The 241,068-nt window shown below is 42.5% G+C and overlaps 7 protein-coding genes and 2 long non-coding RNA genes across 14 annotated transcripts; 6 read left to right on the top strand and 3 right to left on the bottom strand.

Moving 5' to 3' along the window:
* The first annotated feature begins 38,795 nt into the window (after positions 1 to 38,795).
* LOC134174823 (homeobox protein CDX-4-like) lies at positions 38,796 to 52,797 on the top strand. The gene is made up of 3 exons (XM_062640100.1): positions 38,796 to 39,228; positions 48,534 to 48,679; positions 51,839 to 52,797. The coding sequence occupies exons 1-3, from the start codon at positions 38,796 to 38,798 to the stop codon at positions 52,088 to 52,090; spliced, it is 831 nt and encodes a 276-aa protein (XP_062496084.1). The 3' UTR covers positions 52,091 to 52,797.
* A 7,734-nt stretch (positions 52,798 to 60,531) lies between these two features.
* On the top strand, positions 60,532 to 69,170 carry CDX4 (caudal type homeobox 4). The gene is made up of 3 exons (XM_062640097.1): positions 60,532 to 61,141; positions 65,951 to 66,096; positions 68,524 to 69,170. The coding sequence occupies exons 1-3, from the start codon at positions 60,712 to 60,714 to the stop codon at positions 68,728 to 68,730; spliced, it is 783 nt and encodes a 260-aa protein (XP_062496081.1). The 5' UTR covers positions 60,532 to 60,711; the 3' UTR covers positions 68,731 to 69,170.
* A 6,062-nt stretch (positions 69,171 to 75,232) lies between these two features.
* CHIC1 (cysteine rich hydrophobic domain 1) lies at positions 75,233 to 98,332 on the top strand. 3 transcript variants are annotated; one of them, XM_062640143.1, is made up of 6 exons: positions 75,233 to 75,465; positions 82,192 to 82,246; positions 88,890 to 89,045; positions 91,693 to 91,749; positions 91,980 to 92,039; positions 97,996 to 98,332. In XM_062640143.1, exons 1-6 carry the CDS (start codon positions 75,296 to 75,298, stop codon positions 98,002 to 98,004), a joined length of 507 nt encoding a protein of 168 aa, XP_062496127.1. In that variant the 5' UTR covers positions 75,233 to 75,295; the 3' UTR covers positions 98,005 to 98,332. The 3 variants fall into 3 exon arrangements, with proteins under 3 accessions (XP_062496127.1, XP_062496126.1, XP_062496125.1); XM_062640142.1 differs by lacking the exon at positions 97,996 to 98,332 and adding an exon at positions 95,809 to 96,977; XM_062640141.1 differs by lacking the exon at positions 97,996 to 98,332 and adding an exon at positions 92,789 to 96,977 and having other exon boundaries at positions 75,236 to 75,465.
* A 5,378-nt stretch (positions 98,333 to 103,710) lies between these two features.
* On the top strand, positions 103,711 to 128,462 carry LOC134174844 (pre-mRNA 3'-end-processing factor FIP1-like). The gene is made up of 16 exons (XM_062640137.1): positions 103,711 to 104,138; positions 104,890 to 104,929; positions 107,877 to 107,961; positions 108,606 to 108,712; positions 109,760 to 109,818; positions 110,871 to 110,981; positions 113,566 to 113,696; positions 114,470 to 114,594; positions 116,154 to 116,259; positions 117,682 to 117,880; positions 118,225 to 118,251; positions 120,942 to 120,999; positions 121,523 to 121,578; positions 122,707 to 122,911; positions 124,759 to 124,917; positions 127,825 to 128,462. The coding sequence occupies exons 1-16, from the start codon at positions 104,045 to 104,047 to the stop codon at positions 127,955 to 127,957; spliced, it is 1,695 nt and encodes a 564-aa protein (XP_062496121.1). The 5' UTR covers positions 103,711 to 104,044; the 3' UTR covers positions 127,958 to 128,462.
* Positions 128,343 to 129,629, bottom strand: LOC134174849 (uncharacterized). The gene is made up of 2 exons (XR_009968810.1): positions 128,959 to 129,629; positions 128,343 to 128,597 (listed from the first exon to the last, which is right to left on the bottom strand). It is a non-coding gene; the product is annotated as an uncharacterized LOC134174849 (long non-coding RNA).
* Positions 129,630 to 129,633: 4 nt separating this feature from the next.
* Positions 129,634 to 158,113, bottom strand: LOC134174842 (ligand of Numb protein X 2-like). Of its 4 annotated transcripts, none has more exons than XM_062640135.1 (10): positions 157,840 to 158,113; positions 145,100 to 145,546; positions 142,376 to 142,602; positions 140,796 to 140,992; positions 139,116 to 139,484; positions 136,631 to 136,813; positions 135,392 to 135,566; positions 135,007 to 135,217; positions 132,020 to 132,178; positions 129,634 to 131,161 (listed from the first exon to the last, which is right to left on the bottom strand). In XM_062640135.1, the coding sequence occupies exons 2-10, from the start codon at positions 145,498 to 145,500 to the stop codon at positions 131,026 to 131,028; spliced, it is 2,058 nt and encodes a 685-aa protein (XP_062496119.1). In that variant the 5' UTR covers positions 145,501 to 145,546; positions 157,840 to 158,113; the 3' UTR covers positions 129,634 to 131,025. The 4 variants fall into 4 exon arrangements, with proteins under 4 accessions (XP_062496119.1, XP_062496117.1, XP_062496118.1 ...); XM_062640133.1 differs by having other exon boundaries at positions 145,100 to 145,560; positions 157,840 to 158,112; XM_062640134.1 differs by lacking the exon at positions 157,840 to 158,113 and adding an exon at positions 157,397 to 157,724 and having other exon boundaries at positions 145,100 to 145,560.
* A 4,531-nt stretch (positions 158,114 to 162,644) lies between these two features.
* LOC134174848 (uncharacterized) lies at positions 162,645 to 194,895 on the top strand. The gene is made up of 3 exons (XR_009968809.1): positions 162,645 to 162,751; positions 167,683 to 167,758; positions 194,758 to 194,895. It is a non-coding gene; the product is annotated as an uncharacterized LOC134174848 (long non-coding RNA).
* On the bottom strand, positions 192,705 to 204,038 carry LOC134174846 (ras-like protein family member 11A-like). The gene is made up of 4 exons (XM_062640139.1): positions 203,262 to 204,038; positions 201,815 to 201,871; positions 199,439 to 199,521; positions 192,705 to 195,255 (listed from the first exon to the last, which is right to left on the bottom strand). Exons 1-4 carry the CDS (start codon positions 203,404 to 203,406, stop codon positions 194,788 to 194,790), a joined length of 753 nt encoding a protein of 250 aa, XP_062496123.1. The 5' UTR covers positions 203,407 to 204,038; the 3' UTR covers positions 192,705 to 194,787.
* A 5,332-nt stretch (positions 204,039 to 209,370) lies between these two features.
* Positions 209,371 to 239,363, top strand: LOC134174814 (ubiquitin carboxyl-terminal hydrolase 12-like). The gene is made up of 9 exons (XM_062640079.1): positions 209,371 to 209,600; positions 221,564 to 221,644; positions 225,743 to 225,956; positions 226,905 to 227,131; positions 228,365 to 228,441; positions 229,299 to 229,382; positions 230,031 to 230,228; positions 231,993 to 232,071; positions 237,046 to 239,363. Exons 1-9 carry the CDS (start codon positions 209,400 to 209,402, stop codon positions 237,145 to 237,147), a joined length of 1,263 nt encoding a protein of 420 aa, XP_062496063.1. The 5' UTR covers positions 209,371 to 209,399; the 3' UTR covers positions 237,148 to 239,363.
* The last annotated feature ends 1,705 nt before the right edge of the window (positions 239,364 to 241,068 follow it).

Genomic DNA, 241,068 nt, shown 5'->3' with positions numbered 1-241,068 from the left:
TTTTCAAATCCTGCCTTCCACTGTTTATGCCCCCAGCTAGAATGTCACAAGCCATCTTAGCATAGAGCACAACTGGAGACAAGCAGGGGTAAGGCAAGGATAGCAGGTGGAAGGGGGAGAGAACCCTGAATGTGGTGGATCAAGGTAATGGGCTTCCTTAATCAGGTCTACTAAGACATCTGAGATGTACAGAATGACTGTCCTCTCTTTCCCCAAAGCTTCTGAAACAAGCCACAAACCACCTTCATGATACAATGTCAAGACAGAAGCGAGAGGTGACTTTATAACCCCATGACCAAAGCCAAAATGCTATCTCTCCAAGCACTGAAACAGCCAGATCAAAATCTGAACATCATGACTGATTTCTTCTATCTGATGGACTGCTCCTGAACTTCAAACTGCGCTGCAGGTTCCATCAGTAATTCCTCCTATTGTCCTGATGACTCATGAATGGATCAGGCCATTGCAGTGACACCTATTGACTCAGCATCCCTCTCCTGCTGAGTGAGATCAGTCTGTGCTGATGCAACACTCTCTTGCCTTGATGCTAATCTTTGTGAGATCCCAGATGCCTTCAGGATTTTGTAATAAATGGGACATGCCAACAGATTACAAAGAAAAACTAGAGTTGTCCTTCATCTTCATCTTCATTCCTTGCCTTTGTACCATTATTTCCTTCCAGAAAGAAAAAGCTGGGAATTAAGAAGAAAATATGTGCTCTTCTTCTAATAATGCCAAGGCCAATTTTGGGGCAGGCCACGATGCATGGCTGCTTTCTGGTTTGGGAGTAAAGGACCTGGTTCTTACTGGCGCCAGGTTCTGCACTGCTGCATCAAACTTCCTTAAGGGAACTCCCACTCAGACACAGAGCATCAGTTCTCTACTCTGTGTTTCTGATAGCCAACATACAATTCAGTCAAGGGAAGAAAGAACATCCCCAGTTGATAAAGACAAAAGCAGATTCCAGATGTACCCAAGATTCTACTTGTTCAGAGTACAGCCAGAATCTCCTCCAGACTTGAGCAAACCACAGCTCTTAAGAAAAGATGCGATGTAACACTACCCTAAATCTGCTAACTAATGCCTCCTCCAAACGTTATCCCAGAGGTGGTACAATGAATGATGATCTTCAAGTTAGTATTCAGGTGGCAGGGAGTTTTTTATTTAAGCAAGACTAAAGCCCATCTTTTTTTTGCTGTTTTAGCTTCATTCAGTAAAGAGGAGTACTTTTAATAGGCTTAAATACTGAGTAGTCTGTAAGTAAAAAGAGAAATGGAACAGAGTATGCAAACCCTATTCATGCTTCCTATTCCAATGTGATAGAATGGGAAAAGACCTGAAAAGAGAATGTAAGTACTTGAGGTAGCTGGAAAATCTATGCAGAGGCAGAAGAATCTTGGTACTGAGACACTAACAACTTTTGCTTGCATCAAGGACTTAGTGAATCTCCCAACACCTACCAGGCTGAGCTGCACTAATACCTGCATTAGTGCACAGTCACACCTCTTAAGTCTCTCAGGGACAATGTGCCCTTCAGATCACTCCATTTCTGTTTCTGTGCACAGTGCTCAGCAGCAGTGCTACAGGAGGGATGTCATCAGGAGTGAATACCAGAAACATCTCCCATGATTTCATCAGATGAGTATTCCCTTCTGGTTTGGTCCTGCTTTTCCATTAGCAGGGCCTTCAACTTAAACTGATGGCCAAGGATAGTGAGAAGTGCTTGAAGAACGGTTCACAAGAGCACATGCATGAACAGAAGCAGAGCAATGTTCCTGTTGGACTGTGGGATTTTGTTGCTAATTTCTTTAAATGACATATAAACAATGTTCTCAGGCAAGTGCCCATTCACACTGAGTGCAACAAGAGACACAGATGGGAAGATTAGACAGTCTTTTACAAGGTAAGTACTATTTCTTCTCTTTTCCAATATATAACATGCAAATATTCTTGTCTAGATAATGAATAACTAAGTTTTGGGCTGTTCTGTAGAATATTCTTCTCCCAAAACATGAATCATCCCACCACAGCATGCCCCTACCAAGACAAAATAATAAAGAAAGGCTTAAGGGAGATTTATAAAGCTCTGTCAGGGATGGACCCTACCATCCCCCAAGTAAATAGTATCCCTGTAATGCAGCATAACTTCATAACAAAGAAGTTTAAACTCTGTCTCTGCCTGGACGTATTTTGTACATTCAGATTATGGAAGAGCAAGTATCTGATGGCAGTATCTGAGCAATATCCTTTGAGTAGAGCTCTGCCTCCAAAAGGTGAATTCAAAACTAGTTTTGCAGTTATTTCTGTCTTTGAAACTGCCAGCATATGGAAAAGGCAAGCTGAGGCTGGTGTGCATATCGGTTCCTAGATCTCCTTGCTAGTGTTGTTACTGGTTCTGGGAGGTTACCACATGGCCAAGATCACAACTGGAGGAAGACTAAAGACATCAAAACAAAGCACACCATTAGTCCATTTCATTACTCAGTATTCAGGGTTTAGGAAATTCAAACCCAATGACCATGGAGAAAGGATACTTGATTTGTTTTAAAGACAAAAGCTGCAGATCTTTCTGTAAGCACAGTACAAGTTATGTCAAAATATGTGAAAAATGCCCAGCAAAGGACAGTGTAAATCCCAAGAGGGATTCAAGACCCTCCCTTTGTTTGTGAACTCTTCAATGGGAGCCTGAAATCAGGGAGAAGTAGTGCACAGACTGTATTTCATGGGAGCTTATTTGCTGGTGTTTATGTTCCCACGCTGCTGATATCATCTCACCATTCCCAGTCACCCCGTTTGGGTTGGGTTAAGTCTTAGATGTTGCTCTAGAGGGATCAGACGTATTTTTGGTTATTACTAATAGCTAAAAGATTCTCTCCTCATTTGTGCTGGTATTTCAAGCAAGTAAACTATGTGTAATACACAAACAACATAAAACAAATCCAGATCCAGGCACAGAAAAGTTTAGGAGATTAGAAAAGACCTAGACCAAGGGCAATCCATCCCTGGCATGGGTGGCCTTTGGAACAGGTGTAAACCAACCTTCCAAAACACTGTCACTTCTAATGTGTGAGGAAATTAAAACACCTGAGAGCCTCCACAAAAGCAATGAACCACCAAAACCCTTTCAGTCTAAAAGAGCCTCAAGTTGAAGAGCCAGAAGGTGAAATCACACCGGAGAGGTGCTGCTGTTCCAAAGCAGGACAGCAGGACAAAGAGCCCATCCATGTCCCCATCTGCCCCCTTTTTTTATCTGAGGCTGTAATAGACTATGAGGAGGCTTCTAGCAACATGTCCAACACTTGTGCAGCTGGGTAATTCTTTCCACCACCATCCAGATGTTATTATGAAGTCACACCAGAATGAAATGATGAAAATGATATTACAAGAAGACAACTGGAATCACGTTGGCAAACCCAATGCTTACATACAGACAGTAAAATTAGGTAACACTAGAATGTTTTGGCATGGGATGACAAAGCCATAAAGGAAAGTGTTCTTTTTCCAGCATGGTTATATACTTATGGGGGAATGAGCATAAGATATATTCCAGATAAAGAAAATCTCCCATAAAGGGAAGAACTCCTTACATCTGAGTCCCAAGAAGTGATGTGAAGCATCCATCGTATGAAACATTTCTAGTATGAAACTGAAACAAAAACATTTCCCAGACAACTAAAAGCAGTTTGTCACACATGCCTGCAAAGATGCTCATCAGGGCTCTGGTTTAATGAGGGACGAAAGGGATTGCAAAGGTAGACACACATCTGCAATACTGACATTTACTGGTGCACAGAATTTGCCCACAGAGAGATGGAGAACACAATAATGACACTTCATATCTCAATATTTTTGTTTGCTATGGGTTTATTCAATTGCTAAGACATTTTAGATTGGGGTTAGCTGTGTTAGTTGACGTCTGTAAGAGAAAAAGTCCTTTAAAGTAGACTTGCAGGAGGCACATAAATATGTGCTGAATCTTTTGAGAACAAGACATTAAAACCTTGAAGCATTAAGGATCAAAAATCCATAAAGAGAACTGAACCACTGACTTCTTTTTCCCTTTTTTTCTTTGGAGTACGTGTAAGGTTTCATCTCCACCACTTCAACGCACAGCTAAAGATAATCCCTTTGTATACACTTCGGTTGGACTATCTGCTTTCTGACAAGCCAGACTCAAATCTCTGCCATACAACAGCTTGGACCACTTCATTTACAGCAGCTGAGAAATGATACTACCAGAGATCTAAAGTATGAGAAATGCTGAAATACAATTCCCCTTCTGTTAGACTCATTTGAGCGCTAATGTCATGATTTAGGCATTGAAGAGCCCTGTGATCTTGTGTTAGTTTTCTTCCCCAGAGCTTCTGCCACAGATGCTGACAGTCCCTGGATTCAGAGCTGCAACTAAAGAAGTCAATTCAGACTGGGGTGAATCCGCTCAATGCTCTATATTATGTTATGGATGCAGGACATGCCTCCATTCCTCCCTTAAAACAGATTTTCTTCAGATCTAGTATCTGAACAGGTTTTGGTCACTTATAAACACTTACTGCTGACTGATCTTCTCTGCAACAAGGCCATGGCAAAGGTGAAACCAAGAGCCAGCTAACTACAGTGTAAAAGTGTACCTCAAAACCCCACTAAACCATCACCATAATACCCTGATTACAGTGATTTTGTATTGATTATAGTGAAGAACTACGTGTCACTGTAGTTTTAGTCATGTTCCAGGCCAGGCTGGACAGGGCTTGGAGCAACCTAGTCTAGTGGAAGGTGTCCCTGCCCATGACTGGTTGAGCTTTAAGGTCCCTTCCAACCCAAACCAGTCTGTGATTGTATGATTCTGTGAAACCCAACATCACTGTCTTGAGTCCATAATGATAGATGCCAAAATTCATCCCCTATCCACAACATGCAACAGGCAAAGAACCTTTCAACAAATTATTCCTGGGTTTGACACTACTAAAACAAGATGCTGGAAGTTTGACCAGGGTTGCACCATATCCCTTTTGAACAAGCACAGGCGATAATGGCTCAGAAAAGTTTAGGGCTTTAATTTAAGGAGCTTCCAGTAATCTCTGACTTATCAAGAGTAAGAACTTCCACTGTGAACACGAGTGACACGGACCACAAAGAAGGAGCTGACCCAAAGCTTTCAGGGAGACTTATTTAAAGGGTGATAATACTGTTTAAGACTGGAATACAGAGCAGCAGACGCTGCTGCCTAGAAAGCACAACTTCAGCCTCAAATAGGACTGCAGAGAACAAGGATCCTGGCAGATACCACAGGCTCATGGTTCACTGACAGCTCTTAATTCCCTGATCCCATATGTGAAAGTATTGGCAGAAATGGCTGAGAAGCAGCGTATCATTGACTCTGTATTAAGATGCTGCAACACCCTCCAGGACACAGCCCACTCAGCGCTGAGGCTCATTTCAGTCTCCCTCCAAGAAGCCCCACAAATCGATGTCTGTGCATCCAGCACCACTGCCAAGGAAACTAGAAGGTGATACAGCCAACTGTGGAATACACTGACACTGTGCCAGGAGTCAATACAGAAGTGACTGCTGACAATCTCCATGATTTATGAGGTGGAAAAGGGTGATCAGGATGCAAAAAGAGAAACAAGAGATTTCCATTTACTACTTGATGTGCACAGGGCACTGCATAGAACAGCCTAAGACACCAGTTGGTAGGTACATCTGAGGAACTACACCCCTGAAAGCAGCAACATGCATGACCCCAGACACAGAAACAGCAACTGTGAGCACAAACAACACAGCTCAAACACAGCTTAAGACAAGAGTGAACACAAGAACCAGACAGGACTCTGGGGATAGTCTCTACTCAGGGTACAAAGAACTCTTTTTTTACCCAACACTAGAAAAAGCACCATTTGTCTGGGCTTTATTCCTAAAGCAGAGGTTAATCTAAAAAAAATAACCTTTTCCATATGCTTTCCATACAGAACCTGCACATCCCAACTCCCCAGTGTCGAGGAAGAAAGCACACTCTGAATGTCTCACACTGGTGCTGCAGGAATCCTGGGTGACAGCAGAACTTGGTCTATATTGATTTTTCCATCAACCACTGGACAAGGCAAATTCTGTTACTGATCAATGGCAATAACAAGAAGTTCTATGCAAAATTCAAACTCTGCCCCTTCCGTCGCAGTGTTCGAGGCCAGGTTGGACAGGGCAACCTGCTCTAGTGGAAGGTGTCCCTGCCCATGGCAGGGGGTTGGAACTGGATGAGCTTTGAGGTCCCTTCCAAACCAACCCAGTCTGGGATTCCGTTATTTGCTCTCAAAGCTCTAAGCACTCAACCTGGCAAGTAGGTTGAGAGTAGTAGAGAGCCAACAGGGATGTGTAGAAGAAACTGGAGGCAAGACTGTACTGGGGTACAAGAGTGAACAAACCCCTGATTAGACTGCAGATGGGACAAGATACATTCTAGAAGTATGAAGTATCTTAAAACTATTAATTTCTTTTAAGCATTTGGAAGTAGGAGGAACTTGAATGAAAATCTGCAGCATTTTAAGTTAATGTTGTGAAGTTAATCATGTCATCATTGCTGCTCTTCTGTTGAAAGGTGCATCCTCCTCCAGGTGTCTGAGAATACCACCCACAGCCCAGAAATACCAACCCAAAAATAGTTTCTAGAATGTTCAGCTAAGTATTCTCTGGAAAACTCTGACAAGAAGCCCCATCAGTGCAAGATCACAGTTACAAGGGGGAGAGAGAAGGCAAAAGAGCTGTAACCCACCCTCGCACTGTTCATCAATTCAAACAATGGCTCTGATTCACTTGGGAGTTGGCAGCCTTAGGGCTGGTGGAACTTCACCCTGAACACAGAGGCCAACAGCCAATTTTCACCTCAGTGGCCAGCATGCAGCATGCAACCCATCCTGGCCTTTCTCCCTACACCCAAAGTGATGTTAGATGTTGAGACTGCTGGCTTTCAAAAGGATCTTTGTGCAATAGAAGGCTGGTGTGGACTGAGTAAGAATAGGTGTAAGGGTTCAATTCAATTCCATTATTTTCCTTCCATCCCACAGTACTGAGACCCAAAAGCACAATGTCCTTGCTTGCAATCTTTTTGCTGGCAATGCTTTTGTTCAGGTGCCTGGAGGCTTTTAGGCAGGCAACAGCAGTCTCATTTTAGTAGCAACTCCTGCCCTTGGAAATTATTAAAATCCAGCACATCTTTCGACTGAGCAATGAAATGTGTTCTCCAGCAAAGCCTCTTGTTGCTGGCAGGTATGGTAAAACAAGGGTGTTCAAATAAAATTCCTATTAAAAGAACCCTGAATTGAACTTTTCAACAGAATTAGATTTTCCTGAAATTTTATTAGCTAGCAGGTCCATAAACTACAACAAAAACAAAGGAAGAAAACCAAATCATTCTTTATGAGCTATAAAATGGTGGCAAAAGGGACCAAAAAGAGCACCTTTTTGAAATATTAAGTCTAGGAATGGTAATTTTACCTCCTCTGACAGTAAATGGCTCCTACAGATTTGCTAAGGTTATATGCTCATAAAACGTGGAGTAAAACGAGCCCTCCGCTGCACTTCGAAACAGCACTCCCAACTCCATTCCCAGCCCCAAGCCGTCAATACCCAGGTGGCATTTGATTAACCATGATCTACAGTGCCTGCAGAGACTGGCACTGTGCTCCCAGCACACTTCACTGGTGCTGACAGGGACTAGGTGTGCGGTCAGCTTCACACTGCAAAACCTTTGCTGAGGAACAGCAGTGGTAGGATGTGCCTTGGGCTGTTGTTTTGCACACTCCTTACGTGAACACCATAACTCATCTTGGGCCATTGCTTGGCTGAAGCCCCCTTGTCCAGTTAATTCCATCACTACACCGGTGTATTCTAGGGGCTGTGATACACCAGGTCAGTGTACATGATCTAATGACCCCTCCTGGCCTTGTAGATCTATGCATAAGCAAGTAGGCCTTGGGTGACTTCAAAGAACTTCCTTTCCCCCCTTGAAGGATGAAGTCATCAGGGATTTTCCAACCCTAACAATTCTATGATTCTAGAATTCTATGATGATTTCCCTCCCCTCCTTCTGCATTTCTAGTTAAAACCATTTCCTTCACCTGCTCTCCTCCAACAAGTGCCATGTAGTGATTCAAGGCAAGGTGCACTCTAGAAGAGGCTGCATTTCAGAGTAGGCCAAACTACCCATTTTTCTATAAGGAATTTTGTAGAGAAGAGTACTTCAGTCTGAAAAGCACTGGAAAATACCTTGTTTTCAAAGACTTAATTGAAACTGCTCTTGAAGGACAATACCTGCTTCACTGTCACCTTCATTTCACGTACTTTTAATACCTGCAAGATCACAGGTCAGAAACACTTTGAATTGCTGCTCAGCAAGTGAATCCCTTTGTCTGAAACCTTATAGCAATATGCTAAATATATGCAGCTACTTCTGGTAGATCAGCTTGATTACGTGTCTGCAAGAACTACTCAGCAAATAATACCAGCAATGGCTTTGCCTTTGGGAACTGGTTGTCATAAACAAAAGAAAGAGAAATTAAACAGGCTGAGGTCAGACAGTCCTTTACCAGGGCACAGGATCCAAACCTGTCCAAAAAACTCTGTGTCCCCAAATAAACAAGAGCATTTCTTCATCAGTTTTACATGTTTTAAACGAGAAGCTTTGAGTGGAAGCTCTGAATGACGAATGAGTGTAACTGTCATTCAACAAAGTTTACATCCCCTATCTATAGCCCTATAGGATAGAAATAACATGAGCTTGTTACTGTCCCATCACTAATAATATCCTTAATACTAATACAGATAATACTTTTACTATGCACCTGAGAGGAACATTCTTCCAGAACAGTCTGTTCATGCCTCCTGAACCCCTGAAAAGGAGGCAACCCCTCCTTTTCACAGCTCCTGTGACAGGTAACAACTCTGCATCAGCTACAACTCAGCTTCACAGGAGACACTCTGGGGAATGGAAAACTGCATCTCCATTGCTGCAGGAGTAACCCCACTGCCTCCCCAAGCCATTTCTGAAAGATAAATACATCCCTAATTTCAAATAATGACAAAACCACACAGGATATGCAACAGAAAAGGTTTCTTAGAAGTTATCTGTTAATGGAACATTGTTGTGCCGGAAGGTAAGGGTCAGACTGTCCTAACTACCATTTGTGTATATTCAGCAGTGACTCATGAAATTATGAGGCAGAGCTGGTGACCTGCAGGAATTCAGCAAGAGCTAAAAGAGAACTGAACATTTCTGTGGATAATTAGAACATTCACATTTAGAAGGGGTCAAAGAAATACAGTATTAGAGTAGAAACAGAAACCCCTTGGGATTCAAAGTCAAAATACATGAGAGAAACTGTCCCCAAAGTTGCTTATTACAATTCAATTCTCTTTGAGGATGGAAATGTACCTTTCTCTGAAAGCTCTGGTACTACAAAATGCCAGACACTACATGTAGCAGCAGCTGGGTATGAGATGGCACCCTGTGTTCTCATGTAACAATCGATTCGTTGTGAAATAAGAACTAAGAGTTCCTCATCTGCGCATACTGATTGTGAAGAAATAACTTTCTCAGAAGCAACTGTGAATGTTCCACTCTGTACAGTATCTGGAAGTACCCATAAAGGTTGTAATAATGCAGACACCTTCCCAGTCCCACTGATCTGTAAACACTGAAGTGTGTTTCGGAAGCCCAGCACTGCGCCCTCCATTTTCCCTGTTACCACCCAGAGACAGACACAATTTCTTAAGCCAAGTTATTTCAGTAACAGGTCTTAAAACTGGAGGCCACCTTTTTGATGATGGAAAAAGTAGAGCACAGGGTATGATGATATACATCCTTGATGATATGTTCCCACCTCTCAGGAGAGTGTATTTTGATGATTCACTTCTTTCTTCCCTTCTGCTGAAAAGAAGCATACAAATGCAAGAGCTGCACTGTGATGAGAAAGTCTCATCTACATAGGGAAAGGCTCAGCTTCACCAAACCATTTCAGCATCATCTACTCTGTGGCTTTTCTAGGGCCTGGCTCCAAATCAGGAGTATTTATTTAGTGTAGAGCTCAGAATTGCTCTCAAAATACAGGCAGGCAATCCAGCCAGCCCTGCTCTTGCAACACCTCCTTGCCTCTCCTACAAGCTGAGGTTTCCCCAGGAGGGATTTGCCTAGGAAAAGCTGTTTCCACATCCAAAGGCCAGCAAAGGCGCCCGTCTCCTGAGACATTTGACCATTGCAGCCATTTTCTTAGCTCTTCTGAGAAGCTGAGTATTCATTCTGGCAGCTTTCCAGAACACCTGATGCAGAAACTACAATTGATAGAACTGCAATGCACTGATGCTCAGGAGCTGCACTAAATCATCTTCCTGATGGGGTTTTAGGGTTAAGTTTTCCCAGGGGACAGGAAGCCATTAGGGAAATTGCTGTGTCTATGATGTCTAGTACACAGCACTCTGAGGAAGGGGCCAATGGACGTCATTTAATAAATCCCAGTGCCACAAGTGGGAATGTGGGTGCTTTTCAGAGAGTGGTCTGTTAACAGAGCACACAGGGTATGGTACGTCAGTCCCCCAAAACTTCTCCTATTGCCTTCATTAAAGTATTGTATGTTTGGGGGCGTAACTCAAGTTGGTGTGATGCTCACACAAGCAAAAAGGAATCAGAGCTTCATTTTAGGTTCTCCTGACCATTTGTGGCAGATCAACAGCACATTACCTGGGTTCAGGCATTCCAGGTTGTATTTTCTCTGCTAATTCATTCAGCAGCCATACAGTCTTCCTGTGGTTAATTAAAGAACTCACTCGAGCTTGTCTAAAGGTTTTAGAAGTATGAACACGTTATCTCTCACTGTATCTCCTTTTCCTGCCTATTCATCTCACAACAATTAAATTAAATGCTTCTTTTGGAGAAAAAAAGGCTACTGGGGAACTGCATGCTGAAAGGCAATCATTATTCCCAAGTTCATCCTTAAAGGAAACAATAACCCCAAATGGTACAAACCCAGTGAACATATGGTAGGGAGAACATGCCTTTGAAAACAAGGGTCAAGTTTCAGGTTTGAAGAGTTCAAGTTCAAAGAGCTTTCATACCTCAAACCAGAATAAAATAACCAAGGAATTCTTGGTTAGGCAAAAGTCGCTGTTTGTCCTGCACTGGAGTGAGACCTTCAGAGACATCTGGCCAAGGAGATGCTCTGCAAAACAAATTAATACCTGATGGGCCAAATCAGTTCTGGTTAAAGCTCAGCCTGGGTGTAGGGATGATTCCAAACATCTGCTATGACCCAGCACACATAACTGTGCTGATAGGAACTAAAATACTTCTGGAACAGCATGATCCAGAAATCAGCACAGGAAATGCTGCAGGATGGTTACTTACCAGCACATTTTATTAAAGTACACTGCATGGTTTAAGGAGGTGCCTGAGACAGGAACAGGGAAGGAAGTGTGCAAGAGAACTAGTATCAGTATTTACTTGCTCTTCCTTAATCCAGTGGAGCAGCATAAGGCGAATGTAGCTCTGAAAAAAGGTGATAGCTTCATCCAGGGGCCCACAGAACTCCATGTGTCCCAGCAATACTGAGGACCAAACTTCTTTAGGAATCAGGAACTACTTTACTAGTGGGGGTACAGATAAGAGAGAACTAAATATTCAATACCTAGAACATAATCACAATCATAAATAAGTAATCATCATTGATAAAATCACCCCTCTGGTCAGTTCTGTGGATCCCACGATTTCTTGTGTGGTTTTTGGAGGTATCTAGCTCTTGTCCCTCAGAGACACTTTGATGGCAGCGAGAGCCAGAGGTCTCCCACAGCATGGCAATTCCTATGCTCCACCCCACCTGCAATGTCCCAGTGTCATATAACACAGCACTGAGTGCACAGAACGTTCCAGATTCACCCTCAATAGTGTTCTGATCAACCGCATTTTAAAATATTCCATAGCCAAGCCAAATGTATTAAAGAGAATGCCACTGGGAGTTGCTACTGGCACAATTATACATTGCTTTCACAAAATCTCCCTTGTGATTTTACATGGAGGCAGACTCTTTCATCAGTTCCTCATCTAAACTGAACAGTGTCATTGTGCCACTCTGTCAAACACTACTGTGCTCCGCTTTATCATCACCATCATCCCCATGCACAACTCTTGCACAACCCTGCTCACCCATACAAGACTTCACCTCATTGCTGAAGTTAGTCTTTTGGGTAAAATCAGCACTTTTAGAACAAGGGTCTATGAAAATGCATCAAAAAAGAGAAACCCAACTTTTTGGGTTGTATTTGATTAGCCTGGTTAGCATAAAGCCTGCAGTTGGCAACTTGGTCAAGATCATTTCTCCCCAGTGCACAACACAAATGCTGCTGTCACTTTCTGGGAGCTCTGCTGTATTAGATTTTAAGTCTTGGGAAAGCAAAAGAGCTTCAGATACAATCTTGACAGCAAAATAACAGTGTCTAAGTTTATGTCAGCTATTCAGAGCCCACAAAACAAACACTGGTCTAATAATCCCATTAGGAACTAATTCCAGGAGGTGGTTCTGGAGATGACTTCACTGATGAACAATTCCAAGTATTTAGAGCTAACTTGGGACTGTCAAGTAGAAATATTAGATGAAAAAGGAAAAGAATAGGTTCAAGTTACAGTGGCCTAAGATTAAATTCTGCCCTGGTAATCCCACCTCTCTGCTATTTTTATACTCACAAGAGCATTCTATTTGCTTCAAACCAAGGTGAACCGCACAAAGGCATACGGAATAAAATGGATTTGCCTTCTTTAGGACTATTTTCTCATCCTATTTTAAAAGACGAATAATACCAAATCTCTTACCTTCTGCACAGCAAATCTTTCTACCCTCTGTTCTGCATGACTGTGTATGTAGCCACAGACATGGTCTCATACATACAAATTTAAACAGTGAGACCAATATTTGAAAAACAAAGAGAAAAAAAAAAAGCCCCTGAAGTGGGTTATATAAAAATAGTTACTGATTACAAAGGCAAACAGCAACGTTACCATAAGGGCAGCATTCAGGATGTGTTAACTCTTTATAAGAGATATTACCTCCCATTTTCTTTCATTGAAGAAGTTAAATTTGTTCTCTGTGTTTGCTCATGGAATTGTCACTCACTGTTGGCCCTTGCAAAATGACTGACCTGGAACCAAGGGCTTGCTGTTAACATGCATGGCACTGAGCAGCTCGGAGCCTTATGCAGAGAGATTCCTACATACACAGAACCAGTTAAACCAGGTTTGCTTCAGTGAGAAGACCATGGATGCCATTCAGGGATGTGAGATGTATTCCAAAATCTGCCACCATGGTAACAGGATTTACCTGACAGGATGCTATAAGGGTTTAAGTCATTTTGACAAGCTACAGTCTCAACAGTGAGAGGTAAATGTGTGTGACTGCATATGTAAAGAGAGTATCCCCTTTGCTCAAAAGTCCTTTGCACGTATAGTCATCCAGGATGGCATCCAGCAGCCTTCAGGTAGCAAACAGCAGGGATAATCAGAGGCCTCGTCTGCCCCAAAGGCACGAGCCCCGCATTAGCTCCCATCTCTGGATAACAAAGAAATCTCTGCAAAATACAATCTATAATCCTGCCCAGAGCCCTTCAGTTTTCCTCCCTGATAAGCAAGTTCTGTTCTTCCTGCACTCAGGACAATCACTATATGCAGTAAAATTAATCCAGGCACACTTAAACTCATGGTCAAAAGGCAGTTTTAAGTACTATTATAAAAATAACCACACTTCCTATGTTCAGGGCATTAAGGAGACAGGTGCGAGCATCAAGCACAGAAGCATTTTTAAACAGAGGACCAAATGCTACACACCCAGGTAATATCTGGGGCTGGCAAACGGGTCTGGTGCTTTCCTGAATTGCTCCTGCAGAGCAGAGAAGGGCACCAGCAACCCCTTTGTCACGGGCAGCACCTTCCCAAGGCGGCAGCGTTGTGCGGGTCTGACGAAGCGCTGCCTGCGGTAATGATGATCGCTCAGAGACATCTAACGGTGAAAGCACTGAAGTGAAAGTACTGATGCCTCCCTGCAGAGCTCGCACTGAAGACAAACGAGAGCTTCAGAGCACAGGATTGAGGCAGGATTCGCTTTGCTCTTCTGAGATAGCAAGAGAGTACCGGGAAGTGGTGCAGTCTATGGGCGCATCGTGTGGGCCGGAAAAGCAACATGAAAAGCACAGAAGCAGTTTTGAGAACAGACTTCCATAAGGTACTTTGCTCAGCCTTGATGTCTGGTACCCACCGGAATGATGAAGTAACTACTGTCCAAATAGTGGCATGAGATTTGCATCCTTTGATGAGCTTCTGCTCTTTGCATCCCCCCACATCTTAACAACTGGCACTCCAGCCCCCTTTTACATTCGTATTCCACTGGGTCACAGCTCAATCAAGTGACTCAAAGGTGATAACTACATCTCTCTTCATGAGTCAGAGTGATCCAGACTCAAGACTGGTGTCTGGCAGTTCAAAAGAGGGAACTGACAGATGATAGCCCTTCCTGATAGACAGAGATGTTGAAAATAAGCAAAAGAAAAAGGTGAGAAATCAGAGAAAGAAGCCCAAAAGGTTATCCAGTCTGCTTCCTCTGCCTGTCTGCCATACAACAGGCATGTGGGTGTAATGTTCTGAGCACAACACCACCTTGTATTACCCAGGCCAGTAACTTAAATAATTCCTCTCCATCCTTTCTATGACTAAATGCCCTTTTTCAAGGTTGCAGGTGCTTACGTTACTGTGGAGAAGGCATCATCCCTGAACTTCTGTTAACCTCTAGAACTTCCCTAAGGAGGGGCAGAGAGGAAGAAAAGGTTTGACCTTGTAGGAAATAATATTTCAGTTCAGAAGATCTTTCTGTTTGGGGTCTGTTTGCTGTCAGAAGCTATTATAAAACGCTTATAAAATGCCTTGTAATAAGTTACAAGATTTTAAAATCCACTCATGCAACAGGTAGAGTTGTTCTAGCGGTGGCTCATTGGGTCTGATCTCTGTGAAACTCCATAGGAAATTTCTTCTCAAAGATGGAATAACTTAAAATAGACTGAGTAAAGCAGAGAAACTGAAATTGACTCAGATAAATACAGCCCATCTGGAATTTTGAGCTGTAATGGGCCTCAGAGGCTGGAAATGAACTTCCTCCCTCTAGAGAGGACAATGTGTATTGTATCCTCATCCATTCCTGGCCTTGAGTGGTAAAGCTATCTGCTGGGGTGACTTACTGAAGTCACAGAAGCTTCTTTTCATCTCTGGAACAAGCCAATGCAGTCTAAGATGTGTTAAATTACTTCTGCGAACAACCAGGTTTTCCCATCTTTTCTGGAATGGTCAGTTATATGAAGGCCCAATGAATACCTGGAAACTGCTGCTAAGTGGTTTCCTCTGGTTTGGATTTGAAGGCCACAGTTCCTAGCCCATGTTCCTCCAGACATGCTGCCTGCTGACTGAGCCACACGCTGTAATTCCATCCGAACCTTACACCCTGCGCACCCGCAGCATCCACATGGCAGGTGCTATTTTAGCACCGAGTCTACTACTTCTTCCATAGCAGATCTCAGATTCGATGTACTTCAAAGATAAGGTCTATATGAACTACCACAAGCCATCAGAAAAAGTCTTTAAAACTTTTGGAGTATGTGGACTTAGCATGAAGGGAACCTACTTTAAGTGATGGGAAATGGAGAGGTGCCACCTCAGCCTCTTCCCTTTGCGCCCCTCCCCATTAGAGTTCAATCTAAGATGTCTCTTACAGGTGAATATTCCAGATGTGGCTGTACAATTAGGTAGTCCCTGGTGTTTCCAGTGATTAATGCTGTGTCTGTTCATTGGGAGCACTCCTGCACTTCCTCCTTCAAATGCAAATGCTGCCATTGGAAAGAAGTTCCCCGGTATGCAGTGAGTTCAGCAGCACTTCCAGCTGCTCCCATTGCCAGGCTGTTCATCAGGACTCCAGTACTAGGGGACTGATGAGGCAGCTGAAATCAAACCAGGTCACTCACATAAATCCGGAATGTTTCCAGGCATTGAGCTCAGGGTCTTTGTGAATGATATTCATTCACCCAATTCTACAGCTTCCCTAGTTCAAGATAAATGTGTTCCTGAGAAAAGTTGCTTTTTCTGGAGGTTTTTTACTGTCACTCTCCTTAATGATCTGAATTACTGCCCCAGTTAGAGATGTATGTTTTAAGTGACCTGGCAGATTTAACATCCCACCAGTTCTTCCTCTGGATCATTTTTACTTCAGATTTAGCAAGGTGCAAAAGCAGTTATTATGCACTGGCTACAGGTACTGTTCTCTTCTTGGTTATGTCCACAAAGAAAGAATGATCTTATAACAGGGGTACCAATTTCTAGAATACTTAAACTAATTGACCTGACCAGCACCACTTACCCGTACTGTTAATTTTGTGTCCGCTCCTTTCCACATATTCTTTTATTTATCAGCACTTCAGAGTAGTGACTGTCCTTTGTAAGTGCAAAGGGGTCCTGACCCCACCATATAGTTCAAAATTAACTAAATGCTGCACAGAAAGTATAATTTAATAAGAATCAAAAAGGTCCTAAGGTCCCTTTCTCCACTGAATAAGATTAAAGTCCCCACTGGAAGATGCAGTGCCAGATAACAGATCAAATTCCTTCTTGGAGTCAGCAAACAGCAGTGGTTATTTCACCTGCTTATTTAATGATGAGGCTTAAGTCGTAAATGCCTCCTCAGAAGGCCCCAGCCTTCATCTACTAAGAGATTAGCAGTGTATTTATTAGTGCATTTACTGGCCTTAGCAGGTTGGCATTTAGAATCCTGGAGAGAAGAGGCCTGATTCATGAGGGGGATCCTTTATCTGAGGCTAATTAATGTGAATAGAGAAGAAGAAATCAGAAGTCTGACGTTAAGGGTGCAAATTCAAATGGTAACTTGACTTGGATTTGCCAGTACCAGGTCCTGGCACAAGAGGTTTATACAGGGGTATTTGTGCTTGGCCAGTACAACCACATGTAGTATCTTCTGTGCAAAGAGGCACATTGTTGCTTGCAGTACTAACTACAGAATGGCTTTGTTGCCTTTTTGCTTACAATTTCAGACTCAGCAAGAGTGAATTGTTTCTGGATAACACATTTAAATTCCTTTTACATTAGCTATCGATATGTTCATGAAACATTTATTCAAAGTGATCAGGAGAAGCTATTTCCTTATCCCTGCAAGCACCACAGAGTTAAATCTTTGAGAAACAAGCTGTTGCTGTCACTGAATTGTTCCCTAGCTACTGGCATTCAAGCCTTCCCAGAGGCAAACTAAAACCAATTCTGGAATGCTCCCAGACTCCATCAGCTTCTGAAATGAACCTCCTTTTAAGATGTAGCTTGTTTTGCATGGGTTAGGTGAGGCTCTGACGTAGTAGAGACTTCAGCAGCGCACTGAGTCATGCTGGGCTAAGAAAACATCTTTGGGGTGCTTTGTGCTTCATGTTGCTAAGCTGATAGGCAAGGATGATTGTTCAAGTCTCTGGACTGTACTCTGTGAGTCTGGATTCAGGTCTCATAAAGAGAAATGGAAGGACAAAAGCAATCTCCTCGAGTGCACCCAGAGAGGATCAAGGGAATACTTCTCCCTTCAGCTCTAACAATTCTTTCTTTGCTCACCCACCCATTTTCCCTGCCTCCATTAACTAGGAGAGAGGATAATGAGAGGACAGAGATGAACTTCTCAGGGCTAAGCAGACTCAATGTTTCACATTCCCCTCGCAGGGCCTGACTTGGGATAGCTGAAGCTTCCCTCCTCTCCTGCACTCAGCAAGCGCACAGCACTGTGCAAATTACAGGCCATCTAGTGCCAAGATTGCTGAGAGAGCTCCAAATGGCACCTGGAGACTCCTCAGGATTAGTAGGATTTGTCCTTGCTTCATCTGAACACCCAAGGGCACAACAGGAAAAGGGGAAGTTATTTAAAGGTTGTCTCCAGCAAGGGCTGCAGGAATTTCCTCCTGCCTGGCATCCAGCTGGCTCACCTGCAGCCCTGGAGGTCCAGAGGAGCATGTACCCTGCAGCAGGCTTCTGGGGCTGACCTGCAGAGCAGGGAACTGCTCCACCCGCCACTGCTGGCTGCCTTGTGCTAACAGCAACCTCCAGAAACCCAGGGAGGCAAAATTAGACACAGCAGTTTAGATAACCCTGGGAGAGAGTACAGCCTTTTCCTTTGTTCACCCAGCACCACCCCAGGCCAGCTCCTGAAGCACTATATTTAGTTCAAGTTAACATCAGTTGGTCACACATGTGGATGTGTTTTACCTACATGCTACTGTTGGAGAGTCAGATAAGCTTTGCCTCCACACCCTTCATTTTCTGTTTGTCAACAGTCCTCTTGGTTCAGCTTCATTCCTCATTCAGCCTGAAAGGAATGACACAGGACTTCAAGCTGAAGTATGGAACTCTTTTCCCTAGAAACAACTCCACCTACAACATATCTGGCAGTTACTATTGTCAGCCTTAACAAATGTTTCTCCAAGAGACATTATGTATACATCATCATGCTTAGAGATGCATAAATTAGTGACCAAAATTAGCTTCAAAATGCAGGCAGGGTCAGCATTTGACTAGACCTAGTTCAGAATGAGCTTAAACAACTCGTTTTACTAGGAATAAGCTAACACTGGAAAATCAACTAGCTTGGAGCTCTTGTTCTTTTGCACAGACACATGTAGCAGTGGTTTTGCCCTGTACTTCCCCGAGCAGATGTGCTGTTTCTCACACAGTGATTATCATCTGGCAGACACAATCAGCTCAGGGAAACAGGCAGGTGAGACTGGACTATAAAACTGGACTGCTGGTCAGCCTAAGAGAAACTTCTCCAGATCCAAGTTGTCTGTTTTAGTCTTATAATGAAGATGTACCTGGTGTTACATGCAGCATGAGATGAAATCTGGGGTTTGCTTTAAAAAGGATATCACACATGCTGAAATAAAACATGTTTCTTTGTCTCAGATGTTCACTGTAACTTTCAGAGTTGTGGTTGCCTTTAGTGGGACCTCCTCAGAATTCTATGCTTAAGCATGGTTCAGACTGTGAATGAGTTCTGAACTCTGTAATGCCCAAACTATTTAGTACCTGGAATTACCACACTAAGAACTGAAAAGCAGAAAGGAAATAGATGGTTTTATTGAAGGACTTGAATGCAAGGACTTCTGCATTGCAGACGGGGAGAAGCACAAAGGCTTGTTGGCCAAGACGGCTTAGAGTTAGCCAGTAGAAGTCTTTAGAAAGAACACAACTCAGGAGTTCTGCAGAGAAAAGCATGAAAAGAAGATTACGTGGAACAAAATTATGTTGGGAAGATGGATTGGACAATCATGGGAGAGGGGAAGACAACTGGAGTCTACACTGGAACCTGCCAGCTGACATGCACTTATACAGGACAACAAACCAAAACACTAGTGAAAGTATCATTAATCTTCCCTGTAATTGAATTACTTCACTGCTTACTGATAAGGGTTCAAACCAAAACACCAGCACATCAGTGATGCTTCCTGTGTGCTTATCTTGGGCTGTGCATGTGCTTCAGAGACAGAATCTGCCTAATGCTCCTGTTCTAGGATTGTAATTTTCTCTCTCCCTCCACAAATACCACAAAATGAACCAAGCCACGAGGTGAATAATGAAAATCATGTCATTTGGAAAACCTGTAACTCATTTTCTCCCTGTTCCTTAATACCTAGCTAAAATTTACCCAGAATGTACTCTGCTGTGCTTTCATGTTCCCAGGTTAGCTGGGTTTGTGCATGGTTTTGTGATGGGTTTTTTTACCATGGAAGTAGTAAAGAAGTTTCTCCCACAGAGCTATTGGAATTCCTCACAAAGTCTTTCTCCTGTCACAGAACTCAGTCAACATTCATAACTCATAGTAAAATCACACAGATCCACTGTGAATATAAGTAAAGGCTTACTGAAGGTACCTCTCTGTGCCTCTGTCAAAACCAGATGCTGACGGTCAGCCTTGTCCCCTACTCCGCTGACAGCTCCTCAGCCATCTGTAAGTGGCACCAGTAGAGTGTCACCTGATTTTAAATAGAGGTATGTTGATTTGCTTCTCCTAATCTTGATCTTCAATGTAAATGTCAAGTGGAGGAGGAGCTGTGAGTCAAGTGGGCTTTTAACAGCTTTAGCATTTGCATACTGCTTTGAGAGGATGAGGCAATACAGTACGCCAGTCCTGGAAAGCCCCTGGCACTTCTGTAGCACTGAGAGTACATGCACTCAGAAGGCCTGGTCCTTGTTGTAGGACTTTACCTTTGTTTCCTTTCACAGGTATCAAAATTCACTAAATATCACCCTCTGAACCAAGCTTTTCCATCGAGCAGTCTATTAGGACTGATGAGCACTGAGTTTATGGTTTATACATCTCTATCCTGAAGCTATACCTGTATGTCGAAAATGACATCTGCAGTAAGTCACGGATGCACCAAGAGAGGCTTTCATATGTTCTCAATGTCAGTGATCCTCTGCACCATTGCAGTGCTGGGGAACAAATCAGGCAGGAAAATCTCTAATGTGTTCTTCTGGGTATAATGTGCCATTGGCATGTCCCCCGCGGTCTGAAGATCTCAATCTGACATACACCCACTGTGATGCTCCTCCAGCCACAGCATTCCTCCTGGGAGCCTTTCAGCAGCTTTGCTGCCTCATCTGGTCCGCTCCACTGCCAGAATTCCCTCATTCACTCCTCTCAAAACATCTTCCTAGACTTGAAATGCCTTGTGAATGTGGTGAGTAGCTGTGGGAGGTCAGGTCCTCACTCAATACTACACAAGGGAGAAGAAAGGCAGCTCACTGGGGAAACCCCCAAAAGGGGAGTCTTGGCCTTGTCAAACTGTGTGAAGATACACACTGAATTCCTCAGGCACAATGCTCTTGGCAGTTCTCTCCCAGAGCCTCTCCAAGTGCTGTGACATCTGACTTTGAAGCAGCAGAGTCATGAGTGACACAGGTCTTTACAGCCCCTGACATGGACATTGTCATTACGTAATCCGGGTGCCATCACAAGTTTATTTTTACAAGCAGTTCTGCGCCCTCTTTAAGCACTTGGCAATTACTGGTGACACACGCTCCATCATTTGGGGACACAGGATTGAAAAGGACATCACTGGTTCACTGAGTGCAGTCCCCTGTGTATAATCCTGTTAGCAAGTCAATCAAGCTTTAATTTAAGGCTAGCTCCCATGTTTGCCTCTGCTGCTCCTATGGAACGCCTGATTTGGAGCCTCATTCCCAAGTTCAGCACAAGATGGGGCCTTGAGCAACCTGGTCTAGTGGAAGGTGTCCCTGCCTGTGGCAGAGGGTTGGAACTGGATGAGCTTCAAGGTCCCTTCCAACCCAAACCAGTCTGGGATTCTGTGAGGTCAGCTGAACAGATCTGTATACTGGATAGTCTCTACACTGAATAGATATCACAGAGCTCTACTACACTCTTTCTCACTGGTGTCTGCAGAGCTTTGCAGGCTTTCTAAGAGGAGATGTACAAGAGAAGGCGATTCGGGGAAATGACATCAGATGCTCACTGGGAAATGGTGCCAAGAGGTAACAAACATGAAGCATCTACTTCACAACTTCAGTTTCTGTCCTGAAGACTCAAAATTGATCAGAACAATTTTGTACGAAAAATGGTTTTTCATGGATTTTTTAATAGCAATTTGCTCAAATACTTAAAGATTTATAACATGAATTTTTAATTCAAGTCTGAAAGTTGAGGGTTTTTTTTACTCTTCTGATTATTTTTACTTTTTTATATATAAACAGCACTGGTGTTAAGAATAACAGATGCAAAGTGGGAGGGTGTTTCAGTGTGTGAGAAGAAAGCATCTTGCTCTACAGAAAGTTACTCACTAAAATAAGTAGTGGACTTTGCTTAATCATTGATCCTTTGTTACAGATCACCTCAACTGTAGTGGCACCCAAATTAAGTAACATTCAAAAACACCTAGTCAGACCTTCAGGCTCAATTATGGTTTACAAGGTTTATAGCACAGGGAGGCAACAGAGGAAGGAAGCCACATAATGCAGCTCACAGCACTCAATAACCGCTCCGGAATAACCTTCTCTCTTGAGATTGAATATAGGTATATAAAAGCCTATCTTACCTACTTTTGAATTTAGGCCAGGACTTCACATTGAAGACAGGTAACAAGCTCCACTCATAGAATAAAATGCCACAGTGTCACAGCTGACCACAAGAGGTCAGAAATTCATCTTGTTCCAGAGGGAGGCTCCTTGGATTGCATTTGCTGTTCAGAATGTTGAGTATCCTGAACCTTAAACAAATGACTGGTTTGCCTTTGATTTTCTTTGGAGATGTAAGAGGATTTAATTGGGAACCTCTGAGTCCTGAGTTCTGCCCTGGGCTGGCACATTCCACGTGCACCCTCAAGCTGGTGATGTCCTTCCCACCCAGCTCTGAGGTGATGCTTCTGCTCCAGCTCTGCTGCTATCCTGGTAAATAATGTTCTCTCCTCTCTTTTATCCTCCCACCTTTTGGCTGCATTTTCTATTAGACTGTAAGCTATTTGGCAAAAGGAATCAAAGTCACCATCTGCCTGTGCAGTGAACAGCACTCTGAGATACAAAGAAGAAATGCTTGTGATAGTTATATCAAAGGTAAAAATCAATTCATTATAAAGCAGGAAAAAAATGAACTCAGGGATTCCCAAACTTGCCCCAGCTTTGAATTCCACTTTAATCAGACAAATACTATTAAATCCCCTCTGAATTACCAGTGAACACACTTGAAACTGCAAATTTGTTTACCCCACACTGTAAGGGCTGAGCACTGTGAGAAGAGCTGGTTCCTCTGTGTAAAGGCTAAGGAAGACACAAAGGTACAAGGGAGAAACATCACTTGAGTCACTGGAGCCAGTTACCTCCATAACTACATGATGAATGTTCAGAACTTCTGCTCCACACAACAAAAAGGACAAACACTTCTCATCACTCTACAGCAGCTTAAGCTTTTGTAACTCCAGAGCCACAAACTATTACATGTGCTCTACAAACAAGCGCCTAGAAACTGCTGCAAGTCAAATGACATGGCATTATCCAAGCATAAAAGTTCCCAGTGTTAGGCAAGTACTGCTGCCCCTTCTGCCTCTAGGATAACCAGCAGGATTCCTGCTGGGTACTCTTGACAATGACGGGATAGGAGACCCTGCTCCCACACAGGGGAGCAATAAGCCCCGTAACACTGCCCATGAGTGTTAGTTCCACCTGGGTAGGAACAGAGGTGACACTGCCAGGGGACCTGTGTCACAGCAATGCCTGGTACTCTGGAACACTTTTGGTTTCCACTAAATTGATGCTGTGTGGAATTCTGTTCCTCCTGTTCCAGTCCAGGGTAAAAGGCCCCCTGCTCTCACACTGCTGCTTGCTTTCTGGTGCATTCTCCAGTAGTGCAGCAAGTGCCTGCTGAGCCCAGGACAGGGAACCCCATTCCTGAGAGATACTACGTAGTGCCATACAGCATGAAGGAAGTCTTGGCCCTTCCTCCTCCTCATTTGTGAAAGATGAGGAATAGAGAAGCTGGCAGCAGGTGGTACAGTGCCTGCCTAATTCCAGCAACAGCCATCTGCCCTCTGCTTGCAGCGAAAGGAGGGGGTGGACGTGGAGGTGACTCAGTTGAGAGCAGCAGTAGCTCAGCTGAAGCTGTATCCTGCTGAGCTTAGAACAGTCTGATTATGGGTTTATGTGAAAATACAAGCTAAGGAGCTTGCTTTGGCAAGTATTTGTTGCAGATAACTCCAGCCCTCAACCCTACTTACTGGCCTTTGCTGGCTATGCCTTTAAATGGTGTTTTCTCAAGCCCTGCTCTAACTCTAGCCCTCACTATGGGCTTGGAAGATGTCATGACTCCAACCAGGTAACAAGCCTTCCTCTGACCACATCTCCTTGCACACATTTCTTACTGCCCACCCTGATACTGCAAAGCAATAATGTGACATTACCATGCTCCCTCCCCCGTGATACGGGGCTCCAATCCAGCACCTGATCCCAACAGCAGTCCAATGGGAGCTGCACCAAGAACCTCTGAGGAAGCTGGGACTTACACTTAGACTCACACTTCATTCTTTTCTGAACTAATTGTCAGGAGAGTGACTCTTCCACAAGCTGCATTTCCATTAGGCTACCGGTAGCTTGGAGTAGACTACAGCTACCCTGACAAACCTAAGGATTCCTAAGCTCTGAGCTAGAAGCTCTGCTTGCTATATACTGTGTTGCAATATGGGACCTGCAAGAGCCTCTCTGCTTCTGTTGGTTTCTTTACAGTATCACCAGAAGGGAGCAAAAATAGCTCCCATCTCCTCTAACATATAGCAAATGTGCAAGGAAAGCAGTTCTGTTCTCTGACTGTTGAGCTCCTCTGATCACACAGAAGGGAAAGGGTTTTTTCCCAAAGGGTGTTAGAGTTTGCTTAAGATGTTCATTATTGACACATGAAGATCAGTTCAAAGGAACGCGTCAGGTTTTTCTTTGCTAATATTTACAGCATGCCTCAAAGGGAAGAAAAAAAGGACAGAATAGAAAGAAAAAACACCCTGAGCACACTTTGTATTAGCTGAAATAAGAAAGGAACATCTTGTATTGGTTCTCTCCCCCCTCTCCAAGCCTGTTTGTGAGCAGTTGCGCTGTGCAGATGACTTTGGGCTACAGATACTAGCGAGAAAACAACAGTTACATCTTTTTTTTTAAAACCTGTCCTTGTCACATACTTGCTTATTCATGACAGAATTTGTGTTGGTATTGGAAAACCTATAGCTGTATAGGCTGAAAATAATCAAGGTATTCTATTAAATCTGTCGAGCTTTGCTCTATCTGGATTTCAATGTGACCACAAACAGGGATGCACGAGGGAGCCATTTCGTGAGCTGTGCACTCAGGTTGTGTTTCAAAGCTATGAAATCTTTTCATTTGACAGGAATACCACCCAGTTACTGTTTGCGCAGAACCCTTCTCTCATCACATCCATACACAACACTGTTTCGTGATTTCAGCATACAAAGCCATGGCCAAAGAAGCATGTGAAGCAGCTCACACTGATTATTCTAGAATAACAGAAGCAACAGTAATTCCACATTCCAAGCTCAAAGCCCCTATCACAAACCAGTGTTTGCTTAGACCTTCAACTGATGGAACTGGAAACAGCAAGAAGAAATACTCTATTTCTACTGACATTACAAAACTACAACACATTCCCAACTTCCTCATTTTAAGACATCATGGCTTGAGATATATATGCTGGATTTATAATTAGCTTCAAAGAACTCAGTGTTAAGCAGAGATTCAAAGAGTCACTGGGCTCAAAGACTCCCAGACCTCTTACAGTATTCTCTGGCCTGATGCCTACGAAGGCAAACAGAGTGTCTCCCTTATCTCTTCCTATTGTGTATTGACATTTTACAGAACAATTTATAAATAAAAGCCTCTCCCTTTGATGTGACACTAGATCTTTGTGCTGACCTGCAGGTCTTTGTGCCTGAGTTTCTCCTCCCTGATCCATGAGGCAATGAAGGATGTGCAAAACCTACAGATGGGGTCCTCTCCTATCTGTAATCTTCTTGGTTTAAAGGGAATCCTTAATTTGCCATCATTCCTCATAAATCTACATCCCAAATAAGTCTGGTTCTTTCTCTTTCTGGTGACATCCCAACATCATTTTAATAAGTCTTCAGCAGGTCCTGTAAAATACTCAGGCTGCATCATCTGGCAGGAACAGACCTTCTGTACCGGGTATGGGTCAGACCAGGAACTGCAGCGAGCTGAGATTCCCTGTTGTCTCATAGCAACAGGGCCATTTGCTGCAAAAGCAGCTCTGAGCACCAGCTGGAGCACTTTCTGCTGCCGCTTATTTATTAGGCAAAATCAGATGCATTCAGTGGACATGGAATATCACTTTGACATGTCTTGAAACCAAATTACATCCCCTATAGCTAACAGGCTCATAAATCAGCAGCAGCTATGAACAGGAGGAAGATGCAACTCTTTCCTTGTTTACAACAGCAATACTAGTAATCTAATTTACAATACTCATCAGTCTTTCTTAAAACTACCTAAACCTACCAAAGCATCGTTACTGTTCCCTTCCCAACCATTTCTGGTGCAAGGAAGACCTCACCATACTGGACTTGTGATGAATTCTGTCTGGTTCTCTAGAAATAGAGATATTTCTATACCAGACCCTGTTTATGTGGTTTGTGGGGGTTCTTTTACTGTAGTGGATCAGTCAGGACAGGAAGCATCTAAGCCCAGATTTTATAAAACAAGACTTTTTCGATGAGACAGAAGAACATCCTAATTGTAGTAAATGCTTAAAAATGTTTACCTGCCAGATGAGGTTTGGGATTACAAGAAATAACCCAAATGGAGGCAGTCTGATAAGTAGCATCATCCTCATCATAAATTCCTGAGAACCAATGCTAAAAACTGTCATTACTGCAAGGCATGAAAACACCCAAATGTATGCCACTGATGATATAGCAAGATCCATGTATCTGCAGTGAGATCTATTTCTTGCCAGACTACAACAGAAGAATGTTTCCAACTCAGTCTGCAGGTATGACATAAGCATAATGTTATCTACTGAGCACCTCCACTTCCACACCCCTCCTCTGAGCAATGAGCAGAGCACTGGGTGTTTGCATGGGAGCTGCCAGGTACCTCACCCTGGCAGGTTTCTCACAGGCAGGACTAAAGACGTAATCTGTCTGGGTACCAGGATGCTCAGCAGCTTCATCTGTAAAGAACACACATCACTCAAGAGCTGCTTCTCAGGGTCTATGAATCTAAGAGGAATTTAGAAAAGGTTTGTCACTATAATGAGAAGATATCACTATGAACAGTTTGAAGGAATGGCTCTTCTGAGGAAAAAGCTGCTATTTTTCCCTGTTGCTTTACTGAGCAAAACTGTGTTTCAGCAGATGGCTCATTAATTTTTTGTGCCATGACTGTAGTAGAAGGGAAAAAAATCCCCAAAACCAAAAAACAACCCACAGCACCAACAGGAATGAGATGCTTTTTTCAGTGTTTAGTCATGCACTGATGAGCAGACTTAATATCTAAACCTAGTTTACATAAGAATTCTCCTCATGTTTACAAGCTGGTCTCTATGTAAACTGGCACTGTTTGTAGATAAGATATATCTTTAGACAGAAGACTGAAAAGAGATTCCATCTAACATTTCCTGCTAGGATTTCTTTTCCTTAAAAGCCTTTAAAAGGGAAGGTTTGTGGTTTTGTCCTGTGCACCTTCTGCTGAAATGTGAAGTCCAAGTTTGGAAATCTCAGCAGCAATCTTTATTGCCATCCACTCCATGGCCTGCCCTTCCTGTTTTCCAAACCCAAAATGCTGGATTTATTTTGAAAATGGGATATCCTGTTGGAAGGCTTTGAGAAAAAAAGAACGAACATACTGAGCCTGAGACCTCAAGTACTCCTTCCTGTGCCTTCAGAGAAGTAAAGAAATAGTTCTGGTCAGAAAAGGAAATACGGCAGGAAAAAACATTTGGGAGTTACAGTCAGAGCAATACCTGAGGAATAAATAGCATAGAAATAATTATGATTATATAAATGGTTATTTTTTCATGAAAGTTCCTACATACTGTGTATAAAGCCCCCTTTCAACAGAGTAAACTTGAGTAAAGCACTTTACAGGAGCACAGGAGCCCCATCCATGTACTAGCCTCGTGTTGTTCTTTAGCAGAAGCAGAACAGAGGGTTCCCTCACTAAGTCAGTTAGGAAATCTTAGAGTCTTCATCAGTCTGCTTATAGGGGCTCATCAGGACTCAGCTATCAGAAGTGATCTCCATTTTTCAGAATGGAAATTACATTACAACACTTTCCCAAGTTCCTGGGCAGATTTAGGAGGCCACAGATACTAAGTGCCAAGTAAACCCATGTAACATAGGGGGCAATCTCTGCATCCAAGGCTTGAAGTCAGAAAGGGGACATGACATGACATGATAGTTAGGAAGGGATACTCACATCAGAAAGAAAAGAACTGTCATTGAAATAATCAACATTATTATAGAATTCTATGAACTAGAGCTTCTAATATTATATTTAATTAAATCAATGTGTTATAATTGCTAAGACTGCACCTTAATATCTCGTTCTTTTTAAAAAGTTGCTGGAGTTGTATTAGTTTTGCAGCTTAAAGGTTCAAGAACACCCAGTACATCAGGCTGTGGGAGTTAAGGCTGTAGGACAGAACCCTTGATGTTAATGAAAGAGCTTCTTTGATTTTGCCAATTCAAAACCAAGACTTTTAAATCAGAGACATTTAAAACCAAAGACATTTAAACCAAGACATTTAAACCAGCTGAATTTTAGCACAAAGCTGGGATAACCATTATCCATTTGTCCTAGTGTTCTTCTGAGCAACCACTTTGTGGAAGGGCTTAATGTAGGACTAGAAGAAATTCTCATCCCCATAGGAAAAACACCCCAGAATTCCCCCATGAAATCTTTACAGTGACTGAAAACACACAGATTGCTTGCAAAGGATGAGAACAGGATAACACTAACACTGCCATTCTTTATTACTTGTACTTTGAGATACAAAGAAAATCACAAACTCCATGGTTATTTTGAAAGGAAAGGGAGCTTTGTAAGCATGACCCATGCTGCAGGGTCAATCTATCCAGGCCATGAGAGTCATAAACAAGCCCTAAATGGCTCCTTAGTCCACTCTGACCAGCTGTGAAGATTCAGAGTACTGCTGCAAGAATGAGAATGACATTTTGACATATCATACACAGCTATTCTAGCTATAAAACACCAGTTTTCTGACAAATGCCAAATAAGATCACTGGGGGATTTTCACAGCTGGGTCCTGAGCAACTCTGAAGAGAACAAGCAGGACATGACTCAGAGGGAGATGGGGAATGTTCGAGCACCAAGTAAAGCTGAAGAATGGCTGAAAGTGAATGATACAGGAAAAACTACAGTCAATCAGTCCACAGAGCAGAGTCAGAACTGCTGGGGAGTTCCTGGTTCTGTTCCAGAGCCCCTGTGTGCCTACAGGCAAATCTAAGCCCCCCGTTTTCCTGTATGAAAAATGAAGCTAACACATCATATTAGACTTACGAAGTTTCTGCTGTGCAGAACTAACAGTGCTAGTACAATAATCCTGTTTACTCTGCATTTGAGAGATTGGCTCTGTATGACTGATGGCCATGGAGAAACACCTGCTGTAATAACCTCGAGCACTGCTTAATCACCCAGTACCTTCTGATCTCCTGCCACACTGGCAATAGCCCTCTTGTGCTGCTTTCCAAACTGAAAGGCATCTCTGCCTTACCCAGCACAGGACCTTGCCTGGCTGTAGTTGTGTTTCATTTTAAAGCTTTTTGAGGTAGGGAAGAGTTACTTCAGACAAACCAGAAAAGAAAGAACCTACTACAGAATTATTTTATACTGCCTCATTAATACATGAGCAGCATCTTCCAAACCCTAAACTCAGGTGTCAGTTAACAGCTACAGATTGAAATAAGAGAATAAACTGATGCAATTTTCACCTTCATTTAGCATTTCTCTATGTGAATTGTGCCAGCTGAGACTCTCATCAACTTTCAAGCTCAGGCCAGTGAACCATACAAATGCCTTCGTCTCTAGAGCTCTGCCTTTCAGTGCTGAAAGACCTGAACAGGCCCAGAGGAAGATACGTAACACTTTAGATTTGCTTCTGATTTTACTGCCTGTACCTTTTGGAGACACCACTTGTGCAACCCAAGGAGTAATTAAAGATATTCTTTAGTTATTTTGCCAGAATCCATATACTAGAACTGAGTGTATGTCTCTCTTCAAAAGGTTTATTTACAAAGTAAGTCAGGATACACAGGAAGAGTTCTGACATGGCTTTTGTTTTTCCCCTCCCAGTTCTGCATTGCCACTGAGTTCATCATCAGTTTCTCTGCTTCATCACATCTTGCACACAAGGTCATATGCTCAGTGATGATTTAACAAGCATAAAGAAGAAACGGCATCATGTGTAAGACACTGGATCGTGCTTTAAGAGATACATTCCAGTTGTACTTAAAAGTTCTTGCTGTGCTGTTGACTTCTTGCCAGATGAATACTCTGCCTCATTTCTCAATCTATAGAAAGCATTATTTTAGTACCTACACCCAGTATTATGAGGCTAACCTACTTAATGGTTGTGAGATGATCCTGTGTTCCACTAGTGATGGCTCTGTAAATAACTAGATATTCAGGAAAAGTGTATGTAGGGCATTAAGCTCAGCAAACATGCAAACACACATTGTTAACCATGACTATTCTCAAAGTGTCCTTACTCCATATAGTTATGCCAAGTGATGTATAAACAGCTGACAGAAGTATCTGTGCAGATAATCATCTGCCCCCAAACTATCTCACGCTCAGCTTAGCAGCCACAGAAGTTCCAGTGTTAACAGATTAGACTTGAGCAAAAATACTTATCTGGCTTCTAGAAATATAAAGATAGAAAATAGCTGCAAATACTTTGCTCTTTGTGAATACTGGGCTCTGTAAATTGTACAAAATATTATTATACAGCTGTAATAGTAGAAACAAGGACTACTATGCAAAGCAAATGCAAGGATGGATTTATTCATATATACTGTCTTTCAAATAATCAGAACTCGGATAGTTTAGGGAACACTTCAGTAAACCACCACTGCACAGTTCTGGAAAACCACCTTGACAATGTGAACCTTGAAGCACAAGGACTGAGAATCTTTAAAGATTAGGGTTCCTCTGACTCAAATCACAATTACCACATCTTTATCCAAACCCTTCTCAGCTCTTTGTTCTCAATAGTATCTTGCAGCAGTGACTTGGTCCTTGTATAGAAACCAGAGCCACTCCCATCTGGCACCTTCTGAAGAAAGGCAGAGGAGCATTGAGGCATTCTCCCTCTTAGAAATCATTTGCCACCGTATCTGCTTGTAACTCAGGTACAGATCTGAGTAGCAGCCTCCCTGCTACAGATTCTCTACCACATTAGGGCTACAACCAGGTCACTCTGGGCGCAATGCCAGGCATGGCAGCTTCCCAAATCAACACATTCAGTGCCCACACATTTCTGGTTTTAAACCCATCACTACACCCACCACGAGAGACTTCAGAGCTTCCTTCAGGATGGAAGTTTTGCCTTTAACACCAAACTCGAGTGTTTCCAGCTCCTGAGTTTATACTGGGATTTGCAGAAACACACTCAGCAAACCAGTGCAAGTGAACCAAAAGTGTCTGATTTATTTTTAAATCAGCTCATCTGGTTCATAATGAATTTTTAACGCTGCCAATTGCAAGCCTACTACACTTAGAGTAGCTTTGCTCAAAAGGGCACAGTCAACATAAATAGCTTACAGGCTCTTTTTGAGTTTACTGAATAATTTTGAGCCCTATAAACCACTCAACCATATGCAAGCTTAATACCCAAAAACACTCACATGTCTCAGCTGCTGAGCATGTACTTGTGTCCTTAAAAAGAGCCATTGGAAAAACACAACTCAGGTCAGTTCTCTCAGTGACTTGAGCTCCTCTGTTCATAACTCATGGTGAAGAACAGCATTTTGGCATTGTACCCCTGAACAGTTCAAGATTCATTGTACTGCCATAAGTTAAATATTGTGCCAACAGCAAAACTGAACTTGGTGATCTGAGCTGAAAACTGAATCTAGGTTTCCTCAGCTGCTGGTTGGATTTTTATCACTTCTGCTCTCACCAAATAGCTGTACACTCAAACATTTAGGATAATAAACAGGAGCAACAGCAGTGAGTAGTGCATTTACTGGTAGTAAATTGACATGTAGTGACCATAGCCTATATCAGTCAACATGACTCCATCATGGACATGTGTGTTTAAATCCCTATCCATTCCCCATTTGGTTTCCATTTGGTCAGTGAACATCATGCAGCTTTACTGAGGATCTTCTCCTTCTTAAGTCTTGCCTATATTCCACCCTGAAAAGGTTAAAACTCACCTCCAAGCAAACAGAGGAAGAGCTCCTGTATTTCCATGTGGGGAAATACAACAGTATTTCAATTCGGTTGTATCTGGCAAATCAAAATAAAACTTGTTCTTTTAAACAACGTTATCACATTTAATTTCCATGGAGAGACAAGGTTAGTCAGGTTGTTGGTGGGGGGTATGGGACAGTGGAGGAGGCTGAATGCAGGGATTTGGAGAGGGAATAATATCTGAGCTAATTAAAGCGAGTTGGGGGTGGGGATTTAATCAATGTTAGTATTAAAGGAGCTGTGAAAGTTGCTGCAGGCAGCAGTACGTTGAGCCTTTTTTAGCTTGGTCAATTACTGACTACAAATCTGAATCGCAGTTAATAGGAGTCTTCAGTCAGCCACGAGGCTTTTGTCTGTGCTGTGTATTGAAAGTGCCACCTAGTGGGAAATACCTCTTAACGAGACGCTATTTCTGCGACCCTTCAGAAGTGACTGTACAGCTGTATGAAATGGAGCTGTGGAGCAGTCACCTATACTGAGCGTTTGCAGGGATATTTTCTATACTACAGGAGGATAAAAACCCAAAACAAAAGACAAAATTTCACTAGTCAAGATTTACAGTCTCATTTAGTTTTGCCATACATTAAAAAATAACTCAGTTTTATCCTAAATTTGGAAGACCTGCAGACAAGTGCGTTTCCAGCAGCAGAACAGTGTTAAACATATACATACAGAGACACACAAACTCAGAGTACTGGAACACCAGATCACATTCTATGTAGCTCAGCTGGCCACCCAGTTCGTACTCATCACACAGTCTAGGGGAGGTCTGCAGGGACTGAGACCTGTTACACATCAGCTCTGCTGCTACATCAGGTATGACCTGACCAAAGTAGGCTTCTTGGCTATGGGTCAAGTTTTCCCTTCTATTCCTGGGGGCAGCCAAGCTTACTGAGCTTTGGTTTCTTCCTATGTTTGGTAGTGAATTTCCAGGTTCTGCTGCAGGAGTTCCACCTCTTTCAATCGCACTGCGCCAGTGGCATGACTCACACAGCCTAAGGAGATCCAGCACAGTGCAAGATGTTAACGATTCAAAGCACAGAGCATCCTGAAAACAACTGGTAGGAAAAGAGATGCTCTTCTTCAGAAGTACGAGAACTATGTTCTTATGAGGCAGCCATTTACTTTAGCCATCCTAAAGACTAAAGATAAATATATCAGCGTATCTTAGCTAACTCATTTCACAAATGATGAAAGAAAGAATTCATGTTTTGCACTCCTCATGCAGGATCTTTTTGTGGCATCTATTAAATTCTTATAATATCTCATGAGGTTATGAGTGTTACTTCTATTTTACAGATGAATATGGAACACACGTTATCTGTCTAGCCTGAGGTAAGTGAACAAAACAGTGGCACTGAGAACCATCTCTCTCAAGTGTTAATTCTTCCTTTTATTATCTGTTCAGAGACGTGAGTTGTGCCCTTACACAACAGAGAGCTAAGCAGTGCCATCCTGTGGCTAGCACATACCTATTAACAAAGAAACACAGCTACTCCTTAAAGAATACAAGACTAAAATACCACAGCTCTACTCCTCCTTCCTCACTGTCATCAAAATACCAGCAGTGTGACTGGATTACATGAGGGGCAGTGGATCAGTGACAGACCAGCCCTGTGTACTCAGTCACCCACCCCTATGTGGCAGCTCAATAATGTGACGCTTATCACAGCACATTTTAGACCTTTGAGCACTCTGTTAAACAGAGAATTCCTTGTAAAGTTCACTTTAAGGTGTCTGGCATATTCCATAACAGCACTACTTCAGGTTTCAAAAAAGAAATGTTATAGTTAATTAAAGAGCAAAAATCCCTGCAACATAACCAAAATGCTAAGCCAGGACCCTTCACCAGCATGGGTATACATACAAGATGCGATTCACGTCACTTCAGGTGCTCCTGTTCCGCCTGGAACTGCCCTAGAGCTTTGAAATCTAAATAAGGTTATTCATAGTCACTGCAAGATGTATTTGAAACACCTCCTTGCCATTCAGCCTGCTGACCACTAGCTGTCCCCATTGCTTCACAGGAGTAAAGGGCTGGAACAGAAACAAACACGACTTCAAAAACGTGTGCTCCTACTCTTAGGGGACAAAAAGGAATGAAAGCTCAGAAAACTTAGAAGAAGCTACTGCAGCTCTGTAAGGCTGTAGGTAAGGAAACGGATGTGTAGGAGAAGGTCTATATCCCGAGACAGATCAACATGGAATTTGCTTAGGATGCAATCTTAGGAAATCTATGGCTCTATGCCATGGCAAAGGAAAGCCCTGGAGACTCATGGAGCAGAACAGGAATAATCAAAGTGGACTAGAGCATTCCAGTGTTCCTGCCTAGTCCCTGACCACAGCCGCACATCATCATCTGCACTATCTAAGATAATGCCACCTTAGGAGATGTTTTCCCAACCAGTACATGGTGGGTGCTACTTCCTAACCTCTGAATATAGAAACTACTCAAATTTAGAACTAGAAACATGTATCCCAGAGAAGCCATAGGGGGAAGGTGCTTTATGCTTATTTCAAACCCATGAAGTTCTTTCCTCTCTTGAGAATTCAGGACAGTTTCTCATTTCCATTCACCTTTTGGCATCTCAATAGGAGCCCAGAACACAGAATTGTCACTGTATTTGTTAGATCTAAAAGATCTTGGATTTGGTCTCTTCACAAACCAACTTGGAGAAATCTCATTTCATATTGATAATGCGTGGGATTTATCATCACATAATAGAAGCTATTGAGAAGGCAGAATAATATTCTACAAGGCCATTAATTCCACCTTAACTGCTTTTGTAGCCTTAATGCTGCTACTCACAAAAGAATGATGGAAGACATATGAAAATATATGCTTGAGAAGAGTGTTTGAATTTGGATGCTATTTATTGCTTTTTGTTCAGCCTTTGTTAAATCAGACCCATTATCTGCTCTGTAATATTTGCTCATAAAAATCAAAGACAAGGCAATGTCATTTCTAATGTGCCAGGCCTGAAGCACATTGCTCCAACCAGCAAAGCTGCTAATACATCACTCAAGGGCTGTTGTCACTCAAGTCAGCTATTCAGACCATCACCTACCCTTTTCATTGCTACATTAGAGCAAGCAAAGATGAGAAGGGTAGGAAAGCTTGACATTACTATATCCTTCAAAATATAGTTACAGGAAAACATACTCAGGAAAGAGAGACAGGCTCCTGCTTTGTTACTCCAGGCTTCTACTCAGGTGGAAACTCTCTGCTGCTCAGCCACCATCACTCCTGCATGTAAAAGCATAAGGCACTAAACCAAAATGCTTGTAAAGAGCTTTATTCAGAACCACAAAATGCAATTCACAGTTCTCAGTGCAGGATCACTGGTAAAATAATACAAAAAGTAAAATGAGTTTTTAAATTTCACCAAGTTGGAGAGGAAGAGTTTAGAATTCAAAATATATTGACAATTTCCTTTAAAATGGGCTACAATCCTGAACCAAAACTCCTTTTAGTTTTAGTTCCAAATTCTGAACTTTGCTGTATTAAGGTACATGGAAGCCTTGGGCATCCAATGTGCCACCAGCTACCTGCTGAAGGCCTGCATGAAGTAACTGAGTTTTTCACCTGTGAATGTGCCGTATTAGTGCACTGACTTTAAGATCTATTTACCAAAAGTAGCAGCACCAAATACTGCACATGTATAGTACTGCATACAAACACTTTACAGATATAACAAATGACTGAAGAAGCTTCTGAACTGTTTTCTCAGAAGCTCTGACTGAAGAAGGGCACATTTATAAAGGGTTGGGTAGACCTATAGACTGCTCTTTCCAAGATGACACCTCTTACTAATACGTATTCCTGCTATAAAGTATGAAAAGCAACTCAAATCCAAATTCCTTTATACTTTGTGTTAGAGAACCTATGAAAAGATTTAGTTTAAATGAATTCTATCAGCATGTGATTGTTCACATACCCCAGCAGTTAGAAAACTTCTAAGTCTAAAGACTGTGGTTCAACAATGATATAAATTAAAAAGCCTTGGACTAACTGAGAGCAAATTACTTGCTGAAATCAGCCCAACTCATGGTACTTGAGAATCCCATGGAAGCAGTTTCCTGCTTTGAGGTCACAGCATGTGGCCAGAGGAGTAAAGTATTGTCAATTTAACAAACATATATTGTAAAGTTCTTTCTTTTAGCAGTATGAAACAAGGAAAATAGTCTTCTTCCATGCCCATACATACACATACTGAGTGAAAGCATCAAAAGGTCGTAATTACTATTTTTTTCTAATAATCCTGAATAAACTATTTTACTACTTTCAGTAGCTTCAGGAACCAAATTATACCACTGTGAAAAACTAATCAGCCTTTCCCATGTAACAATGCAGCAGTAACATAAAGAATGAACACATGGCTATGGCCTGGTCTACCCAACATTCCTGAACGCTTTGAGAAATGTGGATCAGAAACCAGGCTATGTCACCAGACCCAGTCTGTCTGCAGTGTTTGTGCTGGGGATGGATTAGGCAGCAGGAAAAGTTTAGTTCAATGCAGGTGATTAGACTATTTTCCAGGCAGCTGGAGGGCTACAACAACTGTCACCATAAAGGAGCAAACGCTGCTTCTTCTTCTGGCTGATTTACTGGTACACCTGCATTCAGGGGAGGTATAGAAATGCTTAAAAGGAGAAGTTCCCAACAGTTTTGAAGAGGAAGAAAGGAAATAGAAATCAAGTTACAACAAAAAGCTGTAAAGAATCTAACTATTTCAACAGTCTGAAGTTGAGAGCTAGCAAGCAACCACATTGGTCTGAATGACTGAGAAAGGGAGTGAAACACTCCAGTTTAAAATCAAAAGAAGTATCTATGGATTATGTGGCATTTGAATCCCATTTCTTTGGTTAGCTATAGACACAGGCTGTGTAGAGACAGCTAATTTGGAATTAGACCAGTATGATTTATTTTCTGATCTAGAAGAATGAAGTTGAATTAAGCTGTTCAGATACATGATGTGCTGATTAATGACTCCCCCAGATTGGAAGGGTCTGTTCCAGTAGCTATGCTAGTCACTGTGAATGGCCAGCTGTCACAGATGTGTAAACTGCAACTGAATAAGCTCACATATGCAAGAAGGAACAGTTTCTGCCAACTTCCCCCACCTAGTGCTTTCTAAAATACCTTTCAACAATGCTGCTGGCAAAACATCATCCCCAAAAGCTCACAAGAAGTGAAAGAGCACAAATTTTACCCAGTAGGAAGAACCTGAAGGAGGCAGCCCATGCTGCTCCACTTAGCCTTGAAATGAACATGCAGAAAAGGGTTTTCCACAACCACAGTCACAACCCATCTTGAGAACACAGCCAAAGCATTCTCTCACAAAAGGTGGTGTCAGGTGTGAGAAGTGATTTTTTCCTCCTGAGAACCAGGAGGAACCTGTAAGTTTAAATGGTGCTAAAGTGCAAAAGACTCTGAAAGACAAAATAGCCTCTGAACAAAGAAAAACCTCATTATACTTTGCACCTGTTTAAGACAAAAACCCTTGTAACAAGTTGGTTCATTAATAAAGGTGCAATTAAGTATCACGTCATTAAAAGCACAGGAATGAAAACAAGAAAATCTCATTAAGAGACAATGCTGAGGGATCTACCTCTTGAAAAAAATGAAATCAACACTTTCTCTCCTGGCTCCTCACAGCAATTTGTTCCTTACAAACATGGGGTTGCTCCTGAAAGGGAAGAAACGGCTTGTTTTGAGCTAAAAAGCTAGGATGTGTTCCCGTATTTCTAGGAAAAGGTGCTACTTATTGCAAACAGGCACAGCAATGAGAACAGAACAACCTTTAGGGAAAACTACCACTCATTTCAATATCACAAACAAGACACAAGACACAGAGAAAGTGACAAATTCTGCATTCTCCCAATAACAGATTCTCTTTCTGTTAACATTGGAAGGTCGAGCAGAGACACTTCAATCGCTGTGGCAAGCAGCCAGCTCATGAATAGGCTTGCTAACATCAACAAGACTATGCCTATGAACAAATGCTCAAAATGACTATGAGACTTCTTGTATATCCTTTGTAATGGTAAAATCAGCAGGATTACTGCGGCTTCCGAGTGCCCTCCCACATGGACTAAGAGCTGAAGAAGAGGGCTCAAGTGAGAAACTGTGTGAGAGCTGCAGTTAAAGACTGAACTGGTCCTTAGTGTTCCAGTTTAAAATAATACAGCACCTTGTAAAAAAAGAACTACCAGCCCAGCAGATACCAGGCTTTAACTCACTATTAACCTAGGGCCTGAAGTTACATTCTGACATGTATTCCTCAGGAAAAAATACTACTTCTTCTGTCTGAATAGTTATTGGTTAACTACACACACAACTCTGCTTGAAGACCAAGAGATTTCAAACTGCATTCAAAAGTATAGAACCAGGATGGTGATACATAAAGGATCTGTGAGAAAGGAAGCACTAGTCCTAGCAGCAAGGTGGGGTTGCCTGCATGGTCAGCCCTTCATTTGAATGCAAATGTAATTTTGGGGCAGGCAGTTATCTGTGACATCAGGCAGGACCTTAGTAAACTGTTACCACCAGCACCTGGTAAAACCATTGTTAATCATGTGTAGTAAAGGGACATCAGGGCTAGCATGAGTCATTTATAGAGCCAGTCAGGGCTAGAAAAGAGAGAAAGAAAGAGGAGGGGAAGAGAGATCAAACACACACTGTGAGGAGCAGGATGTCCCAGCAAGACAAAGCCAGGCTGTGAGCATCATGTATGTGAGTTACCTTTTGGATAAAGAAACCAGCATGTATCCAGGATCTGCAAGGTGCAGCAGCAACAACCTGCCAGTGCAAAACTTTGTGTCTACTCCGTCTTATCCGGATTACATGGGATACCATCATGTGCCAGCTCTGGACACCCACAGCCAGCCTGCGGGAACCTGGGGATCCCACTATGGCCCGCAGAGGGAGGACTGGAACGCTTACGGCCCAGGACCTTCTAGCACGGTTGCTGCTGCTCAGATCAACAGCTCGTCTCCTGGACAGGTCTCCTACACTTCTGCTGATTACAGCTCCCTCCATCCCGCTGGATCTGGGGGGTTACCTCCTGTAGATACAGTTAATACACAGCAAATCTCTCCCAACAGCCAAAGGCACAGCTCTTATGAATGGATGAGGAAAACGGTGCAATCCACTTCCACAGGTAGGAGGGCACTGAAGTTTTATGCTGAGAAGAGATTTTGCTGCTTTTGCATTGTTTGGGTTTTTTTGCCAGGTTCCCTGTTTAGAGGCAAGTGTCCAGGGTAACAAAGATAGATCCTAATTGTTCTGAAGGATTCTTTTTCTAGCAGTTAAATGTTGGTTCAGTTATTGGATGCTGGGTTTGATTTGCTGACTACTTATATTTCTTTGTTGACCTTTAATACTGAGACGAATGCAAAGTCTTTTGACAGAGAAGTATTTTCACTTCAGAGATGTTAAAAAAAAATCTGATATCAAATAACTGCTTTAAATAGGAATCCTATCACTTGGAATGTAGCAGCATGTCTGCAGAAAGAAATAATGATAAAAGTATTGTATTTTACACCACTCACCTATACTTTGCTTATTTTCCTCAAGTTTTAGAAATATATATGAAAAGTTCAAGTAAAATATAAATACTAGGAGACTGGAAGTAAGGCTTCATATTCGAAACAACTTCTCTAAACCTCAGAACACTGAAATGAGATCTGCAAGGTCAAACACTGAGTCAATGCTCTAAACCCAGGAGTGATAAGGAAAACTCTGCTTCACTCAGTAGTAGTAACTCTCAAGATATGCAAGAATAGAGATCCCTGGTAACACAATCAGTTAATACAGCCACAGCTCAGTCTCCAATGTGTAATTCTTCAATTGTGTTTAAGCAGTAAGTCATTAAGCAAGAGGAAAAGGTTATGTTTGACTGTCATGAGGAACAACAGAAAAAAAGAGAAACATAGAGCATCCCTAAAACAAAACCCTCAACTTGTACGAATAGGAAAAAAAAAAAAGAAACAAGACAGGGGAGAAAGAAACGAGGGAAAACTGCCTGAAAAGAACAGAGGCCCAATGCACTATATAACAGTATTTGATCCTCCAAGGTGCTGAGCAGTTTTGCCATGCACTGAGATCAGTAGAAATTAAGGCTGCTCAATGCTTCCCCTAAAGAGATGCTCACAGTATTCCAGTGTTAACATCTCAAGAAGGTTCCTTTCCTTTCAACCCTTCCTCTCACCCCAGCTCTGTTCCACACATGCCTGTAAATAATAGTTTTCAAAGCAAGCACTGAATCAATCTCTGATGGAAAAGCAATTGCTTAGAATAGACTTTAGAAAAATTAAAGCAACTGTATAGAAAAATTGTCTGTATTAAAAGGATGCATTTAATTTCTATGGACAGACGGAGTTATCCTCAATCCTGCTGCACACAACTTCAGTTCAGAGCGTCCACAGAAGTGAACAGGACAATCAGAATAGGTTGTTACTCTGGGTGAACAGAATTTTGGGGTGGCTGAAGCAGCAGGTATTTTAAAACCAGATTTGTTCTTCAATGAATACTCTGAGCAAAGACAAAAGAGGTTGGTCTTATAAAAAACAGCTTACTTTTGAGTATCCCCTACAAGAGCAATGGAACTGCTCACAAACTGTGATTTACAGATGGCAGAACACTTGCTCAAAACCCCCCAGCCTCTCATCTCTTCTTTCCCCACCTGCCTTTTGCTCCTGTGGATTTAAACTGCAGTCTTTCAGAGAAAGGACTTACTTGACCTGTCTATGCTGTCCCTTTTCTAGTAGGGTGGATACACTGTGAGATAGATTTATATATATATATATATATATATATATATTGAAAATAGACAATACCACATTCTAACTGCCTGCTGTCTGCTCAAGAAAAATGCTTAGGGCTTTCTAACCTTCCAAATTTCAAGCCTGCACAGGGCAGAGCATTCACAGGAAGTGGTGGGACTCTATTCTGGAATGGGCCAACAAGACACTGAGCATCTTAATTTCAGGAAAAGCTGAAGAAATCAGCATGTCATAGTAGCATACACTCGCAAATGCCCAGAGGCCAGCATAAGGCCCTCTGAAGTTAGTGGGAGCCTATCATTCATTTAATGGCTATTGGGTCATGCTTTAGGGAAAATCACAGATAAGGAATTCTTCTGCTGCTTGTTCCCCTCTTCTTGTGATTTGCTAGGCCAGGAATGCTCAGTGCCAATAGATCTGAAGTCTGTTCCTTTTACTGGATCATGATCAAACCCCTCAGCATTTTCTTAGATGGAATTTTCTACTCCCTAAGGCTGTATGCACACACTGAGCACTACCCTTCTGTCTCTCTGCAAACCTTTAGGAATGTCAGTAAAGGTCTTGTATAGGCAAGAGTGAAGGAATCACACCTATTATTATTAGCTTCTGTTATTCCCTGTAAATAGATTTGAGCCACTCTTCTTAAGGATGGAAGAACTGAGGCTCAGACTTACCTGAAGTGATCAGAACAGAAATTAGACACACTGATTTTATTATTTGTTCATTACTTACGTTGAGTAGTCTGACTTGGAGCAGCTACAGAAATGAGACGCAGAACCAGTGATGTTTCCATCTCCAGAGATTTCATGATTTATCTTCTCCTATCCATGCTTTGTGGCCTCAGGACCTGACAGATGACAAACAAAACACTTGATTGAAATTGCTGCCACTGCCTCAGGCCCTCCAGGTCTTTCAATACTCTGTTACCTACACCTAATCTGAAACAAAAGAAGAAATGATTTCAAGTCTTATTCTGCAACTTTAAATAGAATATCTGATGTAAAACCATGTCTTCAACTGGTATTCAGTGAAGGTTTTGAGGTTATGCTACTTGAAACTGGAAGATCTCAGTATTTAATGCCAGCCTATCATCCTAGTTTAGTGTTACAGGAATACTGAGGCTTTCAACCATCACTCCCTCTGGTTGAAGAATGTCCGAGTGTTTCTCCCTGTAACTTTGGAACTGGAGGGACTGGGACTTAATCCTAAACACAGTGCAGGTAGGATCCAGTGCTTAGTCACTGCATTCTTGAGGGTGCTCAGGATAGAGGATAAAGCAAATGTGTTTTGACTCCAAACACCTGAAGGAGGAAACACTGACTGCTTACTGTTTTCAACCAAGAACACAGATGGGAAAAGACCCTTCTCTAACCCTTACGCTGGTCCTGTGCCCTCTCCTAAAGCCCCAGTTTAACAGAGCAAGCAAAGCCAAGGCAACCAGTCACTGTAACAGAACAGAACAAAGCCACAGCAACTGCACATTTGAGGTGGAAATTCCATGCACACAAAGCATAATTACAGGGAAATTCTTTGATGGAGAGTAGAATAAAATCACCTCAGAACAAGTTACAAATCTCTTCTTGTTGATTTCAATGCATTTATGGAGGTCTGCAATCACTCACACAGGAGCAAACTTTACTTTTTGCCTCTGAGAGAAAACAACATACATCTGTGGTAAACCAGTGCCCAAAACAATAAGATGGAGCAGTTAAGTACCAGGCAGTTCCAGCAGCAATGAGAAGCTGCTCACAAAGCTAAAAGTACATCTTAAGAACTGCACTTCCATGATCATAAAATAGGAAGGGAACAAGTTTTGAAACAGAGGTGAAGTGATTATGAGCAGAGGCTTTTCCCATAGGTGACAGCTCTCCTATCTTTGTCGTTCCATAAAAATAGCTCTGCAAGCACAAGACAGTTTTTCTGATGATGGTGCTATAGCATCAGCACCAAATGTGCTGCAAACATATAGCATCTAGTCTTTGAAGGAAGAAGTTATATTCCCTCAAACCTAAGGAGGAGAAACAAGTCTCTTAAGAGGCCATTCCTGCAAAATGCTGAATGCCTAAAGAATATACAACACTTTGAAAAACATTCAGTTATTCACTTGCTTTTTAGTCTATACAGTCCTTGGCAATGGGATTTCCCCCATCTTGCCACTTGGAAATCCACCTGCATCTTCTGCCAAACAAAATCCATACCGGGAGGTCCGTCCAATCCTTGTTTAAAGGTGATAAAAATGACTCTGCTTTAGAGTCAGTTATTTCTGCATGATGAATACAAAAATTTACACCAGCAAAGTGAAAGACAGAATTTGGCCAATGAGCTTTAGTACAGAATAGCAGAACACATTCAAAATTGTAAGCATTAGCATTTTGTATAGAAGTCAACAGAAGAGAAGGGAAAATTCTTCAAGTCTGTAGAAAGGTCCCAATTCTATGATCCTCTTCTGTTCTTTTCAGCATGGGTTCTCTGGACATGTGTAAGAGGAACAAACATAGAAAATACAAACAGAATTTTGCCATGTTTCACACACCTTTATGCACCTAACTTCGTAATAACATCAGTCCTACTCATGGCACCAAGGCTCCTGGCAGGAACACTGTCATTCATGTTACACAGGTTGGACCAAGCTCACACAGGGGCAGCCTGGTATGGTTTGGTTGAGGCTTTATCTGATGTCACTTTACAGAACATCACATGCAGCACAATGTCCATCTTCAAGACTTATTTAAAATTACTGTTGCTTCACAACTTCACTTAAACCAGTGAAGTTACACTAGGGAGAATTTGCCCTTTTCTCTTCCTACATTTCCAAAGTGCTTAAATATCTAGAGAGACTCCCAAAACAAAACTCTGGGGCCTGATCTTTGACAGTCCATATCTATAAGCTCAAAAACTTAACACTAATCTCTTAACAAACATCAAGATACAGATGTGAACCGAGCATGTCTTCAGGCCAGGCAGCTGATTCATGTTTTGAGCTGACTTCAGCGAGTTTCCAGTCCTCAAGTACAGACATTAACTTCCTCTGAAACATTAAACCACAGAATCCAGATTACAATCCTTTGTAAATAATCCAACATCATCTGATATTATTCTACACCAGGGCATCTTCTATCTAAAGTAGGTAGAGCTTCTGGATTTTATGAGGTAGATGAAGAATATTCCTGAAAAGCTAAGAGTGGAGGCACTAGAAAGAGGCCAGGGCCAGTTCTGATGCTAATTTATTTTGCTTTGTAAACTAGTTGTGAGGTCCGATGGTGGAGTTGTTTTTTTTTTTTTTCCTTTTCCTGGCTACATTGTCTGAGGTTTTGAGGCCTATCTGTCATATTGAGGCAACAGACCCTTTTAACACTTCGCTTTGCTTTGATATGCAGTCTTGTCTCTTCCTTCTCCCTCTTTTCTTCAGGAGTTATATTGCCGGAAAGGGTGATGATTTTCACAGCAAATAAAGAGGCCTTCTCCCAGCTTTATTGTCTTCAGAAGAAATGCTCTGTGAATTTTATGACCAATGGGAAAACCGTTCCCTTCCCCCAGCTCAAAACCTGGCCAGTCACAAAAATTGCCAGAGTGTGATAGAACAGGATTGTTAAACTACAGCCCATGACAAGTTTCCTAAGTCTGAAATGTCTCATTTCTTATCCCTCCAGAGGCAACAGTCAATAGTCTTCAACAGTCACTGTTTGTAAAATAAGAGTTCTGACAAAACTCATTGTTCTCAAGCAGCTCATCAAGCCCAGGAAATCCACTCCCCCAACACAAAGGCAAAGGTGCTACTTCAAAGCTCATTTTTCTTCCACCCAAATACTACTAACCTCTCCAGCCACTTGCAATTCCATAGTATCTGCTACTGATAGAACACATTTCCAATAAAGCTGACACTATATTGCTTATTAAAATAATATCACTCACAAAAGATTAATCCAGATTATAGGAAGTGATACATTGGTAGTTTCAGTCACCCAAGTGAGTAGGATTTGACTAAAGAATTGGATTAAAATATTAACTTCTATCATTGCATCATTAAATTCTGCCATTACCTCCTAAAGAAGTCTGAGAAGTGAAGAACATCCTTCTGCTGCCTCTGGTGAACCCATTAGTCCTACCTTAAATTTTGCTCAGGTAATACTTCTCGAAATAAAATGCATCACTGTAAATAAGACCAGTAGAAGATTTGTCTCAGAAGGCAGCAGAGTGCATCTATTCCATCCTACAGATGCAATTTAGAGGCTAAAGGCCTAAACTGTTTAGAGATAGCTTTTGTTGCTGCTGTTTGTTAACTCTGGCAAACAGAAGTGTACTTTGCCTTTGAAAGGAGATGCCATATGCGGCCTAATTCCAACCCAGCATCCAACAAAGGCATTAGGAAGACTCTCACTGCCATCAGTGAGGGTTTGGGTGAAGGCCTAACAGTCTAAAACAGGTCTCTGCCAGAGTAAAAGCATCCTCTGGAAGACCCTGTCAGGTCTCAGCTCCCACTGGCTGTTGTCTCCCTACACAAAAGAAATCAAACTATTAAAGACAATATTTATGTGACAAATCAGAGAATTTTCTCTGATCCTCGTTGACTTTCAGGAAGGAAATGTTCTCCTTTTGCCTTTCTACTTTCTGAATTGTTCTCTTAACTTACTTTAAAGAAAGTAGATGTGCAAGCTCCCAATCTTCCTTCAAAAAGAAACCAGATATTTTTTACTAAAAATAAACTGAAAGCTACTCACACACAAACAAAGGATTTGATGAAAGCTCCGTTTTCTACATACATTTAATTCCTTGTGCAGTTTAAAAACCAAAAAGCCCAGCCCTCTCCTGTTCAGATAACAGGGGTTAAAGCATTTCAAAACAGAAACAGGAAGGCTTAGCCTGAAATTTACTGTCTTGTTTTGGCAATAGAAGAATATTCTATATTTGTCTATGGCTTCTGAATGAGAACAGAGTTCAAGATAAGATCACCTTGTTGCTCTTTTGTGTACTTCAGTTTAACACCACAAAGGAGACCAAGGAAACATTTTAAACATTTTAACCCATAAAATGGCCCCAAATTCTCATTTAAAGAGGGGAAAAAAGCACAACTAAACCATCGGCTAGAGATCAAAAATACCAAGTGAGGCATTAAAGCACCACGGGTGACCATACGTTAAACAAACAATTTACACTTCGAATTAATGAAAACAAATGTCCCGGTATTTATGTGGACTGACCTGAGTAACTGCTCTTCTTCAGAGACTCTCAAATTCTTCCCATAATGTTGTAAAATTAGCAGCACTTTTCACTCGATTATCAGTGTAAACATAATGGGGCTCATTCTGCTTTCACTGAAGTTTTGCAATGACAGAAATGCCACTGAAATGAGAATGTCTTACACATTACCTACCTCAGCCAAGCAGCAGAACCTTCTCAGGGAAGGCACAGTGGTTTTGCTTGCATGGTCTCAGCAGAAAACCCGGTGAGAGGAACACACACAAACATGCACACACCTGTTTTCCCCATTGGATTCCCTCAAGCCCACAGCATTGTAAAGGCCTTATTAATGCACAGTGCTTTCCCAGGGATGAACACCATGGAGCATAGAAGCTGAAGGATCAAGTTCTGATATAGACCTTTTCCTACAACCCTGGGAAAAGTCCTACAGAGAGTCCAATAGGGTGAACCAGTTGTTATCCACAACCAGAGGTGAACAGCATCACACTGACCAGGACTTCCAGTGCTAAACAAGTATTTAGGATCTGCACAAACAGATCAAAAGGATCAGAGCCTGAAGAAGCTTCTAATGCAAGTAATACTTTGGAGAGCTAAGAATTCTTCTAAGTAGCAAAGTACTGACTGTCAAATGCTGTAAGAGAAAAAAAAAGTGATGTGGCTCAATCCACTACCAGCAAGTGGAAGGCAACGTTAGCTTTAAATATGTTCAGCTATTGAACAAAGAGACATCACATCTTCCTCCACAGATGGGGGGAAAAATGTTAGCCTGTAAAACCAAACCATGAATCAAGGGATAAAATACTTTTAAGATTCTGCTATAGTTCTGTACATTGAATTCTGATCTTTTCTGATGTCAAACTTCAAAAGCAAGGGGAGTTTGGAGGAGGGGCTGGGGAGAAATCAGACTTTTGCCATCACTGATACATGAAACCTTCAGCTTTTCTCTGCTGGAGGGGAACATGGTTGCTCTGGGGTGCTGTGCTGCAGTCATCTACTCAAAGACTGAAATTTTATTAACTCAGTGCCTGAAAATCCATTCCAGTTCTCTCCATTCAAAATTAACTGTTCTTATGAGGAGCACAATTATTATATCTCAAAAAAAAAAAATGGTTCCTCAAACTTGTAAGCAAACATGAGCTGCTGTATGAAGTTAAGCTGCAGCAGAATGCTAAGGCAGCAAGCCACAATATGCCTCGATTTTTATGCATCGCTGGAGAGAATCTGCATCTAAGAGGGCTGTTCTACTGTAGCAACCACTAAGGACACAAACATTCACAACCTCCAGTACCACAGTGGGACAAGCAAATATACCAAATGAAAATGCATTCCCTGTCCCAGACAATTCACAGTCTGATCACATACATCTGCAGAGATGTCCATGCAAATACAGACAGAAGCACAAGAAGTGGCAAAACCGTGGTTAGCTGAGATGGTAACACTGGTCTTAACACAGCAATGATCCAATCTTTCAGCAACGTAGGCAGCCCTTAGGCTGGGCTCGGGGGCCTTGGCTTTAAGCAGGTGGTGAGCTCTGGTGTATTGATTGCCTAATAGGAACATTAACAACCCAGGAAAGGGGGGTGAGAGGAAGCACCCGTAGCCTTTCCCGTATCAATTCTCTTTCACGGCTCCCAACACATTCTCTTCTCAGAAATTATCCTGCACGGAACCCATAAAATTTCAGCTTCTTCCATCTGTGTTCACTGGCTCATGTCATTTGCCATTACCTTTAATGGCCTGGGTACTGCTGAGCCATGTCCAAGTCACTCAGCTGTACCCACAGCTGAAAGGATGCAGCAGAATGCTTGCAAAAGAACAGATGCTGTAGCTCTATCATTGTTCAATGTCCTTTGTAAGGCATTTATTGCTTTCTTTTTTCTATTAACTGTCATCTGGAAATCTATGTTACTATCCCCTGTACAATTATCAAGCTGTGGATAGACCATGCCAGGCTTGAAGGAAAAATACAACCTCCAAATTGCAGTAACAATCACAGTATCATATTAATTTTTCTGGCAACAAGAAGGGAGTATTCTGGAAGCTCTCAGTATTTCCTATACAGTAAAATGTCCTTCACAGTTTCCCTTTGAAGCAGGTAGTAATGTTATCAGCTGTAGGGACAGAGAAACCAAAGCAACTCAACACCAGGCAGGAAGCTTGCACCAGAGCTGGGAACAGAACCCAGGTTTCCTGGCTCCTTGTTCTTAGCCAGAACACCTTCCCTCTTCCCAGATGATAAGAGGACTGATAAAGAATATGAGAAGCAGTTTATCATCTATTTACTAAGGGGCAAACCCTAACTCTGGTGGTATGAACCTCCTGTGTTGTAAATTGAGACTGAATGGAGTTACTCTGGGTAAGTGCATAGAGGATCAGGCCTAAAATGCCCACAAACATATTTTTCAATGTAAAGCCAGATATTTTGTGTTACTGAAGTTAAAAACATTCTAGCTTGAAGCAATGTGTTCTTCTTTCAAAACAGGTAAAACAAGAACAAGAGAGAAGTACCGAGTGGTTTACACAGATCATCAGAGATTAGAATTAGAGAAGGAATTTCATTACAACAGATACATTACAATCAGGAGGAAGTCTGAACTTGCTGCAAACCTAAGACTTTCCGAGAGACAGGTAGAGTATGGATCACCCATTCAGGATTTCCTTTGCATTTATGATTGCTGAGGAGGAGATAACCAACCTACTGGTTAAGAACACCAAAATGTGCCTGGAAGCCTTGGTTACACTCAGTCCCAAATACCTTCCAGCTCTCACCAGGGACCTGTGCAACAACACAGAGCATCAGTCCTGTTCTGAGAAACAGGAGTTTTAAAATATCAACAGAATCCTACCCCAATTTCTCTGTGGTTTTCTGGGGTAGCTGCAGCAGGGAGAAGGTTTCACTGGAATTTCTAAAGCAGAAATCCTGGTCCTGCTGAAGCCAATGGGAATTCTGTAACTGATCCTGACAAAAGTCAGTCTTAGCAGAGAATGGCAGTGAGCTCAAGTTATGTTCAGGACACTTGAAGGTATTCATTTCATTGGCTGCCTTTTATTTTTTGTTAAAGATTTCCTACATACTCTCTCCTCCTTTCTCCTGCCCCTATTTCCTCCCATCCCTTCCAAATTCCATTTCTATTCCCACAATGTAAACCAAAACACAATCGTTTCTCATCAAAGGATACATATAATTTGTTCTGAAACCACTCAGTGCAGTGTTTTGAGCATACGTTCAGTCCCATTTTAATGGGGAGTTCCCTGATGCAGCACATTGAAACACGCAGCAAAACAGATCATTAAAAGCTTTACTGAAGGATCCCCCTGAACAGATTTCAGGACGCAGTGTGCTCATTTGGTGCCTTTGCTATCTGCAAAGCGTCACACCACTGGTTTCCCAGTCAGTTATTATTCAGTATCATTCATTGAAGATGATGCCTGATTTACCATTGATTTATGGGCTCTAATGAGGACAGTACAAAATCCACCCACAGTTGTAATACCGTTCATCCAGTCTGAACCCATCTGACACAACATACTGAAAGAGCTCACAGAAACACAGAAGCAAATACTCATTTTGCAAGTATTTCTCAATCTGCTGTTGAATAAGACGATTTCATTATTGAAAATTAAAATTATTGCAATCAAGTACATATACTGGGAAACACGGCAACAGTGTTTGCAATATTTGCTCTTTATCATCATATGTCATGAATGAAATTAATTCCAGTCTCTGAAGTCACTATGGAAAATGTAAGATTAATATCTGATCTATAGTCCCACTACTGCCCTTTCATACAAACTGAACAACTCCATCATATGAGTAAGGCTGAACTCACACTGTCCTGTCCCAAGTTCCACTGCATTCAGCCTAAAAGCTGAAATGAGTTTCTGGAAAAGCTTTTTTCCTGCTTAGGCCAGGAAGAAACTCACATCCAAGACACTGGAATGAGTGTCTCAAGACAAAAGGACAACTGAACAAGGAAGGAAAGATGCAGTATCTAATGAAGGAAAAGAGAAACCCAAGCATTGCTAATATAGCAGGGATAGAGAAATAAAGGAGATGAGGACTAGAAAGAAGGAAGTTGGACTTGAGGGGAAGCGTTACTTACACAACTGAACACTGAAAGGAAGGAGGGCAACAGGAAAAGAACAAGTTGGGCAGATACACCTGACCATGTTAGCTTTCAGTGTAGCATTACAGAGCTGTATTTACTTGTAAGTCTTTGATAACTGCCATACAACTCTGAAGTGCCTACTACAGCTCTCTCTGGATCACTGCTGCAGATCTTCATCCCTCGTTTAATAGCAAACCAGAACTAAAACCTAGATTCAAAGGCAGGTGAGAACACAAAAGCACACAAGGCAAACGCATGGGTGAAACCAGGTTACCTCAGCACAAACAGAATGCAGGAGAGCTGGCAGTACTTGAGACTGCTTTAATAGAACATAATTTAGTACTGAAATGAGATTCCAGAAACTAAGAGCACAAAATTAACTCCCAAATGTTTCAGATGATAGCCTGGGACTTAAAAGAGACTTAGTTCAAATTTCCACAAGCTTTGTGTGTATCCAAATTCCTCAGCTCTAAAATGGGAATAATAATGCCTTGAGAATAAGTGCACCGAGACTGTCCCAGAGACTCCTTAAGATGCTGTGTGGGACTTCACCAGTGGTTTTCTTTAAAGCACAATTTAGTAGCCACAGACATTAATACCTCTTACTGTTTTACTTCCCCTCTGAGCATCAGTTTCTCCCCCTTTCTAGCTTCCAGCAAAAGCTACAAATCAGTATTTCTCAGCAAACCACTGATTTCTCTTTGGGTTCTAGAAAATGGTGACAGAATTGTTTCCTTTGCCACTCAAACAAGAAAATACAACATATCTGAATGAAGTAGCTTGACTTATTACATTGACTAGACACAATATAGACCCACTTTCAAGGATAAATAGCTGGCATGGACTGTTGTTCACGTCCAAAGCCATTTCAGTTGTCACAGAACACTCACCCTCTCATATCTCAACAAATTCTGCTGTATTTTCAACTGGCCATTACTCATCAACCTCATCTCACATTCTCATTTGTCCTGTCCTAATCAAAACCCATACACTCTTCAATAGTTGCTTCATCTCTCCCAAAGACAACTGCAATAGAGCAATGACTGCAGTGTAAAGAACTGCACAGTGTGGGAAGCACAAGCAGATTCTGGCTCCATCTAGAAATGCAATAAAAGGCACTTGGCTATTAAGGCACCACTTGGACAGTATTTTGAAGTAACATTGTGTACCAAGAGCTGTGCACTGGTGAAATTCTGCTCAGAAGTGTATTTCCATTGGCTTACACATTGGAGCTATGCAATTAATGTACAGCATCCAAACAGCAAAGCTCTTGTGCCTCAGTTTATAGGCCAGAAACAGGTTTTGACTTGCACATGTAGCTTCTGATATAAAGATACTCTCATATTCATTTGGCCATCACTGTGACAGATGAAACTGTTCTGTTAGATTGTGTAAAAAAAAAAAAGTAAAAACAAAAATCCAAAGCTTATTCCATAAAGAAATACCTTCTTAAAAATAAAATTAACACTGAAAACTTTATATCAAGATATTTATTAATATTTTATTACCAGATAGGCCAGATTGAGTGTATGAAAACAAGCAAGCAGCCCTGGCATCCCAGTCTGCCACTGACTTTCTCACTGGTGCTCTTGCAATTTACTTTGTGACCCCTATATATATAAAGGGACACACTGCATTCTATTAGCAACTGAAAAGAACTTCCTTTGCTCCTTTGCAGGTGAAAATCTGGTTCCAGAATCGCAGAGCCAAAGAAAGAAAATTAATGAAGAAGAAAATGACTCATTTTGATGGCAGCAGCCTTGGCTCTATGCAGAGTGACTCTGGCTCAGTGAGCCCAATGCCAGTTCCTGACCAACAGACTCATTCAGAAATGCCCAGTTCTTTATTCCCACCTCCTCCTCCTCCTCCACTTCCCATGAATGGTTTGCAGCACAACGGGAATCTGCAGCAGGTAGTGGCCTCTCAGTAAGGCTGCTGGAAGAGCTGCTATAGAATGAACACTATAAACTACCAGTACATGGAGCACTACAGTATGAGAGAGGACAGCTGTAGCTGTTTTGCAGGAGTCCCCAGCATGACATGGATTTGTGCACATAAGCTTCCAGGACAGTAAGCCAAGAGCTCCTTGCCACGTCTGCAGGCTAGCTTGAGTTCCCAAGGACAATGGAACTGCTGTGTGCCAGGAGCCCTTGCTGCAGGGTACCTCTGCAAGGGAATGCCATGCCCAGCCTGTGCCCCAGGGCACAGGGAGGGAGGAGAGCCAGGACCAGCTACAGCCACTTGTTACAGGCCACTGCAGACAAAAAAAAGCACAGAACGTGCCCCAGGCAATTCAGCCTTGCTGAGGGCAGCTGTAAGGGGTGTGTAAGGGGGTGCTCTGTCTGTCCCTCGCCCCAGGCAGAGAGTGTATTCCTTCTCCTTTGATCTTCACACAGGTTCCATGTACTCGCTTCCATGGACTTTACACATGGATCTTGATAAATGAAAACCTGGCATATACGTTCTGACCCACTTGATGGAAAGCCGGGGTTGTGCTGGTTGCACTCACTACATGTTAAGGGCAAAGGTCAGGGACGAGCTTTTTGGAATTTTCTGGGTTTGACAGGTATGATTTCCAATGCTCCGTGCACTGGTAATACACATGCACTCCTCAATCTTACCACAAATGTTTCAAAAGCATTCTGGAATTCTGACTTTTGGCCCCCAAGTTTGGGTTTAGTGGAAGAAAGATTATATAAGACTCATTTTGTATCCTACAGGAAAGGACAAAGGACGGGGGCGGAATCCAGTTAAAAACTTAAGGTACTGTAAAAAGCAACCGCATTTCATGGGGTAGCACAGCCCATGGATAAAGATACAATAATTACATTCAGCTGGTTTTACATTCAGTCTAGTTTTCAGAGCTATTGTGGCATTAAAAATGTTTGAGAAGCCAAATTAATGGAAGACCAAGCACAAAAATACTTCAAATATAAGCTCTCAGCAGTTTTTAAGTGGGTCTTAATTCCAAAGGGCTGATCCCTTCCACGCTAAGCAGAATTCCATAGGTAACCAGTACTTAAGCATAATCTGGGTACCTACTTCCCAAGATGATTACCAATTGCATGTGCATAACTTGTCTGCAAAGGGAGAATTTTCAGAGCACAAAAATGATTTGGGAATTGATACCCTCATTATCAAAAACAGTTCAGATATTTAGGAAGCCCATCCTTGCTGATTTTCATCAGGGTGTCCTCCTGAATCTCTGCCACTGTTGCAAACAAGACTTAGGAGCATTAAGTCCTTTAGGCACTACATTCTTTTTTATTTCCTTAATTATAACAAATAGTACTATTTTGAGCATCAAAATGTTGGTAATGTCAAATTACTTTGTATATAAAGAACATTAAAATAAATGACTTTTTCATAATCATTTTCCAGTGTGGTATCAGCTACGTAGCAAGTGAACATGCAGATTTTCCCCAGGAGTCTGTTAGTGAATTTTAGTATCAAACTTAAAAGCAGGGTGATGGTAAAAAAGCTTGCAAGAAGTAGAGGAGAATGGCAAGACCAGGATGGTTCAGGGAGCTGGCAGTTTTCACTACTTTTTAATTTTATTCAGCATCTTATGGTTGTGAGAAGGACCACACTTCAACTTTGAATAGACACATCCCTACATTGTAAAATCCCCACTTTCACAATGCTGCTCCACTTGCTGGCAAGAGCAGTCTGAAGGTTGGCACAGGTAGTTCAAATGAGAAACTCCAAAGTTCAGCAACAGAAAGACTCCTACTCATTTTCACATGTTATGAAAAGCAGAACATGACAGAGAGCAAGGGGGAACAGTGATTTACTACCTGTGCGGATGAGCATGGCAACCAAAGCAAAACACTGGTCTCCCAAAAGACAGATCCATTGCGTATGTCCAAAAGAGGAATCCACTGGAAATACCCAGAACAGCCAATCTGTCTAGAGAGGGAAATGCTAGATATTTTACCTGCAGTCAATACACACATACGTTTAACTTAATACATCCTCACACTGGCCACTTACACAGAATTTTGCTTGCAAACTACAGAAAAATCAGTAACAATGCCCACATTTAGATTTTCAGAAGGTAAGAATACAGAAGGAAACTTGTCTTTTGTACTGATACACAGTAATTCAGGACCTAGTTTTAGCTAAATGCACAGAATCATGGCCACAGGGTTGTGCAGGATCAAGTTCACAGCTACCTATTTTAATCACATTTTCATGATACAGTTTAAATTTGTATTAGAATTTTAAAAAGGAAAAGGTCCTTCAAGAAAGAACTTTAAGGAATCCAACTTCTTTCTCTTTAGAATTATTTAAACATCATTCAAAGAGAGGGGGATCTGGCAAAACGACCTGGTTTATCTTGTTTACATGCAGAAGAGTTATTGAGGAAGATAAGTGACCACTTTGAAGATGTGCCTCATTTCTGCTCCAGTTTGCTGAGAGCACGCTGGCTATAGGTTGCTATGTGTTTCCAATCAGAAGTTGTTAAGTACACAAAATAAGGCTGGATTTTATTTGCAGAAGCACATGTTCAAAGGTTAAAATTTATTGCTCCAAAAGCAGTATCTATAAACCAGGGCAATACCTTAGAGATTATTAACCTTCTAGTTACACCAGTGGCTGTTTTAAGGTGTTCATTTTATTTCTTTTTTAACTTACCAGCAATCTGTTCAACTAAATATTTTCAATGTGTTTTAATTCTTCAAAGAGCTGATCATCAAAACCAAAAGAAAAATATTTTATTGTATTGTGTATAATTAAAAATGAGATATAAAATTGGAGCCAAATCAACTGACGTTAGTTTGGTCCAATATCGTGAGTCAGGAAATACTGGTGCTGGTCCTTAGAGTGAAACTTACTTTCTTCCTGACTTTGGGTATATCATATAACCTATCACTTTTGATCACATCTAAAACCTAGGGACACTAAAGCAGAGTTGCTGTGGAGATTGATTGGTTGTTAGCAAAGTGCCTTGAAGAAGAAAAGCATACCTTAGGCAACATCACAAGAGTATCTAAGCCCTTAATCCTAATTGTGATTAGAAGAATGATCAAGGTATATCTAATTTTCAGAGGAGTTCATTAACCTTTAAACCCCACTACCCAGCAAGAATTGTGATCTATATGATTAAAAAAGATCAAGAAGGGTACAGCAAATTGGACATTCTATAAAAACTTAATGCAACTGAGAGTCACAATTCAAAATGACATTTCTAAAACAAAAAAATTCAAACACACAGCAACTGCAATTGCTGGGGTTATGCAATCATTAATATACATATGAGAGAGAATCAGGTATGTGCTACCTTTTTCCCAAGGAGCTGATTCAAAGAGATTCATTCTGGATGTTACCATAAAAATTAAAGAGCATGCTCCTACTTTAGCACCCTTATTGAGGCTGCTGGTGCAGTACAGGCTTACTCCAACACAAGTTGACATGTCCCTACAAACGACTTATACAGCCTGTCACATTTTGGACTGGCCCTGGATGATACTAGTTGGACACTATATTGTGCAAACCTCACCAGGTAAAGGAATAGGCACAAGCTTTAGGATGAAAAGGTTTGCAAGCTGTTTTCATTCTCAAAGAGCGCAAATACTTTCTCGTGCATTTTGTAACAAACTCTGTTCTAAGAGGTATTGCAATAAAGGGAGAGGCTTCATTAAGATACACCCTGCATGTTCTTGGTCTTCCCAGTAAACTACAATCACTTTAAGGCAGGACATATACAGACAATAATGTCTCGTCTGGGAGTATGAACAAAGAGTTAAACATGTACAACAGAAATGCCAGTCTACCAGGAATATAACCCATGCCTATGGCAAGGATGGCAAACAGTAAAGGCAATCAATTCCTTTGTTGCCTCAAGAAAGAAAGACCACAGCAACGAACACCTCAGGCTCACAGTTAGCACCCCACAATGCCATCTAGCCAGACTCTGCTCGGCAAGAGCTACAGTAAGTGGGAGCCCTGTGCTACATGACTCGGGAAGGAAACCAAACAAGTGTCAATAGAGGATTTGCTGTTCATTTTCCTGGTGCTGCCGAGAAGAGTCGATTTAACCTGGAGTTCACATGCAGGCTCTGTGACTCTAATAGCTCTGCTGCTTCAGCAGTAAGACGTACTCTTATTTTGTACTGATTTTGTAACAGACTACATTGCTTAGATTTCAGAATACTAAGACCCTTCTTTAGCTCCAGACCATTATTTCCTGGCAAATGCAACACTGGTGCAGATTACCCATGAAATATATTTTTGCTATGTTTAATAAAATGCAAAAGTTGCCATTAAGAAATGAGCAGTCTGTCATTGTTAGCAGCAGTTAGAAAACACCAGTAGAGGAACAGACAGAAGGGTAAATTCAAACCTCATACTTCCAACAAATCACTTGTCATCATTTTTCAAAAGGATTTAATAGCCAAAATTTCAGAGCACAAAACTAAAATGAAAGCACTGAGGCTTTCCTTACAACTGACATTTTTACTTCTACTGTTTATCTCTTATGAAAACCAAACACACCAAACACACGTTAGGGATGAAAAACATAGTGCCAAACAGAAACTTGTGATATCTCCCTTTCTCTTTTTCCCCAGAAGAGTTCAGTCCAGCAAATGAGAATGTTTCAGCAGCATCACTCACTGAGCTCTCTGTGCTGTGCCACATCTGTCAGTACAGATATCATTTAGCATGTACTTGCATTTCAAGACCTGAAAACGAGACCTAACTCAGGTGTCTTCAACACCAGGGCGCTGCATATTAAACCAGCCTCATTAAAAGAGGGTAAATACAATTTTTGGAAGCTGTATGCTTGTAGAAGAGCTGTCTCTTCAGCTGGGCGTTTCAAATTTTAAACCCATCTTCCTGCCTTCATGACTAGCTGGATTTCACTTCCAGCAGAACTGACCTCAGCTGACAGCATGCCACGTATTGACTGCCCCTTCCTCAAGATTTATACAGCTGACTAGGAATTTTAGGGGGAATGGGTAGGCACAGAAAGCCCAGCTTGAAAAAGACTCAATAACATCTCTGAGATACTGCAAACAACCAGCAATACACAGCTCACTAACAAAGTCCTTAGCTAGCTGTTCCATTGAAATTCCAAGCATGCAGTTCTAAAGGTATGGGCAAGAAGCATTCCTAAGCCTGATGTTACTGATGTGTAATTAGAGTGGTCATCTGGAGGCAAGAAAACAAACACCTATTCCTATCACCTTCGCCAGAATGGGACACACTAAGCTCACCTGCTTTTTCACCTCACAGCCAAAAGCCCAGAGAGATTTCATATCATTTTCGAGCTTCAAAGATGGGACAGATTTATTTCTTCTTATCTCCATATAAAAGCAAGAGTAACTTTATGAGTAAGGGTTCCTAATAAAAACTATCACAGGTTTAACACCTTTAATATAAGTTCCTGTGTACAGGCCAGTTCTAATCTACTAGTAGTCCCTGAAATGGCAGTTGTAATAGCTGTCATTAAAACATTTCATTGCACGTTGTGATTCCATCATTATTACCCAGTTTCGAAACGCTCTTTAGATCAGCACATACACGTAGCGCACCATCTACACTGCCTGTACAAGCAAAACTTTAATACTGGCTATCACCAGGCTTCTTATTATTGCTAGATTTTCATCAAACACTGTTAGAAAATGAGAAATTTTCTTCCCCAATGATCTCAAACTACATTTAATTTTACACACAGACAACTTTACATCAACAAATCATAACCTTGGAGTTCAGTTATTCTGGCAATCTGTCTCTGAAATATACCAAAGAGCACAGCACCCCTGCTGCTGCTACCACGCAGATCTTTCCTGTCCTGTCTTTATCACCACTGCAGAAAGTGGTGTAAGTACAAACCCCCATATGGATGAGATTTTGGGATGTCTAGCCTACTACCTTTTACCCCACCAACAGCAATAGCTACTCAAAGCATTCCTTGAATTACAGTGTAAGTTACTGCTACACACTGCAGATGCAGTGGTTTGGTAGCTCTGAAGCTACTAACATGGGGGATGAAAGGACATAAGCATGGCCAAGAAATGATTCTTTGGAAGGTAGATTCAGATGAACCATCAGTAAGCTCTCAAAAAATATCAACCCCAAAATTTTGGTAGCCTCAAGCTACTATACTACACAAGAAGGTACTGTTCCTTTTTAATATATCCACATGGTTCTGTTACACAATACGGGAGGCCTAAGAGTCAAGATGCAGATAATTTGAATGTTATTCCATTTCAGTTATCTCACACTCACTCTGGTGTTAAAAATCTGCAGTCCTGCCCAGTAATCTTATCCTGCTATGTAAATCTTTTTAAACAAAAAGCCTTACTCAGAGCTTACTATTGTTAGCTGGTATCAAATCTGTGTAGCAATTTGCCATGGCGTATCTTGATCTAATTACATTCTGGAAAGAATCGAACTAGATCTAAAGAAAATTCAGATAATGGAACAGACAAAACAAGAAAGGGAAAGGAGGAGCATAAACAGAAGATAAAAGAAGAACAGAGAATAAAAGATAAAGCTGTGAGATACAAAAAATAGGATTAGGTGATACTGAAATTGTGGGGGGTATGCGCTGAGGCATCCCATAATGAAAGAGGAAGATCAGGGACTGAAAATGTTTCCATCATCTAATGCATTCTATGACATTCAGTGTAATTCAGTGAGACGTGAAAACCACGTACTTAGCTGTCAAACATGTCCAATCTGAAATCCATGAGCAACCAATGTTTATCTGTACTGCGCCAATGGATTTCAGATACAGCCAATGGAGACAAAACTTCACCCTCTTATGGATGTGCCTGTGACTGACAGCTCTGCATACCTGTTAATGAAACATTAAAATTTAACTGCTGGCATAACGCCCATGAATAGACAGAAATTCCAAGGTGTATTACAATTCCTTTTCTTTCAAGATTAAAGGAACAAGAGTACTTTCTGATTTTTTTTAATGTCCATTTTCATAAGTGTGCATCAATCACAGAAGGCCCTATCCCATGATGCAGCTTTCCTCAACATTCTCAGGATCCCAAGGATTAATAAAGAAACCTGTAAATATGGCAAAATGAATTATAAAGATTTTGCTATTTTACTTCTCAGTAAAATTTCTTTCCTCAAGAAAACCTCCAAACCCACAACAGAAACATCCTTCCCATCTTTAAGTACACACTTAGAATCCTTTAGTGCTGGAATTAGAAGGGATGTGTGAATATGAGTAGTGTCAGAACACAAAGCAGACTGAATGAAAACCCACACCTTTGTAAAGGGAAACAACTCACTGTAATTTGCACCTCTTTTGCAAGCATACACCTTGACAAATAGCTCATTGCAAAGAAATCCATCCAGGATAAAAACATATCAAATTCACTCTACAAATTGTAGCTAGACAACCACATATAAAGACAATTCTCAAGCCATAAGCATGGTTTAGTTCTCCCATGGTAATATCCAGTTCCTCATAACAACATATAAATGCAGCTTCAGAACGGTTTTTCCCTGTGGAAACACTTGCACTGACCTACACAGTACCCATGCGCCAGGCATGTAATGGAGAAGCATGGAGGCAGTTCTGAGCTACTAAGTTGGTAACCCAGACATTTCCCCCTGCTGATTTCACCTACCTGAGCTGCCACCGCTATAGCAGACAACTACACAACAGCTCCAGAGTAAGGAACCCAGCCTCTCAAGCAGATCATTTTGAAACAGAAGCCAACAGTACTGCTGGGTGTAATCAAAGGGTTTTTTCACTACTCTTTACAGTCATTTTCTTTGTACTTCTGGAACTACCTCTGTTAGGAAGATTTATTGTCTGCTTTTTAAAATCTATCAGTTTGCAACAGCCACCAGATGAAGGGATCTCTTTAAATCACTTCCTATGCGTAAACATGTGCATTACAGTTAAAGCCTTAATTTCTCCAAATTACAAACACCAAAAATGAGGGGGAATTTTTGGAGGCAGTTATACTCAAGGCATGCTGTTTACAAGGTGCTCTGTATTCTGAAGTTACTGACTTATAATTATTCAAATTGCCTGCGTCCTTTAAGTAAAAAATAGGGGCTCTTTTAGTATCTGAGAAATAGAGTAACATTTACTTGCTGATCAGTAACACATCACAGAATAAAGGTTTCAGCCAAGAATCATTTGAACACCAAACATTTCCATCATACTTACTTTAAAAGGGTCTATTTTCTATTTTACAAGTACAAGCAACTGTTGCATCATCCTACAGTACTGGAATTGCTGTTGAATATCAGGAAAGGGTAACAGGACAGATAAAAGTTCTCTAAAAGAGAAAGCACCAGAACTAGCAGAAAGGTGGGGTTGGGCAGCCCTTCATTTGAATGTAAATGTAATTATGAGGCAGGCAGTTAGGCTGACGTCAGGCAAGATCTTGGTAAACCATTACCACCAGCACCTGGTGACACAGTTGATAATAAAAGAGGATGAAGTAGAAGATTCCAAGCAGAGTGGCATTATTAAAGAAAATCAAACACAATTCTATTGAAGCAGCAAAAGAAAATACGGAAGAACAAAATGTTGTGACAACGCATTTACGACCTGTGACAACCATGTATGTGAGCTCTCTCTTGGATAAGGAGAACAGCATGTATCCAGGATCTGCAAGGAGTAACAACAACCTGCCAGTGCAAAACTTTGTGTCTACTCCATCCTACCCAGATTACATGGGATACCATCATGTGCCAACTATGGACACCCACGGACAGCCTGCAGGAACCTGGGGATCCCACTATGGCCCGCAGAGGGAGGACTGGAACGCTTACGGCCCAGGACCTTCTAGCACAGTTGCTGCTGCTCAGATCAACAGCTCGTCTCCTGGACAGGTCTCCTACACTTCTGCTGATTACAGCTCCCTCCATCCCGCTGGATCTGGGGGGTTACCTCCTGTAGATACAATTAATACACAGCAAATCTCTCCCAACAGCCAAAGGCACAGCTCTTATGAATGGATGAGGAAAACAGTGCAAACTAATACTACTGGTAAGTGCATACTCAACTTTCAACCTGAGAAAGCATCTTCTGCTATCACTGATCTTACGAATAATTAACTTTACTCAAAGCACATAGGCTCATTTATGACAGTTATTTAACCTCCTGCTGTTTAATGCAGTTTTAACTAAATTTGCGCTAGTTTCACTTTCATCCTATAAAAGGCTTCACACGGTTACTACTGTGGAATGGCTCTTGTGTTTAGATAGAACTGCACCTCCCTCACATATCTTTGTCATAACTTTCTGTAAAGCTTTTTGAATGAAAACCATAGTTTTGAGACTGTTACAAAATAGTGGATGCAGCAACACTGAACAGTTACACGCAAAAATACTATGTAATGATTTTGTGCCACAAGGTAAATCTCAACATATAATCAGGTTGATCTGCTTAAATCTTTACATACTTTTCAATCTTTTAAAGGAAATTATGTGCTCTGATCCAACTGTAGTGATTATGCAGTTTTCTGCTGTTATTCCTGCGTCTTATTTTTCTACCTTGATTTATTAGGTGGGAAGAAATATTCCTAGAGCAGTAATCTGACCTGAATGATCAGCGCGGACTATTCTGTTTGCAGACCACATATCTCATCAGTTAAACTTGCTTTGCATTTAGTTTCAAATCGGTTTGAATGTATTTTTCTCACATAGCAGAATGTTGCAGCTTGCCAAAATTCCACAATTAAAAATCACTTTCTTGCAAGTGTCACTCACTGAAGCGCCTGATTTTGTCACAAGCTGCCTGCCATATGAACCTTTCAATGTATATTCCCAAGGTGTAAATTGGGTGTAGCAAGGATTGCTACATCTATTGTTAAGGTTAAAAGTCATAAGTGTGTGTTAGAGAGCATCAAAGGAAAGGTTCTAAAGAAAGAAGAGCAATTACAATTGGAGCAATCTTAGGAGACAGAAAATCAGCTCTGCTGCTTGAAACAAGTGGTTATTGCTCCAGAGCAAAATCAGTCTGGGAACTGTTTCTTACAGTTCCACCCTGTTTCCTCACAGTTATTATATAGAAAATGCCTAGTGAAGGTTAAGATAGCACAATGTCATCCTTCCACTCTGAGCCTCTACAAAGGTCTTCAAAGTCAGGTAGATTTATAATCTCCCCCCCATGTATACTCATGTAAATCAGCAGTTACTTCATTAACATCGTTGGAGATTTCCAGGTGTAGAAGTGATGCAAGACTTGAGCATAGACCAAATTCAATTCAGACCAGTGAATGTCAATGAGTCATACTGTCACTGCATTTTCTGTTTTAACATTCCTGAAGAATAACAGAGACTTCAAAATTCAAATCCTAGTTTTACACTTACTGCACAGATACAGAAAACCCCAAAAAGTTTCTCACACACTTGTTTACATTCATAAAATACATCTGCAGTTTAGAAAAGCAGTTAGGTGCTTAAATTCATCTCTAGTCTGAAAAGCATTTACACACATGCCAAAACACTTTATGGACAATACAGCACAGGTGAAACTGCCTATCAACAGATCCATGTCCTGAGGCTGCACATTCCTACAGCCCATTCTTTGAAGTGTTAAAACCAGCTCAGGACTTCACAGAACTGGGTTCAAGACATCAACCCAGCTTAAAAAAAGGGTTTGGGAGAGTAAAGCATGAAGGTGGCATTTTGCAAAGCAAGAAAATTAGAAATTTCAGTTTTCACTGGTGTTTTAATGTTCACCACAAAAAATGGGAAATTTTAACAGAGACACACAAAAAGTTATGAAAAATGAAAGGAAATTAAAAAACTAACAAGGCTAAACTTATCGATGCTTCTTTAGAAGATAATGTAAGAACAATGACTTGCTGCCATTATAACTATTCTTTGAAACAGACTTGCTCTGGTTTTCCCTACTGCCATACATTATTCATGATATCCAAGTGGCTGCTGGCTGCTTAATACAGTCATTGCTCCAAAATTCCAGAATTACCACCCTAAACTTTACTGTATATTTATATCCATAAATCTGTGTATGTCTTTAACTTCACTAGTGGCATGTACTCCCATAAATGTATGTGAGCAGCACGGAATAACAGAAATCCAAACACATGTAATTAAATGAGGGAGCCTACAAAAATATGGTCCTAAAGACCATGGGGATTATTTTGTGGGAGATGTTAAATGAGAATTTCCCCCCTCTAGTTAGACTCTATTAAATATGCCACATTCTTACTCAATATTCACATTTAGCATTTTATACACAAAATTAAATTGCAGAAAAAGTGAACTGGAAATTTACCTGACACAGTCAATTTCCAGGATGAAACAACACCACAAACACAGAAGTACTATATCCTCTCAACAGATAAAATGTGATTTGAAACTATAAATCCTTTTACTGAAGGACTGTAGCTGTATATTCAGAACCAAAGCTTTTATAACTTTAAATACACAGACACTGCAAACAGATGACGCAATAACAAATTTTAAAACACAAACATCAAAAGTGGGCTTGGTAAAGGTACCTTCCCAGACAGGCTCTCAAAATGGGACAAAGAACTTCCACAGAATTCCTCACAGTCCGACCCTGGTTTTAATAAAAGGCAATGACAAATGCCCTGTCAACTTATGTAAGAGCAGAACTTCAGACCAATTCATTTCTAAGCTCCATGTAATCAACAGTGTAAAATACATATTTCATGAGAGCAAGTGAGCCTTCAAGGCATGAAACTTACTGAAAAGAAGGTACCTAAACAAGGACCTAGAAAACAGGTTTTATATCTTTTAAAATTTCACATGAAACTTCATTTGAGAGTGACTCTTCTCAGAATGGGAATGGACTTGGAGGGGGCTAAACAAAAGGACAATGTAATTTTTATATTCAACTACAGCCAGCACATTTTGTGTTGTTGCTTAAGCAAGCAGTGATGTACATGTACTGCAGATTACATGACAGCAGAAGCAGAGCCAGAAAGCAAAATAGAAAAGCAGGAAAAAAGAAAAAGCCTCTGCTCTAATGCTAATTTATTTTGCTTTGTAAACTAGTTGTGACATCTCTTTTCCACTGGCCTACATTGTCTGAGTTTTTGAGGCCTATCTGTCATATTGAGGCAACAGACCCTTTTAACACTTCGCTTTGCTTTGATATGCAGTCTTGTCTCTTCCTTCTCCCTCTTTTCTTCAGGAGTTATATTGCCGGAAAGGGTGATGATTTTCACAGCAAATAAAGAGGCCTTCTCCCAGCTTTATTGTCTTCAGAAGAAATGCTCTGTGAATTTTATGACCAAGGGGAATGGGGAAAACTACTCCTTTTCTCCACCCCCTCAAATCATGGTTATATTTGCTGATTATAGTGAAGCCGGAATAACCCTGTTGAATTTTAACTTGTTTTCAAAGCTTCCCTCCTCAGCATTCAGTTTACAAGGAACCTGAATATCTCTACTATTGTTAACATTAGAACTATGACTTTGAGCAAATATTTCAAAGCCAACAGTTTGTATCTTGAAAAAAAAAATAAACTTAGTTTGATGATTGGTTTAGTCCTGTGAATTTAAGCAGGAAAACTTTGTACACTAGAAGTCAAAGTGACAGAGGATTTTGGAAAACATCTTTATGTGTATTTCAAAACGTCTTAAGCTGTGTCTACCTCTAGACTTCAGCTAAAAATATCCTAGTCTATCCTCAGTGTTGGTCCAAAACATGAGAACTGAGGAAAAAATATTCCTTCATCTATTCCTGTCCTTTTTTCCTCTGCTAAGATGAAAGAGTCTGACATTTGTTTAGGGCTTGTAAATTCCAAGCCAATTGGCTTGTGTTTCTGAATGTGAAAGGGTTTTTTGATAAGATCTCCTTGTCGCTCCTTTGTGTGGCGTGTGCTTCATCTTAACACCTCAATGGATTTTAGGGAACCACTTTAAAGGAGTCTTTGTCCTACAGTTTGTCCCAGAAAACTCACATCAAAAAAAAAACCAGGAAGATCAGAAGAAAAAGGAAAATTTTCTATTTGGCTGCTGAAAGTGCAAAGGAGAACAAATAAGTTGAAAAGTGATCTCTCTGTATTATTACACAAAGAACTGTTTAACAAAGTCAATGGAATGAGAGATACCTTCTAAACATCTACTAATGTTTCTCTTAACACTCTTTATCCAGTACATGTAAGAATATTTCTTTTACACATTAGAGAGGGGATGATACTGAAATCCTTTTACAAGTATTTTATTGCCTCGTCTTACAAATTGCCAAGTGCCTACAACTCTAAAGGGAAGCTCAGGACACAGAGCAGCCCAGTCACACCTCCACAGGCACTCAGCATCCTGCAAGACTCAACCTTTCCAAAGAAATAAATTCAAATTATTATTAGACTTCCAAGCATGCCCTGTGGCCACACAAGAAAGCAAAGGCTTTTCTAGGACACTTCTTTGTGCTAGAGAGGTGATCTTTACAAACTCAAAGAAAGAATCGGGACACAGTACAACTAAAGAAATTGTGACTGAACTTCAGTCTTGAAATCCTGTGCTTATGCCTGCCTACACACAAAGTGACTTCAATGAGCACTGAAATTAAACCCCTCTGAAATCAAATATAGCCAGCACCAATTATGTACTGCTGTGAATTACTGAAGATGCTTCAGGGTGTGTTTCACTTGAGATTTACATTTAAATGTATGTTTACAGAGAGAGCAAGATAAAGAGGGAAAGACAGTTACGATAACCAATATTCACTCGTTCACGCTGCACCTTGTGTTTTACCTCTGTAATACAGAAAACAATCCCATGCTGGAACTCCGTGGTCTGTAAAATGCTTGAAAGAAAAATCCAATTCAACATATTAATAATATTTCTTTCCTAAACAGGTAAAACAAGAACAAAAGAAAAGTACCGAGTTGTTTACACAGATCATCAGAGACTAGAATTAGAGAAGGAATTTCACTGCAACAGATATATTACGATAAGGAGAAAGTCAGAACTGGCAGCAAATCTGGGACTATCTGAAAGACAGGTACACAGAAACTCGTGTGCACCCATTCCCAAACGCTGCTGCTGCCAGGAACTGGAGCAGCATTCCCATTCTGGATCCAAAAGCAGTGTGAAGGCAACCAGGATATATTCTGAGTACACTGGAGACACAGAGAATACACTACACAAAGACAAATTAACAAATAGGCTGATTTGACAGAAACCTCCAATTATGGGTAACTAAAGATTAGGAACTCATTTGCACTAGAAGAAGTATTTATGTGCACAGCAGCTTGCAACACAGCTAGAATAGTTCTGACATTCACTTCTTGCACTCACACAAAATGGTGGCCAGAAAAAAAAAAAACAAAGCATGTGATGTATTTCAGCTGTAAGCCAGGAAAATGTAAACCCAGCATTCAAAGTGCAATCAAACAAGACATCTCTGCAATTTCTGTCACAAATTTATCAAAATCATTTGCACAGGCCACATTCCTCCTCAGTCAGGCAGATTTCAGCACATTTTAAGGAGTTTTTGCAACCTTTGATATTCAAGTCAGGATCTCTTTTTTGCTATTATGTTCATAGGGTCTTCACCTACAGTAGTAGTTCACAACCACCACATATGCAGGATGCTTTACTCTGTAAAATTTGGTGCCAAATATTTATGCTTATTGTACACATACATGTAGCCAGCACCACCCATTCAGGAAATTTCCAAGTGCACCTACTGCTTCTTTGGACAGCAGCTCTGCATTCATTCACATCAAGTACATATTTAAGCTCCATCCTTAACATAGCCGCCTGAGCTGGGGCCCAGGTGTCTTAGCTATACAAGGACTAGAGGAATTTGGGATAAAGAATTTCCTAAAATCACTGTGTTTGAAAGCACACAGGAAGATCAGCTCTGTAGTCTGCAAAGATAGTTACTGGTGAATTCAACCTTCCTTATGCAACAGAATTGCATTGGTTCTGCTACAGCTGGAGAATAAGGGAAGATTTGGCAATACTGAATATGGTATCTCCCACCATAGCAACCACATTTATTGCCCCCAGGTAAATTTAAAGAAGAGATCTTTCTGTTAAGAATTTTACAAACTTCTGCTCTTTCTGAATATACTGAACATATATATATATATAAAAATATATTCAGTTCGCTAAAATATTATCTCTTCCAGTGGCCTCAACTTCTGCATTCAGTCTGTGCAAGAGCACAAAATAGAAAGGGACCAATTGAGGCTGGAAGTGTAAGGATGCATAGATAAGCAATGAAGCACTGGATTCTTATCAACATTGTAGCGCAATGATGCTCAAGCACAGACCTGAATAGTACATAGATTATATTCCACAGACTGTAAGTGGCCCCAGAAAGTAACTCTAGAGAACAAGTCTGCTGGTGATGGGCTGCAGTTTGTTACACATTATGATAGAGCTGCATTGGAAAATTCTCAGAGAACTGCAGTTATGAAAGATTCCAAACCTCTACACAAGCTGGCTGACTTAGAACACAGGCACTCCTGGAGGAGCCAGTGATACTGCATGAAATCAGCACTTTGCTTTCACATAGTCATTGCTCTTAAAGCCATCCAATTTCTGACTGCAAATTCCCTTCAAGTATAATGCAGACAAAATAGATAACCTGGCTGCATTTCTACAAGACTCCTGACCAAGCTAAATGTTTGTTACTGTCACTAAGTTAATAAAACAGTATCTAGAAAATAAGAATGAGATTTTTAATACAAAGCAATGCTACAACCTTCTGTATCGTATTGTATTCAGCGCATTTTAAAGGATGTAACAAAAAAAGTAAAGTAACACAAAAAATGATGATGAGGAAAACACAAGCGGTGTTTCTATCTCCATTCACACTTTTGCACAAGGAAAGAAAATAGAGATACTTAAACTAAAAGTCTGAACAGAGAGAAAAGTTTAAACTCTTCATCAGGGACCGCAGCACAGGACAAGGGGTGATGGGTTTCAATTTAAACAGGGGAAGTTTAGGTTGGATATAAGGAAGAAGTTCTTTACTGTGAGGGTTGTGAGGCACTGTAGCAGGTTGCCCAAAGCGGTAAATGTGAGTCTAAATAAGTTGATTCCTACATTCTTAAACATAACACAGCAAGTTCACTTTACACCAAGTCTAAGAAAATCACTTTACACTAAGAAAAAAAAGTCATTTTCTGTTGATTATGATGCAGAAAATTCACAGGGAGTAACCAAAAACTATTTTGCTGCACAAATCCAGTGTTTTGGTGGCTTTTTGGGTTTGGGGGTTTGGTTTAGTTTTGTTTGGGGTTTATGGGGTTTTGTGGGGGTTCTTTGTGGTTTTTGCTGTTTTCTTTGTTTGGGTTTCTTGGGTTTTCTTTCTTGCTTTTATAATTTTAACGTATCTAAATTTTCACTGTTATTATTACTATAAAAAAGTTGACCACTGCTTTGAACTAATTGGGCATCATTTGTAACAACACAGGTGAAAATCTGGTTCCAAAACCGTCGAGCGAAAGAAAGAAAACTGATCAAGAAGAAAATCTCTCAGTTTGATGGCAGCGGGGGCTCAGCTCAGAGTGACTCTGGGTCACTCAGTCCAAATGAAATATCCAGTTCTCTGTTCCCACCACCACATGGAATAAATGGATTACAGCCTAATGGCATTCACCAGGTCATAGTTTCAGAATGAACAGAAGGATTCTCCCATCAACCCCCACCCAAACACTCAGCTTTGCAAGAGGCCATTCTCATGTAAATGTCTTCAGAGTGCTGATTTCTAAGTACAGGATCTGGGACTATTATCAAAACGTTTTAATTATTGCAGAAACCTCAGGGAACTTGTGCTGCTAAGATTCACCACTCAAAATCCTTGAGGAGGAGGGAATTTCTTTCAGACACTGACCCAAAGATGATACAACTGAAGATTCAAGTAAACATAGTTCTTGTCTAATCATATAGACACAGAAAACTAAGTGAACTGATTATAAAATAGAGTACTATTGCATAAGATATAAGATGCTGGGTGTATGTGGTTTGTTACATGTTATGTAATTAAACTGTAGATGTTAATTAATATTCACACTTATGTGTACTGAGAAAATGCTACTTTTGAAAACAACAGAAACATTTTAAACACAGTGTTGCTGTACCAACACTTTGCATTTAATGAAATGAAACAAATCAACACAGAAGAATGGCAAGTGAAGAGCTGTAACATACACCACCTTATTCATTAGACTTGTACACTAGAAACGCATGAGTTAACTTAAAATTTCTCTTCTAATTTATGCCAAAAGTGAAATAAAAAGCTTATATGATTATTTACCAGGTTTCCATTCAACACACTTAGTATTTATTGCCACCTTGCAGTGTCTAAGCAAGCTCCAGCCTGTCTTCTTCACCTGCCAGGCAGGTAGGAAACACCATGCTGTTCTGAGCCACTGAAGCCACTGACTGTACTTCAAAACCACCACAGTTCATAAAGGAAATAGTCTAAATGAGACTAGTTTAGGTGTCAGATGTGATACAAAGCACCTCCTATGATATGTTCAAAATCTGCGTTGCCAATAAAAGTGCTTCTCTTTTTTATTATCTTCACCCTGAATTTTGTCCATCAGGTCTGTCTTAAATGTATTCAAAGTATGTATTAATAAATATTTGGAGGAGACAGTCTCTTTCATGCACTAAGTAATGATCTCTAAGCCTAAAAACTGTATCAGATTATCTTCTCTGGCTACTGCTTAGTCAAATAAAAAGGTATTCCCCCTATTTTGTACCATGCATAACTACCCCATATCCAGATCACAATGTCCCTTTAAATCTAAGGGCAGTGGCATAACTGTTTCTCAAAATAATCCAATTTAATAATCCCAATTATTAAATTCTTTTAGACTAGCCAGGATAATTTTTATTAAACTTGATTACAGAACTATTAAACATGCAGTCATATCACCACATCAGGAGGGTGGTAAGCCATAAAGAAGGGAAAAAGGCAAGCAGCTGAAAGAAGAAAATCCTTACTGTGTCTCTGACAGGTTTGGACACTCTAAGCGATTGTAGCCTACACCATTACATTTTTGCCAGAAAATGTCATCCCAAATCAAAACACGGTTCAGAATGACACACTGGCACATTTCAATGCCCTTTAAAGACTACAAAACAGCCTGACAGAGTCCATCCTACATTCATGTTCTGCCAAGATTAGCATGGGAGCCCAAAGAACAGGGTATGCGCTGGGTGGAGGCAACTTAACCAAGTCCCTCCATGGCTATTATTTTCTGGGCAGCTGTGTTTGACTCTCCTACATTGCTTATGTAAAAGAAGAGCTTCAGAAGATGTGATCCAGCCCTTGTATTTAATTTTTGTATTTAGGTGGGTGAGAAGAAACACTAAAGGCTATAAGTAACATTTCCCAGTATTTATCTTTCTTCCTTTGAAGACTTCTCCAGGACTTTAGCTACACTGTCCTTTAGCACCTACTAAAATAATAATGAATCAAACACAATCCTCACCCAGTGGGTATCTTCCCCAGGCTCTCCATTTCCTGCCTCTTCCACTTTATGTAAATAGAAAACCATCTCACTGTTTAAATTCAGCTGTTTCATTGGTATTTCAAGTTTGCAAAGTAATGAGCCACTTCAACACCATGCTGATATCAAAAGAAAACTGTGCATCACACAACTGCCTAATGCCAGCAAATCCCTCCTGACATTTATTTGAATCATCTTTATTCTTACGAGAAACCTGCAGAAATGCCAAAGCTTTGGGAACAATTGCCTTTCTCAGGCCTAATGTCTATAAATACTTAATCAAGAAGGAACGTTTTACTACAAACTGTTCATGGTGACACTTAATGCAGCAGTTAATAAAGCAAAATCACTGTGCTAACTTCTAAGTATTAATCTGTGGCAGAAAATAAAGAAAATTATAGATTTGTGTGTTATAGAAATGACAAGATACTTTAGACTAGAAATGGGAAAGGACCTTATTATATTTTTAAAAATCATGATATACAGAGAAGAGAGCATAACAAACCCAACTGGCTGCTTGTAGCAGTAATAAGGGTAAAAAACCTGGATCAGAAACTTGATAACCTCTTGAAACTGATTTTGAGAATCAATCTGCCTCCACATTAAGCACTGTCAGTAAAAGCAGCAAGAGCTGCAGACCCCTGCACATAGCCAAAAACCTTCCAGCCATTGCAAAATATTTGTATTACAAAAACAGTTTCACTAAACTTCTCAAATCACCTGCAACTTTCCTTATCAAATGAACCTAGCCAAATTTGCCTAATGAGTTACACATTTCTATTTCTAAACAAAAGAATGCAATGAGATGCTGGATGCCCACAGAAGGGGAAAAAGAACTCTACTACTCACAGAAATTACCAGGGTCTTTTTCTCATGATAAATTCCACAAGATTTAGCAGGACCACCTATAAACTGGTTACAGATCCCAGTCAAAAGTTATGATTTTATTTCCCAACGAGGAAACCAGTAGGTAATGGCAACATTTTGGGAGTGATTTAAAAAAAAGCCTCAGGTACTTATCAATCAGTCATCTTGATACCTGGTTCATCATCTACATCCAACACAAAACACACCTTTATGTTCAGTCATGTGTAAAAGCCCTGTCCAGCCCCTCATACCAGAGGTATGGCTGCAGCACAGCTATCCTGCAAATTTTGTATTGAGTTATTTAATACACTTGCAGACCATTTTCAAGCTTTCCCTTCATGTAGCGCTGTATGCATTCTGCTACAGAGTTACTGCCTAGTGCCATGACAAATTCTCCAGATGTGACTTGAGTTCTGTGCTCAGGAAGGACCACTTACTGCATCTGCTTCTCTTGGAAGAGAAGAAAGTGCAAAAATCAACTTGGAAAGCAACGTAAGGCTCCAGCAGCCTCACACATGCAGGGCAGCCAAGAAAACAAAGCTTAACTGAACAGGTTTGAAAGCAGCACTGAAAGTGCTTGCTCCCCGAAACACTTCTAAGCATAAACACAGATGTTCTGACATCATTACAGCTTAACTTGCTTCTGTGTCAAGTAAATCCTGATTCCAACTGAGGTAAGTTTGCCAAAGCTGCTCATGAGTCACACAGGTGGGAACAGTTCTTAGGAAAACTGCTCTTTTTACATTGTACAATGATTTTACATCAGCGGAAATAACATGTACCTCATTATTAACCACTACATCCGAACAGTTGATTTGTTGTACAAGTTTATCTCAGTCTTCCCAGAACTTTTCCCATTAGGAACTAAAGAAAAAAAGCTAACCAGGGAAAACTTCTTGAGCCAGTATTGATCAAGAAGCACAACAGTTTTCCCACCAGCCTTGAAATACCATTGTCCAGACTTCAAAAGTATATTCCTATTATACAACATCTTCCTTCATTGAAACATTATATGTCTGAACAGTGAATTATGACAGCCAACATGACATCTCTTGCTGCATATTCTTTCTTCTGAATAATGACAGCGTGGTGGCGACTGATGCAGAACAAAGAAGGAAAAAATATACTGAAAGAAGCATTGGTATGTCTCAGGTCTACATTAGCAGCCACTTTTCCATGTTCTTGCAACATGGCTGTATTTAATACTGTGCTTTGTTTTAACTCCTATCTTTCCTGAACTCTTAGTGTTTCACGCTGTCTGTAAGAACATTTTTTAGTCAATAAAGGAAGTGATTTGGGTGGATAAACATTGCCAGAGACCATCATCTCTCCATAAATCATTCTGTTTTTATGACATAATTTTATCTAATAAACAACAACCTAAAAGAAATATTAAAACTGAGGCATATAAATATTTCTTCCTGTGAAGCCATAAAGTTTGATATATCATACTGAAAAAATTCCCTACAGTATTCACATCAAACTCAACACTAAGCAGCATTCTTCAAATACAGATATGGGCTACGAAAGCTATTTTTCTAAAATGGCCTATTTTTACCCAGTCATCATTCCTGTTAGGAGAGAGTACTCAAAAAATAGAAGAAAAATGTCTACTGAAACTTCAGCTGAACTTTGACTTCAACCTATTAATTAAAAAGCATAAGCTGTTAAATATGAAGGTAGGATATCAAAGTACCTCTTCAATTACAGAGATTTCCTTTCTGGGTTTGCTAATACCTCAGACACTCATTATAAAGAGGTCACACAGCAGATTATGCCAAAACTTTTGATGCTTCAATTCAGAAAGTTATTTTGCTATGTGTTTCATCACTGAGAGTTCACAGCTTAACTCCACCAACTGCTCACTTCTGCCTCAACAGCCATTCAAGTGCCTGTAACATTCGGTTATTTATTAAATTAGTGCACCAGATGCATTACAATGCAGGCTTTGCAATTAAACATGCACGACCAATGCTGGATCTGTCACTGCTCACCACACCTTCCTCCACCACCTGCATCTCATCATTTACATATCAACATTAAAGCTGCGAATTCCTGCAGACAAGTAGATGGGTTTTTATTTCACTTCACAGTACACATATTGCTTGTCTCTCATTTTGTTTTATCCTTCTAGAATTCTCAGCAGTTATTCATTTGAAGAAAACAGAACCCATGCAAGGCACAGGAACTGGGCCTGGCTTTACAGACTCCAAGATGGGGTCCTAAGCACTGTAAAAAAATTTAGCACAAATTTCTTAAAGGGCTTGATCCACATCCCAAGTCAGTGCAAAACCGCTTATCCCAGTGACAGCTGGCTCACACCAGTAGTGCACAGCATCAAGACCATATGGAATGCCAGACTACATCACAAGCTGCCTCTTTTGCTCTCTTTATTCACCAGAGCAGGCTGTGGAATGCTCCTCAGCCACCTGCAACTGTCCATTCCCACAGTTTACCTTTCTCCCTTATGTATCTGAGTGTTAAACAGAGCAATATGCATAAACCAAAATAGGTTTAACTCCCTCTCTGGCCTGTGCAGCAAGTTATTAGATTGTGATTTAACTGCAACTCCACATGAAATGGGTAATATGCTGAAGTAAGAGTAAGTGACACTGATAAAACTGTAGTCAATGCAATTTTGCTTTCAGAAGCAGCAAGATTTTTCATAATCAAGTAACCTGTACCTTGCTTCAGCCTAAATCATTCTGAAAAACAACAGCAAAGATGTTTTATGAGGGAAGTCTTCTCCTAAACCCAGCAGAAAGAGATAGAGACCCATTCTCCTTCTTTTAGGATGAGATGAGCTGAGCTTCCTTCCTTGTGGTAGCTGTGGGTCAGGAATTCATATTTGGCCACAAACCAAATCCATTACTTTATGGTAGCTACGTTTAAAAAGCCCAAAACCAAAGAACCCACAAACCCTCTCTGAATCTCATTTCTGATTCCTATATTGCAACTACAAACACCAACGCTTTCATGGTTTACTTTCCACTTGCAGCAAGTGACTAATGAAGTGCTAATCTGACTGATCTTACCTCAGTAATAACTCACACCTGTGTGCTAGGGACATTCTTCCCCTCTCAACTATTCCAAGACATTTTTTGTCCCTAATTTGGTATTCCTACATAGATTTTCTTCCCTCTCACCACTCCATTACCCTGCACAGAACCCAAATCCCAAACGGACCAACAAACCCCAACCAACCGTCTCCAAAATTAGGGGAAACTCAACGTGCCTCGTCGTGAAAACCATGCCCTTTTCGCCCACCTTCACCTCGGCCACGCTGGCAGTAGAAACTACACAAGCAGGCGGTGAAAAGCGAGAAGGGAAGAGGGAAAAAACATCTACCGGCTGTTTTTATTAAAACCGCCTCATTAGTACACCTATGAAGGGGCTTACTCCATGAGGAGCACCGTCCGCCGTGCCCACAGCCAACTGAGCAGCCGCCGCCATCGTCTTCCCTCAGCAGCCCCCTCAGGACCTCGCTGCGCCTTGTGGTGAGGCGGGAAGGGCGCGCGCGCCCGACGCACGACGACGGCCTCCTATGAGCGGGACCCACCACAGCTCGCCTGCCCGCCGCTGCGGACAGCACCTCCCGGGACACCGCGGCGGGTGCAGGTGATACCGCCTGCCCGGAGGGCTGCCCGGTGCTCGGCCCCGGCTCGCAACAGAAGGGAGGAGCCGTCGAGGTACCCCGCGGAACGTGCACCCCCGCCCCGCCTCAGCGCACACGCCGCCTCGCACTCCACTGCGCTTGCGCGTCCAGGCTCCCGCTGACCGCCGCCGGCGCATGTGGCTCCGCCCCCAGCGCGCGGTGCGCAGGCGCGCGGCTCAGCCCGCGCCGGGGGAGGGCTTGAGATGAGCGTACTACTGCCCAACATGGCGGACTTTGACACTATCTATGAGCTGGAGGAGGAGGAAGAAGAGGAGGAGGAGGAGTCCGAGCCGGTGGTGCGGAGCCAGGAGTTGCCCCGGCCCCGCGATGCGCCGGATCCCGTAGCGGTACGGGGCGCCGGGCACATCACCGTGTAAGGAGCGGGGGCTGGCGGCGGGCACGGGGCAGCGTGACAGGCCGGTGTGCTGTGCTGTGGTGGGGGAGCCCCGAGCTGCCGGGAGGGGGGGAGGACTTGTGCCCCGTCCCTGTTTGCCCCGAGCCTCCCTTCCCCCGTGGCCGGGGGCTGCCCGCGTTGCCGTGACCTATAGCCCTGCTCCCTGCCCGCTCCCATCGCCTGCTGTGTGAGGGGAGTTTTGCTTTCAACGTGTTAAAACGGGAAACTGACTGTTTTCCGTAGTAGCTCGAGGCAACCCAAAGTCAGAGATGAGCAACCGAAGTTTGGTTAGCTGGTGAGTGCAAGAGCAGCCGCTAATGAGCCTTGGCAGTGCTGGATGTGCTTCTCTTTCCAAATAACCCGTTAGATAAAAACTAACGGCCACATGACGTGAGGATGAGCCGCTTGTGAGGCTGAGGATGAGCAGCCTATGAGGATGAGCAGCCTGTGAGCAAATTTTCCTGTGATCCTCCTCTGCTTGAGCAGAGCCACGGAGCCTCTGCACTGCGCTGCAGCAGATGCACATGGCCATGGGTAGTTGACCTGCTCCAAACTTGGTTGTGAGTTTGGTTTAGGTGAAGGGTTCTTGTCATCAGAACACAACAGGAGGGAAAATGTTTGCTGCTTGGTTAAACAGTTGAGACAGAAGATGAGCAAACTGTGTGACCTTACGTGTAATGTTTACACATAGGGATTCTCTTAGTATTCCTACCCGTGCAAGTAAAGGAATTAATGTATCAAAGCACCTCCATAACAAGTTGTTGGTTGTTAACATTCATTTTCAAGCAGGGAGGGAGTTACTGAAGTTTTTGTATTGCAGGGATCCATCAAGCTTGTGTTGCTTTGGGTCTTTGGATTGCATAAACCATATTTCTCTCTGTAAATAGGTACAGTGCGATCTAGCTGGCTGCAGCAAAAACTTTGGGTGGGGAAGGCTCTCATCCTAGAGAACTTATGTTGGATTTGATACTGTGTCCATCATGTAAGTCTGAGCCAGGTTTGCCTTGAGCAGTTGTCAGTGGGTAGTTGCGCTGCTGCTCCACAGTGTATTTGCTTGTGTTGATGGAATTTTCTTCTGCCCTGATCCCAGGTAACATGTAGCCTGACTAAACGATGGGTCTAACATGAGCAGAATGATCAGGACGCCACATACCCTTTTTATTAGTTAACTGGTTTTAAGCATTAAAGTGAAAAAAATGTTACAATACTCATTTGCTTTGTCTGCTGTGATGCTTTTTGTGTATTAGTGATGTTCCTCAAAGATCCTTCTTGGTTTCAGCATCCTTTGAGGATGGGAAGAAGCATCTCTAAGAATTCTGTCAATTAGTGATGTCTGCATCAAAAGAAAACAGTACTTGTAAGTGGTGAGGAAACCAGGAGCTCGCATATGTGCCTTTGTAACTGCCTGAACTGAACTCCCATCCACCTTGGTTTCCCTTTCTTCCACTCTTCCCTGCCTTCCTCCTGTAACAAGTATACCTTCGTCAATAGTAGAAAGCAGCTTCATGATGTATTCTTAAATCTCTTTATATTAATGAAAACAGATAATGGACGTTAGCAGTAAAGTGCAAATAAACCCTGGACACCACAGTATGTAATCCCAACATCACTGTTAAATGGGAAGTATTTTGCTTCCTAAAGAATTTGTGGTTTGTATCAGCTCTGAAATTCTGTCACTTCTTGATCACAGAGATGCTGCTGCTTTTGAAATCAGTTGGCTTCAGCAGGAGCCTGCTCTAGTTACTGAAATAAGATATATCACTGAGTAAAACTTGTGTTTGTTTTCTGAACCAGTCTGATAAAAATTTCTGCCCTAATGAGTCAGACACTATTAAGAAAAAAGGAGGAAATAAGGAAGAAGAAAAAGTTATTTTTTTTTAAAGCCATTGTTTTCCTTGGATTTTTGTTTCAGATGCCTTCTGTTCCTCATCTGACAGTGGCTTTCTTGGATACTTCTGGTGTATAGAGAAGGGATAATTCCCTAATTCCAGGGTTATCTTCTGCTCCAGCTTGTCATGTACAGTCCTTTTGTAAAAAGTTAGTAGGTTCAAACTATGTGTTAGCTTCTTTCATGAGAGTTTTTAGTCTTATGACCTTGTCAGTGAGCTCCTGACCCTGAGTTCTGCAGTATCCATCAGTACTAAATATAAGTTCCAAGAATCTTCCTAGGGGTTTTAGCAGAATCTTGCTTTGTCCACTGATTGTTTAGCTAACCCTGTGGATGGTGAGAGTTATCATGCAAAGTGTACATGCTTTATTTTACTCACAGAGAGAGGATGTGAAAGCAGTTACTAAAATCTATGCTCATCTTGTTCAACACTTTGGAAAATCCTCACTGTGAAAAAGTCAACTAACAGTCACTATTTTCTGAAAACTTTTGTATTTTAGCACAGAGAAATTGCTAGGATCTAGTAAATGCCTTTTATTTGCTTCTGAGAGTCTGGTTTAAGGAGCTATAAACTCACTGTTTGCTCTTTCTTGCACAGTCAGTATGACTGGTTGGTGAATCCAAACATCTCAACATAAACAGTTTTAGTGAAGACTGAGTCATATGCCCACCAAAGCAGTGGCAATAACTTTCATTCAAAGCCAGAGCAGTAAACAGACTCTAACTTGGTTATAAGATTTTACTTAGCTGATGAATTTTTTCCATATCATTAAGTCCATGTGGATGGATAGTAATGAGGCAGTGAAACAGCCATTAAGCATACTTTTGCCCTTAGTATGGAGGTTGTGATTCCTGCTTAAGTCTGCAAACCTCCTTGGTTTGGATACAAGTGAATTTTTGTTACTGTATTTTCTGTAGGAGTGCCCCCCCAGGGCTCCACAATCCAGGTGCTATGAAAGGATTGTCAACGAGGGGAGGCGGGGGAAGAGCCAGGTGCTCTCAGTTGTGATAAGGTGGTATTTGATTATTGTCTGATATCACTCCATCTTCCCTGTATTTAAAATTCCACGTATTTAAAATAGCAAGTTACCTCAGCCTCCTGCTGGTTACCAAAACCTTAGTTTTCCAAAGAGTCATCCATACGTAAGGATGCTCATCAGTTGTTCTACTGACTCTTCATAGGAAAAGGCCCTAGGCTGGGAAGAGAAGTGTGCAAGGAGATTGCAGCTCAGGGCTCTTCATGAGTGTCTCCTTTATTCTCAAATGTTGGACAAAGCTTAGATGATACCTCATAAAGAATTCTGTAGGATCTGAGCTCATCTGTTAAACATAACCTGACTGAGGTGCGGGAAAGGAGCTGTGCTGAGAGGAGGTTGGAGAACCTATTGTATGAGAGGTGACTGAACAGGTTTAGCTTGTGTAGGCTAGTAAGAGTGATTACTATCTATAGATACAGTAGTGGGATAGATGAGAATGAAGTGCTACTTAAGTAAAAAAAAAAAGAAGGTAAAGCACCTGTATGTTCTGGATAGAAGAAGGTGTTTCATAAAGTCTTCCCTTTTCAGTTCTGGGGAGAGGAAACCTTCTTTCCATGGCTTTATAAAACTATTCTGTTTACAGTATGATACCTGTTGCAGGTGGGGTCTGCAGTGGTTCAGGGTGTTCATTTCAGTCGTTGATTTGAAGATGGATTGTTGATTATTACAACTCCTATGAGAAGTTGCATTCTCTCCATTTCACTAATGGGGGAAAATGAGATGATGGGACTTGCTGATGCCGTACCTTAAAACAGGGAAGGAGAGAAAGAAAAACGAGAAAGTGAGGTCTTCCTGGTCATTCTGCTGCCTATTGGAACCTGTGCCTGGCTTTTGGAGATAACTGTCATCCAGCAAGAAAACTGCAATCGAAGTATCATGAAGCTACTTATCTCTTAACCAAGACTTTAGGACTTTAACTTTTTTACATTAAATATTCTAATACTTCAGCACTTGTACAGAGTTTTGCAAAGCTGGAGAACTACAGAACGTTCTGCTTTAACATCACTAAAAAGAACTAAATAAATCTTTTTTATTTGGTTCTTGAATTGCCCCCTGTGCCCTAAGAGAAATTAAATGCCCCTTGACTTGGGTGGTAATCACAAGGAGAGTCTGTAAAACTTCTAGAGACACTGTAATAAAATTGAGCTGAAGCCATCAGTGATGCTGACAGCATGTAGTAGTATAATGTAGCATGGTCCTGGTTTTGATGTAGCCAAAACCTTTTATATTCTTTTAGCCATTTACAGGGCAGTGTAAAAGAGGCATTTCTGTAACTGAGGTCCCTTGGATGTGTTACAACCAACTAGGATGTCTTGACAATTGATAAAAGTTTTGGATTTTAAATGTGTTTCATGACATTAACAGCCTTCAAATCTAATGTGATAAAATATGTTGTGGTCTTGTATTCTTAATAGATCAAAATCAGAAAGCAATGATTTCAGTTCTTTATGGGAATTGGTGATGCAGTGGGAATTTCAAGGAGGATATGTGACCAGTGAGATAAAAGACCCAACCTGTGGCTTTGGAAGTTTTTGAACTATGAATTGTTGATGGTCAGAAGAGCATTCTGGGGAAATGCCTGTACACATTTGCCTTTCTATTTCTCTTTTTTCCTTTTGCTGTTTCCTGGGCGTCTGCTTCTGGACACTCTAAGAGTCTGTTCTGGGCTAGGTGGACCTTTGGAATGACTTAAGTGGAATTAGTCTGTTATATGAGTAGAGTAAGTAATTCTGCAGTTCTGAATGTTCTAGTAGTTCATTTATTATGTTGTCTAATTGCTACAACTTTGTGATCAGTTCTATTAGACAGAAAGTCCATATTCCTCAGAACAAGCTTGTGTATATGCTTCACATCGTTGGTCTTCTCTGGATTTTTGAAAGACTGGAAAGGCTACCTTATTGCTCTTGAAGCTTTCTTAAAAAGAAATACATAGTATAACAAAACTTGGAAGATTTCAGCTTAAAAACGAAAGCCACAAAAAGTGGAGGCTGATTTGTCAGGTTACATTCGCAGAGAGAGAGGATGTAACCCCTGCAAAGTGTGCTTGTATCAGTAACCTTGGTGTTTGCCTAAAACCTCACTGGTTTTACTGTTGTTTTTTGTAGTACCAATTTAACGTGCTGGCTTTGCAGTGCACTCGAACACTTAGCAGCCCACACTGTGCTGATGTTCGCGTCACTCATTCACTTCTAGAAACTTCTCTATGAAAGTGTGTTGAATGAAACAAATGCAAATAGGTGGCAGTTGGTTACAGTGCTTAGAGTAACTTAAAAGATAAAGGCTGAGAAACACTTCAGTCAAGATCTACTCTCGGGGTATGTTTTTAATGTTTTACACGACTGGTGCTCCAAGGCTCTTCTTTAATTAGCCATTGAAGAACTTGACTGCACTTCACCAGTATTGATAATCAACATTCCAATTTGCTCACTGGATTTCAGAAGACAGCACAAGTTAATATGCTCCTTTCTGAGGTTTATTTTACATTTTTGTGTAATTCCAAAGAAGTTCATTGCCAAATGTGGATATCTGACTTACCACACTGTTTGTATGTATTGTATAGTGATAGGGGACTGATGGCATGTCAGCAACACCAGTATATGTGCAGGTGAGCAGGAAGGAGTATGTAGGTGTCAGTTTGCTCAAAGCAAATACTCTGTCTCCAGAAGGTTTGCTTCTACAGTAAATATTACAAACCCACCTGTATTTGTGTTCCCCTTTTGGTCTGGGATCCTTTTGGGACTTTTTTTTTGAACAAATATAGTCAGGAGATGGTTCTTCAGAGCTGGCAGTGAACTTGATGTACAATATATTTAGCTTTACAAACTTGAAGCTCTGTTCAGACATAAAGGTTGTAGCTGAGAGGCCAGCTGCTGCTGTTGTATTGAACAGCTGAATTGCAAAGGTTAAAGATTGCAGTTAGCAGAGGGAATGAAAGATAGTTTGTGTTTTGCAGCAGCTGGCAGGTTTAGCAGCAGTTAATTTTCTTGGTTAACTTCCTGCCTACTTACATTCTTTAAAGAAAATAAAGCCCAGTCACCTGCACTGTTGGTGTCCTGCTGGTCCACCACACTAGCTTTGGAAATTGCTGTTGATTCAGTAGTTTGGGAGCTAGTGGTGACACAGGTTTACAAGCAAGTGTAGCTCCCTGCAGGTTGCACTGTTTGTAATGAAGCTCTTGCTCCTAACTATGAATACTTCAATGGAAAATAGTCACAGTGATACCCAAGTCCTAATTTTCTTGAAGCTCACAGTTGTTTTAAGACTGTTCTCTGTCTAGGCTATTACATGTTTTGCATGGGATAGTTTAACTCAGCCCAAGGTGATTTTTTACAGCTATATGTTTATAAATTGCCAAGTTGGTGACGAATGGGTTCCTTATAACTGGCTTTATCTGCTGCATGTGAATAAATTGCATGAGTACAAAAAATAGCAGGAAAAGGATTACTGAACCCTGTAAAACTGGAATTTAATAGATGGAGGAGTTTTTCTTAAAGATTGGAACTTGCTGCTATCCAGTTGTAAAAGCATTTTTTCACTTTCAGTGACCTGAAGGTATTGAAGTGAGGCAATGAGCTGCATTTCTCTGTCTTGTAAATGACCTTATGAATGATAAGCAAGACCTTATACAAACTTAGATTGAAAGCTCATGAAATAATGTAAATTTAAGGGCAAAAGAAATGAATAGATTTTTTTAAAGTACAAAATCTATGACTTTTTTAAATTAAGGGAAACAAAGTAAGTTAGGTGGAATATATTTTGTTTGTCTCTTTTGTTTTCAAGGTTTGGCTTGAGCAACAAGTTTGATACAGAATTTCCTTCTGTTCTGACAGGGAAGGTAAGTGTGAGATTAAACTGTTCTTTTCAATGGGAAGATCCAGTACATTCAGTGGTTTGTGTGTTGCAGATACATGCTCCTGACTGTGCAGTGCAGCACAGGCCAGCACAGCTCTGAAGACTGAATGAACTGCCCTGTGTGAACCCACTCGTTGATGCCCAGTGCCCATAGTGTGCTTTGAAACAAGGAAAACGATTCGCAGGGATTGCTGTCATTGTTATTCTAAACACAGCAAAGCTCAACACAACATCATGCTGGTTTCATGCAGGCAATCAACATGCGAGCAAGGCTCATCTCACCTTGCTTTATGGATATCTGGAGTTCGTGCTGCTTCCTCTGTGAATTAAATTATTCCAAATACCAGACTAGCTCCTTAACATGTCTGTCAAGCCTTGAGTGTGTATTTAGACAGATCTCTGGAAGAGAATCCTTATCGAAGCTGTAAGGAACAAAACAGTGTTAAATCTACAAACAATGTAGGGGTTTTGGTACCTTTTAAGAAATGGAATAATTTAGTTCTGAAAAGGGGTGGTGACAAGTCTCTTGCTGTCCCTGGAGTCCTGTCATAAATGCAAGTTTAATAAGTATTAATTTGTAGCTGTTAATGAACTCTTTTAACCAGGTTTTTGATCATGGTATTTACATTAGTTTCATAATTGTGTTTGGGGTTTTTTGGACTTAAATTTTGAATTCTTTTTCTCTAGGATTTTTCTTTCTGCTCTTTCACTCCAGTGCTTTTCTTTTGCTGTTTTCTGTCTTGTATATCTTTTCCAGAATTTGTGAGGAACAAGTTTATTTGGCTCTTTGATTTCTCTGTCACAGCATAGAGCTACTGCCTCCGCTGCCTCTTGCAGGAGCTGTTGAGTCATGGTAACAGTAGACTAAAATACAGCTGGATGGTGTTTCCTGCTTCTTCCAAACCCATCTGGGGTTCTTTGCCTTCCTTTCACCCCAGAGTATTGTAAATAAAATCCTTGGGTTCAATTTGTCCAGCTTTTTTTGATATCAGGACACTTGAAAAGTAGGTGCTGTTTGGAGGTTTTGGTTGGTAAGAGAACTCTGGCCTTGCTTCAGAATCTCACTGAGCTCAAGAGGAAAAATCTTACTGATTCCACAGCATCTAATGTGAGGGCTGGCGATAACACCTATTGCATTTTCCTACCTTGCATATCAGAGTTTCATTCTTTCTTTCAAAGCTCTTTCTGATCATTGAAAACACACAGAAGACATTTTGGAAATAGCAAGTTGTAGTTCACTATAAATAAGCCTGGCAGGAAATGTTAAAACTTAATCTGATATCATTTCATCTCTTTCTGTCTCTCTAAAATATGTTCATGTGTATTAAAAACCCAAAACAAACCCAACCCCCCAAACCTACACTTTTTAATAGGAACATCAATGCCTGTCCCATTTTCCACTTGATTGTCCTCCTCTTGTTAAATAGACAGTGAACAAAAGTTTAATTTATAGCTCAGTTGACTGCTTGGACTTCATTTGGCAGAGAGAGGAAAGAGGAAGCTCTTGGCATTTACCCTTCTTGTTCTATAGACGTAATCAGTGGCAACATGAATCACATGAGCAGGGATTTTCTGTGTATAGGTATTCTTCTTCTGTTCAGGCTCTTGATATCCACTTATCTTTTTCTCATATTGGATTTGAGGAGCTTTCTAAGGAGACCTTGGGAATAAATTAGTTCCCATTTGTCAGGGGAAAACGTCAATCAAATGAGGCAGTAAACACATTTTTCTTGCTGCCTCCTACATGCTGCCATGAATGACATTAAAAACCACAGTTGCCGATTTTCTGGGTTTTAATACTTTCCTGAATTGCAAGAAATAATCTGCTGCTTCCTCTGGTTGTAGCAGTGAATCACCTCCACGCTACTGGAAATGAAAACTCAGACAGTGTTTCTAGTTAGGAGGTTTTCTTCGAACACCCTCAATACCAAGTACTGTAGTCCATCAAAACACCACTTTAACATCTTTACTGTTCTTAGAATACAAATTTTAGCTTTTGAATAGCATAGTGGCCGTTTCTGTTAACAATTTGTGATGAAAACGTTTACTATGAGCTCACATAAGTACTCAGTATAAAGCAATGCCATACTTTATTCAGTGGCTGGGTAACATTAAGTTTAATGGCTTTGTTGTCTGCTGTGAATGGACATTAATAATATAACCCACCTGCTAATGGAGTGTAAAAGATGAGGCCATTAGGTGGGGTTGACAGAGTTCTCTATGCTATGCTTTTTCTCTTTAATAAATACAGATGAAGATCTGGGGTTTTAAACACTGAGTGGAAACCTATCCAATGCACAATAAAAATCCTAAATAGATAAAACTGTCTGGCTACACTTTTATCCCAAAAGCACCGACTTTCTGGATTTATGCCACTATGTAGCTATAGGAATTTAGTTAAGCTTCCTGACCCTTAGTTTGCCCACCTACATAACGATGACAGTAAACCTGCTGGTTTTCTTCTTTTAAATCTGAAGTATTTCCATCTTCTCCCATCTCCTTCCCATTCCTCCTCCTCTCTCAGATTTTATAGAGCCTGGATAGTTACTGTAAATCAGCCTCAAGTCCAGATGCCCATAATTACATCTTACATGTTTAACTGAGACATGTTTGTGGCTTTTTTGGGGGAGAGGTGAATTTGTATATTGGGGGATAACGTAGACAATAAAGGGCAATATCAGGTAGGTCAGATGTTGGGCCTTGCTAATTCAGCTGGATTGACTTAATATTTATCTTGCAGGATGAGGACAAGCTTCAGCTAGTTGATGAATGCTGAGCTTGGCTTTCAAATAAAGCATTCTTTGCAACTGCATAATGAAAGAAAAGATGTGCCTGCACTTAATGCAGAGGCAATATTGAACTTTTAATAATATGACTGAACTTAGGCCTAAATTTAAATTGCGTGTGCTACAGTTTTATAGGCTCATTAATTCTTTTAGAGCAAGCATTTAAATGCTTTCAGCAAATACTCCTCGTGATACATGACACAATAGCACACACTGCTCCAGGTGACAAGAAAATGCTGGAGGTGGTGAACCCTAAGGAAGAAAGTGGAGTTTCCTGCCCTGCTCTTCAAACACTGAGGGTCCCACACAGTGATTACTGTGCAGTGCAGGGAAACACTGGCCATAAAATGTGCTCTTGGTATTGTGATCCCATTGCAGCATGTGATTGATAGGGTTTGTGATCACCATGATTGCAGGAGAGGGCTCAGGCCTGCTGGGCTTTGCTTGCTCTCTTCCTGTGTTTGTAGATTCTCTTGCATCCTGTTGTAAAATATTATGACACCCCCTCCTTTCCTTTTATGTTTTTGGGTTGGCTTTTTTTTTCCCCTTTCCCTTAAAGACGTGAAAGGAGCTAATGTCTCTTTACAAGGTGTACTGCACAGCCAGGAGCTATGTACTTATCTCATTCTTTTCAAGACCCAGACAGAAACTCTTCAAGACACTTTCCAAAATGACTCAAAACTAGACTTTGAGGGAGCTTTCTTTGTGCATGAGGTGCTATTAATTCTCTGTTTGAAATACATTAGGCACTTCATTACTCTTTCAGTATCTGTAACCACAAGAATGACAAGGTTTAGAATTATGCCAGAAAACCACTGGAATTCTTTGGTGACTGTTTCAGTTCGATCCCATTTTATTATTAAATTAGAACAGTTATTTTTTTACAGATAGTTTGTTTGTCACTTGTAACAATACTTAATTGTTACTGAGCTATAAACTGAGAGCAACAAAACTGTATTTTGCTTCTATTCATCACAGAATGAGGCTTAACTTGATCACTAGTTCCTTTAGTTTCAAATGAAGAGGTGTTATTGAATATTTGTTGTAATTACACTTCCTGAAGGGAGAAACGCATCCAATAGCTTGAGTTAGCCAAAACTATCTTAAGAAATTTCATCTTATGTTGCGGCTAAGGGATTCACCTTTACATGATAGTATTTGGTGCATTAGAATCACAGAACAGTTTGAGTTGGAAAGGACCTTAAGATCATCCCGTTCCAACCCCCTGCCATGGGCAGGGACACCACACACTAAACCATGTCACCCAAGACTCATCCAGCCTGGCTTCAAACACTGCCAGGGATGGAGCATTCACAGCTCTTCTGCACAACCTGTGCCAGCACCTCGCCACCCTCACGGTGAAGAACTTCCTTGTATCCAACCCAAACTTCCCGTTTCAGTTTGAATTTTGCATTAGCAGGTAGAGGCAGTGATTTCATATTACTTGAATTAAGTCAAGCATCATCCCAAAGGTTCTGAAATAGTTTTTCTTTATTTCTTGGTGGCATCCAAAGTTGGTTTCTAGTGCAGCCATTTCCAGTGCTGTGCTCTATAAGGGGGAGAGCACTTCAGCGTTGTTCTTGTAAAGCAGCGTCAAACTGTTAACCTGATGTGACCAGCGACTCCCTTAAAAGTAGGAAACAGGGAAATCTCACCATCCCAAGGCTTTATTAGCCCTGTGTGATCTCTTTTCATGTTGGATGTTTTCACTGATGAGAGTTCTTCATGTTAAACTCTAGATTCTGCAATCCATTGTCTTTGGTAGGTTTGCTCAGCTGTATTTTGGGGCTGGGGTGTGTTGTTGTCAAGGTCCAGTAAACTTTGTGTCTAATAGAAAAGGAAACATTCCCTTTTCTTAGTGGGATTCACTGCAAAAATACTAATGAGGTCAAGAAAAAACTACTTATTTTATCTTTGAAATAAACAGATAGAATGATACATGTACAAATTCCAGAAGACTTGTTCCTGGCATTTAGATACATACAAATGGCATTTCTTTGACATGTAAACTGCCTGGAGAGCTGAGGATGCCCATTTGTTCATGTGTGCAATCTCAATGTGCACTTGTACGGTGTACAACCAACCCACTTGTATGTTACTGCAAACCACTCTCCCACACTGGAAATGGTTCTTGCTCGTGTGCATCTGGTATTTGTTACACCCTAAATAGAGGAGCTGGCATTGGAAAGAGATCTGTAAAACTCTTTCAGATACCTGAAGTACAGGCTAGTTTTCCACATTACAATGTGATTTTGTTTTCACTCTGTTCACTGTAAAAGGCCCAGTACATGGGAGCTCTGTTTCTTTTTGCCATTTTCTTTCTTGCTTGCTTTTTTAAACTAAGATGTCAATTGTAAAATACGTTTAAATGTTGATATCCCAGTCAGTCTAAAGAAAATCTTCACTTGCTCCATTTGTATATGATAAAAGATTTACAAGACAATTTCATTAATACTGGGGGGGAGCCTGGATAGTTGCAAAAGAAATTCTTTCTGTGTGCTTATTCCTGCTATAAAATAATCACAATGTTAAATTCTGATGTTATATAGCTAACTGTAGGCCTGGCTTGTGTACAGACGCAGGTGACCTCTGACTCTATGTGCATGGTGAGCTGAATGGCCAGGAAACAGATGTTGTATTTATTTATTTACTCCCTTTCCTGCAGTGTTTTAATGAATTCAGCTTGTGAATAGGTGGCAGTAGCAGGATCAGGTCCTCTCCATTTCCTGTCGCATAGTTTTGCTCCTTTGGTGAAAGGAGTCTTTGTCATTGAATTAATGCTTTTTGTGGTTGTTGTTGCCCTTGTTTGCAGAATCAAATGCACAGAATTGGGCTTACTTGGTTGGAGGGATTATGTAGTAGTTGCACAGCTTTGTATAGACACTAATTCCAGAGGTTTGTTCTTCAACATGGCAAGTAGTTAGGGAAGAATCTTTATTTCTTGGAGTTGTGGCTGACTGGTGAAGTATATTGAAGCTGGATCTGATTATTCTGCTTTTGTGCATTCAAACACTGGATTGTGTTACAACTAAGAGTGCTGTGGAACCAATACCATAAATCCATATTGGACTTGTCAGAAGTTATTTAGATTCTGTGGAGAGATGAGGGATTTGGGGTGTGTAAATAGGTGAGTGCTGTCACTCCTTTGTAAGTAACATGAAGCTGTGAGAAAAGAGCTTATTTCTGATAGAAAATGGGGGCTTCTGCTGTGACCCTGCAGTGGCAATACATAGAAAATATTTTGAGTAAGCTCTGCTGAATATTCCTTAATTTAAATAAGCTGGTTTTAACAGCTAGGCTTCACTCATAACCCTGCACAAGCTGCATTTCTTTACCTTGAATATAACCCAGAATATGTTTTTCTAGGCTATTTTAGGAAGCAGCCAGAAGTGAAGTTGTGGCCTTGTGTCAGTATAGACCACTTTAGGAACTCACTTATGGACAGAGGTCCACCCTCATTCAGGCACAGTGTAGCTTCCATTGGTGTGAAATTAATTTGGACAATATTATCCTTTTTTCTATGTGATGTGTTTTTACTACAAAGCTGTGTCCCGCTTCTGGTTTTGTTTGGGGCCACTGCTATCAGGCCAGTTGATTTATGAGTAAGTCACGGTGAGGCTGTTCATCTAAGCAATGTTTTAATTCAGATTTTTGCAAAGCATGCACCATAAATGGAGTTGTTTTAAGAAAACTGACTTTTCCTGCTCATTGGTGACCAGGGTTTTAGAGGATGGGGTCATATTGTATAATGGCGTTATGTTTTATTTATCCTGTAGAGGCAATTATTGAGCAAACACAAGTGTAATGGCTTCCCACTGAGGTTCAGCATTTCTGTTGCAGGTTGCCCCAGAAGAATTCAAGACCAGCATTAGTCGTGTGAATGCCTGTTTAAGAAAGAATCTCCCCATCAGTGTAAAATGGCTGCTTTGTGGCTGTCTGTGCTGCTGTTGCACGCTGGGCTGTAGCTTGTGGCCTGTAGTTTGTCTTAACAAAAGAGTAAGTGTTTATTCTTCTTATTCTATTTATTTTGCAGTTGCTGATAACATTAAATAACACTTAATATTGTCATCTCCATTGCAAACCCTTTTTTGTCTCGCATTCAAAGGGTGATTTTGTTTTCCATTCCTTAGAAAATAGAAAAACTATGTTTGTTAATGAAGTAAATGATGCCAAGTTACCCATTAATAATTTTAGGAATAACTAATCCCATCTCAATGTGAAGAACAGGATAGAGTATATGATACCCTCATTTCCCAGGATATCTAAAGGTGTAAGAATTGCATTAAATGAGTGCAGAACTGGACACAGGCCCTCACAGACTGGAGTGCAAGTTACTTTTCCTCTTCCCACACACACAGAGCCACAGCCCAGAATAAATATAGTTTTAAAATTAAAAATCACCTTTTTCACATGTACTAGATGCCAGAACATTTCAGAGCTATGCTTTATTTGACGTATTATACTCTGCTGTTTCTATAAAGAACAAATACAAATTCATTTTCTATTTGGCATATTTAAATCCTTCCCTTTTCATTTCTGTATTTATCTTTTTTTCCCCAACAGAAAGTTGGTAACTCGTGTGATCAGGTCCAAAGGAATAATTCTGAAAGTGTTTAAGCACTGTGAAGTAAATTTGATCTCAGTAATCTCTGTGCTTTACATCTAGAATTGATTTATCACAGCAGTAAAGGTTTAAGAGGTACATAACGGGTATAGTGTAATGCTGTTCTTTGCAGCTACATAGTTTGTAAGTCTTGTAGCCATAAAATCTTATTATCCACAAATGTAAATAGTATGTAGGTGCATTGGGTAAATAAACTCTCACACTTGTCAATTCAATTGTAGGAAAAGATCTTAAGTAAAAATCTGTTAAAAAGTAATCTGGCTTTATCTTTAATAAAACGGAGCAAAACTGAGGACTAGGCATTGCTTTTCAGAGAAAACAAAGTATTTTGTCAGACTTTCATGCTTAAGGAATTAACAGTTGCATTGACTGGCATTGAGATTTGGCTAAGAAAAACAACAGAAATTAAATACACAAAGGGCAGAATATAATAACTTGTGAAACTGCTACTTGCTGAAGCCTGTAGCACTAAAAGGTTGCAAGACTTTAGCTCATTTTAGCTGCCTTTATAAACGTTCTTACTGCAGAGGAAGATGCTTGAGAGATACAGATGGAATATTTGCAGTTTTAAAGCCATATTTAATATTCTTGTGCTACTGAAAATATAAATAAATGCCCATGTGATGCTGTAGTGTTAATTCTCAAAGCTGCAAATAATACGTACCAAGTAGGAGTAGGGAAGATCATGTTACTTCTGTGGGTATGTGTGTGTGTTTATAGAGTGATTTGATCACTGTCACAAGAACAAGATGGTTCTTAATCCTCTGTTGTGGTGAGTTGCACCCAGCAAGCAACTAAACACCCACCAGCCCCTCTATTACTCACCCTCATTCCCCAAGGCAGGACTGGGGAGAGAATCAGAGAAGCAAAAGTAAGAAAAACTCATGTATGGAGATGAAGACAGTTTAGTAAGTGAAGGAGAAAACCCAAATGATGCAAAGGCAAATCACTTGACACCTGTCTCTGGGCAGTGGACTACTTTGGATAGAATAGCCCGTATTGTTAGCATGACATTACATGGCATAGAATATCCCTTTGATGAGTGCTGTTCTGCAATAGCTAAACCACTGATGTAGTATCAACACTGGTTTAGTCCTAATCTAAACCACACCACCATAAAGCTGCTGTGAAGAACATGACCTCCAGCCCAGCCAGTCTTTGTACACTTACCTCACAATGAAAGGTGCTACTGAGATCCAAAGGCTGCAATAGGAAACTAAGACAGTCGCCACAGGAAACAACAGGTACTTTTTAATGCCAAGGATAGTTTTGGCACTGGAAAAAATTGCAAAGAAGTGGTGGGTTCTCCACTGCTAAGTCTTTGTGCCTTTTTTTAAATGAGATGTTGTAGCTCACCTATTAGCTTTAGCAAAGAGGTGAATGGAATTCTGCAGCATGCCATGCAGGCATCAGAGTACATCATCACAGTGGTCTTTCTTTTTTTTTTGACCTTAAAAATTACTGAAACTCCCAAAATCATCTCCCTTCCCACAACTGTGGCAAAGAGCAGAACATGCACTTTAGTATCCAGGAGCTGAAGACACAGGCAGTATTTGTTGTGAGGTGGAGGTCTGTGGTGGTGAGATTTGTTCAGGATTCAGATAGCAATTACATAAGCAAAATTTGGGAACCACCTGTGTGTAAATTGTGTTGTCAGTAGACTCTAGTGGGTACAGAATTTGGCCAAGAGGATGTGGGAGATTCTGTTCTACTGCCTTGGCTATGGTAGGCAGGAATACCAATTCAGAAGGATCTCTTATGAAGTAAATGAATTCTGGGAAAGTTGAGTCTTAAGCTAACACAAAAACTGGGTGTTCTTTTTTTCCTGAGGATGTGATGTTGAGGAATGGGGAGTTGAAGTGGTTGGACTTCCATTTCTAGTTTCTCTTTTGCTTGGTTCTACTTTTATAAAACTAACTTACCTTAATCTTAAAACAGCAATGCAATAGGAAGATTCTTCTGGATGAAGCTGGCTTCTGAACCATCTATAATACAGTTTTTACTTATTTTTTTTTTTAGACTAGAAGATCAATTCAGAAGTTACTAGAATGGGAAAATAACAGACTATATCATAAGGTAAGAAAAGCCAGAATGCTTGGGGCTTCAGTTTTAAGAACAGTAAATTTCATAATTGGCATGTTGTAGGAATTTTACAGTCTTGTTATAATTCCTTACTTTCTACTGATCTTAAACCTGTGTCTGAAGTATTCCAGATCCTCACACTTTGGTATTGGTAGTGCATGTTACGTTACTCATCAAACCAGAGCTGCGCTAATGCATTAATCCTTTGATATTTATTTTCTTAGCTGGGTTTGCACTGGAAGCTGAGTAAAAGGAAATGTGAAACCAGCAACATGATGGAATATGTAAGTGTTACTTCTGCTGCTTGCTTGGTGTTCAGCATAACTGATTTGAAAAGGAAAATCCTTAATGTACTACAATGTCACCTTATCTGAAATACTATATCAGAAAAGCTTGCAGTTGTGTTTGTACACCCATGATGGCCACAACAGGAGGAGCTGTGGCAGATCTCAAGACTTAGAACTTGTCACCACTAAACATGTTTTGTCCTCATAACAACCGTGTGTTTGCACTGCAGTACACTTGGGTTTGGATTTGTGATGAGGGAGATCACCTGGGACTGTTTGCATTGGTGTGACTCCCACACCACTCCATGGTTCTTTAATGCTTACCCACATTTTCCCCTGGTATACAAAATTATTATATAAATTATTTGTGCAGAGATGTTGCATCTCTATGGTTTTTGTCTGGATTTTTCCCTTTTTTTGCCAGCTCTGAATCCCATAAAGCTTTAACCAAGACAGTCCATATAGGAAAGCAGCATTTGAAGTATTTTGGTAGTCCTACTTCTCCCTGATTCACTTTCATGTATAGCCATGAAGATTGTAGGCTTGAAGAAAAGTCAGGTGTCCAGAAGCCCTGTATGTCAAACAGACTGAAATCTCTTTGTTCCTCTGGGCAACATCCCCTCCTTACAGAGCATCTCAGATATATTTAGTCTCACGTTCTAGCTGATGTTGCATGGAAATTGTGCTGAAGGTTTGAACTTTTTGGTTACTGTGTTCTCTTTTTGTCTTTTTCCCTTCTTCAACAGGTAATATTAATAGAGTTCTTACCAAAATATCCCATATTTCGACCTGACTGAGGAACATCATTTGGTCTTTCATGTTACCTGTCATTTTCTACCCTTAGTGCCTTGTAGATGATTTTGGAAAGAAGATGGTCTACTTTGCTGTGACTTACGTTCTTCAGTAGAGTATCTTCCTTGCTATGTTACTTTCTTTTGTTAAGAAGAGAAAAATTTGCACATTTTTTTTTTTTTTTATGTTAAATGAGGCTTCTATGTTGCACTCTGAATTTTTAACAGTACCAGTAACTGATAGAGTTGCCACTAGGGATCTAATATCAGTGCTGCTTAAACTTGTTCTGAGCATGCTGCCTTATAATTTCTGTATTTGCTGTCCTCAAACATGCATCCTAATGCTGTGTCATACTCTTCTTTCATTCTGAATGTCGCAATCCTAGAAACCCTCTGTAGAAATGTCCAGGTAAGCATCCAGTAGTAATGATTTTAGTATAACCTGCTTGCATAGGACTCGCAATCAACAGCACTGGTTTTGTCCTGCACTTTGCAAAATCATCATCTACATTAGGGGGTTAATTCTTTTACCCACTATGGATTTGTAAATAGTTACTCTTTGCATAATGTAAAGTGTGGTATGCCAAGGTTTACAGAATGTAATATAGTTCCTATTCTATTGCCAACAGTTCAATGTGGTTTTACTCATTACCCTTGCTCGTATCCCTCTGACTGTATAGACCCACTCACATGCTTTTTTTATGGTAAAGCCATAAGGAGTTTGTACATACTATCAGATGTGTAGGGCTCAGTTGCACTTTGTTTAGTAAATGGATGAGAAATGCATAGCATTTATGTCTTTTATTTCATATTTTAAAGGATTTCAGATGGTGTTTGTAGCACCTGAAACAGGAAGCTTGCATATTGTTCACCTTTGGAAGAGCTGCATTTGTGAGGTGGATGGTGGCTGCTAAATATCCTAAAGCCCCTTTAATTTAGGAATACATGGATGTCAAGTTTTATTTTGTTTATATGTGAGGAAAAAAAAGAAGTTTCATAATTGGAGACCTTCATTACTAAGGAGAAACATTTGGAGCAGCCAAATCAAAGCTGAATTAACACTTCTGGTGTTTTCGTAGCCCTGATAGTATTTCAGCACTTGAGTGACACGGCTTCCTTTCCAGTGGAAATACATTTTATCTAAAGAAGTAGTTGCCCATCAGATATGCTGATGGAAGGAAGTGGATCAGTTGGGAGGGTTCATGCATATGTTTTGGTAGTCAGGCACAGTTTGAAGAGCCACAAGTGCCTTGTGGAATTCGTAACTATGTTAGGATTCTTCCCTGTTTGCCTGATCTCAGGCTGGGAAGTAATTGTAGAAAAGCTTCCTGTGATGGTTGGCCTAAGCAAGACCACTTGGTAATAGTAAGGAAATGAAAATTGATGCAAGTTCCCTCCCTGTCCTAAATTGAAATAAGAAATCAGACAAAACCCAGCAGATGACTGAGTATCTGCACATTGTGATGAGTATCTTCACAATTGTCCAGGCATTTCTTTGCAGCAGCTTGACTCCTCACCACATCATCCCAAATTGCTTTTTAGTTTCAGGGTTACTTGGGATTTCCTCTGAATGTATTTGCAACCTTTCCGGTATGCAATACTGTATTAAAATACAGTATTTGTAAGACCAGTGCATTCTGATGAATGTCATAGGGCAGACTTCTTGTACACAGTGTTTTCAAGAGCCCAGTTTTATGCAAGTTGTTACTTCACATCAAATCCTGTGCTGTTCTTATGTGCAGCTGAAGAGTGTCAGGCTCCAGCGCTTGCAGTAGCTTCCAGTCACAGACTGATGGTTCAGATTCTGCAATTTGTACACTTGCTGCAGAGGTTTCATTTGACTGGCGGGTTGGTGACAGCTGTGTAATTGCATTTGTAACATAATGAATGAAAAGCTGTTGTTTGAATTTACCGTTAGCTACACCTCACAACTCAGATTCCTATCTCAGAACCAAGCAGCGTTCTCTCCAATTTATTTTTTTTAGGATGAGTTGTTAACTGGAAGCTTAATGTCAGGAAAATGCCATGTAAACCAAAACTGAAACAGCACACCCAGTTCTGTGTATTTCCCTTACAAAAGTTTCTGGAGTAAGTGACAGGAGCTTAGCTTCATTAGCTGAACAGTGGAAGTTTCTTACTGTTATGCCAGAACTTTGTTATTTGCCTTTTGTGTGTAAGAAACTCGAATTTTCAGCAGGTTCTTTATGTGATTCTATTTCAAAATGTTATTTTCCAACTGAGGGACCAGGCAAGCACAATGAGAGCTCTAGTAATTGCCAGTGGTGAATGCTGAGTGGTCTTCAGTCTTGCTGCTAACAGAATCCCCTTCAGTTGGTGCTGACTTCACCATATTCAAAACTACTCAGCCTGATTTGTCTTGTTTCTGTGAAGTGTTGTGCCAAGCTGAGGGAATACCCTGAGCTACAGGAGCCCCTGGTCCCTCTGGGCTCTGCCCTGGCTACTCAATGCTGTGATATGACCAGAGACTCAAGGCAGAACAAGGTGGTGGCTCAGCTTTCCCACCTGCATCCCTTTGTCCCAGTCCCATGGGCCTGGCCATGTCCTGCTCTGCCCACAGCAGGTTGTCTGTCCTTGGGTCTCTCCAGGGCACCACAAGGTGCTTAAGCACAGAATGTTAGTTTTTAAAGTTTACATTTCAAGTATGTAAATTCTGTATGTTGTACTTGTTCTTAATTGTTAACTGCATAGTCTTCAAACAATGAAAGCGTCTCTTCTTTGTGTTTTAATAGACATATAAATCTGTGGCCATAAAGCAGCTGGTAAAGAGTATGAGAGCTGAAACTGCCATTTACAGTAAGCTCCATGTTTTAGTAAGTAGATAAATTTGCATTAAAATGCAAATCCAGCACACAGTATTAAATTTGCATCTGAAAGACACACGTTCCATAGCTCGTTTAAAAAGGAAGGCAGCTGTAAGTACTGCTGTGAACTCTGCACTTCTGCTCTGCCTACAGGTTCCTTTTTGCCTGGGCTATCCTCAGCTTTGAAAAATCAGCAGGTAATTCTGACAAGACAGAAAAGCTCATTGTTGACCATAAGAAGTCAGCATTAATTGGTAAATGTCTTTATGAAGGATGCTTTTTCATTGGGGAAAGAATCTGTGGCAACGTAAGATATCAGTATTAGCAAAGTGTAATGGAAATGGTAAAGAAAGTGCCTTGACTGGTTCTAGCAAAAGAAAACACAATGTGCAGGGAGTAAGGAGAAAAGGGAACTAGTGTAACTATCAGTAGTGTGAGTATGCAGTGGATTTTTAAAAGCAGTCACTGTCTACCAAATCAATGTTCAGTTTTTCATATCAACATTTTGACACTAACTTTCCTTTCTGGATTTTATCTAGGAAATATTTGGGTTTGTATCTAGTAAGTTTTGTATCTAAGGAGTACTGAACTATTAAAGAACACTGGCAGAGCATCAAAGCTTCTACTTGCTGATTGCCCACCTGCATCTGTGAACTTGTTTTACCATAGGAGGGAAAAAAAAAGTGTTCCAGGACATGCAGAGACAAGTTCAAGGAAGTGGGTTCAGGTAATAGATGGGTGGCTTTAAAACAGAGAACACTTTTACTGATGTGGTCTTGGTAAGTTAAAGTTTCTATGCTTTCCTTGATAGGTACAAAACTCCACATGCAAACCCATAAGTATGTTTATGATTGTCCCACTATGACAGTTCACTACATTTACTTGTTAAAATGCTACCGTTGGAGCAATAAAAATGTCAAGCTATTACTATTCAATGTAAATTACTTATCATTTTAGTAAGTAATGTTATGTGATTCTTCTGCCTTTTTTGTTTTCTGCTTTTGGTGTTCTTATGGTCTTGAAACATGACTTGTACTGCTTCAGAAAAGTGGTTTTGTTTAAGCTGTATGAAACTTTGTTCACTACATTTTAATCTTGTTTACAAGTAAACAGCCACTTTTGTAATAGGACCTCACACTCGGACCACATCTTGAGAGTTTTCTCATTTTCTTCCCTTTTTTTAAATGAAAATAAAACTCTTGAGCTCGCTTTCTACAACTCACTGCACTGGCTTGTGCCATTACAAGAAGCTGGAAGTCAGATGTGCTTAATCACTTTGAGATGTTTTTCTTTAATTAAATTTCAAGATGAAAACCTTTGAACAGTGCAATGTGTTTATGGAAAGAGTTATCTTCTGCGTCTCTCCTTGTAGCTGTGACTGGAATGGCAATAGGATTGGGTTCTCTTTCAGTGAGACACATCCTGGACAGGACCAGGTCAAGTGCTCGTGTTGGGACTTTAAGGAATTGGCTGGCTTAAAGAACAACACTTGGAAAGCTGAGGAAGGCTTTCCATAAGGGAAACTGCAAAGTGATCATCGTATCTAACCTTGCAGGTCATTTGGTTGGGTTACAGAGCTGGTGTTGCAAGGCCTTCTCCTAGGATTCTTCTCTAGGCAGCCTAACCCGAGTGTGGCTCATGTGTGAGTCACACATAAATCATTTTATAGGCTTTTATAGGGGATTGTGAAGGTAGGACAATGTGGTCTTTTGTGTGTGCTAACAGGCTGGCTTTGTGTCTGTGACAGCAGGTCTTAAAATGAAAGCCTTTAGCTCATCCCTGGGGAAAACATAACTGCATTCCCGAAATGGGCACGTGCTATGTTTTTGTTGAGAGTTGGTGTGTCAGTTGCTTTGGACAAACACAGGAGCATCTGGGTGGACTGTGCTGTTAAAGCATTTAACTGTTACTGAGCATTGTTAGAAACATTCAGAGAATGTTACTGTGGTGTTGAGCCAAACATAGGGAACATTGGGCTGAGTCATGAAGTTAATGCCCTGTCAGGGTTTATGAGCTGTAATTGTCTAGACTACTAGCAAAGGGCCATTATAAGAATATTTGGGATTTGGCTCTGGCTTACACTATTGGAAAGCACTTTTAGAACTGTTTGGTAGTGAAGCTAACTGTGTCAGTGCCAGTGTATTTATAATGCTGTGTCATCTCACTATTGTTCTACAGCTTAAAGAGTTGAAGTGTTCCAGCTGAGTTTAATTTTTTAGTTCATCTTTGAGACATAAACCCATTAGACTTTGTTAGACAAAATGAAACGTTAGTCACCTCTCAAAAGCAAAGTTCTCTATTTCTGATAATCCTACATACATTTGCTTGAATTTATTCCAGTTTGAATGAATTTTCCTTGAATAAGATTGACCAGAAACAACTGGATATTCCAGATGATGGCTCATGGCAAAGGCACCAGGTATTTCCATGTAGATAGTTCCTGCTTTTTGGTGAAAATAGTATGATCCATTAAATTTAAAGGATCGCCTCTGTCTCCTCAATGGCTGTATTGCATTTCTGATTCATAGTCTTTCTGTGATAAGCTGGGGACTTTTCAGTCATTTCAGTTTGTATGAGCTCCCAACACTCATATCTGATCTCATCAGTCCAGACTCATCATTTGGCTTTGTACTGTAGAATGTCTCAGTACTTAGATTATGGTGGCCCTCTCCGTCCTCCAGCTCCTTGTACATGTCATATAGTCATGGAGGGCTATGTCCTTTTCAGAAAAGACAGGCCAGCCAGGAGGGGTGGTGGGGTTGCTCTTTATGTGCGGGAGCAACTACAATGCACCGAGTTCTGTCCGGGGACAGATGACAAGCGAGTTGAGAGTCTGTGGGTGAGAATTAAGGGGCAGGCTGGCAGGGGGGATACTGTTGTAGGTGTCTGTTACAGACCACCAGATCAGGGTGAGGAAGTTGACGAGGCCTTCTACAGGCAGCTGAGAGCGGCCTCACAGTCACAGGCCGTGGTTGTCGTGGGGGATTTTAACTTCCCTGATGTTTGCTGGAAGGACCACTCGGCAACCCAGCCGCAGTCCAGGAGGTTCCTCCAGTGTATGGATGATAACTTCCTCCTGCAAATGGTGGATGAGCCAACCAGGAGAGGAGCGCTGCTGGATCTCATCCTCACTAACAAGGAGGATCTGGTTGACGCAGTAAGGGTTGAGGGCTGCCTTGGTTGCAGCGACCACGAGATGGTGGAGTTCAGGATCTTGTGTGGCAGGACTAGGAGAATACCAAGTAGAATTGCAACCCTGGACTTTAGCAGGGCAAACTTTGGCCTTTTCAAGCAATTGCTAGGGGAAATCCCATGGGCAAGGCTGCTTGAAGGTAAAGGGGCCCAAGATAGTTGGTTGACATTCAAGGATTGCTTTTTCCGAGCTCAAGATCGGAGCATCCCGACACGTAGGAAGTCAAGGAAGAGGAACAAGAGACCTGCGTGGCTAAATAGGGAATTGCTGGGTATGCTCAAGTGGAAGAGGAGAGTTTACAGGTCATGGAAGGAGGGGCTGGCCACTTGGGAGGAATATAAGGCTGCTGCTAGAGGATGTAGGAAGGCAGCTAGGATGACTAAGGCCTCCTTAGAATTAAACCTGGCGAGAAGGGTCAAGGACAGCAAAAAGAGCTTTTTCAAATACATGGCAGACAAAACTAACACCAGAGGCAATGTAGGCCCACTGATGAACGGGATGGGTGCCCTGGTGACAGAAGATACAGAGATGGCAGAGTTACTGAATGCCTTCTTTGTCTCTGTCTACTCTGCTGCAGGCAGTCCTGAAGAGCCCTGTACCCCTGAGACCTTAGATGAAGTCAGGTCGACAGAGCGGTTTGCCTTAGTCGATGAGGAATGGGTTAGAGATCAGTTGAGCAATCTGGACATCCATAAATCCATGGGTCCAGATGGGATGCACCCGCGGGTGCTGAGGGAACTGGCGGAAGTCATTGCTAGACCGCTCTCCATCATCTTTACCAAGTCTTGGGAAACGGGAGAGGTGCCTGAGGACTGGAGGAAAGCAAATGTCACTCCAGTCTTCAAAAAGGGCAAGAAGGAGGACCCGGGTAACTATAGACCGGTCAGCCTCACCTCCATCCCTGGGAAAGTGATGGAACACCTTATCCTTGGTGCCATCTTAAGGCATATCAAGGATAAGAGGGTGATGAGGGGCAGTCAACATGGCTTCACCAGGGGGAAATCATGTTTGACCAATCTCTTAGCCTTTTATGAGGAAATAACACGGTGGATGGATGATGGCAGAGCGGTGGATGTGGTCTACCTTGACTTCAGCAAAGCATTTGACACAGTCTCCCACAGCATCCTCACGGCTAAATTGAGGAAGTGTGGACTGGATGATCAGGTAGTGAGGTGGACTGCGAACTGGCTGAAGGAAGAGGGCCAGAGAGTTGTAGTCTATGGGGCTGAGTCTAGTTGGAGGCCTGTAACTAGTGGAGTGCCTCAAGGGTCAGTACTGGGACCGGTATTATTTAATATATTCATCAACGATTTAGATGAGGGAATCGAGTGTACTATCAGCAAGTTTGCTGATGACACTAAGCTGGGAGGAGTGGCTGACACACCAGAAGGCTGTGCTGCCATCCAGCAAGACCTGGACAGGCTGGAGAGTTGGGCAGGGAGTAACTTGATGAAATATAACAAGGGAAAGTGTAGAGTCCTGCATCTGGGCAGGAACAACCCCAGGTTCCAGTATAGGTTGGGAAATGACCTGTTAGAGAGCAGTGTAGGGGAGAGGGACCTGGGGGTCCTAGTGGACGACAGGATGACCATGAGCCAACACTGTGCCCTTGTGGCTAAGAAGGCCAATGGCATCCTGGGGTGTATTAGAAGGGGGGTGGTTAGTAGGTCGAGAGAGGTCCTCCTTCCCCTCTACTCTGCCCTGGTGAGACCCCATCTGGAATATTGTGTCCAGTTCTGGGCCCCTCAGTTCAAGAAGGACAGGGAGCTGCTGGAGAGAGTCCAGCGAAGGGCAACAAAGATGATTAAGGGAGTGGAGCATCTCCCTTATGAGGAAAGACTGAGGGAGCTGGGTCTCTATAGTTTGGAGGAGACTGAGGGGTGACCTTATAAGTGTCTATAAATATATAAAGGGGGAGTGTCACGAGGATGGAGCCAGGCTCTACTCAGTGGCAAACAATGATAGGACAAGGGGTAATGGGTACAAACTGGAACACAAGAGGTTCCACTTAAACTTGAGAAGAAACTTCTTCTCAGTGAGGGTGACGGAACACTGGAACAGGCTGCCCAGGGAGGTTGTGGAGTCTCCTTCCCTGGAGACATTCAAAACCCGCCTGGACACATTCCTGTGTAACATTATCTAGGTGTTCCTGCTCCGGCAGGGGGATTGGACTAGATGATCTTTCGAGGTCCCTTCCAATCTCTAACATACTGTGATACTGTGATACTGTGATGTGTTCCCATTCCTCCTGTAAAATAAACCTTTGTCACTGACTCAGTTCGCAGAGTTTACAAAAACGCTTTTACTAAATGATTAGTTCCAAGATTGACACCTGAATTCTGCTTCTACTTTTCAAAAACCCTTCTGCTTAGTCCCTTACCTGACACAATTGTTTCTATTTCTCTATCCAACTGAACTAGTAATTTCCTTGTTGTAGTTAATCTAGTGGATGGAACCCATTTGGACTCTGTTAATTTGGGTCTGGGGTAAACTGAATTTTCTATAATCACTGGATCTGTTTAGAGAATTATACTTTTAATACACTTACATTTAATTTCACATTCTTTATATAAACTGTATGATCTGTAATAGCCTTCTTTCTGAACAGTAAGTTAAAATTTCTGCAGGAAACAGAAATGTATCTCTGAGTTCACTGATAACAAATGAGATTTCTGCTAGGAAAAAAAAACATCCTTTTAAGAACACTCTGGATCACATGGGATATCTAACTTTGTAATAAAATTGGGAGGAGGAATTGCAGTAGCTGTCAGACTAAAAAGAATTTTAAATTAAAAGGCATATATTAAACAAAAAGTAATGACGGATCTTTAGTGTAAATTATGTGAGTAACTGAAAATTACTGGTTCTCCAGACAGTATCTGCAGGGATATCCTTGGATGCTGATGACAATGAAGTGTCTGAATAGGGCAGGAAAAGTAAAAAGGAGTTTTCCTTTTGGCAGGATTGTAGACAGTGCACTAACATGCCTACTGGTTGTGATGGGTGCTTGATCTGAGATGCTTTGAAGCTGTACTTGCAGAATATGTACTTCGAAGCTGGACTTGCAGAATATGGTCTATTAGGATTTTCTGTAAAAAGAGCCCTAAGGCTGCATGTATAAAATGACTCAGAGTGCCCAGATAATGGGGATGGCTGGGAGAACGACAGGGATATGGTACAGCTCAGTAGCACAGGGCAGCTCATGAGCTGAATTCCACACTAGTTTCCTACATACCTGAATTAGGTATGTATGTATTAATTATATTACAACACATATAATCCTATATCAAAGACTAATTTATTTTCACCTTAAAATGACATTCTATTAGATAGTGAAATCCATGGCCATAGAAGGACAGTGCACATCTTAATCTGAGATGAAGTCCAAAGTTGTAAATTGAAAACTAAGAAGCTAATTGTCCTAACTGCTGTTTTGACCCAAGTGCAATTGAATTCCTTTCAAAACTAATGTAATTCCTATTGGGTTTCACTTTTTTCTAGATAATTCTCAAGTGTTTGTAAAGTTCAAGTGCTGGTTTGGGACCATGTAGCACAAAACCCCAACTGTTGTAAAACCTGTTGTTTGCCACTGCTGAGGCTCTTCATATGAGTGCAGTCTTCCACCTCTTTTTAAATTAATCTCAAATCATCAGTAGTGTATAACCAGGGGATCTCAGCTGTCCAATTCCTATTCCAGTTGCTTCAGAGAGCATTTGTTCAGCGCTTCTTTCCCCTGGGAGCAGAAAGCAGAGGGCACTGAGGAGGAGTGGATCACAGCCACACTTGAACGGCAGAGGAGTGATGTTTCAGAGGTAACTTTGATACAGGTTTTTTTGAGTGCACTGAAAAGGTAACTTGCTTTATGGGTCTTCGTAATTTTCAGTAGCATAGAGTAGTGCTGAAAATCACATTGCTCCAAGTTTCCATTTACTACTGATGGCATTAATGGCTTTGAGAGGGTAAGTCACTGGTACAGCTGCTCTAAAGCAGAAGCTACCAGATGGCTTTGAGTTGCAGAGTTAAGGTGCTACATCTTCAGAGTGTAAAGTGTGAAATTCACTTTGGAGCTGGAAGGACAGAAATGGGATGTGTAAATCCCCCCCAAAAAAACAAAACCAAAAGTACTCAATTCTGGTAGCATCACCAGCTCTTTTGTGAATACTGTTGTATTGACAGAGCAGCTGTTGGGACTTGTGAAATGAACACAAACAGCAGTATTTGCCTACAGGTACTTCCTAAAACCTCTTTGGGAATTGTGCTGGATTCCTTGTGCCCTTCGGGGAGCTCCTACCAGGATATGTCCATGAGCCACAATGGCTCTTTGTGCTCCTCTGCTCTCCGCGTTGGGCTGATTTCAGTAGCTGAAGCTCTCTGGAGTCTCAGTGGTACCAGATTCGTTGTGAAGTCTAAGTGTGACATCCACACTTCCCGATGGTGCTGTTGTGAAGTGCAGGGGCTTGGCTCTGCAGGAAGCAGGCTCTTGCTCGAGCCTGAGGTGTGTGTCGAGTCCTTTACGCGCTGTGGCTGCGGATCTTGTCGGATTTATGGGGTAAGGATGAAAGACTGACCCATCTAGTGGTGGTGACGGTGAATCCCAGCCGTGCCGCTGGCTGGGCTCTGGGGACAAGGCTCAGTTTGATCGGGAGATGGAAACCTGCCTTTTCAGCCGAGCAGCGCCTGGTGCAGCCATGGGGAGGTCACCGTGTTCCCGCTCCGCTCCGCCTTGCCCAGCGCAGTTGGCGGTCCCCATGGCGCGTCCTGCTGAGGGGAGCCGCGTTCCCGCCCTTCCCGCGCCCCTCGGGCGCCGCCGCTCCCCTCGGCGCATGCGCCTTGAGCCTGCGCATGCGCCGCCGCCTGCGCCGGGGCCGTCGCCCAGGGCCCGGTGCTCGGCGCCTTTTGTAGCGGCGGGGCGGGCGGCGCTAAGGCCCGGCGGCGGCCTCCGCTCCCGCGCCAGGGGGGTCTCGCCTCCGTCCCGTCCCCCCCCACACCTCTCCCGCCCTCAGGACCAAAGAAAGAGCAATGGCGCCGCGCTAGCCAAGTCCTCGGCCGGCCCGGTGGCTGCGGACCTCCCCGCAGCGGATGCGCGCCTCGCCTCAGGCCCCGGCGGGAGCCTAGCGGGGCCCCGGCGGCCGCCGCCGCTTCTCCTCCTCCTCCTCCTGCTGCTGCGGGCGCCCCGCTCCCCTCAGCCCCGCAGCCATGGCCACCGAGCTGGAGCCGCCGGCGGCTGGCGCCGTGCCGGGCGCGGCGCCGCTGGAGGCGGAGGAGGACGAGGAGCACTGGCTCTACGGCGGTAGGTACTGCCGCCCCCGGCCGCGCAGCCAGGCCGCGCCCCGGCCCGGGGGGGGGTGGGGGGGGGGGGGTAACGCGAAGCGCCCGGCCCCGCCTCGGGAGCCGCCTCGGCCCCACCTGGCCTGTGTGCGGGGCCGGAGCTACCCTGGGTTGTTGGCTGCGGTTTTGGAGGGGGAGGGAGGGGTAATGTCCTTTTAACAACACTGCGATGCAAAGAGGTTGATGGGGCGCTTTGTTACAAGCGCGGTTTCCTCACCGTCCAAACGCTGTTAGCCCGGTTGATGCAGGTGAACCCTCGGGCTACCCTGGGCTCGTGTATGCGTGTGTGTGTGCCTAGGGAGAAGCGTAGGACTGATTTTACACGTCTTTGTCCCCTCATAGACTTTCCAACTGGCTGCTTTGACGTTTCTTCCCTGGCATGTTAAATGGCTATATAAAGACCTTCTCAGATGTCCCTTACGTGATGTTTGCCTTTATTCCTTCTGCTCTGAGACTGTGGATGTGTATTTTGAGTTTCATTGTGTGTCAGTGGTGTGGTACTTCACTTCTGCAGTAGGTTCTGGTTGTTGGTTTTGTCATGGGTTTTTAGTTGCTCCATTTCTAGTTGAACTTTGTTGAAAAGAGAACATTGGGGTTATAGTGCCTTGGCACTACTAGGTATTTCTGTTGCTGTGATGCATTTCGTGCTTAAATTTAGCTTTTTTCTTTCACTTGAATCAGTTTATTTTTTATTATCATTATTGTTTTTGCAGATGACACCACTGGTAAGCAAGAAGATGGACCAATTTCTGGGTGAGTCTGGAGGCTGTTTATGCATTATAATGATCCTTGCTGCAGAGAAGATCAAGCCATGTTTAAGCATAGCTTCGGGAATGCTTTACACTGATGCTGTTGCCAGAAGCTGCAGCCTCGTTGTTTCTTACCCCATGGGGTCACCCCCAGCTGCCAAGCCTGGGCTGGCACAGCATTTATGGATTTAGAAGGTTAACTGGATTTGACTTAAAACTGACTTTTAACCCCCTTTTCTCCCTCTCCCCTGTTAGTTTTAAATCAGATCTGATTTCCAGTTACATTCTCTGGGAAAAATGGTGCCTTGAGGTTTGGCCTTTGTGCTGGCCTGGCATTGGTAAAACTGTGGCTTGTGCTTTAGCTTGGCAAAGCTAAAATGCTTCAGCCAGGTTAAAATCCTGTCACAACCAAATCACCACATGGGATCTATGAACTAAGTGGTTTGGGTCAGGCTTCCAGATCAAGGCATTGGGAACTCAGTGATCCATTTTGCTTTTTGTATATGAAAAGTGCTGTTTGTTGTTGATCAGGACTCCCCTATAGCTGTAACTGTGTTTTGCATCAGCAGAGTTTTATCTCAGCAGGAATATAACGTTCCAATTTTTAAATGTAACATGGCTTTTAGAGGACTTGGTCTTCACTGGATCTCTGTGTGCGCAGCACCTTCAAAAGTTCAGTTTGTTTATTGTCATTTAAGGTCATTTTGAATTCAGTATCTGGAATTTCTGAGGTTGTAACGGATAATGTCCTACTTCTGGTGTAAGTATCTAAACCAAAAAACACAGTAAATTGGTACCTAAAACATCAAATGGGCTTTGTGAGAAGGAATGACTTTTAGCTTAGAAATTTACTGCTAGCTTGCATAGATCTATTGCTGTCACTTTTATCTGCATGTAATTTTACTTTATCAGCAGGATTAAAAATTGAATATCCAGTAACTGCAAGATGGGTGAAGAAAAACTGTTAGGGCTTGTGCCAGTGCTCTTTTTCTTTCTCTCTCTCTTTTTTCCCCTTCTTTGTTGCATGAGAATCTTCCTAAATGAAGAGCTGTGGAGTGTTTTAAGAAAAATGACTCTTTGTTTGCTATATTGTCCATGGCTGCAGCTCCAGAGATACGTTGCTGGCGTGCCTGGAGTATTTGTCTCTCTCCGTTGACATTCCTTAGCCTAAAGGATGCATTAAATACGGGCAGCCTGTGCAGGATGCTGTTATGTCAGCAGCGTACAGGGTTAAGTTGGTGTTCTGGGGAAATGAAATAGCTGTGACATTTTTTTCATGCAGCTGATGGCTGTGGATGTGTCAGATTGCTCATTCCTGGGAAGCAAACAGGTTAGGGAAAGACTTAGCAAATGTTTATTTGAACTCCAGTTCATGCATTTTAATGTACACCCACAGATACTTCATGTGACTTGAAGGTAATTCTTGTCACTCTGCCTTAATTCAGTCATCTGGGATTCTAAAGAAAATTCCTGGGGTTGAGGAGGTCAATGTTATGGGTTGCTTGGATTTGGCAAACAAAATGCAAAGGGTTTTGGAGCCACCTGGGAAGTTTTCTCCAGTGCTACATCTTCTGACCCCTGTGTAATAGCTTATGTCTGCAGCTTTGGAATACTTTTAGAGGATGGTTTTCCCTTAGACACCTTGGCTCCTGTTAATAACTTAGTGTGTCTTCAGGTATCACCTCAGGAACTTGGGGACATTGGGACCTGTGCTTCCTTGGTTAGCTGCCCAACCTTCACCCATTGTTTCTGATCCTTGCTTGATTGTTGTATTTCTTTATACATGGGGCTTTTCTAATAGGGGCGCTTCAGTAAATGCTCACACTGTTTGTTCTTTTTATGCTCAGTAACTGCTTTCTGAGTTACACCAGTGTGATCTTTCTGCTTACTTGTTTGGTGTCTCCTTCCCTGCCACCTCTGAAATGGCTTTAGTCTGAACAGTGTTCAGATTCTGTTAGGAGTTACATATGTTTCTTTTTGAAGATAATCTTCTGTATGTTTAGTAGGTGACATAGGGTTTTTAAATCAATAGCAATGTCTCCAGAAAGTGCCGGTGGGGCATTGGGTTTCCTGGGCGTGGGCTGTTCTGATGGTCTCTTTGGAAAAGCTGGAATTATATTGAAGTTCTGCTAGGTTTTACTTATGACATTAGAGAAAAATGATGCCTCTTTGTGTTTCAGTGTTTTAACATGGCATACTCGTTTCTGGAATACCAGTTTGACTTTCTTGCTTGGCTAATGCAATAAGCAGTGTTAACATTTATACAGACTTTAATTGGAGGTAAATCTCAACCTGACCATTGTTGCATTAGGACTAATTTGTAATGAGTGGGAAGATTGGGTGGATAATTACCTGTCTTCTTTGAAACGTAACTACTCATTAATGTAAGCTATTTGTAGAACACTAAAACCGCTTTTTCCTTAATTTCTACAGGACAGATGCCTTTGCTGCTTAGTAAATATATGTACAGTTATTAGCATCATTAAGGACAAGGTGAAGTTTTGCTTATTATGTTCCCAAGGCCAGATTGGACGGGGCTTGGAGCAACGTGATCTAGTGGAGGGTGTCCCTGCCCATGGCAGGGAGGTTGAACTTGATGAGCTTCAAGGTCTCTTCCAATCCAAACCATTCTATGATTGTGCCAAACCAAAGCTGAAAGCTATTCCAGCTGCTACTTCTGTATTAGCCACAAAGTGGTGTTTGGCTAGGCAGCCCATGCTGTTTTTCAGGCTTTTGGGAAGCACTAAACTGATTCTTTTCAACAAAACGCAAAGCCAAGCAAGGATGATTAATTTTTTTGTCATACAGTTGAGCTGGCTGCCAGCAGAATAAACACACTACATGAATAAAGTCATTATATGAAAGTCATCTGGATGAATGCTTTAGAAATGTTTGTAGGTGAAACTCTAGATTGGTCTTACGTACTTTCTCCTATCTGTCACGTTTACCAGACACACAGAGTCTTCCCATCCATTGCAAGATGCTCCTCAGGAGAACCGGCCTGTCAGCAATGAAGACCGAGAGATCTCACAGCATGTAAGTGTTCCACTGCAAGTGGTAGACACAGTTATTTTTGTGCTTCTTAATGCCCGTGGATAGAATGATGTAAGTGTAAAGATGTTGGTACTGCCTAATACATTACATTTGTACTGTAGGAGTGCACTGATAGTTCCCAATGCTAACTACGGCAACAAGCTTCTCTTCTCAGCCTACTTTATGTAGTGGGCAGTGAACCCTCATCCAAGTACTGCTTGTGTCCACTGAAGAGGCAGATGAGGTGCTGCAGGCTGGCAGGAAAAGCAGAATATGATTTTACCTTCAGCTCAATATTCAGTATGACTTCTTGAGGGTCAGTAAATATGGGAAACACTGGGATAGAAAGCCCAAAGTGCTGGGAATCAGTTTTGATTCAGGCTCAGACCTTTCAAAATGCATTCTAGTGGCTCTGAGTTGAAAGGATAGGAAGAGGCTTGCTCTTCCACTGGCTCTTTCTTTGGGTTTTGCCTCCAGAGACAACTTTGTATAACCTCAGAGTGCAATAGAAATTTATGTCTTTATGTCAGAATCATTCTTTCTAAGGGACCTTCGTCATAGGAGCTTTGCAAGATTTGTTTTACTGTCCCAGGGAATTGATCAGTATTCTGTTTTGATGAGCTTCTGTATGCTTTCATTGTTGCTAGGCCCTTCCAAGTGGTGAAGATGAAGAAGATGACAGCGATAGTGACAGTGATGATGATGACGTGAAGGTTACTATTGGCAATATTAAAACAGGAGCACCATCATACATGTACGTGTGGCTGATAATGGTGTTGGGGTTTGATCTGAGGTAGCTCTAGTGTATTGATTGGGATTGAAAGTGGGGATGAGACCTGATCTGTCTCCAGGGATATATGTGAGTAACTGCTAAGACAACAGAATGGGGTTAGAATCTGGTGGACAGCTCTGTCCTGCAATTGCTGGCTGGAGAATCCAGCTGTAAAATAGGAATGATAATTTGTGGGTCTGCTGTTGGAAAATTAACTGAAAAATTACTATGCTTTATTGGGCGAAATCACAAGTGGGATGTTGCAATTAACTCCTCCTCTGTGAAAAGGTCAAGAACCCGAATCTGCCTTGATAAGAATTTGCATAAGCTGTGAGGTTACTGGTTTTCAGCTGTCTGATTTTTCATACTTCAGAAATGGTGAGGCTGGATTTGTGAACCAGTAAAATTATGTCACTGACTTAAAACTCTACCTCACTTGCATTGAATAAAAATAATAGGACAGCACTTTTGCTTGCTGCTAGCAGCCTTCCTCTTGAGGGAATGGCTTACATGTGCTTTGCAGCATAGTCTCACTTTTCCACTTTAGTGATAATTTCCTTCTCTTGGAGCAGTGGTTTCAGCCTGATAGGTTGCTGTCAATAGCAGTGCTCCATCTCTTAACAGCTCACTAGATTTTGCAGACATCCCTTTTGAAATCTGCTGCCTCTGTCTTTCTCTCCTCATTCTGTGATCTGTGTGCAGCTGTGATTTCCGTGCTGTTCACTTAAACACTAAGTACATTCCTGGACAGAATGGAAACTGCAACTCTTAGAAATAATCTTTCCGTTTCACGTTCAAGACAATCCTCTTGTGTTTTCTGGTCCATCAGTAAATATATTTGCTGGTTTCTGTAGGCTTAGAGAAACTTAAGTGGAAAATAAATTTCACTTTTAACGTGTTGAGACTTAGTACTAAACGCATGTTAAACCCAAGTGAACTAAGTGTCTTCTGAAGGTTGTTAGGGCTCGAATATACTTTGTATGAAAACAAGCAATTCAAATACCAATGTAGTGATTCTTTTCCGTATAGGGGAACTCCTATGAATCTAAACTTAAAAACGGGTAGAGGCTATGGAGCATCTGCTTCAGGTATTGCTCTTGTTTTTATCCTTCACCTCTTCCAATATTTCACTTATCTGGCACTGACAGCTGGAGCAGCTGCAAGTCTTGGTCTCTGTTTGGAAGGGTATAGAATTAGTGCATCTTATTTAAATTAGCAATAGTAAGTGCTTTTCCTAAAGATAAGCACTTCTGGGACAGTCTGAGGGTGGAGGGAGCACTGGAATGATTTAATTACTTTAATTACAGTGATTTAATCACTGAACAGGCTGATTGGAATTCTATTTAAACTAGAAAAAAAATACATTGATTATTACTTTTATAGTAGAAAGACAGAATGCTTCTGAACTATATTGTTGCACTGGAGCCAAACATTCTAAATGGCCTGGAGAGCTTTAACTCTGTGGTCAGTATATGGAGGTACTTGCAGTGCAAGATACTAAAAGAAACAGACTCTGGCCTTCAGTATCAGCTCTATGTAATCCTGCAAATGAAATCTTCCCCACCATTTGTTCAAGTTGATCCTGTATATCAAGACTTGGATTCCATCCTTTCTCATATGTCAGACTGGCCTTCCATGGGCTTCACGTACTGCCTTCCATTAATTTCTTCGTGCAAATGACTTACCTTCTGATTGAGAAAATAAGAACTAATTCCCCTTGAAGATTGTGTACCTAAGACATTTCTACTGACTCTAGTTAGTACAGGATCCATTTCAGACTGATCCTGAAAAAGTCTGTTGTTAGGAGAAAATCTTGGGAAGAGAAAAATAATTTATTTTCATTTGGGATAAATTTGGTGCATTTGATGCTCTAATAATTCACTGCATTTGTCTGTAGGACCAATTTGGGTTGAATTATTTCCCTGCTGCTCAGCTGCAAGTGCTGTACACCCTGGCTCTTTATTTATAAAGTGACTGAAGTAATTGTTATTAAAGAGTTGCTTGTGGTTACCTCCGTGCTATGAAGCCAGCAATGAATTCACAGTAGTGCTTTATTTTTGACTGGAATAATTTACTCAACAAATGAGTGGATTAAAGGCATTGCATTAAAAATAGTAACAGTTTCTCTCTCTTTCCAAAGCCAAGTTGCAGCCCAAAGGTATTGACTTAGATGCTGCAGGGAACATAAATGGATTGCCTGTTATCGAAGTGGATTTAGATTCATTTGAAGACAAACCATGGAGGAAACCAGGTGGGGCTTCACAGTTTCTGTTGGTAAATATTTTCTACAGTTTTAGTGGTCTCTGTTGAATTTCACATGTAATTGTTGTCCATTTATTGCTGCCGGGAAATAAAGAAATTGTAGCAATGACCATTGCTTAGCCTCTGGTGCCTGTCGAGGCTATCAGTGACATTTACTGACTGAGCCAGCCATGCTTCTACTGAAAATTGTTTTTATTTGCTCTATTAATTTAACTTCCCTAAAGGGAAGAACTATTTTTTGTAATGTTCTGTTTTATTAATTCCCTTCTTCCAGCAAACATTGCACTGATAGCGATAGGATAACATTTGTTGGGCCTAAAAGTCAATTGAGTAGGATCAGGATTTGACTGTTGGTGATGTGTGGTCTCCTTTTCATGTGCAGTACCTTGGTTATTCTGTCTCACTATGGCCAAGCTCAGTGAGCACCTGTCATGATAGGAAAGGTGTCTGTCTGTGTTGAATTCTGCTGCTGCAAACAGTTGAATAAAAGGAAGGGAAGTGCTGCTCTGACATGAAAGGCTAGGACTTTTCTTTTGGAAAAGTGGCATTGCCTAATTCTTCCCAGATTCTGCCCCCAGGTGCGTAGGAGTGAGTGAGCAGTTCCCACTTACTTCTTCTGGGCAGTATTATTTAGACTGTGTCCAGACAAATAGTGCTTTGCACAGTGGGTTTTAATATGTACAGGGTCTCTTTTGTCTTCCTGATTAGTGTTAGGGAGATACCTCCTCAGAAGTGACTCTTGCATGACAGCTGTAGGGTGTTACAAGTAAGCTTCTGGTTGTCATTTGAATTTGGTACAAAAGTAAATGAAGGAACCGAAGAGATCCAGATTTTTCCTGTGCTACTCCGAAAATGCGCTATGCTAAAATGTTAACTGAAACTAAAATTCCACTTGCCCCTTTGCAGAAATAATTCTTCAAACCAACCCCTGTTCTTTATTTGTCATTCAGAAATATTGCTATGCTAACTAAGTAGTGCTTTTGTAAGGCTGTGGTGTGGTTTTGGTATCTGTTGACTACCTGAAATGAAGGGCATCGGAGTGTGAAACAGTGCTAATAATTGCATTGACATATCATGGTATCAGACCAGCAGTGAAGCACTCTGGTGATTATTGGCTACTACAGACATAATAGGAAATGTAGCCTTTCTTCTGCAGGGGATTTCCCATGGAGAGTGAAGTGAGAAAGAGGGGGCTAGGAAGAAACTAAGTTAGAGGGAAAATAATGATGGGAACTTCAGAGATGAAGGAAGGAAATGATTATGGTCATGCTGACATCCCTGGACCAAACTGAAGGCAGCTAGCCTTAAAACAATGTAAGTCCAAATAGAGGGAACATGTCTGCAGAGGTGTATGGCTTGTAAGTTTACTTTTGATGGTAAGTAGCTTGTTATTCAACAGCCTTTCAGGTTTATATCCTTCATAGTTAATTGTTCAGTAAGTTGGTATCTCTTTAAAGTGAGGAGAGGAAGAAGTGTGGAAGAACTGGTACAGGGTTGAAATATAGGCTGATAAAATAGATATGTAAATGTCACATTGCTGAGTCTGTGTTCGTGCAATTTGCATGTTTGGGTGGTACAACAGGAAGAGTAGCCTGCCTAGAATATAAACTTAAACCTCACTGTACGGATCCAGGCTCAGCATGGGCAAAGCATTTTGCTTAGCCGTTACCTAACAGCTCCTTGGTTTAGGATTGGTCTGTCTGGGAATACCTCTGTGAGGGGGATGTCTGAGGGACATCTGAGCAGGGTTAGGAGATGCGTTGTAATGCTTCTTGTTGTAAGATGTGCCTTACAGGGGGAACTGCAGCTATATTTTTTCCTCTGCATCAGTGTTTTCCTGGCAAGCAGTTTGTGGCCACCTCTCTTACTCAGAAGCGCTCCTGCTGAATTGGCACATTTCACAGAGGACTGTCAAGGGAAGACAACAATCTTAGAAGGAGTAAGATAACAGTGCTGGGATGCTAGAGGCAGGATCCTGACTGCTCTATAATTCTGTAGTCTGAGAGGTATCCATAAAAAACTTCCATTTCAGCCCTGTGTCATGACATGGGTGAGTCCTAGAATCTTCTCAAAATAGCACGACACGGGTGGGTCCCAGAATCTCTTCTCAAAATAGCACAGGCAGTGACAGTCAGGAGCAGAACTTGTTGACTTAGCTCTACCAAGAAAAGGTTCTGTGGCACCATCCCATTTTGGTGGTGGTGGCTGGAACCATCATTCCTGTGCTTTCCCCAGCACTCAATTCTTTGAACAATTGCAAGAAACCAATCTTAAAAAATCCAGTTGGTGGATAAGTTGTTGCAAGCGTCGTCGCTGTTAACTAGCATGTAGAGGTGCTGTGTTGTGTCTCCCAGATGGTCCTGCCGCTGTTCAGGCTGTGTTCCCCCTCCCACTGACAGATGCAGCCATCTCCACTGTGGCACACAGAGGCTTTCTAACAGGATGAAGCAGAGAGTAAGCTCTTCTCTCTGGAAGATTTCTGTTTTCTTAATGCTTAATTTAAGCAGCTGAAGGACAATTTGACAATGTAGCTCTACTGGAGTCTCTGTGTTAACCTCTGCTCCCTTTGCCAGGTGCTGATCTTTCTGATTACTTTAATTATGGATTCAATGAAGAAACATGGAAAGCATATTGTGAAAAGCAGCGGCGGCTTCAGCTTGGACTGGATCCTGCTCCTCCCATCAGCACTGAAAACAAGATCACGGTAGGTGACATGTTACTCCTGCATATGGCTACAATAAAACTGGGGCTTTTTATTGTAATCACAGAGATGAGAGTGTAAGAACAGAAAATACCTCAACTGTTCTGTGTTCCTTTTCATTGATGAGAAATACAAAAATATATCTTTAAAGTTGAAATCTCTCTGCTAAAAATCTTTTCTCTATGGAACAAATAGTTCCATCTGCTTGGCAGGTTTGAACCACTGCAGGAGCAAGACTTGAGTGAATTTCCAGTTGACTTTGGGGCTACCCTGCTATAGGGGTGTTTGGTTGGAAGACAGATGTGGATGTGGGAAGCGTAGAGAGGGATGCTGGGCATCCATGACTGTTTTACTTGTTGTGGGTATGTGGCAGCCTTTTGTGTTTGAGGACTGCTTTGGCCATCAACCTTTGCAGGAGTCCAGCAGGTGTCCAGCAGCTGTTAATCAGAACTTCAGCCAAAGAGTTCATACTTGCTGTTCCATACAGTGAATATTACTGTTTCCAGTTTTGAATTAAGGACTAAATGGAAAGGGCTGTGAGCTTATTAAACTTTTGGACTTACAATGGGAGACAGTGGACAGCAGGCTGAGGCTGGAGTGGTCAGCCAGGTTACAGCAATATCTGCAACCTTGACTGCAGAATGGGCTGCTTGTTCGCAAGAGCCCTGTAATTATTCCCTGGGGGAGCCCTTTTCTTTTGCTGTAGATTAATCTCTGATGCTACATTTAGTTGAAAGTAGGGGCATTAAACCTGTGTTACCTATTGCCTTCCACAGGTTCAGCAAGGAAGAACAGGAAATGCTGAAAAAGAAGTAGAAAACAACATCATCAAAACAGAATTCAAAACAGACTTCTTGGCTCTGGTGGGAGGACGCATGAAGGCTGGGCCTCCTCCTAATAGGTAAGAAATGGTGCAGACCTAAAGCCTGGGTGCACTATGCTCTTCATAGGGGTAGCTGGGATCTACCTGGGCCATATCTGAATTTCTTCAAGCCTGAACCAAGCTTTTAAACTCTACAGGAAGCTACAGCGGTCACTCATTAACTATGGTCTTGAGCAGTGCTCTCCTGATGGTTGTACAGCTCCTACCTACCCATTTACTTCTTCTTGCTGATATCCTCAGTGTACTGCTGCACAGGGAGGGAAACCTGTTTCCCATCTGAAGGGACATCTCTGGGAGTCAAAAAGCCAAGGGAAGTCCCTCAGCTTTGAGGGCTCACGTTGCTGCTGCTTGTGCTTACTTGGCTTATTCTTACTCCCACAGTGTTAATCTTTGCCTCCTTAAGTGGAAGTGGATTACGTGTTTGGCAGCTGTTGAGAGGAGCTATTGGTTTCTAACCTGTGTGCTATGCTGCTTGGTGCATGCTGATTAGTTATGTTCTCCAATGAGAGAGAGGAGCCACAAGGCTGGACAAAGCAAAACAATTTGGGTCACTTGACTGGCAGCCTCTGCTGGGAAGCCTCTTTGACCTGGTGAGGTTGGTAGGGTTTTATCAAAAGCTTTGTTAAAACAAAGCTGTGTGAAACCAGAAGAGGCAAAGCTTTAGTAGGTCTGGGTGTTGCTATTGCTTTATTTTCATTACATCTGTTGCTTTATTCACATTACATCTTTTGCACACCTGTCTGGCGGAAATGATTTTGTATTCCAACGTCCCAGTTTGACTGAGAAGGAAAACAACTCTATGTTTCAAGTATAAGCTTTAAATCTGTACTTAGTTTCTGCATCTAAGCACTTTGGCATTTCTTCCCCCTTCACAGTGCCATAAAATCAGTCACATTTCTTTATAGCTGTTACATATATATCATGAAGTTTTGGAAAAGACCACTGCAGAGCAAGCTGTTGCTGTTGTAACTGTACAATGTTTCTGTCATTTTAACTTGCAGTCTGGTTTTAAAAGTACTGACAAACAAGATTCTGCTCCTGTGGCAGACCTTTTGGTCAGGATCAGGTCAATTATCTTTGTAAACCACAGCAGAATCAGAACCATGAGATTAGCAATGAGTTGTTTGATTCGGGGTTTTTTCCCTCAAAGTGAGTAGATTTCAGTGAGAAAATTCCCTCTCTCCAACCAGCCAGAATTCTTATATCCACTTTGGCTGAATTTCTTAGTGATACAAAAAATTCTGCTAACTTGGAAAAGTGCTGATATTTTTCTATCCTGACTACAGGAAAATGCCTTAAGGTTGTACTTGGACAAATCAAATAAATATAGGATGAAGGATATTTAAACTTAAGGTGCAGGTGCTCCTCTCTCTCAGAAACTTGTGATGATCTTACAAAGAGCTCCTACAAAAATGTTCTTCCCCTAAGAGTGAACAAGGACTTGTGCAATTTGAATGCTCCTTTTGCACATTTTTCGCTGGTGGAAAAGAAAGTAGGAGATGAATGTGTCCAATAGTAGGGAAAATTGCTCCTTCTAATGCCCTTGAGCCTAAAAAGATGCATCTGCTTTGTACCAGGAAGCTGGGTGGGACGATTGATGTGATCGGTGGCCAGGCTGGCACAATCAGGAGAGTAGAAGGAAGGCGCCGTGATAAACATGCCTCTGAGGAAAACCCAATCCAGGTAAATGTCTTGGCTTTATTGCACTTCTAGTCAACACTGAGCAAATGTCTGTGTGTGCCTGACCTCCCTTGTTGCTGTTGCCGTCTGCAAAGCAGGAGGTAGTATATGAACCATATCATGGCATATGCATGCAGGTTGAATTAACTTCATGTTAAAAGCTTTATCTTACTAGGAGCTAGGGATTGTCCTTTAAGACTCACCTGCCTGTCTGAATGGTAATGCCAGAGTAATTCCTTTTCCCAGCCCATGGTAATTCCTTTTCCCATCAGCTCTCCCAGATTATTTCTTGGGGTGCATAGCTGGGAGGCTCTTATATGGATTACTCCCTTTCACTGTTGGGTTGGAATCTTCAGTTCTGCAATGGACAACTTCTGCTTGGGGCTTGTGTTTCTTTTGACTTTGAAGTAACTAAGACTGATGGGCTAAGCACCATTAGATGCAGCCCATGCTTCAGACTTAGGGTGGGCCTGTGTTACTGGATATTGTCCTTTGTAAGAAATAAAAACCTGGGGTTTAAAACTGGACTCAGTTCTGATCTTGCATGTCCAGTGTATGACCAGAATGTTCTGGTTGGCTTCTAGGTAGGAAGATGCTATGTATATCATTTGAGGACCATGTATTGAAAACTCTTCTCTTAACCACCTTCCTCCTGCTACTCCTCTTAACCACCTTCCTCCTGCCACTTCTCTTAACCACCTTCCTCCTACCACTCCTAACTCACCAAAAGCTCCACATGTGGAACTTCTCCCCTGTCTAGACACGATTCCTGGTTTTGTTTTTACAGTGGATTTGTGTCTGTTTCATAGTCAGTTGTCTGAATTTTGCCAGCAATGGCTCTAAAAAGAGTTTGCTTAAGAGAGAATTTGCTGGGAAAAGGTTGTTGTTCTTCCCACTTGCAAGCAGGGATACCCGTTCCAGGTCATTCTGGTATCTCTGTGTATTGATCATTCCATGTGTGACCTTTCGTCAGACAGATGTGAATCCAGACTTCGGCTGACTTCCAGTGTAGAGCAGAATTTGGCCTCACCCAAACCATTCTGTGATTCAATGGTTCTTGCTGCCCTCAGGAGGGATAAAACCCTCAAATAAGGCAGCTCTCAATCCGAAGCCTGTATCAGTGGCAGTTCCTCTGAACGAAAGGCATTCATACCTGTCAGCTGTCTTTTGCACAGTTGTGTGTTGACCTAGACTCTAGTCTCTGCTGTTCTGTGTAGGAGAAGATCCCTTACTAAGCATGTTGATTGCCTTGATCAACCTTTCTTCCTCCCCAAAGATGTTATCTGCTGGGTATAGCACAGCCTGGTCTTCCCAGGTTATCACAGTGCTGCTGGTTTTGGTGGTACACTCTCTTTATGCCAGCACAGCAAGGTCCTAGCTAGGAGCAAGATTAAACGCTCTCTGCTCATTCCTTTGCCTTCTCAGGTGCTTGGAGACCACGGGAGTAAGCCACAACCCCCCCAGCAGCCCCAGCAGCCATCACAGCCCCAACAGCCGCCTCAGCAGCAGCCGTTTGCACCACCAGCAGGCCCACCACCTCCTCCACTGGCTGGGCCACCTCCACCACACTTCCTCCACCCTCCTCCACCAGTTACTTCTGTTCCACCTCCCCTGCATCCTCCAGGTACATGTTCATACGGCAGTCTGAGGCTGCATCCCAGGCTTGGAGCAAAGCAAAGGGTTAATTGTTAAATGCTATAGGACAGTTGAGCAGTCAAGTAACAGGTCCTTAGACCTGTCCAGTCTTTGTTCAGTGTCTCTGTCAACCTATCTTAACATTTGCCTTTAAATACTTAAAAAGTGGCAGCTAATGGCTAATTACTGCTTAATAGCACCCTTTTTTCTGCTGGTCTGTTTGCTCAGATAAGTGAATTTTATTCCAAAGAGTGCTTTTAAGTTTAGTTTGAGGGAGAGTGATGACATGCTTTACCTGCGGTTCTCATTGGTTTTGCTTCTTTGTTTCCATAGGTCTTCCACCGCCGGGGCCTATTCCAGGTAGGTGCTGATTTGCTCTTGATAACAGCAGTGATGTTGAGCACCTAGATGGCTCTGAGCATTAGATTAAGAAACATGAGCTGGGATGACACCAAGACTCATTTTAGAGCACAGTTAGTTTAAGGCTAATAAACTCCAGTGCAGAATTGAACTTGAGCAGCTTATCTTGTATTCTGTAACTAAATAATGATCTGTAGGACTTCTTAACACTTGCTCAGTGTGTCTCTGAAGACCAATCTAGAAAGCGAAATGGAGAACTTCAGATGGCACTGAAGCCACTTACTGAGATCTGAAATGGTTTAGTTCTTGTTATGACATTTGCGCAGCAAAAGTTTGAGTGACAGATTGGTGCTTTTGTGGAGGAATTTGGAGCGTGAGACTGAGCAGAATAAATGTTATTTCCATCAAAGCCTTTGCTCCCTGCTGTGCAGCAGAGATGGTGAATACGAATAGAGAAATGTAACAGCCAGTCTTGTGCATAAGTAAAGGTCCCCACTAATTCAGAGCTGCTGTCAAACTGAGTTTCCTCTGGCTGTAATTTCTTTCAACTGGAAGTTTTGCCTACTCCCGGGAAAACAAATTTAGCTGTTTGTGTAGCACACCTTCGGAGTGATGGTTCTGAGCAGATGCCATAGATCTGAAAATCCACGGCTGATGGTGACTGTTGGATATGTTGTCAGGGCACTGCCTTAGTGTACTGTGTGCTTATCATAGAACCAGAGAATGGTTTGGGCTCGAAGGGACCTTAAAGCTCACCCAGTTCCAGCCTCCTGCCACAGGCAGGGACACCTTCCACTAGAGCAGCTTGCTCCAAGCCTCGTCCAACCTGGCCTTGAACACTGCCAGGGATGGGGCAGCCACAGCTTCTCTGGGCACCCTGTGCCAGCGCCTCAGCACCCTCACACAGAAGAACTTCTGCCTAAGAGCTCATCTCAGTCTCCCTTCTTACTTGATTCATGTATTTGAAAAAGGTCTGCACCCAAAGCACTTTGGACCTGCTGTGCTCGTCCTCACTGTGTGTCAGACACGTTGGACTTGATTCACAGCTTTTGTGTCCATGCTTTTGTATTCCTGTTCTGCCCTGGGCTTCCCAAATGGAAATATGGAAAACCTACACGGGCTGTGCTGTCCCTCAGAAAATTCCTGTTTGTTAAAACATCACTTTCCAGACTCCTCTCAGTGTACAGTGACATTGCAGAGCTGGTTTTCATTGCTGTACTAGAAGGAACCTGCTCATAGTAAGATTGGATTTAGAGGAACTGTGTTGTAGTGAAACTGGATGCAAACTGGTCTAGATGTTGCTAGTCAAGTGCATTTAGAGTAAAGTTGTTTGGGAGGGGTGAGGTGGACAGAATGACCAGGCTGTGGCAGGGAACTTCCACTTGAGGTGAGGGCTTGGAAAGGGAGTTGAGGGAGGATACCTGCTAATTATGGTTATGAGGATGATCCACCTCCATTAGAATTAGGTGTTCTAACAGTAGCACTTTGAAGTGCTTATGCTTGGTGAGCAGATGGGTTAGAAATGCTTCAGGCATTGCATTTTATCGGAAGATCTTGGGAAAAGGAGGGGAAAAACTGAAGCATCTAAGAGTGAGACATGTCCCCCACCTTGTTTCCAGCTGTAACTGGGCTAGAGGTCACTTCTTTTTGCAGTGAGACCCTTGTAGGAAGGGGTTCTCCTGACCCATTTTAGTGTTCACAGTAAGAGGTGATGAATTTCGTTGACATGGTTTCATTGACAGTGCTAGCTCAGGCTCCATTGACTTGAAAAAGAACCTGGAGCTTCTGGCTTCAGTGACTGCCCTCAGTAAATGGCTCCTGTCCTTTGTAGCAGCACAATTTCCTCTTCTTTTCTTGTTTAATAATAAACAGAGGAATTCTTATGCAAAGTCAGGCCAGTGGGTGGTTGGTTGGTCTGTTCTTGCTGGCTTTGGTAACTGCCTATAGAAGTGATGGTTGCTTATAGTGACAGGTACAAGTTTTAGAAGTTTAGGAGCAGTCAGCAAATGCTTCTCACTTCCAGACTGCCCAAGGTTGAGGACTTGGGCTTCCAAGGCTTAAGCCACTTCTGGAAGTGGCCTTCATAAGCTTATGCTTAATTGTGCTGCCTTGTGATGAACAGCTCTTCATGTGTGCGATATTGGGCCTGTTTTTAAAGTGCCAGCCCTTGCAGACACCTCTACATCACTGGGGCTGTGTCTTCTCAGGGTCTGTGAGTGTGTGTGTGTGTGTGTTCAGAAAATTGGCTTTCTTCAAAACCAGCCCAACCCAGGTGAACTCTGTTACTTGCCTTGTGAGAGACAAAGCTACCCATTTTAGCCAATGGAGCAATAAAACTCCTGCTGTAGTTGCAGTGTCTCCATCCCAAGAACCAGAAGTCTCTGTCTTGCCCAGGGCTGTCAGGGTTAATCTTTACTCTTTCATGAATCTTGTGCTTAAGATGAGTAAGCCAAAACAGAGGGTAGTTCTTCTTTTACTTTTCTCTCCATACCCCCACAGAGCCAACATAGCTGTAGGGTTTTAATGTTGGTAGGCGATACAACCCTGAAGGAAAACTATTTCACTTCAAAAAGCTTTGTTTAGAGTAAAAGGGTGCTTTAAACTGCTTTTAACTGTAACTGGCAATGAGGTCTCTTGTTCCTCATGGCAAGCTCCGAGGTCTCTGTGATGACTTCTGCTTCTCTGTCTAGGGTTGTTCCCACCTCCTCTGGCACCACCACCAGCTCTCCTCATTCCAACCTTGGATGGGTAAGACCACACCTGGGCTGAGCCATGGGCACAGCTCCTCCATAGGGAGAAAGGGAGGTGGGCAGGTCTAAAATCAGGCCTGGGGATTCTCAGTCGGGTCTTGGATTGGGGCAGAGGTGAGAGCAGAGTCCGTAGCGAATCCTCTGTGCGTTCACCTTCATTTGTCATGCTCGTGACATGGAAAGGAAGCAATAAAATCTAGGTGTGAGCTTAGGTCTAGCGCAGAGTGGTTGGTAGATGTTCTCCCTGAAGATTCCTCAGGTACCTTGTAAGCACCGTTATTTGCTGAAGGGCTGCCTGATTGACAAGGGATGGGTAAAGCCCATCAAGCAATTGAGTTAGAAGCTGTGGCAAAGCAGCTGCACCTCTGTATTTTTAATGGTTGCAGTGCAAAATGACACCGTGGGTTTCCCCTGAGGGTGTCCCACAGACCTTCAGGAAAACATGGGGTACACTTGCAGCACAGACACACCTGCAGTGGGTCACTGGTGTTAGTTACTCACATCTTTTTCTCTCTCCAAAGCCAGCCAGCCAGCTACAACAACAGGCAGCCACCTCCGTTTGGCTACAACTCTGCAGGTGAGCACTGAAAATACCTCTGTTCTCTGGTGTTTGGTAGTTCAGGCTTGTCTTAAGCTGGTGGACATCATGGATGCTTTAACCTTAGGACTTGTGCCCCAGACTATCCCCCTCACCAGAAGCACACCCTGAGTGTGACCACAGCATGAAGAGTTTGGAAAGCTGCATGCTCTGCAGCAATGCTGAATGCAGTTTTGTGGTTGAGTGCTGAGCCTCGGATCACTCTTCATTGTAGATACAAGAAGAGCTTCCCCATGTGCCTCAGCAATGTGCTCTTGTGCTTGTTTGCACAGGTACTTGCTCACGCTCTCTGCCTCTTCCCTCACCACAAGCACAGCCATCACCTCTGCATCTCCTCTCTGAGCTTTGAATGCCCTCCTCCCCCTCTGTATCCTCTTCCTTGTCTGCAGGCACAGGCAGGCTTCTGTCACCTTTTGTAATGGAAGAGGCAGTGCCAGAATTCCAGCAGATTTCCTCCCCTGTTGCAGCGCTGTCGGGAATGCCCATGCTCTCTCCCACTTCCTTAGTGACCACCGCTTGGAGCAGCACCTCCTCACTGTGCTGAGGAGTCACAGGCAGCACCAGGCTGTCTCCTTTGCACCAGTGCTGGTGGCTGTGGGCTCATCTGGCTTCATCCTCCATTAGCAGATGGTGTCCCAGCCCTCCCCAGGTGCCCCCTCAGGCAAGAAGGTGCCGGGTGAGAAGTGAGGCCTTGCAAGGATGGCCCAGAGCCAAGGGTGACGGAATCGGCCGGCTCAGCAGTGGGAGAGGCACCTCTGCTGCCAAGCCAGGATGTCTGGGAGGGCTGGATTTAAGCTCTCCTCCATGGAGACTTTATAGCGTGTCCTCTGTAGCAGGACTCTGTTGGGCAGGAGCTAGGGGAGCGCACAGCCCTTGCAGGAATGTGCAGGGTAAGGGGCTGAGGAGGTTTTGCAGGTCTTGCTTGTATCTTCCTCAGGGAATGGGTGTTCACACATCCTGGGTAAACTGCTGGAAGTAAAAGGGGAGTGAGGACAAGAGGGAGCTGGGTTGTTGTCTCCTTGGATTCAGCTGTATCTCCAGAGGGTGTCTCTGGAATGGGAGGGATAGGGAGGATGCTGAAATAAGGATTCTGCTCTCTTGGTGCAGATTCAGGTTTCATCAGCTACCCACCCATCTCCACATCCCACACGCCCTGGGTGACAACGGTGGACAAGGGCACAAGCAGTTCCAGCAGCAGCCATTGGGAATACTCAGGCTCAAGGCGCGAGAGGGAGCGGGAGCGAGAACGGGAAAGGGAACGGGAACGGGAGAGAGACCGAGACCGCACCCCGACCACGAGTGAATACAACAAGTGAGTGCTGTAATCCAGCAGCTTCTCCTCACAGGTCCCGGCAGGGAGCTCTGGCCTTGCCCTCAAGCACACGGTGCTTGGTCAAGGGATGGGGTTATGGCTGTAGCAGGTTAAGTTGGGAAGCGATATGTTGGATCAATAACCACAGGACAAACTGGGAGCCGGTGGCCCTGGCTGATTTCCTGTGGCTGTTTTTGTTTGAATCCAGCAGAACCAGTTACACTTGCTACCCCACCTGTAATGTGAGGCCAGTAAATGAAATAGCCCTTCTCTGTGCACTGGGTGTTTCACAGCTCAGTGTGAACCATCGGCCATAGAAGCTGCTGCTTCTTGTCTCCTAAGTGTACCTGTCAATGAAAGGACAAGGCACCCGGGCTTTGCTGGGCTCTCCTAGAGAGGCTTTCAGGGCAAGGAGTGCCATCCCCCAGGAGTGAGCTGTGAAACCTGAATCTTCACCCAGGCCTTTCTGCAAGCAGTGCTGGAGACAGCCACCCTGCTGGCTTTCAGCCTCCCAGTGTTGATCTGGAGAAGCTAAAGTGAAGGGTACCCTGAAAAGGTGCTTTCTAAACCCATCACTTTCCTGTTCTGTCACAGGCAGAGTCAGTGTTTTGCAGGCCTCAGGCTCAGGAATACCTGTAGTCATTCAAAACATGATCAGAATGTGCATTCCTAGCAGAGGGGTGCTGCCTGCCTGGAGCTTCTCAGCCCCGGGGGTGAGCAAATAGGACAACCTTCACCTAAAGCCCGTTTGTTTTAACTCACAAACTTGTGCGTGGAAGGGGGAGAACAGAACAGGACAGGAGACAAACCTACTGCAGTTTGAATTGCTCCGAGCCCCACACTTCCTGCACAGGCTCCCCCTGTGATGAGCACCCCTGAGCACATTGTTAGCATTGCTGGGTGGTTTCCAGCACGCTGACCTCTTAGCTCATGCCTGCCAGGGCAGGGTGAGCAGCCATCCTCCCCAGAGTCCTTTGGAGCACTCTTGGATGATGATATTGGAATTTCTTTGTTTCCAGGAGCGTTAGGGAGTCTGCTTCCTTTCTCTCAGAGTCTGAATGTTGCTTCCTGTAGTGGGACTTAACCCTTTAGATTTTGGCTTTCAGAAGCTGAATAGGGACTGTGAGGTGTAGTGAGTGTAAACCTGAGTTTAGGGTACATCATGCCCCTGTGTATGTGGATTGAACAAGTGAGGTGCTTTGAGCAGATACAGGCAGAAAGATCATGTCAGCTGCACTCACAATTGAAGTTTTTGAACTCATGGGGAAGAAAATCATCCCTTTGACACAAAAGAGCTGCAGGTTATCTGGGACAGCAGTGTTGTGAGGTAAAATCCAGCACCAGGGGAGGCAGGGTGGGAAGAAGAGCATCTTGCTGTTGGTTTGGAGCAAGGTAGCTGGAGGTCTTGGGAGTATTCCAGGAGGATTGTGAGGGCAGAATGCCTGAGGGATTGGCCAGGTGCTGCTGAGGTACCCTCTTGGCAAATCCAGAGGAGAGATTTTGTAAACCCTTTGCCTTGAGAGGCTGGGGAAAAGCTGTGATAATAGTTATTGTTGGGGCTTAAGAGCTGTGTAATAGGCAGATGGGGAACGTTACTTCACTGTGGTTAGAGGCAGGGCTGGGACTGCAGCTTGGATTCGATCAGCAGCAGCAGCAGATAATCATTATCACAGGTTTATTCAGGAGCCTCACGAACACCTCAGCCTCTCGATGGAGTAAGAGGTGACAGGAGTGAGCGGTGACGGTAGTTGGTGAGGGTGGGCTCTGCAGTGCTGGGGACACGGCTCCTGATGCTCAGCTGCAGGAGGGCTCTGTTCCCCACCTCACTTCTCCCCTCTCTCCCCAAGCGACGACGAGCGGTACCGCTACTACAGCCGGGAGCGCAGCTACGACTTTGAGCGCGACTACCGGCGGAGCCGAGACCGCAGCAGGGAGCGGGAGGACCGGCACCGGGAGCGCCGGCACCGCGACAAGGACGAGAGCAGCAAGCATAAGTCCTCGAGACGGTAAGAACTTGGCTTAGGGTTGGACTGTGCTGCTGACGGGAGCACGCCGGGGCTGCGGGCAGGAAGCTTGGGGATCTCGGGTGATCTGTCACCCTGCGTCTCGCTGGCTTCCTGAGACGTGGTGCCCAGGCAGGAGGAAGTGCTCTTGGGCAGGTGGCAGGGCTGTCTGTACAGGGAGAGGGGTCCTTGGTGCTTCACTAAGGCAGCTGGCAGGGTGTTGAGTCACTGCCAGCAGAATTGCAGCACTGGTGGGCAGAGGAGAGGTTAACCTGTGCTGAGCATCACATCAGAGCAGCGTAGTGCCTGCTGTTAAGAGAGTACACACAAAGTAAATGTGGAACCGTAACAGAAGCATCAGCTGTAGGTGTCAATGTGTTCTTGTGCAGAAAAGAAGAGCTTGCTTCAGCCTGGAATCTGAAGTGTCCTCTTGGAGCAGGAGGCTGAGCTCTGCACTGTCAGAGCTCTGTGCCCAGTGCTTCCAATAGTGATGACCTGGACAAAGATCACTTGGGCAGAGCAGGATGTCCTAAAATCCCAGCTTTCCTTGAGTGAATGTATTTGCTCCAGGTGCTCTTCCTGTGAGTGTTGTTCTAGCAAAGTAGCAGGCCTGGCCCCTGGCCTATGGCGATGCTGCTGTTGTGTCAGTTTACATCCTGGTGATGACTTGAGCTGACTTGCTCTTTGGTTTTTTGTGCTTCAGCTTACTTCCTTCTAGATGAAATTCTGTCAGCTCTGTAGGTAATTACCCTTGTTTTGAAATGGGTATCAGAAAAACTCCTACATAATGGCTGGAGGTAAAAGGCTGCTCTCACCCTGAAGGAGATGAATAAGATTTCAAGAAAGGATTGATTGCTGAAGGGCTGGAAACAAAGGGATGGGAAGAAAGGCCAGGCCCATGATCAAAGTTGAATAGAAAACAAGTGGAAGCTGAGCTGATACCAGACTAACAAGCCAATAGCTTGAAGGGTTATTTCTCCACTTCCTCCACTCAGAACTGAAGTCGAGCTTAGATACCTGACTGCATGAGCAGGATGGAGCTCACAAAGTGGGGTCAGAATCTGCTCGAGAGCTCCATTTACAGGACTGGGCCACTGCCTAAGGTGGGAGTGAGGCGACTGCCTGGGCTCCTCAGACCACACACAGATGCTCCCTGTCTTGTTCAAAGGGATAAGATGGGAAGCATTTGTAGCTACAGCAAATGGATGAATATTTGTTTATGGCCACTTGGAGTGTGTATTGGATCCCTGCTTGAAGTGCTTTGAGATCTGAGCCTGGGGAAGGCACTGGCAGGAAGATGAAAGGGTTTTGTTGCAGTTTGCCTGAAGGAAATCCCTGACACTTGTTCCAATATTAAAGGACAGTTTCATTGCTCAGGCATAAACCACTGTCCACTGGTGGCTGAGGATGTGCTGGGGAGAGGCACCAGCCTTTTGTGGTACTTTTTTCTTCCCTTTAATGGCTCTGAAGCCATTCATTAAACAAGGCAGAAAATCACTTCAGGCAGGAGCTTTCCAGGCAGGGCTACAGTGGCTCCGCCAGTTACGTGTCTGCTGCTGAACTGGTATTCCAGCTGTGACAAGAACTGGTCTACACCTGATGGTGTCCCCACTCGTGCGGCACCGTCTGTCCTGTGGTCACTTACCCTGTGATACATTTATCTGCTTTTCCTGTACTCTGTGCTGCGTTTTCATCCTGCCCCTCCATGCCATGGTCAGCTCAGGAGAGCTCACGTGGTTTGCAGGCTGTGAGGAGAAACAACGCATCTGTGAGAGGCAAGCAGCAGAAAATCTTCTCTCAGGAGGTGCCAAGAACCAGAGTGAGCAAAACCAGAGCTCCCACTTCCTGCTTCCTGAGGGGAGCTGGAGGCTGATCTCAGTGTGGGGATGTTGTCAGGCAGCAGCTCTGCGTGAGGAACAGAGGAGTTCTAAAGCATGAAGACAGTGAAGTGCCAGGTCATTTATGAGTAAGCAGAGGTAGACACAGGATCTACTTCCCATTAGGAAACCTCTATCTACCTGCATTGACCCTTCTCTTGCCTCTAGTCCAGGGATTTAGCAAGTCCAGAGGAGGCCACGGAGACGCTGCAGGGGCTGGAGCAGCTCTGCTCTGGAGCCAGGCTGAGAGAGCTGGGCTGGGTCAGCCTGGGGACAAGAAGGCTCCTGAAGGGGAGACCTTAGAGCAGCTCCAGTGCCTAAAGGGGCTGCAGGAAACCTGGAGAGGGGCTTTGGACAAGGGCCTGTAGGGACAGGCCAAGGGGAATGGCTTTAACCTGCCAGAGGGGAGACTGAGATGAGCTCTTAGGCAGAAGCTCTTCCCTGGGAGGGTGCTGAGGCGCTGGCACAGGGTGCCCAGAGAAGCTGTGGCTGCCCCATCCCTGGCAGTGTTCAAGGCCAGGTTGGACAGAGGGGCTTGGAGCAAGCAGCTCTAGTGGAAGGTGACCCTGCCCGTGGCAGGGGTTGGATCTGGATGAGCTTTAAGGTCCCTTCCAACACAAACCAGTTGGGATTCCCCAAGATGTTCAGAGGAGCAGAAGTTTCAAACACCTCAGTTTAGGACTCTTCTTTCTCTCAGCAGTCTCAGTGCTTCACATTGAAGCTTTAAATGTGCCAGAGTTGTTTGAGCTCCCTCAGGAGCTGGAAGGACACAGAAGCTCCTTATAAAAACCACCCCAGACTGAATCTTGGCAGCAGCCTGCCTGTGCTGCCCACCCTGTGTGGTGTAGAGCACCCAGCTCCAGTGTTTGCATCACCTGCCCTCACTCCAGCCACGTAACCCTTGCAGTGGCACCGCAATGCCCTGGGCACCTCTCGTATCTCCAGTTCTACATTACAGCAGCAGTCAGTGTGGGTGTCTCTGGCCACTGCAGGCTCTGCTGCGACCTCCCTCTCCCCTTTCTTCCCACCCCAGGAAGCAACACGAGAGCGAGGAGGGCGAGAGTCACCGGCGCCACAAGCACAAAAAGAACAAGCGCAGCAAAGAGGAGAAGGAGACCAGCGAGGACGGTGCCCAGGAGGGAGAGGAGCAGGACACCAAGGAGTGACCCCCAGCCCCAGCCCTCAGGAGGAACGTCTCCTCTGAACCAGCGTGGCACTGGGGATGTGTTGGGCTGGGGGTTCATTTTGTATTCCATGTTTCCCAAGGGAAGAGGCAGACTCTGGGCGAGCGGAGCCGCCGCCGCTGCAGCGGGTGAGAGCTGCAGCTCAACTCTCTTCTTTTTGTTCTGCTTTTTTGATACAAAACCAAACCCAGCAGTTCCAGTTATACAGAGCACTGAGCTACTCCCGACCAGCCCCAGGGAGGACTGTGGTGTATCAGATCCTATGGTTTCTGATGGAAGACGGCCTCAGCTGAAACTAACGCGTTTAGGTCATAGTGGTTCTTTTGTCATCATCATCATCATTCCTTTTGAAGAATAGGGCAGTGAGTGTGACTTGAACTTTATTGTCCAAAGAAGAGTGCGCCCTAGATCCCGAGAGCCAGCTTAGAGCCTGGCTTCGAGTAGTGCAGAGTCCCACCCCCAAATAAATCTCTTTATAGCTACGAAAGTACCTCCTGATTTCTCTGTGTGAACCATGTGTCCTGGTGGAGCAGGAGGCCCAGGCTGCTCTGACCAGGGCTTCAAGAAGTTGTGTGTGTGCTCACAGTGTGCAGAGACTTCAACCCCAGCTGCTTTTTGTTACCTATTGCAACAGTGGGTCTGTCAGTCATGTCTTACATCTGCAAGTGGGAAATCAGCAGGAGGACCATACTAAGAGCATGAGTTTCTTTTAATTAGCTTTGCCTTCACTACTATTGTTTTTCCTGAGTGGAGCAGAATAATGGAGTGACTGTGTAGTCCCACCTCGCAGTTTGCCCCTAGGGGCTTCTCTCTGGTTATCCCCAACAGTCCTGTTCAACACATTCCTGCCCCTGGACTGCCAAATAAATTCACATTCCAGAGTTTGTCTGCACTTAGTGTTGGGTTTAGGGAGCAGCAGCAGAGAGGATTTGGGTAGGAGGAACGGGGGAGATGATGGTGGGGAGTTTTGGTACATCTGGTACCTGGAATCCTGCACTGCTGTTGGTGTGGCAGGACACGGAGCAGCAGGTGCCCCAGCAGTGCTGAGCTGTGCAGCATGCTGAATCAGGAGCTGAGACTTGTTAAATATAGCTTTATTTACCCCCTGGGTTTGCTTTTCATGCCAGTCAATGCTGGTCCCTGGAGGCACTAAAGGGCTGCGGCCAGGAGCAGGAGAGTTGGGATGTGCTTTTGTTCAGTCCCAGTGTAGTTCAGGGAGTCCAGCTCCTTCCCTGGGAGAAGCAGAGGACAATGGCACAGCTTACTGCCTCCCAAGGTCAGTCTCTTGGCATGGCTGTTGTTGAGCGACCTGTCCTGGGGGCAGTAGTGATACACTGGAAAGAAGGGTTAAAAAACCTCCCATCACACATGTTGTTCAGTAATATCACAATAATTTATAAAGGCATCAAAACAAATTCAACATCTATTAACGATGAACTGGTTCTGGAAACAACACTTAAATTACCAGGATGGTTTGGTGATGTTGAAGGCATCTTGAAACGAGACGGAGCAAAGAGTCAAACCCGTGCTGCCTCCTGCAGCATCCTCCTCCCTCACACTGACTGCTGCACGGCTTCCTCCTGCTGCGCTTCATTCAAACAGGTGAGGTTTGGTGTTACGCAGAAGGACTCTACATCAATGTTTAGTGTTCCATGCACGGTGATTGGAAAGAGACAAAAAACACTTCAGGATCTTTGCTGCTTCAGGTGAGGGTTGAGGGTCGGTTTTCCACAGGCACCTTTCCGAGTTTGGAATTGTTTCACTGTCAGCGTTCAGCAGAACAGGCACAAAAGGCTGCAGAGCCCAGCAATGCTTCTGCTGTCAGGCTGCAGAGGTATTTATCAAGCAAAGAGGCCACGCTGTGTGCTGGGGATGCTTCTGAGGACTGGATCCTGAGCTATTTCTGTCTAATGGGCTCTGATAACAGGGGCTGCAATACACTGCCTTGAGCTAAGAGCTGAAGGAAGTGAAGTCACCCTGTGTGTAAACAACTCAGTCACCTAGTGAGGAACAGTTCCACTCTGTAGTAACTGCTAATTACACAGGAGCCAGCCCTAAGAAAAGCCCTGCTTTAGACAACGACAGGCACTTCCCTGCAGTCGGTTTACTACAAGGAATTACACATTCATCCTAGGTGGTATTTTTACAGGGGAGGGAAAAGCTCTTCTGATTCTTATGGTCTGAGCTGGCCCCGTGAAAGTCACAGCAGGAACTGTGTGAGAGAGATGTCTCAGTGCAACCTGGTTTGAGAAGGATCGGTCACTTGTGATTAACAGCCTTCTAAAAAGGGAACTGCTTCATTGGAGTCCGCAAGTAGGAATGTGGCAGGGGGTGAAGGTCAAACCAACCTGCCTTGGCTTCCATGCCTTCAATTCTGGATGGGACTGCAGCCACCCCAGGCACACTGGCCTGGAGGGAGGATTCACCATCGGCATTCACAGCAGCTGCCTGGCAATGGGAGCTTAAGACAGCTCCACCACACTGACCTAGCAGCTCCTCAGCTACGCGTTACCATTGGGTTTTTAATGTACAAACACATTCATTGGGTTTCAGTAACCTAAAAACATCGAGGCTGGGGGCTGCAGGAACTGCTCAGTTCAGTCCCCATCCTCACAGCTTTAGTAGTGGCTTTAAAAACATGTATAAAATGACTCTATGTTCAAGAATGGCAGCGGGATCAGGCAGCAGAACTAAACTAGCAGGGAAATGGGACAGTGGTGCCTGTCTAAACCTGTCCAAAATAGTAAATGGGAAGCAGAGCTCTAAAATTGAGGAAAACGCCTCAAAAGTGATTTGTAGAGAAATCCTGGAAAGTGAGCTTGCTCTGCACCAATCCTAAAGAGCTACAACGGTTCAGATTAGCCTTGACTTGGAATCCAACAGCCAGGTTTGTAGATAACCTCAGCACAGTGAAGAAATGTTTCCTGCAAAAAGGAAGCTGAAAAGTCTTCCATGGCAGTAGCAAGAGCGCTGCATTCCTTGGGCTTGTCTGTTTAGCTTTGTGTGACGGCAGCTGATACCTGGAACTGGGGTGCGGGGTGGCTGAGCTTTCACACGAGGCTGCCTGGCCAGGACACCACAGTGAGCGTGACTTTGTTCCTTTGCTCCTTCAGCATGGGGATGAGTTCCGAGTTGCTCATTCCGATCGCAGGCACTCCATTTACTGCCACGATTTCATCTCCACACCTAGTGAGAGACAGGAAAATGCTTGTCAGGACTTAATTATTGCTAACACTGTGCCCAAGGACCACCAGGGTCATGGAGCCCACCCTCAGCCAAGATCATCAGCTCCTTGTAGGAGCAACTTGTCACTTCTGAGTCAGAGGGTGAGGGAAAAGGACACTGCTGCTGCTTGAAGGACAGCAGTGACCGTCCCTGCTCAGCAGAGGAAGGAGTTATAGAAAACAAATTAGTGCTGATAAACACACTCATGGCCAAGGTCACTCCTACAGCTAGAGTGCAGTCGCTCAGGTGAAGTGCTCACGAGGCTCCAGCTCTGTACACAGAGGTTTTGGCATCCTGCTTGCTCTGCCCATCTCTGTGGTGCACCAAGCAGTTACACTGGGGTCAGCTGTGACGATGTGAGGGGCTGAAGGCAGCCCACTGCCTGCCTGGTGTCCAGTGGGGACAGCACAGGAGCCCAGCTGCCCTCAGTCCTCCCAGCAAGGATCTGACCCTGCCCTGGTCTTTAACACCATTTTCAGGTGAGCAAAGCCCAGCTCCCTACCCCACATCCCTTGCACGACAGCAGTCCTGCTTCTGTTTTTACAGTGCTGCACTTGTCTGAAATATCCCCTTTCTACTTTTATCCAACGACTCAGTTAAAACCTTTACAGCCTTTTAAAATACAACTGTTAATTCCTTTTAGTTGCACCTTTATAAAGAAACCAAACCAGTCATTAATACGGTACTAGGACTCTGGTACAATGCTGGTATCAGCATTAACTGCACAGATGAGTGTCTAAGAGTCACAAGTCATCAACCTTTAGCCCCTCAGTGCAACAGTGACCTAAGCAGCAGTGTCTCTGATGCAGACATACGTACTTGAGCTTCCTGTCTCGGAAGGCAGGTGTCCCAGGCACTATGGTTTTGATGAAGAATGGTTTGTTTCCTTTGCTTTCCTCAAAGCCCCCAACGATGCTGAAGCCCCAGCTCTCCAGGTTACCCTTGCTAAGGACGATATCTTGACAGCAGTGAAGGTAGCTGCAAAGAAAGACAGGCACAAGTGTGTGTCAAGGAAAACTGCCTGGCTGCAAATGTAGGTTTTCCCTTGCGGAAAGCACAGCTATGTTACAGCCTCATGGCCATTTTATAGTTTTAAGGATTTAAGGCAACCCCTTTGCAGGGACAAGTTTCAAATCTGAGGATGTCAGTCCTTTGGAAATCCTCTCTCAGTATTGTCAGTGCTGGTTTAGGAGTTAACAGAAAATGACCATCCTCTGAAGGGGTTTGTGACCTGAAAGACCGATGAATTCTACTGATGAACATGCACAGTGGTAGAGACAAAACCAAACGGATCATGTACAGCAGCTATACCCATGCAATTCTGTATTCCATCTGTGAAGGCACACAGCAGCAATGCATTGCTGATGGAAATCAAAGGTGAGGTATGGTAGCTTTCCTTCTGCTAACCACCACACCAGGATAGGCGAGGTCTTCCCTGCAGGGGCTCACCCAGCAGTGTACAGTTAAGGCACGGGACACCTCACAGGCCACTCTCTGAACCCCAGCCACTGAGGAATGTTCTCAGCAAGCCTGGGGCTACTGCAGCACTGGGGCTACCCTGGCGAACGGCTGTGTAAGTGCCAACAGCACTCGGTCCTTGAGTCTGTAGCACAAAGACACGCAGAGCCCTTGTGAGGCGTCTGGAAAGGTGTGGCAGGAGCCTGGGCAAGCCTCCCGTGTTCTCTGGCACAGTGAGGCTGTGTTCTGGCACCCAGGAGCTGCCGCTGTGTGAAACTGCTGCTGCTCACCCCACAGAGGTGTTCCAGCAGCCCAGCTTCTCCCAGTAAACGTTTTGGCCCCGAGGGCTTTGCCTGAGCTGTTTGCAGATGAGTTTCAGATTTCAAAGCCGCCTCGGTTACTTCTCAGTAGGAGAAAGATCCAATTATCTGCTTTCAAACTGTAATTTACTCTTGTGGGAGCTCTTCACACATGAACGCTGCAAGACCCAGCTCTCCCTTACTGATGGCTCCGTGGTTTTCATCTCCTGGTACCAACGCAAGTGTAAGGACACAGCTATGAGAGATGTGTGTAGCAGGCAGTGCACATAAATAGCCCAGAGATCAAGAGTGGTAAGTGCTGTGTCAGCATAGAACACAACTAAAGCCCTTAGACACAGTCTCAGCCACACTGTGCACAGTTACCACTTCCAAGAGTCAATGGTTTTAAAGAGAAGGGATAAGTCCATCTGTAAACTTGGTATTTCTAGTGTCTGTAGGACTTGGTGTGCAATGAATTGGGACAACCCCTCCCTTCCAAACCAGCACTTTGAGATCTTGTTATACTAACAGTAGCTGGTATTGATTTAATGTAATACTATGAAGAAATCAAAGTTCCTGTGCTGTCTTCTGTGACATACACAGTCACGATGACAAACACTCAGCAGCAACAAGCAGTAACATACAATTAACCTGCAACACTCACCACCACCAATTCATAGCAAAGAATGGGGAAGGAGTTAAGTTACGAGGACAGCAGAGCTACCCACAGGTTCATTACAAGACAAAAAATGCAAGAAAGATACCAGCCACTTGGTTCAGTACCAGTTGCCTGAGGTTAGATGGAAAATTACTACTACACACTGTCCCTTTCCAGAGCCAAATGAAGGAGGGCAGCATTAATACCAGCAGCAAAGGTGTTTGAAGCACTGTATTAAATGGCACGTAATGGCACTATACTCTTGACATGAAGGCAGTGATCAGCCATCAAACACCAGCCGCTGTCTGAGGGTTCATACTCCGGTTTGGGCTGCCCCGGTGCAGCTCAGGGCTGGTTTGTACCAGGCCTTCACAGAACAGACAGGCTGCTTCCCTGGGAGAGCCTGGTAGGAGGGTGCTGAGTTCAAGCCAAGTTACAGTCACTGGAGACAAAAATCGACCTTCCTTGGGCTGTTTTGTTTAGCATTTGCAGGCTGCTAAGTAACACAAGAGTCACATAAGAGAGGCTTTGTTAGTGTGTCTTCTTTCAGGTGCCTCAAGAAACAAAGCTGTAAATAATCCAGGCATCCCACAGGAGGGTTTGGCTTTACTGTTCCACGTGCATCTCCACAATCCTCCTCCAGTCAGCTGGAATGACACAGGCTCTACCCCTCCCAGCTGAATGTGTATTAATGACACTGCAGGAGTGAGCAAACCAGAGGCTCCCCTCTCAGGAAGGAGACAGAAATCCAAGCTTTCAAAGCCCCAACTCTGCATCTGGAACTTTCCATGCTGCTAGTCAAATCTGTGCTCAGTCTGTGGTCCAAAGCTTAGCAGCAGGAAAACTCACCTATGCAGAATCATTTCTGCTTCATGCTAAAGATGACACAATTATGATAGCCAGAAAGAATGAGACTGAAAGAATGCCTGCCCTAATGGAGATGATCACATTAGAAACTATAAACTAGCACAGGTATCTGCTGGCTTCTGTTGTGTGATTGAGAAAGAGCCACAAAGCAATTCTGGTTAATGGTATTTTAGCAGGAGCTGTGTCTACATTGACTATACATCAACTCAGTGCCACAGATGCCAAAATCTCATGTTTTGTGTGTTCTCGTAGGAAAAAAGGGTTTTCAGGAACTTCTGAAGTACAATTACTGCCCAACAGAAGTGAGGGAATGATGTGTCACACCATGAAAGGCAGCAGAAGTTCCCTAAGCATCCATTATACAGTGATCTCATTAACAAAGAAAGCTTTCCCCTGCCTTAGAGCTCAATGAGAGCACCAGCAATGCTTCCAAGACAACCAACAAAGCAATTAGTTTCTAGTGTTTGGGTGAAAGTCAGCTCTGTGGCTGAACAGATCTCTGTACAGTCACCAAAAGCACGTACCTAGGCAACCCAAGCCACATGATCCAGAGGGGAGACCAGCTGAACCCTTGCTCCTTGATGTCCAGAGAGGGCTCTGGTGCATTCAGTGGAATGATTTCCAAAGCTTTCAGTACCACTGAGTGGGAAGCTGCATTAGATTTCAGTGCTGAGACAGCTTCGTAGTAGTTGAGATGAGTCAAATCAATGCCATTTATGCTCAGAAGTACATCTCCTGTTGATTAAATGATAGGATTATTACAGACCTTTTCTTGTGAAGCCCATTTCTCCCTCAAGGCTTATGTGGAATCCTGTTCCCAACCTCGCTTTAGTGTCCAAGTCCAACCTTTACTGAAAAAAACCAAACACACCAGTTCCCAAAGGATAAAGGGTCCAGGAACCTCCTTACCTCGCTTGATTCTGCCATCCCTGAAGAGGCACCCAATGGGCTGCACGCTCGTTACATATATAGGGAGCTTGTTTTTGTTATCCCTTCCACCTCCAATTGTTATTCCTAAAGATTCCTTTGGTTCCTTCTTTATTGCAACTGTCTTTTCGTGACTTGCGTACCCCTGAGGTAAATCCTACAAAGCAGCGACAGTACAAAATACAGCTTCATTAACACAATTAACATGAGAAGCCCGGATCTGGAAGAAAATAACAGACCATTGTGTGTCTTTAATTCAGAACATTCCAGCAGTGCTGCTGGATTGCAAAGCCAGCTTCTCATGTACTTGCTCTGGGTGGAAATGCTACCCTGTGTTTCTAAAGTGACACCACCACAACAGAGGCACTGCTCTCCTGATGATCCCACATTCATCTGCAGTAGAGATGTTCACTCTGAGGAGAACAATTTTGCACTGAAGAACAAGCTATGAACTCATCTCGAGGCCATTCATTCTCAGCAATCAACCTCTCTATGACTACTACTAAATGTTTAGGTTGCTGTGAAAGCAACACGTTAGCATGTGCTGTACAAGCAATATGTACGTGATACTGTAGGATCTCAATCAAAGAGCCACATTCCAGCCATTTATGATAGCTACTTACTAAACTCAGACACATTTAAACACAGAAGTCTAAGCAGTTATAAGCCAGTTTTTTCGCTCAAATGGAAGCTGTAAATGTAGAGCAAATCTCTCTCGGTACCACAGACTGATGAGTCTCCTCTTGCTCATACTGTTTAATATGCCATCCTTTTTAATAAGGGATGGAGCCATAACACTGAGGTTACAGAAGCACTAGTGTAATTTGTGTAGTTTCTACCTCTGTACTGTGAAGCTCCAAACCAGAAGCATAACTCAGTGTCATCATGCAACACCCTGAATGTTGTGTACTGGATGGATGTTGTGAAGCAAGTCCCAAGCCTCTCGCGGATGGTAAATTCCTGTTGTCTTCCCAGACAAGACAGGATTAAACACCAGTTCTGCACTGACATTAGAGACATTAGAAGAAATTTTGACCCTGTTTCCTAGTAGGTGACAAATACACAGTTCTCCAGTACCAAAAGCCACAGACCTGCTGCTTTTCAATAGCTGAAGAAGAACTGGAGCTACTGATCAATCTTCTATGATAAATGGCCATCACAGAGCAAACATAATAGATCTGTCAGACCACGAATGCTTTTGCTGTTACTTACAAACCTCACCTTCTGGTAGGTGGATTTCCGTCTGTAGTGATTCTGGTCTAGTCGCCTCCGATGGTGCACGGGGCTTCCCCCATTGCTGCTGCTGCTGCTGCTGCTGTTTGATGTGCTGCCATCTTCTACCTGCTCTGGCAACTGGCTGCCTGGCTGCCTCAGGATCACAAAGTTCACTCTTGACTCAGTGGTCTGCCAGGAGAAACAAAGAGAGGGTGGATAAACTAGGATGACAAATACATTAGAAATTAGGGATGGCTCCTGTCATGTTCTTGGGGAGAGAGGAGGGTTGGCAATGGTTTCTACGGAGGGTCTGAAACAGGGCTGTGTGATGTGATGCAGTGTCTTCTGTGAAGAGGCACAGAATCCTGTGGTGAAAAGAAGAAAGGCATTAGCAGATGTTAGTCAGAAGGAGCAGGAGCAGAGGCTTTGCTCGTGCCTCCCTCCCCCACGAATGCCAACCAAGAGAAAGTGGAAAGGGATGAGTAGTTCCTCCACTTGAGTACAAATAACCAGACCAGCACATTGTGGTGTAATGCAGAATGAGCAGAGCCAGGACGCTGACTGGACCCAGGATGGATGACCACAATGTGAGTACTGGATGCTTTTTCTTTTATTACAAAGAACCTTGTTAAAGCTCCTTCCCTCCCAGTTTATGTACCACAGCCATTGTTCCACATCTCCCACCCATTTTTTTCCCAGAGCACCTGAAGACATGACCTTTTGTCTAAGATTGCTGCCAGTTAAACACTTAACCAGCTGCATGTCTGGCCTTGGCTGAACTGCAGGGAAAAGTAGTTGCTATTGTTACTGCTCTTCTCATTTGGGTTGTTCTTTCAGATAATCTGACAAAACCTCTTTGTGAAGGGCTCCACTGGGGTAAGGTGTGTGTGCTTGCTTGGGGCATTTCCTGCAATGGATGGGAGAAGCCCAGTTGCCACTTTCCCTTCTTGACACAGGACCCTGTTTCCCTGGTGCTGCTACAGCATCCTGGCAGCACTGAATCCCCTGGCTTTGGAAAAGGGACCACATCAACTGTTTGGGTCTTCTTCCTCTGAAAACTAGTAGAGTTTTGTTTTCTGAAACAGAATTTGAAAGTCTTTTGCCTCCAAAATCACTTCAGATAGAGTAAATCTTTTCCAGAGAAGCTGGCATGCATCCATGTCTTCATAACATATACTGTAAACATCACATCCTAAGATGGGGATTTGCCCTCCCCTTCAACCAGAAGTACCAGACTACGTACAGTACTTATGCCTGTGCAGATATATATATAGGTGTAAATGGTACTTTACAAGAGAGGAAGGACTCTCTTCTGCAAATGGTTTGCAATCAAAGTTAAAAATCACACTTAACCAAGAATTTGAATCAGCCCTCCGAGGAACAGATGATCTTGGAAGGACTGTCACAAGTTTTACACAAATATCACTCCAAAAGGAGTTCAACTCCCAAACCCATTGAAGCCAGTTCTGAGACTTTGGTTACTGATTTCAGTGGGATGAAGGAGGAATTCCTCATATGGGAGTTACCTCTGCACATTACTACAGCAGCACTCGGGGGATGCAAACAATATTCCATAGAATGAAATCACATGTATAACATAAAAAAGGATCTCAGTACTAAAACTCTGCTCTTTTCTCCTATATCACTGCACTCCTCTGCTGATTACCAGGAAGAGGACTGGCTCTCCCTCACTGCTGACCTCAGATCCTTTCCGGGACATAAACAGCATGTGATGAGATGTATTGTGTCAGGATCCTTAGATAAAAACAGAAACTGGAGGTCACTGCCTAGGGAGATAAAGAATTTAAACTGATCTACATGATATCTGCTGCACACATAGCAACCCTTAATCCTTAACCAAAATTCCTTGCCCACTCCTTTCACCAAAACACTTGGCATGCTGCAGCAGGAGCACATTCCTGTGGAAAGACCTCCTCTCTTCTACCCGTTTAGTATTTTAGACGGTTTTTAGCCTGGGGTGCCTTATTTCAAGACTCCCTTCCCAAATATAGGCAAAATGGGGAGAGGGCTTCAAACCAGCCGAAAGGTTCTGTTCCGTGCTGCCAGCCTATCACACCTCCCCACACCACCTTCAGTTTGACTGTTTGAAGAGGAGAAGCTGTTCTAAGCATTCTGTCTCTGCTGCATGCATCTACACAGTGCATACAAATATTCACTCTACAAGAGCAGCTCCAAACACCACGCCACAGAGGAGATCCCATTGCCTCAGCTGAACTGTGGTGCCACAAGCAACTGCCTGGCTTCAGAGTCAGAGGTGACTCACGATGGATTCCCACTCTCCACCTTTATCTTCATTTGGAAGCGGTGCTTCCCACACATCCGCAGGGAGGTCACTTTCCCAAAGAGACATTTCAGGGAATGCAGTTTGCTCTAGTGCTTTCTGTTAGCCCCTGGGTCAGAACAGGAGCCCTGCCATCAATGCAGGCAGCTGCAGTCATTAGCCATACAGCCTCACCATGTAATAAATTACCTGGATTATCTGTGCAGCAGCCTCAGGTGTTCCTTGCCTCAAATCCTGGCCATTTATTGAGAGGACTCTGTCATTCCGACTCAGCTTTCCGTTTTTGGCTGCCAAACCTCCCTCTAACAAATCTAGAATAAAAATCCCTGGCTCATCCGTCTTCCGGATCAGTTTGATCCCCAGGGGTTCGGATCGGTCTCTCTTTATCAAGGTCACGTGGATCACTTCCCGGTTTGTAGCCGAAGAGGAATCCTGTTGTGCAGTCTTATTGGAAAAACCCTTCTCCTGCAGGACCATGAGGTGGAGAACAGGACCTGGGTGGCGCAGGAAGGAGACAGCTTGGCAGTGAGTCACACTGCTGATGTTGACGCCATTCACCTAGAAAGACAAACAAACCGGAGTCACTAATCAGAACCTACATAATTTAGGCACTGTCCTCACTGTGGAACATCACAAAGTTGGAGACAGGATGCGCAACTCCCTGGGCAATGCTGCGACTGAAGCAGCTGCTTCTGGTGCACCTTAGAGAGCAGAGTTGTCTAAAACAGGATGCAGAAGAAAGCAGATGAAATGAGACCATAACTGATGGTGAACAGATGAGGAGAGGGACAAGACAGGCCAACTCAACCACTGAATCTGAAACTGCAAAACATTAAATCATTACAACCATCCCATGGCAATGCAGAACTGCTATCCCTTAACTTCCAGCCTTCTACACATACTTGGAGGCAAGACTCTAACTGGAGAGTGGTCCATAGTCTACAGTCTTCTGGAATCATCAGTTTGATCATGCTTTTACCAAGGTACCTCTGAGAAGCTACTTTTTGCTTTGTCTGTTGTCAGAGAAAACTGTGCAGTCCTCTGTCAGGAGACTAATTGGGCTACTAAGTGTGGGGACCTGCCCTATTTACAGCCCAAACAAGACTTAGACATGTGAAATTCACCTGGATAAAAGAGAAGTTACTCTTGGTCTATATAAGAAATCATAGATTGTAAGAAACCAGAGATTGTATCGGCCTCTTGTGCACGTGGGGCTGCCCATCCTCACTGAAGTCCACAGCCCAGGAGGGTAATTAGGTCTTTACGGCTCCTCAAATGATGGGGCAGCCATACCCATAGCCAGGAGGTGGTAACAGTTCTCACTGTGTGTAGGCTTGCTGCTGCACACAAGCTTCTGTCCCCTTGCTTAGCCCACTGCCATGCAGCATGATGAATCTGGAAACTAAACCTGACCTTGGGTCAGCACCGTACGAGGCTGGTGCTCTTTATTACTCACAGTACATATCTGATGCTTACTTCAAATCGTAAGGTCTTAAACTGTAGACCTGCCCATTGAGAATATGCAGCTTAAGCAACATAGCAGAGCAAGCAATTACAGTACTTCCTAACTAGAGCAGAGCGCTCTGAAGGGAAATGGTGCTACTGGGTGAAACATACCAGATAGAACTCTTGTTTATCCAAAACACTCTAGATTTCAGAAAGCCATCACATATTCAAGGTAACTGCGAGTATGTCTGGAAAGAACCTTCAAAAGTCCACTCCTCACCCCCAGTGGATACACAATGCTGCTGACATAGAAGCCTGTCAGTGCTCAGCTGTAAAGATTCCTCAGTTTTTCTAGGAAACTCTGCTCCAGCACTCATCTCAAGCCAAGAGAAGCAATGGGACTACCAGTGGGGTTTTACAGACCTCCAGTATGTGGTCTCCAGGTGCTATTCTCCCATCTGCAGCGATGACAGAATCCCGCAGGACTTCCTGAACAACGATGTTCCCTAGTGGGGTGTCCTTACCCCCAACTATCCTCATCCCCAGCTCTTCTTCGGGGTCTTCTCGGTGAATTTCAACTGTAGTTGTTTCAGCCACAAGACTAGTTCTCTGAGGAAGGTCTGATTGGGGAAATTGAAGAGGAAAAACAACACATTAACAGAATTTCCCTCCACATAGCACCATGAGATTTGCAGCATTGGCAGGCTGTGTTCAAAGCAGCTGATGGAGGGAAAGCAGCTACCGGGACAGGAAAGAATAGGTCAGATTCAAAGCTTAAAAGGCCCCTGTTTCTTTACAGCTTCTCTAGAATGTTTCCCACCTTCTCCTAGCTTATGGTGAAGTTCAACTCTTCCATTATTAATTCTTGAGTTTTATTAAAGGGCATTCAATATGTTTCATTTACTATTTAGAGATTTATTTTGCTGTGGTGACAGCTGACCTACTAGAGGCATCCACATGACAAATGCCAGCTTCCACGATGCCCATTAGCAAAGGGGACTACTGGGCTGTAATTACTGCTCTGCCGCTGCAGTGACTTTACCACAGGCAGCTCACTGCAACTTCCCTCCTCTAATTTCCTTTCCTCCTCTTTTCCCATCCCCCCTGTCAAACAGGAGCAATGTTTACCTATTTCACAGCATGCTGAAGGTTAGGCAATGCTTCTCAAGACACTTTGAAGATGAAAGTTGTTGTTAGCAAGTTATATTAAATCTACCAGCACTGGAACATTACTGGCCCAACACTAATGAAGCCTGTCAGGGTGAAGTGCAATTGTCACATGGGACATGCAAAACCTGACCCAGGTTTACTTGGGGAAAAAGCCAACTGAGAAGTCAACTGACCCCTGTATTAACCCTGGCACAGGTTCCCAGCTCCAGCATCTGCACACTTGGAAACCCAGACCAGCTTTGAGATGTGGCACAGAGATTTCCATGCTGCTGCCTTCTAACAGGGGTTGAGACAAGCAGTTCTCTGCTGGAGATGGTTACTTTTATCTGAAAGGCTTTCATAACTATTAATCCCCCAAAACTAAGTTGCGCTTTAAAACCCCCACTTGCTGCACACCATCAGCGAGGTACTGACCACTCCAGGACACTGACTGTATACTTAACCTTCTTAACAAGATGAAGAAGAAGCTGGAACATTTCCTAATTATTATCTGGCTTCTGCAAGTGCTTTAAGTGCTCCATGTTCACAGGGACTGCCTTTGTTTCTGCAGAGAACACTGCGAGTATTCACTGCAGTCTAACAGAGATTCTCTGAACTGTTCCTTTGTGCTTGTGAGCAGATCCTGCCACACTCCTGCACATGAGTACATCTCCCCTCTGCTCAAGGACAAGCTGAGGAAAGAGATTACTTTGATGGCTAGCAATGGCTGAGTAGCACTGAGGCTCTCCAAGAACACTGGGGACACTTTAAAATCTAAATTGTCAGAGATAATTACTTCATTTTTATATTAGAAAATGTAATTATATCATCACACTTCTGTATCAAACTCTCACCTTCTTCAGTCTCCTCAAATGCTGGATTAACCAGCCCAGGCTCCACAGTCCCCAGTGATACCACAGCCGCTGCAGAGCTTTCTGCCACAAGTGAGGATCCTGCACTTGGTACCTCTGGGTCCTTGGGTGTGTTTGTCTCCACCCTGGCAGGAGGATCTTCCTTCCCTTTGGAACTGGCATTCTTTCTCCGCTGTAGTTCAGATTTGTATTTCTTGAAACCAGGACACCTGGAGAGAGATTGTCAGTGACAGTGAGTCTCTGCCCGCAAGGTTCACCCTGCACATGTGAGCTCTGACTGACAAAGGTTTGAAGAAGCATGTTCAAGATCCCATCAGCTGCAAGGCTTGTATCACTTGTACCAGCTTCAGAGAGGGTTTGGTATTTTACTACTTCCAAAATTATTAAGCAAATTATTTTTAAAAGGAGAATGTAATAGCAATGGGAGTCTCCCCTACTAAATATTTACCTGGCAAACACTCACTGAAGAAAGCAATACCTGTTAAAATGCAAGCAAATACTTAGCTCTGACCTTTCAAAGATGCCTATGAATTGTATCTTTATGCAAAGGAAGTGGCTCAAGTTTCAAGCTCAGCCTTGAATTAGGCTTTGTTTTTAACAAACCAGTAACCTGCAAGAGCAGCAAAGCTTGTTTTCTCAGATGGCACTCCACCTCCCGTCCACCCAGGTGATGGCTCTGCTTGACCAGGAGCAATTTAGAGATACAATCCCACTAACTACTCCAAGAAGTAATTCTACATTCAACAAACTGTGCTCAGTCTGGCTGTGTTGTAGCTCAGCAAAAACAAGCTCTTTATCAAGAGTATTTACATATAAAAAAGGTGGCAGTGAGGAGGGTGATGAATGCAAAAGCATCACTTTTAGAGACATGAGTAGTATTGGGTGTTAACCAGAGTCACTTTTCAAATTAAAACCAACTATTTACATTCTGGCTAAACAAGTCTCATCCCAGTACTACTTCCTCTGGCTTATTCCTAGTCATTCATTCTCCAAGCAGTAAGATGACCCCAAAACTTAGAGACAGAATCTGACTGATCCACTTGTGCACATCCCTTCGAAGATGTCAAGAAAGAAATTCATTCTGCAAAGGGCACAGAAATCTCCCAAGAAAAAAAGTTTCTAGGTGCTTCTTATTCCCTTAAGTTTCCTGCTACTTGTTAATCTTGCTTAAAACTAAAAACCAGGAACACCAAAATCCCAGTATAATTATACTCTCGTTTCCCCCATGTTTCAGTCCAACTATGCCCACAGCTGAGGTGATTTTTAGGTATCTCCCTGAGGAAGATACTAGGAACTATGAAATGTATAAGAGAATGACAGAGTTTCCAGACAAGTCTCTAACATAAACATTTAAAGGTGCCTCCCTTTTCTGTGTTTTAACTCCTGTGCCAGAGGGATTAACAAGTGACAGAAGTTTACTGATAGCAGGGGAGATTTACAGAGCAGAGAGGAAGGCCCAGCCCTGGTGTGGGTCACAGCCCCAGCTACACAACTAAGCAGCCCTGTCCCTGGAGCATTCAGCACTGCCTGATAACAAGCCAGCAGTGCCAAGAGATGGTTCTAGAAAAAGGAGATCCCCAGATTTCACAGATGCACACGAGAATCTTTGAGCAACCTGCTCTAGTGGAAGGTGTCCCTGCCCCTGGCAGGGGGTTGGAACTGGAGGAGCTTTAAGGTCCCTTCCAACCCAAACCATTCTGTGATCTTCTGTCATTTCCACTGGCTCTAACACAAGCTCTCATATTGTGAGTTCTGAAGACAAGCAAGAACCACAAGGCTATATCCTTGGCTGGAACTGCAAAGGTATCCTACGTGCAACTTCCCTGCGCAGTGGTTGCCGCAAAAAGCTGTGATGTTGCTGAAGGGAAACAAGCCTGTTGCATTTCTGGTTGCCCACTGACAACAGACACATTGCCAAGGAAGGTCTGCTTCCGCTTGCAGTACAGCTCTGCAATCATTAACTAGGTGGGAACAAGTGTTCTTCAAGCGCCATGGCAAGGGCTCTTTGTCACCTGCACTTTTTTTAAAGCAACACTATTCTGCCTGCCAACAGCCCAACCAGCAGTGGAAGCACCAAAGCATATCCCTGCTGCCAAGAGCAAGGTATAAAAAAGCTGTCTCCTGCATAAGGGAGAAAGAAACAGTATTTTTCATTTGCTTCTCTTTCTCAGGAAAAGAGGAGATAATGGAATTATAAGTAGGTGATTCAGCAACTGCATAATGTGCAGCTTGGAGGGACTTACATTATTTGGATCAAAGAGTTATGTATTGCACATCTTAATTGGCCCAATTAAACTGGCACCACTGCACGATCCCTGCTCCCAAAGTGTTGATTTTGTGCCTGTCTTTCTGCTCTGTGCAAGTGAAACAAGAAGCAGCATGTTTGTAACAATTTTAGAGTCAAGTGCCCCAGATCAGGACACACAAATGTACATCCAGTTGATGGGTTTTGTGTCTGTGGACAGCTTGGAGGCCAGAACCTTGCCCTTTGCTCTGTGGCACATGCGAGCTTGCCTCCCTAGTGCATGCATGCACAATTACACTGTCTTCACCCACCCACTTCTCTGGCCTCACCCTCTATCATCTCTGGTGTCCCACCTTGCCCCAGTTGAAGAACTGTTCTGTGAATGGCTCTTTCTGGTCAGGAGCACAACAGACAGCTGGCATTATACAAGAAGCAATAAGATAATGTGAATGGGAACACACCTGTTTTGCAGATGAGCTTCTAGTTCACACCGCTGCATTGTTTGCTGACACTCAGCCTTGAAAGGGCAGAAGACAATCAGCTTATCCAACAGGTTTCTGACTAGAAGGCTGGACTTGTGGCACTGCTGGAAGGAGAGCTTCTTCCGATCCATAGGACAAAAGTTATACTCCTGCATGAAGTTCTCAAGGCACTTGAAACAGTACGTATGTCCACAAGGGGTGTCCATAGGCTGGAGTAGAGGCTGAAGGCAGATGTGGCAGATGAGTTCATCATCCACTTCATCCTGGAAGTTGTAGAGATGATTGTCCAGCAAGAGGTGGAACTGACCACATTCGCAGCAGAGTTCACTGACCTGGGAGACGTGTTCTTCTGCTGTGGGATCAGCCATGACAGCCAGCATCAGGCACTCAGCCCAGCAGCAAGGAGACTTGACTCGTAGTCACTGTCTGACAGAGGAGCTCTAATGAAAGGGAGAGAAAGACTTCCAGCAACTGTCCTCTGTGGATAGAGCCAATTAAACATTAAATTGTATTCCTGCCTTAACTTCCCCCTGGTATCTTCATGCCCTTAAGGTTCTTCCTTCCAGAGCACCCCTGTGAATGATCAACCCAAGGATCTGAGAATGTGAGGACATCATTCAGCAAAATGCTTCAGCACATCGATAAACTGAACCTTAAATTACTTTACACAGACCAGTGACACAGGCTGTATAAAACCCTGACAAATGTATGAACTAGAAACCCGAGACAAAAGCTGCATGTTCTTGAGGGAGAACAGCCCAGGGAGAGAAGGGAAGGGAAAGAAAAGATAACCCAGGTAGTGGTTTTTAAACTGACAGTTTCTCTCTCTGGCTTTCCAGATCATACCGATTATTTTCAAGCTATGTATGGTGAAACATCAGTTTGGGGAGTTCTAGTTGTTGGATTTCTGTTTCAGGGTTTGGGGAGGGATGAGGAAAAAGAAGGGGAAGAAATTTCAAAAGAAACTTGAATCTAAAGCACATTTCCTTCCTTTCAAGCCCACTCCCTTCAAACAAGTTAATTTTAACAAACAATCCATTGTTCCCCACTCATCCATGCCTAAGTTCACCCATGGAAACAAATTTCCTATAAAAAGACTAAAGCTTCCTAAGTGGAAAAAACACAAAGAACTGTCCACATCAGTTTGCTGCAGTAACATTAAAGGAAGGTTTGAGCTTCAGCTTCTTACAGATATGGAGAACAGTATCTAAGTTCTTTACAGGTGCTGCTGTATTAAAATTAATAGGTATGTGTCCAGTCACATCCATTTTGAATCTCACCTATTGTAATTAAATACAGAATTCACTTGAGTTTGCTACAGGCACAGAGACTACTGCAGGAAGGAAGTTTTTAAGCAAGCAGTTATTTTAATGAAGTAAGAAATATGCTACTAGATAATGCTCTGTAATCCAGTAGTTGGGAGGTTTTGGGGGGGAATTGGGGGTGGTATTTTTTAAGTTGATGTAAATAGCCCTGGAGTCTTTTAAAACAAAAAGAATTGCAGAACTGTGATGAAATGGAAAATTTCTGACAGACGACATGGAAAATACCTGAAAACAATTGCTTTATCTGGAACAGGTAAAAGCCCAAGCAAGAGTGAACACTGGTCTGCACCAGTGCCTGGAGGACATGGCTGGCACACAGCAGCAGCACCTTTGGAAGAGGGTAGGCAAGAACAATAAGATAGCGAGAACAGCAAGAAAAAATTAGTCATGGGTTTCTAATAAAAGTCATACATCACTCCAATTAATCGTCAAGCACAAGTCAGCTATTTAATTAAAGGGATAACGTATCACCAACAGAATCAAGCCATTTACAGGCAAAGTTTTACCCAGCCATGGAAACTTGTTCACTTCAAAAGTACTGTCACAGTTCCAGGTGGGTACAGGGCATGAGTTGTTTGTTTCATCTCCTGCTACTGCAGTGCCAGAAAGCATCTTCCCCTTCAGGAAAGCGCTTGGGCTGGATGTACATACCCAGTTCTTCTGTTTGCACTTACTCTTTAACTCTTGCATGACTGACTGGTGCTCCCCAAAAGAGAAAGCACAGCTCACAGCCAGCACACAAGCAAATCAAAGCAGGGGTATAGCCTGTTCTTTGGTACTTAGCTCCACACCCGAAACAGGCATCCCTACTGTCTGCCTTATAAAAAGTCTCCATTTGATCTTGAACTCTCTCACCAGTGAAAAGAAACCATTTCAACATCAGACAGTGAGTGATGTCACCTACCAATTCCAATCAATCAGCTCAGCACCAGCAGTTAAGGAATCATGGCGCTTCCAAGGCAAACATCTCCCAGTAAGAAATACTGGTGCTTCGGGTTGTAGTTATTTGCATAAAACTTTGGCAGGGGATGAAACAAATCCACTTTCTCAGCAAAAACAAACCCCACGGTAATTTTGCTGATAAACTACTTTTATATGGGATTTTTTTCAGATTATTTACCAAATTCATTCTCTTGCTCTCTGTGTTTAAAGGTTACACAAGATGAATCCCATTTATGACTAATTTCAAACCCCATGGAAGATAAAAGTATCACCACAATCTTGTTGCTTTTCTCTTCCCTGTAACCCTAAGCTGTTCTACCCTCTCACTTCTAGATCATCAAACCAAGGGGTAAAGAGTCCATTCCAAAGCACCAAGGTTAATTTTACTTTGCCGCCCCTGTCCTTTCACTAAGACAGACACTCCTGCAGACACCAGGGAACCTCAGCCCAGCACCTCTGTGATGAAACCCAGCCCACACCCTTCGGCAAGGCAGGAGCTGGTGAGCAGTGGGGAAGGCAGCAGGCTCCAACAAGCCTGCCGTTTGCTGGGTGATTCAGTCAGAAAGCAGATGTTCTGTAAGAGGAAAATTGCTAACATCTTATTCAGCAAAGATGACTACTTCAGCACAACAAGGAAGATCTGAAGTGTCTAGAAAATGTATTGTTTAAACGTAACAGGCATGGTTCACCCTCAGCTTAAGCAGACCAGTGTAACCTTGGCATTCTAGCTTTGAAGGGGAAGTTTGATATATACTCAATCTTATGCAGTTTCCATCAATTTTCAGTTACTTGTTTTAACCCCTAATGTCTTTGTGTTGTTCTTCTTGTCATATCTTTCCCCCTCTCCAGCTTCCTTCCAACAACGCTACCCTGAGTGCACATTCCCTGCTTCTGCCTTTCTCCATAGGACTGGGATCTCCCCCAAGGCCTCACACATGTTTCAGCTTCTACACAATGCACATATTACCAGAGAATCATAGCATCAAGATCTAGCTTGGTCCCTAGTTACTACTTATTGACTACATGAAAACATTAAAGCCTGACACAGACATATGTTACTGCTTTGATGGACTCTGATGTTGTAAAGCATAATGCAAGGAGTCTGAATTACTTAGAAAGTAACACACCCCATTCCTATACATGGAAATCCCTACTTCTTACCCTGTGTGTGCTAGAGGAAACATTTCTTTGGGATCACCTTTATCATTACTGTATTTAAATTAAAAAAACTGTTGGCTTTTCTTTTTTGAAGTAGGATTCCTTGTACTGCAACAAGAAAAGGCTTTAACATTTTGTTTAAAGTAAGACTTATCAGGCTATCTAATCTATTCTCCTGCCAAAGCAAGACTATTCCTGACAGTATTAGCACATTGCCTATTCTAGTTTTAATTCTGCTAGGGCACAGAGCCTCAGATATACACCCCCTCTGCACATCCACACCACTGTTAATAGCTCTAGTAAGGACCATGCTGAGAACCACACCCACGGCAAACTATTCAGCACCATTCCTGATAGGCAAATTATGTCCCATTCTCCAGAGCACCCTTATAAATGGAACCGATTAATTACTTCTACAGCTATTTATAAAAGTTCCTTTAAAACAGCATAAATATCTAAGAGATCTTTCCAACATTGTCCTTCTGTATGCTCCACAGTGGCTTAGAAGAAACTGTGGTACCTGGCTACCGTAAGAGCAGCATCCCTGCTTCCAACTTATCATTTGAAGTCTTGTCATTCCCCTTGCTCCTTGTAAGAAAGGAGCATTCCTTGCTCATTTTTTAAGGCATTTCACTCTGCCATTGTTAGTAGAGAGCACAAATTACAACACAACTCAGTCCACGCCTGTCTGCTCATACAAAGCCAGCACTGGTTACAAATCACTTTCAGTCATGAGCATATTTACCTTAATGACATCTCTTTGAGCTCTAACATTGATGCTATTCCCATTTAAAGACAGAAATAACATCACCAGAGGCTAAAATACAGACCCACGGAGGCATCGATTCATGGGAATTTAATGCTTTAGTATGCCTTCAAATATGATCTCAAGTGACCCAAGATCACATAGGAACCTCCTGGGGATAAAAAGAAAAACCAAGACTGTTTCTATTCACCAACTGATTTCTAAAACCACAAGTGTGGTGAGTGACCCAGAGCACATTCCACATTGGAAAATAAAGAAACATGCAGCCAGTCTGCAGTAAGGATACAAAACACAACAGATTAGGATGACTAGAGGAATGTCTCATGCTGCTTCAGTTAAAAAAAATCATTTAAAAGAAGGAGAATTCTGTCAAATGACTACTTCTTAATATTAACAAGCTACTTGTACCCTGGAAAATATTTTGGAAATACAACTGGTTTATGCTTTTATGCACCTGTAGGTTAACACTTGTATGTTGATACACTGTGTTACTGAAAACCCCAGTGTAAAAGTTGGCTTTGGGAGCAGGGCGCGTGCCCCACATCTACTGCTATGTAAGAGTTCACTGCAATAATTATGGCAGTTATTATATTTATAACTGCATTTCCCTGGGAGACTGGAAATGCAACATTCCAACTAAAGGCTAAACAATTCCTTAATTTTTATGGGGTGGACAAAGCCAGCCCATTCTGGATTAAGATGACGAAGGGCACACACCAGCAGGGCATTAACCCAAACCTCATCTGCTTACATAAAAACAAGGTGAAGATGGATTCTAATGCAGCAAACCCAGTGCTTTAGCAACAAACCATAAGAAGAAGAGGCAGGACTTCTGCTAAGCTGCCTTCAAACAGTTTTCACTCAGTTAAGAAGTTTTGTGTTTTACAGAATAGCATTATTTTTTCATCCTAGAGAAGTACACTGTGAAAGTATTCCATAACAGGGTTTTTGCAGAGTCTTATTGCTATTTTGAATGAGGGCTTCACGTCCATGAAATGGGACAGGGTTTCTATCAAATGCAGTGTTTCACAACCACGAGTAACCTGTCCTTAGTTTACAGCAGCGGCACAGAAAATATAGTTGAAACAGTAGAAGATTTCTAAAAGCAATACTTCATGTAGTTCAACTTTCACAAAAGCCACAATACCAAACCCAAGAGCAATTTCAGGTGGTGATATAAGAAGAGTTTCAGGTAGTCCCATTATCTTTCTCATTTTCTGATATTGCTGAAGATCAGGCCACTGAATATAAAAGCTCCTGTAACTGGTAAATTTATATATTTAAATTAAGAAGTAACCTTTCCCCTAGTTGACTTTGCCTACAAGCAGAAGGGTTTCTAATAAGCCACCTCCAAGAGAAACTGCTCAGCACTTAGATGAACACCGACTGAGAAACTCTAGATCAAAGCTGCTTTACTGTACTCAGTATAAAGGAAGAATGTTAATTTCACAAATTTATATTAATCCTATTATTTATGCCTATTCTTTAACTATAAATCGGAAAATAAGTTTTATTCTAACTCCCTGGTGTTTCTGTGCTCGTTGGACAGTTTTGTGTTTGAACTGCTTGAACTCTGGGCAAGCATCTGTTTTCTCAAGCAGAAAACAGAAAAACTACTTGTATTCTTGTCAATTATAATCAGAACCATTTTCCTGTTCTACTAGAAAAGCCTTATCATTCCAGGAGACCCTATGCTGAAAGATGTGCTAAAAGGCTTGGTTGACTAACACTAGCCTAAGGAGTTCTCTCCTGAGCAACCCTTCCAACACCAGCTCTCCAGCATGGTACATGGATTCTGTGTTTAGCACAACAGACTTCAAGACAGATTTGGTTTTTTAAGAAACCTCTTTTGGTGGTATACTTGAAAGTTCAGTATAAAAGCAAACCTTTTAGTTTTGTATTACAGCTTAAATGCAAACATACTCCTAATTTTAGGAGCTGACTTGAAAAATTAAGAAGCTGGCACTTAAAATTAATTTCTCTCCCTACCACATGCTCAGAGCATTTGCTTCTCATCTCTTAATGACACCACAGAACAGTAACTCTCTCACCAGGGAGACCCAGCATGCTAAAGTAGCAGGACAACACAAATGTAATTCCAACCATTAATCCCAATTCTTTCCACACAGTAGGAGATTCTGGTGCTATCATTCCATTAATTTTATCAGGGTAATAAGAACCAATAAATTTCTTCTCTCCTCCCTCCTTTGTAAGGAATTAAGTACTGGTGTAAAATGTTCTCCACCTCCACTTCTCTCCCAAGGGGATTAAGCATTGGCTATATTTTAACATGCTGCTCTGGAAAACGGATGCATTAAGTGCTATCAAATAGAAGTGAAGACAAGTGCTGCAGAAAAAGCTGGTTTATTGATATTTTTCCCTGCTTTCTCACCTTTGCTAGATACTTCTGCTATATCCACCATCCTTTCCACACCCTGTCTTCAAACAAAGGTGCAAGCTGCTCCATTTATGCTCACAGGAATTCTTCTGTTGTACTACTCAAATCAATTTGTGTCTTCAGGGAACTTGACTTAAAGACTCCTACAGAAGTTTCACCACTGGCAGTACACGTTGACTTTCTTTGTGTGCTCCTTGTATTTTTCTATTGTGTCTAATCACCTCTCTCTAGGAAATTAAATACCCCCACCTCCACCCTCACCTCAGCTCACCTACATCTTGAATTTGGCAGCTATCTGCAATTCCACCCCTAAAAATCAGTTTGATGTTTGTGGGAGAAGTGTTCTACAGACAAAGAAGGAAGGAATCCAATACTATAATTTAAGGATAAATGACCTAATCTGTAATTAATAACGAAAGCTTCTCTTGCAATTAAAGCAAAAAGCTAAAAAGCAAGACAAAAAGGGATTAAAGAGATTTGATGTTCAGATCTCGCCTCAACTACGTATCTGGTAACACACCTACTTTCCAAAGAGTTGGGTTTGCTTTTGAGGACAGGAGATAAAGATCACGTGTCCACTGGCTATACACGAATACTAGATGCTCTTAGCACATCATGGTCTGCGTCTAGCTGTAAATTCCTTCTTTACAGCAAAAGTAGCACCACAGTATACAGAATCTGAAATAAGCATGTGCAGAGGCTTGTCTGGGGCAAAAGCCTCCATGACTACTCAGCCCTCATAGCTGTTACTCCTGCAGTAGCCTGATGAAAGCAAACCTGTAAATCATTGTTCAGTGATCTGGGTGTTGTATTTGTAATATAAATCAGACTCTTTCTTATCAGAGAATTTCTGAAGCACACAAAGGAAGAAGCAGACTGTGCATTATGTAACTGCATCATTTTAAAAGTCATTGTTGGAATATCCTTACCAAGGCAGTCATCATCATACATATGTTAATGTGAGAAAGGGGGAAGAAGGGAAGAGAAAGACTTGCTTTTGGTAGACATACAGTATTTATATACCTCTAAGCCTTGCCTATCTTGTGCGAAAGTTCTACAAAGCTTTACCCTCTATCACACTCCATCAAGGGTTACTTTATAATTAATTAAAATTAATTTCAGTTTAAAGAAATTAACCTTGGCTATTCTCAACCTTAAGTATGAAACAATTCATCTTCCAGATTAGTTAAAAAAAGACCAAACAAACACCACCTTTGCAAATACTGTGTTCTACATAACTTTACTACAAGCAATCCAGCGGCATGAAAGCCGAGTTTTGCACCTGGTGATGAAATCTTTCCTATCAACAGTCAGATACTTACAGTTGCTAACATCAGAAACATCAGATTAGAGCTTTGCTGCTGGATAAAGTAGCACAGAACTGTTATTATCCACACCAAGGCAAACTCTGGTCTCAGTTACAGTTACAGCGCTATGTTTTGTAATGGTGCTCTGTTTTGAGTTAGAGTTTAGCACAATCTATGTCAGCATCCCTTTATATCAATAGGCACTTGGATCTAAACTCTGCAAAATAAAACCAGTGGTCAGTAACAAAAATGCAGCACAGCTGAGTGTTATTCTAGAGGGACCATCAGATTTCCCCCAGTCCTGGCTCTGTTTTCTCAACGGCTCCAGACAGCCCCAGCCCATGCTTGATGCCATCAGCAGCAGCAGGGCCTATCACCCTAACACCCCAGACTTCCTTTCACAGGGTAAGAGGGCATTATATCAAAACCAGGGCAGAGTACTTTCCAGCCCAAGCTTGTTCCCACTAACTAAAAAAGCTCAATTAAAAGATAATTAAGTCTGTAATTCCCCTTAACATTCCATCGTGCCATCAGATCATGGTAAAGGGGAAAGAAAGAAAACAAGTTACCTCCATTTAAACAAAAAAACCCAACACTTAATCCCTTAGCCCACGTCTTCTCAAATAATTACTTTATGCAGCTCCTGAGGGTGGCATGCAGCTAAGTTTGAAGTTAGCTTAAAACTCCCACCGGTGCCTGTGGGCAGGCAGAGCTGCTGCAACCAGTAGCTGAAATACCCTTCACCACAGAAAGCAGCTTGTGAGTACTATAGAAGCAGTTAAAAGAAAACAAAAAAAGCTCTGGATTAAGAATTACATTCCCCCAGAGATTTACAGAACAGTAACCATGGCTCATTTTTAAAAGACCTGAGACACGTTTTGCTGCTAAAGACATCTGCATTACTGTTCATAGGCTTAAGAACAGTTGCACATGTAATTTAAGATGCCTTTTCATCATACAGTTTCTCCTGGTGTATCTTGTTGACTTTAGTCTGAACTCTCACAACTAGGGGAAAACAAAACTGCAAGAGGCATTATTTGTTTTGTGGGTTGGCGTTTTTCTTTCCCAACCAAATCTTACCCTGATTTAAACCTGTGTCCAAGCCGGTGTCAGAAACAGGTCTTTAAGAACCATTGCTATCTTACCTTATTAGGCACATATTTACAGTATGTGTAAATTGATAGTTAATATTTTCTCTTGTTCTAAAAATAACCTTAAAATGGGTATGGCTGCCTGACCAGTTAAAAGAGCTGGAACAACTGACCAAAGTCCTTCCACTAGCCACAAATCAATGCAGCAACCACATTCTTCCTCAGCCACCCGTGATAAGTCATGGTTTCAGCAGGAATGGGGAAGCAATCTCCTTTCTCTGTTCAGTTTTCAGCCTGCTGAGGTTATGAGTAAAGTAGCCCCAGGTGTTAACCTCAAAGGGAACTCTTTTTTTATCCTAAGTACAAAAAGGCCCAAAAGACCCATTATGGTTATTTTTAGGTATCCTACTCGAAATAATCATAGGGCAATTTTTGTCCACTACCAATTGAGATCATGTCAAAGAGGATATCCTCAGATCTAAGTTTCCCAGGGCAGGGACTCTGCCAATTATTTCTTTCTTTTCTGTTCAGAGACCTGCAATAGTGCTTACTGGGTGAGAATCTGTCATTTATTGAGTCTAGGGGTGTGAGGTTAATAAGTTTGGGAACTTTACAAATAGGGCTGATCATGATTTACTGGAATTTCAACAACCACAACACAACTGATGTCACAGGGGAGCCCTTTAAACTCTCAGAGGAGCAGATCAAGTTTTATCTCAACTCCTTTTTAACTGTCAGAAAATCAGCTTTTAAAGAGAGTCTGCTCAGCTGCCTACAAAACTATGAGTTAAGGCCCAGGCAGAACAGACAAAGCCAGGCAACACGTTTTTTTAAATCCATAATCCCTTCCAGTGCTTCCCTTCCAGAATATTCCAAATAAGGAAGACTACAGCCTTCAAACAAGATTTGCACAGACCCTCTAGACTCAGGGAATCACTGTATGTAAGTAAAACCAGCCTTTGCCTGTTAAGATGCTGATTGTCTTGTCAAATTCCTCCAGCTTTATTCCATTTCCCTCCTTCTAGCCTTAAGTGTTTTTTCCTGGACCAGCATAGTAATTCCTATTACTCATGTACATCTAAATCCCCTCTAACACTTCAGATGGTCTGTGAGACACTGGCTCACGGGCAACTTCTTACCCAAAGTGTCAGAAAAAATTGCCAGATATTTTCATATTTTCAAATTCAATTTGTGTTGAGAAATTTCTAAGCCGAGAGCAACATTTTACGTGTTATAAATCAGGAAACATAAACTGATAAGGGACAGGACTGTCAAATGCAATTCCTAACAACTGGGTGAACAGCAAGCACCACTGAAGTAAGCTGAGAAGGAAAAGCCAAACAAGAGGGTTTTGTATTAAACCAGCAAAACATACTCAGGCCTGTGAGTAAGATAACAGCTGCGACTACTCTGGCAAAATACACACGAGCAGAATGAAATGATGCAGCTTCATTTTCAAAGTTAAATCAATATAGCAGTTTAATGCAGAAAACATGAAATATATGGCAATGAACAAGGAAAAGAAACAAATTACAGCAGGGAGGTGCTTTGCGAACAACAGATATTTTATTCTGCAGTTATATTTATACTTTCAAGTTTATTCTTACTATACTATTAAGTCTAAGATCTCATAAACATGTTTAAATTCATCTATTAGCCACACTTCGGGAAGTACAGCATGACTATGGTTTACAAAACCATTAATTACAATTTCTAACTGCAGTTACTGGAATTGCCATCCAGGTAGCACTAATGTTACCCAGAATAATCCTCAACCTGTTTATCAGGTATCTTTGAACTTCATGGGTTTTTTTGGAGGTCATTTAGCTGCCAGGTCCCCTATGGAGCTGTTTCTTCCACCTCTTACAGCTCTCATTCCCCAGGCCATATGGTTGGGTTTGTTTCTTAACCTTTGCTCCCTTCCCTCGCTATTCATTTGGTTATAAACTTTAACAGAAACTTGCCTTTCAGTAGATGAGGTTCCTTCTTACTGCTCACCACAGCTCCTTCCCTCCATTTCATTTCACTGGGGTTTTATGCTAGTGCATCTCCGTTATTTAAATTAGTTACGTATGCACCAAGCTTGCATACTAGAGCAGACACATAAATGAGGTGAATGAAGCAGGGCTGAGTTTTCCAACAGCTAGAAAACCCCATGAAAGGTTGGCCTCCTGTTTATCATTTTTCTGCTCCATCCTCAGCCATATGACCTCTTTGTTTTCCCCTCCACAAGCACTGGTGCTGTTCTGATGTCAGCTGGTTCAGGGAGCAAATCCCTTTGGGGGAGGGAATAAACATTACCATTGCCTTAGCCCCTCTCAGCAACAGACAGGCTACATCTGCTTAGTTATGTTGTAAAAGAGTTTGAGTATGTAACTTAAGAGGAAGATTTGTTTTGAAGGAGCCATGTGCACAATCTGCATTCTCTTTGTTGGAGAACTGCCAAAAGAGCTCTGGCCTTCAAGCATCAAGGACAAACGTCAGCGCCATCCCCCAAAGGCACAGCACACAACTGGCAATGCTGCGGGAGGATAACTACAGCTCTTTAAGCTACCCCACACCACCCAAACCTTGTGCTGCTCCGGAGCCTCCAGAGCCTAAAGGATTAGACTGGACAACTCTGGGGCCGTGTGACAGTGACAGATACTTCCCTGGGGTGCCTGTTATCTCCACAGGCTTGTCTGGTGTGACCCTGCCCAGCTTACCCTTTGTACAGCACAGATCTCCCCTAACACTTATCTGCACTCGAGCTGGAATAATGTTTCCTATGGGGCATTTATACAGTTCTGGTCCTTTTGCCTGGGCTAAAAAACTGGAGAGAAGCTGAAAGTATAACTCTCTTTTGCTTGGTAAGCGACGGGAATACTCACTTCCCTTTCCTTACCTTATCAAGGTAAAGCAGGATTAAACAAATAACTCAAGGAATTGAAAACCGCCTTTTCAAGCATGGCTTAAAGCAAACTAAGCCTATAGTGCCACCGAAAGGGGCTGTCCCGCTCTCCCTGCCACCTCCTGCGCTGGCATCAGCTGGCTGCTGCCTGTTCTGCTCACTTTCCATCAGACAGCAAGGCCAATGTCAGGAGCAGGGAGATGTCAAGTGCACACAACCAAGCAGCAGAGTGGGGTGCGATCGTCCTTTAGGCTGCACACCACCTCACCCCGCTATAAACCCCTTATGAACAACTTCTGCACTCAACAGAGAGCATTCCGGTCGTGTAGTATCCCTTAAACATTTCTTCCCGAGCCTCTTACAGATCTCTTCATGTTTAACATCACCTGTATTTCTTACCTTTAAGGCATTTCCACAACATCCACATCGTCGCATTCCTCTGCCTTGCCTGTCACCTCAGCTTCTATTTATATGGTCTTTCCTGCATTAATCACCAGCATAGCACCAGAAACTTGACAACTTCGCACCTCACAGCACGAGTTTTGCCCTATAGCTTCTCTCCGAGGCCAAACCGCCGAGTTCGGCGCAGGCCCGGGCAAGACCGACCCCTGAAGAGTTAATGGCTCCGGACGGGCGGGCAGCCTCCCCCTGCGCTGCCCGGCGCTTACCGCCCCGTACAGCGACAGAACACGTCCCTCTGCTCCCCGGCCCAGCGCGGTCACGGCCGAGGAACCCTCAGTTGCGAGACCCGGGCGAGAGCTGCAGCCCTCAGCCGCTTCCTCAGCCCTCCGCGGCCCCTCAGCGCCGCCGGGCACCCCTCGCCCCTCACACAACCCGCTCACCTGCCGGCGCCGCGGGCGGGACGCGGCTCGCTGGCCCGCGGGGAGGGGAAGGAGGAGGCGAGGGAAGCCCAGCGCCAACCCGGCCTGCGACAGCGGCGAGCGCGGCTCCTTCCACCAAGTTTCCGGGCGGGGAAGAAAGTCGAAACCTACGTGAGAGGAGGAGGCAGCGCAGCCGCCCAGGTGTCGCTCGGCACGGCACGGCCCGGCCCGGCTCAGCTCGGCTCGGCCCTGCCCTCACCGCGCTCCCCTCCTCCTCCTCCTCGGGCCGCCCACACCCCGGAGCCCGGCTCCCGGCCCGCCAGGGGGCGCCGCGGCGGCCAGGGGCACGTTCCCGCCCTGGGCTTCCCGCTCGCCTCAGGGCCCGCCCGGGCCCCGCGGAGTCACCTCAGCGGGCGGCGGGGCCGCGCTCACCCCGGTCCGCGATGTGAGGGGAGGGAGCCGCGGCGGAGAGGAGCTGGGAGCTCCCGTCTGGAAAGGACCCCGCTCGTCAGCCCAGGTAGCTTGGTCCTGTGGGGGAACGGTGGCTCCTCTCCTTTAGAGACACCTCCGTTTGCTCTCTGAGGTGATTCTGCTCACCCCGGGGATGATTCCTGCCCTACCGCTGTCCTTAGACCTCTGCCTGACCAAAAAACCCTTGTAAAATAGAACAAAAACCAAAACCTGATGCTGTTCTCAGTGCAAGGAGCAAACTGTAGTTCACCTGGCTGAGGAAAAAAAACACAGAATTTGAGGGTAAATTACATTTCACATTTACATTCTGGCCGCTCTTCCATGCGATAAACAGAAATAGCAACAGTTTGGAAGTATTCAGCTTGTGCTTGTACTGAATTTGTTGGCAGATTGTAAAAGGGTAGGGAACTGGGGAGCCCATTAGCCATGCCGTGCCCTGGTGCTGTGTGGCAATGGGCCACTTCACACTGCTTTGTGCCTGGTAAGAGCCAGAGAAGGGATAGCACTGGAAGCAGCCAGGTGCTAACTTGTGTGGTGTTACTGTGAGCTGTAAATAGGTCCAGCTTCCAGTGCTCCTATTCAGGCAGCTCTCTGTAACACTCATGCTTCAAACCAGCAGACTGTCAAATCATGACGCATATCATGCCTTTCTTTGTGTCACATCACATTTGGGTACATGCAGTGACAACTGCCAACAAAGAAAAACCAAACCCCAACAACAGTGCTTTCTGCATTATAATTCCCTTCTCTGGTTCATCATCCAGCCTGGGAAGTAGAGTCATAGGATAGTTGGGGTTGGAAGGGACCTTCAAAGGTCATCTAGTCCAACCTCCCTAAGTACTCTTACTGCAGTCAAGGGAGTCATGAAGTAGTAAAGAAGAGGACATTTCTGCCAGTAAAGAAGAAAAAGAACATTAAACCATCGTTTTAGAGAAGGATTCGTTAGGAAGGAAACCTTTGTACATTAACGTAGGTAATATGCAGTGCAGGTGGAACTAGCACACACCTGATACCTGATCATTTGGACGTGTCCCATACTTCTTTGATAGGATTACCTGTGAAGCACCATGGCTGAGATGGTTGGAAGGGTGGATGGCATCACATCCTCAGACCCCTCTGAACTAAAGAATACTTTAGCAATAAAGTGTTTGACTGGTCTCAGTCTGTACAATTAAGCTCGTGTTTGGGGAAGGAAGAACAGTCAGAGAAACATAGGATCAGCTAGGTTGGAAAAGACCTTGAAGAGAAGCACACCCTGAGTGTGACCACAGCATGAAGTGTTTGGAAAGCTGCATGCTCTGCAGCAATGCTGAATGCAGTTTTGTGGTTGAGTGCTGAGCCTTGGATCACTCTTCATTGTAGATACAAGAAGAGCTTCCCCATGTGCCTCAGCAATGTGCTCTTGTGCTTGTTTGCACAGGTACTTGCTCACGCTCTCTGCCTCTTCCCTCACCACAAGCACAGCCATCAGCTTTGGGTGACAGTTTAGTATGAGGTGTCCCTGCCCAAGGCAGGGGGGTTGGACCTAGATGATCTTAAGGTCCTTTCCAACCCTAACTATTCTATGATTCTATCATCAAGTCCAACCAGTGACAGGCTGGAGCTATGTGATGGCTGGAAATGAGCTGCCAACTCAGACACAAGCACTAGATCTTGGTGCAGAGACATCAGGGAGTACCTGTGCTGTCAGCCAACCTCACTCCAGAGCCTGTACTCATTAAGCCAGAACTTACAAGCAAAGGCTTAAGCTAAGCTCTGTGGAACTGGAGCACTCTTGAGGGAGAGGTTTAAACCTTAGCGTAGAACCAGTCTCTCTCTTTCGTGCAGCCTGCAGCTCAGTTGGTGAGGACAGGAAATGTGTGGGTGAACTTGGGGTATTAGGAAGACAAACCCCAGGGAAATTTCAAATGGATGCTAATCATTAAAATTAGGAATTCTGTCTAGTTAGCACTCGCTGGAGATTTTTATCGTGCACGATGACCTGTTTTCTGAGTGGACAGTGTGCCCATATATAATTAAGATATGGTGAAAGTTTATTGTATAAGTGTGCTGGAATTTTGGTTTGGCTTTGCAATAAAGGAATCCCACTGAGTCATGGTTACTAAATGGACTCATGGAGGATACAGGTCTCTTTTGCAGAGCTAACACAAATGTAAGGAACTGAAATTAATTTCTATCCTAGTCCAGGCAAAAGCAGCCACATTGTAAATAAGGCTGTGGCTTGGTGATATGAAGCTTTTGCTGTATTACTGGTTCCTACCTACCTGCTCCTTGCTCCTGAGCTTGCAACACAGTACACCAACCCTTAGCTGTGTCTGCAGCTCTTTGTGTGGCTGGACTGTGAACCAGGTCAGCGTGCTGAGCCATCTGAAAAAATAAACCAGGTGAAAATCTCTATAAACATATTTTATTTAAAATATATGACCATATTTAAAATAATGCATACATTTTTTCAGACAGATGGATGAGTTCCCTGATCTAGTTTGTAATTCAGAGGTTACGTGTGGATTATATTCTTCCCTACTAGTACAGAAGCAAGCAGTTAAAAGAGCAAAGTGGCTAAATATGAATCTGATCCTGGTGAAGAAGGATCCCAAACCACAGCTGAACATTCAGCCTGAAAGCATAAATTGATTGCTCCACTGGATTGTGGTGCTAGAGTTAATGCATTGTGTAAATCTGAATGGCAGCTTATGCTGCTTCAGATGTAAACATTTTGCCTGAAAAACATCCTGGTATTTGGAAGAGAAATAGTTTCTCTGTTAACACTCAAATTACAACTTTGGTTAACATTGTGCTGAGAATCTCACTCTGCTCAGCTGCTCACTGGCACCTCTTACAACCCCCACAATCTGGTCTTCACTGTATTGATTCTGAAACACCAAAGCTCTGCAGAACTTGAGGACTTCTTATCTTCTATTAGTTCTAAATTACTTGTGTAATTTTTGGTAACTGAGAAGACTCTATGAAAAAATACAGCAGCCTCAATTTGAGCTTTTCTCTGCCCTAGCTGCTGATAATTCCCCATGTGTGATGGTGTAATTTGTACAGTCACCGCTGTGATGCTATGTGGAGAAAGATTATGGGTCACATACCTGTGCAATGCATGTGTCAGGATTAAAATGCCACTTTCTGACAAACAGAATGAGATATATCAATTAAACCTGCTTTCATGTTCACAGAATATTAATCATTGAGGGTTTTTTTTCACATGAAGATTTAGAAAGCTTTTTTGGTGAAATCTGAAAAAGAAAATAGGAAATCAATGGGGAAAATAACAATAGCAAAATTGAATGGTTTAAACAAAAATCACATCCCACAAAGGTTTACAGGTTAGTTGAATCCCATTAATGTTGCATAAAGGTTGGTCACCATGTGTGTTTCTATTGTCCTCTTGTGGGAAGGTGCAAAGAATACACGAGCGCGCAGTATTAATTTGGGACTCAACTTTGATGTTTCATCACAAACAAACCTAAATTCCCAACCCACACACAAGAATGTAAACACAATTAAAAAACAAATCCCACAAACACGGAGAGAGAGTCATCCCAGGAATTCATGATTAAATGGCCTGGAATCTCCCTTTTGTGGAAAGCAGAGCAATGGACTTTCGCGTCCATGGAGGCACAGTGGATTATGGTAAATCCAAGGTCCTAAGCACATGGTTTGGATTCATCCTGCCAGGTTCTGCAGCACATTTATTCTTTTTGCAGTATTTGGATATGCTTGCTGTAAATTATTGCTACATATGGGTTCAAGCTGTATATATATAGGAAGTAGTCAGAGTCCCAGTGTTTGACATTTATAAATGAAAACAGAATATTAAGAAATATCAGACAAGAATCTTGTGCATGTTATTAATAGCTTAGAATTATTTTATATTATCTTTCCCCAGTGTGTTTTATTAACAGTGGTCAGTTATTAATGGTGTTGGAGTACTTTATTTGGTGGATCTGTTGAATGTTTTCATTAGAAGTAAACACATTTATTTTCTGCTTATGGCAAAGCTTGTGTTGGCAGATATAAAGAGTGCATCTGGCTTTTCTTAGGAGGGGAATAACCCATCTGGCTTTTTGCACTGGAGCAGATATGATAAAATGAGGAAAAGAAATTAAGGTACATGAAGCAAATCGCTTCCCTGATTTGCTGTTTCAAATAGTATCAGTGGCTATTTCATAACTTTTAAGCGATGCTGTTGAAATGTTGCAGCTGCTTTGTAACCAAAACAGATTTCTTTTTATCACAGTGCTTCCGTTGCAGGATTTTAAATGTGGCTTCAGAAATACAACAGCTACCAAGAAAGATATTGCAGCAAGAGATAAAATAACATTTCATCAGGCCAATTTTAGGTCCCACTGAATTTTCCATTATTGTTTTACAGGGTTGAATCTGATGTTTGTGATGCTCAGCCCAAATGCCTTGACTCCCCTCCCACGTTAACTTTTTGAAGAAAGGAGATAAGGTACCATCAAATTTCTAGCAATCATCTTTATAAAGCAAGTCTGATGTTCAATTTACTTGATAGAACCTAATTGCAACACTGTTCTCTTAGTTAAGACTGATAACAGATAATAAGTAGACTTGATCCAATTCAGGAACATTATCTGTATAATTTTGTGCCTGGAAGGTACTGCTGCTCTCTGATACAGAGTTTTAACTAGATAATGTCTTTCTGCAGGATTTAGAATTCGACCTGTAGCCACTTTTGTTCTGTTAATTTTTGAAAAGCAAATGTTGACTTTCTGCTGTCTGTGTTTATGAACTGTGCTTCTTGGACACTTGGGTGAGAGGAAAACGCTGTGTATGTCAGGGGGTATTATCCTGTCCCTAACAGGAAACTCTTCCCCTTAATGTCCCAAGTGAGACTGCAACAGCTTACTATGGTCTTCCTGGAGAAGCAGGAGTCACAGGAAGTCTGCAGCACTACTCTTAGTGTACATAAACTCCCTGTCACAAGGGTTTAGTAGCAGCAGCAATGAGTATGTCTGGGTTATGGACTATAGAGCATAGTGTGCTATTTCTGGAGTACATTCAGGTTTTGTTCATTTTCAAGGTTACAGACAGAGCACTTTTATTTCTCCAGCATAAGTGTAAAATACTCAGTAGATACAAGCTTGGGGATTTTAACCAACTTTCATGTTGAATTGTTAGCTAGTGGGCACTCTTTGAAAAACTACAGGGCCAGTTGCCTTCCAGTCTTGGGATGTGCTCTGCCTGCTTCAGCAAGGCTGCTTCTAGGGCAGAGGCTCTTTGTATTCTGCTTGGCCATACAATGTTCTTTGCTAGGAAGACATCTACATTTGGAAAATTAAACCAGCAATCTTTTTTGTTTATGCCACCACAACATCTTTCAAGTATTTTGCAAGAGCAATATCTTTCAAAGCATCTACATTTAGTTGTATTTCATCCAGCTATACACATGCAACCTACACCTAGATTGAAAAAAATACTGCATCAAGTCCTAGGTGGCAAACTAGCCATCATCAGTGGGACAATGTACTGTGATAGCTGAGCAAAGTATGTTAAAGAAGAAAACTGAAGATCATAAGCCTCATAAAGATCATAAAAACTGGCAGGTTACATTCATCAGCTCTCTACCAACAGCTTGCTGCAAGCCATTCAGCACAGCAGGGGTCAAAGCCATTGAAATACATATGGAGAAAATATCTCCATAGGGATTACTATGTTGTTGCCTGATCTGAACCCACTGGAATGGAAGATGAGACTCAGTGTCCATCTATGGTATAGATTAGAGCACCAACCTAAAAGACAGTGAAGAAGCATCTCAACATCAGGATGTTAGAGAGACAGAATGTACTGAGACACCTTGGAATCTTTTCTCCCTGGAGCTTTTAGTTACTAAAATTGCCCTGGAATACCTTTGATATTTACAATAATCAATTTTTAATGAGAGCAATATACACCCAAAGGGGTTACAAAGAACAGCATGGGATGGCTGCAAGTCTCATCAAGATCTAACAACAGATCTGGACCCATACTAGTTAAACATACTTATTCTTCAAAACTCTCTTCAGGCAAACTGACATATTTCTAGTAAGATTGTTCAGTCTACACCAAGAAAAAGACATGTCCTGAGGAAAAAAAAGACCCATCCAAAATAATTGCTGTGTTCTGCAGCTGGAGCTGTGTTTCCAGTAAATAGCTAAATATAAACATTCCAAAGTGAACGGGTGGGAAGCCAAGACTGCCCTGCAGCAAAGATACCCATTAAATGGGATTACCTATTAACAAATTAATCCACAAGAAGTCATTCTGCCACAGCACTGAGAAAGAGATCAGGGAAATAAGCAATAGAGCTGCTTAAAATGTGACTATACCATTAAAGTGACTTCTCTGGAAACGCCATTGTGGCATCTGGTATGAGTTATTTCTCACATTCCTAGACCAAGCTTCTCCATATCCAAATCATGAGGTTACATTTGTTTAGCTGACAGTTAGGAACTCTGCAACCTATCCCAGGGGACCTGCAGCTCTTGTTGTTTCCTTCTGCATGTTGCAATGCCACTGGAGATGTGAGGAGAGCTTACAGTCAGCACACCCCATTTCAGTACTTGCAGATTACTTCTTTAGGTAAACGTTAGAATAGAAATCTAAAGTGTCACAACAATAATACAGCTATGAACATAGAATAAATCTTTCCTGGAAATACTTTAATTTTAAATAGAATTCTGACTCAACTTGGAACTGTTAGCAGGCTGGTTTTTGGCAGACACAGGCATTCAGTCCTGCGTGTTTGTGTAGCATCTCTAGCTGTTACACATATAACTCTGAAGAGTTGTCACCTTAAATTCTGGACCAGATGCCTCAGATTTTTGGAGAGTTTTAATGGACCAGTAAATGAGTTTCTTGACCATAGCTATGAATCTTTGCAGTAATTAAAGTCCTCTGTTGTGCTTCACCATTAAGCTGAATTCTGATACAGGAGATGGTGCTAAGTCCAGTTAAACAAAGGTACCTCCATTCAACACAGACCATTGCAATACTAATTCTCTTCCAGCCAATTCTCTTCCTGAACACTCAAGTCACATTGTCTATAAACCCCAACCTTTTTGTGTTTCTCTACACAAAAATATTTACCTGTATTTATAGGCTGGTCTTGTCAAACAATGTAAGCAGCCCTGAGAGACTGTTCTGACCAGTTTTAGCAGCCTGCCTTGAATTTAAGCTATGCATGACTTAGGAAGAAGGACCTTGTTAAACACATTCCAGTGGTGAGTTAACATAAGAGAACACATGTCTTCCACAGAACATTAGCAAAAGCATTACTAAGGGGGTTTAAACTGTAAAAAATTGGCTTAAGTTGCTAAGACCCTGGAGTGTGAACATAGTAAAGGAGTTGTGGGTAAGGCATGACTCCCTCCAGCTCAGGCATCCATACTTGCATGAGCTTCAGAATACTGAAAGAAGCAGAAATAATTTTACCAGGAAAGTGAAAGAATCTGACTTTGATATGAAGCTACTCCATGCCAGTGGATGATACCAGTCCTTCTCTTCTGAATTAGATTTGTTAGTGCATACAGACAGACAAAACTTGCTGCTTGTATTCAAGAAGTATCTTTAATAATATTTTTAATAAAACTCAGGAGACATCAGGTGAAATGGAACACAGGCCTATCATATAATATTCATTTAAGTACATATCTTGCACTCTAATTAAAATGGATCTTTTGGTCATAGCCATTTTAATATTTTCTTTTGGTTGAAATAGGAAGCCCTGCTCTGAATTTGGAAGAAATGCAATAGCTGCACTGTTGGTCCTTCTCAGAAAAGATGTATTTAAGAACCACCTGCTCTGAGAATATAATCTCATATATATCCTAGTGTGTTTTCTGACATAAAGGAAATTGATATTAAATCTATTCAACTGTCATGACCAGAAATCAGCACTCACGTCTAGAACTATTCTTTCTACTTTTTTTTCCCAGAAGATTCAATGGTCAGAGTAATGATCTTTGTATTAAAACCAAACCAATCAAACCATAAATGCTGCATCCCTGCTTGAGCGAGGGACTCTTCATCAGGGACTGTAGTGATAGGACAAGGGCTAATGGGTTCAAATTTAAACAGGGGAGATTTAGGTTTGCAATAAGGAAGAAAACCTTCCCTGTGAGGGTGCTGAGGCGCTGGCACAGTGTGCCCGGAGAAGCTGTGGCTGCCCCATCCCTGGCAGTGTTCAAGGCCAGGTTGGAGGGGGCTTTGAGCAACCTGCTCTAGTGGTAGGTGTCCCTGCCTGTGGCAGGGGGTTGGAACGGGATGATCTTATGGTCCTTTCCAACTCAAACCCCATTCTATGTAAATTATTTATCTGTACATTAGGGTTTAGCTAGTTAAGAAGAATTTCTTCAACTGTAGGACTGAAATATATCTCAAAACATGAATTACCAGAAACAGTATTTTGAGCTTGGCTGCTCCACCTCATGGATGCAGCAGTCCCCTCCTGTGGTTGAAGATGCTTTTCTCTCAGTTTTGCAGCTTTCATGGCATCTTTTGATTTCTGGTCTAACCACATTCTTCATCTTCCATGGCAGTTCCCCTCTGCTGAGTCCACTTGCAAGCTCACCTTCTTTACTCATAACACTCAGCCTTTCTTAATTTCTTTTTACCTAATCATCAAAAAGCAGTTTGCAGATATTAATTTGCAGATTTGCCTCCTGGTAGTCTCCCACTTTACAACTCATAGTACAGATTTAGAAACTGAGGCATGCAGAAGTTTAGTCACTACAGCACTACAAAGCAAGTCTGTGTTTAATAGAACTCAAGGGGCTGCTCTTATTTTTACTTACATCAGCTTGTACATTTCTTTATACTTCTGATAATTGTGAAACATGGTCCAGCAGCTGGCTTGTTTTCTACAGAAAAGACAACTTCCCAAATCCTTTCATTTGATGCTGGGGAGAGGAAGGCTTCTGTGTGGAAGTTTTTGAAGGGTTTGCCAGATAAGGCCCCAAGTCAAACTGAGGCATGCTATATTTATCTCTGATATGACTCTAAGTTGCAGTAGTGATGTTACAGTAGCAGTTAATTTGGTGCTTAGGGCTCAAAATGGGGTAAAAAGCAACTTGGTATTCAGTAATTTTGTATTATTAAGTACTGGTTATGACATTTCAGTTCTTAAAAGGCTACCTCTTAAATACATCATAAGGAAACTCCTTTTTTCTAGGAGTTATTGGTATCTAGATGTTGCTTCTATGTAACTTCGCATAAAGCAATCCAAAGCAGAAACAAAGGTGGGGAGGAGGAATCCAAGTAGTGCTGTGGTTTAAATAAGGTAATAATAAGATCAAAAAAGGGACAGCTGTATTAATTATGCTTATTGGTGCATGCACAAACCAAAATGCTGGTACTAACATACTTCCCTGCTCTTCTTTCCAGTGCTACTACTTTCCAGTTCTGCTACTCTTAAATTAGATTTTGCCAATTGTTCAATACAGCAGTACCTCTGCAACAGGTGTGTTCTCTGCCTAAAACAACATTGCAAATCAGTCTGGGCAGTAAGTTAAGGAGCAGGTTAGATACCTGTCCTTATATGACACCAAGCTAAATTAGAAGAGCCTGTGAGCTCTTACAATGTGCAGTCAGACTACAACAAATTAAGATGAGGTTACTCTAAATATGGCACCTAAAGTCCAAGGTCATCTTAAAGACATAGAATATGTGATAGTTGAAACATAAACTTCTCCTATTGCTCTCTGCTCTCAAGCTGCCTTTATAACAAAAAAATCGCAGAGCTTAATTTCCCTTTTCCCTGTGGAATGGCTGCCTTTTGGAGTTGTTATTTGCTGAATATCCTGCCTACTCCTAGCTCTTCATCCACCCATGTGGTAGAAGGTAGGGTCTTGGGGAGAATGAGCCCTGCTCAAACCCAGGTTTTGTAGTGGTGTCACTGCTTCAGCAAAGAGATTTGTGGGTTTTTTTTTTGTATCAGTTAAGGCATGAAGAGGTTAAACATGCTTTTGCTCTGTTATTTTCCAATCCTGTATTGGTATGAGTATGTACATACTGATTATATTAATTACATTTAGAGTTGTATTCCCTTAGGTATAACATTTTAGCTGCAAAGCTGTGACAAATACATTTATGATAGTTTCATCCATCTAGCTGTTTTGTAATAGTTCTGACCTTCTGCTTCTCAGCTTTTGGAAGCTACCTATAAATCATTGTCTTCAGCAACAGTCTCAAAGTTTGATTTATGTTCTATTTCTTGCTACATTACTCACAGCTGCTCCTATGAAGTCTTTAGTGAGAGGTGAGTGGTAAGCAGCTAGGGACATTTTTTCATTCACTTTGGTACTTTGCTTACTCCTGAAGGTCCCCTACTGTCCTCCAGCCCTCAAGAGCATTGCAGTGCACCCCAGCGCTGGGATGTTCAAAGTATGAGTACCCTCTGCTGGCATGTCTCTGTAAGTAGGCTCTGTCCTCTAACTCTCCAGTGTGGCTGTATCAATGCACAGCACATGACCCACTTACACTTATCCCCAGATATTAATTTTGGGAATTCATTTCAGTAACAAAATTTTGTCTTTATTTAAAGTATTCGCGATTAAAATCTATTTTCTTTCTTCATTTCTCCTCATTAGATATTTATAAAGTATTTTTTGCATTAGTTGAAAGTCTGGTGGTGCCTTACTACATTAGAAAAGATGCCATTCAAAATACCTGCAGAGCACTGTTAGGGGTAGGTATTCCATCAGAGGCAGTTTTGTACTTTAGAAATTTACATAAGTTTTACTATTCTAAATATGCATTTTTTTTCCCATCACAGTGTGACACACACAGGTCATTGTAAGTAATTTCTTTCCCTGCTTGGTCTTTAGATCCTTGACATAAATATTTTCCCCAACAATCAGCATTTAGACTAAACATGTGATCACTTGGTTATAAGTGCTGATACACTTGATGCATGTTACATACGATGCTGACAGTCTGCAGGAATCACAGATCAGTGGTGGGAGCCTTGAGGAGGAATCTGGCAACAGAAATAGAAGGGGCTGTGTCATCATTGTCTTATTTTCTACCAAGGAAGTAAATAGCAAAAAAGAAATGTTCTTCTGGTGAAAAGACGGGAAGAAAAACTTCTCATGGGCTGGAGGTACTATTTGGCTGGTGGACCCAGGCCCTGTTCCGCCACTCTTAGCTGGAATTCAGAAGGGAAACCATGGGATCTGAGCCCTTTGGTGACTCTTGAATACAATGGCAAGATAGCATGGCTGGAAGCAAGGAGTAGCTGCAAGTCAAGTTTAGAAATCCCCTGCAGGGCAAGGGAGGAAGCAGAGATGGTGCTGGCTGCAGTTTGCCCCGTATCTGGTTCTGACCATTCCCTCTCATAAACAGTTCACTACATCTTTATGAAAGAAAAACCCAGGTTCCCTCGGGCCCTAATTGTCCTGCTGTATTTAACTCCTCCTGTCTATGCATCTCTGGCATATAGGAACCAACTGCCCCCTTCTGGGGCCTCTCACAGATGTTTTGTAGGCTGCTTTATAACTGGACAGCTGTTGTAAGTTCATAGAAACCCACATAAAACCATGACAGTTGCTTTTAAAGCTACTTTAGTGACAATTGCCTAAAGCAAAGTCTGGTACCCCTGGTTTCTGTAAAACATCACACACATCTAGAACAATAAAGCTATCACTGAGCAAGCAACACAGCAGAGATTCTGAAATAACACTTTGGGCTGTACACAAAAGAGTAAATGAATGTATTTATTTTCTGTGTTTCAAATAGTCCTTTAGAGTTCTGAAACAAAAAGAAGGCAGTGCCTGGTAGGTGCTGGTAGGTCCTTTGCAACTCATTCCATAGCTTCACCACTGCAACCACCAGCTGGGTCACTGAAGAGAAAGACAACAGCTTGATTTCTTTTCCTGTCCTTGACACCTAGAGAATCTCTGGTAACTAACATGGCCCTCCTTAGATGTGGCACCTTATGAAACAGCTCTTCTTGAGTACAGCACCCTCCAGAGGGACTTCCCTCATGTCTGTGCTTCTGCTGTGTAGTATTTGCTATGAACATGAAACCATTGCTTTGCAGTTTATACTACAGCCCAAAATTGCGTTGTATTCCCAATTCTGATGATAATAACCATTTGAAAAAGCTTTGACATCTACCTCTCTGGAGAAACGAGATCTGCTTTCTTTTCCTGATAGCTCTGTCAAACTGAAAAGTAGCTGTGAAATACCTGGTGGTTTACAAATCAGACCGAGGAATGAGAGTTTGCAAGTCTGAAGCTGTGTGACTACTGCAGATAAAGTCTGTTAAATTAAGATATCTGGATTTTTGTTCTTCTTTCTTGAAAGGAACCTGTACTGTTGGTTTGCTTTGCCTTGCTGTTTTGATTCATACTTACAGCCATGAGGCATAGCTAGCTTCAGCCCCTTTCTTCTTTCAGGAGCAATCTTAGATTCAAACTCTTAGTCATTGAAGTTGCAGAGTTTTGACTTTAAGATCATTGGACTTCTTTACTAGGGTCTTCTGATTTGAAAGATTTGTTTTCAAGAGGTTTTATCTGTCTTTAATTGTACTTTGTAAACTGAGTGGTCAGATCCAGCTGAGATCAAAAGGTTGCCATCAGATTAAGGGAGGGAGGTAAATAACTATTCTGAGACCCCCTCAGAATTCAGAGACACAGACAAAGCTGTGTCATTAGCAAAGCAGACAGTTGGTAGGATTTCTCTTCTCCAGCCCTAACTATGGCCCCTTTCACACTTGCATGTGGTTATCAAACAGGGGCCTTGTAACACATTATGATGCTAATATCTGACCCAGTATCCTGCTGTCATTTATGTTGGACAATTACAGACTACATGGAGTATGTTCATGTGAAGTACAGAAAATAGACATGGGAAATGTCTGTTAAGATATTGGTCCAGTAATGCCTTTGTTAGTGGTTTGTCAGGAGAGGGTAGGAAGAAAATTTGGTGCATCTTGGCTTGACACTTTCTAAAACCTCCTTTCATCTCCCTCTTCCTTCCCATCCTCCCAAAGACAGCCCTCACTTCAAAGTGCCTGACTGCAAAGATTTGCAAACTTGAAATACAATTCCATGATTTTCCCATTTCCATCTCCTAAAATCTCATCCAGATCACCTAAACTGTTTCCTCAGCATCTGCAGCCACCCTTAAAGTAAATGAAGACTGCAGCTGCTCAGCACATGTAAAGCTTTGGATCAACCCGCTCTTTTCTGTTCCTGTGCACAATGCAGTGTCAACACTACATCAATATTTATCATTCATTTCCAGCTATCAAAAGGCAGTCCCAGTATTTGCCCAACTTTTTAAAGTGATTGGAAACCTTTCAGTGCTATGTATTAAATAGCTTATTTTGATGCTGTTAATTGAAATATGTATAACTGCTCTGGATATTGTCCAAGAGCCTCTCATGATCCCCTTTTTATTCAACTGAGGCTTCAGCTGGGAGACAGAAAACGTGTGTGTGTCTGGGAGAGGGTGGGGTGGAATATTCATGCCATTGAAAAGACTCATGTTGTTACTTAACAGCTACATTAACCTCATGTCACAAGTCGTGACCTTGTTCTGACCCTGGCTAGAAAAGCAGCACAGCTTCGAAGTACAAAACATGAAAGTGGGAGAAGTAAGTAGCAGAGGAGGAGAAAAGATCAGCTCTTCATGGAAGAGGCTTCCAAACCCATTCAGACAAAATGCCAGACAATAGCAGCACAGGGGCTGTGCATAGGCCATCTCCACCCAGCCACTCACTCACTGGTGAAGCATTTTCATGGTGAGCCTTTCATAGCCAGCTGCAGACTGACATGACCTTTAAACCGTGAGGTTCCTTTTAATGCAAGGCACCCTGATAGTGCAAAGGGAAGGAGCCCGAGCGCATACAGACTGGAGCCTTTAGATCTCTTGTTTCTGTCCTTCTTTGCCTTCCAGTAGAGCCCTGTTTGCACAAGTGCTGCATTCAGAGATGAGCCTGGCAGCTCATCCCACCTGAATTTCTGAAGGGAAAATCACAAACCAAAGATCCTTTCTCCTTGGCTTTTTTTTTGAGTCATTTTGGTGGCAGTGATGGGATTTACAAACCCCCCTCTGCAATGTCAATATTGGGAAATGAGCAAAGTGACCCCGATTTTAAGTAAGAAGGCAGGAAGTGGGATTTGATTGGAGAGCAGAGCAAGGGAGGGAGGGCAACAGGAGTTTGTTTTGCACAGCAAGAACTGTGGCAAAAGTTGTGTGGGACCTGTACACAGGTATTTGCAAGGCAGGCTGGTGAAGGGCTCTGGGGGGAAATACCAACTCCCAGAAGCTCAAGCACAGTGTTTTTCTCCAACCCGTATTTTCTAACAGAGTAGCAACAAAAGTGGTGACACCACAGGATTGACTTGGCTGGCTTCAGTGAGCCTGTGGAGGAATTACTCACATGCTTTGCTGACCACATATTTTGGTCAGCAGGCACCTCACTGCTCGAGGAACTGCAAATCCATCTGATCAGTGGCTCATTTACCTTTGTTTGCCATGTCCAGCAGACACCAGGACAGGGTGTTTCAGAGGAATTGCCATAAAGAGCCTTTCTAAAATAGCCTACTTCAAAAAGAGGCCCTTGGTGCAAGCAGAGATTGGCTTCTGTTCTGAAGCTTGAGGTTTATGAAAATTGGTGTTTCTCTTTGATTTTCCAGTAGTAAATAATTATAGGTTTGACATCCTCAGGCTTTAAAGTATCATGAGTCAGTCACCCAAGTATGAGATGGTTCATAAAATTCTCACTAACCTAAAAATAATAAACACTGGGTTATTTTTGCTTTCTTCCTGGATTTGCATCCTTTATGGTTACAGGTTTTGGGGTTTCTTCTTTGACCGTTGAACATCTACTCCTTATTCCAAAGGCTGAGGACTGTACACATGCACAGCAAATCCCAGCAGTGGGGTCATTCAGAGAAGCTGGACAGCTCTCAAGAACTGCAATGAAGTACAGCAGGTCTGCCATGAAATCCCACATAGTAACCTTGTGCCAGGCCAGGAAGTTCCCAAATGTATCTGGTCCTATACTCTCAAAGGGGCTGTATCTTGTGTTTGATCTGCAGGGGCCAACACCAGATAGACCTTCCCGTTTGACAACAGCCAGGCCCGGCCAGCTGTGCCATGGACCCCTCCTACTTCCCTCTTTGGATCCTGCTTTCAGCTCAAGGCTGCTGGCCCAGCTCTCTGTTTACATGTTTCCAAATTCAAGGAGGAAAAGTGAATATCAAACAGACCTGCTCTCTTTTGAAGTGGCTAAAGGATGCTATCAGGTCTGGGGAAGGGGTGTTGTGCCTTTGAGGCTTGTTTGTCTTTCCCTGGTCCTTCTGTGCAGGACTTTAACCAGCCATTCGAATCTTCAAAGCTGCCCTAACCCCAACGGTGCAGCTTCTTTGGAGCTGGCACCATTACCAGGACTAGGATGTTTTGTGTTGAACCACTTTTCTGTGTGGTTTTCAGACGTGGAAGTTTCTTTATTCTTTTGAAATAAATAATTGGACTGAAATTAGTTACTGTCCAACAGGAAGAACACAAGGGAATTAGTTTGTTTTTCAAGCAGGAGGTTTCGTCCCTCAGCAGTGAGCTTCCTTCTTTTATGTCAGATGCAATGATTGCCATTTGGAAAGCTTTTAGCAGACTTATACATTAGTAAGTGACAGATTTATGTTGCGTCCTACTCCTTTTCTCAGCTTTAGTGCTTTACTTAACCAAAATCTTGCTGTGGCTTTAGGGCTTCAGCCTCAAATTATTGTCAGCGTCTGTCCTCTACTGGTAAACGGTTGAAATTGCTACTTGGACACTAAACGGTGTGGAAAGGCAAAACTAAAGCACTCGGGATGTTTTATGGCTTATTTTAGGACCATCTCACTTTGCCAAATCTCTTAATGTGAATAATCTTTAATATTATAAATGAAAGACGTGATTTTGCTAATGAGAAATTAGGGAGGAAAATCAAATGTTGAAACTCCAAATTCTTGATGTAGTTGCAGTTTTGAATATCAATATTAGAAAAAAACAGCGACAAAATATTTTCAATTCATTGCTAAGAGCTTTTTTTTTTTTCATCCAGGATCTTATTAATCGAGTCTTCTTATAGGTTTTGCAAGAACTACACTAAACGCAGCTCAGACACAGAATCATTGAATCATTTAGGTTGGAAAAGACCCTTAAGATCGAGTCCAACCAAGGCTCTGCCAAGGCCACCACTAAACCATGCCCCTAAGTATCACAGCTACTGTCTCTTTAATACCTTGAGGCATGGTGATTCCACCACTTCCCTTGGCAGCCCATTCCAATGCATACAACACAAAGCTGTGCTCTGGCTAAATGCAACCAGCAAAAGGTGGAAAAAGAAAAAAGAAAGAAAAAAAACATTCTGGCCATTTTTCTAAGTTTCATTTTTCTACGTTTGTTTTTCACTTAAAGATTGTCAGCAATATCAATTCTGTTTAGAGGAATTGTCTTGGATATTTCTGTGTTCTAGACAGCTGCACAGAAAAAGTGCTATTTTTGTTTGTAGGTCAGTTAGTTATGCCCTAAATGGAAAGTAGCAGAGATTTTGCATTCTTTAGTATTCTAGTCAGTGAGTGCAGGTAACCGTTGAAGGCAGCAAGATTGACATTTTAGAAAGCGATTGTTTAGTATCTGGGCTTTAATCTTATTGTGATCAATCTTTTGGTTCTCACAGCCCATAGGTCTAGTGAAGGCAAAGCTTGTTTTCAGCTCTGACTTCTGGAGCTTGCTTCATTTGTGGAGTAGCAGGAACCTGCTTTAGATTTGGCAGCTGCAAACCTCGCCAAATCCCTCTGCTTTGGAAGTTGCATGTCCACATGGTTCCTTCATACAGGGGAATCACCTTCCTTGAGAAAATGCTCCTTTGATGAATCCTCCTGCATTTGGCTCTTTAGAGCTAGCAAGGCAGCATATACGGCCTAGAAAAGAGCCTGGAAAAACAGGTCTCTGCCTTCTAGAAGATCTTTCTTCTTTACTTGCCAGATGCCTTGGACACCTCTGCAAACTTGATAGGCGAGCAATAGGGGATAAAGCATCTTTCTCTCCTCTGCTAAAATCAGTTTTCCCATCCCTTTGTGTATGTAGTAAGGGTTTCTCCTGTTGTTACAAATCTATGTTGGGTGCCATTCAGATGGTTTTCCTGTAGGAACAGTTTTATAAAGGTTTAAGAACCTGGTGATTGCACAGGATGTCTATGACAGTCTGCATGATTCAGGTACTAAAGTGATCAGAAATCCTAATGAGATCTTTATGTTCTGGTGTTGCTTTGTTCCTAGAGTTTGGTGTGTGACGCTTAAGACAAATGGTTGGAAGCAGCCTGAGATGGCCTGGCTATGGGACTGCATGGGCTGCTCTATACTGAATCCTACCAAAAAATAGCTTCAACAGACTGATAGATTTTGTCCTTGCCCAGTTATAAAGAATGGGCAGAGATTAGAAACTAATCTTTGTTTGGAAGCCTTTTAAGGGTGCAAAACTGTCATGTGATTTTTCCTTGTAAGTATTGTCTTCTGCCAAAATGTTCCCCTTCCCTATCTCCTGTAATTTGTCATAAAATTGTTATCCTAATCTTAGGGACGTGGTGATAATTTCCATGACAACATAGAAAGATTCCAGAAACAGAGATTTCTGACTAAATATATGAAGGTTGTCAGAAGCACAAGTGCAATAATTCTGCCTACCCACTGTGAATAACAGGCAGGAAAGTTAAGGTTACATGATCTCATCTTTTGAAACAGAAATCTTCTTAACACCATGTTGATTTACTTCTTGCTGGATTGTTTTAAATAGGGTGAATAAGCTTTTCTACAAACAAAAGCAATATGTCCTTAATATGCAGTTTCACAAAGCCACCTATGTGTCATAATCTTAAATTGGTCCTGAATGCACGTAAAAATACAGAGCAAACACCCACAGAGCTGAGCCTTCATGAAAAGGTGGCTGGAAATAATGGAAACATTTCCAAACCAACAGATTGATCCAAACATGAAACTGTGCTTAGGTCTTAGTCTGCAGTTTAAACCTCTCCGTAATAAGCCAAGTCCTAATGCATCACATTTGGAAATGTTCAAAAATAGACTTTGACCCTGAGCTGTCATTTCCCGTACTGGCTGATCTGTGTTTGAGGGAGTCAAAGACAGGACTTGGACCTGCTCAAGCGAGTCCCATAGAGGCCATGGAGATGCTGCGAGGGCTGGAGCAGCTCTGCTCTGGAGCCAGGCTGAGAGAGCTGGGCTGGGTCAGCCTGGAGAAGAGAAGGCTCCTGAAGGGGAGACCTTAGAGCAGCTCCAGTGCCTAAAGGGGCTGCAGGAAACCTGGAGAGGGGCTTTGGGCAAAGGCCTATAGGGACAGGCCAAGGGGAATGGCTTTAACCTGCCAGAGGGGAGACTGAGATGAGCTCTTAGGTAGAAGTTCTGCCCTGTGAGGGTGCTGAGGTGCTGGCACAGGGTGCCCAGAGAAGCTGTGGCTGCCCCATCCCTGGCAGTGTTCAAGGCCAGGTTGGACACAGGGGCTTGGAGCAACCGGGTCTAGTGGAAGGTGTCCCTGCCTGTGGCAGGGGTTGGAGCTGGATGAGCTTTAAGGCCCCTTCCAATACAAACCAGTCTGGGATTCTATGTGTACACAGTTGTCCTTATATAAAATGGGGTTTCCCTTATAGTCGGGTATTTTTGATTTTAATCATCATTATTATATGACACCAACACTGTGCTTGATGTGTCCTGAGGTGGGGACAAACCCTGGCTTCAGCAACTACCAGCTTAAAAGGAGAACAAGTCCCTGTGCCTGTGCCTTGCCCAGGGTGGTATCAGGGTCAATCACACACAAAGCAGTTGGTATTTGCTCTGTAGCTCCAGTGCTGGCTAGGGAGGTAACTTTTTAATAAAGCTATTTATGGATTTAGGAAAGCTCTCACTGCGAGTGATCTCAGTTCTTCTCTGTCCTGCACCCACACATGGCAGTGACTAACAGCTTCTAATTCATACTAATAGCTTCTTAGAGTAAAATGGAAATGGTTGGCTCTTCATACTGCATTGCTCTTTTATTGTGGTTCCTCTTTATATATATATATATATCAACAAGCAATGCAATTTACCCTGCTGTGCCTTGCTCCTTGGAGAGAACTGGCTGTTCCTACCTTTCTGCTGCCTTGATAAATGCTCCATTTGCATGGAAAATAATGCAAATCAGTTGTTGAGCTTTTGCCTTATTTAATTGCAAAGCTGGTTCTGTGTAAACAGGCTGATGGTGTTTTGTTTGCTGACAGGAAGAAAAAAGAATTGGGACAGTTTATATTTGCAATGTTTATTTTTTGGGGGTGGCTTCTGGCCTAATCCTGGTGGAGACATTTGGGGTTTATTGTGCGCTTGAAAATTAAAAGACTTTAAAAATAACCCCTGAATCTTCTTGGTGCGAAGGGTTTGGTTCAGCTCTCGTCCCCTGACTCTTCTTCTGTTGTATTAATAAAACCTGAAGTAGCAAATGAAAACAGATTAATTGCATATTGGCATCCAGCAGCTTTGAGTCTCTGTTTTCCAAAATTTTCTGCTGCTACTTAACATCACTAAAAGGCTGTAAATGCTGCAGTGCTGGACTGATGAAATTCCATTTGTTTCACCTTTCTTTATAGAGGTATAACTCATTATGAAAGGTGGAGGAAAAGGCACTTTTGCATGTTAGGTTTTTCTGTGTCCAGTCTTGCACCCTGAGGAAGTCCAGAAACTGCTTATATATGACAGCATCCAGGGACACCATTCTTCTGTATACAGCAAAGCAAAAGAATAATGCTCAGGCTTGGGGCCTGAGGGGAAGAAATGCCTGGAAAGGGTTGGAGGCATGTGCTGCACTCTGTGCTTTGCCAAATAAAGTCCAGTTTTCCTGAATCAGTTCCAGGCCTTTCCTTGTTTGTTTCCATAGTGTGCCTCAGGATGAATTGCTGTATTACCTCTAATAAGACTTGTCACAGATTTTCTTTGGAGGTGTATACGACATTCCAGGGCATTGTGCAATAAGAAACATCCTTGTTTTCCATGCAGCCTTTGTGTATGTGTAGGAATGCTGGTACCATGTGTCAATCCATGAGATTAGTATCTCCCGGTTATCCCAGTCATGATCAGGGATGGCAGCTGGACATTCTTCTACTCATGTGCTTCAGGAGCTGATCCAGACACAAACACCTCTACAGCAGCTCTATAAAGAACTCATTTTTTTCCCTTGTCCAGGTGCTTTTCCTCTTTGACAGCAGTTGTCCTGCTGAGTTTAAGTGTGAAGGAGATATGTCTCCTAAACCCTGAGAACACTCAATTCACATCTAGTAGATCCCTGGAAAAACCTTTCCAAGATCTACAGCTCTCACTGAAGTGACATTAGGACTAAAACCACTTTCTTTCCAGCCCCCTGACACAGCCAAATCACTGTCACACTCTTGTCATTCACATTTATCCAGCAATCCCTGGCAGTGGTGGCTTGTGCAGGTACCTGAGCTGGCTGTAGTAACAATCCTTGCCCTGTGCCCACATTAAGCTGTAAGGACCAAACTAGTTGGTCCTTTAAGTTTGCACCAGCCAGGCTATTGGAGAGGGGAATTCAAACCCAAGTCTGCACACAGTGGGGATGCAGCAGCTCAAGTTGTAATAGCTCATCAACTGCTAATCCAGTCCTTATGTGCAGCTAATCAAGTCATGCTGTGGATTGGAGTGGGTTTAGATAGGAACTCCTCATTTTGATGCTAACTGTTGCTGGGAAAACAAGCATTTGAATTCTGGCAGTTCATGCAGGTGAGATAACAGGCAGTGTTATTCTCCCACTCTTCAAGATGTTGCTGTCTTATGTGGTGAGAGAAGTTTTAATGATACTAGGATTTTGTGGAACAAAGAAATCCATCTTTTCTTAGGACAGACTTAAACTGGATCAGCCTCTTGGAATTTTAGTGATCCAGAGGACATTGGCTTAGTCTCGTGACTCCTTTTCATTCCAGAATAGCTTGTGGTATTTTAGTGATAGGGAGCTGCACAGGCCTTGTCATTCTGGGCCAAAAACACTTTCAGAAGAAGAGACTGCAGTCAAAGAACCGGTTCTCTTAAGTCACAGACTTTGGCCTCAAAGTGTTGTGGAATACCCTGAGCTCTAAATGCAGGAGGAAAAACATATTTGCAGGCAGAGTTCTCATCAATTCTATCAGTGGGGACACCGAGTGGTATAAATAAAGGAACTTCAAGAACAGACTGTATTTAGCACTAATTAAAGGAAGCTTTCAAAATTTGCCAAATTAAGTAAATACTGTATTAGCTCTCTACCTGTTATATCCATGGACAAATTAGTCCATTTGAAAGCTAAACTGCTTCCTGGAGACACATAAAAAGATACTGTGCTCTATATGTTATTTTACCACAGAAAGTTTTGGATGAGCAAAATGATACTTATGCCCAAATTAAGGGCTCAAATGATGCTCTGCAGCCTGTGATGGCTTCCTGCAGCCCTCAGTGACTGTAGTTTTATAGCTCCCAAAAGGACTGTGCTCAATGCAAGGGAAAGCTCACAGGATCTGCTGTATGAAGTTAAACCTGCGGTTGACTTTGCTCCTCATATCTCGAACAAGAGAAATCCTTAACCATGAGGTGATTTGAGAGGAAAGAGAGACAAATCTGGTGTAACCAGGATGGGTTCCCATAGTTGTAACCCCCATCAGGCACCAGTGCTGCCATTGGGACAACTCATTGGTATACCCTTGATTAAGTGGATTTGTGCCAGTGTGTGAGACACCTGGGGCTTTGGGTGCCCAGTCTTACACCATCCGTTGTTAAGGGTGTTCTTTGTCCCATTAAAGAGGTAAAGATAAGCTTTAATATGTGTGGGCTAATGTGGTGGTAAGATATCAGTATGTAACACCTACTTTAGTTGAATATTTAATTACAAAACTGCAATCCCTTCATGAAAGGAGTTAACAATCATGCTTTTGCAGTAGAAGATCATGCTATGTGCAGCAAAAGCTGTTGGAAGAAGGTCTTTCTCTTAACATGAGGGGAAAGAGTTCATGTCTCCACATTAGATATTTGCCACACCAGATAGTTGTCTAGACTCTCCTTGTAGGATCTTTTAAACAAGGTCTTTATTGTATAAGGTTGATATATATTTGATGTCTCCATACAATATGGTGTCTCCATATAAGGGAAAAATAGGTTCTTCGAGCCACAATTCATCTCACCCTGCCAGAGATATTCCCAGATGTCTAGGATAAGACAAAGTGTGCCCTTCAAGTACTCATTTCTCTTAGTTATAGGGAGAAGTTGGAAAACTTGCCCTCAGATATTTATGTCTATGCTGTAGATATCCAAAGTTATGGAGGATAATTTAGGCTGTGTGCTCTTCAGGGATGCCAACAGACAATCTGTGTGTCCAGCTCTTCACCTATTTACACATACTGAACATTCTCACTGCAGATTTGCTTTCATGCAAATGAACAATTTGAGTTCAGTTGCTACAGTCTCAGGAATAATTTAGGGACTTGTCATGATTTCTGCATGGCTGTGGTGCCATCCAGAAATATGTTAGAAGAAAGCAAAAGAGACAAGTTAAAAGCTGGGACAAATCCGAGGAATTCAGTCAGGAAAATCTCATGTGGGATTCCTGAGTCTAATCGCTTTGATTGCATTTTCCTGTAATTTATAGCAGCCTGTACAAGCATTAATCATGCTGCAATGGCAGAATACATATTAAACCCTATCAGCTTCCATAATATATGTGGTTTCTCCTTCCCCATTCCTCCCTTTCTTTCCATGTTAGTTCTTCAAAACTAGAAAGCCTAATGCCAACTCTGAGCTGAGGATTGAGCCTTTTCACAGTTTGGTCATGTCTCTTGCCTTCCTCTGCTTTGGGAAGTGCTTAGCACTTCATCAACCCCCACAGATTTTGTGGATATATTTTGTCAAATCTTCATTTCCAGGTAAGGAAACAAAGGCTTAGAAGGAAATGTACAATCACTGGCTCTGAAACTTTCCAATGTTAGGCTCTAAACCAAGACTTCTATCAAACACTGTTGGTTTCCATTGTTGTCTGCACTGGGACTATTTTATCTGAAGTGACACTTGCTTCATTTCACCAGTTCACAGGTGATCATCTGGGTGTTATTCCTGACAACCACAGAAAAAGAGGGTCACCTTCCAAGGCCTCCAGAGAGCTGGGTTTAAGGTCAACTGTCCTGCAGCAATACAGAACTGTTAAAGTATCAGAGTGCTCCATGAAAGCTCCATGCCATACACACCTGATGGACCTGGCTCGAGGTGACAGGAGTAAAGAGGTCCCAATGCCCACACACATCAGGCACGCACGCTGCTGTATTCCAGCATGGGTTATCCAGCTTGGAACAGAAGACCAAAATCATACACGAGTGGTCTGCAAATAAGCCAGGCTAAGCAGAGCCCAGCTTCCCAAACTGGGATGTACAAAACCACTGTGGGGAGCCTTGATAATGGAAAAAACCTAAACCTCTCTAATTTTGGAAGCAAGCAGGCTCGCAGCTTGTGAGCAGGAACATCTTCGGTTACCAGTAGGTGTCATTGCAGGTTTGCGGACAGGGGGAATTTAGTGGGGCCCCAGCACCAGGCCATGGCCATTCTTCTTGGATGCATGCACTATGGAAGCCTCCACATCGTCCCAACTTCAAGCTTTAGGGTGGTGCAGAAGGAAATCCTGTTTAATCCCCCATCTATCATATTGAGTTGAATTTTTCTCTGTTTAGGATCAGTCATCTCTATTACAACCATTTCTTTTCAGCCATAATAGCCCCCCTCTTCTGTGTATCTAAAACCCTTACAGTCAATCTGACCAGGATGGAAAACTTTAATTCTGAAGTGAAGAATGCTATAGGGATGAATGTGGTGCAACAGTTCAGCATAGAAGATTAGGGTATGCCCTTCTCCCACTTACTTTAGAACTTGTCCTTCCAAGAAGGAATGTTCAATCACATCTGAGCTAATACTTCTGTGTGCAATGTGCTCTGCCATGTGGACATAAAACCACATTTGTAGCCTGCTCCAGGATCTTTGGGGGTCAGAGATATAAAACTATCATTATGGCTTCAGTCTCTCCTGATATGACAGGTTTCCTACCCTCAGTAATTCCTCTCCCTGTTCCTGTCCTATAAGGAATACAGGTGATCAGGGCTGTGGACAGTACTGAAGGGAAGGCCTCAGGAAGGCATGTACAGAGCCACTCGTGCTCAGCCTTTGCTGCAATTATTTAGCCCAACACATCCTCAAATCACATTTCCTGTTTGATAGCTGCAGCACATTGATATCCATACATGCTACTGTAATATACTTCCCCCTTTCTCTTCCTGTGTTGCTTCTGCATAATTAGATGAGAAATTCTTGTTCTCAGCTCCTATTACTATGATGTAATTCCCCAGAGGAATGCCATTCTTCCTGTAGGGCACTCTGACCCTCCTATATATTGATGGTACCTCCCAGCTTTCCATCAAGTTTTACTCGTGTGTTCTGACAGTTTGTGCCAGGGTCATTCATAAAAATATTTAACAAGATTGACATCCAAGTATGATTCCTCAGGAATTCTGGTGTTTGGTCCATACCAGCCTGATCCTTTTTGGTCCATTCTTTTAAATAGTTTTCTGTCCATGCAAAATCCTTACACCATTCATTGTTTTCTGTGGTTTAACTACTAATTTCCCAGCTGATATTTTGCCACATTCTATACTGATGCCCATATAGATCAATTATATGTCCACGGACATCTGGTGAAGAGCCATCCTCTTTCATTAAGTCCCCAGATGCCTATTTGGATGCCTGAGTGGGGGCCACTAAAGCACATAGTTTGGGACTTTGGTAGTGGAAAATGTTGCCCTTGAAGCCTAGTATAAAGTATACCCCTCCACACAGCCCTTCTGTCACTCGGAAGTGTCAATGACACATAACTGCCCCCATAGAGTACATCGGGAGGATGTTGAAGAAATGAGCTACAAATGAAGAGCTGAGAATAATCATTTAATATATAATATACTAACTGCTGTAATAGAATGCACAAATAACTTGCTGTTATCCTTCAACGTTTTATCCAGCAAGACTAACAATTCCCAGACTTTTGGGGCTACAAAGTGCTCTTATCCATAAGGAAATGACTGCACATTGCCATGCACCTGCCCGGCATTTTTCGGTTGGAAATGGCAGTGTAGTTCTGCAGAGCAACTGCAGGTCTTTTATCATGGCCTTGTAAACCAAGGGATGTGATCTGGGAATCACAGCTGCAGCACTAGGCAGTGTTCAAGCTCCTTTTGCCTGCTTCCTAGAATTGAGATTAAAATACCTTCCTTGAAAGAGGCTGGAATTTCAAGGAAAATAGCTGTTCAACAAGCTGCTCCTCTGAAATCAAATGAAATATCTCATGCACACAGGACTGTTGGTAGCAGAAAAGCGGGTTTACAGTGACAAGGCTCTTTTTTTTGCTCTATATTTGCTTGAAATATGCTGGTGTTAAAATGATGGTTTGTTTTTGAAATATTTGGACTACATAAGACTCACATGATGGGCCCAGGCTGAGTAGCTCCTTATAACTCATTTAATTTCCTGCTCCTGACTTTACAGGTAGCATTGGGAATGGGACAACTGGATTTACTAGAGCATTGAAAGGTAGATTGGGCATGGCCAGGCAAGCATTCAAAGATCTTGATGCTTGTGGAGCTGCCATCATCATTAGAAACAACAGTAGAGCATAGGGAGGGAAACACACCAAAGAAGGAACATAACCATAAACTGAATTTAAATAGTATGACCTCAATTTTCCATGACTGGTTTCCTCAGTATCTCTTTAATTGCTTTTATGCCATGCTAAATAACCAGACCAAAGAGTCCTGTTTATTTTTATGTGATAGCTTTCTTAGACCTGGAGTTCTGGGCATGCTACTGCCACCACTGATGTTATAAGCCATGAACATGCTTTGGTGAGCTTAGATGTTTAGAGAACAACGTCTGTCACATCTCCAATTCACAGCACAGTAAGTGTGCAGCAATTGGAAAGGCTGCTCATACCATAGAGCATTTATTAAACACTGCTTGAACTTTAAAGGCAGGGAGATGACACTGCTGATGAATTTAGCCTTTGTTTTGCTCACTGAATACTTGTGGTAAGATTATTTACTTTCTTGTGCTGTTCAAGAGCAGTGGGGCAGTAATTCTGCTCTGTATTTCTCCCATGATGTTGAGCAGTGCTCTATGATTATATGGGTTGTGCTTTATTCATTATGCCCACTTAGAAGAACATCACACTGCATTGTTCCAGTGCCATACAAGCATTTCCAGAACAAATACCCAGCTGTATAACACTAAGGGCATGTCCCCATCACACAATAGAGTGTGGGGCAGTGAGTCCTCAGTTAGTGCTGACCAAACCAGCTCCCAGACTGGAAGCAGTGGGGCTGTGTTAATGCTACATTTTTGCAGTTAAGAGGGATTATGAGCTAGAATGCAGCTTTGTGCTAACAGAGCTATGCTGCTTTCAGCTCTGGGTCTGGCGTGGCTGCAGAGGCAATTGCTGTGCTGTTTCGATGTACCAGCATCACCAGTGATGGCTCACAGCCTCATATACCATGCTAGAAGGTACTGGGGCATCTATAAATAATCAATTTGCTTGTTGCAAATATGATACTTGTTTTATAATAGTCTGATAGGCCACAGCACTCTCTCATGCATCATGGTAGTCTGATGCTTCACAACAGGGTACTTGATATCCCAGAGACATCAATCCTGGTAGGTAGGAACTCTGTGCCAGGATGAATCTCAGTGGGCTATTCCTGGAAAGTGAATTCAAAATATGCATGAGGATTTTAAAGCAAATCAGAGGGCTGCTAAACATGCAGAGCTTCTGTTTACACAGCTCTCCAAAGGTTTTCCATGTGACTTAATGGAGACAACCACTAGACACAAAGGTTAGCTCTTGCAAAGCTTTCTCTGCACTTGCAGAGGTAAGCTGGGCTTTGAAAAGATGGTTGTCCTACTTGGTCTGCATGTGTGAAACTACCTTCCTAGGCTCAGAGATGGTTTTGCTGTGGGTGATTTTGAGGCTGGGTTGAATCCTCAGCTAATAAAACCAGACAGCTGGATTTCTCTTGATCCATACAACTCTCGGGGTGCTGCGGCAATTTACACCACTTGAAAATGTGGCTTTGGCACACACATAAAAAACATCCCAGCTGCTTGGTGCGGAGCCTGCACAGAGCGTTTGCAACAGGAAGCCCTGTGTCAAAACAGTTATGCTCCAGATCCATCCCTTGGAGAATACTCACAAGGTGAAGAGGAGGCAGTCTGCCAAGCCTGACCTTGCTTTAATTCAGCTCCCTGTGAGACATCAATCTGGGTTTCTACTTCTGGGATTCACTTGCCTTAGTAGTTCATCCCTAGGTTTACCCAGAAGCTACAGAGCTCTTGTAGCTGTTGTTTGTAATTAGAGAGCAAAGTTTAATCCCCACTTCCTGCTCTATTAATAACAAACCATCAGCTTTTCTCCACACAAGGGAGCAGCAATAGAATATTGAAAGCAGGGTGACACCTGGCTTTTGACCAATAGAACTCAAACCACATTACAAAGGAAGGAAGTAGCATTCTCATTTCATTGGAACTGAAGCACAGGGGTGGAACAACCTGAGCAACAGCCTGCAGTATTCCTGGTCCCTTAGATTACACCATGGGTTGCATTAGCAGGAAAAGATGCCCCTGAGACAGGGAGTGAGAAGGTATGGGACTAGAGGAACTGGTAGTGTCCCACAAAATATGTTCCAAAATACATATAGTAGCATTAAAGAAGACACTTAAATTAGGATCTTTCAGCTCAGCTTGAAGGCTGAAACTGGATGCTGAGAACCAGTAGCTCTGACATAGGGAATTTTCTTGTGGCCCAGTTTAGAAATAAAATGTTTGGAGCTGCAGGCAGAAGTTTGACCTTTTGCTAAATCATAAATTGTTTCCATGTTGAACTCCTAAAAGCAGTTCTGGAGTCCTCCTCCTTGCAGGAGCCTGCATCTTTATCCTGAAAGCATTAGAACCCATGTTTGCCTGGTAGTCTTGAGACAGGATTTGTACCTCAGCCCACAGAAATGCTCACTGACCAGCTTTGCTGGCTGTATCATTCACCACTCCAAATCTACTGTTAGCAGCTCTGTTATTTAAATCTTTCTGAACCCTGGTGACAAACTGGCCTGAGGATTTCCTGCCATGAAAGGAGTTTGTTTTCTTCATGCAGCTTAGGGGTGAGTGGTGTTGAGCAAGAGGATTTGTCAGCTGATTCCCTTCAGACGTTTGTTATCATTTGGTGGGAAGATGCAGAATTTACTCTTCTCAGCAGTGGGCTGATCTACCAAATCTCTTTGTGTTACTGACATCATTTGGGGAGGGGGTTGTCCTTAACTTTGCTACTTGGAGTTGTGTATTGGGCATAAACTGTAGGGTTTACTGCACTGATGTGTAAGCACACAGTTAGGGCTGCAGAGGTGATCCATGGGAGAGATGGCCATGAAGTGCCATGTGCCTGTCACCAGCAGCTCTCGCACCCACACAACACCCCCTTAAATGACAAAACATGAGCCCACCAAAGGAACATGTGGCGCCTTTCCTCAGATGTGTTTTAGAAAGAGAAGCAAGGAATTGGGGTGGACTGAGTGTAACCAAGGGAGGTCGAGACTGTTGTGTTTGGCTCAAGCACAAGGGGTGATGAAATGTGCTTACTTCAGTGTTTGTGTAATTATTTATGTTTCCTTTTCCCCAATCCCTGTATCAGTGATTAGAATTTTATGTCAATTGACAGACACGAAGTAAGTAAAAATTCCCAAATGGAAACTTTTGCCCACAGAAGAGGAGGTGAAAACAGACTAATATGTGATGAACTGATCTGTAGAAACATATTTTGCCTCAGTGATAGTCATGAATGGGTGATTGCTTTGTCCTTGTAGGAAGCCCTGCAAATGAACTCAAACCAGACCAGTCTGTCCTTGTGTAAGAAGTGATCCGACATCAGTTTGGTCCAAAAAACCAAATTAATTTGCAACCTGATGAGTTTTTACATTGAAGTTTGACATATTGGGTGGAGCCCTTTGGTGTATGAAACGGATCTGGTAGCACAGGAAAAGTTCCACACAGGCAGGAATGATAACTATAGCCAGCAGTACCCCCAGGGGAGTCCCACCTCCTCCATTTGCAGGGTGAAGAAGGACTGAAGCTGCAGTTTGTGTCTGGGCAGAGACACTGTGAGAAACTCAAGGCACATTTTGCAATGTAGCGTGGGAACTGTGCCCAGAGCAGAAGCAGGAACAGATGGGAGAAGCAGAGGCAGCCTGGAGCAGGAAGCCCTTAAAGTCATACACACTTTGCCTATGGCTCCACCACAGCCATTCCAGCTGGCTTGGAGCTGCTCGAGAAACCATCCTCTTCATTTCTCTGGGTGTCTATGTGTTTCTCTGGGTTTATTAGCTCACCGCCCCATGCTTCCCCTCTTTTCTCCCCAACTCTCCCACACTTTGACCTCACACCATGAAACTGTCAGAGCAAGGAAGCAGTTCGAGCTGAAACATTCATTCCACATTACGTGATTCTAGATTAAAGGCAGGAAATGTTTAACCCCTTGACAGCCTTCTCCCCTCATCCTGGGAAGCCTCTGGTTTGAAGCTCCTTGCAAACCATGTGTAAACAGGTGGTGATGAGCACTGATGATTTTTAGAGGTATATTCCTGTCTTATTAGTGGCTTTTACCAGTAGCCACAGCACGGGGGTTGAGGGATTTGCAAACTGAGTGTGTCCTCTTAGCCCTGTTCATGGGTCTTGGTTCTTCCAGTGTTGGGATGTATTTGCAGTGTGGGGAAATGTGCATTGCCAAACATATAATAAGAGATGAACATTTGGCTCCATTTGTTTCTCTTCATTCCCAGTGCGAGGTTCAGAAGTGCAAATGGCTAAAATTAAGAACACAAAAATAGATAAAGAGAGGAATCTCAATGATTAGTACTCAGGATTTAGAAACAAAACTTCTTGCTTTCTTTAAAGCTGACTAATAAATAACGCCAGCAGAAGAGAAATGGATCATTTCACAACCCTGACACAAATATGTATTGTGAGTTTTAAAAGCTGCAATTTTGGCAGATTCTGGCTCTTCTGAAAGCCAGTTATTGCTCTCCAGCACAGATTGATGAACACTAGTCAGATATATTTGGTATTTTGTACTAGCTCGTGGACTCTGGACTCCATAGGTGGTCTTGGCAGTTAAAAGGGTGGATAAGAATGGCCTACACTGAGACCAACGGTATTGCTATAGTCCCTTAGGAGAAGAAGTGACTTTAACATAGGCATAATGGAACCGCATAGGCTGGTCTGTGACAAAGACATGGTGGTTTCAGCACTGCTCTGAAGGGATGTAGATGGGTGATGCTGATGGTCTCCAAGGCCTGGCTTCTGGTTTCTATTTCAGCAGAGCACCTCCAGATCTGTAGCCCACAAAAACATCATGTTGGTTCTGCCTTGGAGAACCCATGGTTTCCCAGTAACCCTTTTGTGCCCTTGCCCTTGGGACGTTCTTCTCACAAATATCGAGCATCCCAAATGAAAGGATGAGAGAACAGGCTGTTGACCCAGAATTGTCATCACTGCCTTCTCTATATTCAGCACTGCCACCAGTCCATTACATCCTCAGTGCTTGAGGGGGAGTCAGTCTCTCTTACTGGAAATCAAATGCACATAGGAGCATCATTTAGAGATTTTATGCTTCTCTTTCATTCCTCTATCCCACTGCTCTTTAAGGACAGTCACAGAACTGCTCAGGTGTCTGACAGGTACCTTGTTCTGCAGGTTAAATAATGAAGAGCCTTGTTCATTTGAAATGATAAACACCTTTTCTTGTAGAGCATGACTACAAGTTCCAGTTCCCAACACAATGTAAAAGCAACCCAGACACCCATGATCTTCATCAAAACCAGGCAGGCAACAGAATAGGCTGTTGCACTGTGGTGTGATATTCCAAAATTGTTTTGCTTTTCCATCATGGCATAGGAAACTACTGAGTTTTGAAGTGAAATACAGTGCAGAACACTATGAGAGTGGTGGCTCCTGCGAGCATCTGGAAACCTGGATTGCAGTCAGCAAGTGATATAATTCAACTCTTTTCATGAGAGTTCAAAGGCTACCTCAGAAAAAGCCCAACCCCTGCTTATCTGGGGAGCTTTCTAACCATGAGGAGGTACAGTGTGTCTCCAGGTTCAGCAAACAGAACTAATACCTTTTCAAAATGACCAGTTACTGGTTGCTTGTGTTCTGCATCAGTACCTAAGAAAAGGAAAACTGCTTTCCTTAGGAACAGTCTCCACAATGATCCATAATAACAACATGAGGCTCACGTACTTTCACCCATCACATTTGGAGAGTGTGCAGCTTCCCCTTGTCCTGCTGCAGAGCAGACAGTAAGTGTCTGTGTGATGAGATCCAGAGCCTGGGTCTTGAAACCCATTTGGATAAAAAGGAAAATGTAAGAAATGCATCTTCTAAGGAAAAGAAGATTGGTTTGACAGCTCCTGAATGAATTAGATACTTGGGTTTGCAGAGCCTACCAACCCTGCTTCATATTTGGTGTTTTTCCATCTGTAGGAACCCATGCTGAAACACTGTTATTTAGGATAAACTTTGCTCACTTTGTGATGGATCAAATTATTGTCACCAGAGGAGGCTGACAGATGAAGGGAGACTAGAACTGGGCTTGCTGCATCATTTTCCATGCTCCTGTTTATTCCAAAACCTTCAATAATGGGAAAAACCTGACAGAGCAGAAAATCAGCAGCTGCTCTGAGCTCAGGTGCAACTTGCACCACTGCTTAGAGAAGAGGACTTGCTTAATTCAACCAAAGAGACTTCAGAGAAGAGCAGCAGAACTTTGTAAGACCTGAAAAGGTTTCAGTAAGCAGTGACTGCACAACAGAAATGAGCTCAACATTGTGAGCACAAAACAAGGGAAGGAAATATCGGGCTAAGGCAGTGAGAGCACTTGGGGAGAAATGGCAGGAATTCAAAGGGTTGTCTAAATACACAGTTGGACTGACTTCATTTAGATGTGCTTTAAAATGCTTTAGGTAAATAAGGTCAAAAGGCTGAGTAGACACACTTCTTTTGCTATGAACTATGTTTGGAGTTAAAATACTTGGAAATATATTTTAAACTAAACAGCAAAAATTATATTTCTAAGCCAAAGGAAGAACAATTGCAGGAGGTTTTGCTTGCTAAATGAGAACAAAGGCATGACCAGAGAGGGATGAGGAAGGGCACAGCCAGTGAGAACAGGGGTGAAAAATGATCAAAGGAAGAGTCTCGCTTTGTCTCCAGAGGTGATAGATCTTTTCTAGCACCATTGCTCCTGTTTTGGGGGCTTTTAGAGTGAAACTGGAGAGCTTTATCGCTTTCAATTGCATGGCTTTCCTGTGCTAGCCCCAAAGGAGATGGGTTCAGCTCATAAGAACTCTGAAGATACATGAACCGTTGAATCTTGGCTAATATGTCATTGTGTTCTGCCGCTCTGGGGTCATGTGCTGGCTCTGCAGACAGAACTGCTGCTCCAGCAGTGTCAGTGTGATTCTGACCCAAAGTCTTCCAGCCTGTTAATGGGCAGAGGCAAATCCAGCAGGAACAATGAGCTGGCAGCCTTCCAGTTTGCCTTGTAAAACAATCAGACAACCATTTTCTGGTACAGCCTAAGTTTCTTTGATGTCTCAGAAAGTTACTCTTTCCTCTTCGTCTGCGCACCTGGCATAAAACCTGTGTGTAGGCAGGGACCCTGGATACAAGTATTTCTGGCTGAGTTCCTCCTTGAAATCAAGATCTGAGTTTTCCATTTGTTCCTATGTTTTGAGTGTAAACATGGGATCCAAACAACTCTGAATTTAAGGAGTCCAGAATCAAGATCTGAATTCAGATGTTAAGGTTTAAGCCATCCCTACTGCCAATGCAGGCAAGTCCTTTGTTTCTCATTGGTGAGCCTGTCTTGTGGATGCTAAATTGCGTAGCAAATATGTGTTAATACTTTCCTCATCCTTACGGACACGTAACTTTGATTAAGAGACCTGGCCAAGATCATCAAGTCACAGGAAAAGTTAAAAATGGAGCCTGATTTTCCCAAGTCACACTGTATTTCCATTGGGAACCACTGGAAACGTGTGAGAAATGCATCTGACAGGAATACTGCAGAAAATAGCCATTCACAAATAAATTCAATAACTCAAAGCCAGGCTTGCTATTACTGCTATTGCACCCCGTTCCAGGATGTCAGCAATGCTTTGCTCAGGCAGTTCCTAACATATCTTATAATTTAAGTAACTTTTCCCAACTTTTAATTACATTCTTCTGTAACACAACTCTCTGTGCTTTGTGCATACCTTGGGGGAGGTGGTATGGTCTGGTAGGTGTTGTGAAGCATTGGGAATTAATTACAAAGGACACAGTTTGTGAGTTCCTCTCAAGCACTTGCTCAGCTGTGTAACCTTGGGGCAAATCACTCAAGTGCTTTGTGCCCAAGTAAACCCAGCTGTAAACCATCTTGAAAACCAGATGGTGCACAAGATTTAAATGGCTCAGGAGAATGAAAAGGGATGGGAGTAAAAGAAAAGTGAGTTTTATAGCTTATTGCTGATGGTATTGCTTGCAGTGGAGTTAATCTGGACTTAATATAACAAAGAAGAGAATTTGCCTTGATATCCCCCCCCCCCAAAACCCACTCTCCAATCTTTTTTTCCTCTCCTCTCTTGACTTTATGCCAAGTACCTTCTCTCTAGAGGCTTAATTTTAAACTTTCAGTAGAATACATGTTTTTTCCTTGGCAGCCTCAAGATTCTAATTCAGGATCAGGTTCTACATGACTAATCTTTGATATTTTATATGATTATTTTTAGGCACTTAATTCTATAGCCTTCTCTTCTCCCTGCTTTTCATGATACCATTCTGCTTCCTCAGCCTTGCTTAGCTTCAGTGGCCCAATGATGTGTCCTAGTGCTTGGATACTGCCCTGCTAACAAAAAGCCTGAGCTCTATTGTCTTCTGTAGATGGCATGTCCTGGCTTAAACCCAGTATCAAAGCTCTTACAGGATTTGTATTGCTGGTCAATGAACAAAGGAAATACTGAAGTTTCTGTAGCAGAAGAAATGTTTGCCACATGTTAGTAGTTAGGAGAAGACTTAAATGTTTCAGTATTTCTTGGCCTTGGCTAAAATGTAGGCATTTTTTTCCCCACCAGTGCCACAGGAATGTGGGAATACTTACTTCTGTAGGAATACAAATGCAGGAATACATGTAGGGTGCATTAGATTGTAGAAGGAAAAATAGTATATTGTTAGTGTAGTTTAAGCAAGGAACATTTAAAGATGTGAGACATTTTGTACACTCTCAGGAAAGGCTCTGAATGTTTTTATTAATCACTATTGAAAATAAAACATTGAAAGGTTGGAAATCTGTTGAACATTTTTCCCCAACTAAGAAAGGATTAGGGCTGCAAGAGTAAGTTACAACCAAACTGAACAGCGAGAGCACTGAATTGTCTTAGGCTCTCATGAGAACAAAGGTTGTCAGCAAATTCTCTTTGGCAAATTTGGCCCCTGACACACAGGCTGGGATGGTAAAATTTTTAATTGCTATTCAAAATATGGATCATTTTTCTCAATGTAAACCATTTGCAGTTTGTGTGTGGCTCACACACTGCTCTATTTCATGTTACTCAATCTTCAGATTTAATATTTGCTATTAGTCATTTCAAATATCGAAATTCAGTGCTATTAAACACCATCCCAAAGTGCCTGCACTGAATAATGGCACTGTTCAAACATTGAACTGTTAAATAGCCTTAAGCTAAAGTAAAAATCCTCTGATATGTTTGAGTCCTTCATTGGATGATCTGACTTTCCTTTTCCCCTCCTACTACCAATTGAAACTAACTGCTAAAAAAGGTGCAGTCCTTTTGTGTGAAGAAGAGCAGTTTACGTCAATGAGAACACAAGCCATTCCCAGCTGACCAGCTGTGGAAAACAATAAATAAACCACAAAGTGAGCTGTAGATAGAGCAAATCCAGGTGATGAGGAAAATCCTGATGAGAGCTGTCTAATATAGGGACAAGAAAAATGTAAACCCCATTTTCAAGCCCTGAGCTGTGTAAATACTCATCAGACTCAATTTACATTTTCACTGCTTGTAATGAGTAAAAGGTTGATTTAGCTCAGTATTGCCAGCTGCAAGTGCAGCTGCGAGGATCTTTCTGTATCCATCAAACAAGGGTTTTCCCTCTGTTCTTGAGTGTAAATCATGGAGCTTTACTTCATTTCATGGGCCTGTGAATTGCTCGTATGGTGTGTTTAAAGCAAAGGTTGTTGCATCATGACTTTCACATGGTCCAACCCAGTTTCTTTCTACTCTCATCGAGCACAGAATGATGGATGTTTCACGTTGTTGTTATTGTTACCATAAAACCAGCCAGCTCACAGGATGCAGCTTGAAATCCCTTTGTACATGCTGAGATACAATGCAGTGGGATGCTGCCAGTGAAGTATGTGTGGATAGACCAGTTATTTGGATGCACTGCGAGGTATTGTGTAAAGTCTGGTCTTAAGGCAAATAACAAAATGATGAATTCCTGAAGCCACAGATTTTAGGCATCATAAATCCTTTTCTTCTTTTCCTTCAAAAAAAGAAGAATCTAATGAATTAAATATACTTTACATGAAGGTTTTCTTTCTCTAAAACAGCATCTTGAGCTTGAAATCTGCCTAGTTTGGAAAGGAAAAGTTCAACAGTTTTAGATCACCTCCTTGCTCTTGATGAATACAGTCCATATCCCTTTCAGAAACAGTCAATGTGTGCTTAAAGAAAAATAATCTGAAAAACATAGTGATTTTTAAACATCTCCCTTTAGAGACACTGTGAGGCTGAAGCTTACATCTGCACGAACCTCTCCCCACCTTGCTAACACCTTCTAAACTGCAATTTAAAGCTTTCAGTTACTACTTTTCACTATTTATGCTCTTCATTTACTTTTTGCCTTTATTTTCCAGTCTCGTGACTTAAGCAAATCTGGTCAATTTTGCTTGCTCAGTGTAGGTCACATCACTCTCCTCGTGTCTTGCGGTAGTTTCTTGCCTATGGGAATACAACCATCCCCCAGGGTAGTCACTTCTCTTAAAAATAGGATTTAATTGTTTCTATTAATAAAATCCACATTTTAAGCCTAAACTATTTGACTGTGTCCCTTTCAAAAGGAAATAATTTGGGACAATCTGGTTTTTAAATCACAGTTTCTTGCCCCAAAGAGCAAATTCTGTAAGTTCCTTTGCTGAATGTGTGCGGGGTTTGTACAGAAGATGTAAAGACAAACTGGAAGAGCCCCTCACGCAACCTGACTGCTGAATTGCAGCAATGCCCCCCATTACCAGCTTATTTTCTTGCCTGTTTTTCAGGGCTGTAGAAAGCAATTCCTGTTGGCTACATCAAAGTGTAGTGGCAGATTTCCCTTTGGAAGTGAGAGCCTGTTTCAAACGTCTCTTCAAGTCCTGCATATTTGGTGACTTGGGTCGCACAAGGTGGAGGCCTCTTCGCTTCTCTCCATTGCAGCTCCCGATCATCCTGCTGACCTCCTGGCATAGCTGCTGGAAGGCTTCATGCACTCCCTCACAGTTCTCTCGGGCTGAGACTTCATAGTAAGTACCTCCCAGTTCACTGGCCAGCTGGAGCCCTTCTTTGGAGGACACCTGCCTGGCTCGCAGGAGGTCTCCTTTGTTTGCCATCAGGAGCAGAGGGATGTTGGCATTTGGGTGGATCTTGCGGATGTGCTGGTGCAGGGGACGGATCACTCTGTAGCTCTCATAGTCTGTGATGGAGTAAACAAAAACGAAGCCATCTGCCCAGTAGATTGATCTGTTTATCTGCTCTTGGCAACATATGCTGTCAGTGTCATCCTGCCATCAGAACCAAGAGGTGTGAGGTTAGGAAACTGGGAATAGGGAGCAATCAGTCCTACAGCACTGCTATAGCTACTCAGAGCTGTGTTTCAAAGTGTGGCTGTTTCTAAATGTATGGGCAGAAACCTCTCTGACTGCCAGGGAATGTACCAGGGACAGGAGAAGTTTCCACTGTGCCAGTAACACATCACAAAGTAAGCAGTGGAGAGGTGTCAGAAAAATTGGTTGGAAAGAAGAGAACAGCCAAAATACTGATACTGAAAAGTCTGTTCTCTGTTCTATTGCACTAAACCACTGTGATAGAAACCCACATTTTTCTTGTGGATAAAATTGTGGTGGGCACAATAAGAGCATTATTAAATTCAGCAGGCCAGTAAAACTACTGCAAGTGAATGGTTGTCCCCCAAGTGGGGTTTTGGGGCTTTTTCCAAGTCTGTATTCAATGTCTCCATAGACAGAGGTTCTCACTGATGCTGATGAGGCCTAACAGGTTTTTCTACCAGATATTCAAAGACAGTTACTTCTAAAAGGCAATTTGTTACAAATAACCAGCTGCTGGGACTGAAAATGCTGTGAAACCTGGCTGCTCATTTACAGAGCAGCAATGGGTTTATATTATGTTTTGCTGGCCACATGTTTGTTCAGTCCATCACTGCTCCTACTCAGACAGCCATAACAATCACCAGCCTTGGGGATATAAAAGTGAACACAATACTGCTGGGGCTTGCAAAGAGATCAGATCACTTTTCAAGATGAAGCTATTTTCAGCTAATCCTTTGCTCTTTGTTATCCATGCTGGCGTGTAACCCAAGCAGATACGGAGATCCCTGCTGCAATTATTGCCTGTGTGCTCGCTTTGTGAGACCTGACTGTCAATATTACAGCTTTCTGGAACTTTGTCATTTCTTTTATATCCAACAAGGCAATAAGCGTCTTCAGTATTCAGCTCTGGAATAAGCTGCTAGGAATTAGAGCCTTTTGTGTATTTTAGGGGGGTTTATCATGAATACAGAGCCCAAGCTGTTATCATTACAGCTAAACTCTATTCAATAAATCTTCATCAAGTTCAGTAAGACTATTAGAACATAAGTTCCATTATCCATTTATCTATAGATATATATCTGCCATTCACATTATTTTGAACAGAACCTGTGTATGTTCAGCAACCTCCCAGAACAGGTCACTTTTATTTAGACACTAAATATGAATTAGAAAACCTGACTTCAGGAAGCAGAGGTAGAAAAGAATGAGTAAAACTGATCAGTTCTTTTATGGTTGATCAAACTGTGAAAAAAGGCTAGTGACAAGGCTCTTCTGTGAGAAGAAGGAAGCAGAATTTCTGAAGGCTCAGATTATAAATTACAGCTTTCAACAGGCATTCTGCTAATTGGAATGAATCATAGAACCACAGACTGGTTTGGGTTGAAGGGACCTTAAAGCTCATCCAGTTCCAACCCCCTGCCATGGGCAGGGTCACCTTCCACTAGAGCAGGTTGCTCCAAGCCACTGTGTACAACCTGGCCTTGAACACTGCCAGGGATGGGGCAGCCACAGCTTCTCTGGGCACCGTGTGCCAGGGCCTCAGCACCCTCACAGGGAAGAGGGTGAGACCTCATCTCAGTCTCCCCTCTGGCAGGTTAAAGCCATTCCCCCATGTCTTGTCCCTACAGGCCCTTGTCAAAAGTCTCTCTCCAGGTTTCTTGTAAGGCCCCTTAACTAACTGCCCACCTTGTCTATCTGACCTTTGCAAATATTTTAGTATTGCCTGTAAAGACACTACCTGGTAGCTCTATGCCCTTGCCAGCTCACAGTAACAGTAAATCCTGTTAGCAGCAAATTGTTTAACAGATGCCCTTATCACTCCTTTCCCTCCAAAACCCTCAAATCCCAAACCCCCTCAGGTTTGCACATGGAGTGAAGAGAGCTCATCACTAGCAGCCTTGTTTAAAAGATTACTAAGAGTGAACTCAAGCCAGGGCAGGGCAGGGCAGGCTGTGGGAAGAAGGGCAATTTGCACTGGTGGCATCTGGGCTGTATCCAAGCTGTGGATAATGAGCCACTCTCCATGTCCTTCAAGCCTCTTTTCACCAGCAAACTCCTTTCATGGGTAAAAAGAACTAATTGCTCTGGCAAGCGTTAGAAAATAGGTTTGGAGAAGGTATACGTTCAGGGAGCCCTAATGAGCTGGAATTCTCAGTTACCAGCTAGGCCCACCCAGGAGTGAGATGGATGGATAATCCCAAATGGAATGCTTTATTCAGGACAGTCAAAGGCTAATGGGCTACTTTTTAAATGGAAATCTCTGCTCCAGAATGAATTTTGAAACACACAGTCATTTGCAATGTATAGAGCAAGCAGCAATGATTCACTGAACAAAACCAGTGATCTGGTTGCTTCTGTTTCTGTCTTAAACATTAACATTTCCGGTGTGGCCACAACCCTGAGAGATTCCGCATGACTTCCTCCCAAAACACTGTGTTCAGGCTGCAAAGTGCAAGACACTCATTTAAGAATTTTAATAGAAAATCCAAACTATTCCCAGCTTTAACAAGCCCTGTTCAGGAGCAGACCCTTCAAAATGTTTCAGATAGAGCATTTGATGCAAACGGAGATACAGGCTAAGAGAAGTGTGTCTGGGAACTGGTGAAAGAGTGCAGACCTTTGACTGGGACAAAGAAAATGAAACTCCTTCCTAACCAAGTTAGGAAGGAAACTTAGAAAGTGTTTCTGACTGAGAAACCTCAGCTGTTGGCATCACTAAATTTTGTGGAGCTCTGGCTACAGTCACACAGTTATAGGGTACAGTCTTAATTAAAACAGGAAAATAAACATGTATCTGGTGTGAAAGAGGGAACTAAATTCTTTCACTCCCTCCTTTCTCCATGGGATAGAGCAGAGAGGGGATTCCCTTTGCAAAGCGTTTATCAGGCGGTCCCAATTGTGCCTAATCGCCACCCACAGCTTCTCTTTGCAGGTCCTCTCTAAGCAAGCTGGCATAGGGCCTTTGTACTGGTAAGTCCCACTTGAATATTTGGAGGACTTCCATAGCAGCTTTTGTTTGCTTTCAGTGTCCAGAGTAAAGGAGGGCTCCTCTCCTCTGCTCTTAGTCAAAGCTTCCCACTTGAATCTACTTCCAGTCGTCAGAGAAAATGGAAATGGAAACAGGCTGCGGGAGCTTTGCTTATCCTGTTCTGTAAACTCAGGGTGGAACAGTTGTAGAGCACAGAAATGAAGCCATCCACACATGGGTCTGTGTGGACAAAACAGGGTGGATAAGGTTGTCTAGGGCTAGCCTGAAAGAACACGGGAGAAGGTGGTGTTCCCATCCAGGCATATATGTGGCCAAGTCTGAGCTTAGACTGAGGTTAAGGCCAAACCTGCAAGTTTAGGTTTGATGGTGACAAGGGGATATCTAATTTTATCATGAAATCCCAGCTATTCTAGAAGAATTATTACTCTCATGAGATTTCCACCATTCACATAAACCCAGATTTCATTATTTCCTGCTGCTTTGACACTATTTTCATCCTCTTATTCTGCATTTGAAGCAAATCTTCCAGAAAAGACATCTTAATCTTAAACCCTGCTTGGAAAAATATTTCTAGAAGCAGATTCCTAGTCAAATATTAAATCTAGAATATGTAAAACACGGATAGAAAGAGGGTTGTAGGTCAATGCTAACACCTTAAAAATGAGGACTGCTTTTAAGAAAGACTAAGGAAAGCACTGGAAAGCCACCCTAGCTGGAAATGACAACTGCTGTGAGGCCCGTCCCCTTGGAAGAAACACCTTTCTAGAGAAGAGAGATTCTGGCCCCAGCTGGGCCTCTAAGCAGGTGAGTTTTCTGCCATGCAGGGCTAGAACCCATTTGACAGGAAATAAAACAACCAAGAAGTTGACAGAAGGGAGCCAGTTTATGATTTTACTGTTCTTTAGGCTTGGGATGCAGTGATATGTTTGAAATAGATTTGGTTTAATTTTGACTTACTTAAAGGAGCCAGATTAAACCTCTTCAAGGCTCATTTTGGTGGGTTTAAGGGACATCCATTACTCTTCTTTTGAATTTCAGCTCTGGTATTTTTCTGCTGCTAAATGGAGTTACTTACAGATGGAAGTGCTGGCAACAAGCAAGAGGCAATGACTGTGTTGTAAAGTACAATGCACTGAGCAGATGTTTTACCTCCAATGAAACAAAGGGAGTATCCTGCACCTGTAGAGAGATCTGTTCCCCATCTATGGTGAACTTTCTTGAATACAAAGCACCTGGTGGAAAAGTAACATCATTAGAGTCAGTGACTGTAACAAAGAAGAAAGAGTACATAAAGGTAAAATAGAACTGTTGAAACACACGTATTTGAGGCTTATGATTTGTAGGTGCTTATGGAAAAGCGCATGGCACCAGAGTGGTTGTGTGGCTGTTTGCTTATGTGAAATGGGTTTGTATTTGCTGTGTGGACGTTCTGAATGCATACCTAGGAGGGTAGCTGGGGAAGGTGGCACTTTGTGTAGAGTCAAATAGTAAAAGTGGATGTTTTCAGTCCACATTGTTAGCTTTTGAAATCTGGACTTCCTGTATTTCTAATCTCAACCCAAGACATTGAGGGGTTGTCTGTAAAAGGGGTGAGCTGTGTCCTAGTGCATTTTTCAGGAAGCTTTTAAGAAAGGGAAGCATTCTAGTTACAGACACAGGGTAAGTGACTCTATACAAATCACAAAGATGCTCTTTGGGATATACATAACCTTAGCAGTCAGAGTTTGGTTAAAATCCCCAAAGACTGGACACTTTGAATCTTATTAATCTGCATGACACATATTCAGAGCCAAGTGCTAGCTCAAAGCATCCAGGACTGACCCAGCTCTAATAAAACCATCACTATTCTGGGCATGAACTTTAGTTTGTTGCTGGAGTGTGGGTTAAGTGACAATGAAAACTTCATTAACTACCTGTGGTTGTGATAAGGACAGCTTCAGAGATTGAAGTCAGCATCAATTTTCTCTAGAACTTGATACAAGTCACATGGATATGTGAAGAAATGCTACAGCAACAGGTGCTGTGTGCAGCCTTTCAGCCTTGTCCAAGTGCAATTGTCACTGCTGCATCTAAAACAATGTATAGAGAAATCTCATCTCTTGGGGAGTAGGAAATTCAGAGTAACAGGGAGGTCAATTAGCGATGATAATGCCATCACCTCTGAAAATCATCTTTGGCTCAAGGAAAAAAGGTGGGTTTATTCCAGTGGAAAGGAGTCCGAGTTCAGAGAAACATTTGCAATATGAGGAAGTCTAAATGGCTGCATCTGAATCCAACATTATCACATTATGGTTTAACACTGACTCTGTGAGGTGATCTAACCCTTCTGGGATAATTTTTAAATCCTATTTTCAGCTGAAAAGATGGTACTGATCTATGGGAAGATGCTGCACTCCTGAACCAAGACCAGACAACATACTATTCCTACTCTGTAATGCATAGCAGCAAACAGAGCAGGTACTTCCAGACACTGAGTGTGCTCCGCCTGACAGCCAAGTGAAGGAGAAGCATGGTTGAATGATCACAAATACACTGCCACCTGCTTCCTATTTCTGGCATATTTATTTCTTCTACAGCATGGCTGTTGAGCTGGTAGCTTAATGAGAAAAGCATGTGGTTCCCAGCAATGTCTCTGGCAGCAATCCATTGTAAAGCTCAGAATTCTGACTTGATGTACAATCTCTCATAGAAGAGAAGAAGGAGAAGAAAGAGCAACAGTGCAGCCAACCATCAAGGTTACATAGGGTCAGTGAGAGGGAGCTGGAAGGAGGAGCTTTCAGGTTGTATTTCATCAGATAGGCAGAGATCAAAGGGTCTTTCACTGCCATCTCCTTTCCTAACTCATCATTCTAAGTTCAGCACATATATCCAAAGTGAAGCAATCACCCCTTTGTTTCCTGTTCTCCTTAACCTCAAAAATGTGAGGTGGTCTACATGTGGGATGTGCCAGTAGGTATGAGTACAGGGTACATGCAACATGGCCAGTACACTTGGCACTTGCTTAGAAGAGAGGCTGTGAATTAAACAGTTCACATTTACACCTCCTCTGAGGTGTTAGATTAAACAAAAAAATGCATGGTCATTTTACTTATCTTATAGAAAGAAGACTTCAATTTGGAAGTCTCCCTTGTCATAAAAGTCACCAAAAGTAAAAGGGAGTACACAGAAAAACATCTGAAGTGCCTTTTACGCACTTCGGAATTCCTCTGGCTTCCCTGGAGTTTCAAAGAGAGCTGTGTTGGGATTCCATGGTTTCGTCCATATGCAAGTTGTTCCTTGAGCCTGCATTTTAGTATAGGTATGTCCCCAAGCAAACCTTTTACTCTGATCCTTTTCCACCAAGCTGGAAAAAGCCCAGCTAACAGGATCATAAATAACGAGGCTTTGATTTATTGCTTTCATAGCTTGAGGCTATTAACTGAAAATATGCATCTTATGGACATATAACACAGCTTGGCTTTCCTGTAATATGCACCAGTCACACAATAGAGCAGATTTCAGTGCTGCAGTGCAAAGCAGACTCACCAGTGTTGGCCTCATAGTCTCCAATAAATCTCTTTGTGAGAAAGCGCACAACCAGGGCTGTAAAACAACGCAGAAAAGATGGGTCTTTAATGTGAACCAAAATCAATCTTTGCAGAACACGTGTCACATCTTACTGGAAGAGTTAGGATAATATGAAACCACATTAATCTTTGAATTGCTCACATATTACTCGGCAAATGCTTCTCTCAACACTCACAGAAGAGTATTTGGGGCCAGGCTGTGATACCTAACACAGAGTTTTTCACAGCTTGTACTGGAAATGACTCCCTAGACTGAGTGTCACTGTTCAATGTAGGACTGGGAGGTTGCTTTGTTGTGACTGCAGGTACAAGCCTGACCTCTGTTTTGACATGATTTGGAAAAAGAGTAACAAGCCAGGAAACTGAAACTAATCCAAATACCACACTTGAGACCTCTGTGTCATACACAAAGTGAGGCTGAGGGGTGTAATGGTTCTTCCCAGCCTTAAAACTGCTCACTCCTCCTCATGAAACCCATTAACGCAACCTAATCACATCCAGCAAACAAACTGCATGTGCTCTGCACACATGGGTTGTGCTGCAGCGCCCTGGGCCTTCCTATTCACCCTCCTTGCGCTGTTGGATTGGAAGAGTTTCCTTTTTCTTGCTCAATTTATAACACTTCAGATCCTGTTGTGGAAACAGTAACTTTTATTCCTGTAGTGCTTCATCTCAGCGGATTCCTAATCATTTGCAAAACCATTTAGTTAATAGCTAAATAAAAGGGGTTGTTCTGCAAACAACTCTATCACAGATTTAATTTAAAATAACACTTTTCTCACAGTGGATACCAGGTCACCTCTTTAGTACCCTTAAATCAAATTGACTTCAGAGCTCTCTTCAACACACTACTTAAACACGAGATCAAAATGCGGCTTCAAATCCAAAGCAACCAAACATTTTACTGAGCCCTGAGGAACCTCAGATGTAGTAAAACAGAATTAGCCTTAATAACACCTGAAATCAGGAACCATATATCCAAAGCAATAATTCTCACATTACCCTCTTCTCCTCTCCTCTCCTCTGGAGAATAATAAGGGAGACACATCTTGTATGCTGTTATTTATCTGCAGAGCATAAAACATTTACAACAGGAGAATAAAGACTGCGTTTGGGGGGTGTATAAATTTAGACATGGCTAAATAATTTGCACAGGACCAGGTAGGATCATTTGCGAGCACAGAGCTCCCAAGAGTGCTCTCTCCTCCTAACTGCCACCTCACGTTGGCTGCTCGCACAGACCTACAGCATATCTGCCTCACCCATTATTCAGCGCAGAAAAAACCCAAATCACTTACAGTGTTCAAGCTGCAACAGTTAATTCACAGGCTTGGGTCTATCTGAGCTGCAAACGAGCTTGTAAGTACAGCAGCAAGAGAAGCACAGTGCTACACCTGTGGACTTACCTGTCTTGCCAACGCTACTGCCGCCCAGCACCACGAGCTTGATGATTTTGTTAGGCACGCAGTCTAACACGGGATACTCGGGTATGGGGAGCAAGAGAAAGTTAGTAGAATACTGTGACATAGTATCCTGAGAGATGAGACGCATGCCAGGAAGGAGAGCTGCTCAACTCCTGCAGGACTTGGGGGAGGAAAGAAGGAAAACAGCTTCCCGGCGTCTGCTCTTGGCTGTATATCCTTGGACAGAGAAGCCTTCTCATTTCATTTAAGCAGTGTTCCTGAGGAATGTTAGCGCGGCCGGGCTCCTCTTCCCGATGCCTCTGCTCAGACAGCAACTTGGGAAAGCAAAAGGGAACTTTTTGATCAGCCCCCGTGAAAACTGACTCCTCCATTCCCCAGCCAATCACAAGTGAAGCCATGACATTCCTCCAGCCGGGCACCAGCGTGTGCCTCCATCCACCACCTCCCTGCTCCCTGCTTTATCTCTCGGCACTGCCTGTTTGCTGTCCCTTGGCTCTTTGCTAAAACGAGATTCTTGTGTTTCACAGTCACCACGGTGGTGTTTTCAGCGAGATACAGGCACCCCCCTGCCCTGCTCTAATTCCACTCTGAATAATCCCGTTCTGCCTGTCTACTTTGCATTTTCAATTGGCTCCAACTCCGTGCTCTGTTCTCCCTTTCCTATTGTGTCCTGCAGTTGGGCCCCTTCGGTGTGCTGAAGCTGATGGGACCCTCCAGGAAAACAAACACATTTCCTCCCCACACGCACACACACAGAGTTTTCAGGCAGCTGTGGGTTATTCCAGAATACCAGCTCACATATGTATCCTCCAGGATACATTTGATCTGCTGGTTTATACACATCGTTGGTCTTAATGGCCTGCTGGAATGTGGGTTAGCATTGGGCTGGGACATTGCAGTTTCTCCAAACATGGAAAAGTGAATTTAGAGCTGGCGACAGGCTTAGGAAGGACTCAGTATCCTTCAGAGGGGTAAGCCAGACAGAGGGAATGAAGAAAGAATGACTTCCATAGGAAAACTCCTCGTTGTTTGAAGACAGCTGGCGGCTGCAAGGTCTGTTGGGATGACAGCATGTAACCATACACTAGCTACAATCAGCTCTCAGTTCTCAAGGATAATGGGAAGAAAAAGGGAAGAGCAGTGGGGAGGGAATGACCCACATAAAGCAAAACTGCAAATAATATAAACCAGATGTAAATTCAACTATAGAAAATATAGTTGGAGCATTTATCTTTGACAAATGTCTCTAAAGAGGCTTGTGAGGGGCAGGAGCAGCTTTAGGCAGCAGTGGCAAGAGGTAAGTGTGGAGCAGGCAGCAACTTCTGAGACATGGACTCTGTCACGCTGTGTGGGAGCCCTGGTGTTAATGGGAAGTGGCACCACAAGCTAATCCACCCACAAAACATAAAGACCTGAGGATGCATATTTTACCATCTTCTGGATGCTTCTGGTAGGCAGAAGATAGGCATGGCTCATTGCATAGAGGCTGAAGCCATCAAAAGGGCCTTTTCTGCCCAGCTACTTTCACACCACTGCTTTCGATCACAGTATCCACATGAGTTCTCCCCAGCAGGTTTTAGTGCCCAGGGGTACGGTTCTGAACTAGCACAAGAGGAGGGGAAATCAGGTCAGGTCTCTGGATCACTGCCCCTTCCAAAAGCACTGGGGGCCAGGCTCTCAAACAGCCTCAATTTCCATGTCAGCATCACAGAGGATATGTTGAGTGTGAACTGGCTTTAGAAAAATCCAGCTTTGGTGCACAGCAGCCCAGTGAAATAAGCACAAAGTCAGAAGATTTATGGACATGTCACTTTTCTAAGGCTCTGTTTCCCCTGCAAAAACTACTTCTGAAGCAGTACTTGTGCAGAGTTGCTGTGTAAGCAAGAAGTGTTATTACTTTGACCACCATGACAATCAGCTGATGAAGAGGTGGAACAAAATGTCTGGAGGGCAGCGAAGCTCATTGTACTGGGGGGGGGGGGGGGGGGGGGGGGAGCCACCAGATCATGTGTCTTTTGGGACATGGCTTCTATGTGAATGGTTTTCAAATCTTCCAGTGTGAATTTGCTGCCTGATTTTGTCAAAGGCCCAAACACTGAAAAGCCTTTTCCAGGAAATGTCATTACCAGGATGCTTTAATCTCACACGAGTTTTGTAAGAACAGGCAAAATGAGAGGAGGAATGGGAAAACGCTCAAGAACTTGCGGTCAGTTAACAGGGCACTTTGTGAGCTGGACACATCATAAATTTTGGGATTAGCTAGCAGCAGTAACTGTCCACCTCAGTGTAGGATGTTGGAACCTGTGTTACCATTTGCTATTAAAAGCATATGTTAGTAATATAAAAGCATTCATCACAATAGTCGTCCCATAAAAACAAACAGGAAAATATCCATCAGCTTCTAGGTGGCCAGAAGAGTTTCAGCCCAGGGAAAAAAAGCCAGATAAGTTAAGCAAGATCATGGAGAATATTCTATATAAGCAAAGACATAGAGAGTAGGTTTGGATTAGACATCAGGAGGAAGTTCTTCCCCGTGAGGGTGCTGAGGCATTGGCACAGGGTGCCCAGAGAAGCTGTGGCTGCCCCATCCCTGGCAGTGTTCAAGGCCAGGTTGGACACAGGGGCTTGGAGCAAGCTGCTCTAGTGGAAGGTGTCCCTGCCTGTGGCAGGGGGCTGGAACTGGATGAGCTTTAAGGTCCCTTCAACCCAAACCATCCTACCATCCTATGATTCTATGATTCCTAGAAGAATACAGATCTGCTGGCTGGCTCCAAAACAGAAGCAACACAATCAACAGAAACACAAGTTAAAGTCCTTTTGGGTAACCAGATGTTGTGCCAGTAACGAGGAACTCCAGAAGGATCTCACAAAAGTGAGTGAGTGCACATAAAGTCAGCAGGTGAACAAGAGTTCCTGCAGTCATCACTGGCAGTTCACAATGTGTGAAACAGCAGCAAAAAGAGCCAACAAACTGTTTGGTATCCTTGGGAGGTGAATGGAGGAGACGTAGGCTAGGATTTTGCTGCTTAAACGAATTCTTGTAGCACAGCCTGCAGCTCTCTGCATCTCAGAGCCATGGTGGATGCTGTGAAGGTGCACGGTAAGGTACCAAAACTGATCATGGCTGTGGAGCAGCTGCTGCATGAGGAGAGGCTGGAGAAGCTGTTTACCATGTGCCTGTATGGATGGATGCTGGTGCTGACACAAGAAGGGAGATGTGTGGGGGCAGGAATGAAAGACCAATGGTGGAGGAAATGTTGAACTGCTTCTTTTGGCAGCTGTGATGGCTTCTGGTTGCTTAAAACAAATGGGAAAGCAGTTTTAGACTGCACCCTGGACGCAGACCAATCCATTTCCAGTTCTTTTACTAATATGGTTCAATCTAAATTCCTTATGCCCTAACCCAGGGTTAGCTTGTTCCTACTGTGAGCAGCAATCTCTGTCCAGGAAGAAGGGGGTTTAGTGACACTAAAAAAAAGCAGCATGTTCTCCAAAATCTTAAATCTATTCTCAAGCTCTTCCATCCCAAATCATAACTTTTAGTCTCTAAGCCTGAAAGAGTCAGGGTAAGATACAGAATCAAAGCCAGAGGTTTTCCTTATCTGATTCTCTAGGTTGTCAAAACAGGCTTTGCACTGAGTGAAACCACTCAGAAGGATTCACCCTATTTGAGATTGTATAACCCTTGGCATGTAGAGAAAGAGCTGTTTTGAGAAGAGATTTTCATTGTTTGTGCACAATGGACTTATATTTAGCTAAGAAACCCATGTTTTAAATTCAAATTCTCTTGGAGAAACAATAGCTTAAATTAAAGGGACCGTGTTTGCAAAACTCTGAGCAACTTCGAAAACATTTGGCAGATTCTGGACATTTCCCTGCCCACTCCTTGGGTTGCTCCATGCACAGATCTGCTCCTTTGCATGTTGCACAGAGATGATGCTATTTCCACACCAAATTTTGCACAGATTTCTTTACTGGCCTGTGTTGCTTTTGGCTATGGCTTTGATAAGATTTGCTATTTTTGTTGTTGTTGGCAGCCCTACACATCTTCAGAGATGGAGTTTTGTAAAAATAAAAATATTTGCCATTACCATAGTGCTTTTCATATAAGGATGTCAAATTGCCTTTAAAACTGGATATAATTGTTCCTCATCCACTTTACACAAGGAATAACAGATCAGCAACCTTGCTAAGACACCAATGTGTTAGGAAATGGTGATTCCCTTCTGCCTAGGGGAAAGAGTGATGGCAAAACTCCCACTTCTCACTGGTAAAAGTGATCTTTCCTCTAAAAGGCTGTTTGTACCAGTGATATTTGCCTTGAGTACCTCTCAGATGTTTCTGTAGAGCAAAGTGAGGTTGTGGTGCCATGGCTGGAGCACTACGGCTCCTTTCTGAGCAGAAGCACTAAATGTGGTGCTGGGGAAACACTGGTTGCTTGTCAGATGCTGTGATTAAACCCAAACTTGGTGGCTCATGTACACATCCCTGCTCCTGATGATCTTCCCAGCACCACCAGACTGATCTTTGAGGCTTTGTCTGACCATCTTTGCTCCACATTGCAAACTTGGGGCCCAAAGGCCAGCTCTTCTTGTAAATAAAAGTAGGGGTTTAAACACCCTTTTGCTCCCAATAACTAAATAGGTGGGAAAGGCAAATAAAAACCATATTTTAGGGATAGATTGGAATGGGATGTGCTTTGGGAGCCAGCCCTTCTCTGTGGGCTTGGGATTTCACCTTGTGTGGAGCTTGATCACGGGGATAATGTGTCAAAAATGCTTCAGCAGCAACCTCAGAAGATATTGCCTGGGGACAAGACTGCTGTTTTAGCACCATAATTGTACCCAGCACAGAGTTGTTCTGCTCCTGAGGCCAAAGGGAAAGGAAGTGTCCTCAGATGCTATTGTGACAGCCACGATAAATCATATTTGATCCTATTTTGGGATGTAAGGGAGACAACCGTTTAAATATATAGTTCAGTTTGGTTAAACATGGCACAAATTCCTCTATTTCTGGATTTCCTGTCCCTAATTTTGTCACATTGCTCTTCATGGAAACCCCTTAAGGATTTCTTTTTGAGGTTTCTGAATCCTCTCCCTCGGGAGCCTGTAGTAGATGACGTGGAAAGTACAATGTGTGTAAGAGAACATCGCTGCGGGCAAGCAACTCAAATAGAATGGAAACATCTTGGTCTCATAAGAAGAGTTTGTGCTTTGGAAACTGAACTATCCTCCCTTCCCCACTGATATTCCCACAAGGTCAGGGCTGGAGTAAGGGGCAGCATGTGGAAACAGTTCCATTGCTGCTGTGTGCACAGCATGGGTAGAGGGTGTCCAGCCACGTCCATCAGCACTGTTCCATTTATAGTAAAAATGAGAACCCTCCTTCCAGGTTTGACACTATTCAGTAGCTCTGATCCTCCTGATGACAAACATTTCTACCCATCCCTGGCTTCCCAAGGGATATTTTCCTATGCTTTTGGTTTTGGTATGCACTGTGTGAAGTGCTATATGGCAACTCTGCAACATTTCTCACCCTTTTTCCTCTGGGTTTACAATAGATGCTGTTGTCATTCGTAGCGCTGTGCTCTGAAAGAGCCTTTTTTTGTGATTCTGCTGAAACAGGGACGCGTGGTGCAGAACAACAAAGGATTACTTGGTGCCAAACCACTGTCCCACTCCATCATCGCCTTTGGTGTCATCACAGCCCTTTCGTGGGTGCTCACAACCACTGAGAAGACTCTCGGGGGACACAGAGCTCCAGCGTTCACATGAGGTGTTTCAGTGCTCCGGGGTGGCCATAGTTTGCCTTGCTGGATGGTTTAGTGATGTCCCCCAGCTCCATGCCGTGAGAACGATGCCTTCGTCCAGTTTCACATGCAGCACCCATCCCACCAAGGCACTATTCCACCTCCATGGGCCAAGGGAATTGGAGCACGAATCAGAGTACATCTGGTCCCACCATCCCCAGAGCTGCATGGACCAGGGTCCCGGAAAGCAGCAGTAACGCTGCGGGAGGCCTTGAACAGCACAACGCCGCGAGAGCCCCTCGTAGGGTCCCACCGTCCGGGTCCGAGGAATGACGCGCGGGGAAGGCGCAGCCCTGCGCGGGGGGAACAAAATGCCTCGGGGAACCCTCGTAGCGCGGCGCAGGGCGCACCCCGCGCCGTTTGCGAGCCGCACCGGCGGCGCCCGGCCCCATTTGGAGGTTGCGCCACCTGCCGCTGTCAGTTGGGCGGCCGCGTCCCAACATGGCGCCGGCGGCGTCGGGCGGATGGAAATACTGATGACGGTCCGGAGACTCGCCTCCATCTGTACCATGGTGAGCCCCGCGGCCGCACGGCCGCTGCCGCCCCGCCGGGCCCGGGGGAGCGCCGGGGACAGCTGGCGAGGGGCTCCACCGCCCGACCTATCTGTCCCGGCCCCGCGCTGAGGGGCTGAGAAGGGCCCGGCGCGGGCGGGCGCAGGAAGAGACAGTAAAAGTGGTTAAAAAGCGGGTTTATGGGAGCCGCCGCCGGCCGACCGCGTACCGGGGGGCTGCGGGAGCTTGGGGGGCGCCCCACTGCCCGCACCCCGCTTCTCCTCCGTGAAGGCGCGGCCGGGCCGCAGCAGGGAACGGGGCGGCCTCGGGGCTGTGCCGGGCAGCGGGAGGGAGGTGTTGGGTGGTAGCTGGAGCAGGGAGGGGTACGGAGTAAGGAGAGATTCGGGGTCAGGAGGGGTTGGGAGTCAGGAGGCCCCAGTCCCAGGTGGGTAAGGGCGGCTGGGGGCACACGGGGCTCTGCGGGAAGAAGTGCCCATAGTGTGTGAGCTGCCTGCCTCATGCAGAAGCGTGTCTGGGGCAGGTGGGTGCCTTCCTCCAGAGCGAGAGGAGGTGAGGGTGTTGTCGAGCCTTATCTCTTCCTGCCTCAGCTCACAGTGGTTAGCTGTGTTAACCAGGCTCTGGTTAGAGGTGGTTATACTAGTCTATAAAAGCTCTGCAATCATCTTGTATGGCTGCATATAACAGGGTATCATCGATGTTGGCAGTGGAAATACAGTGAGAGGGAGACTGATAATTGCATGATTATGCAGAATCTGTAATGAAGGTACATTGCTATGTAGAGGCTGGTGAGTGGTTTGTCTGGCACTGAAACACTGACTCATAGTAAAATACGGCATCTTGTTAACAATGTGCCATCCAAACATTTCACAGGGATTCTTACTGTAAGGAGTTCAGTCAGTGTGGGCTGTAACAGGGGTTTGAATTGCTGAAATCCAACACCAATTCAGGATAAAATTCAGTTTTAATAGTTTGGTTTTCACAGTCCCACATCTCAGTTGCTCCAAGTGGTCAAACTTCAGTTTCAGATCTCATCTGAAACAGGCAAAGAGCAGGCTGCAGTGTCAAAGGAGCTCTGGTGTACCAGCATGCTGAAACTGACTTCATTGTGTGTAAAGGGCACAGGGGTTTTCTATTTCTGTACCACATTTGGGGCTGGGTTTGATTAACTTGATTTGGGTTTGATAACTTGAGGTCCAGCTGAAGTGAACCATCGTGGTGCTGTACAAAGCTGCGTGTTTGGAGTTTCACAGTAATACTCTTAACAGGAGAGGTTAATTTTATTTTGCCTTTTAATGTGCGGCAATAGGCACCTGATCTTCGAGCTCTTGGTGTTGCAGAAGACTTCCCAGCGCTCCACACTTCCCAAATCTCCCTAGATTTTCTCTTTTTTTTCCAACGTAACTTGTATTTTTTCATTGCCCATCACAAACACAGGTGAAATTAAGTTCATGAGAAGGTATCTAAATCAAGACTTTGTTGTGGAGTTCTGCACCCCAGAGGCAAGTCATTGACTCTATCACATATAATATTTTGGAAGCGCTCCTGAGATCAGCTCACTGAGCCTCAGATTAACAGGGCAAACATAAGGCAGTGCATTTTCCTCTGAGCATATAGCCAAACCTGAGTGCAGCCATCCTGCTGCTTGTGATATGGTTTTAGAGCCTTAGCTGTACATACTCAATCTTGGATTCAGTTTTGGTCCTGTGCTTACCTTAGTTTTGGTTGGGGTGGTAGATGAAAGCTAATCAGACACTTGCACCCTACTCATGTCCCTTCTGTAGTACAGTGTTCTTTTCAAGAGGAGTCTTTTCACAGTGCTGCAGCTCTGGGGGAGCAGGCTCTCCTGACTCTGTTTCAAGTGGAGAACTTACTGCTTCACTTCTCTGCAGAAAACAGTCCTGCTAGTACTAACTGTAGGAAACTTGCCTCTAATTTTCTTCAATAGCCATTTAATCAAATGCTGCGGAGTTGTTTCAGCATTGGTGTTTTAGGTGTGTGTATTGCTGAGCTAAAATTACTGTCAGTCTTACCATTTTTTTCCTTCAGCTAACTCAGGAGAATTAAGGTCTGGGTATTACAGTTTAAAATTGTATCAGTTTATTTCCATCTACTTCAGTTAATATCCAGTAGGTCAAAGTACTGTTTGCTTTGTCATAATGCAAACACAAAAACCCTAAATCTTCTTTATGAAAACATTAGATTACATTAACAAATTCCCTCTGGGAAACTACTTTCTTCAGAATAATGTTCATATGTAGTGATTGTAGAGCACTTAATATTTGTGGTTTTTTTTTTAGTAAAATACACAGTTTTTACCAGCAATTCAAGTCATCATTTATGCTTCAGGCTGGAAATGGAAGCACAGGTTTGACATCCTCAAACCCTTCATTCAGTCAGCAGCACCATCAGGGATGGGTGTTTCTGTTTCTGACATTCCACTCTTCTGTAGTATCTCTTTAAAAATGAAATTCACTGCCTGAACTCATTAGTAGACAGTCATGGAATAATAATTTCAATGATATCCCCCTCCTTGAAGTAACTTCCAGGGTTTTGTAGGTTGGATCAGCTCTCTGTGCCTCATGATCGTTGTGTTTCCTTGATGTGAGCACCATCCCCTTTTCAGCGATTGTGTAATGTTCATGTGGCAACTACAGCCTTGCAAAGGGTGGAAACTCACAGGAGAACGCTTGTGCACTTGCATGTGATTCATTGCTTGGTAAGGCTGCTGGAACCATATGGCAGGACACATCCATAACCAAGAGCTGCCAACCAGAGCTGTGGTTCTCTGCTCTGTCCTTTGACTTAATTTTGTTTCGCAGGCCTTATCTGTATTGTAGACTCCAGGATTTTCTTGTTTTCTTTTTGGAAGCAACTGCAGAATTAACTGGGGGAGTGAAACAGAAACCACTCTTGAGGCACTTTGTTCCCCTTGATGAAAAACGCATAGCTCCTGTTCCAAAAATATTTGGAAGTGATATCCTTGTAGTTCTGTGGAATACGCATGGTCACAGACAGATGCAAATCCTCTCTTGACTGAGGAGGGAGAGCAAGGAGGGGTGAATTTCCATGGTCTGACTGTATCACCTAATGCAGGATGTGCCTGCTGAGGCAGTCGGTTGTAGACCTGAGTTTTGAGTCGGGAGTCAGAGGTTTTTTGTTGCTTTAACAATAACTTCTTTTTGTGGTTGCAGAAGGAAAGCAGAGCACTAGAATGGAGCAAGGTGTGAAGCTGTTTCCTCTCTGACAGCTTATTTTGTGAAAAGTCCGTAGTAAGCTGGTAGCAGAAACATTGGTGTTCCTTGGTAGGCTAATTAGGAACACTTCCCCTAGATTCATGTCTCATTGTTTGCTAAACCAGTAAGACATGCCCAAAGAGCTCAAATCCAGGATACAAATTGGTGGCAGTCTTACTGTACCTCTCTGAATCAGGACGGCCTGGATATAATTACTAACTTCAGTGCTAGAGATGACTGAATCATTTGTAAGTAATACATTTCCATTTGCCACTTGAGTAACTTACACTTTTGAGTCCAAGCAGAGCTTTCCTGTCAGAGAGGTATGGTGTTTGGCTTACTGCTGTTTCACCTGTGCTTGTAGAACTTTGTTTTAGCTTTTTTTTGAGAAATAGCATTTATAGCTGGGAAGATATCACTGAGGAAGTGGAAAGGTAGATAAAGGTAGAGCTAGCTAAGCAGATTTCTGTTTCCAGCTCTTTCTTGGTTCTTTTGTAAAGCTGAAGGAAACAAATATTCATCTTTGCACTTAAAACCCAGCTGGAGAATAACCTGCTTTGTTTTAGGGGGGAAAAATATGCATAACTCTTTGCAAACAGTTGAGTAGGTTACTTCATGCAAGGTTCTTCCATGTGCTGTTTGTGCTCTAGTTTAATACTCATTTGTGATGGGTAGTTACTGATGTGTTCTCTTGATTTTGAACTTGTAGCAATTTTGGAGATGTGAGCCTGGGCAGTGCAGCCAGCCTGCACTTAACTGCCGCTTCATGGGGGGGGTGCACAGGTTTCCTTTGAATGATGCTTAGGATTTTACAGCATCCACTTCCTCACTTTTTGCAGTATTGTTCCTCCACTACTTGATGTGTGAAATTCGGGATAAAATCTTGGATATTTTTGGATATTTTACAGGGTAACCTGTATAAAATAACCTGAGAGCTATACTAGGAAGACCTCCACTCTTATGTGTGTTACTAGGTCACCTGAGAGAAACCCAAGGTCAGGAGAAATCTTGTGGAGCTCTTCTCAGGTGGATGAACCAGCTGTGATCATGTTGGTGATCTCTGAGACAGTGGCTAAGAAGTGGGAAATAGGTCGCTTACAGGACCACATTAGAAAGGTTGAGGCTCAAAGCAGGTAGTGCCTGTACTTCCTTTAATCCAGCATCTTTTCCATCTGTGCTCTTTACTGGAGCCTAGCTTTACTATCTAATTTTATAGGGCATAAAATTCCAGAATTTCACAAGTGTATGACCTGCTTTGCCTTTGTGAGGCACAGATCCTGTGGACCTTGCAAGACCAGCTCCTGATTGAATAAACAGTTTACAAAGCATTCTGTATTAATTTATTTAAACCCACTCTAATTAAGGCTTCAGGTTTTACACACTTCATGGTAGTAAACCGATTGTGAAATACTGCATTTCCTGCTTTCACTGTGGTCTCCCTGATACTGGCAGGAGCTGGAGTGCTCTGTAAGAATGACTGTGCAGATAAGGTTCTTATTTGGAAGTGTGGAGTCTTGAGAAGCCTGTGACACTGTTATACCTGCTCCTTTCAAGATTATCAGTTTGTTTTGCCTGTGTAAGCATGGTAAGTGCTAGAATCCAAAGTTCAATTTACCATAATTTGTTATGCCTGGAATGGCAGCCTTCCTGGGTGCGTGAAAAGGATAATTTCATACCCTAAATCACAGTGAGTGATAGCTGAGCTGCCAGCTCTCTGTATCTCACCTCAGTGCTACACAGCAAGGCATTTTCAAAGGTGGGGAAGGAACATCTAATTCTGTGTTTAGGAAACCATGACGGTGTGTTCTGTGAACTTCCAGAAGTATGACCCCAGCTCTGCTCCTTTCTGCACTCCCCCACATGGTGATTTTCACAGTCCAGAAGCTGGAACTATTATCACAGCTAATACAGCAAAGTAAGTGCAGGCAGACTTTATGAAATGTATCATCTCATTCAGATCTCTTTCCTGAAAGGTTTTAAATAGCTCTGGCTTGGCCAGCTTGTTCTTTATTCCCCCATCTTGGGTGTTTTTGGTTTAGTTTGCTCACTCTTTAAATACCAGTTTTCAGTTATGCAGTATATTTAACTAGCTCTTCTCATCTTGAAGGCTGCATGATGGTGTCCTTTGAGGCCTTTCTGTGCCACTTGAAAGCTGCTTTCTCGCTCTTTTTTGAATGCTAGATCTTATGCTTCTCTAACTTCTTAAAAAGAAAGAGTTGAGTGAATAATTAGAGACTTCATATACCAGATATGTTCTGGGCACTGCTATATCTCCTAGATATCTTTCCCTTTTTTGCCTTTCTTTAAGGAAAATGTCTTTTGCAGGCAGGTCCATGTGTGTGCTCAGTGAGAAGAAGCTGGTTCCAATCCAAAGGCTGAGTTAGTGTTGAGCCCAAGCTAGTATATCATAAGGGATTTTGATTTCAACAGGCTGTTCTCTCAACATGCTCTGCAGCTTCTGAGCTTGCAGCTGTAATGGAAGTTGAGAGAGATCCTAAGTTGCAATGCTTTGATTACTGTGTTTGAACTGAATGGTATTAATTGCAATAGCAGAAGGATAAAAGACTTGTGTAAAAAGCATGTAATGGGGAAATTAATATTTTGCACTGAACTAAAACAACCCAGCCTTTCTTCAAGGAGAAATTACTGTATCTTCAGATATCTATGGATTGTACGGAGAGTGTTTTACATTAACTGATTCTCTCTAGCTTGTTAAGAGTAATCTGCTGATATTAGTCTTGTGTGTATTTTAGATTGGGCTAAAGCAGCTGAAGTGTATAGACAAGTGTAGGAAACCACAGCTTAAACATTATAAATGAACAGATAGGATTTTTCCTAGAGCAGTAATATACATCCAGATTTTAAGTGTTCTCTTCTGAAAATCTGCTGTCTACAAATGAACTGTAAATAGAGCATCTCGCATCTTGGAGCATCCCAAAATAAGCACAGCAAGGACTTACTCAGACTTTTTGTAGATTTTGTCAGGAACATTAGTATTAAAAAAAGAAAGTGCAAGTTTGTGATTGTGTATTTTGAAAAGATGAGAAGAGCTTCATGGTTCTAGTTATTTCCTCCTCTTGTACTTCAAGCAACTGCTTCATCCTCTTGGCATTTAAAAAACTCAGTAGCATTTGTCTGAGGAGTGCACTGTCTGCTTAGGTGTGTCTGAATTTCCGTGTCCTTCTAAGTAATCAAACCAGTCTCTAGTGTTTTGTCTCATAATGTTGTGCTAGTCATGAATGGTTAGAAAGCCAGTGACAGTCTGCTGTTGCATGGATGCTCCTGTGTAATTTCAAAAACACTGTGATGAGAGCAATCAGAAATGCTGCTTATGTTGTAGCCTTCTTTAATGACTATTTTAATGGTAATGTTTTTTGTATCTTCACTTACAATCCCTCTTCTTTTATCATAGTTTCTTCTTGTTTTCTTACTGTGCCACTTTTTGTCTTCAGCCTGTCCCATGACTGTCACACATCCCCCTCTACAGTTTAGAAAGTACACCCAGTTGCTAATAGGTAGTGACTGTGCTAATGTGAGGTACTCCACCATCAGTGAAAGCAGATGAGACTAGCACCCTGCAAACGGTGTGAGACAGCTGCCTGTGACCTCCTCATGTGCTCTCTAATCCTTGAGAGACTTGCAGCTTCCCAGTGATAAATGCCATGAACTACTTGGCTTCCCCTCACCAGATTGCAAGGCTGTTGCAGACAGGACAGTGGGATCTTCCCACTTGTAACCCTTTCCCCATCATCCACTTTGTGCGTTTTTTGGTTTTTTTTTTCCCTCATTTTACAGTTTCAGTGCCTCTCTGCTCCCTGTTTGCTCAGGCAGCTTTACAGCATTGACCTGATTCTTTTTGACAGGAGCTCCCAATAACAGCAGGAATACTGACCTAGTGTCGTGCTAATTTTAGTCCTTTTCTTACTGAAGCTGTAGCAGCTCCATGCTCATAAGGTCTGCTCACATGCTTATCAAGATAGCATGACATTGCTTTTAAAACCATTCCAGCGTCTGCAGAGTTACCTTCGTAGCAGCAAAAAGTAGATCCTTATAAATGGAAGTGTGAATTCCTCCAAAGTGTGAAAGTGTTAGTTCAGGGTAAAAAAATCAATAAAGTTACTTAGTCTGTAATAATATCCCACTTACTCTCAGCTAAGTTTTGCAGGGGATCAGGATTTCACTGGGACTTGGTAAAATTCATAGTAGTAAAAAGGGAGAAGTTGTAAGTTGAAGCAAGATCCGTGTGGATGCCGGACATGTGGAATGCTCTCATTAGCTGACCGTAGTTCGTGCTCTGAGCTATGTAGTTGTCACTAATAACTCCCAGCTCTTCTTCTGTTCAGCGACAGTTTCAGAAGAACTCTAGCTCTGAGCTTTAATAGAATTTTGTCTGTAAAGCTACTTATGTACAGCGAGTAGAGAAGTGATAACTTCATCTTCCAACAGTAATTTCTTCTTATGACTCTTGTCAGATAAGTGAACATAATCTATAAGCTATTTTTCTGTGAGAATAATTACAAATTCATATGCTTTCAAGGGCATAGAAGTATTTGAACCCTGGAAGCTGTTGATACGTTTCCAGTTTCTGAAATCTATTAAATTTAGACCAGGAAAATACTCATCATCTTTGCAGAAATAGTCGCAAACTGCAGAATTTGTAAGAGACCATAATGCTGAAGCATATTTCTTTATCTCGTTCTGGTGACACAATGAATTAGCAGTGTAATCTGGCTAAGAAACAGAAGTCTACTGCTGTTTTTTCTACTTGCATAGCGTATCGAAATGGAAATGAATCTTTAAGACTTTTCTACTGAGCAAAAAACCTCATAGCTTACAAGTTGGAGTACTTGATATATCTCAACCCTGGTTTTGATGGGTTCCTCAGTTAAAACTTCAGCTGTACTGTGGGATCACTTCATCTGCCATGACTTGGTTAGGCAGCTACCCCAGGAGAGAGTTTGAAATTGGTCTTTTTGCATTCCTTTTTATTTTAGCATCCCTTTTTGCTTTACCAAACTCAACAAAACTTGTCTTAGGGATGTTTTGTTGGTGTTAGGATTGAGTAAAACCAGTATTTACCCTAACTTCCCTGTATGTGCTGTTGGTACCTCACTGAGTCGGTATGCAAAATGGAGGAAAATTTCATAGGATTTGGAAAGGGACCTCAGTGACCATCTGGCCCAACCTTGAGTGTTTTTGTTTGCATATGGTTTTCTTTGTCATTTCTGATGGGAATCAGTGAGCACAAGTGTTCCTGGGTAGGTCCCTTTTTAATTAGCTATATACATAAAGAAAATCACTGCAGCTATCAGAAAATACTTTACTGTTGGTCTTTTGGGGTCTTTTTGATGGCAACTCACGTGGGCCAGGCAGCTTTCCATTTTCTATCTGACTACTAGTGCCAGAGCTGCAGAAACCCACCGAGCTGAGTATGCTGGCCCTGGATTCAGCATCAGTTCTGCTGGCGGGGGTGTGAGCGGAACAGGGAAGCTCTTGGGAAGTGCAGCCAACCTCCACAACAACATTTTAAGTCCCAGTAATTTCTAGAAGATTAGAAATCCTCATTACCAGTTGCTGAAACTTGATTTGTTACCTCCCCCACCACGGTGGAAGTGATAAATTCTCATCTCTCCAAGTCTAATTATATAAGTAAACCAGTATTACCACTGTAGTTAAAGGAGGGGGATGTTTCCTCCATGGGTAGTTGTGTTGCCTACATAAATTGGTGTTTTGTTCCTGCTCACATTGCTGCAGACAGAAAGTTTTACCATCTCTTCCTGAGCCAGACTAGCAAAGCAGTGTCTTGAGAACATTTCCTTCTTATTTGCAAATTCAGTTGCAAAGATTGTGGACTGTGAGTAGCTGAATTTGACTCCAGTTCTGCAGCCCTACTCACAAGCTCATCATCTATTTCCATCCTGAAACATGACCAGTTTGTGCTGTCACCCTTTTTTTTCCCTTCCATCCTTGTTGCCTGGTGTAGTGTGGTTCTCCTGGACATTCACTTCATGATAAATCACTCTGTACTGTTTGCAGTGTAATTACTTTATCATGGTATGCCAGGCATGCGCATAGTCCAGAGCTTCTTCAGTATGTTATGTGTTATTTAATTTGCAAGTTTGCATCTTCACAACTGTTTGAGTAGTTTGTGAGCTTTGATTCCTCCCACAGTCACTTTGAGTCTTGTTTTGTTTTTTTTTTTATGGTTTTGGGATGCTAATTTCAAATGTTCTCTGACAAGAAACTTCAGAACCATTGCAACCGAATGTCAGGTTAAATGCAGCTTCTAGGGCAGGTTGACTTGAACTTTAGCATTTAATTTATAAAAGAAGCCTTCATAGTTTTATCTGCCCCTGCAGTTAAGTTCCCAAATTTACAAAGTCTGGGCCGTAGATGCAAGGAAGCCCTTAAAAGAAAGACTCATGTAAGCTGTGAAGTTAATGGGTAGATACATGAGGAATACAGGCTGGTGGTTTAGCTGAGTTACGGCTCCCACTAGTTTGTGGGAGATTATTAATTTCTTGATAGCATAGTTTGATTAAAAATTAAAACTCTTATGCCTTTATTTTTTTGTTCAGGTATTTATTCCACATGTTGCCTTGCAGAATGGAGCATTAAGGTTGTCTAGTTTCACTAGTTCTGTAAGTTGTGGTACCTGCCTTAGTTGTCTGTTTCTCTGGTGTTTCTATAATACAGTACCAGATATCAGGGAGGAGTTGAGAAGAGTCCAGAGAAATTTAATCTGAGCTTCATAAGCCTGCAGATTTTACGTATATCCCTTCCTTAATCTCAAAGTATGCAGAATGTCAGAGCAAAGGAACCTCATTTAGCACTCGGCTCTGATTTCAAGACCAAAAGCTTTTCAAAACCTGTGGCTTTTACAAAGCATGTACGTTATAGTTGCCTGCTGGGGTGTTAGCCAAAGTCAGTGCTGCTCAGAACAACGTAAGTGAAGAGACCTGTATCAGCAGTTCTTCCTCATAGGTCTATACCTATGCCTAGATTTGCTTTGTTTTTTTTTTTGTGGGAGATAGTAGAGAGAAAAAGAGGTACTTGGAAGCAGGGAATAGCTGTTAGGAAACAAATGAGAGGAGCTGCTTGAGCTGGCGCTGCTGCCTCGAAAAATATCTGTGTAATTGCTGCTTGCAAAGAGTCTTGCTTGTAAATCTGTCAGCACCTAGTGAATGTTTTTGTGTTTTTTATAGTACCCAATTTTGAACCATCCTCATTTTCTGTCTTGTTTTGATATATGCAATGCACTATAAATCCAGTGTGGGAGATCCAACTACAAAGTTTCCATTCCTTCTGATAAACTGAATTATTTCTCGCTTTCTTTCCTGTTTCTTAGAACATTTTTAGTTACTTCTTTCTTAAAGACAGTCCAGATGAACTGTCTGTAGTCTCTACTTGTCTGTGGTTCATCTCAATAGCAGAATGCTAAGGGAAATGATTAAAATATTTGCTCAGCAATTAAAAACCATTACGAGCTTCAGGGAAACAGATGAATTTTGCTGGGCTGTGATTTTTGTTTGTTTAGTGCTTTTCTGAGGTGTTTTAAGAGGGCTTACCTCTGCAGAAGGATTTCTGCTTATTGTTTGCAGAAGGTTATAAGTGGAGTGACTTGGATGTTTAAAACAGAAGTGAAGAATGCAAAGTGCTTGGATTCCATGTTGAATGATGGCAACTCCGTAGATAACGGCACAAGATGCAGCTAAGGACTGTTGGAAGATAAATGTTAGAGGACAAGATGGAGTGGTATGAGGGAAGATACCAGATCCTAAATGGGAGCTCAGCTGTAGGGTATTGGTAGATTTAAAGAAGGCAACGAATGGAAAGAGATGCATAAACTGCTTTGAATTTGGAGTGGACAAAGTTAAAATTGAAACTAGAATGTTGCTATGCTTTAGTTCCTGTTTCATGTGACAGGTAAGACCATATCAATATGTAGTGCTATATTTCAGTTGTATCGAAAATAGTGCAGTCCTCGTATTGATGGAGATTCAGAATATACTCTAAGCTTAATACATAGTCCTTAAATTAAGGGTGGCAAAGCCAAAGCACTTGTAGGCGATCTGAGTTTGAGGAATGTCTGACAAAATTCTTTCCATTCTTCTGGGGTTTGTAACTATGTTTCACTTGTCCATAGACCCTTCCAGAAATGAAGTTAGAAAAATTACAGTATTTCTAATGTAAAGTGTCAGTGAAGGCAAGATCTTTTCAAGAATTCTTTATATGAGATGCAGATAATAAGCAGCCACATCAAAGCTTTTGTGCAGTCCATAGGACAAAAAGACATCTTTTCTTTCATGTATTTTATAGCCTGTATGGTTTCTGCCCTCTAGGTTTAGAAGTTCTCTGTGCGTTAGTCTCTTTTATTTTTACAATGCGTTCTTGGCTAAATCTCAGTGGGTGTTTCTAGGTCACTGTGACTAACCTGGAGTCTTCGGTGAGGACAAATTTCTTGTCAAATGTCAAATAAATTCAAATGCAACCCCCCCATCTCTTAGATCAGACAGCTCTAATTCCAGCTGAAGTTGAGGTTTGAAGTGGAACCATGATATCTTTTATAATAAAGCATGATATTGGTTTCATGTTGAAGAACATAAGAAACACAAGATGCTGATTCTTACTGGAGGTAGCTTATTTTCTCAGTTTCCTTGGTTTTATAGGGATAGTATGAATTCTGTTGGAATTTTTTTGGTTGGACATTAATGTTCTGTTTCTTTTTAGGGCGCCAATGCCTCTGCTTTGGAGAAAGAGATTGGTCCTGAACAGTTCCCTGTGAATGAGCATTATTTTGGCTTGGTCAATGTAAGTGAATTTTCTGTAGTTGACAAGTTTTTAAATTCATATCCTAATTTTGAATTGAAGAAGATTCTCTATTAGAACTTTATGAATATTTCTAACTAAAAGTGGGACTGCATGAACACCACATCCTGCAGTATGGTGCTTGCCTTGTTATTAACGCAGATATCAATTTAATCGTATAATAAATATGCTTATTTCTACTGTATTTAAAGTCTTTGAGAGAAACCTTCCTACTCAGGTACATTTCCAGTTACAGGATTTCAATATTTAGCTGGAAAGGACATTGATAAAGTGTGTAGATTGTTTATAGGCTCTTCGAGAGAAGCGAGATTTGATTTTACACTGATGCTGCAGTGTATGGGAGCCTTGAGGTTGTAAAATGAAAATGTGTTACTTCTCTAAAGACAATCCTGGGATTAGTGGAAATTTCTGTATGTGAGGACATAGCCAGGAAATGAAGGACATGGACTTGGTCAATAATTTTCTTACATGTAGTAATACTCCTGTTTGTATGTTTGGACAGCCTTGTGTAACAAACGTTCTAAAAAGATGTATTTTTTGTATCTGTCAGTTTGGATAGACCTGACTTGGCTGGGATCTGTTGGGCAATAACAATTGTCTACCCACATTCCCTTTGGGGAGAAGGCAGCATTGATGTTGTCAGTGGTTCTGGAGGAAAAAGCAGCTGGTGCCCTGACATCTTTTACCAATTAATATAGGAAGTCAGTTAATAGGAACAGTGACAGTGGTTCTGTGGCATCATGTTTATGGTGTGAAAATACAGGGAAACTCACTAGAAACTAGAAGTATACTTCTGTTTGCTGGTAATCCAGGTACATTTCATTGAGAGCCCACAGATGACCTTCTTTTTGACACCAAATAAGGTTAACATAGCTACTAATGTGTTACATATTGCAGCTCATTACCAACTCATTTAATTGACTTCTGTGTGGGTTTCTAGCACTTTGTGTTCTCAAACACCAGGCTATCTAAACACATTGAGTTATGTTCTTTAAGCATGGTGTTAATGGCCATTCCAAAGCTGCTGAGGTTTGCACCATAATGAGAAAAAATGGAAGGCATCTCCAACTGTAACAGAAATAGCAGAGCGATGAATAGTGTGAAGAGGAAAAATAGCATTCTAAAAATAACCAAAATTATTATAACCACATCCATTCTCTGGTTTGAAGAAGAAAATATGACTAATACTGTTGTGCCTTACTCCTTGCAACCAGTTTCTTCAGGATGACTGTTTTCACGCTGTTGTTCTGCAGATCTTTGTCCTAAGTTATCTCAAGTTCTTCCATAATGCAACTTTTAAAAGGGCCGTGTCATGGTTTCAGCATCAGTACTAGTACATGTGGTTGCACTGCAAATAGAATCAGGGGTTGAACCCATGGACAATGCAGGCTCTGTTCTTTAATAGTTATTTTCTCTTTGGATCAGTGAACTGAACCAGATTTTCCTGCAGTCAAACTATTGCTATAGCCACTGCAGTCTGGGAGAAGGGTCTGGTTGTTCCTTCTGTGACAGCCTGTTAAAATAGGTATGTGTGATGTTGAACTGAAGTGCAAGAGGGAAGAAACAATGGTTTCATTCCCAAGTTTCATCTCGGTTTTCATTTCAAGAGGCTCCTATCTTAAAATGAGCTCTTCAGACTTTATTTTTACATTGACAGAGTGCAATTTTACAAGTTCTCACAGAGTCAGATAATGTTGACTCTAAATACAGTCACTTTGAAGCAAAAGTCCACTGTGTTTTGGCATCTAATTAAAACACTTATACCAGAGAAACCATCAGAAAAAGATTTTATAACCTTCATGTTTGTGCCTGTATTTCATTTGTGTTTAAGGACTTTGTACAGTGTGTATTTGATCTGTGCAAACAGCTTCAGGTTTGGCAATACTTATCAGCCTATGAGAAGTGCCTTGCCAAGCTGGTTTTGGGGGTTATTAGAACCCTCTTTTTTTTTCCAGGCAGAATTTCTAGCAAAGTTAAAGTCACGATTGGAAAGAGCTGACTGCTTTGTACTTCTAACTGCAAACTGATTGCGGTTTAAAACCATGACACTATGTAATGGGGTTTATTTGTGGAGAACTCTAATAGTGAGAAGTGTAGATCAATAACCAAGAGATTCAGAAGTTTCCCAATGCCCTAAATTGCTCAAAGTTGGAAGGATTTTGATATAGCATGAGAAAAAGTCAGAATTGTTGAAATAAAATGTATCACGGTCTTTTTGTAGCGTATTTGGCATGCAGTGCAATAGCTAAAATGTTAGCATGCAAGATACTGATTTCAGGAGTAAAAGGTCTTCCACGTTACTTTATGTAAGGGTAGTAGCAAATAAAGAGAGTTGAAATACTTAGAAGGATGTTTGTAAAACCTAAAGCATGCCATGAAGTGAATTTTCACCTTATCACTTTACTGCAAAGCATCTTACTGTCAGGAATTTTCAAAGCTATTTGGCTGGAATCTTAATTCTTTATCTCCTTTGGGTCTTCTGTTTAGTTTGGTTTTAATAATATCTCTCTGTTTGGGTATCACAGCATGACATGTATAACCAGTTGACTTCATGCTTTTTGACATGATTTCTTCATTAATACAGTCCTGAAATCTCATTAACTACTTGCTTTGTAAACTTTTTTGACTTAAGATTTACAGTGAACTGCTTTTCTATTATTATCATTTTAAGATGGCTAATTTCTAGTTACTTTTCTCTTAGTTTCCTAGGATTATTACAGACAAATTCATTAGATACCTCATTGAAAACAACAGTTGATCTGACTTGTGGTAGCTCTCCTGCCTATTTTGTCTTGTATTCAAGTTTAGTTAGCGTTTAGTTTTAGTTGATTTGTGTAGTTGGGCATTAGTTTGTTTCCTAGGTCTCTAACAAGCGTATGAGTTAGGTTCTGTCCTTATTCATATATGTTTTCAGCTTGCATACTTGTTTTCCTCATGTCAGTTTTAAGGCTTGTTCCATTTGTTTGCATGCGGTGTAAATTAATGTAACTATAATGCTGTGACCTTCTTTGCTGTATGAATTTAACTGTTAATTTTCTGTTTCTAATTATTAACTTGAAATCAGTCTGCTACAGTGATCACCCCAAATTTTGGTGGACAGTTGTGGCAATATTCTCTGAGCACCACTTAAACGTAGAAACATGACTGCCGAACATAGTCTAAGATCAATTTGTTTAGAGTATTTAGCTCTCAGTGCTACTGAGATGCAGAATCTCATCACCAGAATATCTGGAGACTGGAAAACCTAGAATCTGTTTCAATGTTTAAAGCAGCAGCATTGTACAATACAATTGCCCAATAAATTGCAATGAAACAACTGGAAAACCCTGATGTATTTCTTGTGGGTGATGTACTAGTATCTCCGTGCTCTGAGTGTTTCTTCTTCTTGAGAAATGTGGAACACTGCCTCTGGAAGTTATCACTGTCCTCCTTTCTCTGAAATGACACTGCCTTCAGATATGGCAGATGTAAACCAGCTGCTCTTTGAATTTGCCTGCATCATGTACTCCCCATCGTATTTCCTTATAAACAGGAAATATTTAACATGTACCTTGCTATCTCTATAAAGTACTTTGTGTATCTGACACAGGCAAATCTAACATAGGAGGTCATGCACTGGCTTCTGGTTGAAGTAATACAGCTGAGACACACTGAATCTGACTGATGCTGTCTCTTCTTTCTCTCTTGTCCCTCTGTTCTGCTGTACCATTGGCACCCCTCAGAGCAGTATTGGCTGCATCTCTCCGGGCAGCATTAGCAGCATTCTGTGTCTCCAGAAGTTTTTTGTGATGAGCCCTCAATTGGAATTTATTTTGTCATTGGTTTCCTGCTTTTTTTTGTGTACCCAGTATCACTGTGACTGTGTCTTCTCTTCCTTTTCTTGCTGTTACCAGCTGGGATAATACAAGGATGAGTCTTTTACACCATACCTCCTAGTATTTCACCAGTAAATGAACTCTGACAGAGAACTTTTCCATTTTCAGTATGTGACCTTCTTAAAGAGCAGCCTCTTTCTGTTACTACTTTTTAACAAACCCAATCTGAGAACATTTGTTTTCCCTTCTGTTCTGTTTCAACCAGTTCGGCAATACCTGCTACTGCAACTCAGTCTTACAGGCACTTTATTTCTGTCGTCCATTTCGGGAAAAGGTTTTGGCATACAAAGTGCAGCCTCGAAAGAAGGAAAGCCTCCTGACGTGCCTCTCTGATCTCTTCAACAGTATTGCTACGCAAAAGAAGAAGGTGGGAGTCATCCCACCCAAGAAATTTATTTCCCGATTGAGGAAAGAAAATGGTAAACGAATAAATGAAGTTTTTATGTAGATATTAGCATGTAAAACCAGTTTATTTCTTAATGAGTCCGAATAGTCAGGTTTTAACAGATTTCTGGAGGATTTTTGAACTGCTGTTTGTGGTGTGATTTTTCACCACCTCTGTAGCATAGGAACAGAGATTGTATCAGAACTGTGCTGTGTCAAAGAGGATTATCTGGGTATCTTTGTTTCTCTGCTTGCACAGGCCAAGTACAGAGCATGTATACAAGTCTTGGTGCTCCAGTTATTCCCCATTGGTATGGTGCTCTGTGGAGGTCTGCTGCAAGTCAGCACACTTCAGCTGTTGCTAGAAATTGTCATGGGCTACACAGATGTCATGGAGTTCGGCAGAGTTGAACTCTCCGGGGAGACTCAGCCACTCTTAGCTTGCTCTCTTACATTTGTGGTGGGATAAATTCCTAATGATGAGAACTAGTGGCTATTTCCCAGGACTGCTTTGTGAGGAAGAGTTCTGTGTGTTGATTTATCATCCCTGCTTGAATTTGAAAGATAACAAACTCAGAGCAGGGGATTTTTGCCTTTTGATACTGGACTTAATGAACTAATAGCCCAAGGCAACTCATCTGAATGTCTTTAGTTTTCTCCCTCCCCAAAGGAAAAAAACCCAACAACAACCCCCTCAAACCACTTGTGGTTTGCTTCAGTTCCAAGAAATGCCCAAACTCAGTTTCCTCTATGTTATTTTGCATCCACCTGTTTCTTGCCAGCTGAGGAGTAGATGGGGGTAACCTAATGTCTACTGTGAGAATAACGAAGTGCAAGTCTTCAAAGACTCTTGAGTGTGTAACCCACAGTTGTATGATAGGGTAGAGAAGGGGGAAGGGCAGGCACTGATTGCTAAAAGTTCAATAACTTGATATTATGAAGTATCTGTGTATTTTCATTCTTTTTGATCTCTTTCTTTCCAGAATTATTTGATAACTATATGCAGCAGGATGCACATGAATTCCTAAACTACCTACTTAACACGATTGCTGACTTACTGCAAGAAGAGAAAAAGCAGGAGAAGCAGAATGGCAAACTGCAGAATGGCAGCATCGAGAGTGAAGAAGGAGACAAGACTGATCTGACGTGGGTCCATGAAATCTTCCAAGGAACACTAACCAATGAAACCAGATGTCTTAACTGTGAGGCTGTACGTTTAAAACAAACCCAAACCTCTTAGATTTTTGACAGGCTCTGGATAATTTTCCCTAATACTAAGCACACTTTTTCATTTATTAGGATAGATGAGATTGCACTCTCTCTATTAAAATATGGAGCATAGCCTATTTTATGACTGTATCACCTCTATGTTCAAACCAATACTCATTAAGGTATGTTTCTCAGAAAGAGCGTAGTGTTTTTTCTGTTCCTCCTCCCTGTTTCCATCAAGGCAGTCTGCACCTGACTGATACAAGCTGCCTTTTTGTCTTCATGTTATTTCCTGTGTCAGTGGTTGATAGTTGATGTTGTGTTTCTACATCAGAACTGCTCACTATTTATTTAATTCTGGGTTAAACTGAATTTCTTAAACGGGAAATCTGTGCTTCTTGGTGCTGGTCCATCAGCACTCTGAGAGCAGATGAAGTGCTGCAGCATCTAGAATTAGAAGAACCACACCACCTTCAGATCAGGAAATTGTAGTTAGTCATGTTCTCTGATTTAATATTTCTAAAAAAGAAAATGAAAACCCAGATGGGGAGAGAAAAAAAGAGAGATGTGATTACAACTGAAATGACTGTTCTTGGCATTTAAAATCTAAGTTAGGGCTATGTGGTGAGTAAAAGCTCTAAAAATGATCTTAAGATTGTCTCAAGAATTTTGAAACGAAATGTGACTGTTCCACAAATGGAAAGCTGCTTTTCCTGACTGCTAACTCCTTTAATTGAAACCCCATCTGCCTGATTTTCCACTTCCTATTTACTGTTAAACTCTGAAATGCAGCAGGAAGCTCTCTCAGTCTGCAGAGCAGAGTGGGATACACTTAGAGCTTCTCCAGCTCTGAGTGGTTAAAAACTTGGTTTTGCCAGTGGAGTAAGCAGATGTGTCTTGGAGTCTCAAGGGGGACAGATGTTTTGCAAGAAGGGGTCTGGGGCTTGGGGTTTTTGTGGCTTTTTTTTCCTCTGTTTTGGTTTTATTCTTGTTTTTTTGTTTTGTTTTTTTTTTCTTCCCCTTAATATTCCTCTCTGGATTGTAACAACACAGCTTATTTCTTCAGTTTTAGTTCACCTCAAGAAAAGGCCTCTGTGTGCGTGTATTTACTTTTTATCATGAAGCTCTCTACCTGCAGCAACGGCATTGCACCATCCCGCAACTGGTTAAAAGAAATCTGCCAGTTCTAAACTGTTATGAAATATTTCTTCTTTTTTTCTTCTTCTTCTTCAAGGTTAGTAGCAAAGATGAGGACTTTCTGGATCTGTCGGTTGATGTGGAACAAAATACATCAATTACACACTGTCTAAGGTAAATGAAAGTATTTGGGGATGGAAAAAATACCTACCCTTGGTCAGAAGGAAAGAGCTCGTGTAGCTGACCTGTTGTGTGACAGATCTAGGCTTTGACTTATGCTAAATCATGTTCATACATTAAACCATGTTTATTTTACTTTTATCCTGAGTTTCTGAGGCTGCTGGTTCCTCTGGGTTTTAGTAGCTAATGAGTATGGTGATTTCTTAGTGGTATGTAGTCAGGTTTTATCAAAATGAAACATGGTATGTTTGGTTTCATAATAAATTGCTATTTATTTTAACATTGTTGCTGCATTTCAGTTGCCTGGTCCTCATGTTTGTGGTTAGATTTATGTTTTTTTTTTCCCCGGTAGAAATTTGCCCTTTGTATTTAACTGCTAGCTCCAAGGCTTATCAGCTGCTTGGATACTGCAAGTTGCATGTAGCATCTGGCTTTTTAATAGCTGATAATAGATGTATAATTGCTAGGAGCTGAAAGATAATCCAGGTTTGGCTAGTCGGTGGCTAATGGCTATAGGTGTTAACATTTAATGTCTGGAAAACATGGAGTGGCTACCTTTGGAAACAACACACAATCACATTATTGCTGTTGATGTGCCGTGTTTGATTCCTGCCCAGAAAGTATGCAGTTAATACTTGAGGGTGTAATTTTTCCAGCTGAACTTTGATAGTACATCTCAAGACTGGGACAGCTACACCTAAAATGTGTTTGGGGGCTACGAGCGATATGAATAAGAAGAATTTCATCTTCTGTGTGTACTTTGGTTATTTTTAGCATTATTAGCAGTAACTTAGAACTGGATGGTCTGAGTAACTATCCCTGCTTATCTGACTTTTCTTTCATTTCCACAGAGGATTTAGTAATACTGAAACTCTCTGCAGTGAATATAAATACTATTGTGAGCAGTGCCGCAGTAAACAGGAAGCACAGAAGAGGTAAGGTTCAAATATTCAGGCTAATGTAAATGCTCTTTAAAATGGGCAGCTGTTGGAAAAATACACCTTGTGAATTCAGTGAAACGAAACGTTAAGACTGTTTAGGTCTGTGTTAGGGAAAGGAGTAAGGAAAAGCTGGGACACCAAATAACTTTATGGCAACCTCATCAGAGAGAAATGAAGAGATTAATTTTGTATTCCTCCCAGAAGAGCTTCTATCTGGTGCTTCCAGACATTCGTGTTTTCCCCAGTTAGCATTAATCAGCTTAAAGCCACTGAAAACCATCCCATCTGCTTTCACTATGAATACTATATACAGAAATGTTACTTTTCACTCTTACTTGGTCACAGCCGGAGCAGCAGGACAGATTTATCTGTTTCTTCCCACTCATGTGATGAAAACCTGGTGTTTTCAACATAGACATTTGTCCTGCATTTAGATGCCAGTTGTGTAGTTAATAATTCAGAATAAATACTGCATTTTCTCACTGGAATATACATGAGAAAAGCAGCCTTTTGAAAATCTTCATCAACATTTTAGAAGCCTTCTAAGAAGCTTTTTCATATTAAAATTGGTTTTGAACAAAGCTTTGTTTTAGGTGATCTGCTAACTCCTTGTTCTTTGTCTAACATATTTTTGTGGTTCAGAATGAGAGTGAAGAAGTTGCCCATGATTCTAGCTCTGCACTTAAAAAGGTTCAAGTACATGGACCAGCTGCATCGATACACCAAACTCTCCTACCGGGTAGTCTTTCCTTTGGAGCTCCGGCTCTTCAACACTTCAGGAGATGCTACAAATCCTGACAGAATGTATGACCTCGTGGCTGTAGTTGTTCACTGTGGCAGGTACGTTGGTTTTGTGCTTTCTGGACCTTAAATGTATTTCCTTGCAATTTCAAAGGAGTCTGTCAACTGTATGCCATTTTATGTTATCAGTGTGGTGCCTGACAGTATTGGAGCATGCTGAGCAGCATCAGAGCTAGTTGTCCAACAGTGTTTCAGTCTTTTTACTGCTTTAAATTTTGCTTTCTGAGTACGCAGTTTAAGCTTTGTTCTTTCATCAGCTTTCAGGTATGATGGCAATTCAGACAAGTTGTGCCTTTGAGCTGCAGCAAAGTAAAAGCAGGCTTTAAAAACTCAAAAACAACAAGAAAAAAAAAAGCCATTCCCAAACCTACTTTCCAGGAAAGTTGAATGAAATAAAAACAAATCTTGGAAAAACACGTACTAAAATAGAGTCAAGTCACTGTTCTCATGGTGCTACTTGGGAAACCATTGAAGGTTTTTTAGAAGCTGGTGCCACCATGTGGCGTAAGCTGTGTACTGCGGGGGTTTTAAAATCCCCATATTCTATTACTTTTGTTGTTGTGGCTTTAATTCTGTTTTTTAAAAGCAAAGAGGAAAATATTTTTAAGCGCTTTTAAGAAAAAAAAAGCAGCCATGGAAAGCAAAAAAAATACAGCTGCCCTCTGGAAGTGGGAGTTTTGAAGTAATAAGTTATTACAGCACCCAAATGTTTTGAACTGTGCTTGTGAGGAGCAAGACAATAGAATCAAGGTGCTAATATTGCACAGGTTTTAGTGTAAATAAACTGCATAACATTCTAGGTGATTTCTGTTGTGGTACAGTTGTGCTGGGGTTTCTTTATTTTTATCATTTTAAGATCTTATCCTATGCAATTTCATAGAACGGTTTGGGTTGGAAGGGGTCTTAAAGCTCCTCCAGTTCCAACCCCCTGCCACCGGCAAGGACACCTTCCACTAGAGCAGGTTGCTCATTTTCTCTGTAGATTCTTATTTTGCAGTACCTGTAACTACACTTACATGTTTTAACAGTGGTGAATAATAATTCAGATGTATTAAATGGCTTTGCCTTTTCTTCTCAAACTCATCTTTTAGGAGCCCTGTGACTCCTTGGGCTTCAGTTCTTACTAGAAACTTACCAAAGACTTAAGAGAAACTATATTTTCTAAATATTTGACTTCTCAGAACTTGTTTTTAAGTATTTTGCCCTTATACTTCTACTTTTCATTTAGTTGCTCTAAACAGAGAAGTTTCATTCTGTGACCGGTAGTGTTACACACAATCTGGAAGGACTAGAGAAGTACTTTCTTCTGCCTGAAGCTGATATGAATATAGGTTATTTTAAAGCCTTATGTAGAACCTAAGTAAAAAGTAAAGCTGGAAGGTGGGGAATATATGTATTTATATTTATTTTTTTCCATCATGTCCCTGGGCTGTTCTCTCAGAATTTGAGGTTAGTAGATTGGTAACTCAGATTTTTCAAGTGGTCAGAGTACTCAGCAGTGGTGAATGTAACAAAGCAGTGATTGAAAAAAAAATGGCTTTAATGTTGCTTTTTTAATATATGAATGACTATATGAAATACTTACAAATTGTGTAGTTTGGCTATATTGCATTTGGCAAGACAGAAATTTTATTTCAAGCAATTTGACAAAGTGTAAGAACCTACATGATGTTATGAGTAATGTTAGATAACACAAGGAGCTGGGAAATCTTAACTGCCAGTAATAGCTGAAGTCATGTGGGAGCAGTGGGCCTGCCTTTGTAGGCACAAGAGTAATAAGTCTTCAATCCTTTTCTCTGGCAGTGGTCCAAACCGTGGACATTATATCACCATTGTGAAGAGCCATGGCTTCTGGTTGCTGTTTGATGATGACATTGTAGAGGTAGGTACACTATAACATGGTGAAAACAAGTGTAGGCATCATCAATGTCCAGCTCTGGTTTTATGTCTGGGGTCAGCTTTTGCACCTATGAAAGTATTTCAGTGAAACCTGTGCACAAAATAATTCTGGACATTTCAAAAGCAAACTTGGGCATTCTTGTACATCTTTGTTGTAGAACTAGTACGGAGAAGGGCAACCAAACACAAAGGCTGCATTGACACCTCAGGCACAGGGTGGTATGCACCTTGTCAGGCTGAAATTGTCTTATTCAAGATGTAAAATGCTCTAACTTCAACCCACCTTTGGGACTCCTTTTTGCCACTAACTTGCTTTGTGATAGTTGCATCTCATTGCTGCATCTAAGAACTTCTGATCTTTTTCTGTAGGCAATTTTCTCCAAGAAATTGAAGTGTGGAAAAACTGTTAGAAAAAGATGTGGGAGACTCTAGTAAGGTCCTGAGAGCATACCAAGATGTTTGGACTGTTAGCAATAATGTTTTAACAGTCTGCTCAAGCAGATTTTTCCTCAACTTTTCTACTGACATAACTGTGAAGACCAGTACCCAAACTATTTATAGTTCTATGTCTTTCACGTAATTATTAAGCAAATATCAAACAGTAGAACAAAAACCACAGTAGAACTGCTTTTTGTAGAGATGGAAGTGTACTGTTTGCCTCTCAGATCTCATGGGGAAATTAAGGCCTGATCTAAATAGGCACAGCAAAATCTTTGCTTGCATTGAAATAAAGAAGATGTAGTATGTTCTCCTTTTTTGTCTTTTTCTTTGCTTTGTGCATCAGAGGTGACTTCCTGATAATTTGGACAGCTTGTATGACTGTGAACAGTTGACTTTCTCCCATTATTATATTTTGAGGGTTATTTTCCTCTGTATCTGTCATGAACAAAGTCTGTAATTGTGTCAGCTAATTTTGGAAGCAGCATTCACCTCAATATTTTTAAATTCAAGTATTGACTGTCTTTTTCCAGCCAGGAGATAATTTTTACATTTTAAAAGGAGATATAAAATAACCATCTCGTTGTTCTATATTTGCTTTCTATCAGTCACTTCTATGTTGTATCTTATTATTTAGGTCAAAACAGGGTTTCTTTTTATCTGCAAACACTGCTGTCACTTAGAGATGTGCCAAAATACAGCGTTTAAATATGCACTGCCTGTTACGGGATCGTAAATTCAAGGAACTGTCACAAGTATGTAGTTCCTCTCTTCTGGAGGGATGCCTTCTTTTTTCCTTTAAGTTGGTTTTCTGGCTTTAATGATGGCTTTCTTTAAGTTCATCTTTTACAGAATTTATTTAAAATGCTGTAAAAATAAAGCTCTTTGATCTGAAACTTCTACGTTTGTGCTTTCCATGGTTTCACTGTCTTGATCATGCTCAGCAGCATAGTTCTATCCTGTAGCACTACCTCTGCCCTGGCTGTGGGATCCAGAAGCGTAAGACTCCTTTTCCTGCTAGAAGATTCTCTCTCCCTGGCTGGTGTTTGCATATGTTTGTTTTCTGTGGAATTTAGGCTTTGTTCCTACCAGAGGAGGGCATGAAAAATTGCATGTGAGTTTTGCACGATTCAGTTGAGATCACTGTCCCTTTCTGATGAACAAGCTGCTCCTTGACCTGCTTTGGAGGATGTAGCTCCAGGACCCCTCCTGGGGTTTTCCACAGGATCTTTTCACTGACTATCTGTTGTTAAAGCTTCCTAAGTGTGATGAACATGAAGCTTACCTCTGACTTCCTTCTCTTAAAGAAATACCACTCTTTCCTCCACCTTCTAGAACTCACCTGAATTTCTGGTGATTCAGTGATCACAGAGAACAGGATAGCGGAGACTGCTCTCCCCCTCCTGATGCTACAGGCTGCTGGATGAAGTAGCTGCAGTTTTACTCATTTGTTCTCTCATCCCACTTAGTCATCAACTCTTGAGGGTTAGTTCCTTACTAGTGCTGCAGGCTGTGCACTGAAAAACTGAAGCCACAACTACTTTTGTCACTTCATCTGCTGCCTAGATAGTTGAAATATCTATTCTGAACTTGACTAAGTACTGCTTTCAGACTGCTTGTGATAGTCATAAGGTGGCACTAGGGGAAATATGTTGCTACGTATGACATTACAGAGGTTGTCCTCAAAAACGGAGTGGTAAAACCCTCCCATAGCCCCTAAAATGTGGATTCTGTATAAGTTTCTGGGTTTTGGGCCAAACATAGGAGCCTTCTACTCTTCAGAGACTCTTCAGAACCTGAAAGGTTATTTTTTACCCTTTTTTAAATCCTTGCACACTTTAACATTTGAGGTGTGAACTGGCTCCATAGCAAACCAGGTATTACTTAGCAGACTTCAGAAGATGAGTCCAAAGCCCTTGTACCTATATAAAGATGTTGCAACTGAAAGAGAACCCAGGAGAAAGCTTCTTCCCCTTAAAAAGCTTTGTTGCATTTTTGGCAAGTGATGTGAATTAATAGCTCTGAACTGTCAGTAGGAAGTAGTTTATCCTTATTACCCAGTAAATGTCAGAAGCAGTGAAGTCATGTTTATTTATCTGTTTGGATTTGGTTGGAAAGCCAACTTTCAATTAAATTGAAGATAGATGGTAATCAAACATACTACAGCATATGTGAAAAGGAGCTGCATCAAATCCAGGAGGCAGATCAGTCCAAATGGGATCCTGTGCCAAGAAAATTAATTGAGAAACCCGAGTAAATGATCTCTGGCTAATTTGACATGTTGTCATTAGAGCAGCTAAGTGATAACATCACAGTGACAATGTTTATCTGAAACAGGGGAAAATGTCCATCCAGGGAGCTCTCCACATTGAGCAAAGAGGGAGATTGATTGTATGTATTTGCTTAAATGCTTGGTCAGAAATCTGCAGCATCCAGTTAAGCGCTATGAATCATGTGGGAAAGGAGGATTTGATTTGGGGAACCAGAATAGTTGTCTGAAGATGAGCAAAGGGTATGTAAACTCAGTTAACAGGAAAAATAGTCTTCATGCCAGGTAAGACTAGAGAATCCTAAAAGTAAGCATCAACTGGTTGTTACTCTAAAGCTACAACTGGTTAAAAATTTGCTGTCCACAATATGTCTGGCCAATTAAGGATGGGAAGAATAAAGTGCATATGCACATTCTTTCAGTTCCACTGTGGTTTTTTGTGGATAGCAAAATAAAGGAGGAAGTCAGTTTTGCTGTGATAAGGCTAAAAATATCTGTGGGATGAATTAATCTACATCAAACGTTTGAGTTGCATTCAGAATGAGTCCTAGAAATAGGCTTGATTGCATGGCAAGTTAGTTGGCACTTAGAATAAAACATGTTTGAGTTGTCTGCTAAATATATTACAATGGCTGAAAAATGTTCTTTTGCTATTTTCCTGTTAAAATGTGGGTCTAAGTTTGTAGTAGACGTTACGTTAATAAAGTGTGTGAAAACACAAAAGCCCTCAGCTTCTCTGAAGTCCTTGAATGGAGAAGACAAAGACAAAACAGCTGTTTGGGGTTCCCCCCCCCCCAATTTATTTTAGCAGAAGATGTTAAACAAAACTATTCAACGAACAATTTCTGCAGCTCTGTCCTGTAGTTAGATGCACCTTCTGGAAACTTCTTATATCTCTTGTGCTTCAGAAAGGCTGGGGAAAGGATGGCCTAAACTTGCACATTTGGCAGTGCTGTGCAGAGAAACCAGGGCTTTTGTGTTTGCTGGTGATGCTGAAGTCTGGTGAGCAATGATTTAGCTCACTGCCAAATAGACTCTGTAGCTGAGGAGGCTTCTTGGTGGAGTCATAGCGTGCTCCCTTTCTTTTAAGATGTAAGCGCAAGTTGGTCTCTGCTGTTCCCTCTCATGATCAAAGCAGGTGTTCAGCCCAGAGCTTCTTGTTCTCTGAGCATTTCTTTGCTTCCTCAACTTTATACCTTGGGGAATTAAGGAGAACTTTAGGCTAGTCTTCCTTTGGTCCTCCACAACAAATTTGGGCTACTTCAGCCCCTCATCTCTGTGAATCTAGAATCCTAAAGGTATTTTGAAATGCTAAAACACAGTGGAGTGCTGAGCAACACAGGTCATTGGGAGTATATTATTTCAGTGGTTTGGTCTCCATGCTTGCTCTCCTCCAACTGCAGAATCAAATTTAGTAATGTGAAGCCAGTTCTTCTCAGGAGTGGGATCAAGACTGTAGAACTTGCATCATTAAAAGCCCTTTAAAATGCCCTACAGGCCTTGCTGGTTGGAGTGTAAAGTGAAAAAGTGCTTTTCTGCATATAGTTTGCAACTTTAGATATAAACACACCGTTTAATTCTATTCATATGGCAAATAATTTATTTCTCTTAAAACACAAACTTTGTAGTAATATCCATTAGGCATTGTACCAGCAGATCCTGAGGAAGGACAGCTCTCGTATGACCAGATCATCACCATCAGATGAGATCCACAGATTTCGTGCTATAATTACCAGTGGCACTTTCAGGACTTCTCTATGTAAGAGGGTCACAGGAACTTTAAAATCTGGAGTTACTTTAGGTGAATATTAAGTCTGCTCAAGATGGTCCTTATATACTTCCAACCTCACAAAAATCTTTGATGATCAGTGACTGCATTTTTTTGTTTGCACTACAAACCTAGAGTCAGGAAGGATAATGCTAGTCCAGATGAGAAAGCAGATATAAAAATGTCATTTAATCTTTTAAGGATACATTTTCATGGATCCCTTTTTTATAGTCCAGTTTAAGAGTGCACCACTTCAGAGAGGTTTATTATTTCATCTTGATTTCCTTTTTTTCAATAGTGAATAAGGTATTAAATGGAAAAGATGTCTTGGTTGTATTCAATGATACTGAAATGTCTCTGTATTAATAGTGTGTGGCTTTCTAGCATCACCTCCAAGAAATGGAAATAAGGATTAGTCTGGGAAGGGAGTTCTGCGGGTGATGCTTTGACTGAGGCTAACTGTAACTCTCATTGATTTCCAGAAAATTGATGCCCAAGCCATTGAAGAATTCTATGGGTTAACATCAGACATTTCCAAAAACTCAGAATCTGGCTATATTCTCTTCTACCAGTCAAGAGACTAAGACAAAAGATACCTGTATATGAAGAAAAGAAAAAAAGGGATCAAGATATGTCCAAATGGAGCATATTTGTGACAGCAGAAGCAGTTCCTCGTTGTTGCTGTAGGACCAGGACAGATTCAGCGGGGTGACTAAAGGTTTCTCCCCGCCATTTCGTGGAGGATTAGTGCTGACTGCCGTTAACAAGAAGAGCTTTTGTTCCAGTTTTCTTTCTGGGCTTTTTTTACGTGCTATCTTCCAAAATCTGTGTTACCTCTACTTGAAACCTGGCTGCTTATTTGTTCATGAACTGAAAAAGAGATTTAAAAGTAGCATTATAGGATTTTTACCATGTAACGTTGGCCTGAGGCTATACCTTGGTTTCTGCCATCGTCGTTTTTCTGTATTTTAGCAGAATGATTTCAATATTCAGTGTCAGCTGAAGGCATATTTTAGGATATGAGCAGCAGCTGGTTGCTGGATATTTTTGGTGACTCAGACTTGAGAAGCAGTACAAAGCTAAGATGTATTGGAAATGTCAAGTCTGTAATTTTTATAAAAAAGCAGACAAAAAACTCACTCCGCAGCATTGTAAACTGCCCTGTTATGCATTATGTTGGGTTTAGATAACACTAACAGCGCTGCTGCTTCTTGGTTTTACTGTTCTGTTTCTTCTTCAGAAGGTATAGGACTTTCTCCATATTGTGCATTTTTCTTTCGAAGCAGAGGTTTTGACTCAAAGCCACGTTGCTGCAGATTTAAGGGGAGCAGAAAAGCAGTTACCTTTTGAAGAGCAAGCCTGGCAACCAGTTGCTGTAGAAAGCTTGAAGTTAAAGCATTTCTTGAAGCTATTGCATAAACCAAAAGTGCCCTCATTCTGAAACAGGATCTGTTCAACATTTCAGTACACAATAAACTGATGCAACTAGCATTTTGAATCTATGCTAATACACAGAAACAGCACTAATTGTGAAGGGTTAACCAGGGGAAGCATTATTTATGTCACTAATCCAGTTGTTCTTAGTCTTCAAGGTAATGAACATGTAAGAAGGAAAACCAACCAACCAACCCAGAGCTTCCCTTGCTAAGTGTTCTCATCGTCTGTCTTTAATGTTTGTGTTGATCTGGGAATCCCAACGCTCTCCTAAATATGCTTCTGATTGTTTTACCTCTCTAGGCCTTGCTTAACAGGGGAAATTGTCAGTCTTTTGAAGACTGAAATGAAAAGTAACTATCCGTTACGTGTGTATATATTATAATCTCAAGGATAACTAGAAAGAAGAGACTGAGGAAGTCTGTAAGGAATCTCAGAAAATCTTCTGTAACTTTGTTTGACAAGTGCTGTTGCTGTGCCAAAGCTTGTTGCAGCTGGCTCTAAACTACCAGTGGAAATGAGTATTTTCCTTTCTCCATCTTATTAGGTGACAAGAGCTGTCCTCTGTGTGGTTGTTCCCAGCACAGCCATTCATGGTGTGTACCAGTGCTGCTTGTTCTTGAGGACATTTAACTTATGCAATTCTGTGGCTTGTACAGGATAGAAAATATTTTACCAAAACACTCCTCAGGAAACCAGCATTTCACAAACAGGTTCTTGTGGTGGTTCTGTGTTTCTTGTTTCTTCTTCCCATGACCAGAATGTTAGTAAGTAACTCCTGTCTTCAAAGTGCAAATTAACCATTGCCATTGTATTCCAAATGGGTACAGGTTCCATTCTCCTGGCACGTCTCTTCCAGAAGTTAAAATATGGATGTTGGGTTTTTTAATTGCTTTTTTTTTTATACAGAGTACTGTCATTGTCAGAGATGTGTTCACCAACAGCAAATGTTCTTGTCATCTTGTTCCTATTGTGTGAAAATTGTTCCTGGCCAAGAGTCTTCTCCCTTCACAAGCTGTGAGTCCTCTCGTGATGCCACTCCCAGAAGACTCATCACCAAGTCTTGCAAAAAATGAAACTAAAAGAGAGCACTGAGCGAAATAATCTAACAGGTAAATACAGACCTTAATGTAGGACACTAGACATGTATTTTGTATATCTGGTGATACATTTTTACAGATAAAATACCTGACCGAGAGAGAATATTGAAAGATATATACTATAGATTAAAAACAAAGTGCACTTTTGCTACAGATTTATAAGGAGACTTAAAAGGAATTAAATTGGAAGAGAATGGTGTGATGTTACTTCTGTATAATAAATGACCCCACCTGTCTCCAATAAAGATCATGTATGATCAAATGCACATGGCCCAAAGGCTTTTCCTTGCATTTCCATCCGAGGCAGAAATGAAAGTACTTGGTTAGCTGCTGGCTCTCAGCTCCCTCTGTGCTGGCTGGGAGATGTGGACCCTGTTATATTTGCATGCTCATAACCTGTGTGTAACTAGTTTAAACCAAGAGAAATTACTAATTCAGTGTTGTAGATAATTGATATGCTGGTAAACTGAGGAGAGGTCACCCCAGGCACATCCCACTGCTGGGATTCCTTCTTCTCCCCATCCCCTGTAGCTCTGCCATTGTCCTTCCCTGGGATTTCCTTTTTCCTTCTCCCTCTTTCACCCCTTGCTGTCGCACTCTAAGACTGTTGCAAATATTATCTGACTGATCTGGAACAGAGACATTTAAAAGCAAAAATAGCACCATATGCTTGGAGCTTTTCAAGTTCATGGCAGGCCAGGTCTCTGTTGCGCAGTGGTTCACTGGAGTTCACTTTTATATTGGGAAAATTTGATGAAAACCTTGCCCCTGTGAGGAGGAATTCATGGGACTGGGTCAGAATGCAAGAGAAGCAAATGAGATTGGGAAATGACAGCATTTAAAAACACATTTTAAATCCCAACTGCTGTCTGGTCTTTGTCCTCCTGGGTCACACATTAGCGACAGATAAATAAACGGAGCTAATTTTAACTCCAGTGAATGTGAATTTGACTTTCAGTCACTTTTAGAAAGAATATTGTCCTGAATTAATTTTGTTGAGGGCTAACAACCAAAATCAGAGCATTTGGAAGCAAAGTGGCTTTAGGTTTTGAGTGTACCAGTAAGGCAGGATTGATACTAGCATTTGGGGGCTGTTCTTGTTGCTCCAGGACTCCAGAGCTGGAGTAAGGGTGAAGACCTGTCTTTGCTGACCAGCAACTGAAGCAAAGCACACCCTGTGTTGCTATCTTTGCTTCTACTTTAGCAGTTCCTATAGCTTGTTTGTGGTGAGATTCTGCCTTAAAGACCTCAGGAACAGGCTGTTCATGAATTGGTGGTTGTGCTTGGCGTGTTCTGGTTACCAGCAGGAGCTTTTGAAGTCACCATGCCAGCTCGGGTTAGCGTGTGCTTAAATCATATTTGCTTGGTACGAGAAAGAAAATAGACTAACAAAGGCCCCTGAGACAAGTGAAACCTTCCCATTGTGGTCCTCAGTGTTCATCAAAAGGAAGCAATCCCCTGAAACATCATTAATTCTCAACATGTAAAGTCCTGCCAGCGGTTGCTGCTGTTGCACTGATTAACCTTCGGGCTACTTGCGTTTGCTTCCTTCCCGCTCCTGCAACATCGGCCCTAGCTGATGTGTTGTAAGGAAAACGGTTGAATCCTTTCTATGATCTGGGTAGATTAGGATTAGAGGGGAGATTGGGATGAGATTTTAGGAAGGAGGCCTTCCCTGAGGGCGCTGAGGCGCTGGCACAGGGTGCCCAGAGAAGCTGTGGCTGCCCCATCCCTGGCAGTGTTCAAGGCCAGGTTGGACCCAGGGGCTTGGAGCAACCTGCTCTAGTGGAAGGTGTCCCTGCCCATGGCAAGGGGGTGAAGCTGGATGAGCTTTAAGGTCCCTTCCAACCCAAACCATTCCGTGGCTTTATGAAAAGAGTCTCCAGCACTGAGGCTGATAACTTGTCCCTTTGCCAGGGCACCTTGTGCCATGCTGGGAAGTACTTTTCTGAGGAGATGGATCTGGAGCGT

Source organism: Pezoporus occidentalis, unplaced genomic scaffold, assembly GCF_034315485.1.
Source record: "Pezoporus occidentalis ecotype Australia unplaced genomic scaffold, CSIRO_AGI_Poc_V1 ctg63, whole genome shotgun sequence".
Classification (NCBI taxonomy): Eukaryota; Metazoa; Chordata; class Aves; order Psittaciformes; family Psittacidae; genus Pezoporus; species Pezoporus occidentalis.
The sequence above is the reverse complement of the archived record's forward strand: the minus strand, read 5'-3'. Positions and strand labels throughout refer to the sequence as shown.

What these genes read in the sequence shown, in the direction of transcription:
- LOC134174823 (XM_062640100.1), top strand. Translation starts at nt 38,796, where the DNA reads ATGTATGTGAGTTACCTTTTGGATAAAGAAACCAGCATGTATCCAGGA. An exon ending in GGTGCAATCCACTTCCACAG is followed by an intron (nt 39,229 to 48,533) that starts GTAGGAGGGCAC and finishes CTTTCAAAACAG; the next exon opens with GTAAAACAAGAACAAGAGAG. An exon ending in TAAGACTTTCCGAGAGACAG is followed by an intron (nt 48,680 to 51,838) that starts GTAGAGTATGGA and finishes GCTCCTTTGCAG; the next exon opens with GTGAAAATCTGGTTCCAGAA.
- CDX4 (XM_062640097.1), top strand. Translation starts at nt 60,712, where the DNA reads ATGTATGTGAGCTCTCTCTTGGATAAGGAGAACAGCATGTATCCAGGA. An exon ending in AGTGCAAACTAATACTACTG is followed by an intron (nt 61,142 to 65,950) that starts GTAAGTGCATAC and finishes TTTCCTAAACAG; the next exon opens with GTAAAACAAGAACAAAAGAA. An exon ending in TGGGACTATCTGAAAGACAG is followed by an intron (nt 66,097 to 68,523) that starts GTACACAGAAAC and finishes GTAACAACACAG; the next exon opens with GTGAAAATCTGGTTCCAAAA.
- CHIC1 (XM_062640141.1), top strand. Translation starts at nt 75,296, where the DNA reads ATGAGCGTACTACTGCCCAACATGGCGGACTTTGACACTATCTATGAG. An exon ending in CTTCTGTTCTGACAGGGAAG is followed by an intron (nt 82,247 to 88,889) that starts GTAAGTGTGAGA and finishes TTTCTGTTGCAG; the next exon opens with GTTGCCCCAGAAGAATTCAA. An exon ending in ATAACAGACTATATCATAAG is followed by an intron (nt 91,750 to 91,979) that starts GTAAGAAAAGCC and finishes TTATTTTCTTAG; the next exon opens with CTGGGTTTGCACTGGAAGCT.
- LOC134174844 (XM_062640137.1), top strand. Translation starts at nt 104,045, where the DNA reads ATGGCCACCGAGCTGGAGCCGCCGGCGGCTGGCGCCGTGCCGGGCGCG. An exon ending in ACCGAGAGATCTCACAGCAT is followed by an intron (nt 107,962 to 108,605) that starts GTAAGTGTTCCA and finishes CATTGTTGCTAG; the next exon opens with GCCCTTCCAAGTGGTGAAGA. An exon ending in GTTTGGCTACAACTCTGCAG is followed by an intron (nt 121,579 to 122,706) that starts GTGAGCACTGAA and finishes CTCTTGGTGCAG; the next exon opens with ATTCAGGTTTCATCAGCTAC.
- LOC134174842 (XM_062640135.1), bottom strand. Translation starts at nt 145,500, where the DNA reads ATGCTGGCTGTCATGGCTGATCCCACAGCAGAAGAACACGTCTCCCAG. An exon ending in CTGCTGCACAGATAATCCAG is followed by an intron (nt 136,814 to 139,115) that starts GTAATTTATTAC and finishes TTCTCCTGGCAG; the next exon opens with ACCACTGAGTCAAGAGTGAA. An exon ending in GGAAATCCACCTACCAGAAG is followed by an intron (nt 135,567 to 136,630) that starts GTGAGGTTTGTA and finishes GCTGCTTTGTAG; the next exon opens with GATTTACCTCAGGGGTACGC.
- LOC134174846 (XM_062640139.1), bottom strand. Translation starts at nt 203,406, where the DNA reads ATGCGTCTCATCTCTCAGGATACTATGTCACAGTATTCTACTAACTTT. An exon ending in CAGTAGCGTTGGCAAGACAG is followed by an intron (nt 201,872 to 203,261) that starts GTAAGTCCACAG and finishes GTTGTTTTACAG; the next exon opens with CCCTGGTTGTGCGCTTTCTC. An exon ending in CTCCCTTTGTTTCATTGGAG is followed by an intron (nt 195,256 to 199,438) that starts GTAAAACATCTG and finishes TTCTGATGGCAG; the next exon opens with GATGACACTGACAGCATATG.
- LOC134174814 (XM_062640079.1), top strand. Translation starts at nt 209,400, where the DNA reads ATGCCTCGGGGAACCCTCGTAGCGCGGCGCAGGGCGCACCCCGCGCCG. An exon ending in GATGTCTTAACTGTGAGGCT is followed by an intron (nt 227,132 to 228,364) that starts GTACGTTTAAAA and finishes TTCTTCTTCAAG; the next exon opens with GTTAGTAGCAAAGATGAGGA. An exon ending in TCAATTACACACTGTCTAAG is followed by an intron (nt 228,442 to 229,298) that starts GTAAATGAAAGT and finishes TCATTTCCACAG; the next exon opens with AGGATTTAGTAATACTGAAA.